The 288,358-nt window shown below is 45.2% G+C and overlaps 4 protein-coding genes across 10 annotated transcripts; 2 read left to right on the top strand and 2 right to left on the bottom strand.

The window, feature by feature from the left end:
* The first annotated feature begins 22,241 nt into the window (after positions 1-22,241).
* STAT4 (signal transducer and activator of transcription 4) lies at positions 22,242-75,176 on the top strand. The gene is made up of 24 exons (XM_054971141.1): positions 22,242-22,388; positions 26,811-26,939; positions 29,809-29,953; positions 35,731-35,829; positions 40,893-40,985; positions 42,989-43,067; positions 44,720-44,805; positions 45,580-45,731; positions 48,131-48,289; positions 48,716-48,808; positions 49,524-49,583; positions 52,488-52,505; positions 52,604-52,697; positions 54,302-54,346; positions 56,091-56,174; positions 58,837-58,935; positions 63,849-63,984; positions 64,918-64,970; positions 66,187-66,281; positions 67,517-67,653; positions 68,745-68,936; positions 70,636-70,702; positions 72,537-72,645; positions 74,006-75,176. Exons 2-24 carry the CDS (start codon positions 26,812-26,814, stop codon positions 74,030-74,032), a joined length of 2,250 nt encoding a protein of 749 aa, XP_054827116.1. The 5' UTR covers positions 22,242-22,388; position 26,811; the 3' UTR covers positions 74,033-75,176.
* A 10,992-nt stretch (positions 75,177-86,168) lies between these two features.
* On the top strand, positions 86,169-131,393 carry STAT1 (signal transducer and activator of transcription 1). 2 transcript variants are annotated; one of them, XM_054970522.1, is made up of 24 exons: positions 86,169-86,222; positions 88,418-88,546; positions 91,250-91,394; positions 92,986-93,084; positions 93,638-93,727; positions 94,853-94,931; positions 97,049-97,140; positions 97,353-97,504; positions 99,781-99,939; positions 109,024-109,116; positions 110,520-110,579; positions 111,718-111,747; positions 111,826-111,916; positions 113,930-113,968; positions 115,030-115,113; positions 116,577-116,675; positions 117,901-118,036; positions 121,630-121,679; positions 123,445-123,539; positions 126,270-126,409; positions 127,365-127,550; positions 128,433-128,505; positions 130,538-130,634; positions 131,149-131,393. In XM_054970522.1, the coding sequence occupies exons 2-24, from the start codon at positions 88,419-88,421 to the stop codon at positions 131,170-131,172; spliced, it is 2,241 nt and encodes a 746-aa protein (XP_054826497.1). In that variant the 5' UTR covers positions 86,169-86,222; position 88,418; the 3' UTR covers positions 131,173-131,393. The 2 variants fall into 2 exon arrangements, with proteins under 2 accessions (XP_054826497.1, XP_054826496.1); XM_054970521.1 differs by lacking the exon at positions 86,169-86,222 and adding an exon at positions 86,242-86,337.
* Positions 131,394-133,211: 1,818 nt separating this feature from the next.
* On the bottom strand, positions 133,212-221,912 carry GLS (glutaminase). Of its 6 annotated transcripts, XM_054970523.1 has the most exons (18): positions 221,565-221,912; positions 209,594-209,690; positions 208,821-208,942; positions 207,502-207,631; positions 206,314-206,393; positions 200,198-200,361; positions 193,978-194,036; positions 183,888-183,920; positions 183,542-183,600; positions 181,263-181,329; positions 180,069-180,119; positions 178,610-178,786; positions 177,648-177,779; positions 177,085-177,177; positions 139,990-140,051; positions 137,914-137,990; positions 137,760-137,823; positions 133,212-135,543 (listed from the first exon to the last, which is right to left on the bottom strand). In XM_054970523.1, the coding sequence occupies exons 1-18, from the start codon at positions 221,867-221,869 to the stop codon at positions 135,387-135,389; spliced, it is 1,929 nt and encodes a 642-aa protein (XP_054826498.1). In that variant the 5' UTR covers positions 221,870-221,912; the 3' UTR covers positions 133,212-135,386. The 6 variants fall into 6 exon arrangements, with proteins under 6 accessions (XP_054826498.1, XP_054826502.1, XP_054826501.1 ...); XM_054970527.1 differs by lacking the exons at positions 133,212-135,543; positions 137,760-137,823; positions 137,914-137,990; positions 139,990-140,051 and adding exons at positions 172,380-172,479; positions 175,312-175,401; XM_054970526.1 differs by lacking the exons at positions 133,212-135,543; positions 137,760-137,823; positions 137,914-137,990; positions 139,990-140,051 and adding exons at positions 172,380-174,302; positions 175,308-175,401.
* Positions 196,400-196,896, bottom strand: LOC129323804 (FAU ubiquitin-like and ribosomal protein S30). Its single transcript, XM_054970529.1, has one exon. It carries the CDS (start codon positions 196,848-196,850, stop codon positions 196,449-196,451), a length of 402 nt encoding a protein of 133 aa, XP_054826504.1. The 5' UTR covers positions 196,851-196,896; the 3' UTR covers positions 196,400-196,448.
* Positions 221,913-288,358: the final 66,446 nt, after the last annotated feature.

The following is a 288,358-nucleotide window of genomic DNA, read 5'->3' on the forward strand; positions in this document are numbered from 1 at the left end:
CCGCACCTTGCCATGCCGTGTGCTCAGGCACCAGCGGGACTCTCCAGCAAAAGTCCATAGGGAGCTGGGCAACGACGCTGCCTCAGGGTCTAGGATTGAGCTGCCCGTGTAGTACTTTACTACTTACGTACTTTACTACTTAAAGGATAAAAATAATGTTACATTGGTAGAAAATAAGAAATGGCTAGCTCGCTTGAAGAAGGTAAACTCAAGACTGATAGCTAACAGAACAAAGAGCAATAACACTTCAGTTCTTATCTTCACTTAATTGCTCCTCCAATAAACTGATTGCCCAACGGTGGATCCTCATTCTACTTCATTAAGGATAGTGACACCTCTTTCTGTTGCCGGAATCCTTACTCGAAGCCTAAGTGTTTAAATGCAAACAAGTTTTACGAACTAATTAATACAAACAGTTTAAACCTTTCATGACTAAAACGAAATCACTTGCCAAATCCCAACAGACATCAATACCCATTAAAAACCTAGCTTAGAACTGTCTTTACGGTCTTCTTCTGTTGCCACCTTAACATTAAACCAGTCTGAAGTTAGGCGCTTAACATTGTCACCTCACTTAGAAGCATCGACATTTTTCTTCAAAATGTTTCTTGTGAATATCAGATCTTGCCTTCTTTAGCTGGCCCTAAAAATGTATGGGTCCTAATCAGGGCTTTTTTTCAGCTGGAACGTGGTGGAACGGAGTTCCGGAACCTCTTGAAAATGGTCACATGGCCAGTGGCCCCGCTCCCTGATCTCCAGACAGAGGGGAGTTGAGATTGCCCTCCGTGCCAGTGGCACGGAGGGCAATCTCAACTCCCCTCTGTCTGGAGATCAGGGGGCGGGGCCACCAGCCATGTGACCATTTTCTCTGAGGGCAACCCACTGAGTTCCACCACCTCTTTTCCCAGAAAAATAGCCCTGGTCCTAATGAAGAATGGCTTTATTGACCCTGTAGATTTGGGCGTTACAAACATATGCAGGGGAGCAGAAGAGAAATGATGAGAATGAATTTTGCTAGATAAGGGATATTTGTACTAAGCATCTGTTCTACCCCTTTGGCAAGCACTGACCCTTGGCACGGCCAGAGGTAGGTATAGCTTTAGTAAGCGCCCTTGGTGTGCGGTATTGCCTGTACATCCAGGACTGGCGCCAGTTCCGGGTGTAGCGTATTTCTCTGTGTACTTTTTCTGTTTGTTTATTTAAACTTTTTAAAAAATATTTTGTAACCTGCTTTGGGTCCCCAGTAGGGAAGGCAGCATGGTATAGGCAGATCTCAGATCTCAAGGGCTAAACAGAACTGGTACTTGGGTAGGAGACCACCAAGGAAAACTCTGCAGAGGAAAGCAATGGCAAACAACCTCTGCTTCTCAATTGCCTTGAAAACCACTTGCTGGAGTCGCCGTATGCTAAGTTGCATGATCTCGATCGCAAAGGCATACATATGCAAAAGCAGGGCAAAATACTTTAATAAATAAGTAGAATGCAATTACCTGAGATTCAGAAAGAAAATCAGGGAAAGGAGTATAGCGATTGAAAGATTAAACTGTTTGGGAAGTGTTAACAATCTTTTTTGATGAATTAATAACTTAAAAGCAATGCCGTGCTTTGCTCCCACAGTCTCTAGCTCACGGCAGGGTGCTCTTTCTAACACTTTGGTGTGTTTGCCAACATAAGAGCTGTTGTTGTTGTGGGTTTTCCGGGCTGTATTGCTGTGGTCTTGGCATTGTAGTTCCTGACGTTTTCCTGTATTGCCAAGACCACGGCAATATACAGCCCAGAAAACCCACAACAACCATCGTTCTCCAGCCGTGAAAGCCTTCGACAATACATAAGAGCTGTTATTGTCTAAATGAAGGTTCCTTTCCAGAGGTTTCACTTTCAGGATGAAAAAGACTGGAACCTGGGGATTTAATTGACAGAAGACCAGAATTGTGTCCCAAAGAATTAAATAGGGGCAGACTAAATATACTGAAGATTGCACCAGCTGGAAATTAAGCGCGCACTCTTTGGCAGTGCAATCCTAAGAAGAGTTACTCCAGTCTAAGCCTATTGATTTCAATGGGCTTAGACTGGAGTAACTCATCTTAGGATTGCACTGCTAAACTGGTCTTCTCCTATTCAAGTCTATTCCATGGGGTTTACTCCCAGAAAAAATGCTCTCAGGATGGCACTGTAAATGATCCAAGCAGACAATGAGCTCTGCACATGGTTGCCAGTCTCCAGGTGAGGCCTAGAGCTCTCAGAACTGATCTCCAGATGACAAAAATGAGCTCTTTTGGAGAAAATGGCAGTTTTGGATGGTAGACTTCTTGGCATCACATCTCTACTAAATTTCCTTCCCTCTCCAGACCCCATCCTTCCCAGGCTCCACCCCCAAATCTCCAGGAGTTTCCCAAGCCAGAGTTGGCAACCCTAGCTCTGCAGCATTACAGTCTGAAGAAAGATCCAGAGGAGTTAGCCGTGTTAGTCTTCGGTTGCAAAATAGTAAAGAGTCCAGTAGCACCTTTAAGACTAACCAACTTTATTGTAGCATAAGCTTTCGAGAACCACAGCTCTGTTCATCAGATGCATGATGAAGAGAGCTGTGGTTCTTGAAAGCTTATGCTACAATAAAGTTAGTTAGTCTTAAAGGTGCTACTGGACACTTTACTAGTCTGGAAAAAAACCCAGCTTCTAATGCTCTTTACAGAGCGTAGCAGAGTGACTTCTGAAGGCACAAGGAGGGAACGCTGGCTCTTCACAGTGATGTCAGCATCCGTTTTTATTCTCATATTTTTACAGGATATCCCCGTTGAGCCAGAGCCCTTGTTTACAATGGGGTCTTGTCCAAGGACGGCTTAACACTCTTGTACGATGCACTCAGCAGTACAAAGCGTTTACAGTAAGGGCTACAAGCATGCCGTAAATCATGTCCAAGCATCATGTTACACCTGATTAAGTAGCTGGCCCTAACGTTCGAAAGCGACCCAAGAACGTTCTGCTTTGCTGTAGCAAAGGGTGACGGCAAGACGGATATTGTCTGGCTGTCCGTGGGATAAAAGAGAGAGGCTGTGTGCTTTCCTGAAGTCCCCTTGATATGAACTCCAAGGATATACACATCACACCCACCTTATCCTCCAGAAGGGTTTGCCCTCCCCTGAGATGGGTTGGATTCCACGCTGATGACTCACTCACTGGATCAGGTTCAAGACCTTTTCTGCCTCTTCTCAGTATCACTTAAGATTTTTAAACAATTAGGAACGGTTGCTGGCTGGTACTTCTACGTCCTGCCCACAGCAGCAATCACCCAAGCTTCACCAAAAACCATTTGTACTGCATATTCTGTGCTTCTGTTTCATACGGACCGGGCTGGCCGTTTCACTTACAGGGAGAATTCCAGGCGGGGCATTGCCCTGAAGGGCCACGGGCAGCCAGCTACAAGTTGAGACAAGCCCTGGCAACTCTCCCAGCACGGTCAGGGCCACTCAGCTCAGACCTGGCCAGGGGCACCAGCGGTGGGCGTCAGCTCACCTGGTGCTCCTTGGCAGAGGTGCAGGAGGAGGCCAGAGGGTTGTCTGATTCTCATAATTGGTGGCACTGGCCAGACCCAAGCCAAGAAGTCCTTGCGGCACTGGCTTGTTCCTGGGCCATTTTCATTTTGCAGTACATGCCTGTGGCTCAGTGACGGAGCCTCTGCTTGGCACGTAGAACGTCCCGGGTTCAATTCCCAGCATCACCAATTAAGGATCAAGTATTAGGTGATGTGGGAGACCTCTGCCTGGAGAGCAGCTGCCAGTCTGAGTAGACAATACTGACCTTGATGGATTGATGGAGAGATTCGGTATAATGCAACTTCATTTAGATTGTATTTTTTTTTATTTAAACAATAAACAGTAAGCATAAAAGACAAGAAAAAACACAACAATTAAAAAAAACATACTAACAATACATATAAACATGAAAAAGCACGGAGAACAAACAACTAATAATAATAAAAATAAAATACAACTTAGAAAGAAAGGAAAAAGAGGGAGGGGGAGTCCTAAACTATGAGTTCCGATTTTCTCCGTGCCAAATATATATCGTTTTCAAAGTCTCGCTTATTCTATGTTAAACCTAAGAGCCCTATTTTTTCTATTGTTCATGATTTATGGATTCTTAATTCATAAATTCAGATCTCATCAAATCATTATCTGTTTCATGTAAAAAAGTCTATAAAAGGTTTCCATTCAACCAAAAATGTAGATAAATGTCTTTTCTCTAATCAGTGAAGTAAGTTTTGCCATTAATGCAAACTCCAAAACTTTTATCCAACATTCTTCCACTGTAGGCAATAGTGGAGTTTTCCATTTTTGAGTGAAGGCAACTTCATTTAGGAAAGGGACTGTGGCTCTGGTATAGTATCTACTTGGCAAACAGAAGGTCCCAGGTTCGATTCCTGACATCACCAGCTAAAAGGATCGGGGAGCAGGGCCGTTTCCAGATGGCTTACCGGACCCCGGAACGTCGCGCCACGGTGTGAGGAAAACGCGAAATATCGCGTTTTCTCATGCGAGTTTTGCGCGATGTTGTGCGACGTCGCGCAAAACTCGCGCGAGAAAACGTGATATTCCGTGTTTTCCCCGCACCGTGGCGCAATGTTCTGGGGGCCAGTAAGCCATCTGGAAACGGCCCAGGTGATTTGAAAGATCTCAGCCTGAGACCCTGGAGAGCAGCCACCAGTCGGAGCAGACAATACTGACCTTGATGGACTAATTGTCTCATTCACTATAAGGCAGCTTCAGGAGTGTTCATATGTGTGTGCAGGGCTTTTTTTTCTGGGAAAAGAGGTGGTGGAACTCAGTGGGTTGCCCTTGGAGAAAATGGTCACATGGCTGGTGGCTCCGCCCTCTGATCTCCAGACAGAGGGGAGTTGAGATTGCCCTCCGTGCAATCTCAACTCCCCTCTGTCTGGAGATCAGGGGGCGGGGCCACCAGCCATGTGACCATTTTCAAGAGGTGCCGGAACTCCGTTCCACCGCGTTCCAGCTGAAAAAAAGCTCCGTGTGTGTACCTTAATTACTCATACTACTCATTCCAATTCACGTAAGTAATTCTCACTGTGTTCAGTGGGATTTATTTCTAACTAAGAGGGTGCATTGGATTCTAGTCACACAGCCTGATCATGGATAGGTTTCCTCTGAAATCTTACCCTGGTCCAATGTGACTTGCCATAAGTACATGGTGATAGGATCGCTGGCCGTGGATAGACAATATCTTTTCAGAATTGCAAAGCAGTCTTCTGGTCTCTTCCTTGTGCATTTGTTTGTGTCCTACCAAATAGGTTTTCGCAGCACCTGAAGCTATACCCTGGGATAAACTAATTGATTCTCTTAAGAATGACCAGCACAACAACAACAGGCGTATGATTATTTCAGCGTGATGGTCGTCAGCACCTATTGGATGATGAAGAAGTCACTTCCTTCAATGGAAGCTATTTTTGGAACTTAAAATATATTTTTTTAAAAATACATATAGTTATAATACTTATTTACATAAGAATTAATCCAGACCTATTTAGTCCAACATCCTGTTTCCAGTGGCCAGGGACCAGTTGCCTCTGGGGCTCTGATAGGCAGGATGTAATTATTTCCTGTGGCTTGACTCCAGCAACTGATCTTCAAAGGTATCCTGCCTCTGTACGTGGAGATTCCATTTACCTTGGGTATCACCTGTTGACAGGTTCATTAATTGACCTATTCTCTTTCTAAATCTGGTCTAAATGAATAGCGAACATCACATCTGACAGCAATGAATTTCATACGGAAGTGATGTTGCGTTATCAGGAGAAGCGCTTCCCTTTGGCAGCTTTAAATAGACTTCCAATCCCAGAGGGGGGAAATATCTCTCGACATGCTCTTTGCCATTCATTATTTTCTAAACCTGAGTTGTGTCCCTGGTTAGTTGCCTATTTTTTCCTGGACAAAACAAACCCTGATTGCTTTAGCTTTTCCTAGCGCTCCAACTTCTTGATAATTTCTATAGACCTTTTTGAGCTCTATTATACTCTTTTACACTTAATGGGGTGCATCCTCCCCCATCCTCCCGGTTCACTGATGATGTACTTCCTGTTGAAAACTGGAAGCGACAGGGTCTCAGCGGGGCCAAATTAGCCCTAAACGTAGCAGGGAAGAATGAGGGGGGGGCATATGCCTAGCAAGCCCCTCTGTCCCCCGCTTTCACTTAATTGATCCAGGGGCAGCCAGATTGCCCAAATAACCCAAACTTATTTGGTAGGACCCAAACAAGCCAGCAAACAGAGAAAATGTCCAAGATCCAACAGGCATGCTTTGAAACCATTGCAAAAGTACAAAAGACTGCTCACGCTCCATGACTGTGCTTTGGAAATCCCCACAACATCATGAGGGATCATGGACTGCTTCTCTTTGACTGCACAACATGGCAAAATGCCTTGGCCCAGCCCCTCCAGAACGTGGGAATACCAACAGAGGGTTTTTTCCCCCTCTAGACCTCATTAGGCCCTATTGCAGAGTCTAGGTAGAACAAGGTTTCTCTGGGATCACTCCTCTTTAACTTGTGTGAGTCAAAATTCAACGTGACTGGTATTAAGGGATTGCTGTTGGTTTGTCTTTTAACCAGGGTTTTTTTTCTGGGAAAAAAGGTGGTGGAACTTAGAGCAGAACCACAAGTGACAAAAGGCACAGATTGGACACTGGTCAGCTTCCCTCAGGTTTTGATGGGAAATGTAGGCGTCCCGGTCTTGCAGCTTGGCTCTCCGACTGCTGTCCAATGGACTTTTCAACTGTCACTTGTCCAACATTCCGTCAAGCTGCCAACATTTCCCATCAAAACTTGAGGGAAGCTGACAAGTGTCCAATTTGTGCCTTTTGTCACTTGTGGTTCTGCTCTCAGTGGGTTGCCCTCGGAGAAAATGGTCACATGGCTGGTGATCAGGGGGCGGGGCCACCAGCCATGTGACCATTTTCAAGAGGTTCCGGAACTCCGTCCCCCTGTGTTCCTGCTGAAAAAAAGCCCTGCTTTTAACTCATTTTCCAGGGCTAAAGGAGCCTCAGAGTCTCTCTACACAGGACATCTTACATGGGGACACTCATGTGTAGGGAAATGCAATGTTAGCCGGGAAGTGTAGTTTCAAAAGACAGAGCTGGCGGAGATCACTCCTCAGAGGGTTTGTTAACTTCATCTTTGCCTCCCTGAAGGCTCTGTCAATTTCACCTCCTCTTGGGGGGGGGTTGATGAAATTAACAAATCCTCTGAGGAGCTCTCTCCGCCAGCTCTGTCTTTTGAAACTATCCTCCTGTAGAAAGGTAAAATTAACAGCGCCTTCAGAGAGGCGAAGATGAAATTAGCAAACCCTCTGAAGAGTGATCTCCACCGGCTCTATCTTTTGAAACTACGCTTCCCAGCCAACATTGCATCTCGCTACACTTGAGCGTCCTCATGTAAGATGTCTTGTGTAGAGAGACTCTCAATTGCTCCATGGGTAGGATAAGGTGGGAAGAAATATATTAACCCTGTCAACCCTATTGATGTTAGCTCAGTTAAAAGAAGTTTTTGTAAGTCAAAAATAGAGGAAATTGTGAAGCGAATGTCTGAGGCTGGGGTAACATGTTGAGAGATTACTAATGCCATCTGCATTTTTCCTGTGTCTCACATGAATCACAACCAGGCGGTGGGGAGTTAACAGGCGGAGACATGTGGTTTTAAGTGCAATGCTATGAACTGTGGAGTCACTGAGGTGAAAATGTATCAGCATCACGTTTCGCAAGCGCTCCGTTCTGTGACTGAAACTATGCCTGCAATAATTTCAGGGTAATTCTTTTCAAAATCATGGAATCTAGCATAAATCATACTAACTTTGCTAAAACATAAAATCAGTAAGAACTCAAGGCATTACAACTAAAAGTGGATTCAGACATCTGTGAGCTGCCTCAAAGCTTGCTGTGTTGTGCATGTATGTACCAAGATCTTTCACCAATGTTAAGCCAAGCGGACTTTAGCAGAAGTCTGATAATTCTGGCCTAAACTTCAAGGGAAGGGGGATAGGATTTACCTCTGTACCATGAAAAGCTTGACCTGCCCATTTCCACACATTCAGCTTCTATTAAAGGGGCAGGATATATTTTTGCAGGCATGTTGGCAACCTTTTCTATAGGACCGTTTATCAAGACTCAAAGGGACTCACTCCATCATGGTAAAGGTGAGAGAACACATTGGTGGGAGAAGAAACAAAAGTTTTCTCTCTCTCATTTTTGGCACTTCTTATTTAAATTTTACAAGTTCAAAAGATTTTGCGTGCTTCGTGAGCAGATGACGAAATGTTATGGCATTCCATGGAAGGGAGGCGAGGAACTGCCTAAGGTAACAAGGTCAACATGCTACAGAATTAATTGGGAAGTCTCTCTTAGGAAAGTGAAGTAAATCAATGAAAGAGCTGAATCAGCGAACCACTGTGTGTCATTTCCCTTTGAACAAAGATAAAGGTAAGCCCTTACGCAACAGGAGACCCAAAAGAAAACCCTACTGTAAGTTCAAGTTCTTTTCATATGTTGTGAAATCCGTGCCATCCAAACCAGAGTTACTGCTTTACAGACCCATGGACTACAATGGACTGACAAGGATGTAACGCTGCTTAGTATGGCACGGGGAGTCTAGGACAGCCAGAACTTCTGAGAACTGCGTCCACATTATAGTGTTAAGATACAGCCCAGTAATGTCTTGTAACTGCTGTTGATGAAAGTTATTAGGAATGTGGGAGTATTTCCATTGAATGTGGTGATTTCTAGGGGCGTGCACCCGAAAAAGATGTGGGTTTCAAGCTTCCCACCCCGCTGCTCTTTTTAGCTGATGGGAGGGGGAGGAGGCAGCAGCATAGCGTGGGTTGCAAGCTGCTGGGGTAACTCCCAGCAGGAGATGGCCTGTGGTACCATGCTCATGCGCATGCTCCCATGTCTCCGCATTCCAGGAAGGGACGGCATTGCATAGGGCGCAGCCGCCCCCCACGAGCGCTCCCCTGATTCGGGGCCGCTCACCTCTCCACCCCTTACCCTCTGTCACAGCCATCCACGCTGCCACTACCTTGGTGTGCTCCTTGACCAGCAGCCATGGATGGCCAACTTGGCACCCAGCGAGCTGACTGCCCCATTGGCAGTCCCCTTCTGGTGCGTTGAATCTATGCATTAAAGAGTGGTTCTCCGTCGACAGTTGGGACTACACACCAGGGTCGTTTCCACACCATCCCTGAGGAAGCGGCCATCTTGAAACAAGCTGTTTAATCCGGACGCTTGTAGGGCGGTGCAGCCATCAACCCGGTGTGACTGGATTCCCCACAGGGTGCTTCACATCCGCAGTGCAACCCACCCCAACTCGGAGTTTTTCTTAGGGACCCTCAATGCTTTGCCATCTGTGGCTAGATGCTCCAGTGAACTAGGGGAATGCACCTGGAATGTACTGCATGAAAAATCATTTACAAGTGTTGTTCACTGGTGGAACTCATTGAGGGTTTATGGTCTATCGTGAAGCAATTAGTCACATTGTTAAGAATGTTTGATTATACTGTCATTTTTGTATGAACATACTTTATTATTGTACATAGTATACATGACTAAATTGTTTTGTATGTTGTTATATATTTCATTGTGGCTCCTTATTGTTGGGTTGTCGTTTATTGTGTCTAAGGAGCCGCCTCTGGTTCTGTTGTATTTGCCCCATCGGCATGGCAGGCAGCCAGGGCAGCGCAGGTGGCCTTCCGGCTCCTGTGGATGCGGTGCAGGCTCTCCTCAGCAGCCGACACCCTCTAATAATTTCGCGCCCAGGGCAGCCGCCCCTCTGCCCCCCCCATACTACACCACTGGGAGGAGGGGACCCCCCCCCGCTCCCATTGGCTGAAAAAAGCGACGCAGGGCATTTGAAAGAAGCAACACGAGGAGTCTTTCTTGTAAGGCTCCTGTGTGTTAAACCTCACAGGACAAGCGGACATTTAAGCTTGTCACAGAGGCCTTCTCCTACAACAATAACCCGTTGAGTCCATTCCATGAAGAGTGACTTAAACCAGTCCATGGCACAGCCCCGATGCCTGCTTCTGCCTCCAAACTTCTCAACAGGATGACAGGGTATTTTGCCCTCACAACAGCCCTGTGGGGTAGGCTAGGCTAGGAGGAGTTGACTGGACCAAACTCAAGCAATAAGCTTTATGGCCTGAGGTGGAAATTTGACCCTTGGTCTCTCTGGGGTCGTACTCAGACCTTCTTCCTCTGTTCCACGGCAGCTTCTGCAGCACTGAAATCACATGTGAACAGAAGGACTAGTCCGAAACTCTGCTCACATTTCCTCAGCTGCTGCATGTGGACTTCTGGTTCATTGCGGATCAGGCAAAATAAATTACTGTAGTTCGTATCTATGCATGGCACACCTCTGGTAATATTAATCCAGAGAAGGCTGATCGTATTTTGGAATAATGGTGTTAAGAGCCCTCTGCTGGCACTTTGTACTCATAGCGTGCTCAAGTGGAACTTTTAAAAAAGGAAACTCCTCTGTCGGTTTTGGGGTTGGGGATTTTTTAAATAACAACAACAACAACAACATTTGATTTATATACCGCCCTTCAGGACGACTTAATGCCCACTCAGAGTGGTTTACAAAGTATGTTACTATTATCCCCACAGCAAAACACCCTGTGAGGTGGGTGGGGCTGAGAGAGCTCTGAGAGAGCTGTGACTAGCCCAAGGTCACCCAGCTGGCTTCAAGTGGAGGAGAGGGGAATCAAACCTGGTTCTCCAGCTTAGAGTCCCGCGCTCTTAACCACTACACCAAACTGTCTTGCTTTCTTCCAGGCCTTTTTTTCTGGGAAAAGAGGTGGTAGAACTCAAGACCACACAATGATGTCACTTTGGGTCAGCTGGAACAAGGGGGGAGTTTTTTAAAGTTTAAATCACCCTCGGCGAAAATGGTCACATGGCCAGTGGTCCCGCCCCCGATCTCCAGACAGAGGGGAGTTCAGATTGCCCTCTGCGCCACTGGTGCGGAGGGCAATCTCAACTCCTCTCTGTCTAGAGATCAGCGGGCGGGACCACCGGCCATGTGACCATTTTTAAGAGGTGCCGGAACTCTGTTCCACCGCGTTCCAGCTGAAAAAAAGCCCCGCTTGCTTCATTTGTGATTCTTCTGCTCATTGACCATAAGGTATGCAGAGGCATGTAGCTGGTCTAATACAAAACACAACAGACTGTGATATTTATTGCTTTTTAATTCCTCATATCAATAATTCATAACATATGGTAGACTACAGTTTGGGAGACATTCAGGATTCATGGAGGGGGGGCAGCATACAGGATTTTAGGCCGCTACTTCTCCATACTTACAAAGGCTTCTGACATCCCGCAGGGGAGAATTTATATGGCTTACTCCGCCCTGAGGATAAAATTCCCAGATTCTAGATTTCTCTCCTGTCCCTTAAAAAGTGGCACCAGACCATATAGGAACCACGCCTAACATTAAAAAGTTGGGTGATGGCCAACCAGGATCTCAACTCCTGGTGGGGAAATTCTTTGAGATTTGGGGGTGGAGCCTGGAGAGGGCAGGGTTGAGGGAGGGAGGGGCCTCACCAGGATATAATGCCCTAGACTCCACCCTCCAAAGCAGCCATTTCCTCTAACTGATCCTTGTTATGTGGAGATCAGTTCTAATCCTGGGGAGGTGAAACTGACAGAGCCTTCCAGAGGCAAAGAGGAAATAAAGAAACCCTCTGAGCAGAGATCTCCCTGGCTCTGTAGAGAGGGGAAATTGACAAAGCCTTCCGATCTCTTTTAAAACTCAGCTTCCCGGCTAACACTGCGACTCCCTTCACGTGCATGTCCTCGTGCAATTTGTCTCTTGCAGCTTGGCTCTGAGTTACAACCGTTGGCCTGAGGCCTTTCTGTGCTTTCTAGAGTCCAGTGAAGTCAGCATGTGAGGATCTCAGCCAGGCCCAGACACTGGGTGAAAGAGAAAACTCACCTGGCTAGGTGACTCTCCGGTGCACAAAGGTCTTTTTTCATCTCCTAGCCCTGGTCCTTTTCCAGGCCGTCTGGACTTGTTGTGCAGACATCCCATATTTAATTGCTCTTGCTTGTTCTGGCGTGCCACCCTCTCCCCTAGTGACTAGTTTTATGTGTGTTATGTGTCGTCAAGTCGCTTCCAACTTATGCTGAACCTATGAATGAAAGACCTTTCATTTATTTATTTTATTTATTAATCAACTTCTATTCCACCCTCCCCGCCAGGCAAGCTCGGGGCCGATCACATCATTTAAAATCCAATAAAACATTATTTTAAACAATTATTTTAAACAATCTAAAACTAGATTTTCACAGTACTAGTACGATTTCCAGGTGGCAGCAGTTCCTGCTCAGCTATTTACTTGGCCTCACTTGGACCTCCAAAAGTTCCTATCATTAACATCCTTGATCAGATCTTGCAAACCAGTGGCTTTCTTTATTGAGTCAAGCCATCTCATTTGGGGTCTTCCTCTTTTCCTAGTGCCTTCAACTTTTCCAATCATTATTGTCTTTTCTAGAGAGTCTTGTGTTCTTATGATGTGACCAAAGTACGATCACCTCCGTTTAGTCATTTTCGCTTCTAAGTCTTGATTTGATCTAGAACCCACTTATTTGTCTTTTTTCGGCCATCCGTGATGTCTGCAAAACTCTCTTCCAGCACGTTTCAAATCGATCCAGTTTCTTCCTGTCAGCTTTCTTCAGTGTCCAACTCTCACATCCATACATAGTAGTGGGGAATACCATAGAGTGGATTTCTGATCCCGCTCCATCACTCTAGCCACTACACCACACTGTCTCTGCATGCATACCTTGCAAGCAACATTGCAGGATGTGACTGTTTCATGTACTGGCTAGTGAATGTACATAGAGACCAAGTAGGACATATGCATTTATTTATGTTGGGCTTTTTCACCATTTAGCTGACAAAGTGATTAACAGTGAATTAAAATAACATAAACACAAGCATGTCAGTACTTTAAAAATACCAGACAGCAATAATAAAGAGTCCAGTAGCACCTTTAAGACTAACCAACTTTACTGTTGCATAAGCTTTTGAGAACCACAGTTCTCTTCATCAGATGCATGGAGGGTATGAAGAAACTGGCCAGATATATATATAGGTGGTGAGGGGAGGGAGGAGTAGACACAATCAGTAGCTTCTGATGATGGGATCAGTTTGCTTCTGATAATGAGATAACCACCCAGAGTCTCTATTCAATCCAAGTCTGACTGAGTCAAATTTACATATGAATTCCAACTCAGCAGCTTCCCGTTGGATTTTGTTTTTGAAATGTTTCTGTTGATCTATGGTGACCTTTAAGTCCTTGATGGAATGTCCTGGTAGATTGAAGTGTTCTCCCACTGGTTTCTGGATGTTGCCATTTTTAATGTTACTGGACTCTTTACTATTTTGCTACTACAGACTAACACACAACTAACTCCTCTGGATCTGTATACAGCAATAAGACTCAACAGGTCCATACAGGGCCGGCGCGCCCATGGAGGCCAGGTAGGCGGTTGCCTCAGGGTGCGGGGCACTGGAGGGGGCGACAGAGGAGGCACTGGGGGCAGGAGCGCGCACCACGGAGCTGCAGCCTCCCAGCCCTCCCACCCTGCGCTGCCGCCGCCGCCAACACATGCCCCCGACTGGGTGCAGCAGCTGCAGGCAGGTGTCTGGGGCGGCGCAGGGCAACTGAGTGGGAGAGCTGGGAGGCCACCTGCACGCCGTCCCAGCCACCTGCCACCACAGCAATCGGGCCGGCTCACACGCACACCTGTGATGACGTCACACGCAGGCTGGGGTGTGTGTGCGAGCGCGTGTGCGCGCACGCGCCCGGCCCACTAGCTGGCTGCGGGCGCTGAAAACCCTGGTGCCGCCCAATCAATTAAATTACTGACAAGGTTGTACCTTACACCCCAAAAACTCCACTATGTAAACAAATCTAATCCCCCAAAGTGTTGGAAGCTATATGGGGAAACAGGGCCGATTCGAGACGGCCCTCCCCATCCTGAAACGTCACGCGTCATCGCGCGGAAAACGTGAAATATCGCGTTTTCTCTCACGAGTTTTGTGCGACGTCGCGCAAAACTTGAGCGAGAAAACGCACTATTTCGCGTTTTCCGTGCAACAACTGCAATGTTTCGGGATGGGGAGGGCCGTCTGGAATCGGCCCAGGTTCCATTTTTCACTGCTGGTAGACTTGTAAGGTTGTCAGGAACTTCTGGTTAACTGTACTTAAATGCATCAAACAAATCACAGGATGTGAAATTCCCCCCAAACCTGGACTCGTTCTGTTTAATCTTTGGTCAGATCAGGACCTCCCAGGAGGGCCGAGGGATTTAATAGCCTCACTATTCGCCGCAGGTAAGGCTACCCTAGCTACCCTGTGGAAAATCTCCAAGCCCCCTTCAATCACATTGTGGCTTAACAAAATCTGGGAACATTTTTTTATGGGAAAAAATAACTTACCAAATTAGACAAGCAGGCTCAAGAAATCTCCAATCAAACTTCTGAGAAGATTGGATACCAGTTCTGGACTCTCCGCTTAGCCAAGATATAAAACCACGCAAACTGTGTCCAGCCGACCCTTTCAGTTATCGAGTGACTGCCTCAAGATATGGACTGCCCTCCCAAACTTGGTCTGCGGACACTTCAGGAATGTATCGCCTATAGACACCCCTACCTGTGTATATACTTGACTGTTTGTTTCACTTCATTTATTTTTGCTTTTTTGTTATATTGTAAAGTTGAGTTTGAATTGTAGTGTTGAACTTTGTACAGAAACAAAAAAAATTCAAAAATAAAAAGTTTTTAAAGAAAGAATAAGACTCCACAGGAGACAATATAGAACTGGTGGGTAAAAGTTCAGAAGACCTGACTGTCATGTCTGACAGTGCCCATTCATTCCTGCCAATACTTTTGTTGTCAAGTCCATGTTTTATTCCATGCCAGAGTGATCCAGGCATGTGGTCCACTGCCATTCAGTCAGGCCAGAGTCAGGCTGATCCTGAGTCATCTCAGTCCTGAAACTGATCTCATGTTGTAACTGATAAGTTCATGCCTTAGCTTTCAATAACCACTTTCATTTCCTCCCATCTTCACAGACTAGCTGGCAGCGGGTACAGCTGCAAACATTCCTTTTCGTTGATATTGTTTAATCTGACCTTGAGTGTCTGAAATGTTGCATTGCTTAGTGTCTTGTCTGTCTAGTGTGTGAACTTTGGAAATGTTTCCCAGGCTGCTTCTGTGCTGTAGTTAGGGGGGAAGGAGGCTGGTTGAGTATATTGTCCTGTAACAGCCTGAAGCCTAATTCCTTTCAATGAGAAGTTACCAGGCTCACCTGCCTTTTACTTCATGTACTCCTATGGACCTGTGTATATGTACAAGATTGAATTCCTGAATAAATGTCATTTAGCCAAGGAGATGTGTCTTGCTGAAGTGATCCAGGGATCTATCTGCCATAACCTGTCCTCCATAGTCTGACATCTGACAAATCAAAAAGACTGGAACTGCCCTCATAAAAGATCATTGACACAGCTCTGTTGGGTTTTGCTGAGAACTGAATTGCACAAAGTGGATGCAACCACTGATAAGGCACTATTTCTGGTAAATAATAACCATTGTGGGGGGGGGGCTCTATCCCCCTCTCTTCAATACACTGAGATGTACAATGGTTGGAAGAAAGTAGAGATGCTATGTACAGAAATGGAAATCTGTATTCATTTAGAAACAGAAGCAGAAGAAGTGAAAAAAATGTATGATTAAATGGATGCAGAACTTTTGAGAGCAAATACCCATGCGCCAATGGAAACGATTATGGGAAAAAGAAATTAAGTTTACAGCCAGCCAGGCATTAAGAGAAAATTGTTGCAAAATGTTTTTCAGATGGTATATTACTCCAAATGATATTGAGAAAGTAGACAAAAATTATAAAGGAGAATGTTGGAAAATAGGGAACCGTTTACAATATGTGGTGGACTTGCAAAAAAGCAAAATATATTGGAAGGAAATACATGAGGAGATGCAGAATATATTAAAATGTAGATTCTCTACGGAAGCTAAGAATGTGCTATTAGGAATATTATTCAATAGTCTTGGAAGAGATATATGGTGACAGTGGCTAGAATTATCTACACAGCAAAATGGAAATCAGACATCTGTCCAAGCTCTGAAGAATGATAAAATAAACTTGCTGAATATGCAGTAAATGCAAAACTAACAACTTGTTTGAGAAACAGATCAATTTGAGGAGAGATGGAATGTGTATTATGCAAGCAGGAGGCAAACAGAATGAAAAACTGTTTTTAAAACGTTGTCTATAAAAGTATTGTAATGCAGAAGCAGAATGAGAATAAGATTTAAATGTTCCATCTTGAATACAAATATATAAAGAAGTATAGTTTTGCGTAGAAATATCCTTTATTTTCTTATCATGAGATATAAAATAGATTTTATTATTGTATTCCGTATATTATTTATTTGCTAAAAGTTATAGTGGATATGTAGAAGTGGCGAAAGTTATGTCATATTAAATATGTAGTAATGATGGAACAAATAATGTAGTTGTAAAACAGGTAAGTTATGAAATTTAATGGGACTGGTTACATGCACTGTTGTGCACTGTTTTATAACATTTTGGGTAGCCCAAGGAAAGGTACTGCCCTAACCTGGATGGCTCAGGTAGCCCAATCTCCTCCGATCTCAGAAGCTAAGCAGGGTCAGCCCTGGTTAGTATTTGGATGGGAGACCTCAGGAAGTCCAGGGTTGCTACACAGAAGCAGGCTATGGAAAACCACCTTTGAATGCCTGCTGCCCTGGAAACTCATGAGGGGTCGCCCCAAGTCGGCTACAACTTACTGGCACAAAAAGGGAGTTATTACATGGGTTTTTGGATCACATACTAAATAGCCTGCAGGGGGTAGTGCTCAAACACAAGACCGTCCAAGAGACTGAATGACAACCATCTCGGAGGAAGATTAGTTCACAATTATGATCTTGTTCTTCCATACGGTTCTTTATTAGTTTAGGAATGGGTTTGTCAAGATGGCTGATGCCACAGAACGGTTCCTGTGATCTCAAATCTGCATGTTCCAGAACCAGAAATTATGCACAACGCTTAAAGCACCTTCCATTCCAGAGGCTGTTTCATACTTACTCGCATCGGAAGTGCCACGTCTCAGCAAGACTGTTATTTCTTAAAATTGCCCTTTTTTTCCAGGGCTTCCCCCGCCCCCGTGGAATGCACTGGTATGCGGTACTGGCACCTCTTTCCGCAGCACTGGTGCCTTTTTCCGCCGGCAGCCTTGGGCCCCCAACATGGTGAATGTCATGCCTGTTGGTACCTCTTATTTTTAAGGTGGGAAAGCACTGCTAGCAACTGTTTAAAAACACTGCCAGGTTTTCTCCTGCTGGGGAGAAATAGCTAAATAAATATTGTTTTCCAAATAATTTAGCCAAACTCACAAACTTAATGAAGGAATGTATTGTCGAAGGCTTTCACGGCCGGAGAACAGTGTCACTGTGACACTGAGAGATCTCTGTCTTTTGGTGCTACACCTCTGAGGATGCCAGCCACAGCTGCTGGCGAAACGTCAGGAACTACAATGCCAAGACCACGGCAATACAGCCCGGAAAACCCACAACAACCATTAATGAAGGAATGTTTGATGAGAATTTGAAAGAGGAAATGTTGGGACAGAGAAAAACTAAGGGGAGCAGAAAGGTGTCTTGGGACAAAATAGGGACAAATTTAAGAATCAAGTGGAAATGGTAGCCTGCTTGGTGAAGGTGAAATTCTGTGTTTTTATGAAAAGTTAATGTCAGATTAAGAATAATGTAGGTATGTAGAGGCAGGCAAGATGGTAAACGTTTTTGTTGTCGTTTGAGAAGCTGGTATGACATTTACTGAATTGTGTGACTGTCCTCTTATTAGATAACATCACCATGTGGCATGCCAAATATCTCCACCCCGGGTCTTGTGTTATTGCCTTATTTTAATGCCCATTTTGCCCTGACCTGGACAGCCCAGGTGAGCCTGATCTCGTCAGATCTCAGAGGCTAAGCAGGGTCATCCTTGGTTAGTAATTGGATGGGAGACCTCCAAGGAAGACCGGGGCTGCAGAGGCAGGCAATGGGAAACCACTTCTGTTAGTCTCTTGCCATGAAAGCCCCACCAGGGGTTGTCGTAAGTCTGCTATGACTTGAGGGCACTTCCTACCACCAATCCCCATTTTAGTATTTTCTGCAATAGAGCCCAGAAACGTTGGCAGAAGAAGAAAGGGATCGACCCTTGTCGGGGACATTTCCTGGACTTCTGGTTGTGAATTATGTTGCTGAACACCAAGTGTGGGAAATTGCTGTCTAGGGGATCTCTTGCTTAACTGCTGAGTAATAAATAAGGCTAGAGACAGAGTTGTGGAATTACTAAAGTGTAAGACGGGTGGTATCTTGGAGATTTATTAGTGCTATTTTGGAACATATATATTTTTATGCAGTACTTACTGTTCCAGAGAAGTTCAGAGTGGGTGGAAGAAAGCAATTTCAAAAATGTGTATGGGCAGAAAGGGGGCACCCATGGACAGTGTAAGGAATGGCCCCAGGAAGGGAGAAGGAGGCTGTCATTAACAAAGGGCTGTTAACCTCAGGGCCGGATCTAGAGGGGGGGCAGGGGGGTAGTCTGCCCCCGGCGCCGCCAGGGAGGGGGCGCCGGAAGCAGCTCCCAGAGCGTGCAGGCGGCAGCATGGGCAGTACTTTTACTTGCCCTGCAGGAGAGGGGGCAGACCCCCTCACCTCTGCAGGAGTATACCGTATACCCTGCAGCTGTGGACAAGTTTATATCGGGACCACAAAGCGTAGCATCCAGACAAGAATAAAAGAACATGAAAGACACTGCAGACTTGGACAGCCTGAAAAATCAGCAGTGGCTGAACATAGCCTAACTCAAACAGGGCACAGTATCTTATTCCAGGACACCAAAATACTGGACAACACTTCCAACTACTTTGTCAGACTGCACAGGGAAGCCATTGAAATTCACAAGCATAAGCAAAACTTCAACAGGAAAGAAGAAACCTTAAGAATGAACAGAGCATGGGCTCCAGTTCTGAAAAACACCAGGCCAACAAAACACTCCACACCCGACAATAGCCCTGCAGAGAAGATTAGCACATCAAGCACCAATCCATATGCAAAAGAACCTCCTCAGGTTACAGTGAAGCCTCCCGCCATGAGCATTCCACACCCTGGGAAACTCTTACAGAATGACTCAGCTCAACCCCACCCCTCCTGAGTAGATACAAATGACCTACATCTTTTCCACACTGTGACACTGAGAGATCTCTGTCTTTTGGTGCTACACCTCTGAAGATGCCAGCCACAGCTGCTGGCGAAACGTCAGGAACTACAATGCCAAGACCACGGCAATACAGCCCGGAAAACCCCCAACAACCATCGTTCTCCGGCCGTGAAAGCCTTCGACAATACATTCCCCAGGCCCTCAGCCTTTCCTCGTAGGGCTCAGTCTCCAGGCCCTTGATCATCCTCATCGCTCTCCTCTGCACCCTCTTGATTTTGTCCACATCTTTTTTGAAGTGAGGCCTCCAGAACTGCACACAATACTCCAGGTGCGGCCTGACCAAGGCTAAAGAGGGACTATGACAATCTGCGATTTCGATGCAATGGCCCTTTTGATACAGCCCAAGACTGAGTTTGCCTTTTTTGCCACCACATCACACTGACTGTTCATATTTAGTTTACAGTCCTTTCTTACCCCAAGATAAATTTGCATACACTACTACCCAGAAGTGTATCCCCCATCCTGTATTTGTGCTTCAGGACAACCTAATGCCTGCTCAGAGCAGTTTACAAAGTGTGTTATTACTATCCTCACGACAATCATCCTGTGAGGTGGGTGGGGCGGAGAGAGCTCTAAGAGAGCTGCAACTGACCCAAGGCCACCCAGCTGGCTTCAAGCCGAGGAGTAGGGAATCAAACCTGGCTCTCCAGATTAGAGTCCTGCCGCTCTTAAGCACTACACCAAACAATAGGCGGCTTGGCTGAAAACTAGAATAAGCACAAGACAAATTGGAGAGTCAAAGGACTCAGGTAAATCCAAGGCCAAGAGAAATAAAAGCACAGACTAGCTAAACATGTTTCCAAATGTGGGGAGACAGGGCTTGCAAGCACTCATTTCTGCCCACAGGGGAATAAGAAAATTATTCAGCTGACTCAGATTGCCTGCGCAGTGAGGCATCTCTGTCTTCACTCCCTCTTTCCTTGGATACTGCTGCCTCCATCTAACCAATTATTACGGCAAATTCTACCTGAAGAATTAAGCTCAGGTGCTCTTTGCTGCTCAGCTATTAAAGTCTCTGCTCCATGTTTTGTTTCCTTCTGCCTTTGCACTCACTCTTTGTGCCCTTTAGGGGAGTAGGGTTAACCTCTTCGCTTTCTGTTTTCGGTATGCATGGACTGAACTGAGATTTTAATGTGGGTCACAGAGATCAGAGTAGCCTCATTGAAAAATGTCAAGAAGTTTATTAAGAAAATAAAAAGTGTGCACAAAGTATGCAAAACACTGAGCAAGGATAAAAAGAAACGTAAACAAATCCTCTATCCCTAGATGATTATTAGAGATAGCCAATATAATTCTTGAAGTTGCGAGCCATTGAAAATCATTGTGAGATCTACTTATTTTAATATGCATTTTACCTGTGTATGATTTTATTGTGACCCGCCCTAAGCCTGCTTGTGGGGAGGGTGGGATATTAATGGGATTAAATAAATAAATAAATCTATTACCTTGGTTTTAGTATCTAGAGTTCAATACAATGTGTTCATGGTAAATCTGTCAATATTCCACCACCATGTTGGTTACAAGGACGGTCCGACCACCGTGAATAACTGGGAATTTAAATTCCCAATAAATTCCCAATTACTCATATTGACAGATTTGGGATTTGTGAGTATACGGGTTTACTCAAGAGGTTCAGTGCATATGGTAAGGGGGTTATGAACAGAATAATGATTGTGTTTTGCTGTGAATTAGATATTGGAAAGAGAAGCCTATGAAGAAGCGACTTCATGAAACTGGATTGTATGAATTTATGCCGTCAAAGCCCGTAGGCATTTTCTGCAGCTTTGTTGGCAAGTCCGCAGCTCTACACTGGAGTCTTTCTACCCGTTAAGGCTTTGGCATTTTTTGCAGCTTTATATTGATTTATATTGAAGTATACTAGCCCACTGGGGCTTTTGGACCTTTTCCAAAGAAATTGAAAAGAGACTCAATATTCATGTGATCTTTACATCTTGTATGTTCCATCCAGAGTGATTATTTTCTCTCCCCCAGTTGGATTGTTCTGTGATAATTCTATGAATATTTATTGTGGTATTTATTGGAATATTTAATGATCTTTTTAATTTAATTTAATTTATTACATTTATATTCCGCCCTCCACGCTGTTATCCGCAGGGCGGATAACAAAAATATTTTTATAACAATAAATACATTTATTGATGTATTTATTGAATGTATTGTTAACCGATTGTCTTTTTCATTGCTGTACACTCGTTGCACTTTGTCACTTCAAAATACTCTGAAAGTCATTGTTTCGTGTTAACTTTACACTCCGGGAAGCGTAGTTGCAGTTGCGAGTCTCCTGTCCCCGGAGCAGCCCTTGTGGTTTTTCCACCTGGAGGTTGGCAACTCCAGTTGACCTCCAGACGACAAGACTAGTAGTCCGGGAGAAAAGGGGGGCTTTAGAGGGCGGGGGCCAGAGCAGCAGGGTTGCCCAAGTTGGGAAATTCTTGGAGATCTGGAGGGTGAAACCTGGAGGAAGTGGGGTTTGGGGAGGGAAAGGACCTTGGCATGGCATCATTCCATAGAGTCCACTCCTAAAAGTAGCCGTTTTCTCCAGGCGAACTGATCTGTGTGGCCTGGAGCCCAGTTGCAATTCCGGGAGATCTCCAGGCACTACCTGGAGGCTGGCAACGCGAAGCATAGCCGACGGAGGCCCCTCCCCTCCGCCCTCTTTGCGGCGGAGGCTCCAAGCGGCCGCTCGCTCAGCAGCGCCCGGCCAGCGCCTCCCCCGCGGGCGCAAACGCGGCTCCAGAACTGAAGGCGCCCGAGCGGCTCTTCTCGCCGGCGCCTCCAGAGGCCCCGCGGCAGCGTCAGAGGAAACCGCGAGCGGGGCGAGGCGAGGCGAGGCGAGGCGAGCGCAGCAGGAGCCCGGAACGCCCCTTCCCGGCCCCCTCGGGCCGCCCAGCCGCGCCGCTCCCCCGAGGCCGAGCCCCAGAGCGCGCGGCGGCGGAGGCGGCTCTGCAGGCGCCGCTTCGGAGCGCCTCGGGAGGCGCGCCAGGTGAGCCGGAGAGCGGGCGGCAGGCAGCGCGCCCCTGCCCGGCCCTGCCCGAGGCGCCTCCGCCTGGGCGCTGCTCGGGGCGCCCTTGGCACGCGGCGGGCGGGCTGGGCGCGCGCGCTTCTGGGGCCGGGGGGAGGGCGCTGGCTCGGGTGCCACCCTCCCGGCGGTGCCTGGAGAGCGCTCCGAGTTACAAATGCTGTCCGGGCAATATCGGCGGCTTGGAGGGGGGACTCGGTGGCATTGTAGTCTGCCAATGCCACCCTCTCCAGGCTCCATCCCCCTCATCACCAGGAATGGCCCCCCTCGGAGCTGGCAGCTCTACTTGACTGGCAGGAGGGCTGCTGCCTACTCCCCCCTTCCCCCTCCATCACCTCTCCGGGCTGCGGCCACCAGCGCCTCAGGGGGCTCCTTGTTCCCCGAGTTGCTCCTTTGGAAGGTGCATTTGCCAACCTTTTCAGCCAACCTTCTCAGCTGGAGATCACCTGGAGTTACAACTCATCTCCGGGCAATATAGAGCAGTTTTCCTGGAGAAAATGGCTGCCTTGGAGGGTGGGCTCTATGGCAGTATGCTCAGCTGAGGTACCTCCCCTCCCCAACCCTGTGCTCCCTAGGCCTGGCTCCCCAGATTTCCAGGAATCTCCCAACCTGAACGGTTGCCAGCTCCAGGTTGGGAAGTTCTGAAGCTGTGGAGGCAGTACCTGGGCAGGCATGTCCGTTTCTCTTAGACTCTATGGTGCACCATAGAGTCAGTCTTTAGTAGCTGCCATTTTCTCTTTGTAGTCGAGACCAGTTGTAATTTTGGGAGGATGCTGCCCCCCCCACCTGGAGGTTGGAACCCTAACAGTAACCTGTTGAGTCCCACTTTGCAAGAGTGGTCAGCCAGGCGGCTCACAGACGGCCACCCTCCTTGCTTGACTGCTTCCTCAGCATCTAGCAATTGAGTGACTTCTGTTTGGCAAGTGTGACTACTAGCCAGCCATAGACTAGAACCTGCTATACCAGAGTGTTTTCCTGGTGGTTGACAACTAGGGAATTAAGACTGAGTAAACCAGATTGTCCTACTGTAACTGTGTCCAACCCCTTTTCTAATCCATCACTGCCGGGATGGGGGCTGTCATATCTTGTGGCAAGGAGTTCCACAAGTTCACGACCTATTGTAGAAGTTATGCCCCTCCTTCTTGAATCTATTGCTAATAATTTGAATAGATTGAGTTTCTGGTATCCTGGGAGAGGGAGGGAAGTTTCCCTCTGCCTGCTTTCTCTACACTGTGCGTAATTTTGCAATTCTTTGGCATGTTACCCCTTGGTTGTGTTTTTTCTCAGTTAAAAGGCTCTGGTTCTGTGGCCTTGATTTAGGAAGGTAGGCACTCTGGTGGGGGCGGTCTTTCCTGTTGCCCCTTTCTGCACTGTTCCCATCTCTTTGGTATCCTTTTTGAGATGTGGTGACCAGAATTTACAGTACACAGTATTGGAAATGTGTCCACGCCAGGAACTTTTATCAGGGTGTTGTGATGTGGAAATTTTATTTGCAGCGCTTTCTGGATGATCCTTAGCATGAAATTTGCCCTTTTTAAAAACCGCTATCGCACACCAAGTTGACATTTTCACTGAACCTATCCTTCAACAACCCAAGAACTTGTCCTCGGTTTGTTATCACCAGCACAGACAAATAGCAGCTGTGGCATTTTTATCTATCTTGTATCTGCCAGCCACCTTTAAAAAAAATCTTCTTAATTTAACAACAAAAAGTCATCTCCAAATGAAGAGATGATTTGTCCTTCTGTGTGTGTGTGAGAGAGAGAGAGAGGGGGGAGAGAGAGAGAGAGAGAGAGAGAGAGAGAGAGAGAGAGAGAGAGAGAGAGAGAGAGAGAGAGAGAGATCAAACTCAATGGTTTCAACACATCAGACATCCGCAAGGTGGCTTGAAGTCACCCCCTGGTTTAGGAGACCACGTGGAGTTCTCTGTGAAGACACGGTGGCATTGCTTTGTCCAAAGGGTGAATCATGGCTTGATTGCACACTTCCGCCTAATTCAAATGTTCTTTTCTCCTGCTACAAACAAAGCACGTTACATCATTCTCCTTCTTGTCCATTTTACCTTCACAAAAACCCTGTGTGGTTGATTAGGCTGAAAGTGTGTGATGGGTCCATGATCGCTCAAAGAGCTTCCTCAGAAGAGTACACATTAGAACCTGGGTCTCCCAGATCTGAGTCTGACACTAACCACTATACAACACTGGCTTGAAATAATGTAGGTATGAATAAGAAGAATACAAATTATGATAAACAGGGCTTTTTTTCTGAGAAAAGAGGTGGTGGAACTCAGTGGGTTGCCAGCACAGGGGGCAACTCTTGGCGGGAGGTGGTGCCCCTGGTACCACATGCGCGCGCGCAAAGTGCGTGTACGCTCCCAGGACCAATGACATCACTGGGTCAGCTGGAACAAAGGGGAAGTTTTTAAAAGTTTAAATCGCCCTCGGTGAAAATGGTCACATGGCTGGTGGCCCAGCTCCCTGATCTCCAGACAGAGGGGAGTTTAGATTGCCCTCCGTGCCAGGGGGAAATCGGGAGGCAGGGCCACTAGTCATATGACCATTTTCAAGAGGATCCAGAACTCCATTCCACTGTGTTCCAGCTGAAAAAAAAGCCTTGATGGTAAATATATTGCTGGAACAATAGGTGTGTTTGAGGGGTAATTTGATATATTGAAAGATGCGCACATTTAAACCATGAGATAGGAGGCAACTTGGTATTCTGAGGAAGATACTGTTCTCGGTATATGTTTGTTGATTGCATACATGGTTTTATCTTTGGTTTTGTATTTTTTTAAACGAGAAATTATATGTCTTGTAAACAGCTTTGACCTAACTTGAAGGAAGTGAGATACAAATCTGTTATGTATAAAAGGTAAGTCGTATTCGCGACGACTCACTTTTTATCCTGGCGCAGGTACAGTCTGACCTTGAGGCCTCTGTAAGTGCCCGCTTGCCACCAGGAGGAGGTGCACTGAATCGACAGCCATAGCACTCCTCCCCGTGCCTCCCCTCAGTGCCTTCCCACTCTGGCCTGGAAGCCGCTGTGAAGGTCGTGCTTGCCGCCACAAGGCGGGTCAGCATATTGACGGCCTGAGCACTCCTCCTGACAGCAAGTGGGTGGTTCGCAGTGGCCTGGAGGCCAGAGTGGGAAAATGCTGAGGGGAGGCACTAAGGAGAGGCACAGGCGCACTGCTGGGAGGGGGCCTGCTGAATCAACGGCCTGAGCACTCCTCCCGTGCCTCCCCTCAGCACCCTCCCGCTCTGGCCTCTGGCCACTTGCTGCCAGGAGGGCGCCTGCTGAATCAATTTTTTAGAACCCATTTTATTTTTTCCCACAATGGACATTGTTGCTAGTAGTTAAATAAATAACTTAGAAGGAAAATGTGGCTGCTGCTGCAAACAGAAGCCCTGCGTTGAGTTCCCTGTCTGAAATGCCTCGTGCAAATGGAGGAGAGGAAAACAGCGCAAGCCGCTCTGTGTCCCCTTTGGGGAGGAAATAAATGAAGCAATTTGCCATGTATCCAAACATCAATGTGATGTGTGTTTCTCCACCCTCACGCACAGCAACCAGTGATATGGACAGGAAAAATTGTGCTACGGACTGTAGAGAAGCACAAACTCTGTCAAAGATAGGAAAAAGCAATACATACACTCAGAGCTGGTGGGCAAGTTTTTCTGTAGCCTTTCCTCAGTTTTTCCTCCTTCGAGGGGTAAAATTACTGCCTCTCCGTTTCTGAAATAGTTTCTGGAGGTAGCCCTGTTGGTCTACAGTAGAAGAGCAAGATTCAGATCCTGTAGCACCTCAGAGACCAACGAGATGTCCAGGGTAGGAGCTTTTAAGAGTCAACGAAAGGCGCTTCAACTCTCAAAAGCTCATACCCTGGAAACCAACCTACTGGATTCAAACCTTGCTTTTCTGAAACAGGTTCCCAGTTCCTCTCTGCAGGGGTACGGCTGCTTCGTCTGCGCAAGCTCAAAGAAAATCTTGGAATCTTCTTCCCTCCTCTCGAATTGCTTCATTTGGAAGCTGGGGGGCCGAAACGTAACCTTCCCATGGGGTGGATCCAGGTGGAGACCATAACGTTGTCTCCTCCTTCCTAAGCAGCTCTACCCCAAGATGATGTACAATCACAGCTACACACCAATCATTTTAATGACCTGCGCTCTTGGGGAAATGCATCACATTTTCCCAGCTTCAAAACGGTACATTTTGGGTTCTCAGTAAAGTTATAATGAAAGTGCAAGCTGCGAATTGCACATTTTGCCATTATTTTGCAAAAGGTTACTCACACTGAACCTGCAAGTGCTATCAAATGCAGAGAAGGAAAGTGTCATAAATTGTTTGCAACAACATTTGGTATCAAAACAAGCCTTTTTTAATTTAAAGGATGTCTCAGTGGAATCAAGTCCAGCAGTTGGAAACAAAATTTTTGGAGCAGATCGACCAGATTTATGATGACAAATTTCCCATGGAAGTCCGACATCTGTTAGCACAGTGGATTGAAAACCAGGACTGGTAAGATCAAATGTCCTTCTCAGGGCTTTTTTTTCTGGGAAAAGAGGTGGTGGAACTCAGTGGGTTGCCAGCACAGGGGACAACTCTTGGCGGGAGGTGGTCCCCCTGGTACCACATGTGCGCGCGCAAAGTGCACACATGCTCCCAGGGCCAATGACGTCACTTTGGGTCCACTGGAACGGGGGTGGGGGGGTTAAAAGTTTAAATCGCCCTCAGCAAAAATCGTCACAGGGCTGGTGGCCCCGCCCCCTGATCTCCAGACAGAGGGGACAGCCATGTGACCATTTTCAAGAGGTTCCGGAACTCTGTTCCACCACGTTCCAGCTGAAAAAAAGCCCTGGTCCTTCTTTTTCCCATAGGTAGAATGTTGGTGGGTTGAGGTTCAGATAGGTAGTAGATGCATTATGTTTACTTTGGTGTACTCCTATAATTTCTGACTAGAAGCACATCGTTATTATTGTGAATCTTTAAGTATCTAGAGAACTTACTATTCTTCATTAATTGGAGGACATACTGTCGTATTATTTGAAGGCATATTTGTGCAAGTTTTTCCTGTTTAATTTTATAGTAATACTTTTGAGAAATTATGATCCTAATAATAGTAGACATTAACTGGGATTTAATTCCCTTCATTTACACCTTGCCTTTCTCCCCATTGGGGGTACAAAGCAGTTTACATTGTTCTCCCTTTGATCCTCACAACAGCCCTGTGAGGTAGTTTTTGAGTGTGTGTGACTGGCCCAAGGTCACCCAGCAAGATTCCACGGCCAAGTTGGGATTTGAACCTGAGTTTCCCAAATCCTGCTCTGACGGCCGTGAGCTCAGCAGGTGGCCTTGAGTAAGACGCTCCTCTCAGCCCCAGCTCTCCAGCTCTATTGTAGGTATAACAATACTGACTGTTCACCACTCTGAGTGGGCACCAATCTATCCAGAAGAGTGGTATGCAAATGAACTGTTGTCGTTGTTGTTATTGCTCCACACTGGATGCATAACAAATGTGGAAATTTCCAAATATGAAATAAACAAAATTCCCTGGAACAGAATTTCAAAAATATATATGAGAGAAGGAACAAATTGTAGCAAATACTTGCTTCTTATAAGATGGTCCAGTTTTAAAATTTCATAGTGAGCGTTTGATTGTTCCACCCCATTAACATTTTTGTTTCTGGAAATAAATAAAATAAATATGATCACTTATCGAATATGACTTCTAATATTCCCATTAATATTATTTTTGAAATACATGTCCAATGATCTCCTTACGATACTATTTTAATTGCAATATAGTTTGTTTGCAAAATGCCATTATGCACTCACAGAGCAACTTTATACAACTGATTGAACATTTAATGTACCACAAAGGCACCAACAGCGCTATCCTAAGGTCTCCTCAGAATCCTATTGAACTCTGTTCAATGGGGCTTACTCCCAGGAAAGTTTCCTTAGGATTATACTACAAATGTTCATTAGTGCCCAAGTTTTGCCTAAACTGCTGATGCCCACGTCCAGACATTACGATTTGATTTAATTTAATTTAATTTATTGGATTTATACTCTGCCCTCCCCACATCAGCGGGCTCAGGGCGGATATGAGAAGTAGAGATTGGATAATGATAGGCACGAACACCGCTTGTTGCTTTGCTTGGTGGCTCCCATTGCATCCTCCCCACCTCCTGCCCTTTTGTGCAGAGGAAACAAACTTCAGTTGACCTCGCCACCTGGATTCAGACATAACAGCAAATTTAGTTGTTCAGGGTTTCAATCACATTTCACATGCCGAGAAAGTAAGAAGTGGGGAGCACATAATAATGGCACCAAGCTAGTTTGGACAAACTTTGGCTTGTTATGATGATGTCTAAATGTGGCCAATCTGTGGTCCGGTATGTTCTCTGAAAAAGTTTGACTTCGGTAAGTATCAGAGAGGGACTGTGGTTCAGTGGTAGAGCATCTCCTTGGCGTGCGGAAGGCCCCGGGTTCAATCCCCAGCGTCCCCAGCTAAAAGGATTAGTAGGTTATGCAAAAGAAAATACTGACCTTGACAGACCTACAGTCTGAAGCAACTTCATGTGTTCAGAAAAACCTCAAAGAATAGATTTCCTTGGATTGTAATTGTACCTCAAATACCTCATATAAAATATTCCAGTTTAATAATTCCAAAGATCTTCCACAAAGAAAGCAGATACTCCTACGTATGACCCCTTTCAACTCTTACAGGCAAATTTTTACTGCATATGGTTTTTCAGAAGTTGTACATCTTATTTTCTTTCCTTCTTTTTACTAAATTAAACGCGGCATCTTTCTTAGAAAAAGGCTTATTTTTAGAAGCCTGATAATACTTTCTTGTCTGGGCTTCCTCCCCCAGCTCAATTATATGCTGACTTCAAGGTCAGCCCCGTGGTGTTCAATGGGGCTTCTAAAACTGCTTAGGGTTTTAGTCATGCCCAGACTGGGATATGCACACATGTTTTTTAAATCACCTGTTGCTATTCTTGTATTTCTCTTTGAACAAACTATTTTCAAAATAATACTGGATCCTTGATTTATTCCCCCCCCCCCTCCTGTATATGTTTTTAGATCCAGAGGAGTTAGCCATGTTAGTCTGTAGTTGCAAAATAGTAGAGTCTAGTAGCACCTTTAAGAGTAACCAACTTATTTGTAACAAACTTTCGAGAACCACAGCTCTCTCTGGCAGATGTATCTGATGATGCATCTGACAAAGAGAGCTGTGGTTCTCGAAAGCTTATGCTGCTAATAAGTTGGTTAGTCTTAAAGGGGCTACTGGACTCTACTATTGTACATGTTTTGTTCACACAAAGATTCTTCCTTCATGCGCATGTGTTGTTCATGTCAAGAATCTTGTGTTGCATAGGGAGTCTGCGTACAACAACGAACCCATGGCGGCAATCCTGTTGCAGAACTTACTAATAAAGCTGGATGAACATTTCGACCGTGTTTCCCAAGAGAAGAATCTCCTCTTGATACACAACTTGAAGAGAATCAGGAAACTTCTACAGGTGAGATTCTTGCCTGCACTCTGCATCACAAAGAAGTACAAAGATGTGTGTTGCTTTAGCAGTGAATTCAGTTTTGTGACCTTTGGCTTTTCCCAGGGCCTGGGTCACTAGCATAAATTCAGAGCATTTACTGTGTGCTGATTTTGATTGTTGCAGTCCATACAAAACAAGGACTTCAGTCCATACACCTTCCATGTTCCTCCATGTGACCAGTTTGTGAGACCAGTGGTTCCTGTTGTTGTATCATCCTGGCCATTTTCACATTGCTTACCGGCCGTGGAACATCGCGCCAAGCTCCCGGAACGACAGCATCTTCCTGGTGCGATTTCGCAGTTCTTGAGTGAAATCACACCAGGAAGACGCTGTCCTTGCGGGAGCTTGGTGTGATGTTCCATGGCTGGTAAGCAGTGTGAAAACACCCCTAGTTGTGTCGATATAGGGATCTCTCTAATAAAAAGAAACTGCTTTAGAGGAGTGATCTCAGGAATAAAATAAAACTGGAAGCTGGGGTGATGCCTTTTGAATTCTCCAAGGGGACATCGTAGCTGTAAGGTCCAAGCCAGACAACATATGTGAAAGATGTATTGTGTTCCTAAGGGTTTGTGTAAAAGATTTATTGTCCCAGGGGAGGGCTTCAGATTTGATTGGAGCGGTGGTTCCAGGGGTCCTTTGTTACAGGTTATATCCTGACTCAGAATCACATTGTGGGGCTCTTCATCACTCGCGGCAGAAAAGCTACTGAATCCACATATTTTTTTCATTTGTAAAAGGAAAGAACAGCTTGGGAATCTGGAAAATGACATATAGTGAAAGGTTTAAGGAGTCTTTGGATAACTTGTAAAGGGGGAAGGTAGTTCTTTGCCGGTAGTTGAAATATTTAAGCAATAGATAATGATAGATAAGGGAGTTTTATTGTTAAATATAGTTTAATAGAAGAGATAGCAGATAGCCTGCAATTAAATAGGGGCGGTTGGGAAACTGTTGGAAGTCTACTATAAAAAGGGGGGGATGGGGGGGAACCGAAAGGGGATGGAGATGTTAATTGAATGTTATGAGTGATATATGTTAACCCATCCAATAAAAACTTTAAAAAAGAAAAGAAGAAAAAGGAAAAAAAAGGTTTATTATTATCCTTGCCTCTGCGCCACTCAAATTCAGATGAAGAATAAAAACAAAAAAAATGTTGGGAGGCATAATGAGATTAGACCAAAATTCCGTCCAGTCCAGCATTCTGTCTCCCATAACGGCCAAGCAGCTGCCTTCTGAAAAGCAAATAATGGAAGCTGAAGTCTCCCTCTGTTAAGAAACACAGAAATATTGAGCTGGAAGGCACCTAAAGGTTCATCTAGTCCAACCTCTTGCACAGTGCAGGAAATTCAGTTTGATTTAAAGATACACTGCCTCTGTACATGTGGTTTCCAAGTGCCCATCATGGCTAATAACCCTTGATAGGCAAATTCATGGAGGATACATTTTAATTTCCCTTTAAGCAAATCTAAACTCCATTTATCTCTAGCATCGTGTTGGGCTGGACCCTAAAGGGAAGTTAAAGCAAAGAATAGCCATAGAACTATATGCTGCTAATGCAATTGTGGGTGATTCAGTCAGACCTACAGATGTAGCAGTAGTAAAGTCCTCTTAGGACAGGGGCACCTCAGCTCGTAAACTTAAAATCCCTGTCGTTGGTAGCTGTCACCAAGGGAAACAAAATTTGTATTGGAGATCATTGTGCCAAAAAGCTCAGAGCTGAGAGGCCAGGTCAAATTCTTCTGCTCTGGTCCGGTCTTCCTACGGCGCAGTACTTCTTCGAGGGGCATAGGAAGGGGCTTGCTTGCTGGAAAGCACTATGAAGAAATCCCTGTTAGAAATTTTAATTCAGGCTTGGAATTCCAGTTGAGGTGGGTGGGAACATGGTTATCGTGGGCCCAAGCAACAGAGGGGGCAGCATTCAGGCCCCCTTTTCCCTGTGGTATAGCCCCTTTCCCCTCTAACTATACCCCTCCCCTTTGGCCCCTCCCCTTTCTTCTGTAACCACTCCCTTTTCCATTTTGGTTAGCTTACTCTGGTAAAGAGAAATAATACAAAATTTTGCTTTCTTGATTCTGTCACACTGCTTTCGAGACCTTTTCCTGTTGTGTCTGTGAGAAGCAGAAATTTTAAGAAATCCTCCTTGATGTCCACTGATTTGCCGTCAAAAAAAGAAAAGGGGGAGAGGATGTGATTAGAGGGGGGAAATGGCCCTTGGGCACCTTGGTGACAATTTAAGCAGATGCTTCATTTCCTCAAATCATTCATCGCCATAAAGTAATAGAGCAAGATTTGGGTCCAGTTAGCACCTTAAAGGCCAACTGGATGTCCTGGATAGGAGCTTTTGAGTCAAAGCTCCTTTCTTCAGATTCATATCCAGCCAGAAGGTGGGAAGGGTGTACAGTAAAATAAGAGGGTACAGTAAAATAATACTGTAATTCGCCTGGTAGAGTTGGGGTGTGAAATGCAGAAAATCAGCTTCTGTAGTGAGAAAAGAATCCAATGCCCCTTTGTGGGAGGCATTGTTCTGAATTTGCAAATAAATTCAGTTTCTGCAATCTCGCATTGTAATTTTTCTCTGAAGGTTTTGTGCTTTAGAAATGCGACTCTTGGATCAGCAATGGAATGTCCTGGCAGATTAAACGAGATGCTTGAGACTTCTTGCACTAAACGGGGTTGGCCAAGAAGACCCCCTCCAATTCTAGGACCCTCTGTGACTTTGAAACCAAAGAAGGGTTCTGTATCTAACATTAACCAGGCAGTGCTTTACATTGGCCCCACTGTGTAAAAATTTAAGCTGAGTCTGACACACAGGTCATGCTACCTTATCAAAGTGTGGAGGACAAGGTGTGAAATGGTGAATAAGTTTCTGGGAAAAGGCAGCTTTTGTCTGCCGTTCCTGTTTCACACAGAGGAAAGAGTTGGGCGTCAATCCTCTAGGAAGCAGTGTCCGTAGCCCGAGGCTGGGAAGAGAGCACCATAGATTGCATCCCAGGTTCTTATGCAACATGCAGCAACTCCATAGCAAGTGGATAATGTGGAATTTGTTCTCTGAGTGTGGGAAGTGTGAACTGCGCGCATGCACACATGCTCACCTTGCACCGATCAAAATAATTGTCCTGGTAAAATGCTACTTTTTAATGTTCTTATTCTTTGACAACGTATCTGTAGTAACACTCTTGAGGAAGTGGGTAAGGGAACGGCTGTCTTAAAGGCAGTACAAGACCTGCGCGTGAGGTTTTTACTCCACTTCCTCTTACTGACCTAGATAAAATAATTCTAAATATATATTAGTAAACAGAGAAAATCTCAGAGAGGAAAAAAATTATTTGAATTGCGGGCTGTTTTATTGCTTTGAAGCTATGGATTAAATATTGCACGTCTCTTCCATGTCCGTTTTTACACTGCAATTACATATGTATTAATGTAGCCAAACTGCGTAAACAGGCTAATGAATGATTATGATTGCTTAGTGGCAGGAAATGCACTGCCTCTGTTTTGTCCTTTACCTGGGGTCAGGCTTTGATCCAGCTAAATCCAGTCATTCTGAAATGAAATGAATCACAGATGAACTTAAATCCCATTCCCTTTTGAACAGAAATTAGTCATAACTAATGTTTTCTGCACCAGGGCAATTAGCACCTTCTCTAGGTGGGTAGTCTGTCGCTCCTGCTGTCTGCATGCTGTTCAAGGACCAGGTAATAAAAAGAATTCAAATAAGGTCAAGGGTCAGAATCCCAAGGTTGCATCCCAAAAACAAAGAGGTAAGGGTCAAGATTGGGCCAAAGGTCAAAAGTCTAAGCGAGCAATCCAGGGACCAAATGTAAGAAATGTACATGTAGGGAAGCAGGATGAAGTACTGGGGAGTTAGGTGGGTTTAGCAAGGTGAAGGCATGTCCTCAAGGGAATGGTGGGTGGGCCAGAATGTGTAATCATATAATCGAAGGGACCTCCAGGGTCATCTAGTCCAACCCCCTGAACAGTGCAGGAAATTCACAACTAACCCCTCCCCACCCCCAGTGACCCCTGCCCAGAAAAAGGCAAAACACTTGTCAGGATCCCTAGCCAAACTGGCTTGGAGAAAATTGCTTCCTGACCCCAAAGTGGCGATCGGCATTACCCCGGACTTGTAAGAAGGGGCCACGAGAACTCCGCGCTGATGTAACCCTTCCTGCCCTCTCTCTCATGATCACAGAATCAGCATTGCTGTCAGAGGGCCATCTAGCCTCTGTTTAAAAACCTCCAGAGAAGGAGAGCTCACCAGATTGCAAACTCTTTGGGTCTGAGGCTCTGGGATTGGCTTTTTGGGTCACCCGCTGGGGTCCGGACTGGAGATCACCAACTGGGAGAGAAACGGCAACTCAGGAGGCTGTTCTGTTGTTCTCTGCAGGCAGCGATAGATTGTAAAGTGCTAAGCCTTGACTAGAAAGTGTCTCTCCCAAAGGATCAGTACCTGATAGGGAAAGCCTTGATCCAGGGACACTCAGGCAGGAAAGGGGATAGAAGCAGGGCTTTTTTTCAGCTGGAATGCGGGGGAACGGAGTTCCGGCACCTCTTGAAAATGGTCACATGGCTGGTGGCCCCGCCTCCTGATCTCCAGACAAAGGGGAGTTTAGCGGCGCAGAGGGCAATCTAAACTCCCCTCTGTCTGGAGATCAGGGAGCGGGGCCACCAGCCATGTGACCATTTTCTCCGAGGGCAACCCACTGAGTTCCACCACGTCTTTTCCCCGAAAAAAGCCTTGGATAGAAGGCAGTGCTCATGGGCTGGGATGAAGTGAGGATGGAGGGAGTTGGATTTTTCTGTGGAGGAACCATAGCTCCATGGAAGAGCGTGGGCGTCTCATGGAAAACAGTCCACATTTTGGCAGCTGACCTGGAAAGAAACTCTTCGGTGCCCCTAGAGAGCCGCCGCCAGCTAGTCTCACAGACGATATTGGGCTAGCTATGGCCCTGGCCTGTCTCCCCATTGGGAAATTACCCTTTGAAGGAATACCTTTGCCTGTTCAGAGGATCTTGTCATTGACGATGCAGTCATGATGAGGCTTGAAAAAGCAGTGCGAAACGGGCTGTGGTAAGGCTGCCGCATCCATTGCCAACAGCCCGGGAGAGGGTTTTTGAACCTTCGCTCTCCTGGAGCGTTTCCTCCCGCCGGCACGTGCCAGCGGGAGTTTGCCTGCAGAGAAAAGGAAAAGAAAAAAACGGATCATCATATGGTTATGTTGAAGGAACTGTGAAACTCACCAGCGTTGTTTCTTCAGCTACAATTTATTGACAGTTATTGGGACATTGGCTGATTGTGAACACTGGTGTTAGGCATTGGTTAAATTTTTGTCAGAGAGCTTTGAAATATTAAGAGCTTTGATACTGATTGGGATTTTCTTGGACTTTGCACTTTCACTGATATATTAAATGTATACTTTATATACAGTGGTCTCTTAGGACTGTATCTTTGTGCGGGGTCCTCCGGGGAAATTTGCTGTGTTTGAGACTCCTTTCCCCTTGTTGTTTGCTGTCTCCCCATAAGGCAACTTGAAATGTTTGTGTTGACTTGAAATAATCAGCTCTACCTAGGGCCTGTAAGTTGACAGCAAGAGAAGGTTTCTAAAGAAGACGAGTAGTATCAAGTGAATTAGGGAATCTTTGAGCAGTTCTCCCCAGTGGGCGCAGAGGTAGAGGTCGACTGGTAGAGTGTTTCGGGATATACATGTCAGTTCAGTTTGCGCTATTTGTTAATATTCTTGTTTTCAGGGAAAGTATCAAAATAATCCTATGCATATAGCTGTGGTGGTTTCAAACAGCTTGAGAGAAGAAAGAAGAGTATTGGCTTCAGCCAATATGCCTTTACAGGTAACGCACTTTTTTAAAGGATAATATATTTTCCTTGCTGGTAGAGGCCATAATATGTCACAGACTTAGTTCCAGGTCCAGCTGTTGATTTAACGGTCTTAAGCTCACATCGCTCTGTGCTGGCCTGTGGCTGTAAGTACTGTGGTAACCTAACTAAATAATAAATGAAAAGAACATCGGTCAAAAAAGATATACACAATTTACAAATAAATACAAAGAGTTAAAGTGTTTGGAAAGTCGTGAGCAAGCATTCGGAAATACAGCACTTAATAACCAGAAAAGATTAGTTACCATTTTATAACAAGAGCGCTTGATGCAGAAGCATACACTAAAAGGAATGTCACCCCCAACAATGTGATTCATATCCAAAGAATATATATCCAAAGGGTTTTTTGTTGTTGTTGAGGTTAATCATGGGGACGAAAATGAAGTGCCGTCCACTCATTCAGACTTCCAGGCGGCTGCAGGTTCTCAGTCCACTCCGGGCAAAGTTGCTGGCTTCAGTCGGCTGCACTTACGGGAACTGGCTTGGAAACCCCATTTCCACAGAAATCTTTCTAAAAGTGTAGCCATTTGCATAGAATATCCTTATCAAAGTGTCTCCATTGCTAAATTAAACTTCAGGGCTTGCATATCTCTAAAACTCCCTCATCTCTAGAGCCTTTTACTGCAGTTCTGTGGCTGTAAGTGGCAGGTTTAGAAACCAAGATGGCTGCTTTAGTTCCAGTGAAACTTTGTGAGCAAATTTGTTTTCCTTGCATTAGGGAGGCAGGAGGGACTCTATGTATATATTGTAGTGTAGTGTAGTAGTTAGAGTGGATTAGGATATCAGAGACCCAGCTTTGAATCCTTACTCTGCTGTGGAAGCTCACTAGAAGGCTTTGAGTCAGAGCCAAGCTACAAGTGACGCCTGACACAGGTTGGACACTGGTCAGCTTCCCTCAAGTTTTGATGGGAAATGTAGGCGTCCTGGTCTTGCAGCTGTAATGGAGAGCCAAGCTGTAAAACCAGGACGCCTACATTTCCCATCAAAACTTGAGGGAAGCTGACAAGTGTCCAACCTGTGTCAGGCGTCACTTGTAGCTTGGCTCTCAGTCACTCTCCTTCAGTCTAACCTACTTGCAAGTCAGTGTAGGATCTGGGAGTGTGTGTGTGTTATGTGCCATCAAGTCATCTCTGACCTATGGTGACCCTATTAATGAAGGACCTCCAATCATTAACAGACTTGCTCAGATCCTGCAAACTGGAGGCCGTTGAGTCCAGCCATCTCATTTTAGGTCTTCCTCTTTTCCTACTGCCTTCCACTTTTCCTAGCATTATTGACTTTTCCAGAGAATCTTGTCTTTTCAGGATCTGGGGGAGACAGGTTCAAATCCCCAATCTGCTATGGAACCTCTCTCTCAGCACAACCTACCTCACAGGATTGTTGTGAGGATAAAATGAAGGAGAGGCGAGTGGTGTGAGCTGCTTTCAGTCCCCATTGGGGAGAAAGGTGGCATGTAATTGAAGTAAATAAATTGTGTGATTGGCAAACATATTTATTATTTATTTATTTTCTATGTTTATTCCACCCTCCCCACATTTCCAGCAGGCTCAGGGCTGATTACAGACACATAGAGGTTAAAATATATAAAAACAGTTATTATAAATTAACAATCCTAAAAGCATCCAAATGTACACAAATTAAAATACATATATAAACATCCATATAGCAGCACAAAATTCCCCTGACCAGATTTAAATCATCGTCAGAGAACCTTTGTGGTAAAAGATTTTTAAACGGGGGTATTGGTGGTGGGGAGGGCCCAATCCATCACTTACCAGCCAGGGGGGCTCTGCCTAGCACCGCCCATATGCCTGGCGGAACAGCTCCGTCTTGCAGGCCCGGCGAAAGATTAAAAAATCTTGCCGGTCCTTAGTCTCATTAGACAGAGCGTTCCACCAGGCTGGGGCCAGGACCGAGAAGGCCCTGGCTCTGGTCGATGCCAGGTGAGCCTCCCTGTAGTATATTTATAATGACTAAGAGCAGGGCTTTTTTTTCAGGGGGAACGCGGGGGAACGGAGTTCCGGAACCGCTTGAAAATGGTCACATGGCTGGTGGCCCCGCCCCCTGATCTCCAGACAGAGGGGAGTTGAGATTGCCCTCCACGCCGCTCAGAGGGCAATCTCAAGTCCCCTCTGTCTGGAGATCAGGGGGCGGGGCCACCAGCCATGTGACCATTTTCTCTGAGGGCAACCCACTGAGTTCCACCACTTCTTTTCCCAGTTAAAAAGCCCTGACTAAGAGCATTTTTAAAGGACAGTGTAGGATCCCCAGAATCAGAAATCTTAACATTGGTTTAAATTCTTCCTCATTCTTTCCTAGTAATTCTAGTGTGTGCAGTGAATGCGTCCTTCCTCAGAAACAATGGAGGGGATATTTTTAATGCATTTGACAGTTTAGCCTTCTTATTTAAAGAAAATGATGTGGCTTAAAAATTAGGTATATAAAATAACTAAAATTTAAATTATAGAAAACCAGGCGAAGCTGCATACAATGCAATCAGAAGAGCAATTTCCTGGGAGTAAGCGCCAGTGAATAAAATGGGACTTCCTTCTGAGTAGAGCTGCTTAGCATTGCTCGTACAGGACCAGAGCATTCGTAGATCAAACTTAGTAGCTCAGGAGTCCAGTAGCACCTATAAGACTAACAAAATTTGTGGTAGGCTATGAGCTTTGGCGAGTCACAGCTCACTTCTTCAGATACAGCTAGAATGTGAGTCCATCTGTCCATATATCTTGGAGAGTGGAGTGATTTCAGAATGGACTCACATTCTAGCTGTATCTGAAGAAGTGAGCTGTGACTCACAGAAGCTCGTACCCTACCACAGATAGGTGCTACCGGACTCTCTGCTCTTTTCTACTGCTCCAGACTGACTAACACGGCTACCCATCTTGATCTAGTAGCTGAGATTGTGCTGCAAGTGCATGCCTGTGTTTTTCACACTTATGTCAGAATTGTCAGTTTCTTAAATTAACCTTTAAAATAATTAGAAATTAATACTTCTGGGGAAATGTTAATCATACCTTGTGGTTTCTGTGTTGGGTTGGCTCCTTTTTGGCTGTTGTGGGTCTTGTTCCGTTAATAGCTGCCCGCTTGCGGAAATGAGGAAAGCTGTACCATTCTCTTTCTGCCCGCCAAGCATTTCCTAAAAGTAACCCTGCCTGTGGAACAGAAAAGAAGTGTTGGCTGTATTCCTGTTTGCCATAAATAGCTTGTTCTGTGTCTGTAACATCGGTCTGGATTCAACCAACAGCAGAGTTTAGTGTTATATGCAGGGCTTTTTTTCAGCGGGAACACGGTGGAACGGAGTTCCGGCACCTCTTGAAAATGGTCACATGGCCGGTGGCCCCGCCCCCTGATCTCCAGACAGAGGGGAGCTGAGATTGCCCTCCATGCCATGCAGCACGGAGGGCAATCTAAACTCCTCTCTGTCTGGAGATCAGGGGGCAGGGCCACCAGCCATGTGACCATTTTCGTTAAGGGCAATTTAAACTTTAACACCCCCCTTGTTCCAGCTGACCCAAAGTGATGTCATTGTGCGGTCCTGAGTTCCATCACTGAGTTCTACCACCTCTTTTCCCAGAAAAAAAGCCCTGGTTATATGCCTGTGAGAACTTCGATGAACTTTTGGTTCTTGAAGCTCACCTGCCCGTGCCACATGAAACACCTCTTTGAAAGTGAGAGGATTTTCAAAAGCAACATGGTTTGGGGTCATTTGGGACAGGTGGGAGGGAAGACTCAGAGCCAAGCTACAAGTGATGCCTGACACAGGTTGGACACTGGTCAGCTTCCCTCAAGTTTTGATGGGAAATGTAGGCATCCTGGTTTTACAGCTTGGCTCTCCATTACAGCTGCAAGACCAGGATGCCTACATTTCCCATCAAAACTTGAGGGAAGCTGACCAGTGTCCAACCTGTGTCAGGCGTCAAGTGTAGCTTGGCTCTCAGAAGTCCAGTTGGCATGCCCAAACCCTTGACAGTGGTTAGGATCCAGACTGCAGCCCGATTTTATGCAGCGTAGCTTCTTGTTTCTACGAAGTAAATACCCATTCTCAGTCTTTTTCTGAGAAAACTTTGCAGCAGTAGCCCTGGCCTTTCAGGCCTGTGGTTTTCAAAAACACAAGTATGTTACTTGAAAGATATTTCTTGGCTTCCTTTCAAAGTCACACTTTTTAACTATGCTAGCAGAAAGTGTAATATCAGGAAGACTGATACCTCTTCACACATCAAACATGAATATGTGAGAAACTGGGGAGCAGTTGATTGGTATATATCCATGAACAGATGCGGATAGCGATCTTTCCCCTATTATTTATGAAATTAATTTGTTTATGGCCCACTTTTCTTCCAAATGGGGACCCAAAGTGGTTGGCATCATTCTTTCCTCCTCTATTTTATCCTCACAACAATCCCATGAGGTAGGTTATGTTGAGAGAGAGGTACCATGGAAGATTGGGGATTTGAACCTGCGTCTCCCAGATCCTGAGAAGACAAGATTCTCTGGAAAAGTCAATAATGCTAGGAAAAGTGGAAGGCAGTAGGAAAAGAGGAAGACCTAAAATGAGATGGCTGGACTCGATAAAAGAAGCCACGTCCTCCAGTTTGCAGAATCTGAGCAAGTCTGTTAATGATAGGACATTTTGGAAGTCTTTCATTCATAGGGTCGCCATAGGTTGGAGGAGACTTAATGGCATACAATACACACACACACAGTTTGAACCTATGGCAGACACTGATCTTCCATGCTATATAATCTTAGGAAGAATGAGCTATCCTGTGATTCCAATGCAGGCCCATAGGTTGGAGGTGACCTGATGGCACATAACACACACACACTCCCAGATCCTAGTTTGGCACACAAACCGCTACACCACGCTGACTTGCATACAATATGATGCATGAGTTGGAAAGACCTGCCCCTCCAACGCCGCCACTGCCCACAAGAAAACTACATTGTTAGAAGATAATGTTTGTGCCAAGAGGGACAATACTGCAAAATGCAACTGTACAATTCTCTTTAGGGTCCGCTAGAAAAGTCCTTGCAGAACTCCTTGGTAACGGAAAGACAAAGAAACGCGGAGCACAAGGTGTCTGCCATTAAGAACAGCGCCCAGGCAAGTTATGAGGCAAGCTGCGATGTGTATCAGATGGTAGGAATGCTTCTACAGAATTGCTACACAACTCAAGACGGTTGTGAGGAGCTGGAGAAGGCGTCGCAAGAGTTGGGCTGTGGAACTTTGTTTCTCAAGGGGTGGAGCTTTGGTGGCATTAATCCTAAATGTGGCACTTACATATACAAGCGAGCAGGGCTTTTTTTCAGGGGGAACGCGGGGGAACGGAGTTCCGGAACCTCTTGAAAATGGTCACATGGCTGGTGGCCCCGCCCCCTGATCTCCAGACAGAGGGGAGTTGAGATTGCCCTCCGCGGCGCGGAGGGCAATCTCAACTCCCCTCTGTCTGGAGATCAGGGGGCGGGGCCACCAGCCATGTGACCATTTTCTCTGAGGGCAACCCACTGAGTTCCACCACCTCTTTTCCCAGGAAAAAAGCCCTGCAAGCGAGACTTGTGGAGGGGAGAGTCCGTCCTTTTTGTCGTCCCCCCCTTGCTGGGCTGCTCACTAGCCAACCTGCTCACCTGCAGAGCCACTTCCGGGCTCACACATTCTGTGTGTGTGTGTGTGGTCAACTACAGCTGGTCTGCAGAAAAATTACCCCCCCCCCCCATCCTCTGGGTCTGTTGATCTGCATGGGGCCACTTTCAACATTAGATGTAGGCTACAGTTTTATGCAACCCTACAAAAGGCTTACAGAGTTAATAGGTGGGAAGTTCAGAAGATGGGCTATGTTAAAGAAAGCATTCAGGTCGCTTTTGCATTAGGGACTGAACCTAAAGACAAGATGTTTTAAAGTCCAAAGTTGGATCATCTGCATATTATTTTACATACATTAATCCACAAAATCTGGTTTGGACTACCAGATTCCTTGTTCCTTGCTACACCCATTTTTTTTTTTGCCAAAAAAGTCATTTCCCCTTGATTTTAAACTCAAACCTCAATTTCATTTCAGTAAGACACAAAAATGAGAGTAATCACAAGTCTCTTGCTCAGTTCCCTTCCGCTTTTTCTTCAGAAGTTATAGCTTGAATACAGTAACAATTTGTTCATGCATTCAAACCTTTTGCCTGGGAAGTTCCAATGTTAAAACGATGTAAATGTTCACGCATCCCAACGAGAGAAGCAGCCTAGCCAGTGGAGGATCTAATTTTTTCCCTACCAAATTCATCAGCTTCACAGTCTTGAAAATGTGTGGGATGTGGTAGGGGTGTTAATTCATATTGCAGGTCCCTAAATGGCCTAAGACTTTTGGACCCTGTTTTAGACACCCCTGATATAGGCTAATGGGACATCCCTGCCATTTGGAGGCAGTGAGTTCCTAACCAGGAATACCTTTAAACTGTACTGCACAGGCCCAATTCTGTTCAAGACCACCACGGCGTGGTCAGAGAGGCTCCAGCCTCCCGCGCCGCCATTTCCCCAACCCAAAACGGTTCTGTGGAGCCCCCCACCAACCCAGAATTAAGCCAACATCGCACAGTTTAAAGGAGTTCTCAGCTGGGAACTCACCACTTCAAAATGGCCATAACATCTCGTTTAGGAATGATCCTGTTTTTACAGATTCTGAAGAAAGAATATCACAGTACCATCCTAAACAGAGTTGTGCCATTCAGTGGGAATAAAAGGATGTAATTCTGGTTAAGATTACGGTGTTAAACATTTACTGGGTATTGGGTTCCTTCTTCCTCTCTTTGGGGGCATTGTCCATAGCAATATAGTAGAGAGTCCAGTAGCCCCTTTAAGACTAACCAACTTATCTGACCAAGAGAGCTGTGGTTCTCGAAAGCTTATGCTACAAATAAGTTGGTTAGTCTTAAAGGGGCTGCTGGATTCTTTACTATTTTGTGACTACAGGCTAACACGGCTAACTCCTCTGGATCTATGTCCATAGCAATGACTCTGGGAGGGAGGGAAGAAGAGCTGCAGAGATTCCCGTCATGCCTCATTGCCAGGCTAAGAGCTGCAGTCAGTTTACAAAGAAATATTTTTTATCTGAAAAACAGATGACTGATCAAGATGTCAAATACTTAGAAGATTTGCAAGAGGAGTTTGACTTCCGGTATAAAACGATGCAGAGCGTAGGTAAGCTTTTCCATAAAATATTGTTGAGGAAGAATGTTGGCTGAGGAAAAGAGGTGGTGGAACTCAGTGGTGGAACTCAAGACCGCCCAATGACATCACTTTGGGTCAGCTGGAACAAGGGGGGAGTTTTTTAAAGTTTAAATTGCCCTCGACAAAAATAGTCTGAGTGGCGCGGGGGGCAATCTCAACTCCCCTCTGTCTGGGGATCAGGGGGCGGGGCCACCGGCCATGTGACCATTTTTAAGAGGTGCCGGAACTCCGTTCCACCGTGTCCCTGCTGAAAAAAAGCCCTGATAATATCTCATTGTGCTTGGCCCTTAGCCTTCTCATCTTCCATCTTTCTATACATTTTTATGCTACCCTGCTTCCAAAGGACCTTCAGGCAGACAAAATCGTTCTCCTCTCCATTTTATCCTCACAGCAACCCTGTGAGGTGGGTTGCGCTGAGAGAGTGTGACTGGCCCAAGGTCACCTGGCAAGCATCCATGGCAGAGCAGGGGTTTGAATCTGGGGCTCCCAGATTCTGGTCTGGTACTCTAACCTCTCTCTGGTCTTTTATTCATTACTGATGTCAGCAGGTTCATCCCAAACAAACCCCGGAGCAGTGGTTTGGTTATCTTGAGAGCTAGTAGCAATAAGTTGGAGAGTGAGAGCCACACTACAAGTGATGCCTGACACAGGTTGGACACTTGTCCGCTTCCCTCAAGGTTTGCTGGGAAATGTAGGCAGCTTGGCGGAATGTTGGACAAGTGACAGTTGAAAAGTCCATTGGACAGCAGTCAGAGAGCGAAGCTGCGAGACCAGGATGCCTGCATTTCCCATCAAAACTTGAGGAAAGCTGACAAGTGTCCAACCTGTGTCATTCATCACTTGTAGCTTGGCCCTGAGAGAGAGTGACTGACCCACACAAAGTTTCTGATGTCTCTAGGCAACTGCAGAACCACAAGTGACAAAAGGCACAGATTGGACACTTGTCAGCTTCCCTCAAGTTTTGATGGGGAATGTAGGCAGCTTGGCGGAATGTTGGACAAGTGACAGTTGAAAAGTCCATTGGACAGCAGTCGGAGAGCCAAGCTGCAAGACCGGGACGCCTACATTTCCCATCAAAACCTGAGGGAAGCTGACAAGTGTCGAACTAGTATCAGGCATCACTTGTAGCTTGGCTCTGAGATCCTCACGACACTGGCTGAGAGATCTCCAGTCTGCTAGGTAATCTTGAACCAAGCACTCTCCCAAGTAACCAACTTCATAGGGTAGTTGTGAGGATAAAATGTGGGGAAACCTTGCATGTTACCCTGGGGGATAAAAATATGATTAATGCCTGGGAACCTCTTGCCTGTACTCGTAGGCCTCCAGTCTACATTAGAGCTGTCAAAATTGTCTGCCAAAGAATTTTCTAAAACATTAATATTTTTATTGTTCACCACCTTGGGGACCCCAATTTAGGTGGAAAGGCAACCTAAAAATGTTTTAAATAGATAAAATAAATTTTTAAAAAAATGTTTGCTAAGGACTGTGCATTCATTACAGTAGCCACAAAATTATCCTGCAGAATTTCCCTTCCAGATGGGTAACTGCATAATGGTGCGCCTACGATCTGTTTGGGGTTTTTCCTGCTTTATTTACGCGGGTTGTTTTGCACCTTCTTCTAGAACAGAATGACAAAAACAATGTTGTTGTGAAGCAGGAGATGCTGATGTTGCAGGAAATGCTCAATACCATAGACTTCAGGAGAAAGGTTGGTTAAGATATTCGTCATTCGTCCCACTCCTACTTCCTGTGCTAAACTAAAGAGGCACCTTTCAGGTTTCTAGAGGTTTTGGTTAGCTGGAAGTTTCAAAGAGCCTGACAAAGTCTCCGAGCTGAGTGCGCAGTAGTAGCTGCACCACTGAAAATGCTAAGAACACCCCCCTCGCCCCAGACTCCGTTCCTTATGCTTATTTATTACTTTTGTGACTACCCTGCCTTTCTTCTGGAGAGCTCAGAGCAGCCGACACCTTCATCTCAACCTTGGGCTAAAAGACATTGGTTGGGCTGAGGGCACTCTCGGTTTTGTAGCTGAGGGCTGAAAGGCACAAGCTTTGGCCACGTCAAGATCTGTTGGTCAGACACCCATTCAAGTTCTGTGTAAAAACTCACAAGTGCGCAGTGGCCTGGTTTGGATCAGGACCGTGGTACTTGACAAGAGGGCCTTAAGCCTGCCCCAGTTTGCTATCCATAAGCAATTAAACATTGTGGTCGGCATGCAATCCTCAGTTCTACTGCTGATGAGAATGGTGTGTACAGAGAAGGGTGGGGTTTTTTTCTCCCTTAGATGAGCAATTCTGTTCTGCAGTCAGGGCCACAATGATGTTGGAAGGAAAGGGGGAGTCGGTACGGGAGCCTCTATCTCATAACAAATATTTTTGCTCCCACTAGTTTTGAATAACCCCAGAAGGAACAGAAATACAGGACAACCCATATCTTCCAAGTGTCTCATTTCTCCTATACCTCTCTCTTTCTCTTTTGCTAGGAAATTCTCAATAAAACGGCACAGGTCATAAAAGAAACTGAAGACTTGATGAATAACACGCTGATAGAAGAATTACTGGACTGGAAGAGGCGCCAACAGATTGCCTGCGTTGGCGGTCCCCTCCACAGCGGGCTCGATCAACTCCAAAACTGGTAAATGTTGATCTCCCCGGGTTTTGTGGCAAAAACAGGCAGCCCAAGAGCCTGCCTGGAGGGGTTCAGAGCTGGACTGCTGCTAATAAGTGTCTGAAATGACAACCGTAACCTGCTGTTAAATGGCATTTAAAAAACACTGCTATTGTGGCAGAAGGGACGAGGAGCTATTCAGACAGTGTTGCTTGAACAAGGAATAGCTGGTAGCCTGTTATGAAGCCCTAGCAGGCGGGGCTGCTGTGCTTCCTCCAGGAGATGGAGGCTGCATTGGTGTTTACTGCAACTCATGATATGTGTCAGCAATCCACCCCCTGAATAGAGACCCCTGAACAGAGAGCCAGTTTGGTGTAGTGGTTAAGAGCGGCAGGACTCTAATCTGGAGAGCCGGGTTTGGTTCCCCCCTCCTCCGCTTGAAGCCAGCTGGGTGACCTTGGATTAGTTCACAGCTCTTCAGAGCTGTCTCAGCCCCACCCACCTCACAGGGTGATTGTCGGGAGGATAATAACAACCAGGGCTCATTTCGAGGGGGAACGCGCAGGAACACGGTTCCGGCAGTTCCCCAAAGAGGTCACATGTCAGGTGGCCCTGCCCACCTGACTCTCGGCCATTTGGAGCCCATTTTGTCTTGGATTGGGGCTGAAACAGCCCGGATTGGGCCTCTGGCGGGTGGTGGATCACTCTCCTGTTCAACAGCAGCCTGGTCCTGACCATTTTGGGGCCCTTTTTGGCCACTTTCAGCCCCTTTTTGCCATTTTGAGCCCAATTTCGGGCATGAATGGCCAAGATTGGGTCCAAAGCAGCCAGGATAGGTGATGTCAGGATGTGGCATATGCAAATCAGTTATGCTAATGACATATTTCCAGTGATGTCAAGGGGTGTGGCATATGCTAATGAGTTATGCTAATGAGTTCCTCCAGCTCTTTTTCTACAAAATGACCCCTGATAACAACACACTAGTAAACCACTCTCAGAGGGCGTTAAGTTGTCCTGAAGGGAATAAATCAAATGTTATTATTCAATTTCCTGTTCATCAGTTTCCCCCTCTTCTGAAATTGTATGGTCAGCTGCCCCCTCACACCTGTGACAATACAACTTGCAAATCCCAGACTGGATTGCTAGCCCAGTTAGTTATCATGCTAGCTGCATGTAGTACAGCTTGGATGGAGAAGACTTCCTATCTGGAAGAGCCTAGAATAAGGCCTAAGTGTCTAAAAGGAGGAGTTTCCTCACATTACACAGGTACAAACCTGGCTACCCTCAAAAGGGAAACCAATATTATTACTATAGTAACATTCAGTTTATATACCGCCCTTCAGAACAACTTAATACCCACTCAAGAGTGGTTTACAAAGTATTATTATTATCCCCACAACAATTGCCCTGTGAGGTGGGTGGGGCTGAGAGCTCTGTGAATGACCCAAGGTCACCCAGCTGGCTTCAAGCGGAGGAATGGGGAATCAAACCTGGTTCTCCAGATTAGAGTCGCGCACTCTTAACCACTATACCAAACCAACCCAGTCTTGGCTTCCTATTGAGTTAATAAAATGTACGTGGTTATCCTGGCTTCTTGTTTATGTTTTACATTTTCACTGGCTCATTTGAAACATTTTGGTAGGGGGAAAAGTCACACATGAAGCGTCCTTCATAGTATCACCAGGTGTTTAAATATACCAGAGATATCATTAAAGGACTGCCTCCTCTCATGTTGTCCAGCCTACCAGTTAAGATCTGCCTCACGAGCCATGCTGTCTGTGCCCCCCGCCCTTCAGAGGTGAGACAGGTGGCAACCAGTGGCAGGGCTTTTTCAGTGCTGGCACCAGGTTTGTGGAATGCCCTTCCCTTGAGACTCACCTGGTGTCTACATTGCTTTATTTTAGGTGTCTGGCAAAAACATTTCTGTTCAACCAGGCTTTTAATTAAGAGAGTGATTTTTTTAAAGCACAGTTTTAGTCTGGAAATTGTTATTTTAAGCTGTCAGTGGTCTGTCTTCGTGGTCTTTCTTACGCTGGGCTGGTTTTTTCGTGTTGGATGTGGATTAATATCTTTTAATGTTTTGTTTTTGTTATTATTTTGTAAGCTGTATCAGCCAGACTCTTGGAGAGGTGGCATAAAAACATTAACAAGTGAAGGTAGTAGCAGTTCTGAGTCAGGTGTGGATGGCCACGATGGGGATGAAAGTTCAGCTTCTCGTCTGGCTGAATTGTCCGAAACCTAGGGCTGGGACAGATTTTTTGCACAATAAGGGTCCGAAACAAAACAATTGATTTTGCTATTTACTTTGCAGCACGTGTTCTTCTGTTTTTTTTAATTCAAATATGTGCATTTGTGAGAGTGTGTGAGAAAAAAACACAGACCTCTGTAACCTGATCTTTTTTCCTTTTCTTTTTGCATTTGTTCAGTTTTACACTGTTGGCAGAGAGTCTTTTCCAAATAAGACGGCAGCTGGAAAAGCTGGACGAGTTCTTCGTCAAACTCACTTATGAGGGGGACTCGATTCCCTTGCAAAGACCCCACTTACTAGAAAGAGTCAACTTTTTGCTTTACAGCCTTTTCCAAAGGTATGTGAGTTCTCATATGACAGACAATCTGACCAAAACATTTCTATCGTTCCATCCAAGGAACTGCTTAGCACATTTCTTTGTTATCTGAAAATGGTCTGTAGTGATTAAGAGCGGCAGGATTCTAATCTGGAGAGCCAGGTTTGATTCCCCACTCCTCCGCTTGAAGCCAGCTGGGTGACTTTGGCTCAGTCACAGCACTGAGTTCTCTCAGCCCCACCCACCTCACAGGGTGATTGTCGTGAGGATAATAACAGCACACTTTGTAAACCACTCTGAGTGGGCGTTAAGTTGTCCTGAAGAGCGGTATATAAATCGAACGTTATATAAATCGAATGACTTGGATGCCTCCTGCTTATCTTCCGGTTTTTCATTTAGCCGGCTTGTTCTTGGTTTTAATGATAGTGTCTTTTCCTTTCACATTAGTTCCCTTGTAGTGGAGAAACAGCCCTGTATGCCTACGCACCCACAGAGACCTTTGGTCCTGAAAACCTTGATACAGTTCACTGTTAAACTTAGGTGAGTAAAGGATCTCTTGCCATTCGTGTTACAAAATACAAATAGAACCCTAGAAAGCGCCTTCTAAGCCAGGAGTAGGCAACATCATCCTTAGAAGATGGTGCCATGCTGGCAAAGGAAAGGGGGAGAGAGGCAAGGCTTACATTTGGCCAGACGTGCCAGGAGCCAGCTGAGTCCCAACACCATCAGGATGTCAGCAGAGTCCCTTGAGCAGAGGATCAGGTCCGCAGGCCAAGCAAAATGGTCTCGTATGCTGCTGTTTGGCACACGGGCCTTCCATTTTAAAGATATGCTCTTGGTCGCAAATGAAAAGTGAGTTGAGTTGGTGGTGTTTCCCCCAATCATACTTGTGTTTAGCACACGGGTAAAGAGACCCTTATTCTGTACATCAAAACTTCTATAGTTTTTTGTTGTTGGAAAAGCAGTTTGTTGGCTGGAGCTATTAATCCGGGGGGAGGGGGCGGAGATATGGGAAAGCCCCTTCATGCTCATTTATGTTGATTCAGCTCTTTCTGGAGTAGTTACGCATTTGGATAGGATCGTACACTTAAGCTGCAAGATATGCTTAAGTGGTCCTTCCTTCTGCCTGAATTTCTTGCTTCTCTTGATTTTTGATAAAAACGGCTAGGCAGTGTTGCCTAGGCAATTACAATTTTTTTTCACTAATCAAATTGTTTTTTATCCTGAACCCGAACTTATACTCTTTATTTCCTAGGCTGCTTATTAAATTGCCAGAGCTGAACTATCAGATCAAAGTGAAAGCTGCTATTGACAAGTAGGTTCTTTAGCAAAAATGCTATCATTTGTTTGAACTGTTTTAACGGGGCCTTTTCTGCACGGGGGGATATACTGGCTTTTTTCACACTGCTTACTTGCTTCCGAAACATCGCGAGTTGTAGCGCAAAAACCGCGGAAGATAGCATCTTCTCGCGAGAGTTTTGCGCGATGTTGCGCGATGTCGCGCAAAACTCTCGCAAGAAGATGCTATCTTCCGCGGTTTTTGCGCTACATCTCGCGATGTTTCGGAAGCAAGTAAGTAGTGTGAAAAGGGCCACTCTCTTTTTGAGTGTTCACTCCTTAGGGATCAAATTCATTTCGGCCACCAACCTTTCCACACACCACCTTTAATCCTGGTGTGGACGCTGTCTTTGTTTGTCCACTCCGCCATGAAATAAGAGGGTTACGTGGTGAGATGTGAACATCATCATTGTTGGCGTTCACTGGTGCCGTCACATCACCAACACCCCCCTTTTTTAATTTTCGTGGATGCCCAGTTGCGTTACTACATTATAACAGAATGACATTACGACAACCAACGGCACCCAGCACTAAGCTGTTAGCATTAGGAAAAAAAGAACAAAAGAGAAATGAAAGCCAAAAACAACCCCAACAAGGTCCACAAGCACGGTTGGCACAAAGTCACCCTTAACACAGAATTTTTAAACCAAAAAGCACAGAAGCCTAAAAGAGATCCATGTCATCACAACACAAATTAACTGTCATTATATGGTGATGAAGTACTTCTTTTTTTTGTGAAGAAAACTTAATGACGTTACATCTTCATAACATCGTTATCTCATTGTGTTGGTTTGCCCCTTGGTGCCAGCTCTGCCTCCCAGCTCTGGGTCAGCCTGCATGGGGCTCTCCAGTTTGGACGGCAGCCGGGGAGCAGGGGTCATAAATCCTAAACAGAGATGTCTACTCGGAGCATGGCTGACCTGTATTGGGATTTTTTTTTTTAAACCAACATGACCTGGATAGTCAAGGCAAGCCTGATCTCGTCAGCTCTCAGAAGCTAAGCAGGGTCAGCCTTGGTCAGTAATTGGATGGGAGACCTCCAAGGAAGACCAGGGTTGCAGAGGCAAGCAATGGCAAAACCACCTCTGAATGTCTCCTGCCACGAAAGCCCCACCAGGAGTTGCTGTAAGTCAGCTATGACTTGCTGGCACTCTCTACCACCATAATGACATTATAATGTGAGGTTAATGTTACGATATTATAACGTCATAAAGTTTTCTTCACACACAAAAAAGAAGCATCTTTGGAAAGAAGGGGGATGAGGGGAAGGACGAGGGGGACAGGGGTGAACAGGGGCTCTCTACGATGAAACTAATGAGCCCTGAACCGTTTTCATGCATTAAGAATGTGTGATACCATAGTTGTGTCCGCTTTTCACATGTACAAAACAGGAAGAGGTGATTTTTCAAGTAATCAGAGTATTACATGTACTTACTGTCATTACGTTTGCAAATTGTTTAATGCCAGTTCTGATAGTTTTTTTTGGAATTCCTTGACCTCCTCTGTTCTAACTTTTACAGCCTTTCTATCATAGCTCTGAGTTAATTTTCAATGGGTCGTGTCCAAGTAATTCTATGTGGGGTTGTAAGCTTAACCTCTGTGGGATGGGATGACATATTATATTATTAAAATCTTACAATATGTTTTATGTAGTGGAAAAGTGGAAAAGACTGAAGTAAAAGCCTAGATGTAATTCCAGTGGCTTTTTTGCAGTTTTTCTAACGCCTCATTTCCATTTTCCATTATATTAACATCATGAAGGCTCTATAAATTTGAGATACCATAAATGTTAAAACAATTTCTCAACATTTTCAAATTTAAAAAATCCTACGACACATCAAATATTTGGTGCTGAATTTGGAAACACGAACAATTAGAAGTCTGGTTTAAAGGGCATTCAGGGGTACAGAACAGGAAAGAAATTGAATTTTTTAAAAAGAACATTTTAAAAAAATAAACAGAATTTTCAATATGGATATTTTCCTTTTTAAAAAAACATCAGGTTTTGGCTGTTATTTTCCTCTTTTTGTTTTCAGACACGCAACCAAATTTTTCACTCAGTGTGGGGGACAGTCCAATGGAAGTAGTCAGAACCGGGGAAAAGAAAGTAGAAATTAAAAGTTGACTCATAAAGTAACGTCAGCTTAGCCTTCACGAGGGATTGTGTATATGTAGGCGGCATTCGCTGCAAAGCAGTGTCAACGGACTCACGAAAATCTTTCCACATCTCAGAATTGACTGAGTTTCTCCAAACAAAACCAAGCGGTTTAGGTTGCGTTTCTCCATGATGACTTGGTTAGCATGAAATGAAAAGTCTGGGAAGCTGATTCTGTCAGAACTGAAAATGAAAAAAGTGTCCTTGAAAGCTGAAAGTCAGCATCACCAGTCCAAGATTTTGCTCAGCTTCTTGACTGAAATTTTACCACTCCAGAGTTAAAAATGCTTCTAGAGTTCCTTTTGTAAAAATATTCTGTCAGTTATGGGGAGAAAAACTCCTTTACTGGTTGAACACTGAGCCAGGATTTGAGTAAACTCATAGCCAAACCCGTCATTTCAGTAAATGTGTTGTTGAGGTGACAGAGAGTGTGCTGTATCAGGACTCATTATTTAAAAATTACCACTCTTTCTTTTTTCACTTCCTTTGGGTGTGGTTGGCTCCGCCTCTTGCAGCAGCCGTTTTGTGGTGGGTTCCACGTCCGGCAGCTGCCATTTTGTGGTTGTGATCACCATCCTGTGTAAGAATTCTAAAGGTGCCTACAGGGTCAAAAATGTTGGGGACCCCTACAGTAGTAAACTTATTCCTCTGTTAGAATTTTGTTAGGCATTCTATATTACAAAGACTTACACAGTGTATTTCTTGTGGTTTTTTTTTTCAATCCAGGAATGCTTCTCCTATAAGGTAAGAAAATTTAAATGGTGCCACGTCTTCTTTAATGAGCTGCATTGTCCCACATTATAGCAGTCCTGCAACCTGCCATGTTGTGACCTGTCTTCTAGCAGTCGCAGATTTGTTCTTTGTGGCACTCATGTCAAAGCTATGACCATGGATGAATCTGCAAATGGGAGTCTTTCTGTGGAATTTCGACATTTGGTAAGGCAATAATTTTATTAATTATGATGATGCAGAAATTACAAAAATAGATGCATTCTTGATACTTGCTGTCAATTACATACTGGTAGATCCCTTTGAATTTGTCGGGATTCATACAAGTGGTGCTTATCTACCACTGCCATTGACCTGACGGAAAACTCCCCAAGTGCATAAATGGTTACAAGCTGATAAGCAGAAATCTCATTTTCCTGGCCCCTCTAATACAAGACCTTAGTTTCTTACTAGAGATGGGCACAAACCGAAATACGAACCAAAATTCATGACGAACCAGGCCGGTTCGTGGTTCACGAACCAGCGGTTCATCAGATCCCATTTCTAATGAACCGCCACAAACTTTAGGCTGGTTTGTTTGGTTCGTTTTTTGGTTTGTCATTGTAGACAGCCTGGTGCCGATCAATCAGTCTCCTAGGCAACAGGGGATGGACTTCCTGCAGACCTTCTGCTGGTCCAGAAGTGGCCTTCTGCTGACCCGGAAGTGACAATTTTCTGACCTGGATATGACGTTTTCACGAACCAAACGAACTGGTTCACAAACTGGGGGCAGGTTTGTGAAAGTTCGCAGTTCATGGTTCGTGAAATTTGACGAACCACATGGTTCATTTTTTTACTGGTTTATGCCCGTCTCTGTTTCTAACACTGCAACACACACACGTCATGACATTCTATGCTTCGTCAGGTCATCTTCACACGTCCTAATTACACATGTAAAAAAGCAGAGTGTGAATGTTACAAGCCCACATTTCCTTTGCCACTCGCTAGGGTTTACTGCCAGAAAATATGTGAAATGGTAGAAAGGAAGAGAAATCCAAGATGTTAGAGGCGGGGGGGATCTTTTCCTGATCCCAGAAAAATCTCTCTGTAGACCAAACTAGACATTCTGCTAGGAGTTCCACAGATGGAGCTGTCAGTAGGTTTCCTCTCCTCTTTAGATAGCAGGTATGAAGAGGGGAAGGAGGACACTGATTCAGGTCAGGACGGCAGCTTAAAGGAAGGATAGATGTAAGCCTTTCCCCCGCACCATTTCCCCAGCCTGCAATAGAGTTGCGATTTTCTGCATTAAGCAAATGTTGTGTAGTGTACACATTGTGGTGTTTTCATTATTAAACATAAAATAGCGTCATGAGGCTACATGTACACACTACCAAGTTCCCATGTTTGTTGAGAAAAACACTTTGTATCACATGTGCAATTGAAGTTTTTGTCTCCCAGGTACACATTAGTTCTTTTCTGTTTGCGGCCACAGTATGCAGGAGAAAGGCTGTAGCACCACCACCCCTTATTTTTTCCATTGACCTGTGGCTCATATTACTGATATGGCTGTAGTGAGTTTCACAGCAGAACCAATAGTAGCCCCAGGGGGTGGTTAGAGGATGTGGAAGCGGTTACTTCTTGTGCGCAATGGTCACAAACAGAAAAGAGCCAGTGTGCATCTAGGAGGCACAAAGCTTCCATCGCACATGTGAAGGAAAGTTCTTGAGGTGTTCCCCAGCAAACATGAGGACTTCATCTTGTGTAGATGGCACCTCATTTAATCAATGAACCCTTTCCAACCTGTTAATCTTGGTCTTAATTTTTAATATTAGCAACCAAAAGAGATGAAGTCCTCTGCTGGAAACAAGGGATATGAGGTAGGAAGAAAGATTTCTTTGGATTGCTTTTTTTGGTACGCTGCACCCAAATTCTGTTGCGTCATGTAAAGTTTCATCGTTTGAAATGCTTTTCCTTTAAGGATGAACTCCTACATTCAGTTGTTAATTATAGAGGGAAAAATAGGGAGCTGAAGCACAATTACTAAGGTCTTCTGTTGTTTTTTAAAAAAATGGAAAATAGCACAAGGTCTTAATAAGGCCTAATTTGTTCCTTCCTTCCCTCTGATGTTTAAGTAGAAATTAGCTTTGGAGCTCCCCCTTCTGGATAAATTATTTTACATCACTTGAGACCTACAAACAAAAATACCCGGCAAGATCTGCAAAAAAGTAAATCCGTATTTGAAATGAATTAACAATATGCCATGGCCAGTAGATTGCTTTATGAGATGGCCCCAGGGCTTTTTTTCTAGGGAAAGAGGTGGTGGAACTCAGTGGGTTGCCCTCGGAGAAAATGGTCACATGGCTGGTGGCCCCGCCCCCTGATCTCCAGACAGAGGGGAGTTGAGATTGCCCTCCGTGCTGCACGGCGCGGAGGGCAATCTCAACTCCCCTCTGTCTGGAGATCAGGGGGCGGGGCCACCAGCCATGTGACCATTTTCAAGAGGTTCCGGAACTCCGTTCCCCCACGTTCCCCCTGAAAAAAAGCCCTGGATGGCCCCTTTGAGAAACCGCTGAGGAATCCTTTGGTCAAGATTTCTATCCACCCCCAAGTGGCCCACTGGGCAACCTTTCTACCAACCATAGTTGGTTCTAGGACTGAATTTCAATGGACTTCTTTCCCTTGAAAGACATGCTGAATGCTCTCTTCTCTTAGATGTCTTCGTACCTGCCTCCAGGTAGCTCCCTGTGGTAATCTATACCTGTCAGCGTAGGCCCTGGAGAAGTCAAACCAGGTTGCTTCCTTGTAACTGGGCATCTAGCAGTCATACGACGGTCTCACCTTTCCTTCACCACACACTCTTCACTTCTTGTGGTGTACTCATACATTGGAAGGAATTGAGCGGGTGGTATAGCTCCTTCCCCTCAGAGCACACAGTTTGGAGCTGCATTTCTAAGGAGAGAGGCATTTCCTGCCTGAGGTCTAGCTCTAGACGTTTCTGAAGAGACACTGTTAGCAAGCGCAAAGTCCATCAGTGTGGTGCACTATGAAGAAGTATTTTTAAAATAATCGGAGAGAGTTTTTTGTTTTACCTAGTCTGTTCCTGAATCTCTAGCTTTTGAGCTGCAGGTTGCCTGTGTGGGAACAGAAGACTCTAAGCCCTCTATAAATGGAGGCAATCTAAAGGGTTTCTCTCAATTGTCTATTTCCCGGGATAGGCAAAGCGTTTCAAGAAAGGGAAGAGAATTGGAATTTATGTTTTCTACTAGAATTCACGACCAGAAAGGAAGGTTTTGGTCACTATCAGTAAGCTTTGGGAATGTAAGAGGCACAGCGAAGAACAAATAAAACCCTGCATGGCTTTTAAAATCCTGTGGTTTTTAATATAAATTAAATGTTGAAAGGTTTTTTTAAAAAAAACCTCTCAATTACAGTGCCATTGAAGGGAAAGTTACACACTTTTCCTGTTGAGGGCTTGCCAAGGGCATAGTTTTGCTTAAGATGACATTGTTAGAAGTCTCAATTATTTTTCTACATTCTGTTTTGACAGAAGTGTTAACATTCAGCATTCAAGAATTTTTGAGTCAGTGCACAACTTCTGAATTTTCTTTTTTTTCCCTTCAGGGTCCTCAAATGGTAACTGAAGAGTTGCACTCTATCAGCTTTGAAACACAGGTCTGCTTATACGGGTTAACCATAGACTTGGAAGTAAGTGCCTTCAGAATTTTGGGGGTGAGGGGTGGGGAGAAGCGGACCATGTGAAAGGAACACTTTACATAGGAAATGTGTACATGAGCACGTTCCAAATGGCCACAGAGCAGCTTTGTCATTCTCATGTTCTTAAAATGCACTGCTATTCACTTTTGCTGAATGCAGAACATTTGTGTTGTGGTTTTTTTGAGGAAGAAGTTTTCAGCTCTCCCAGTTAAATTCTCCTTATTAAGGATGACCCAAGCGAAAAATTACTTTTTTTTTTGTCTGTTAGATAAGGCAAGCTCATAGAGGATCAGTCTGTGAACAGCCATGGCATTTATGTGAAATCTCACTGTTCAGAAGTTGTATATGAGATGCAGCATGCGTGCGTGTGAAAAGCTGAAAACCAAAAAAAATGAAGCATGCAGCACAGAATGCTCCTCACAAAATAAGACCAGTTGCATACATAACTAGGATAATTCATTTTAGACATAGAGGTGTTTTCCATGCAAGGACAAGCTTGTGTGGTTTCCCCACTGCTTCTATGCTTGCTGATACAGCTCAGCGGCAATGGGGCTTCCACACAGCAGATTTCCCCATAATTTCCCTGCCCCAGTCCCCCAGAAGTAGCTACCCCCCCACCACATTCCCCCAAGGCTTTTGCAGTTGTTTTTAAAATCAGCAATTGAATATCTCCTTATAACAATATAATCAGGTTTCTCTGGATTCTCAGCTTTCATTTTTTTTAAAAGTAAGTCTGTAGCCCTTTTTGTTGTGGAGCTATATCTTTCCTCTTATATATGTGCAATGAAAAGGCCTAGAAACTTCCTTTTTAAAAAAAATGAAAGCTGGGAATTCAGAGAACCTGACAGAGAGACTGTTATATCTTTATAACAATATCCGTTGTCTGGTGGGAGGGAAAAGAAAAGACCATTGTGGAAAAGGGAAGGAAAATGGCTGCTGTGTAGGCAGTACTAGGAAAGGCCAAACTTCCTGCTCCCATGGCAGCCATCCAGACTTTGCTGTGATCTTTTCCAAAATTTCACAGCAGCAAAGCAGGTCTGGGAAAGATGAGAGAAAAGCCAGGGAAGCCCTGGAATGTGCACAGAAGCATAGTTGTACTGCTCCCAGAATAATAGTCATGCTGTAGGGTAGCAGGAAAAAGAATACCCATTTCCCAACATCATCAAGCTGTGTGGAAATGGCCCTAATTTGCCTGAGAGGAGAGTTAGCATAGCGCAAGAGCCCCAAGCTTGGTGCCTGTGGGTGCCAAGGTGCCCGCCAGCACTTTTCCTGGCACCTGCCACATATTTTTAGAAAGCGGCAGGACCGGGTGGGGCTCGTGCCCAGCAGAGCTTTTGATTGGCTGTGCAGATTTTTTAAAAATTGTTTCAGCAGCCGCTGCCTCAACAACACAAGGATATTCACTGCATGACTGAAGGTAAGCTGTGTGTATGCAAGAAAATATTTTTAAGCCGTGTGTTAATTTAAAATGCATCCTGTTAAGCAGAGCTTCTGCCTGAGTTATTGAAGAGTTACTTATTAAAGTTACACTTGACTTCTCTCTCTGATATTTTGTGGCTGGCTATGCCTTTTGTGGCAGCCATTTTGTGGTTGCACCCAGGGCTTTTTTTCTGGGAAAAGAGGTGGTGGAACTCAGTGGGTTGCCCTCGGAGAAAATGGTCACATGGCTGGTGGCCCCGCCCCCTGATCTCCAGACAGAGGGGAGTTAAGATTGCCCTCTGCACCGCTCAGCGGTGCGGAGGGCAATCTCAACTCCCCTCTGTCTGGAGATCAGGGGGTGGGGCCACAATCCATGTGACCATTTTCAAGAGGTTCCGGAACTCCGTTCCACCGCATTCCAGCTGGAAAAAAACCCTGGTTGCGCCCACCACCCCGCATCAGAATTCCAAAGGTACCCTCAGGCCCAGAAAGATGGGGGACCCCGGCATAGAACATAGCCCTGCACGTGGAATCCAACTGAGTTCCAAAAATGCTGGTTAACTACAGAAATTCTTTTCTTGCATGTGTGTCTGCTGCATGGCATGTTCTTGTTCCTGACATTACTATTTTTTTAATTTTTAGAAAAGCATTTGAAAGAAAAAATACAAATAACAATAGAAAGTGCATAGAACCTTATACAAAATACAGAATACTAAATTTAACCTACAACAGAAAAGAACATTTAGAATATGTGGTAACTTATGGAATGTCTCTCCTCTCCCTCTCCTTAATTACTTACACCTAAAATTTCATATCAATAATATTTAATCAGTCATCTATTTTATATTTTATACTCACCGTTTTTAAGGTCTCTCTTTTGTAATTAATCTATTTCCATATTAACTGTTCTTAATGTTTCTTAACTCCGAGCTATGTAATCAAAGAAATCTTTCCATTTTTTCTGGAATTCCAATATTGGTCTGTTAGGCGCTTAAGAAGTTAATTTAGCCATCGATGCATCGTACGTTTTATCCATCCACTTAGATCTATCTGGGCAAGATTTTGTCTTCCATTTTGCTACATGTAGAACTCTAGCAGCTGTCACTATATACTTCAAAAGTTTGCCATGTTCTTTTGTGATATTGCTCAGTAGAATATTTAATAGCATATTTTTGGAATATAACTCAAACCATTCTTGACATTACTCGTGCAATCTCTCTCTTCATTCCACCAGGCAAGTTCTTTACCTGTAGTGATGATATCCAATGTCAGCCAGTTACCTAATGCTTGGGCTTCCATTATTTGGTACAACTTGTCAACAAATGAACCCCAGGTAGGTTTTGTGTATCATTTTTTTCCCCTTCCTTTCTCAAAGATCAAGTAAGAAGCTTTTTGTGATCTGAAAAGACAAGTTGGGTCCAATGGAGCCCAACCATAAGGATACGATTCTTTCCCACCTTCACCCCGTGACACCCTCCTTCCCACCCTGTGGCCTTGTGAATCCTGATACTAGAGATGTTGGGACTTGCATGAATGAAAAACCACACCATCGTGGTGTGTGGGTGTATGAATATGAGGAAGCAGAACCAGACAAAATCATCTTCCTCTTCAGTAGTGCTTTAACTGTAACAAGAAATTCCATTGGTTCAGGAATAGTGCCTCTCCCTGGGGTATGGTACCCCCTCTGTCACATGGCTCTCCCCCCCCCCATGAATCCCTCAGCTTCTACCCAGGGAGTGACTGGGAGGTCTTGGAGGCTGTTGAGTGAAGGGAGGGCAGGAAACAACCACATCAGTACATGCCCCAGATGATCCAAGCCATACATACCATGCTTTTTAAAAAAAATTTATTGGTGAGTACATAAAGTATTATTCAATACACAAATTCCCCATCTTATCTAAATTATATCCACCCCCACCCTTTCCCCCCCTCCTTATTGACTTCCAACAGCTTTCCACCCCCTAACCCATCTTATTATTTAAATTACTCTTAACTATAATTTTTCTAAATCTTATATATATTATATCACTTATTCTAAGCATATTCAAATTCTTCTATATCTCCAATTTTCTAATATATCAATCTACATTTCACTCTTTAAACTATCTACTTTTAATACAATTTTTTATTACTAATATTAGCTTAGATTAATTAATAACTAAATTTCCCCATTAATGGTAAAGTTACTTCTCTCTCCCCTTTATAAAGTCACATATTAATAATTCTCAAACTGCCACAGTTCTCCTTTCACATCCCATTTTTTTTCTAGATATTGTTTCAATTTCTCCCAGTCTGCAATATATTCTCCTGGATCAAGATCTTTCAGTTTTCTTGTCATTTTGTCCATTTCTGCCATGTACAACAGTTTGTAAATCCAATCTTCTATAGTTGGTATTTCTTGCACTTTCCATTTCTGCGCGTACAAAAGTCTTGCTGCTGTAATCATGTAAAATAACAATGTTCTATGCTGCTTTGGAACATCTTCCATTCCCAAGTTCAGTAGCAGCAATTCTGGGTTCTTACTTATCTGGGTTTGCAACACCTCATTAATTATTTTAATTATATCTCCCCAGTATTGCTTCGCTACCTCACAAGTCCACCACATGTGATACAATGATCCTTCGTGTTTTTTACATTTCCAGCATTTATCTGACATATTTACATTTCCAAGCGCAATCTTCTTAGGCATTAAATACCACCTATACATCATTTTATGAACATTCTCTTTAATATTGGTACAAGTTGAAGTCTTCAAAGTATTTTTCCACAAATATTCCCATGATTCCATTGTTATTTCTTTATGAAAATTTATTGCCCATTTCACCATCTGGACTTTGACTGTCTCATCTTCCGTATGCCATTTTAGAAGTATTTTATATATTTTTGAAATGTCTTTTTTACCTTCTTTTAAAATCACTTCTTCTAGCTCCAAATTTTTCAGTCTTATTCCTCCTCTTGAACAGTCCAAGTTATAAAGATCCCTGATTTGTCTATATTGAAACCATCCATATTGAGGAGATAACTCTTCTTGTGTCTTTATTTTTAATATTCTATTTTCCATCAACGTTATCTCTTTATAAGTTAAACTATGAGCAGAACCACAAGTGACAAAAGGCACAGATTGGACACTTGTCAGCTTCCCTCAAGTTTTGATGGGAAATGTAGGCATCCTGGTCTCGCAGCTTCGCTCTCCGACTGCTGTCCAATGGACTTTTCAACTGTCACTTGTCCAACATTCCGCCAAGCTGCCTACATTCCCCATCAAAACTTGAGGGAAGCAGACAAGTGTCCAATCTGTGCCTTTTGTCACTTGTGGTTCTGCTCATTGTTGTTCATTATAAACAGCTCTCGGGTCTATTACTTCATATGGTACCACCCACGACGGGATACCACTTTCCATGTAATTCTTACATTTGTTCCAGATTGTGAAAAGGCTTCTTCTAATATAGTGATGCAAAAACATAGAGTCCGCTTTAACTTTATCGTACCACAAGTAGGCATGCCATCCAAACAATTTTTTGTGCCCCTCCAAGGCCAGCAATTTATGGTCTTTTAACGTTATCCAATCTTTTAACCAGGCCAGACAAATTGCTTCGTAATATAATCTTAGTTTGGCAGTTGCAGTCCCCCCCTTTCTTTCGAATCTTGTAATACTTTCATTTTCACGCGGGGTTTCCTGCCTGCCCACACAAAGTCTGAGATTTTTCTTTGCCATTTGTCAAATTGTTTGAAGTCTCGGATAATTGGAATTGTTTGCAGCAAAAACATCACTCGCGGTAACACATTCATCTTCTGTCACATGGCTCTCCCCGCCATGAATCCCTCAGCTTCTACCCAGGAGTGATTGGGAGGTCTTGGAGGCTGTTGAGTGAAGGGATGGCAGGAAACAACCACATCAGTTACATGCCCCAGATGATCCAAGCCGTACATACCATGCTTGATTGAAGATTCTTGTGGGCTCTGGGCACGGCATGTCTGCGAACTCCCCAGTATAGCTCCCTTCCTTTTCTCCTGTTCCATTTTGCAGTTCCTTTCTTCCTCTTCCCTGTTGATTTATGGGGCTCTCTTCTCCTGGTGGAGAATGCCCTCAAGTCATAGCTGACTTATGGCAACCCCTGATGGGGTTTTCATGGCAAGAGACAGAGGGCCAAGCTACAAGTGATGAATGACACAGGTTGGAGACTTGTCGGCGTCCCTCAAGTTTTGATGGGAAATGTAGGCATGCTGGTCTCGCAACTTGGCTCTCCGACTGCTGTCCAATGGACTTTTCAACTGTCACTTGTCCAACATTCTGCCAAGCTGCCTACATTCCCCATCAAAACTTGAGGAGAGTTGACAGGTGTCGGACCTGTGTCATTCGTCACTTGTAGCTTGGCCCTAAGTTTTCGTGGTGGTTTGCCATTGCCTGTCTCTGTGGCCCTGGTCTTCTCTGGAGGTCTCCCATCCAATTACTAACCAAGGCCGACCTTTTTTAGCTTCTGAGTTCTGAGGAGATCAGGCTCACCTGGGCTCATTAATCGACTTCCTTTTGCATGTTGCAGTTCCCTTCCTCTCCTGCAGAGGCAGCAAAGCACAACTTGTTTTTTTTTTTTTAATCTTTGTGTCACTGGGGCTAAAAGAGTTGGGGAAGGTGGCTTTGCGTACTGCCTTCAGAATCTCACCTACCAAGAAACAGGAGGCGTTACAAGTCCCTCTGGGGCAGCCTCCCATTTCTTGACACAAATGGCAACAAAGCATGGGTTTTCCTGTGTTCCTTTTAGCCTTGCTGGAACCACTGGACTTAACTGGAGAAGGCCGTGAGGTGTGGCTTTGTTTCTCCCACCACTGCAGTCTTGAAGTGGAGTGAGTGTCCACTCTGGGCCTGACCTTGGCCCTTCACAACACCTGTCATGATTTATTTATTTAGAAAAAAAAATCTTACGCCACCTCTCCAGGAACCTGCCCAAGGTGGCCTACAAAGGAAACATTTTTTTAAATTAAAAGATAATAATTAAAACCCAGCATTAAAAAACCCAGCTCAGCTTAAAAACAATGGCCATACAAACAGATCACTGAACATTTAAAATAAATTTCCAGATTAAAACAGTATTAAAAGATCAACCCCATAATTTAAAAGCCTGGGTGAACAGAAATGTTTTGACTTGCCTCCCGAAAGAGAGGAACGCAGGTGCCAGGCGACCCTCAAGGGGAAGAGCGTTCCAGAAGTGAGGTGCCATTATTGAAAAAGCCCTTTCTCTGGTTGCCACCAGGGCACAGAGAACTGGGCTTGTGAGGCAGATTTTAACTGGTGGGATAGACAATATGAGACGAGTAAGTACACTGACCCCAAGCCGTTTAGGATTGTGAAGGTAAGAACCAGGACTTTGAATTGTGCCTGGAAAGAAACGGCAGCCAGGGCAAATCTCCTGGCACTGGGGTGAAACGATCATTGTATCCTTCCCCAGCCATAGTCTGGCTGCTCGTGAGATGGCCGTTGATGGTGGAAAGTGCCCTCAAGTCACAAGCGACTTACGGCGACCCCGTAGGGTTATCAAGGCAAGAGATGCGCAGAAGTGGCTTGCCATTGCCTGCCTCTGCGTAGCTCTCCTAGTCCTTCGTGGTGTTCCATCCAAGTACAAAGCAAGTCTGACCCTGTTTAGCTTCCAGAAAGTGGCACAGTCAGAGCCAAACTACAAGTGACGTCTTACACAGGTTGGACACTTGTCAGCTTCCCTCAAGTTTTGATGGGAAATGTAGGCATCCTGGTCTTGCAGCTGTAATGGAGAGCCAAGCTATAAAACCAGGACTCCTACATTTCCCATCAAAACGTGAGGGAAGCTGACAAGTGTCCAACCTGTGTAAGACGTCACTTGTAGTTTGGCTCTCGGGCTTGCTTGGGCTATCCAGGACAAGGCAGGATAGATATTACATAATGCTAATTATCGTTGCCTTTTGGACTAACTGAATCCAGCAGTGTTTTTCATCAAGTATAAGAGATCGGAATTGCACCCAAAGTTCAATCCCATTTAAAATACTCCTGATGTATTCTCCTCCTCCTCCTCCTCATTATTGTTGTTGTTGTTATTACTATTATTATTAGTCCACCTTTCTCACTGAAATCCAAGGCAGATCACACAGTGTGAGTGAAAATACAATAAACAGCTAGGACATTCACTGAAAAAAGTACAATAATGTAGCTAATAACGTTTTGGATTTTCCCAGATGAGTAGCTAATAAAATACTGTGTTAACCCTTCCTTGGCTGCAGAACTTGGCTTTCTTTAATAATCCACCATCCATCACTTTGAGCCAGCTCCTGGAAGTGCTGAGCTGGCAGTTTTCATCCTACGTTGGCCGCGGCCTCAATGCTGATCAGCTCAGCATGCTGGCGGAAAAACTTACAGGTAGGAACTTCAGAAATACCTTTGACCCTTGGAAGCCGAACGGTGTCCAGTTTCCAGGCAGAAGCAATTTGCTTAAAATTATTTCTGCCAGATTATTACTAAATCATATGAGTCATTTTAGTTTTCCTTTTGCTGTTCGGCAGGAATGTCCCCGATGGATTCTAGCTCTGGAGTGTTTATAGTTTAGCTCCAGTTGAGATTTTTTGCTTGGTTTTTAAAATACGGTAAATATACTGTGTCAGCTGCATTGGTTGCCAGTGGAGTACCAGATCAGATTCAAGGTTTTGGTACTAACCTACAAAGCCCTAAGTGGACTGGACTAGCATATCTGCCTTTCCCTGTATATGCCCCGGAGGACACATTGATCAGCAGAAAAACAACTATTGGTGGTCCCTGGCTCCAGAGAGGCCCGCCTGGCCTCAACCAGAGCCGGGGCCTTTTTGGTCCTGGCCCCAACCTGGTGGAACTCTCTGTCCAGAGCCCGGCAGGAATTGTTGTCCTTTCGCTGGGCCAGTAAGACAGAGATGTTCCACCAGGCATATGGCTGAGTCTGGGCTAAGCCTTCGCCGGCCATGTGGGTGAAGGGTGTGAATAAATGTTTTAACCCTCCCCATCAGATGTTCCACCACCACCGTGCTTTTTAACAGCTTAATAGCATCTGAAAATTATAGCAATGGTTGCTGCTGTGATATTTATTTATTACTATTGTTATAACTGCTTAAGATCTTACAATGTTTTTATATTGTTTTTATGGCTAATTTGAATATTTATTGCTGTATTGTGTTTTAAACTATGTAGTCTGCCCTGAGCCCACTTGTGAGGAGGGCAGAATAGAAATCCAGTGAAACAAACAAACAGTTTTGGCTTTGCAGTATTAAAAACAGATTTGTTCGGAATGACTTTTACCTCACGTTTCTTCTTCTTGAATTTTAGGACAGCAAGTTATTTACAGCAGTTACCAACTTTACTGGTCAAAATTCTGCAAGGTGTATCTTTGTTAACAGAATTAAGAGTACTCGTGTTCTTCTTGTCGGTATCGTTACACCAAAGGTCCTTTGTACGCGGCTAGTTTAATGCCCCAAGCACAGTTTAATTTCTTGTGATGTTCCCGCGAGTCCCCTTTCAAGGGTAAAGGTGCATGTCTCCAGATGTGATTGGCAGCACTCCTCCTATTTCCAAAAGCTTTCTAGTTGCACGACAGGATTGAAAACCTCCTATCACAAAATGTCAGGACTTCTGCAATGAGCAAGTCTTGCGTCTCAGCTTTGTGGTTGAAAAGGGTCGTTTCCACACAGGGACAGGCTTGTGTGGTTTCCCCTTTGCGGGTATGGCTGCTGCTGATAGAGCACTACAGCAGTGGCGCTTTCACAGCAGATTTGCTTGCAGTCGTCCAGCAGTGGCCATTCCCTTTTCCCGGGGCCACTGGGTCTTTTTCAATTTTTTTAAAATGGAAACTGAACATCGTTATACTGATGTAACATTATAACAATATGTGTAACTGGTTCTCTGAATGCCCAGCTTTTGTTAAAAACAAGAAGTAATTTTTAGCCCTGTCTGCAATGGAGGGGCTATTTAATAGCACATGAATGAATGGCTAACAAGCTAAGAGTAACCTTATATGTTAATTTAAAGTTCCCTAACAACAACAACAACACTCAATTTATATACCACCCTTCAGGACTACTTAACATCCACTCAGCGGTTTACAAAGTATGTTATTATTATCCCCACAACAATCACCCTGTGAGGTGGGTGGGGCTGAGAGAGCTCTGAGAGAGCTGTGACTGTCCCAAGGTCACCCAGCTGGCTTTAAGCGGAGGAGCGGGGAATCAAACCCGGTTCTCCAGATTAGACTCCTGCTGCTCTTAACCACTACACCAAACTGGCTAAAATACATGGTTAATTTTTTTTAAGTGTGTTAAATCCAAGAAAGACAAACACACTGAGAATAGCACACTAAGATCTCAAATGACATCATTTTAAATTGTAAAAAATAACGTGTTCAAAGTTAGAAGAAGATCAATGGGAGGAAGGACAAAAATTCCAACTTTTTAATTTGTGCTCTGGGAAAAAATGGGGGGGGGGGAGGAAAAACCAAATATTCTGGAATATATATATATATTTGGCTCTGGTTATGTTTAAAAAAAGGTATTTGCACAAAATTGAAGACTTAAAGGAACTTTGTTTTTCTTTTATAAACAGGAACACTTGCCAGGGAAATCATTTACATTTTGGGTATGGCTTGAAGCAATCTTGGAATTAATTAAAAAACATATTCTTCCCCTTTGGATTGATGGGTGAGTCGCTGTACATAAATCAGCTATGGACACGGCTTTTTTTCAGGGAAAAGAGGTGGTGGGACTCAGTGGGTTGCCCTTGGCGAAAATGATCACATGGCCGGTGGCCCCGCCCCCTGATCTCCAGACAGAGGGGAGTTTAGATTGCCCGGAGGGCAATCTGAACTCCCCTCTGTCTGGAGATCAGGGGGCAGGGCCACCAGCCATGTGACCATTTTCAAGAGGTTCTGGAACTCCGTTCTACCCTGTTCCCGCTGAATAAAAGCCCTGGCTATGGATAATATTGATTGTTCTTTCTGTTTTATCAAGTCAGTAATACAGACACTACCATGACCTGGATAGTCTAAGCAAGCCCAATCTCATCAGATCTTGGAAGCTAAGCAGGGTTGGTCTTGGTTAGTAATTGGATGGGAGACCTCCAACAAAGACCAGGGTTGCAGAGGCAGGCAATGGCAAACCACCTCTGTTCGTCTCTTGCCATGAAAACCCCAGCAGGGGTCGCCATAAGTCAGCTACGATTTGTCGGCAATTTCCACCACCACCAATACGGACACTAGACAGCCCAGACAGCATAAAGAGCGTTGAATTTGCTTGAGTGAGTGGGTTCTCCCCACATAGTTTGGATTGGAGTGAGTTTTTAGCTTTCCCTTGCTTTGCATTATCAGCTGCAGATCTACCACTTGTTAAACGGAGAAGGTCTTTGGCTCACTGGAGGAGCCTCTGCTTTGCATGCAGAAGTTCCAGGTTCGATCCCAAGCATCTTCAGTTTTTTTAAAAAAGGACCAGGCAGTAGTGAAAGACCACCAGCTGAGGCCCCAGAGAGCTCCCGCCGGTCTGAGTAGGATTGTAGCCCATGCAATCCCAGAGTTACACCTTCAAAGTTTGTTTTAGGATTGCATTGCTAATATCCCAACCCTAAGCATTTTGTTTATTTGAGGATTTAGAAATTAGAGTCAAGCTACAAGTGATGCCTTACATAGGTTGGACACTGGTCAGCTTCCCTCAAGTTTTGATGGGAAATGTAGGCGTCCTGGTTTTACAGCTTGGCTGTCCATTACAGCTGCAAGACCAGGACGCCTACATTTCCCATCAAAACTCGAGGGAAGTCGACAAGTGTCCAACCTGTGTCAGGCGTCACTTGTAGCTTGGCTCACCAGTGCCTATCTGTGATATCTCCATTATATCTTGCCATGCATGTACATAAATACACCATTTCTTTTCCTGTGTATTTGCAGATGCATCATGGGGTTTGTGAGCAAAGAGAAGGAGCGCGTTCTGCTGAAGGACAAGATGCCTGGGACGTTCCTGTTGAGGTTCAGTGAAAGCAACTTAGGAGGGATTACTTTTACCTGGGTCTACAAGTCGGAAAGTGGTAAGCGCTAAATCGTAAGGTGCCGGAACTGTTATGCTTGGATTCAGCTTTGCTCTCCCCTTCCCCAAGTTCAACCTGTTTAGAAATATTCCTGTGTAACGTATCGGGTTGGCCCTTGTGCAAGGTAGAAGGCAAGGATCTCGTTTGCTTCCGTTTGAAGTTATGTCTCCAGTAACTTTTATTAATTGAAGCAAATAGTGATTCCTCTAAACAGATAGTAGTAAATTATCTGTATCATCAACTGTGATGCCACAGTTCAAAAGTCACATTCTCGCAATGCAGATTTGCCCTGCTCGTTATATTTACATTTATTGCAAGTTGATTCTCCGCTGCCTTCAAATTATTGTTCTGTACGCAATTAAAGCTGAGATATATCCTGATTTTTGCACCCGAGCAGTCTGCATTCATTGCGGTAGGTGACAGAGGGCTGGTAGCCACTATTAGCAGGTACTCAGAAATCTGTTCTTTTAAACTTGTACCTGGTCTGGATGAAAATGTCCTCAGGGCTGAATATAACTAGGAATGCCATCAGAACAGCTATCACTTTTCTTCCTTCTTCCACAAGCAGACCCCTGTTGGTAGGTTTGGAGCACAGTGAAAGATATTGCATGAATACACCCAGGGCTTTTTTTCTGGGAAAAGAGGTGGTGGAACTCAGTGGGTTACCCTCGGAGGAAATGGTCACATGGCTGGTGGCCCCGCCCTCTGATCTCCAGACAGAGGGGAGTTGAGATTGAGTTGAATCTCAACTCCCCTCTGTCTGGAGATCAGGGGGCGGGGCCACCAGCCATGTGACCATTTTCAAGAGGTTCCGGAACTCCGTTCCCCCACATTCCCCCTGAAAAAAAGCCCTGAATACACCACACAATACAGAGGGGGAAGGGGTGTTTTTCAGTTGCTTAGACTATGCAGTGCTTTCTGTCATGCCCAAGCCCAGTTCCCAAGAGGCAGTACAAGAACTCACAAGTGGACAAAATGCACAAGGCATCCCTGTAGAGTGTTCATAGATACTGCTCACTACTGGTGGTCCACACACAATTTGAGCCACGGGGTGTCAGCCATTGCTGTAAGCAACTTTGTTGTCTCTACAGGAGAAGAGATCTTCCATTCTGTTGAACCGTACAACAAGGGTCGTTTAACTGCGTTGCCGTTTGCTGACATTTTACGAGATTACAAAGTTATTGTGGCGGATAATGTCCCTGAAAACCCCCTGAAATACCTTTATCCAGATATCCCTAAAGACAAAGCCTTTGGAAAACACTACAGCTCCCAGCCGAATGAAGGTGGGATATTGTTTCATTTGTTACCTCTTTTAAATATTTTTTCCCCTTGTTCTACGTAAAATCAGGAGAGGTGAAAACCGCACACAGGTTATTTCCATGCGTGGTGTAATTGTACCAAAGTTATATTATATTTGGAAGAAGAAATAGAAACAAAGATGCAGAATGTAACATTTATGGTACAATTAACTGAAGTCAACGGGTTTAGAAGGGTGTAACTCTTGAGTCTGTCTACATGAGACGCCTTGGTACATGTTCGTCAAGAATAGAGAGATGCAATGTTAGCCAGGAAGCATAGTTGAAAAAGACAGAGCTGGTGGAGATTGCACCTCACAGGTTTGTTAATTTCATCTTTGCTTCCCCAAAAGTTCTGTCAATTTCACCTCACCAGTCTAAACTTGTGTGGGATCTCAACCAGAGGGCAGCAAGGAATGGAAATGGGTTGGAGCTGCCTTCCGGAGCTGGGCTTGGACCTGGAGAGGTTATAATGGGCTGAAGTTTCCCTTCTGGCATTTCACAGCCCCTTCACACAGCTCCAGTGTATAGCAAAGCCTTTGCCCTGCCGCCGGCTCTTGTCTTTTTAAACTACCCTTCCCGGCTAACATTGCATCTCCCGACACATGTTCTTCACATGTCAGATGTCTCATGCAGAGAGACTTTCTGTTTATGACTATAATGTATTATTTTCTGTAAAAAACATTAAGAAAAGACCGAACTTAAGGGGCAAATTGAACACTAGTGTATGTAATCAGCCCCTGACTTTAATATTTTTAAACCAAAAAAGTCCTGGGAGGCGAAGTTTTTGAGCAGAATCCCAGCTAAGAAAAATGTCTGTCAGCATCTTTCCGTGCCCTCCTGTTCCTCTGCAAAATGGCTTGTGGCTTGTTGAGGATTAGAATGTTAAATATAGTCAAGACTAGTCACGTAGCTACGTTTTATAATGGTTAACTTGTTTTTCTAAATCTGGTACTTATTGCCTTAATGCATTTGGTTCTTGGTAGGTCCGTAGAATAGATGGACTAAGGGCCAAACGACAAGTGACAGCAGCCAGGGGTCCATCCCATGGCCAGCAACCCGTTTTAGAAGCGTTTCTAGTTCTTTTAAAAGTGCCATGAGGCAGCAGTGGGGTGGGGGGAGGTCTCTTTTTGGAAAAGACGTGGAGAGGAGAGCTCTTGGGACTGCTGTGCATGTGCTGTGGATCAGGGCCTTGTAGCAATTTGAAAAGAACGACAAATCCTTCTAAAACGGTGTCGGCAGCTACAGGATGGACTCGTGGCTGCTGTCACTTGTCGTTTGGCCCTGAGATATAGTGCCATATGCAGGAACAAATTGGGAGGCCAGAAGAGCCCTGGAAAGGGCCCCGCTGCTGTCCCCCAACTTCACCTCACCCAGCCCGGCCCCATCTCAGCAATCGAGGTGGGGAAGGAGGATGTGTGGCTGTGGCTTGGCTTGCATCTTCCTCTTACAATACCGCACCCACTGGCTCACAGAGACCGAAGGCGGCTGCTTCTCCTGTTTGCTCGTTCATAGCGACGGCTGCTTCCTCTCACCTCACTCCCAGCGACCCCCGCCCCCAGGACTTTTCCCAGAGGCATCCTCGTCTGTCTGTATATCCCAGAGCGCAAGCAGAAAACCAGAACATGTGTTGAGCTAGAAGCAGAGATGCATTCCCTGAGGGGTTTTCTTTTTGCGTGTATTTTAGTGTTAAGACCGACAGAAGGAGGAGTCAAAGGTTACGTACCCTCTGTATTTATCCCGATCTCCAAAATGTAAGTCATTTCACTAATGGTTTTAGTGAATCGTTTTCCCAGACCTCTCTGCTTTATAGAAATCTTGCAGACCAGACCAGTCAGAGCATTGCCCTTATCTGAGAAGTTGAATTCAGTGACCTGCTTTTTGTCAACATCATTGCTACTGCTGGGGGGGGGTGTGTCAATGACGGAGCACATACTGAGCCCAAACTCTGCATCTGGTTCCTGTGCTGTGTGGAGGTCAGGCTCGGCTCCCTAGAATTTTATCTGCCTCTGGAACCTGGGGGGAGTCTTTTGTCCCTGGATCCAAATGCCCTTGTCTTGTGCTCTGTCGACTTTCCCTAGACTCCAATCACAATTACATCAATATCCAACAATAAGCAAGAAATACCTCTACAGTGTGATGGTTTCTGCCTTCTCGATACAGATTTGGGCTAGTTCCTTCCAATTGGGACTTGGTCTTTTCAGTACCAGCTTTACAATTCCAGGCATGGTATTTATATATTTACAGGATTTATATCCCACCTGATCAGGTGAACCTGATCTCATCAGATCTCGGAAGTTAAGCAGGGTCGGCCTTGGTTAGTAATTGGATGGGAGACCTCCAAGGAAGACCAGGGTTGCAGAGGCAGGCAATGGCAAACCACCTCTGTTAGTCTCTTGCCTGAAAACTCCACCAGGGGTCGCCAAAAGTCAGCTATGACTTGAGAGCACTCTCCACCCCCACGGCGGCTAGGAACCAAAAACAAAGCTGTATAAAAACACATCATAAAACAAGTTAAAATTAAAAACTACAATAAAGCTACAAACACAGAAGCAGCAACTGAAATGTAGGGCAGGGGGGGAAGGGATCATTGAGGGAACACCAAGCGAAACAGAAAAGTCATCACCCACTGGCAGAAGACGGTGATAGCGGGGCAAACAAATATCTCTGAGTGGGGAGTTCATAATCTTGGCACTGCGACTAAGAAGACCCCTTTCAGGTACCCACCTGACGTCAAGGGCACCTGAAGAAGGGCCTCAAATGATAACTGTAGTGGTTGGGTAGCTTTGTACGGGAGTAGGTGGCCCAGTATCTCCAAGAGTGGTTTTGTTCTATAAAATCCTAACCTGTTCAAATTTCTTGGTTGAATTGGCAGAGTCGGTCTCACTGTCGCTCTACAGTCCTCCTACGCCGAGGACTAGGCTGACTTCTCTTCAGCTCCATCCATAATTGGGGGAGGCTGTAGAAATTCCTGTGCAGGTAGCATTTGTTATCCTTAGGTGGATGTGGGCATTATCCCGTTTGGATTTAGGATAATACTGTTCTTCCGGATTGGAAATGGGTGCCCACGTTAACGAGAAACGCTTCTGGTGAACGTCACCGCCCTCCTCTTGGTCCATAGGAAGGTTCTGTCATTGATTTCAGAGCAAGAGGGTGTTATTAGTACGAACAAACTACTCAGCTGCAATCTTAGGTAAACTTAGTAGGAAGTAAGTACCATGATATCAGTGGTGGCGATGTGTGGGAATGGCATGGCAAAGCCATTATAGCCATTTGCAATACGCTGAATGTGGTGGCAGTGGAGAGTGCCGTCAAGTTCTAGCTGACTTATGACTACCCCTGCTGGGGTGTTCAAGGCAAGAGACTAACAAAGGTGGTTTGCCATTGCCTGCCTTGGCAACCCTCGTCTTCCATAGAGGTCTCCCATCCAATTACTAACCAAGGCCAACCCTGCTTAGCTTGCGAGATCTGACGAGATCAGGCTCACTCAGGCTATCCAGGGCAGGGCAATATGCCTGAATAGCAGATTATTTTCTTGCATGTGCTGCTTGCGAAAAAGGTTTTTAAAGATCTTTCCATTCCTTAAAGCCTAAGAGATTCTACAGATCCGCCGTCTCCATCTGACCTTCTCCCCATGTCTCCAAGTGTCTATGCTGTCTTGAAAGAACACCTAAGCCCCACAATCATGGAAACTGCTGTAAGTGGATAGGTTTTTTCACAGCGCACGTGAATGCCGATTTTGCGGGATTTTTGTGACCATTTTCAAGAAGTGCCGGAACTCCGTTCCACCATGTTCCAGCTGAAAAAAAGCCCTGCTTTACTTGGCTCCCATTTTTTCCCCTTTACTCTGGAGAAAATATAAACCTCATTTCCTGTAAAGGAAAGGAGAAACTGGGGGGCAGTTGCCGTGGGAATCCTCATGGACATTCTTCTGGTACCCAACACATGGAGGGAGATGGAGGGTAAGCCCAAACGGCAGAGCGAACCTCCATACACCCCCTCAGCCCTTTACAGGGTTTCCCCTTTTCTTTGGGAAAGGTCTTGCTATGGCTCAGCGGTAGAGCATCTGCTTTGCATGCAGAAAGTCCCAAATTTAATCCCCAGTATCTCCAGTTTAAAAGGATCAGGTAGGAAGTGATGCGAAAGGCCCTCCCCTTGAGGCCCTGGAGAGCTGCCGCCAGTTTGGGCAGACAATACTGACTGTGATGGACCTATGACATGATTCCATACGGCAGCTTCATGTGCATTTCCTTGCCGAAGGTTGCCGTGGTGTTATAGCGTGGCTCAGTACGGAAAACGTGGGAGATGCCAGCAAAATGGCCACTGTGTCTGCACTTTTGTCCAGGTGCAGTAGGAAAAGGGGGTTGGTGTCGAGGGGGACAGTGTGCATCAGTGGGCGGATTGGAAACAAACATGCCGATACGGCTTTTCCCACCGATTCCTGTGCTGCTGCTGCAGCAGGGGCACGTTTTCACGACCTCAAGGGTACAATCCTAGGTGCATTCTCACACAATAAAGTGATACAGACTTCTGGAAAGAGACATGCAAGATGCTTTGCCTTCAGGCAAGTACCAGTTTGAGATGGTCACAAGAGTTCTGCATAATGTCTAAGCACAGAGAAGTGAACGTGGATCCCCGAAAAAGTATCCAATTGACAATTTAGTGCTACTTCTGTTGCAGGACACATTCTTCAAACAGAGAGAGAGATTGCAGGGAGGAGGGAAGGCAGGTCTTAAGACAGATGTCTTGACCAAGAACTGGGCATCTGTTCTCTGGAGCTCTCCTTTTTCAACAATCCAGTGGCTAGCATCCTCATCTGCCTACTTCGTATCTAATTCTTGGGAGTTCAACGCCATAGTAACATTCTGTAATAAATTAGATCAGCCCTTGACTAGGCTAGGGAGGGGGAAAGATCAATTTTGGCTTTTGCTTTCAGTTTGCCCAGCATTTTGTGTATTTGACACTTTCATTATTTTCAGCAACCTTTCTTGCATTTAGGAGGGGGAAACCCACAATGGATTTCTGTGAATTGATGTGTTCTCATTTTTTTCTTCTAGCTGAGTTCTCCATGTTCAACTGACTGAAGTTTGGATTTTGAAGATTCTAAAAGTATGAGTGTGTATATAAATATATAGAGATCTATATTTTAAAGAGCATTCTTAAGAAAATCTTGTTTTCCTTGTAAATTCATATTCCCTGGAGACAAACACATAACTTTCTTCTTGGTTCCTTCCTAAAAAGTTCAAATCAGTATTTATAAACTAAGGAGATAACAAGAAATGTTAGGTCTTTGTAAATATAAGTAACAAGCAATAAAGGTGATGAACAATGCAATCCTAAACAGAGTTACTCTAGTCTAAGCCCACTAATTTCAATGGGCTTAGACTGGAGTAACTCTTCTTAGGATTGCGCTGGAAATGCATGCACTAGAGACAAATTAGTTGCAGCGGAACAGATAACCTTAAACCTTCACTCTCAGTAGCTTGATAATTTAATGGAGAATGTGAAGAATGATGATAGTAAAGTATTTCTTCTGAAGTCCACCAAGCTTTCAATGAGCCTAACAATACATCAACGAACATGTTGAACTTTTGCCATGTCTTTATTCTTTTGATATTTTAATACTTTTGCACCAGATCATCTAGTCCATTATGCAACTGCATTATGCATTCTGACTATAAACAAAACATGCATACATGATAATAAAACCATACGCTTTATATTTAAGAAAATAATTGGATCATCTAGAATGAACGGCTAAAGCAAGCTGAAATACAGAATGGCAGCTGCATTTTCTAGTTCCCCGGAACTTCACTGCTTAGAATTGGGGAACACTCCAGGAAAACGAGGGCAGTTTTGTAGCACTTTAAAAGCTGTTGTGTGGAATGTTTATTTTTGAAATAAAAGAAGTTTCAACCAATGGGTATGTTTTCATAGCCATAATTTTAGGCAATAATGAAATGTGTATTGTGTGTGTGTGTGTAGTAATCTTAAAATGCCAGAGTCTGGAGTACACAGCTGGCCTCTATGGAAAAATGACAGCAAAGAATTTGGGTGGAGGATTGGGGCCTCGGGATGTGGGATGTCCAGAGGAGCCTTCAGGCTCTCCATCTGTCTGCTATTCATTCTGCCTTCCCTCCAGGAGCTCTCAATTACGCTCTTCCATTTTGTTCCAGTGAAGCAGGTTAACCTGAAAACCAGAGATTGTCCCAAGATCACCAAGTGAGCATCCTGTCTGAGTAGTGGTTAGAGCCCAGGCTTCCAGGGTCTAAACTCATCATTACCCTCCCCCGCCCCCACATACCCTGGGCTTTCTAGATCAGGGGTCCCCAACATTGTGGCCATGGGCACCATGGTGCCCACCGACGCCTTCCTTGGCACCTGCCAAGTGTTTTCAGAAAGTGGGTAAGCCAGCTGGGGCTCTTGCCCAGCACAGCTTCTGAATGACCATTGGAGGTCTGATCGCGTGTGCAGATGAAAATAATGTTTTGGTAGCAATTGCCACCCCGTGTTGGTTTTAGTCTCTCTCACTCCTTCTTTCATAGAATGTTTCTAAATTACTCCTCTTTTCCCCTGTACTGGTGCTTCCCCTGTGTGTGTGTGTGTTGGCTCCACCTCCTGTGGGATCCTTCTTGTACTTGCGCCCACCAGCCTGTGTCAGAATTCCAAAGATGCCTGCAGGTTGAGGACCCTCAGTCTAGATGCTTGCAGCACAGTTGCAATTTGTCCCGAAAATGCAAAGTGCTTTGTGACATCTTCCTTTCCTTTCTGTTCTTTTCCTTTCATCTGATTAAAGCTTCTTGACTCAAAGTCTTGAGCAGTCAAAACTCACCTCCTAAAAAGCATCTTCTAGACACAGTATTAAACCAATGGAAAAATCTCGCAACAGCAAGGGTAAAATTTGGAGCTCTGTCAGATAAAAGGAGTAAAACTAAGTTATGAAAAGACAAAGATGAAAAATGATCTAGAGACTGGGTTAAGAATCTATTCCTAAAGCTAAGATAGAGAGGTAAGGTAAAGGTCCCTGTGCAAGCACCGAGTCATTACTGACCCATGGGGGGACATCGCATCACGATGTTTTCTTGCCAGACTTTTTACAGGGTGGTTTGCCATTGCCTCCCCCAGCACTTTACTCCCCCTGGTCCTTTTAACTGGAGATACCAGGGATTGAACTCAGGACCTTCTGTGTACAAAGCAGATGCTCTGCCACTGAGCCAAAGCCCCGTTTAACATCTGGCATGACCAAAGAATGACAAAAGTTCAGTCATCTTGCACAGTTTTGCTCCGATAGGATGTGGAATGAGAACAATACCACTCTCCTGAATTTGTCAAACATGCCACGTTTCTGCATTCTTCAGTTCCACGTAAGTAAGTAAAGTTCCTAAAACTATTCTAGCCCGTTGAATGCTTGCACACTTTGGGAATGGAGGTATTACTTAACATAATGTTTATCTGGCCGTTATGCACAGAGAGGCCCTGCCAAAATGACTCAGCGTTGTGTAACAAAAGAGCAGGAATTTGAATTTTCCACATCCAAACACATCTTGCTGTAACTGCGTCCTCTGTACATAAGCGTCCTCAAGTCGCAAGGGGCTTTGAGAGCAAGTCAGGAGGGGAGGTGGCTTGCCATTGCCTTTCTCTGTAGGCTCTTCCTCCGGGGTCCCCCAACCCCATCCAAGTACTGACCCTGCTTCCAAGATCTGAAGAGATCAATCTATACCCTGCTGCCTTCCCTCCCGTAGCAGCACGGTAGCTACAGCTAAATGTTATCTGCACGTATACATACATATGTATGTATACATACATACATACATACACACACACACACACAAACCAATAGCTACTGGAATCCATAATTGTTCATTTTCTTTAATTCTTTCTCTTTTTCTTTCTAAGGTCTAACACTTTTTAAAAAACAAAACAGTACCTTTGGTTGCATGAAATTACAACACAAAATATTTCCAAACATGCAAGAAAAAAGTTTTAAATGTAAGGGAAAAAAAATCTCTGCAACCTGGTTTGCGACAGAGCAGGAATTCAAACCCGGCTGTCCCAGAACCTCGTCTGACACCCTACTGATTTACCAGCTTGGTATAGCAGTCAGACTAGGATGTGGAAGACGCAGGTTTGAATTCTAACTCTGCCATGGAAGCATGCTGGGCGACCCTTTGGCCATCACTCACTCTTTCATCCTAGCCTACCTCCAAGGGTTGTTGTGAAGGTAGAACGGAGGGGTGGAGAGTAGACTGCTGTATGGTGCCTTGAGCTCACTGGAGGAACAGCAGGAACAAAGAAGTAGTTAGTAAACAAATTAGCGATGCTTCACGGATCTCAAGATTCTGGCCTGCTGAAACTGGTTTGACACACACACACACCCCTCACGCCCATCCAGAAGATGGAGAACAGGCCTGGCATTTGTCATGCCAGTATGAACAAACTGCAGCTCCTCTCTCGACTTTCTCTGGTTTTATGGCCAGATTCAGCAGCTGGCTTGGGAACAGGGTTGTCAAATCTATGGCTGAGCAAGATTCGAGTCCAGCAGCACATTAAGAGGCCAACTATGAACTTCCGAGAATCAAAGCCCCCTCCTGAAATCTCTCATCCTGGAAATCTGCAAGAGTCCAGCAGCACCTGCTTTCGTGAGCCACAGCTCACTTCTTCCGCTACAGCTAGAATCGGAGTCCATCTGTCCTTCTGTCTTGAAGAGGGGAGTGATTTCAGATGCTGAATGACAAAAGCCAGTGAATAACAACAACATTCAACAGCATGACAAAAGCCGGCGTCATTCACCAGTTTTTGTCATTCAGCCTCTGAAATAATTCCCCTCTCCAAGATATAAGGGCAGATGGACTCACACTCTAGTGGCATCCGAAGAAGTGAGCTGCGGCTCACGAAAGCTCACACCCTGCCACAGATTTTGTTAGTCTTACTGGTACAACGGGATTTGCGCTCTTTTTCTACTGCTACAGACCGACTAACACGGCTACCCATCTTGATCCTGGAAATCTAATTGGTCCCTCAGGTGCTGCTGGGCCCGAGTCTTTAGTCCCTCCTAAGAACGGCACCTCTGTCGTCTAGGGATCCGTTGCAATTCCGGGCGATCTCCCAGCCCCACCGGGAGGCTCGGAACCGTCCTTGGGGAAGAGCACAGCTGCGCTTTGCAGAGAGAGGCCGACATGAAGCGGGCTCTGTGCACCAAGCGGCACAATTAGGGGGGGGGAGGTGGGGGGGGGTGCCATGCAGGCCAGCTGAGCCCTCCCGCCCGCAGCCTCCCCTCCCTCCCGCCTGCCCCGGGCTAACTTTCGCTTTCGCCGCTCCAGCTGCTTTCCCGGAGCCCGGGCCGCTTCTCGGAAAGCACGTGGCCCCGCTGTTCCCGGCACCGGCCTCCCCTCCCTCCCTCGCTTGACGCGTTTCTTCCCCCGGGGTCAAAGCGGGGCAAGCGGCCAGATGTTCCCTTCCTCTGCCTGTCTGTTGTGCGGAGTGGATGCCCAGCGCCTTGGCCGGAGCGTCTAGTTTGCAATTCCGGCGGGCAGTTGGCAAAGATCCGGGCTGCCAGCCCCAGTTCTGCCCATGCTGGCAACTTGCCGAGTCCAGGCTGAGAAATTCTTGGAGCCTGGAAAGATTGGGGTTGGTCTAGAGGACGAACCTCAGCGCAATATAATGCCCAAGAATCCACCCTCCAACGCTGCTGCTTTCTCCAGGGGATCTGATCTCTGTTGTCTGGAGATCAGTTTTCATTCCGGGAGATCTCCAGCCCCCCCTGGAGACTGGCAACTTTACAAAGTAGCCCACCCCAGGAAACCACTTTCTGTAAAGTTTTTGGAGGGGGAATATACTTAATACTGGCAATTGCAGCTTTAGGGCAAGATTCGAGACCAGTTGCTCTAGAGAAACCAACTGGATTTCTAGATTTTCAAGGGTCAGAGTTCATACACTGGAAATCTAATGGATCTCTCAGGTGCAACTGGACTCAAATCTTGTTCTACTGCAGATCAATCACCGCCCAGAGCCCCTGGGGATGGGTGGTATATAAATTGAATAAATAAATAAAATAAATAAACAAAAAATCAATTGCAAGTTCAGAACAATGGACTCTTGAGGATTGAATCAGGACATACAATTTTTCTGGCACTACAGATGCTGACTTTCTGCAGTTCTCACCCCTGCTCTGTCAAGCTAATTACAACATGTATTACAGCTAGAAAATCTATTATAGTTGGAAATCTAATTGGTCTTTAAGGTGCTACTGGACCCAAATCTTGCTCAAATAGCTTCTTGACATTCTAATATGCAATACCCCTCCCACCCTCTGCCACCCCTCCCACCTACCTCTCCTACCTACCATTTCCCATTTTGTGTATCTCACAAAAAAGCTTTGACTCTCAAAAGCTCATACCCTGGAAATCTAGCTGGTCTTTAAAGTGCTACTGGATCCAAGTCTTGCTCTTCTACTGCAGCCTAACACTGCTATACACCTGAAACTATTTGCTTTATTGTATTGTTTAATGACCGTCCCAGCTGTATTGACTTCCTCTGTGTAATCCACCTTGTGTCTCAATGAGGAAGATGGACTATAAATAATGTAAATAAATAAGATAACTGTAATGCATGCGACAGGAGGGAAGACAGCATGGTATAGCCCGATCTCATCAGATCTCAGAAGCTAAGCAGGGTCAGTACTTGGATGGGAGACCACCAAGGAAGACAGGGAAAGGCACTGGCAAACCACTTCTGCTTCTTACTCGCCTTGGAAGTCCCTCGCTGGGGTTGCCATAAATCAGTTGTGACTTGATAGCACTTTACACACACAATGCACTCTACATGGGGCTACGTCTCAATACCGTGGGAACTTCAGCTGGTTCAACATGCAGTAGAGAGGCTTAGAGTTGCAAAATCTGGGTTGGGAAATTCCTATTTTTTAAATATATATATATTTATAAACTAGAAGAATCTGAAAAACCATGAAATACACACAGGAAACAAATCATAAAATTAATCCATAAAAAGGAGTAATCATAACAACACTTAGCAAATTGTTGAAGACCCCAAGAATCACAATAAACAAGCATCTAAAATTCATTGCATTGAGGGGATTACATCTTTAGCATTTAAAAAATCCAGACCTGGTTTCCATGTTTTATCATCCGCAAATAAAGGAACTACCATACCTAAGTCCCCAAAAATGGATTATGCATAATCCTACCCATCAGCTATTGCTCCCAGATCTTCTGATACCATTTTTTTTAAAGCAATGGTCCTGTGGGTTGGGAAATTCCTAGAGATTAGCCCCAGTGCAATCCTAAAAGGAGTTACTCCAGTCTAAGCCCATTGAAATCAACAGGTTTAGCTGGAGTAACTCTTTTTAGGATTGGAGGTGCAGCGGGTGGGGTCCTCAGTGGGGTATATTAGTAGTGGTTCCTCAGTATTTAAAACTTGATTTAGGGGTTCTTCCATGGAGAAAAGATTGGGAAATACTCCCCTATTGTATTGCTTGCTGAATGACCCAGCCATTGATCGTATTGACTTCTACCGTGTAATCAAGCTGGTGTCTCAAGGAGAAAGGCTGACTGTAAAAAATGTACTAAATAAATAGAAGATGGTGCCACTATCGGGTTGGTAATGGGATGACCCAGGAAACAAACTGGGGTGAGGGGCTCGCTATCTTGCTGCCTTTTCTGCTTTGCAGTGTTGTGTTGATAAAATGGAGGGGTCAGCCCTGCCGGTTACCCTAAACCCCTTGCATCGAGACGCGACAGAACAAAAGAACCTTTTCTCGAACCCCCTTTCCAAAAATGTTTGGGGAATTTCTTTTGGGCCCTGAGCATCCCACCCGAAGCAGAGTTTTAGGGCACTCATTCTTTCCAGTTTATTTTATAGAATTCAAAAGTTTGATCATGTTTCTGTGATGTTAGTGGGTCCTGCTTTTGGTTGCCAATCTCCAGGTGCAGCCTGGCAATCTCCAGGAACTACAACTGATGATCTCCAGACAACAGAGAGTAGTTCCCATGGATAAAATGGCTACTTTGGGTGTGGGGGGGGGGTTGACTTTATGATATTATACCTTACTGTAGTTTCTCCACTCCCCAAACTATGCCCTTCCCAGGCTCCAGCCCCAAATCTGCAGGAATTTCCCAGCTCAGAGTTGGCAACCCGAGAACTGAAGGTATTATTGCAACTGTTGTGCAGAGTATGTATTTTTCTAACAGCAGCAATGTTTGTATGCAATGTACTTGGTGCTTCTATATTGCAAATATACAGGGCTCATTTCGAGGGGGAACGCACAGGAACGCAGTTCTGGCAGTTCCCCAAAGAGGTCACATGTCAGGTGGCCCCGCCCACCTGACTCTCGGCCATTTTGGGCCCATTTCAGCCTGGATTGGGGCCAAAACGGCCCGGATCGGGCCTCTGACGGGTGGTGGATCACTCTCCCACTCAGCAGCGGCCCAATCCTGACCATTTTGGGCCCCTTTTCAGCCATTTTCAGCCCCCTTTTGCCATTTTGGGCCCAATTTCGGCCCTGAATGGCCAGGATTGGGTCCAAAGTGTAAATTAGCGTTGATTGGAACTGGAAAGTTTCTATCTGGAGAGTGTGACTAGGACTATTATGTGCATAGAGGAGGCCAGGATGAAGGGAAACCGAAACGAGCAACTCTAAGCTGGCGGGCTCGTTGCCACCTACCTGGAGATCCAGAGGGATCCTATCAGGCTCTTCTGACATTGCTGTGTTTGAACACTTACCTTATACTGACCATCCTGTTGGCATCACCACACATTTGGAGTGTGAGGACACGAGGAAGAATCATTCCAAGAACTGTCATTACTCCAGCAAATTTGTATAGGAAGTTATAGAATTATCATTGTCTCTTTGCAGCTATTATGGGACATATGTGTGTATTTATGTAATTGTATATGTACACATTGTAAATATTTGACTGATTGTATATCTTTTATTCACTTGGTGAGCAAGACACGAATAATAAGATTTTGAGTAAATAATTTATTGATTTATTGGGTTCCTAGGGCATCTTGCCCTTGGTGGTAATTGGATGTCAGGGGTGTGGCATATGCAAATAAATTATGCTAATGACACACTTCTGGTGATGTCAAGGGGTGTGGCATATGCTAATGAGTTATGCTAATGAGTTTCTCCGGCTCTTTTTCTACGAAATGACCCCTGCAAATATATTATTTTAACATGCTATATTAAGTCAGCATGTTGTAGTGGTTATAGCGTCTGACTAAGATTTGGGAAACTAAGGTTCAAATCCCTGCTCTGCTATAGAAGTTCAATGGGTGACCTTGGGCCAGCCACACACAGTCTTGTTTTGAGGATAGCATGGAGGAGGGAAAAGAGATATAGACTGCATATCCTCACACTTCTCTCTTCTTCCCACTTACCCACTTCAGCTATCTTTATTTACTTCATTTATAGCCCACCTTCTCCCCAATGGGGATCCAAAGCAGCTTACATCATTCTCCACTCGTCCATTTTATCCTCACAGCCACCCTGCGAGGTAAGTTAGGCTGAGAGTGTGTGGCTGGCTCAAGGTCACCCATGGCAGAGTGGGGATTCCAACCTGGGCCTCCCACATCCTTGTCTGGCACTCTAACCATTATATCACACTGCCTTTCAAAGTGTGGCTGCTGTTGAACAGCAGCAAGCAGTTGGGCCTGAGTGAGTCACGCAAGTTTACAGAAACCAAGGCTGCAAGATGGGCAATTCTGTTGCGGTTGCCTAGCAACAGCTACTGAAGGCATCTGTTTCTTAAACCTACAAGCATTCCTTTTTATCATTTTCGGGTTAATTTATAACTTTTTTTGGTTTAGATTTCACATTTTTTCTGCAAACCTAGAGTGGTTTTCAGGTTTGTAGAAAGATTTGTCTTGCATGTTGTATATTGCCCCATCTCCTGACTTAAGTATCCTCAGAGTTGGCAGAGTTGAGAATCTTTCTATATAAAAGGCAAGCCGTATTGGTGATGATGCACTTTTTATCACGGTGTGCCTGCACAGGAGCACCAGGGTAAAACCTGAGTCATCGCGAATACTGCCTTCAGAGGGCACCACCATGGTGGGAAGGCCTGGCGAGGCGGTCCATCCCTTTAGAGGGCACCACCGCTGTGGCAAGCCCAACATTCCTGTGCTCCATTTTCTAGGGCCCGTTTTTTAAAAAAACAGGCTCTGTTGCTAGTTAGATATATTTCTATGACAATGGTTTATCACAGTATTGTTTAATTTAGTACATTTTTCTCCTGCCTTTCCCTCAAGGAGCTCAGAGGACAGTATGTGATCCCCGCTCCTCCATTTTATCCTCACAACAACCTTGCGAGATAGGTTAAAGGGTGTGGGACTGGCCCAAAGTCACCCAACAAGCTTCCATGACAAAGTGAGAATTCAAACCTGGGCCCTCAAAGCCTCGTCCATTATCCACCTACCATGCTACACTGGTGTCATGAAAAATGATGTGACTGAAGAATGGTCTACAGGAATATCACAGAAAAGCAAAAAATGCACTCAGGGCCAGTTTTATCCAACTGACAGGTAATGTTGTATATTTTGTCAATTCTTCTGATCCCAGAAGGCTCCAAGGAAGGGTACAGCCCTAAAAAATATACAACCAAAAACCCGGCTGCAGAAGGACAAGGAAACTGCTGACCCAGCAGGTGAGGGTGGGGGGAAATCCTTCAAAACTTGCCAAAAGCTTGGAAAAATGAATTTTTTTTTCACCTGGCATCTAAAAAGCCACAGTGTAGGGGCCATGTTGAAAGATATGGGGATTTCCTCCCCCCCCCCACAAATGAGGCACCACAGTAGAGAAGTGGGTCACTTAAAACAGAATCTCTGCTTATAATTTTATATAACAACAACATTTGATTTATACACCGCCCTTCAGGACAACTTAATGCCCACTCAGAGCGGTTTACAAAGTATGTTATTATTATCCCCACAACAAACACCCTCTGAGGTGGGTGGGGCTGAGAGAGCTCCCAGAAGCTGTGAGTGAGCCAAGGTCACCCAGTTGGCTTCAAATGGAGGAGTGGAGAATCAAACCTGGCTCTCCAGATTAGAGTCCTGCTCTCTTAATCACTACACCAAACTGTTGGGGCAGGTTCATGTGGGACAATCTTAAAAATACTCTAGCGCCAGGTCATTTTCAGCCCAAGAGCTAATACTTTTACATTGAAATCCTAAGCAGAGTTACTCCAGTCTGAGCCCATTTAAATCTATGGGTTTAGACTGTTTAGGATTTCACTGTTAAGTGTGTCTGGAAACTAAATGGAAGCCAGAGACCTCCTTTGAGTGATGCTCCTGGTGGCTTCCAGGTCTCATCATAACTGCTTTATGGACTGACTTCAATTCTGAACAGTCTTCAAGGGCTGTCACCCATAATGCCCTTTGCAGTAATCTAACCAGCATGTTATGGGGGTAAACATAACCCACTCATTTCGATGGAATTTCAAATAGGGATCCATCAGGTTGCAACTCTGATTGGAAATAGGTGTTCTTTAAATCAATGGCATAGGCAATATTTATAATTCAGCCATGGGTATGTTTAGGTGGATGGCCTACAGCGTATGTATAGCTGTACAACAGGTCAGAATCCCATTCGCATTAGCATTTCAGCAACAGTCTAAAAGCGCTTTCCTAAGCAGAGATTCTCTCTTCTAAGCCCAGTGACTTCAATGGGTTTAGAAGGGTGTAGCTCTTTTCAGGATTGTACTGTCAGATGGACTTACTTAGAAAAGTTTTCCAGAAGGAGTAGTTACTATGATGGTTAAGAATGGTGCATTGCTTGATTTCTCAAAAAGAGTCCAGTAGCACCTTTAAGACTACTGGACTCTTTTTGATTTTGCTACTACAGACTAACAAGGCTAACTCCTCTGGATGCTTGATTTCTGGTGCTCTATATTCATTCATTTATATATTTTGTGTTCTTTATTTATTTTGATCTGGGCAATCCAGGTTGGATACCTCACTCTGCCTTGGAGGTATGCGCCAGTCGCATGTTCTCAGTCTAACCTACCTCACAGGGCTGTTGTGAGGATAAATTGGAGGGAACAACAATGTCTGGCGCACCCCCTAGAGAGAGTAGGGTTGCTAACTTCCAGGTGGGAACTGGAGATTTCCCAGAATTACAGTTGGTCTCCAGACAACAAAGATCAGTTCTCCTGGAGAAAATGGCTGCTTTAGAGGGTAGACTCTGTGGCATTACAACTCTTTTGAGGTCCCTCCCCCCTCAAACCCCCTCCTCCCCACGCTCCACCCCCAAATCTCCAGGAATTTCCCAACCGGGAGCAGGCAACCGTTGGAACAGCTGGGATTAAAATGTCTTAAATAAATAACCCTAACCAGTCCTTTAGGGAGAAAAGCAAATTCAAAGGGCCTTGAAGAAATAAAATGGAATTATAGCCTCAGGGTGGAAATGCAATTACATTTGGGATTAGATTACATTTTGGGAGTAGGATGAGACAAGAAAACTACCATGCATACCCTATACATTTTAAACATATAATGTCACAAATCCATGAAGATAGATCAAGATTGGCAGCCACGTTAGTCTGTCTGTAGCAGTAGAAAAGAGCAAGAGACCAGTAGCACCTATAAGGCCGACAAAATTTGTGGTAGGGCGTGAGCTTTCGTGAGTCACAGCTCACTTCTTCATATACCGATAGATCAAGACGGGTAGCCTTGTTAGTCTGTCTGCTGCAATAGGAAAGAACAAGAGTCCAGTAGCACATGCAAGACTAACAAAATTTGTGATAGCTGAAAAAGTGAGATATCTGAAGTGAGCTGTGACTCTCAAAAGCTCACACCCTACCATTAATTTTGTTAGTCTTATCGGTGCTTACTGGACTCTTGCTTTTTTCTAATGTCCCACTTGGTTTTTTTTAATTTCTCAGAGTGCCCCTGAACTCTCTCCCCTTTCAGTCAAACTTTATTTTTTTACTCCGGAGGTTGGAAAAAAAGACTTTCCACTGGAAATGTTAAACAACAAAGCATTTTTTAAATAAAAAAACCACAAAGTAAACCGCAAGGAGACGGCTTTAGCGGGGGGAGTGGAGACGACTGAAAGGAACAGCCGCAGAGCGCCGAGGCCTCGCGGCCTGATTGGCTGCTCGCGGCAGGGTGGGGAGGGGTTCCTCGCCGTCGCTCCGCTGATTGGCTGCCTCGGTCGGGGCTGCGTGTTATTTTCGAATCCGCGTCACTTTCGTTTTCAGAGAAGCGGCGGACCGGCGAGAGAACTTGCCCGGGGTGGTTTGCAGGCGCCGGCAGGTAAAGGCAGACGCCCGCGTCGCCGGGTATTTGACAGCAGTCGAAAGCGGCGAGAGTGGGGATCGGGGCTGCGTAGAAGGGCGGCCATGGGCACGGTCGGCGCGTTTACTCACGAGTAAGCCCTTGCAATGTTCGCCTTGCCGCCCAGGAAAGATGGCGAGCTCAGTTTTGTGTTCTGTTTAAATGCGGAGGCGATGGAGGAGAAGGTGCAATAAAATAAAATAATAGGAAGAGCAGATCGGTGAGGAAAAGAAAGGTCGTGGGTGGTTCGCACGAGGGCCAGGGGACCTGGCGAAACCCCTTCTTCCCTGCCCTCCTGTGTACCGACGCCTGCAGACCCGGGTGTGCGAAACTCATAATAATAGCATACTTTGTAAACCGCTCTGAGTGGGCATTAAGTTGTCCTGAAAGGCGGTATATAAATCGAATGTTGTTATGCTGGCGTCCTGCAGTGCGCGCTTATTTAGGGAGTTTTACTCTAGACTGCACGCTGTCATCGGGTTGCCCGCGGCTTTGTCTGTTTAAGTTAAGGTTCGCAAAAGGTGCTCAGAGCGTTCTCTGATGCATGTGGATCTAGGATTTGCTTGGGAATTTCCTCTTGGGCCGGATCGGGTATCGTGTCATGATTTTTCACTTCCTGGATTTTCTTGGACAACAGGGTAGGTGAGTGACTAGGATGATGTGATAGTCAACAAGTCTTGGATGCAGCTCCGGTCAGTTTGCTTTGGACCAGATGACTGAGCCTAGTAGAAGTTAAACCCTGTGAGCCCCTTTTTGAGTTCAGTGTGGCTCCCTTGACCGTGCGTTTTAACTTTGGTGTGGAGTTCGTGGATCATAACAATGGACTAGAAGAGAAGGCGTGGTTGTGGACTCCGGTTAGATACATGGAAATGGTTGTACATTTGGGGATTAACCCCACTAAAGGCAGATCTGTTTTGCAAATAACTGTCCTAAAACGTCACCTGTCTGGTCACTCATTTAAGTCCACCCTCCCGCCCGGTAGTGGTTAACGACTTCTTGCAAACGTGTCCTTTGAATGAATTGCAAAATCTTTTTTTTCCTGGCACAGAGCTTGGGCTTGTTTCGTTTTCCTTTCAAGGGCAGAGCAATCCAATTCTGTTTACAGAGTGTAGGTATGAGATAGGAGTAGTTAAAACTCCAGTAATTCTGTGTGTGTGTAAAAACCATGTAATTTCAAGAGGACACATTTAGAGTCTGAATTTTCCTTTCTCACATGCTCCAAGAGGAAGTGTGGCCTTTTTGGTTAGCTAGTTGACTTGAGTCTTTTATTTGGTGCTTGACTGCAGAAGTTCTTTTTATTGGATATCGTGCCCAACTAATTCTTCCTCTTTCCCTAGTTAGTGATGACTCTGATTTACTGACCAAAACTGTGGTTAGCTCTCTCTAAAAAGCTGACTGTGCTGTGGAGTAACCATAACACCTACTGAAACTAACTTGATAGTAACTTGGGTTTCGTAAAGCCAGCCTGCACAGAGACTGTGAGCAGAGTGGAGGCATGGGGGTGTTCCATACACTGCTTCTATTCCTGCCCCTCCATTGTTTCAGTACGAAGCGACAACTTGGAGATATTTTCCTGCCCCCTTTTTCTGCTAGCTGTTAACTTTAAGAAGCCTGTAAAGTGCGGCCCCTCCATTCAGATCAATTGTAGGTGGAACTTCTACACAGCAGCTCTGTCTGGAGTCACCCCTCCATTTTCCCTTTATAAGGATTTTTTTTTCTGCTCCCGTCTTACAGGAGAAAGTCCAGGGAGCCCTATGAGTTGTATTCCAGAGCACAATGTCAAGTGAAGGCCCCTCACCAAAGGGAGGCATGTTGTCCCCAGGCAATTCCCTGGGGGAGACGGCCCTATTATCGCTGATCTAGAAAGAGGGGGGGTTATTTATTTATTTGATTTATTCACAGCCTTTGTACTCCGCCTTTCTACTCTTATCTGGGCTGTCACGGCATGTAACAAATTAACATAAAAAGCATAAAAACCAACATAAAAACCACATCATTAAAACGGCTGAAACCAAAGCTAAAATATATATACAAAAACATTAAAACAACAATAAAAACATTAGACAGGAAGGAGTTGGTTGGTGATAAAGCCTGCCGGTTTTCTGTCTATCCTCCTTTTCCTGAAGTGTGGCAATGAGCGTGAGGTGCTCATCTAATGCATTTTGATTCCACAGGATGAGTCAGTGGTACAAACTGCAGCAACTGGATTCCAAATTCCTGGAACAGGTGCATCAGCTCTACGATGACAGCTTTCCCATGGAAATCCGGCAGTATCTGGCATCGTGGCTGGAAAGCCAAGACTGGTGAGAGGCTAACTTGGATCCTGTATCTGTTAAAGACGTTGTTCAGGAAAGGAGCAATCACAGTCCAGAGGCCCTCCCTTCCAGCCCACCTCTTGCTCCAGTGCCCGCCCTCCTGTCGCTCCATAGGCAGAACCCGTTCAGAAGGGCATTTGTACCCACCGGATAAGGTTATTGTTAAAGTCTGAATGTAGTTTTCATGGTGTACATGCACATGAGCACTCCTGAAACTGCCTTATACTGAATCAGACCATGTTGGTCCATAAAAGTCAGTATTGTCTACTCAGACTGGCTGTGGCACTCCAGGGTCTCAGGTTGAGGTCTTTCGCATCCCCTGCTGGCTGATCCTTTTTTAAACTAGAGATGCTTTGGAACATTCTGCATGCCAAACGGATGTTCTACCCCTAAGCCATGGCTGTTTGTTGTGTGTGACGTATCACTGCATTCTTCTCCAATCTTGCAATTCTGCTTCATTGCACTTAATGCTATAATCCGCTTTGTGTCTTGGGAAGAAAGATGAGTTATAAAGATAGTAAATAAATTCCTTCCTTCCCCACCCCACATGCTTCTGACACTGTGTTCTGCTCCTGCGACCACATCAAGTTCAGCTGCTGCTGCAACCACTCACAATGGTGCGGTCCAGGTCTGGAAATGTGAAAATGCAGAAAGGGAACTGAAAAGTATACAATATTTACTTTGCTAGCAAGCTTTATTTACTTAAGCACATAAAGGCTTCATTCATAACTTTGCTGGCATATATTCTTATAGTAGTTGGCATATTTTAAAAAAAAACCTTTCGTTTTGTTCCAACAGAACTGCAGATATTTTCAGTACTCAAGTGAGCTACAAGTGCTGGCTCTTTTACTGCTTAAATACATACATTTTAATTGTTGTCATATGAGAAATAGGAAGGGAATAAAAGTGAAACTTTAAAAAAAAATCAAAAAGAGTCCAGTAGCACCTTTAAGACTAACCAATTTTATCGTAGCATAAGCTTTCGAGAATCACAGTTCTCTTCGTCAGATGCATCTTTTTGATGCTTCTTTTTGATTTTGCTACTACAGTCTAACATGGCTAACATGGATTTTAAAAAAAATTGTCCTTAGAAACGGACTGCATGCAATTACAGTATTAAGGACTCTGTGCAGATTCAGATATTGAGTTAATGTTGAAATATTACCAACACGCAACCCATTCTATCAATTGCCCATAAATTAGTCGCATTTAAACAATAAGCATATCCTTGGAGATATGTTGTATGCATCTGCAGGGCATGTTAGAATTATCATGGTATACTGTAACAGCACAGTAATCTCTAGAGAGTTGCCTGCCAGTGGTTTCATGGGATCCATTTGATCATAGGAATACGCTTGGCTTGCAACCTCCTGATATTTTGTGATTGACCCCTGTATCCCACGGTAGCCCTTTTGCAGTGGTGCCCATTCCCCAGTCTCAAAATTCCAAAATTGCCTACCAGCTCAGCAAGATTAGGAACTCCTGCAATACAGTTTCTTATCCTTATACTGCACAATTTGTGGGAAGTATTTTGAGTGAGCAAAACCTTGTTTTCCAAAGGAATTCACACATTGCAGAAGAGGAAATATTTCATAGGGTTTTTTTTTCTCCTAGTGTTCCCCAAATTCCTTTGGAAGTATTTATTTAAAGTACCTTCTAGACCAACTATAAAAAATGCTCAAGGTGGTATATTTTTTTAAATCAAATTCTTTATTGCTATTCGGCCGAAGCCATAAGCCATACAAACACCAACAAAATATAAACTGTACACTTGAACATACCCAGTTCACAAGACACAACTCAACATTATCACTTTAACTATCTAATGAAAATCTTGTTTCTTTATTCAAGGTGGTATATAATAACATCAGTAAACAATTTAATAACACCGTTTAGAAGGGAACATGGTTAATGAAAATTGAAACTGAAAAATAATCCTTGGGGAGAAAACGCCTCTCTTGCCAATTTCCTCCCCTATAATTTCACATTTCACGGCCTTCTGCCAGCTGTTGTGCCACATAAACAGGGCGCTGATGGGTTCAGTGGGATGAAGAAGTTATCTGTTGTAGACCAGAAGGCACTGGCGTTTTGGCATGGGTACTCCCTGAAACGAAAACACGATAGGCATAGTACCATATGGTTTTCTATGTTTACTCTCAAACTGCAAAAGCTTGGCATTGCAGTGGACTCCCTACTCCTATGTGATGAATTACATATCTTAAGAACAATTAAACTAAGACTTATGGAACATGAACTCCCAAGAGATGTCCCCCCTACATCCCCCTGTCTGTTCTGCAGCCAACTTAGGCATATACCAAAGGCAAGGAATGATGCCGCATTATTTCTCAGCTCTGGACATCCCATCTCAGCGCCAAATATTTACTTTGGCAAGTTTAAACGCCTTTCCATCAACAGTGCTCTCTGGCAGGTTTAGGCAAGTACCCCTTCAAAACAGGATATGTCCTTGCGAATTAGGAGTCCTCGACTCATTGTCCCACGTTATTCTAGAATGCCTTCTTTTTGGACTGTTACGCAAACAATTTTTAACAGAACACCTTCAGTATAATAATGTTATTAAAGGAGGAATTTTAGTTTACCTTTTAGAAGATCGTAACCCTTGTGAAAACCGGCTTAGACAGCCGAAACATAAAAGCAAAGAGAAACGTGCCTTCCGACGCTCTTGTTTCCTAGGGAACATGCTGCCAGTGACATTTCGCTAGCCACCTTGCTTTTCCAGAACCTTCTGTCGCAACTTGATGATCAGTACAGCCGCTTCACTCAAGAGAACAACTTCCTCCTGCAGCACAACATAAGGAAGAGCAAGCGCAACTTGCAGGTGCGTCCGTGTTTCACAGCTCTTCTCACAGCTGTCTGGAAGTCCCCTTTGCTCACTCCGTGGCACCAGAGAGATGCAGCCCAGGAAGAGTGGCCTGCGTGCTGGAGATTTAAAGGGCCGGTCTGTGCTGTGAGGCCCAAGGGTGTAAGGGAAGCCTTGGGATTCATCTTCGTTAAAAGCTTACCTGGGTCAATACGTATACAGGGGAATCTAAGGGCCAAGCTACAAGTGATGAATGACACTTGAATGGCAAGTGTATTCCTCCCTGTTCGCTTGCCCTCTACTTGCTCTCCACTCAATCCACTTGCCGTTCAAGTGTCATTCGTCACTCGCAGCTTGGCCCTGAGTTTTTTTCAGTAGCGGGCCACATGATCAGAAATCCATGTGTGTGCTCTGCCACATGCATTTTTTTATTAGTAATGGTGAAGCATAGCCTTTTAGCTAGTAAAATACACATTTTGGAGTAATACAAAAAGTAGTGCAAGAAACTGTTTAATCTACTTGATTTGTATAAAACGGTACAGTTACAGGCCTGGCGCTAGTCGCTGATCAGTTTTGCTCAATTCAGCGGCAGTACTGGTATTTAATAGACCAAACGCGAGAACTGGGGAATACTCAGTCACTGTGCATCTCAGTTCTGACAGCACGTTTGCATCGCTGATGTCAGTTACACAGTGGTAGCTGCAGGCCTGTAGTTAGGCCTTAATGGCCCACGAGTTCATTTGTGCTAGCTAATTGGTGGCGGGGAGTGCCCTCAAGTCATAGCTGACTTACGGCAACCCCTGTTTTCATGGCAAGGGGCTCACCGAGGTGGTTTGCCATTGCCTGCCTCTGCACCCCTCTTCTTCACTGGAGGCCTCCCATCCTGTTACTAACCAAGGTCGACCCTACTTAGCTTCTGAGATCTGACGAGGTCACCTGGGCTATCCAGGTCAGGGTGCCAGGTAATTAAGTAAACTTTTTTTTTTTTGCTAAACATTTGGGGTGGACTGCATTTTACCCATGGGCTGCGTGTTGGATGCCCATGATACAAATGAATGTTTACGAGTACTGCCTGGTAGATGCCGGTACGTATGACTCCTGTGTAAAATCAGATCATCAACTACTGCCAGCAGATCTTCCCATTCATAATAATTGATGGGGCCATTACCCAGGATTTCCTGATGCAGATGTAACACTCGGGATCTCCGTCCCACGGCAGCTGCAGAAATGCTTGCTGGCACAGCTTGTGTGTTGGTTCCCAGCCAGCAGCAAGCTGGTTCTGCGTGAGATCTATGATCTGGCTTATCGCTTGCTAGTTCCGTGATCAGGCGTCCCGTGCTAGAGCACGGGAAGCAAACGAAACACGAGGTGCCCAAATCCACAGTGACGTGGTGGGGGTAGGTTCGAAGACAGGCAGGCTTTTCTCACCTTTGCTGCGTTCCCAGGTGAACGTGTGAATAGGCCGGGCCTTTTAGAGGAGGGCGATGGAGCAGCATGCCTGCCTTGCAGATGCAGAGGTCGGGCGGTGCAGCACTGCTGGTGGTTTCCCTGTTGATAGAACTTTGGCACTGGAGATCGACTCTTGCAACGTTCTGTTCCTTTGCTGCAGAATATCTTTGAGGAAGATCCCATGTACATGGCGATGATGATCTCCAGGTGCCTGTGTGAAGAGAGGAAAATCCTCTCTGCTGCCGAGCAGGTAGATAAGGTAAGGTTCTTCCCGGATCTGGAGAGGGCCGCAGCTTCACAGGGGAAGGCACATCGTGAAGTTCTACAGGTTCAGCCATACAGGCCAAACCTGACTGATTCATGCAGTGGTTCAGGTATACTTTTCCAGATAAGAGCAGCAGCGAGAGCAGAAAGGCTAAAAATGAAACCTGCAAAGTTTTATTCAGCAGGTTTGGCTTTAGGGAGCGCATGGGGAGGGGGAGGCTTTTCAGACGGGCCTGGGCCCTGGCTAAATGTGTGTTGGCTTAAGATCAACACTGCTTTGTCATGGAAACCCGCAAGCAGAGTGACCTCGGGCCAGTGGCACGCTCTCGGCCTGCTCTAAGAACAAAAGAAGAGCCCTGCTGGATGAGACCCATGGTCCATCCTGTCTCACACAGTGGCCAAACAGTTGCCCAGCAGGGCATTGAGGCCTTCCCAGATGTTGCCTCCTGGCACGGTGATGCAGATGTTGACTCTTCGGTGCGGCTGTACAGGATGCAGCAGGCAGCGTGCATTATTTTAGAGGGCTGATGTTCTCTTTCAAATTCCAGATGCAAGTGGGGAATGTGCAGAATGCCGAAATGCTGGTTAGGCAGAAAGAGCTGGACGTAAAAGTCAAAAGCGTGAAGGACAGCGTCATTGTAAGTAAAAATCCAGTCTCTTAATTGTCACTTTTTGCCTTCCTGTTGTCTTGGGGAAGTGTCTTAGTGTGTATGTTATTATAGTATGCCGGAGAAGAATATGTGTGGGGTTTTTTTGGCTGTCTTTGGCCAAGGATCAGCTACCCACAAGGAGTGCACACATCATTGGGCTGCTCAAGCCATTATTGAAATGTTATTTTTTTTTAATGAATACTTTTTATTTTATTGATAAGTTTAAAATCCCAATAAAAAGGAAAGAAAAAAGAGAAAAAGAAAAGAACAAAAATTAAAGAAAAAGATACATATTTCCATTCCATTTTTCTTTACGACGCCTGTCATATCTTTACAAACATTATACTTGTAGTTCTGTTACTTCCAAAATTTACTTTTTCAATATTGCCCCCCTTCTGTTTAGTTTCCTCAAATTTATCTTCTTAGAAATCAAATCCACAAATCATCAGTTCGTTTTTTTTCATCTCACGCAGAAAGTCAATAAGGGGTTTCTCCATCGTTGAAATGATCCGAGGAGCACAGCGTGTGGCCTGCGCATGGCCGGGGTTATGATCTTGCTCGTGGGGCACCTGAAAAGTAGCTGTTGGTCGGGGAAAACCTGGCATGCTATACAGGCACTGATTTATTTTAAAAAACGTGCTTTAAGCATCACAGCTGTACCAGACAAAGGTGTTCCCGGCTTGTGTGGGGATTGGCTGATACCTCCCCGTACCTGCTTTCCCGAATCTGAACTTCGCTCAGTGAGCAAAGTCATGGTTTTATTGTAAATTTGTGATGGTAGCCAGGACGAAATGATGCTTAACGCTATCCATAATTAACATCTGCATTGAGCCGCTAAATAACATCACAGAGGTGGACTTTCCCACTCCCTGCTAGTGTAGCCTGAAATTTTGTTCCTGGAGTCAGTGGACCCTCCGCAACAGCATAGGGGGCAAAGTGGGAGGAGGGAAATGGTTGGCAATCACGGCCCCCTCTTCCACGAATGGAAATGCCATTCGTTTGGTGGAACTGCGGTGCTGGATATAGGCCAGCAGGGACAGCAGGGTTATCTCCGCAAATTCGTCCGTCTGCCCTGCCAGCTTGGGATGTTCAACGTGGCCATTGCTTTTCCAGGAAATAGAGCAGTTCATCAAGAACTTGGAGGATGTTCAAGACGAATATGACTTCAAATTCAAAACCTTGCAAGTTAGAGGTGAGTTCAGCCTTGGCAGTTCCGGCCAAATTACTCCTGCAGGGACATGAGATCAATTCCAGAATGCAACGTTTGGGGCATTCCAGAGCTCACTCCTGCCCTTGCGAAGGGACTTTCCATCTCTCTGGTCCTTGGTCAAATTTCCTTCCGATTATTAAAAATTTGTGAGCACTTCTTCTTTCCGCTGAGCAGAAATTATATCCTCTGGGAAAGCAGAACTGCTGAAGGCCGGTACGATTTTGCTGGTTATTTCTACTTTTTTTTAGGAAATAATAGTCATAACGATATAATACCCTTCTATACAGATTAATGCCCACTCAGAGCAGTGAACAAAGTCAGCGTTGTTATCAGTGCAGCTGGGGCTAAGAGGAGTGCCTTGTCCAAGGCCACCTGCAAAGCTCATGACTGTAGTGGGAGTCGAACCGGCAGAGTGCTGATTCGCAACCCAACCACTTAACCACTGTGCTACAGCACGGCGGGATATAATTCTCCATTCTGTTTTTATTCTCCCCTCCTTTTCCCTTTCAGGCCTTACTGCCCTTCCATACATCTGAATTAACATTTCTAGGCCCTCGGGGCTTTTCATGTTTCCTTCTCATCGTCTGCCCTTGCCTCAGAATCAGAGCTAATGGCAGAGGTGCTTTTGACTGGCAGGCAGATGAATCAAGCTCTGCCAAGTCATCGCAGATCCCCTTAAAGCATTCCAGAAATGATTATTTTGAGTTATTCAGGAAGGATGATTTTGAACTAGAAATCTCGAGGCAGTCTCAACATTATAACATATGTCATCTACAATTATCCAAGGCCTTAAGATGATATGTTGGTAGATAATAAATGCATAAAATACTAGATCCAGTCCACTCCAAAGAAAGCTGTGGGTCTAAGGTATCCATATTTATATTTTTATCCCACCCTCTTGCAACAAGTTCAAAACAGCCTGCATCCTTATAACAGTCCTGGGAGGTAGGGCTGTGGGTTAAGGATGCCACCCGATAGGTTTCCTAGCAGAGGGAGTGTTTGAACCAAAGTCCCTGCAATTTTAAGTACAACCCGACCTTTTACCAGTGATTGGGGGAGGGGGTTAAAAAACGGGAGGGGGCAGTACTCATATTTTTATTAAAAATATTTTTTTAATTTATTAGTACAAAACAATCAATGCTGGCAACAAAAATACTATTGGCAAATCTCTAGGTAGGCTCTACGTAAAAGGTCTCCAAGCACCTCTGCTCCATCAGTAATGGCAGTAAACCTGGTGGAAGCGCAGCGGGGTGGGATTTGCTTCTCCCATCCACGTCCCTTTTAGCAAGTTCCCTTTTCTCTCCACTTCTGCATATTATCTCTTTCAAGAAGGGTTTGAGGAACATACCAAACAGCGGCACCCAGATCGTTTATTCTCTTGGAGGATATGTCTAGGCAGGGCTCATTTCGAGGGGGAACGCGCAGGAACACAGTTCCGGCAGTTCTCCAAAGGGGTCACATGTCAAGTGGCCCCGCCTACCTGACTTTCAGCCATTTTGGGCTTGTTTCAGCCTGGATTGGATGGGTGCCGGGTGGGGGAACACTCCCCTGCCCAGCACTGACCCGATCTGGGCCATTTTTGCCCCAAAAGGGCCCAAAATGGCCACTTTCGGTAATTAAGGGCCCCTTTTTGCCATTTTGAGCCCATTTTCGGCTTTGAATGGCCAGAATTGGGTCCAAAACAGCCAGGATAGGTGAGGTCAGGGGTGTGGCATATACAAATCAGCTATGCTAATGACATTTCTAGTGATGTCAAGGGGCGTGGCATATGCTAATCAGTTATGCTAATGAGTTGCTCTAGCTCTTTTTGTACGAAATGACCGCTGTGTCTAGGTATGCAGTTATGTTAAGAACGCCATTACCCAGGAAGTTGGGCTTGAAACCTTCCTCTAGCACCCACTTCTGCCTTTTTGAAGTGCTGTTGGGTGTCAATGCAGCTTCCTCCCCCCCCCCCGACCTTTCCAGCTGCTGAGGGGTGTGGATTTTTTCTCTCTCTTGGTCTTTGAAGCTCTGCAAATTTCTTCTCCAGTCCCTGTCTTGAAATCCAGGTCTGCTTGGGATGGAGTGGGACACGGTATTTTCTGCTCTGTCTCTTCCAGAACACGAGGCTAACAACATGACTCAGGATGAGAGCATCAAGGAGAAAATGCAGCTCCATACGATGTATTTGCAACTTGACGTCATGAGACAGGTGATGCTTTGATGTGATTGTGGATTGTGGCTGCACATCGGCGGGTGCTTTCTTTGGTTTGAATTGGCAGCTTAGCATGTTGCTTTCCCTGACTCTGTCGCTTCCTGTGCTGACGGGTTCTTCCTTTTTAATAAAAAGGCCTCATGTTGCAAGATTTGTAATTTCAAGTGTCTCCAAGGGCAAACAGAGTTTTGGACTCTTGTTCTTTTTAGGATGTGGTACGCAAGATCACGTCCTTGTTGAACGTCACAGAACATACGCAGAACGCTTTGATTATGGAGGACCTGGTTGAGTGGAAGCGTCGGCAACAGATTGCTTGCATTGGAGGGCCACCCAACGCGTGCCTGGACCAGCTGCAGAGTTGGTAGGTCTCTAAACTCTGAGATTTGAGAGAGTCCTGGGAAAAGCATCAGTTGAAAAATGTGTTTGAGAATTTTTTTTCAAACTGTGGTTGTTATTTTTTCCTAGCAGGTTATTTGTATCAGTCATTCGGGAGGTGTATATCCTCATGGCAAGCTGTCTTTAAAAATGTTTTCTATTTTATTTTCAAAACAACAACAAAAATTGGCGATGGAGCATACAATCAGTGTAAATTTAACAACTTAATATACCATATACTCCCCTATCTCTAAAGGAGGGGTCCTCAGCCTTTTTGAGTCGGCTGACAACTTTGGAATTCTGACTCGAGTGTGGTGGTTGCAGCCACAAAATGGCTGCCACAGAAGGCAGAGCCATCCACAAAATGGCCACCTCAGTTTACCTCCAATCACATAGGGAAGGTCATGCTGTGGTGGCAGCTACTGCCAAAGCAAATTTTAAAAATTCACTCAGCTGATCAGAAGCCTTGCTGGTCAAAAGTCCCACTTGGCCCTGCCCACTTTCTGAAAAACTCTTGGTGGATACCAGGAAAGGTGTTGGCAGCTGCCATGACGCCCATGGGCTCCATTTTGAAGACCTCTGATACAGAGAGTTTTCCAGTGCCTTCAAGAAAACAAACGGCTTAATACCAGTTTGTTTTTTCAATGTAAATGACTGAATCGTGTTAGAAAATGTCAGTGGAGCCATTTTGCTTTGGCTTGTGTATTTTGAGGCACACTGGGAGAGAGGGATCCAGTCTGTAGGAAGGAAAAGGGGGTGCCTTTTTCTGCCTGAGTGTTTCCACAGCTTTAAGTTTTTGTACAAAAACTGAAAACATGCCCTTAATACCAAAGGGTCACCAGGTGTCTCTCACATTCCCTCAAAGAGGTAAAGACTCATCTGTGGTTCTCTGAAGTTACTGTACTCAAGGTGTGTGAGTCTGTTGGCTCCTTCTCTGTCACATGGAATATTCACTGATCTTTTGGACAGCTGGAGCCCCCATTCCCTTCGTTGGGTAAAAGTCATGTGCCTGGTACACTCATTGCATGGTGACAGCTGCTTTCCTTGGCTAGTGGAGAACAGGGCTGTGCGCTTCGGTATTCGCTTCAGGTAAAGATACCCGAAGCGGAGCTGATCCGGAAAGATTCTGGATATCCGAAGCTGGCCCGATTCGGAAATTCCGAATCAAAGCTTTCTGAAGCTTTTGGAAAGCTTCAGGGCTGAGTTTAAAGGGCATCATCCCACCCCCACCTATCTTGTTGGTGGCAGCCGCCTGAGCCTGCAGGGCGTTGGGGAACGCCAGAGCTGCCTCCTCCGGCCCTTCCTACGCCCCCTCCTGCACACCCCTAGTGGAGAACAGTAGATCCCTTGGCCGAAGCCACTGATGGGGCATTTGTCTCTCTCCTTAAAGCATCTTTGCTTCATAGACAAGAAGGATGGCTGTTCTTGTGCAAATAAACAGCATTTTGTCCTTCCAGTTTTGTCAGGGTGTCTGTCAGTACTCAAATGAAGTGCACTTGGTGGGCGTAGTTGGCATTTGAGAACACAAAGCCCTGCAGGAGGTGCTAATAGTGAATCCTGTTTCTGCCCTTTGTAGTTCAGGCATCTCGCTGTATCCTTCACTTTATTATTTGGGAGGGGGGGCAGTTTTCTAATCAGAATTAAGAAATGCCCTGATGTTCGTAGAGAAAAATTGAAAATGTGAGAAACTAGTATGATAATTGAGAAGGTTTGACTGTCCTGTTCTCCCCAAAACATAATCTTCTGTTTTTCTGCCAATTGTACACAGAAAATCTGGCATGTGTGGGGAGGGGCGGGGACAGCTTGTAACAAAACCGAAGTGACTATATTTTGTTTGTTGCCGTATTACTCTTTAAAGATGAAAAGAAAGCACCTCTGAAGACTCAACTTTTTTGTACAGAGCATGTATGCAACTGCGTTTTCTTAATGCCAGGTTAATAAGATCCTGCCATCCCAAGCTATCCCGATCCCAGAAGCTAAACGTGGTCAGCCCTGGTTAGTACTTGAATGGGAGACCACCAAGGAAGTCCAGAGTAACTGGGCAGAGGCGAGCAATATTAAATCGCCTCCAAACATCTCTTGCCTTGAAAACCCAGCAGGGGTTGCCATAAGTGAGCTACGACTTGACAGCACTTACACACGTGTGCGGACCCAGGAGGGTGTGGCCATGCTTGGTATGACACTCGTAGTCTGCTAGTGTCCGTGCTTGCCCCCTCAGTCAGGAGCATAACCATGTTAAGAGCCACACCTTTGCAATGGCAGGTTTACCACCATAGCCGAGAGCCTTCAGCAGGTTCGCCAGCAGCTAAAAAAACTAGATGAGCTGGAGCAGAAGTTCACCTACGAGGCCGACCCCCTCACGCAGCACAAAAAGACCCTTCACGATCGGACCCTGGGCCTCTTCAAACAAATCATCCAGTGGTAAGTAATGTGTATCTTGCTCGCGCCTACTGACTGGCAGGTCTTCAGCTTGTAGTGGTCGGTTTCAGGAAGGGACAGCCCAACACAGGATCATAAGGAGTGACTGGTTCTGCTGGCAAATGCACTAGAATCATGCCCAGCTAGAAGGATCCGAAAAGTTGGACTGATAGTGGGTTGGGCCAACAGGATGCATGCACATTTAAACCCCCTAGGTGCTGCTGGGCCAACAGGATGCATGCACACTTAAACTCCCTAGGTGCTGCTGGGTCAACAGGATGCATGCACATTTAAACTCCCTGGGTGCTGCTGGGCCAACAGGATGTATGCACATTTAAACTCCCTGGGTGTTGCTGGGCCAACAGGATGCATGCACATTTAAACTCCCTGGGTGTTGCTGGGCCAGCAGGATGCATGCACATTAAAACTCCCTGGGTGCTGCTGGGCCAACAGGATGTATGCACATTTAAACTCCCTGGGTGCTGCTGGGCCAACAGGATGCATGCACATTTAAACTCCCTGGGTGCTGCTGGGCCAACAGGATGCATGCACATTTAAACTCCCTGGGTGCTGCTGGGCCAACAGGATGCATGCACATTAAAACTCCCTGGGTGCTGCTGGGCCAACAGGATGCATGCACATTAAAACTCCCTGGGTGTTGCTGGGCCAGCAGGATGCATGCACATTAAAACTCCCTGGGTGCTGCTGGGCCAACAGGATGCATGCACATTTAAACTCCCTGGGTGCTGCTGGGCCAACAGGATGCATGCACATTTAAACTCCCTGGGTGTTGCTGGGCCAGCAGGATGCATGCACATTAAAACTCCCTGGGTGCTGCTGGGCCAACAGGATGCATGCACATTTAAACTCCCTGGGTGCTGCTGGGCCAACAGGATGCATGCACACTTAAACTCCCTAGGTGCTGCTGGGTCAACAGGATGCATGCACATTTAAACTCCCTGGGTGCTGCTGGGCCAACAGGATGTATGCACATTTAAACTCCCTGGGTGTTGCTGGGCCAACAGGATGCATGCACATTTAAACTCCCTGGGTGTTGCTGGGCCAGCAGGATGCATGCACATTAAAACTCCCTGGGTGCTGCTGGGCCAACAGGATGCATGCACATTTAAACTCCCTGGGTGCTGCTGGGCCAACAGGATGCATGCACATTTAAACTCCCTGGGTGTTGCTGGGCCAGCAGGATGCATGCACATTAAAACTCCCTGGGTGCTGCTGGGCCAACAGGATGCATGCACATTTAAACTCCCTGGGTGTTGCTGGGCCAACAGGATGCATGCACATTTAAACTCCCTGGGTGCTGCTGGGCCAACAGGATGCATGCACATTTAAACTCCCTGGGTGTTGCTGGGCCAGCAGGATGCATGCACATTAAAACTCCCTGGGTGCTGCTGGGCCAACAGGATGCATGCACATTTAAACTCCCTGGGTGCTGCTGGGCCAACAGGATGTATGCACATTTAAACTCCCTGGGTGTTGCTGGGCCAGCAGGATGCATGCACATTAAAACTCCCTAGGTGCTGCTGGGTCAACAGGATGCATGCACATTTAAACTCCCTGGGTGCTGCTGGGCCAACAGGATGTATGCACATTTAAACTCCCTGGGTGTTGCTGGGCCAACAGGATGCATGCACATTTAAACTCCCTGGGTGTTGCTGGGCCAGCAGGATGCATGCACATTAAAACTCCCTGGGTGCTGCTGGGCCAACAGGATGCATGCACATTTAAACTCCCTGGGTGCTGCTGGGCCAACAGGATGCATGCACATTAAAACTCCCTGGGTGTTGCTGGGCCAGCAGGATGCATGCACATTAAAACTCCCTGGGTGCTGCTGGGCCAACAGGATGCATGCACATTTAAACTCCCTGGGTGCTGCTGGGCCAACAGGATGCATGCACATTTAAACTCCCTGGGTGTTGCTGGGCCAGCAGGATGCATGCACATTAAAACTCCCTAGGTGCTGCTGGGTCAACAGGATGCATGCACATTTAAACTCCCTGGGTGCTGCTGGGCCAACAGGATGTATGCACATTTAAACTCCCTGGGTGTTGCTGGGCCAACAGGATGCATGCACATTTAAACTCCCTGGGTGTTGCTGGGCCAGCAGGATGCATGCACATTAAAACTCCCTGGGTGCTGCTGGGCCAACAGGATGCATGCACATTTAAACTCCCTGGGTGCTGCTGGGCCAACAGGATGCATGCACATTAAAACTCCCTGGGTGTTGCTGGGCCAGCAGGATGCATGCACATTAAAACTCCCTGGGTGCTGCTGGGCCAACAGGATGCATGCACATTTAAACTCCCTGGGTGTTGCTGGGCCAACAGGATGCATGCACATTTAAACTCCCTGGGTGCTGCTGGGCCAACAGGATGCATGCACATTTAAACTCCCTGGGTGTTGCTGGGCCAGCAGGATGCATGCACATTAAAACTCCCTGGGTGCTGCTGGGCCAACAGGATGCATGCACATTTAAACTCCCTGGGTGCTGCTGGGCCAACAGGATGCATGCACACTTAAACTCCCTAGGTGCTGCTGGGTCAACAGGATGCATGCACATTTAAACTCCCTGGGTGCTGCTGGGCCAACAGGATGTATGCACATTTAAACTCCCTGGGTGTTGCTGGGCCAACAGGATGCATGCACATTTAAACTCCCTGGGTGTTGCTGGGCCAGCAGGATGCATGCACATTAAAACTCCCTGGGTGCTGCTGGGCCAACAGGATGTATGCACATTTAAACTCCCTGGGTGCTGCTGGGCCAACAGGATGCATGCACATTTAAACTCCCTGGGTGCTGCTGGGCCAACAGGATGCATGCACATTAAAACTCCCTGGGTGCTGCTGGGCCAACAGGATGCATGCACATTTAAACTCCCTGGGTGTTGCTGGGCCAGCAGGATGCATGCACATTAAAACTCCCTGGGTGCTGCTGGGCCAACAGGATGCATGCACATTTAAACTCCCTGGGTGTTGCTGGGCCAGCAGGATGCATGCACATTTAAACTCCCTGGGTGCTGCTGGGCCAACAGGATGCATGCACATTTAAACTCCCTGGGTGTTGCTGGGCCAGCAGGATGCATGCACATTAAAACTCCCTGGGTGCTGCTGGGCCAACAGGATGCATGCACATTTAAACTCCCTGGGTGTTGCTGGGCCAGCAGGATGCATGCACATTAAAACTCCCTGGGTGCTGCTGGGCCAACAGGATGTATGCACATTTAAACTCCCTGGGTGCTGCTGGGACAACAGGATGCATGCACATTTAAACTCCCTGGGTGTTGCTGGGCCAACAGGATGCATGCACATTTAAACTCCCTGGGTGTTGCTGGGCCAGCAGGATGCATGCACATTAAAACTCCCTGGGTGCTGCTGGGCCAACAGGATGTATGCACATTTAAACTCCCTAGGTGCTGCTGGGTCAACAGGATGTATGCACATTTAAACTCCCTGGGTGCTGCTGGGCCAACAGGATGCATGCACATTTAAACTCCCTGGGTGTTGCTGGGCCAGCAGGATGTATGCACATTTAAACTCCCTAGGTGCTGCTGGGTCAACAGGATGTATGCACATTTAAACTCCCTGGGTGTTGCTGGGCCAGCAGGATGCATGCACATTAAAACTCCCTGGGTGCTGCTGGGCCAACAGGATGTATGCACATTTAAACTCCCTAGGTGCTGCTGGGCCAACAGGATGCCTGCACATTTAAACTCCCTGGGTGCTGCTGGGCCAACAGGATGCATGCACATTTAAACTCCCTGGGTGTTGCTGGGCCAGCAGGATGCATGCACATTAAAACTCCCTGGGTGCTGCTGGGCCAACAGGATGCATGCACATTTAAACTCCCTAGGTGCTGCTGGGCCAACAGGATGCATGCACATTTAAACTCCCTGGGTGTTGCTGGGCCAACAGGATGCATGCACATTTAAACTCCCTGGGTGTTGCTGGGCCAGCAGGATGCATGCACATTAAAACTCCCTGGGTGCTGCTGGGCCAACAGGATGCATGCACATTTAAACTCCCTGGGTGTTGCTGGGCCAGCAGGATGCATGCACATTTAAACTCCCTGGGTGCTGCTGGGCCAACAGGATGCATGCACATTTAAACTCCCTGGGTGTTGCTGGGCCAGCAGGATGCATGCACATTAAAACTCCCTGGGTGCTGCTGGGCCAACAGGATGCATGCACATTTAAACTCCCTGGGTGTTGCTGGGCCAGCAGGATGCATGCACATTAAAACTCCCTGGGTGCTGCTGGGCCAACAGGATGTATGCACATTTAAACTCCCTGGGTGCTGCTGGGACAACAGGATGCATGCACATTTAAACTCCCTGGGTGTTGCTGGGCCAACAGGATGCATGCACATTTAAACTCCCTGGGTGTTGCTGGGCCAGCAGGATGCATGCACATTAAAACTCCCTGGGTGCTGCTGGGCCAACAGGATGTATGCACATTTAAACTCCCTAGGTGCTGCTGGGTCAACAGGATGTATGCACATTTAAACTCCCTGGGTGTTGCTGGGCCAGCAGGATGCATGCACATTAAAACTCCCTGGGTGCTGCTGGGCCAACAGGATGTATGCACATTTAAACTCCCTAGGTGCTGCTGGGCCAACAGGATGCATGCACATTTAAACTCCCTGGGTGTTGCTGGGCCAGCAGGATGCATGCACATTTAAACTCCCTGGGTGTTGCTGGGCCAACAGGATGTATGCACATTTAAACTCCCTGGGTGTTGCTGGGCCAGCAGGATGCATGCACATTAAAACTCCCTGGGTGCTGCTGGGCCAACAGGATGTATGCACATTTAAACTCCCTAGGTGCTGCTGGGCCAACAGGATGCATGCACATTTAAACTCCCTGGGTGTTGCTGGGCCAACAGGATGCATGCACATTTAAACTCCCTGGGTGTTGCTGGGCCAACAGGATGCATGCACATTTAAACTCCCTGGGTGTTGCTGGGCCAGCAGGATGCATGCACATTAAAACTCCCTGGGTGCTGCTGGGCCAACAGGATGCATGCACATTTAAACTCCCTGGGTGTTGCTGGGCCAGCAGGATGCATGCACATTTAAACTCCCTGGGTGCTGCTGGGCCAACAGGATGCATGCACATTTAAACTCCCTGGGTGTTGCTGGGCCAGCAGGATGCATGCACATTAAAACTCCCTGGGTGCTGCTGGGCCAACAGGATGCATGCACATTTAAACTCCCTGGGTGTTGCTGGGCCAGCAGGATGCATGCACATTAAAACTCCCTGGGTGCTGCTGGGCCAACAGGATGTATGCACATTTAAACTCCCTGGGTGCTGCTGGGACAACAGGATGCATGCACATTTAAACTCCCTGGGTGTTGCTGGGCCAACAGGATGCATGCACATTTAAACTCCCTGGGTGTTGCTGGGCCAGCAGGATGCATGCACATTAAAACTCCCTGGGTGCTGCTGGGCCAACAGGATGTATGCACATTTAAACTCCCTAGGTGCTGCTGGGTCAACAGGATGTATGCACATTTAAACTCCCTGGGTGTTGCTGGGCCAGCAGGATGCATGCACATTAAAACTCCCTGGGTGCTGCTGGGCCAACAGGATGTATGCACATTTAAACTCCCTGGGTGCTGCTGGGCCAACAGGATGCATGCACATTTAAACTCCCTGGGTGTTGCTGGGCCAGCAGGATGCATGCACATTAAAACTCCCTGGGTGCTGCTGGGCCAACAGGATGTATGCACATTTAAACTCCCTAGGTGCTGCTGGGTCAACAGGATGTATGCACATTTAAACTCCCTGGGTGTTGCTGGGCCAGCAGGATGCATGCACATTAAAACTCCCTGGGTGCTGCTGGGCCAACAGGATGTATGCACATTTAAACTCCCTAGGTGCTGCTGGGCCAACAGGATGCCTGCACATTTAAACTCCCTGGGTGCTGCTGGGCCAACAGGATGCATGCACATTTAAACTCCCTGGGTGTTGCTGGGCCAGCAGGATGGATGCACATTAAAACTCCCTGGGTGCTGCTGGGCCAACAGGATGCATGCACATTTAAACTCCCTAGGTGCTGCTGGGCCAACAGGATGCATGCACATTTAAACTCCCTGGGTGTTGCTGGGCCAACAGGATGCATGCACATTTAAACTCCCTGGGTGTTGCTGGGCCAGCAGGATGCATGCACATTAAAACTCCCTGGGTGCTGCTGGGCCAACAGGATGCATGCACATTTAAACTCCCTGGGTGCTGCTGGGCCAACAGGATGCATGCACATTTAAACTCCCTGGGTGCTGCTGGGCCAACAGGATGCATGCACATTAAAACTCCCTGGGTGCTGCTGGGCCAACAGGATGCATGCACATTTAAACTCCCTGGGTGTTGCTGGGCCAGCAGGATGCATGCACATTAAAACTCCCTGGGTGCTGCTGGGCCAACAGGATGTATGCACATTTAAACTCCCTAGGTGCTGCTGGGTCAACAGGATGCATGCACATTTAAACTCCCTGGGTGCTGCTGGGCCAACAGGATGCATGCACATTTAAACTCCCTGGGTGTTGCTGGGCCAGCAGGATGCATGCACATTAAAACTCCCTGGGTGTTGCTGGGCCAGCAGGATGCATGCACATTAAAACTCCCTGGGTGCTGCTGGGCCAACAGGATGCATGCACATTTAAACTCCCTGGGTGTTGCTGGGCCAGCAGGATGCATGCACATTAAAACTCCCTGGGTGTTGCTGGGACAACAGGATGCATGCACATTAAAACTCCCTGGGTGCTGCTGGGCCAACAGGATGCATGCACATTTAAACTCCCTGGGTGCTGCTGGGCCAACAGGATGCATGCACATTTAAACTCCCTGGGTGCTGCTGGGCCAACAGGATGCATGCACATTTAAACTCCCTGGGTGCTGCTGGGCCAACAGGATGCATGCACATTTAAACTCCCTGGGTGTTGCTGGGCCAGCAGGATGCATGCACATTAAAACTCCCTGGGTGCTGCTGGGCCAGCAGGATGCATGCACATTTAAACTCCCTGGGTGCTGCTGGGACAACAGGATGCATGCACATTTAAACTCCCTGTGTGCTGCTGGGCCAACAGGATGCATGCACATTTAAACTCCCTGGGTGCTGCTGGGCCAGCAGGATGCATGCATATTTAAACCCCTTGGGTGCTGCTAAGCCAACAGGATGCATGCACATTTAAACTCCCTGGGTGTTGCTGGGCCAGCAGGATGCATGCACATTTAAACCCCTTGGGTGCTGCTAAGCCAACAGGATGCATGCACATTTAAACTCCCTGGGTGCTGCTGGGCCAGCAGGATGCATGCACATTTAAACCCCTTGGGTGCTGCTAAGCCAACAGGATGTATGCACATTTAAACTCCCTAGGTGCTGCACCTGTGGTATCCACAGGAGCACTGTGGCATTCTGAGTTCTTTCCTCCCTCAATTCCCTTTCTCCTATTCCACTCTACCTACCTTAGCTGCCTTGTTGAGGGCTTGGCAACATGAGGCAGCTGAAAGGAAAAAAAATACTTGCCGGGCTGATGAGGTGGTTCTTTCCCAGACTCCAGTGAATTCTGAAAACTGTATTGCCCAGAAAGACTTGATAGTTAACAGCCTTCTGGATACTGTGAGGAGCAACAAAAGAGAAAGTTGGAGATGGAGAGACAGTGTGGTGTAAGTGACTAGGATCTGGGAGACGGAGGTTTGAGTCCCCCCTCTGCCATGGAAGCTGGCTAGGCGACCTGGGTCCTGACACACACTTTTAGGCCAACTTACTTCACACGGAAGTCATTGTAAGGTTAAAATGGAGAAAAGAGAATGATGTTGTAAGCTGCGTTGAGTCCTTATTGGGGAGAAAAGTGGGGTATAAATACTTAAGTATTTTAACATCTTCTTAGCTGAAGCACTTCACTATCTCATTATTCCACATCAATAAAGCAAGGGAAGGGAAGGAAGAATTTGAGCCAGAGTAGAATTTGGAAGCTTTGAGGCTCGCCTCACTTTGGAAGTAAGAGTTCTGAGTAGAGATCTAAAATTTCTGGAGATTTTGAAGCTGTGGGGAAAAAAATAAGAAAAAAAACACATTTGGGGGGCAATGAAATGTTTGCAATACTTCCCCGTCAAGCCTGAATCTGTTTGGTGGCTTCAGCAATGTGAAATGCATTTATAACTGAGCTGGCATATAAAATGATATGAATTGGCATATTTATGGGATTTAAAAGCATAAACGCCTTGGTTTTCTGCAAACAAAACTGCAAATACATTAGATAGTGAGATGAGAGAATGAGCTGTCAGTTTATAATCTGCTATCTTGGCACATTTTACTCATTCCAAAAATTTCAACACATTTTGGGTGCGTATAATGTAGTCTTTAAAAGCATCTCTCATTCCAAAGGGGAAAAAAATTACCCCCAAAATTTGGACCAAACATATAAAAAGAAATACTTAAAATCCACATTTAGATGTAATAATAATATAATAACCTAAATACCATAAAATTTCCTTAGCCTGAGTACTGCCATACAGAGGCTGGCTACCTGGTAAGTAATCTTGGCATCTCTTTTGGAAAGAAGAAACTCAAGTCTAGTTTTTTCCGAGAGGCCCGTTTGGTTTTTCCCCCCGAACAATGGGGTAATAATCTCACTGTTTCATAGGAATTTTTTTAGCGCTTCTGAAAATGTCCTGAAAAAAAAGGTCTTTAAAATATCTATGCTGTACCTTTTGAGAGAGTTAAACCATGTCAAAAAAATCATTTTATGAATTTCAAAAAAAGTCATAGAAGGTTCTCCCCCCCCCCTCCAGTGCTTTATCAGAAAAAAAGTTCTTAGAAATAATCTCTGTTTTCTTCCCAAAATTTCCCTTTTTTCCTCCTAGGCCTTCAGAACTCTAGTTTTGAGCTGCCCCAAAGGAATATGAACTTTGTTAGTCTCTCAGCTTGAACAACTCTGGCCTCTGTTGCTGTTGTCTTTTTTGACCGATTTGTTAATGGGATTCAAGAGAAATCAAAACCTTTGTGCGAGTTTCCGCCATAAATTTTACATGGTCATGTTAAAGCAAATTCACATATTCTTTCTTTATGTCCAGTTCCTTTGTGGTTGAAAGACAACCTTGCATGCCCACACATCCTCAGAGACCGTTGGTTTTGAAGACGGGAGTGCAATTTACCGTAAAGCTGAGGTAATTTTTTAAAAATCTTGGCCCACATAAATACTGAAATTGCTTGATTATTCCCTGCCTCCTTTTGTGTAACACCACACTGCTGCCTCCCAGTATGAATCCCTCCTTTCTGTAAACACTCCTTCTTTAAAGAAACAATTTTAATACAAATATGATGCTGTAATTCAGAATTAGAGAGAAAATTGTACTTTCACAAACCGCTAAAGAGTTTTCGTGTGAAAAGACGGTGTATTTTTTTCCATTTTTTTCCAGCTTAGGGTAATATTTATGAACCTCCTCTAAACTTGCATCACGTGTCATACATATTTATTTATTTACTTGGCTGTGTTTTCTTAGTGTTACTGCTAGTGGCTTCTAACTAATAAAGAACATACTGTTGGGGCCACTTTTCATTTTATGGGTGGTGTGGATTCATAAGAAGGTTGGATCGCAGCAATAGTTTCCACAACACCTGGTGAAACAAAATTTCCCGGCTGTTCTGGCCTCAGGCTGCTGGGTCAGCAGATCTCCTCGTAAGCCAGGACTCACCCTGCAGATGTTCACTGAGCAGGGTACAGAGTGCAGGAATAAACAGGGTCTGGAGTTGGATCTAGCACTCTGGGTATGGGTTTTGGCCTTGCAACATGGTTGATCTAGCAAAGGCCTTGGCAACATGGTTGATCTACCTGAGCCTTGGCTTAGGTAGACTGGGAAGGAATTGGCCCCACCTGTCCTGGTGGCAAGTGCTGGAGTTCCTGAGGCCTTAATCCTGCAAGGAACCACGCGCAGCGCACTGCCCTTGCCCTACCCTGGGATTGCATGCAGCCAGTCTGGCGCTTTGCTTCCTCTGTGTCACTTTGGCATGGGCCTTCCTGCATCCTGGGTCCTTGAGGAACCACAGCCTTGGGTTTGAGTCCTGCTTGGCAGAGATCCGACGATTATCTCAAGGTCTGATGAGGGCTGTGACAGGGTGGCCTGTGGCACTGATGAGATGTCCAGAGGTGTCCCTGCAGAGCTTGTCCCTCTGATCCACCACAGTCATTCCTCAGGCTCCCCCTCCCTGAGGGTTCTGAGAATGTTCCAGAATGGATCAGAGGGGGTCATGACACCTGCGTCCGACTGAGGGAGGGGCAAGAATGAGGTTTGTAAACAGAATCCACTAGATCGAACCCTGTTGCAGTTGTGAATACTCATGACAATGCCATGTGTTTACTGTGTGTTCACGGGCTGAAACTAACGCATGGAGCCACTTCAAATGTTACGAAGCAAACTATACACATTCTACACCTGATGCAGGTCTCTAGGCAAGAGAGGTTTGGAAGGAAACTTCATGCCCAACATTGAGAAAGTTAAGGAACTGCAGAGCTGCTGTTTAAGCTTGGGGAAATTGCCTGAAGTAATATCTGTATTCTTTGCCTTTTCAGATTGCTGGTGAAACTGCAAGAGCTGAATTATAAATTAAAAGTGCAGGTTGTATTTGATAAGTAAGTGACATCTAGTACGCTTGGACATCCTACTATAAAGATTATCATCTCTCACCCCAAAGCAGCCAGCGTTCTTTTTCATTTCACTGATATGTTGTCCTATTGCTACCTCTTTCTGTAGCCACTTTGATTTCTGTTCTGCTCTGGCTCTTGGAGGAGAATAAAAGATAGAGGTCGTATGCTTTTCCTTGCCTGGCAAATTTTGTATAGGCTTTCCCCCCTCATGTCAATATTGCCATTTTTCTCTTATTGCTCCCCAGTAGGACATTTTAAGCCTAAAAGTTTTTCAATTTTTTACAATCCACAAATGGTGAATGATATAGAACTTGTCTTCAGTTCCACAATCACTGCTGGTTGCATTTTCCTCCAAGGATTTCAGAGCAGTGTACGTGGTTCTGCCTTCATTTCGTTGTCACAACAACGCTGGGAGGTAGTTTAGGCTGGGATAATACAACTGGCCAAATCGGGCCCCTGAAACATTTGGGAAATTAATTCTCAGCTGAGAGTTGTACTGAGGAGAATGATAGTCAGGTTGGGGAAGCCCAGTTCCAACTTGGAAAAAATTGGCCCTTTTCACACTGCTTACCTGCTCCCGGAACGTCGCAAAATAGTGCACAAAAAACGCAGAAGATAGTGTCTTCTTGCGATGTCGTGCAAAACTCTCGCGAGAAGATGCTATCTTCCGCATTTTTTGCGCAATATTTCGCGACGTTCCAGGAGCAGGTAAGCAGTGTGAAAAGGGCCAATCTTTGAATTTAGTTTGTCCCTCAGATTCCATAGATGCCAGACTTCCCATATATTTTAATGAAAAGAGTCTTCTCAGTTTTATAGGTTTCATAGTAAGGAGCATTTAGTAGGGACTACAAGATTGGGGGCATTTCCACACACATTGAATAATGCACTTTCAATGCACTTTTGCAATCCTTTTGAAGTGGATTTTTTGTTCCACACATGGAAAATCAGTTTCAAATGTTCACTAAAGAGTATTGAAAGTGGATTATCCAACGTGTGTGGAAGCAGCCTGAATGTACTGTTCTTTCTCTGGTGTGGTTTTTGCCATTTTTACTTTAATAAAATGAGAAATTCCTGCTCATCGTTCACACTCCCAAGTCTGATCTTGTTTTTTCTTCCTTTGCAGAGATGTGAACGAGAAGAACACAGTAAAAGGGTATGTTGACTCCCTGTTTGTGCATGAAGTTGACATTTGTTCAAAGCATTTGTCTCAGACTTTTATCTCTCTGTATAGATTTAGAAAATTTAACATCTTGGGGACAAATACTAAAGTGATGAACATGGAGGAGTCGAATGGAAGCCTGTCAGCAGAATTCAGACATCTGGTGAGGGCACTTCTTTAAAGAAACTATTTTCAGTTTTTTTCATAACATTCTTCAGTACAGGACAACTGAAAGTAATTACATCCCTCAGTTGCAGTATGGGATGTTGTGATACAGCACAAGGCGACAACCTTTTTTTTTCTCTTCAACCTTTTGGGATTTTCAGAGGGGGTAGTGACTGTCGCCCAAAAATGATCGCCACAGGAGGTGCAGCCAAACCTAAAATGGATGCCTGAGGAGGCAGACCCAAACGGAATATCTCCCTCCTTAAAACTCTTGGGAAGAAAGAAATCCTGAGGGGAGAATGAAACCACACAATGGCTCAGTTGCTTACCAGTCCACCTCAGTGAAAAATCCTTACTTTTGAATGAAGTCAGACATTAACAAAACCTGCCCCCCCACCCCTTTTCTGAAAAGCTTGGTGAGCGCCAAGGAAAGTTCTGGCAGGCACCATGGCCCCCAGGGGGCACCATAGTGGTAAACGCTTTAATACCATAAGATAGTATTTTAGGGCACGTGGGACACAGAAGAAAAACACGATTATCAATGTAATGCATAGTCTTTAAAGGTAAAGGTCATCCCCTGTGCAAGCACCGAGTCATTACTGACCCATGGGGGGACGTCGCACCATGACGTTTTCTTGGTAGACTTTTTTACGGGGTGGTTTGCCATTGCCTTCCCCAGTCATCTACACTTGACCCCCAGGAAAGTGGGTACTCATTTTACCGACCTCAGAAGGATGGAAGGCTGCGTCAACCTTGAGCCAGCTACCTGAACCCGGCTTCCGCTGGGATCGAACTCAGGTTGTGAGCAGAGCTTGGGCTGCAGTACTGCCGCTTACCACTCTGCGCCATGGGGCATAGTCTCTAAACTAGAACTATTTCTGACTGAATTTGAGACATATATGCAAAGTTGTGAGCTCTGCCACTGATTGAATCCACGGTACAGTCCACGCAGGTGAACGTTGGTTATAATACTGAAGCACTCTATACACAGAGTTTCTGCTATCATGATAGTAGAAGTGCCCCCTGCCTTTAGCAATAAGAAGGGAAGGGACGTTGCTCGGTAGACCAATGTCTGCTTGGTTATGCAGAAAGTCCCAGGTCAATCCCTGGATAGTTAAAAGGATCATGTAGTAGGTAGTGTGAAAGACCTCCGCCTGAGATGCTGGAGAGATGCTATTGGTCTGCCTGGACAATACTGACTTGGAATGATTCAGCATAAGGAAGTTCATGGGCTCATGCGCGTAAACGGAACGTGGCAGCAACTCGTTCAGTGCTGAGTCATTCCTGCTGTGTTTCATTTTTTATCCGGCTAGTTTCCTGTTGCTTGACGGATTTTTCTTCAGCTGGCTCCTTCCTCTTCAGCGTGGCTTTAACTGAAAAGGGATCTTCCCCTCCCACCAGCCGAGACTTAAGTCTTGCCTCTGGGAGATTTCTCCCCAGTCTCCTATCTCCAGGTTTTCCTTCATACCTTTGAAACGAAGGTACGCTCGCAATAAATCCAGAGCTCTTGTTTGTTTCTGAAATGGTGGCCTGGAGCTCTTGACTGGTGAAGGAGAAACTGGACAGGGCGCAGATAAAAACACTCTCAAGTTCATACGTTCATTACCCGTCCTTAGTCATGACATTTTACAGCTAAAAAGCAATATTAGACCCTCATCTCAAACTTTTCATTTCTTTATAAAATGATGGCTTTTGTGATATTGGAATATGCCTTGAGACTTTCCCACCCCCATCTAGACAAAAGGACAAGGAATGTGCTGGTATGAAATGTACTTTTATTTCTGTCGTTACGTTTATTTTTAGTCCACCTTTCTCACTGAGGTTCAAAGCAGATCACGCAGTGTAGGTCAGTATGGTCGGTGGCTGGAACGTTCAATAAACAATATGATAGGATAAGGATTTCCTAAAAAACAAGCAGAAATCTTACATGATGCTGAAACAAATCCAAAGCAAAATGACATGACATCAAGATGAAAACTTGCATTGAAGAATTTTGTTTGTGTGTTTGCAGCAATTAAAGGAGCAGAAAAATGTCTCCAGAACTAATGAGGTAAGAGGAACCCGCGCTAGCTTTATTTTAATTAAGCGCTGTGTTAAGCAATGCACTGTATTAATTACTAATGCAGGAGCCCACAGATCGCTATCCATGGGGATATGCATGCTTTTTACAATAGAAAATAATGGCTTCTAAGCCAATGAAGTGTGCGTGGAATGCTGATTTTTCCACTCTGTGCCTGTAACCCCATCTTAGACTGATCGTTCCTGGGGGTTGTAGGACCTGCATGGAGGAATAGCTGTGATCTTTATGGAGGTCAGTAGGGGGATGTAGGAAAACTTTGTGTGTGCCTTGTTGGTTGTAAGCCGTTAAAACTGATATTGCTTGGATTGAGAGTAGAATTGCATAGTTAAATACATGTTTAGGAAGATGTAAAGGCTCTCTTCGTGCAGACCCTGGGCGATCTAAAGTAGTTTAGAAGCATTAACTTCTAAGAGTGTCAGTTTAGAGGCATTCAGTTTCGTAGAATGACTAGAGAAACGGTAATCATTGACTATATATGTCTTTACGTAGATTATTTGCATGCATGCAAAAATTTCCAGAGCCTTGTTTCCAGCAACAAATAAATGGAGCAAATAGAAACAGCAAGAATGCTGTTGTTCATCTAAAACTAGGACAGCAGTATTAGAAACAGCAGCACGATTAAACCAGCAGTGTAAAATTGTTTTAAATATTTCTCACTCAAATGCTAATTACAAAAACAAATCAATTAAATTTTCAATAACAGTTAACTTTTTTAAAAAAAAGAATGGTTGATTTTATGCGTTTGGAGATGCTTTGGTTATAGTGGGAGAAGCTTTGCTGTGCTATACCCAATTGCTGTGGGGCTGGGACAGGGTGTGTGTGTGTGAGGGAACAGAAGCAGTCTGGCTCTTGCCCTGGTTAGCAGATGGCACCTAATGAAATTTTAGAAGGAAAGCTGCCCTCTGTGCAGTAACTCCTGGTGGTAAGGAATACTTGATGGTATCTGACCCCAGTGAAATACTAGGGAAGTACTTTGTGCTGTATGAAGTTAAAATTAAAGACTTGTTACTTTTTCCTTCCCCGTCTCCCAGGGGCCTCTAATAGTAACAGAAGAACTCCACTCTCTGTGTTTTGAGACTACGTTGGAACAGGGTGGGCTTACAATTGACCTAGAGGTAAGACATGGAATCAAATGTCTTTTAAGTAGGGTTGTGAGTGGGCACTAGGGTCGGGGGGGAGGGCGATGTAGCAGTATCAACATCACTTAAGGGAAAACATGGAACTGGCATAGGGTAGTTCTAGGAATCAACAAAAAGTCTCTGGTTTTACCATAGAGCTACGCTATGATAGCTAGAGCCATCCTATGTCACTTCCAGGTCCCTCCTCCCCAGAACTGTGGAGCAGCACTGCTGATACTGACTTTATTTCCTCTTGTCACTGCTTGGCGCAGTGGCAGGCACCTAGAGTTTTCAGCATAATTTTTTCCACCACTTTATAAATACAAGAATAGATACAGCCTAGGAAAAATGTCTTAGCAGTAAAATGCCAACCTGTTCCTTAAATGCCAACCTGTTTCGTGGTAACCCAACATTCCTTTTGCTACAGGAATGGTGCAATCCGGGGAATGCTTTCCTGGGAGTAGGCCCCACTAAGTAGGATACTGAACAGATTTGCTCTCAAACATCTGCTTTGGGAAGGGGCAGATGGGAAATACATGGGAAGGGGAACCTTCTTGCAGAGGGCGGAACTCGGAATGGAGAAACCGTTTCTCAACACTCGGTTTACCCCTCTTTTCTGGGGTAATGTTGAATTTAGCCCTAAATCCGTGCAACCTCTACACATTTCTTCCCTGTCACTTTTTTTTTTTTTGGTCCTGCTTTTCCTACAAGGATCTCAGGGTGGGCTGTATGACCTTTTCCTCCTCCTCCTTTTTAAGCTCCCTGCAAAGTAGATTAAAGTGAGAGAGTAATTGGCCCAGCACCACACAAGGAGCTTTATGGCCAAGAACAAAAAGAGTCCAGTAGCACCTTTAAGACTAACCAACTTTATTGTAGCATAAGCTTCCGAGAATCACAGTTCTCTTCGTCAGATGCATGCATCTGACGAAGAGAACTGTGATTCTCAGAAGCTTATGCTACAATAAAGTTGGTTAGTCTTAAAGGTGCTACTGGACTCTTTTTGATTTTGCTACTACAGACGGACACAGCTAACTCCTCTGCAGCTATGGCCAAGAACGTGTGTCCAAAAAAAATAGTGGGCCTGGGAGGAGGGGGGGAGGATATTATTGGTTCAGGAACCAAATTAGCCATACAGCCCTGTGTCAAAGCAATTAGTAGGAAGCTAGAATAGGGTTTTTCGTGCTTCCCAGATGGTTCCTCCGTGCTAAAACACAAATTGCTTTAATTGACTAAGTAGAAACTGTCGCTTAGGTTCCTGAAAGGTTTTAAAAATAAAAACAGGCTGTTTGGCAATGAAAATGAGTCTAGTTGGTTTGTATCCCACAGTCTTTAGTATCCTTGAAGGGTGAATATCTGACTGCTGCTGGCTTTCAGTTTACTCTTCTTTCTATTGGATGATTTTTTAAAAAATTACAATAACCATTTTTTCTCAGTTGCCTCCTTCTGTCTTGTCTTCCTAGACCGCTTCCCTTCCGATTGTTGTGATTTCCAATGTCAGCCAGCTGCCGAGTGGGTGGGCTTCCATTTTGTGGTACAACATGTTAACTAACGAACCCAAGGTAATGAATGAATTGAAGCCGGGGGGAAGGTTAACTCGCGTTTCGTCATAGGTCTTCTGTGCAGGCACACGTGCTATCTGAGAAGTGATTTAAAAAAAAAAAAAGCTTGTTACCAAAGTTAGTATTCCGATTCCATTAGACGAAAAAGGAGAAAAACGAAGCTGTAAGTCAGCTGTACAAAATTAAAAATGAGGAAAATGTGAAAATATTCCAGTGAGACATCAGTGTTTAAAGTAAGCTCAAGTGCCACCGATAAAGAAACAGAGAATTATGGGATAGGAAACACAAGATATAATTTCTGAGCCTGAAAAAAAAAATACTGTGAGAAGTCATACTCAACCCAGAGACCCATAGTTGAGAGGAAATGAATACTAAATTTCCCTTCCTGTTAAAAGAATATTACAAGAAGTTCAATAATAACATAATAATATTTGATTTCTGTACTGCCCTTCAGAACAACTTAACACACACTCAGAGTGGTTTAGAAAGTGTGTTGTTAATCCTCACAACAATCACCCTATAAGGTGGGTGGACTGAGAGAGCTGTGACTGACTCAAGGTCACCCAGCTGGCTTCAAGCAGAGGAGTGGGGAATCAGACCCGGCTCTCCAGATTAGAGTCCCGCCGCTCTTAACCGCGACACCAAACCGGCTCTCAAAAACATTTTGATTTTTAAAAACAGCTAAAATAATCAGGATACAGTACACAGTCTTTCTTAATTGTTAAGCTGGTGGCCTATAAAGTACTTGGCTGGTAGGGAAGGAGCTGTGGCTCAGTGGAAGAACCTCTGCTCTGCATACAGAAGGTCTCAGGTTCAATCCCAGCATCTCTAGTTAAAAGGATCAGGTGATGTGAAATACCTCAACCTGAGACCTTGGAGAGCTGCTGCCAACCTGAGCAGACAATACCGGCCTTGTAGGGTTGATGGCCTGACTCCATATAAGAGAGCATCATATGTTCATAGATACGTTGTTCCCAAGGATTCCCTTAAAGGTTTCTGTACCCACGTTGGAATGGTTGGGTGCTTTCCCCAAATAAATGTTTTGTCTACTTCAGGGGCCACTGCCTTGGACTCTCCCGATTCAAGAATAGCTGGTTCGGTGGGCCTGGGAAGCTCCTTTGAAAAGACGGGTCAAAAGAAATGTCGTGTGGGTAGAGGGTTCCTTCTCTGGAGCCTGCCCATTCCACTGACCAACTCTCAGTTCTGTTTTTTCTTTCCCCTTTAGAATTTGTCCTTCTTTCTGAACCCCCCATGTGCGAGGTGGCCTCAGCTTTCCGACGTGCTGAGCTGGCAGTTTTCGTCCATGACCAAAAGGGGGTTGAATACAGATCAACTGAACATGCTGGGGGAGAAACTGCTTGGTAAGTGGCAGCCCACATGTGGCACACTCACAATCCTTGGGCTGCCCGTGCCCTTTTTAAAAAAGTGTCGCTGTCCCAATGGTGGGGGAACATTTTAACCTTCCAGGACATTTAGTTGCTGACCTAAAAATAGCAGTTGTCCTGCAGAGGAATTTTAAAGGAAGATTAGAAAGAGAGACTGCTGAATTGCAACTGATAACAAAGATCAGGACAATGCATCCACCTGGACTGAATCAAGACCTAGGCTTCCTGTCTCATTACCAATGCTGATTCCTCCATACCCACTACCCTTCAGCATACCCCACCCTATCCGATCACACCTGCTGTTGTCATTCACCAGCTGTTGTCATTTGGCTTCTGTAATCACTCCACTCTCCAAGGTATAAGGACAGACGGACTCATATTCTAGCTGCATCTGAAGAAGTGAGCTATGGCTCATGAAAGCTCAGACCCTCCCACAAATTGTGTTAGTCTTATAGGTGCTACTGGACTTTTGCTCTTTTCTTAACAGTGATTAATTAGAGGCATCTTTTTTCCTCTCACCAAAGGCTGATGTCACATTTAATCATAGCAAATTGTGTTCATTAGACACTGGCAGTCCATTCTCTCTTGGAAGATGTCCTGACAGTCATGATTAGCTCCACTGGTACTTGTCTACTCCTTGCTTGGGCTTTTCCCACCCTCACTTGTTCCCCGCATCTATTATCATAGTTTTTAAAAAATTGTGTCTTGTGTGTGTAAGCTGCTTTAAAGAGAGACAACAGTAAAACCACAATTTTAGTTAGCAGAAGTAAAGCCATTTCCTGAAAGCTGGTTATAGAAATGCCAAGTCCCCATCCTCCTCCAGTGGGAGACTGGGGACCAGCGAAGTAGGGTGCTATCATATGGATCTCGAATTCAGAGGAACTCTATGGTGAAATCATAGAGTTCCCATTGAATCCTAGAGTGGCATGACATCAGTTCCAGATTTGCCCTGAAATTATATCACACTGTTGATACTATAGTGATTTTTTTTGGCCTCATTTTTTCCCCTTGCCAGTCTACTGAATGGTGGTAGGTGTTGGGAATTGCTGGTAAGAGGTCTCTAGCCAAATAAATACTGCTCAGCACATCAGGATTTCCCCCACCTCCCATTGATTGTCTTCCTGTGAGTCAGGCGCTTTGGCTTATGGCATCCTGTAAGGGACTGGCCCTCAATTATACAGTTGCAAAGATACACTCCCATTGAGCTGAAAATTGGGTCGTCTCTGCAGGCATGCTTCCCTGGAGAAAGATCTAGGTAGAAATATGGCAATTAAAAAGAAAAGATGTGGGTCGTGGCTGGGGGATTATGGTAACACAAAAATCTATGGAGATTGCAGTCCACATTAGAGCTGCAGTATTTGTCTCAATTGGGTAGCCCATTTCCATTGGCCCGAGAAACTGGACTGTAAACGCACAGCCGTGTTGGCCCATGGCTATGATTAGAAAACTCTTGGGGAATGATGTGGCTCTTGGCGGGCCTTGAACTATGCGTAGTTGAGCTTTTAAATACGCCACCATGGCAAGATAGGGTTGGGTGTTAGTGAATTGCAAAAAGCCAATGCATGCCGTTGAGAAAGCTGCGACCAGATCTCCTGAAACTGATTCTAACATTTTGAAAAGTAGCTGCTCTGCCAACCAGCTGCGCACTGCTTCTTGGGTAGAAATGTCTTGCTTCCATCTCTACCTTCTCCCCAAATTGCTGTTGAGAGGCAATGTGGCAGCCTTAAACCTTGCCACAGCCACGATCTCAATCTAGAGGTGAAGGCTGATTTTAACTCAGAAATAGGGAGATCCACATAACCTGAATTTTTTTTTTTAAACAATTTTTATTGGATGGGTTGACATACAATTTGCTCATATCTTAAAAATACATTCCCCCATATATTCATAGATGCAGCCCACCCCCTCCCCCTCCCCCGTTTTCTATGTAGGCTCCCGACAGCACTGTGACCCCATAATTTCTTATCATTAGTTCTGTATTGCTTTCATTTGTCCCTGTAGCTAGAGGTAAAATCTTAACTTATCATTTCTTAATACAATTCTATAATTATTAATAAACTATCAAAAAACCATCAATTATCCATAAAATATCCATATTCTATTAAATCCCCTCTATTTCAATATAAACTGGTTTTTCTTTATCACTCATTTCCTTTCCCCCTTATACTATTATTTAAAACCTATCTTCCCCCCATTACTATTGTTTCTTACATCAGTTACCTGTATTTAATTAAACTCACTTTCTTAACATTTTAACTTGAAACTAACAATTTGTTTCTTCAAAACATTCCATTTGTAGTTCCCATTTCTTTTACACATAAATTTGCCTTAACATTTTCCCAGTCCCAATCCTTTAATTTAATTTAGTCTCTAATATAACACTTTAATTTAAAATTAACAACTTGAACTTTCACTTGATTCCTTCTATAATTTTGTGTATAAATTTACTTTATGTCAATTCACATAATTAGCTATACATTTGCATTTCCCAATTTTTCCATTTGTCTTAATTTGCTAATTCCTTCATTTAACTTTTAACATTGCAATTAAGTCATACATCCCAATTCTAAAAAAAAGAAAAACTCTTCTAGCTTTGAGCTGTAGCCTTAGTCTTTTAAGTAACTCCCACTTGTAACTTGATTTTTGTATTTATATTGCTTTGCCAGGCTTTCTTCTTCACTTGAATTATTTTGTCGCTTGGTAGCTTCTTCTGCTTGAAATAACTGGAGATGGTTCTGTCTTTCATGCTTGTTGCTAATTCTTGCACTTGATTCTTTAAGGATCCTAGTAAATCTTCAATCATTTCTTCTTGCACATTCTGCACTACTTCTCCTTGCATAACCTGAAATTTAATCTTGTCTGGTCATTGTGCTTTTTCTTCTTTCTCACTTTCCTTTTTTATTTGTTCAGATTGTTCCCTTGTTGTTTATGCAGTGCATTCGGCTTTGGCAGTTTCTATTTTATTTATTTATGTCATTTATAGTCCGCCTTTCTCACTGAGCCTCAAGGCAGATTACACAGTATGAGATTAGAACAATCTGTATCAAGTACATTTCCGTACAGAATCGAGGACATTACCATAAACAATGCCATAGGGTAAATAGATACAAGTTTAAAAAGACATAGCGTTAGCAAGAATCCAATACAGAGTAGAAGAAAATACTGAAACAGAACATAATCACTTCTATGATTGACATTAGACAACTTAAAGCACAGGTAGTACATAGGAGTACATATTTAAAGCAACAGATAATATGTAAGACAACATAGTGGTGAAGTCTGTGGTCCCTAACTCATTAGCGAAGCACCTGAGACCCCATCCCCACAATACAGCCCTCCTGTTTGACTAAAAAGCCTTTTTGAATAATTCAGTTTTGCATCTTTTGCAGGAAGCCTGGAGCGTGGGGGCTCTCCTGACCTCAGGCAGGCCATTCCACAGGGGATTTTTTTCCCTGTCATTGCACAGTAGTAAAAGTTAAATCTCTAGTTTTTGTGCTTGGGACTCCAAGGCTTATTGTTGGCATTGTGTAGATTGGCAAACAGTATTTGAAAATTTGTTTTCCTTTTAGGCACTAACGGAAGCGTCGATGATGGCATCAGTTGGGTCAGATTCTGTAAGGTACGAGCTCCAGATCTTCAGCAAATTATATGGAGCTTAATCCAGCCACTGTGAGGCTCTGTTTGGACCCATTGATTTAAATGGGGAAATGCACTTGGTGTAACTTTCAACTGTTGTTAAATTGGTGGGCTTGACTAGAGAAATTCAAAACAGAAGTTCATTTGAGCAGAGACACCAGTCACACTAGTTGTCAACATTGTAGAAGGTACAAGAAAATGGGTATGGAACTCATGGACACATGAAACTGGGTTGGATCCAGACTAGGTTTTCCACGAATGCAAGACCCTTCTGTCAGTGGAACAGAACTTCCCTGCCTTCCTCGCTCCGCTGCAGCAGCCCGTTGATCTCCCCGAAATGGTGCTCCTGGGGCACAGGGGACCCTCAGGAATGGCCTCATGAGGGGCAAATGGGGGGCAGTCTGCAGTAGGAAGACAGAATTGGTAGAAATTACACCTGTTAGCACATAATTTACTCTGGATCCAGTCTAATGTCTTTTAGTAAGACAGACCAAGGTCAAAATAATAAGAGTCCAGTAGCACCTTTGAGACTAACTTTTCTGTAGCATAAGCTTTTGAGAACCACGACTCTCTTCGTCAGATGCTTCTGATAATGAGATCAGTTACTTCTCATAATGAGAGAACCATTCATAGTCTCTATTCAATCCAAGTCTGACTGAGTCAAATTTACATATGAACTCCAATTCAGCAGTTTCCCTTTGGATTGTGTTTGTTTCTAGCAGGAAGCTCCTGAATTGGAAGTAACTGATCTCATCATCAGAAGCAGCTGATTTGCATCTACTCCCCCCTCCCCTCACCACCTCAGGGCTGGATCTAGGGTTGCCGGCGCCCAGGGCAACCCTAGTCCGACCGTTTGCGCGTGCTCCCAGCGCTGTGTGATGACGTCATTTCAGTGACATCACACAGGGCGGAGTAGTGGAGACAGCGTGCGGCGAATGGCGCGAGTGGCCTCGCAGCCCCCTGCACTGCCTTTCACCTGCCCTGCAGGACGGGGCAGACGAATGGTGTGGGCGGCTGCGCTGCCTTTTGCCTGCCCTGCAGGACAGGGCGCATGGCAAGCTGGCCGCCCCCTGTTCTGCGGAGCAGGCGAAAGGCAGCGCGGAGGGCTGCGAGGCTGCCCGCGTGCTCCCAGCAGCTGGCAGCTGCTTCTGGCACCCCCTCCCTGGTGGCGCCAGGGGCAGACTACCTCCCCTGCCCACCCCTCGATCTGGCCCTCGTGTGTGTGTGTGTGGGTGGGTGGGTGGGCAGGGGAGGTGGGCAGGGGAGGGGAGTGGGCAGGGGAGGTAGTTAGATTGGCTCATGGTTCCATAGCAAAGTGTCAGGTCGTAGTCTGACACTCTGAGCCCTACACCACACTGGAGCCCCCCCCCCCCCCAGTCCAGAATCTTAAATTCCTAAGAACTTCACTGGTTCTGTTTGAAAGGCATGGAGGGATCCAAATCCCCATGGTGTGCGCATGGAGATGACTCTTGGCCAATGTTCTCCATGCCAGAGTTATTGCATACTGATGCCAGCCCTTTACTCCTTTTGCTGTTGTCTGGGCACATTTTCTGGGGAGTAGCACAGGGGCTTCTGTAGGACTGAAATACCCAGAGCAACGGATGCAAGAGATCCTGAAAACCAAAAATGGGCGGGGTGGTGGTGGTGGAATCCATGACATCATCGCTGAGCCAGTATGTGATTTCTGCCATAAGCCAGATAACGTTGTATTTTTTGAACTGGCCCTTTTGTGTCTTGTCCGATTTCAGGAAAATATCAACGACAAAAGCTTTCCCTTCTGGCTGTGGATTGAAGGAATTCTGGAACTCATTAAGAAGTACCTTTTGTGCCTCTGGAATGATGGGTAAGGATTTCAGAAACTTTTGACGGCAGTGGGTTTGTCGGAACTCCTAAATCAGCCAAGACTTTTAAAAGGGACTGAGGTGTCCGTGGTCTTGGGAGACCTCCCCCGGTCTGTGTTTCAGTCTGATGTCTTGTGCTCTGTTCATCGTATTAGTACTCAAAAGCCGGCCAAGCAAAGCTAGCTTGGAAGGCAAAGCAGTTCATTTTTTGTGAAGCGTAGATGACATTAGAGAGGTTAGCCTCTCACTAAGTTGGTGTCTTAATTTATTATTAACTTGTTGGGATCTCCGGTCAGTCTATGCTGCCTGCTTGAGTGTCCTGCTTTCATTTAAATCACTAGGACAAACTCTTGACAGAGACAGTTGGGGATTCACTAAAGAATCATAGAATCATAGAGCTGGAAGGGGCCATAGAGACCATCTAGTCCAACCCCCTGCCCAGTGCAGGATCAGCCTAAAGCATCTCTGACCTGGATAGACCAGGTGAGACTGATCTCGTCAGATAGAATCATAGAATCAAAGATTCCCAGATAATCTCTCCTGTTCTCTTCCTCACTGATTGTCAGGCTGTGGGTGACAGGATATGGCAGACAGATCCCTGTACCATCGCAACAAGAAGTCCAAGCTCTTGGTTAAATGGTTTTATTCAGAAATCAAATAATTTCCGTATACGTGTCCATAGCAAGAAAGCATCTAAGCAGTACACGTTCCTTGACAGGAATAGAAACTTGAAGAAAGTACATCTCTAAATACCCAATCATCTCCCCCCCCCCCCCTCAACCTAAACCACAGGTTTGCGCAGGAAATGTTGTGGGAATTTCTTCCAGGGTTACACATCAGCCTAGAGAGGACAAAAGGCATAAGATTAAACTGTAACATTTCAGACAGTGCAAGGTCGCTTCTGGGAGCTTCAGAGGAAGGAGATAAGCCAGCTGTGTTCTCAGGATGCTGGAGAAACAAAAGTGATGGTTAAGACATTTGCAAAATGACATTAAGGTTCAGCATTAAACATTGGTTCAGTGTTAGCATTGGCATGGATGGGGCTCAGACATGACGGTAACTGTGTTTTACGCATGTCCGTTTGCCCAGAACAAAGATGGTTTCACTTCTATTTTCAGTCTCCAGTTAAACTTGCCATTTGCTTTCCGTCTTTCACTTTAGCTTTTGAAGGTTTTTTTTTGTGTCTTCTTGTATCTTCTAAAATCACTAAAAAGAAAAACATTTCCCCCCTCTCCAATCCCCCCCCCAATCTCTTATGAACTTAAATATTCTAAACATTGTCAGATGTTTCTGATTTTGAAGTCTCTCTCTTTCCTGCTGTCCTCCACTTTTGTTTCTCAAAAGACAACATTCTCGCAACAGGTGGAAAGGTACTTTTCGGTGAGAATGCCCTTAACCAAGCAGTTGCATTGCTCTTGTTTAAATGCATGTAGCACTCTTGAAAACCTGCTAATTAAACTCTGTGTATGAACGTTTTATTTAGATACTTTTACCAAACTGGGAATCCTGATCTGGATAGCCCAGGCAAGCCTGATCTCCCCAAATCTCAGAAGCTAAGCAGGGTCGGCCTTGGTTAGTAATTGGATGGGAGACCTCCAAGGAAGTCCAGGGCTGCAGAGGCAGGCAATAGCAAACCACCTCTGTTAGTCTCTTGCCTTGAAAATCCCAGCAGGGGTCGCCATAAGTCAGCTATGACCTGAGGGTACTCTCCACCACCACAACAATCTGGGAAACATCTTGCAAGATAAGTGTCACCAGGCAAAATTCAGTTGAATTGAAGTACATATGCTTAACTTTTTGAGATCGATGGGACTTCTGTTTGCTTTACCTTTGCTAGAAGTGAACATTATGCATGGTCTTAGAAATGAGAAGAACAATTGAAAGGAATGTTTGCTTAATTGAGGACAGTGATCTTAAAAGGAATCTATGTGGCCCTTGACCGTCAGCACAGTTTTGAAAAAGCTTATTAGCAGCCTGCGAGTAGATGACAAATTGCAGTTGTTTGTTTAATTGGGTAAGACTGGTCTAACGCGGAGCCTGTGAAATGGCAGATAGTGCCTTCTAGAATAATTGTTCGAAACAGAGCTTTAATTGGTCTGGAATTGGTTTTTTTTTAAAATAGAGTGCTATAAAGACTATCTGGGATATTATAAACCTCTGGAGAGTTCTGGTAGGTTGTGAGCCACAGTGCCTCAAATGTGTTTTATTGAGAACATGAATTTTTAAATTCGCCTGGGATTGTCTTTGTTGCAAAAGGCAAATCACGCACGGTGCAACGAATGCTGTGCTTTCTAAGATTCCTACAGAGCAAACCAGCTGGATTCATGGTGGTGGGTGTATGGGAAATAGCCAAAAAGCTATTCCTAGGCCAGAGGGTGGAGTTGACATTTTTAATACATGAGCACCAAAATAACCAACTTCAGTAAAGATGAGGGTCAAAAGATGGTTTGCACAAGCTGATCAGGTGCGTCGTCGGTTTGGGGCCAGCTTTGTTGGAAATGGCAACTGTGGTTTGGGCTTGGAAACTAGGTCGGCAAGCCACAAACCAGGGAGATTCATGGAGGGGGAGGTCTATCAGCGGCTACTAGCCGTGGCGACTGAAGGGAACCGCCACGTTCGGCTCCTTCAGCCTAAGGAGGGTCACGTTGGGCAGGCCTGGGAAGGGTTCATCGGACTTGTGCATGTTTCCTTGGCAGGTGATCATGAGCTTGTCTTTCTTTCTGACTTTGCAGAAGCATCATGGGCTTTATCAGCAAGGAGCAAGAAAAGGCCCTCCTGAACAGCAAAGAAAGTGGGACGTTTCTTCTGCGCTTCAGCGAAAGTAGCAGGGAAGGAGCGATCACTTTTACCTGGGTAGAGAAGCTGCTGGACAGTAAGAAAAACCGCCACCTCTTTTTTTTTTTTGTATCAAAAGTGGGTCTTTTTTTAAAGAAAGAAAGACAGGAGGGGAGCCTGCCAAATGGTTGCCCTTCATATCTGGTGACAGGTCTCAAACTTGCCGCCTGATCCCATGGGAGTTTCCCTGGGAAAGGTGGTAGAAGAGAGGGTAGGGGGAAGGTTGGTGGAAGGTGATGCCCAGGGCTTTTTTTCTGGGAAAAGAGGTGGTGGAACTCAGTGGGTTGCCCTCAGAGAAAATGGTCACGTGGCTGGTGGCCCCGCCCCCTGATCTCCAGACAGAGGGGAGTTGAGATTCCCCTCCGCGCCACCAAGCGGCGTGGAGGGCAATCTCAACTCCCCTCTGTTTGGAGATCAGGGGGCGGGGCCACCAGCCACGTGACCATTTTCAAGAGGTTCCGGAACTCTGTACCCCCGTGTTCCCCCTGAAAAAAAGCCCTGGTGATGCCTTTGTCAGTGGCCCAGTTTTGAAACGGGTTCTGGGATTTCCAAACAGGGCAATTTTGGACCCCTAATTTTGATTTAGCCCTCTAGCGTTATTCAGAGACCACCTCTCATATCCCCTACTTTACCCAGGTTTTTTTCATGGCCTTTCCGTGTCGCCCCACATTGGGTAAGCAAGCTTTAAGAGGAAAATGCAGACTAAACCTTTGTACTGTTGAGGGTAACCAACTTTAAAAAATTTTTTCCTACTCCTTTGATACATAGAAGTCTGGGTTATGTAAAGCTCATGTAGGCTGTATTTTGGGGAAAGTATCACATTCTAAAACTCTGTATCTTGCAAAACGGTGGAAAAAGTTGGCGGCCCTGACAGAAGGTGGGAAAGGGTTAGTACTTGGGAATCGCCTTGGGATCCCTGCCAGGTTGTGGACAAGGAAGTCTAGCTTTGCATCACACCTTAAGAGCCAATCCTGTTCTCTCTTTTGGACCAGTACCGGATTTCCATTCGGTGGAACCCTATACAAGGAAGGAGCTCAGCGCTGTATCCCTCCCAGATATAATCCGCACTTACAAGGTGATGGCGGCTGAAAATATTCCAGAAAACCCGCTGAAATTCCTTTATCCGGATATTCCCAAAGACCATGCCTTTGGAAAATACTACTCCAGACCCCAAGAGTGTAAGTGGTCACCTGAGCATTTCCGTACGGTAGAAAGTTAGAATTTTAACACTGCAAGTGGGTGTGTGTGTTGACTTACTTTCTACAGCGACAAACTAAATCAAAAGTGGATATTCTCTGTCCTCTGACCCAAAACGTAGGGGTGGGCTGGGGTGAGGGAGAAGCCGGAAAGGAGTCAGTCTCCTCTCCCCTGCTTTTGTGCTAAAATTCCCTCTCACTCCAATCCCGCTTTGCAGAGCAGAAGCAACCTCAGGATTTTAAAGGGACATGTTGGCCCCAAAATGTGCAGTTCTGGCCTGGTGACAAGGTTTGGTGATACCTGGCCCACATATTATGCCCCTTTGAAATGCATTCCGATCTGAGACAGATGGTTTTCGTTTTTCCAAGTGTTAAGAGTCCAACTTTTTGTTGCTGATTTAAGTAGTTGGGCTCCCGACCAGGATAACTAGACGAGTCTCGTCAGATCTTGGAAGCTAAGCAGGATCCGCCCTGGTTCATACTTGGGAGACCACCAAGGAAATGGGGGTTATTACACAGAGGCAGGCAATGGTAAACCACCTCTGTTTGTCTCTTGCTTTGGGGTCGCTATAAGTCAGCTGCGACTTGACAGCACTTCACACAGACGCAGGGTGGTTGGCCTTAATATGGGATGGAGTCTGAAGGGAGAGCCAGTGTGGCATGCAGATTGAGAACTGGGTTCAAATCCCGACCTCTCCACGGAACTGACTTGGTGACCCTGGCCTCTGAGCCTGAACTGCAGGCCAGATAAAGCGGAAGAAGGGAACACTCTCTACACCAGCCCCAAAGGCCTGAAGTAAGGGCAGGATGAAAGTAAAATGGCTTCTGCCGTAGTTCTGAAAAGATGTTCTTGTTCTCTTTCAGCTTCTGAACCGATGGACGTGGACGGTGGCGGGAAGGGATACATCAAAACTGAATTAATCTCTGTGTCTCAAGTGTGAGTTTGCTGAGAAGATGCCTGAATGCACTTTCAAAACACTTGTATGCTGTGAGAATGGCCACGTGGTTATGAATGAGGGGTTGGGGCAGGAGGGTTCCCCCCTTTTCCTTCCTGCTCCCACAGCGCAGTCACGTGCCTGCCGTGGGACTTCCAGTGCGCAGCCCAGCGGTTTCACTGGGTTCGTATCTGCACCGATTCTGGAAGTTACGGTGTGCGCCAGCCTTACCCCGTCACAACTTCTGCCACTCAGGGACAGCTGCATACCACCGAACTTCACTCCCATTCACCCTCCGTCCTCCACACTTGTGCTTGAAAACATGCATAGCTATCAAAAATAAAATGTTAATGTTTTCTATCGGTATAATGTGCGTCTTTAATTTAATGTCGTGTTTACTGTAAAGGCTCAGAGTTGGGGAGGGGAAGCAGTATTTGGCTGCGGAGGATTTGTGGGGTGGGAAGGGGGACCGAAATGGCGAAGGAAAGAGCTTGCTTAGGTGAGGCTGGAACAGCTCAGTAGAGTGGAGGCCCCTTGGAGAACAGGCAGAAAGGGAAGGGACGGCTGAGCAGAGAAAGATTGCATGGTTGCACCAATGGTCTGTTAGTTTCGTATCCATTTCCATTGCAATGTACATAAGCTGCATACGGCCCACCCTTCTGCTTTCCCGATCACAGGGGAGGGAGTGCGTTCTGTGCCGGGTGGGGATCCTTTGCTCCCTGGTAAATGCAGCCACTTGTCTAATTCGTTCGGCTCATCATTTCGCTCGTGTTTCTTGTTTCTGTTGTTGACGTTTGCTTCCTCGTTCTTGTGTACAAATGTCTTCACGTGTCAAAGGTCTTCATATATGTTTCCTTCCACATCCCTTCTCATTGCTCCGCTGGTCTCCTTGTCCTTCATTTCCCCATATCTCTGTTGTTCCCAGTCCACTGGATTTGTTCATCTTCCTGGCATCCCTTTGGTCTTCTCATTATTCTTTTGTGTGTTTTGTCTCTTAGATCGTGAGCCCAAAGGCCGAGCCTCTCTCTTTTGTTTTTGGGGGGGAGTCAGCTCTCACTTTTTGTTGTTGTTTACATTTACAGGTCACTGAAAGATCCTCAGAATGGTATACAATAGTAATCAGGCTGTGGTTCGAGAGATTCCCAGTAGAGACATAGCTCTACCCCTAGCATGACATGCAGGCCATACATGAGTAGGGAAACGAATGAGTCCTTCCCCCTGTGCAGTCACGTCGTAGTGTTATGCATGAAATGCATCGATAGTTAGAAAGTAGTGCATTCTTTAGCATACTTTCTGGTTCTTTTGTGTCATACCAACATGCAGCAATACCACATTATAGGGGCAATAGCATGAAGCCGCAGGCATCCTCAGATAGCAGTTCAGATAGATTCTTCGGATAACTAACTTAGGAGGATACCATCTGTTTTCCCAGGCGTGCTCCCTTTTCTGTGTTCAGAGACTGACACCCCCAACCCACCCCCCTGGCTTCAATATGAAGCAATACTAGCTCCAAGCTGAGATTCTCCCAGGTGTAGACTTTCAAGGCTCCTTATACTTCAGAGTGATCGCCCAAGGACAAAATTTGAGTGGCTCGCAAAGATGGATTATTGTATGGTGTGTGTGTGCTGCTCTTTATACCTGCATGGCAACGGCGGACCCTGCCTGAGCCTGTGTGAAGGAGGGATGGGTATCCCACAGGACCTGATCTCTTTTGAGAGGTAGCTCTCTGTTGTTCACCACTGAATACAGAGAGTTGGGAACTGGGCTTCATTCATTCGTTCATTCATTGATGAAGACGGCACTTGAGGGTTTTTTGTGCCATGCTGAAAGGTGGCTGCTGCCTTGAGGCAAGCGAGTTCTGTCCCTCCCTCTCTGGGTTTGCTAACAAGCTTAAATTGCTTCTGCCTTTAGAGATCTAAGAATATCAGGGGGTGGGGAGGTTAAGAGGATTGTTACAGCCCAGGAACGCTGTTTGCTGCTATGGACTCATTAGAACTGTCCTGTCCTTCTCGCCTCTCCCTTCTTGTCTTCCAGCCATCCATCCAAACTGCAGACCCCAGACCATCTTCTGCCCATGTCGCCAGAGGAGTTCGATATGTTCTCCAAGGTGGTGAGTCCTGCTGAAATCATGGTGAGTAAATAACGTGCGTGTGAGTGTGCACGCCCTGCCCCCCAATCTAGTTCTCAAAAGTCTCGCAATGTGTTTGTTGCTTCTGTAATCCAGACTTCCTCCAACGGACTGAAGGTCATGTATCTTGGGATGTCAGCCCATTTTGTTCTTGCAGTCGCCATGCAGGGGAGGCTCAAATTAAAGCCGGTGATTTGCGGAAGACCGAGCTACTGCGCTTGGTTGCGGAGTGCAGGTGTGGGTCCCAGGTCTCCCCTTGTCCAGGTCTGGGACCCAGTCCATGGCCACTTACAGCTGACAACAGAGGATCCGGCACAGTTCGGGTGCCTCGTTGGATGGATTTTGCCCCATATATGAGTACCCGAGTGATCCATGGTTTAAACTTGAATATCAGGATCCACAATACGTTAAGGCAGGGGCATATGCATCTTTTTGTTTTGCTAACCAGAGTTTTGTGCAATAGAAGGTAGGTTCTTCCTTTGTGATTGAAGTAAACTCTGGTTTTTTTCCTTTCCAGATGTGTTCAACCTGTGGTCCTTAAGTGCTTCTTCGGGAGCTTGCGTAGAGGGACGAGACCGCTTATCTGCTAGTTTGTAGGTAGCTGCAATCTTGGCAAGGCTCGAAAATGTGTGGCTTTTTCTGCTCAGCATGTGGGTCACACTGTTACATTTTCTGCTGCTGCCCCTCGCCCCTTCTGTGTCTTTCCAGGCTCATTCATTGGTCAGGTGATGCACTCCAAAAAATAAAGGGGGCTTTCCTCGGCCACTGAGTGTTCACTTTTATAAAGTTGAATGCTTTGAAACGTTCATGCTGCTTTCTTTGGAAAGACCGAACTAAAATATAAAATAACCAGGAAAGGTTACACGGCTGCTTTAGAAATCATGCAGGTGTTTTCTGTGAGTGGTGTGGCCATTAAGAGCTCTGCATGGTAATGGAGCAATTTTATTGTTTTAAAATTTATACATAACCCCACTTCCCCCCCCAAAGTGGGGACTTGTGGCTTTCATCATCATCAATAATAATAATAATAAATTTATATATCGTCCTTCAGGACAACTGAACACCTACTCAGCAGTTTACAAAGTGTGTTGTTATCCTCAGGACAATTCACCCTGTGAGGTGGGAGGGGCTGAGAGAGCTCTGAGAGAGCTGTGAGTAGCCCAAGGTCACCCAGCTGGCTTCAAGCGGAGGAGTGGGGAATCAGACCCAGCTCTCCAGATTAGAGTCCTGCTGCTCTTAACCACTACACCAAGCTGGCTCCCCCCTCCCCTCCTACCTGTGAGGTCGGTTAATTAGAGAGTGAGTTGCTCAGCGAGCTTCCACAGCAAAGCGAGGGGTCCATATCTGGGTCTCCCAGATCCAACCCAGATATCAGCATGGCTCTTGTCTCCAAGCGTTGGGCAGTGATACTCTTTCTGCGAGGGGCATTGAGGTCAGAGCTACAGTAGAAGGTCATGAGTGACAACATCCAAATCAAAAAGTGGGGGGAGAATATGAAACTGTTTTGGTACTACACAGAGAACGCTGACACATCTTCTCCAAACTAGTTTACTCTTGATGGTTTTCACTCGCTTCCCCAACTTTTTCCTCCATCAGTTTCTAAAGGTTATTTCCAATGGGACACTCTCCTCCCTCCCTCCTTGGCTGCTGTCTCAGATTGGTCCTGCTTGCTGCCAGTGCACTTGTATGCCGGGGGTTTCCCACAGGGAGCTCATGAGCTAGCGGGAACTTGACAGCTATTGTAGAGTGTTTTGTGCATCCTACAGAAGACCCAGGAAAAGATTGTGGAAAGGTTTTGTAGGATAGGATTTTCCCTCCATCCTGCTTAGCTGATCATTTCAGGAGCCCTTCCTCCCCCTTGTGTTTCTAGCAGAGAACAAACTTGAGAAATTGTTATTTTTCATTATTCAGATGTACCTCTCGTAAAAGATCCCTGCCATGCAACTGATCCAGCTGGCGGGGGTTTAAATGCCCCCTTTCACTTCAGTATGCTTCGAATCTTTATGGAGCACACTGAAGCAATTTAAATACCCGAAGCGCTTTCGGGTTACCACAGATCATTTTCCTGCTTCGGATAAACCCGAAGCAGGAAAACCGAATTTTTTCCAGGTGCACATCCCTATTGGTGGCTGCTGCTTTAGTGTGATATAAATTAACTTGATATACAGAAGAATTTTTATTGTAGGATCAAGGACCATGGCCGTTCTGTGACAAAAGTCAGCACTGCACCTTATCCCTTTGCACCAATTGTAATATAGCCCGCACAATATTAGAGATAGACATCAGCGAGTGAGGAGATGCAGCATGGAGTTAACAGGAAGACTGGCTGGCCTTGTGGCGCCTGTCAATACACGCTGGCAGGATTCTCTAAGACAGACAATAAAATGTGTAGCATTAGGCTTTCATTTAGAAGATGGGAGAAAGCCTTCCAGTGAACATACATTCGGTTTCACAGCAGCAAAGATGAGCACCAGTTAACCAAGTCTACAACTTTTGCTTTTTTTGGTATTTCTGTTTATTACGTTGTAAAAAGCAACAGCATTTCATTTGTGATCCTGAAAATAACCTTTATTTTCAGAACAGATACAGCTCAAGTATTGTTAAGTCCAGTCAATCATGGGGCAACTGTCAAAAGCAAATACATTCATCACTGTTTATTCTCTACAATAAAAGAATCTGGTCAAATATCAAGCCAAATCGGTCACAATTAGGGTCACTAAAAATAGTCATCGACAGTCCGGCTCTGAAGTTAAAAAGGACATCTGCCTGATAAAACACATTTACCTGCAAAAAAATATGGGACAGATGATTCTAACTCCATTGCAGTATTTATGTATGAAGTTGGCTTAATCACTTCTAGGTGCCGTGATAAATGCAGATAACTTTAAATAGAAGGGGGAGGTCTCTCTCTTTGGAGCAAAACAATGTCAGCTTTTGGTAACCAAAAACAAAAAAGGCTAAACGAACAACTGTGAATGGCAGAACTGAGATACAAGGGCATAAATAAATGTACTTTTAAAATAACCCAACTAAGGGATATGGAATCTAACAAAACATACATTTTACAGTGAGGAAAAACTCAAACTAGCTTTGACTATAGATTGATGTTAAAGGTAGCTCCAGTAGGGGTGGAGGGTGGACTAGACATATCTGGATAAAATGGCTTTATTTGCATAATCATCTATGGTGAAGGAGAAAAAGTAACAACTGGTAAAAACATTGAAATGTTAGCAGACAAACTGCAGGATAAAGTTCTAACCCCTGCTGGCTCCGCCCCTCTTTGTGCCTGGGCTGGTGAGCTTTACCAGCCTAAGAAGTATTGCAAAGGGCTCATGTCATGACCTGCTTATGTTACATGCCCAGTTTGGTTAAAGGGGAAGAGGTGGCAGAAAATAGGATGGGGGGGGGGTTCTTTGGGAAGCCAGGGAGTGACAGTCAGCCAAAAATAAACCTAGGCCTGAAGTTTCACCGATGAGGATAGGTAAGTCTGGCTTCAACCATACTAATTCAACAAGCTGCTTCAGTCTGGGGCCCATTCAAAGGGTGTGTGTGTGTGGGGGGGGGTGCTTAAGCACATGCTTAAAGCTGGTCTCATTCTTGTAATTCAGCAGCAGCACTTGGGTGATGCAGAAGGGCAGCTTGCTCTAGCCCACTTTCTACAGCAAGGGTTAGAGCAGCAGCATTTTCAACTTTAACTCATAAACACCAACAGTGACCTCCTAACAGGCAATCGCCACCACAGCCAGATTGATCTTGCAGGACTTGGGCCCACTGCATAAGCTGTGTGGATACAGTGTTTGACCAGAAGAACATAATTTGCCTGGATCTTCCACTGTTTACTCCAGAGTACCGCTTGGCTGATTTCACGACAACACACTTGATCTCTCTCTGCTGCCAAGCCACCCTACAGTCTTTATTCACACACTAGCCGATTCAAATCACTTAACAGTATCAGGCTTTTCATATCGTGTATATACTTGGCAAAAAAAAAACCCCAAGTGTGTGAAGTTGAAAGAAAAGATACTAGCAACTGAGGAAAAAGTATGTAAATAGTGAAACACAACTAGAGAAACAAAGGGGACCTGAACAAAAATCTGTCTAATATGAGATGTTCAAATAATATTCCTCTACATTTTTTTTTTTTGGTCAAGCAAATCTTTGAAACACATTCCCTGATGCGATGCTTTTCAAATAAAAGTTGAACCACTGAACTGCTAGTCAATAGTTTTTCAGAATTACATGATGTAAACAGGTATGGAGGGATTGGGGGGGGGAGAACCATTAAGTGCGCCACAGACAGACAAAACTCGCGTCAGCATCAACTCTTGAAATCTAGCAAGACCACACGGACACTTCCACGCTGTTCCACACAGGCATGTTTTCCAGGCAGTGCTTCATTTTTTTTTAAAAGCAAGCCACACGGGAATTCTTGACCACGGAGTAAAGCTTCACTCAACAACAAAAAAATAAATTTAGTGCACAGAGCAAGCGACAGTTAGTACTTCTCTATCGGTTATATGCAGCACGTGTTAATATTGCTCACATTATGGAGGGAGGGTCCTTCAAGGGTTTTTTTGTTTTTCTGTGAGGGAACAAGATAAGCTCCCGTGTGCGTAACAAAGAAAACTCCGGTAACACTGAAACAAAGATACTTCTGTAAAATATACATCACTACCCAACAGAAACACGCGCGCTCTCCATAATTCTCCACAATTCGATAGATGACTTGATTCTTGGATCAGGTGGAAGAGGGTATTATAGTAAACCATCTAGGTTTTTCTGCACAGTTTGATTTTCCTTGCCGCTGCTGGAGTCTTCTGGAGGGGTGTACTGGACCTGATACTCTTGAAGAATTTTAAACACATCGTGGTGTCCAAAGTGTAAAGCTTCATCCATTGGAGTGTTGTTCCATCTACAACGAGATGCATTTTCAAGTCAAACAAGGGTTAGGGGCACCTAAATATTTACACACAAAGTATGGAAAAATGCAACCAAGCTGGGAATTTGTATTACCCGTGTATCCAATCTCTTATCTAGGGAGAACAAAACCAGCATTTTCAGTGTCGTGAAACCCAGAGAAGGGATGCCGTGTTCCACCCTCCCAAAAGAGCCAGGAGGCTTTGCATCTTGGCTCTCTCCTCCCCAAAAGCATTTTTTAAAAAAATAGCGTTCTGTAGGGGCCTGCAGTCCAACTAACTCCCAAACTACAACTGCCACATCTAGTCCCCCCCCCTGCCCAGCAGTGACTCCGAATGCAGTGTGCTCAAAATAAGCTGTCAGAATACATGTAGTACCGTGCATTTTTTTAAATGAGCAAGCACACCGGCCGCTACGTGTGTGGGGTTTTTCCTCTGAGATGGAGGAAGCAGTGTGGAACATTTCCGCCAACAGATGGATTCCCGTAAAAAAGTGCAGCTTCCATTCCTCCCCCATTGTCGAAAACGCTGCATCGGGGGGATGGAGGATCCAGAAATAACGTGGGGGGTAAACAGGGCAGCAGAGAGAGAGAAAATTCTGTGAAAAGCCCCACAACGTGTGTGATCAGAAACTCTGGGATCGTCTGCTTGAAGCTTTCCAGCAGGAATTCTTTTAACATGCAAGAACCTCAAAATTACTAGAGAGGAGAAGCGCGTTAAAGATTTCATCCAGCAACTCACTACACCGTATGCGGCCAGCTCAGGATTTGGGAGCGAGCCCTGAAATAGGGGTGGGGGGAACAGCTGGCGAGGGGCAGAGATTGCACAAACCAAGAAAATAGTCCACCGTCAGCTGGTTTGTGCAAATCTTGCAAGATCCAAAACTACTCTGTTCTTGCCAGAGTGTGTGTAGTGCTGGGTTAAAGTCTTTATTTTTCTCAAGAATGTAGATAGATCTGTATCCTACCTACAACGGCAAAGTAACACACGCCAGGTTTCTGATCCCGCCCAGCCCCAGGAACACTAACGATTATATTACCCTTTTGGAACAGCCAAGTCTGAAGCTAATTGTTGTAAGATGGTCTTTTCGATTGTTTTTAATAAGCCCACTTGTGGACACGTTTTAAAATGTAAGCAGCTACTTAATAGTGTATTGTCGAAGGCTTAATCGTGAACAGACAAATTCATAGTATGTGATTATCAGCAGAAGGAATTATCAGGTTCAGGAAAATTATGGGGAATATTCCTGCATACTGCCCATATTGAGCAGCTGTCACATTTGACAGCGCCCTTTCTTGGCACGGTCAAGAGGCTTGACCTGCTCTACACAAGACCCGTTTCACAAACTCGATGCATTCTAGTAGGGCATTGTGTGTGCAGCTGAAAGCAGTAAGAAGTGTGGGAGAAATTCAAAGGAAGGTTAATGATTATGGAACCATGAAGGGCACGGCTGGATGCAGTTCGCTGAAGTCTCAAGAGCGGGACGTTACGCCTGCCAGGTTCAAAGGGTCCCACTAGCCGCCTGATCCTAAGCAGAGTTAAGTGCAACACAAGCTGACTGTAACCAGTGAGCTTGCCCAGGCCAAAGGCATTAAAGAATCTGGCTGCGTTTGTTACCGTTGTACAGGGACACAGGCAGACAGGATCTTAATGCCCCCGAAAATGTAATTTACCCAGAGCCTGCTATGAACATCATCTTGCCTTTGGTTTTTTCTAGAAAGAACATATAGACATTCTGTTCTCCAAATACTAGGAACAAGCTCGGAATTTCTGGAGGGTTTTTTTTTTGTTCTTGACAGAAAAATTAACAGATGGCTAGCTTAAAAAAGGGCAGCGCTTTGTGCCAAACCTCAGACAGACAAAATTCTCATTGGGTTCCCTCCTAACCAGGGCTTTTTTGCTGGGAAAAGAGGTGGTGGAACTCAGTGGGTTGCCCTGAGTTGCCCTCAGTGGGTTGCCCGCAGCGGCGTGGAGGGCCATCTCAACTCCCCTCTGTCTGGAGATCAGGGGGTGGGGCCACCAGCCATGTGACCGTTTTCAAGAGGTTCCGGAACTCCGTTCCACTGCGTTCCCCCTGAAAAAAAGCCCTGCTCCTAACATTCCAGCTTTTCAGCACAAGAATTCCTTGGAGGCCACAGCTTCTGAAGCTGAGACAGCCACAATGTAATTGACGGTTCTTCCTTCCTGGTGCCTTTTAAGTACAGCTGCTCACCTGTCTTTGGGGAAAGGATTCACTTTGCAGGCTTCCAGCAGAAATTTAACTACCTCTACGTGACCTACAATACAAAAAGGAAAGTTTCATATCCTTCCTGTTATTAAGTATGCTAAATGCAATCACAACTTCGATCGTTATTCACGGCCACAACCTTCTGCAGCCGCTACGTGCAACGCCGTCCGGGAGTCATAATCCCTCTGCTCCATATCCATGCCTGATAGTGCAAATCTGTATGAGAAAGATGGGGGGGGGGAGAAGAGATCAATCTGGTCATAAATAAATCATGTCTAATTTAATGTGCCAAAGAAATTACAAAAAGCTGCACAAAAAGAGTAACATATCATTGGAGCAACAGACCAAACAGGCAATATGCCTTGTATATTAAAAAAAAAAAACCCCAAAGGTCTTTAAGTATTGAATGCATCTCAAGCAGTGCTTCCTGTTTTCCACTGTTCCAAAGCAGTGTGGGGTTCAGCTTGGAAGATCTGCCGTGAGAAGGAGAAATCAGCAGATATACCCTTCCCCTAGACCAGGGTCGTTTCCACACGGCTTACCTGAAGCCGGGCCATGCCGCAATGTTGTGGATCGTGCCGGGGAAAACACGAAATATTGCGTTTTCCCCAGCACGATCCGCAACGTTGCAGCATGGCCTGGCTTCAGGTAAGCCGTGTGGAAACGGCCCAGAGGTTCTCAACGTGGCACCCACGGGCACCATGGTGCCTGCTGACATCTTTTCTGACACCTGCCGTGTTTTTAGAAAGTGGGCAAGGCCAGGTGGGGCTTTTGCCCAGCAGGGCATCGATTGGCCACTGGAGATCTGATTGGTAGTGCAAATTTTTAAAAACATTGCTTTGGTAGCAGCTGCCACCACCACAACACAAAGATCTTAAATAAACATGTTCATTCAAAAAGATACCCTGCTAAAAAGACATCCTGCCTTTAAACCGACCTTTTAAATTCACAAGTGTAATATTGTGTGTTGCCAATAATGAGTGTTCTGGACACCATTCCAATGAAAACTTGGTTCTTCAGAGGCAGTCTCCTCTCAGGATTCACAGGAAAGCGCCTTGGAAGTATTGTGCTGATAAACATATACTCGTAAACATTACAAGGACATGTGATTGCAGTAGGGCTGCGCTGTAAGGAAATGGTTCAGACAGATGATCTGGTAAAGGGACAGGGACTGTCGACTATACTACTGGGTCCTGTCTGTGGATGTAGATATGGTCTTACTGGATAGTTTCAGCACTGTTTAATAGGTCACATCAAATTCCTTATGTTTTGTTTCATCTCTTATATTTGGATTTGTATGATTCTTTTCAAATTTCTGTCATTTATACCCCACCCTTCTCGATGGGGACTCAAAGTGGCTTGCACCCTTCGTGTCTCCTTTTTATTCTCACAACAATCCTATGAGATTGCTTAGGCTGAGTGTGTGCGACTGGCACATGGTCAGCTAGCAAGCTTCCATAACAGAGCAGGGATTCGAACTGGGGTCTCCCCAATCCTCCTCTGACACTAACCTACACTACACTAGCTTTCACAGAGATGGCAATGCTCTTTTCGGACAGCAAGAGGGACAAAGAAGTGATTTGTCACCCTTCCCTGTCCTCAACACAGCCCACCAACCCACACGGCTATTACTCAATGAGGATCCTGCAACCCGAGGAATCGGCGTTTCCGGTTGCTGGCCAGGGGGTGGGGTCAGGTGGACGAACAGCAAAGATTCTCAACCACTTGCGTGAAAATCCAAGATTCTTGTTGAGCAGGTTGCTGGATCCAGTCCAATGATGGTGGCTACAAGGCTTTCGGCACAGGAGTAACACAGTTTTAGGTGGGGAGCACAGTTTTAAAAGACAGAGCCAGCGGAGTTTGCTCCGGAGGGGCCTCTGGCATGCTGGACTGTCTCCCCTGCTGCCCTAGCTGCTTAAAACTTTGAATTAACTAAGCCTCGGCAGGGCAAAGGCTCCGGAAGGGGCGACGCCAGAGGCGAAGGAGGGCTATGAGAGAATTCACTCCCTCCAGAGAGATCTCTGCTGGTTTTGTCTTTCAAAACTACGTTTCCCGGCTACAATGGCATCTCCCAGTACATGAAGAACACGTGTCAGATGTCTTGTGTAGAGAGACTCTCCCTCTAGTCAACTGTTTTCAGATATTTTCACCCGCATACTTCACAGGTCGTTCGCCATGGCACAAAACAAATGCCTCGAGATCATGTTGGTTTTACCTCCTCAGAGCTGATACGTCACCCGTGTAGGCAGCAAACAAGAGGTTTATGACAGATTTCACCTGCAAATAGAAAAAAAGAAAAAATAATGAAAAGGGTCTTTTCTCTCCTTCTTTCCTTTTTTGAAAAGCTTGAAAGGCAGCACAAAGATGGTAACGTGCTTGAAACTCTCGTGGCAGCCTTATCGACCTTGCAGCTACGGAACTCTTCGAGCAGGACCACTTCCAGGCCACTATCTCACATCCACTCTCCTGTGGCTTTGCCTACCCTTCTCTCCGCATTCTCCTATCCTGCTCTGCTTTTGCCCCCACCCCACTCTACCATGCTCAATAGCTCCAGGCCTCCCCACTACCTCCTATCTGGAATAGCCCTTCAGAACACCCACACAGTGCCACCTCAACTGACTGGGCATATGCCCCCTTCCCTGTCCAAACATGGCCACAGGAAGGGAGAGTAGGTACAGTCACTCCTGCAGACAACCAGCCAATGGCGCGGAAGTGGGGCTACACCCTCTCTCATCTGTACAGATCTTCTCTTGCTTCAAAACCCTTGCTCAAAACCCATGTCTGCTATGAAGCCTCTGACACAACTCTCCTGAAACGAAGCTTGAGCACTTCCAAATGAGTCCATGCCTATTACTCTTACCCTCTGTGCCATTTGTTGCCCCCCCCATGCTAGATTTTAGACCAGGGGTCCCCAAAGCAGAGTTGCTATCAGCAAGGAGTTGCTATTACTCTTCCTCCTACAGCAGCCATTTTGTGATTGGCTCTGCCTCTTACGGCAGCCATTTTGTGCTGCGCCCACCACGAGTCAGGATTCTAAAGGTGCCCAGAGGCTCAAAAAGGGGCCACTGTTTTAGACTGTAAGTTCTTCAAGGCAGGAAATCAGTTTCCTTATGCTCTATAAAATGCCACGAGTATGAATAGTACTATATAATTTAATAACAACAGTTAATTAACTGAAATTACTGCCACACATAAGTTTTTCTCCACCAGGGATTCTAAACGGGAGCACTTTTTCTTTTTTGTAGATTCCATGTGATACTCTGCTGTAATTTTCTTCTTTTCCCTTATAAACTCTGCCCACGTAATGGGGAGCTGTGGCTACTCCCAGCGCATCTGTCCCGTGTATATTACATTTTAGGGCTTAACGTGTTTTAAGTACCCATTTAATATATGCTATAAAAGGTTTGGGGGCAGTCCTAGGCAGTCGAACATATTTAGGCTCAATTTTATTTATTTATTTATGTCATTTATAGTCTGCTTTTCTCACTGAGACTCAAGGCAGATTACACAGTATGAGGTTAATACAATCAGTATCAAGTAAATACATTTCAATACAATACCATAAGGGAAACCTATACAAGTTTAAAGACATAGCATTAGCAAGGACCCAAGACGTAGTAGAGATACTGAAGCAAAACATAATCAATTCTAGGACTAACATTAGACAGCAAGGAGTGATGGTTGTACATAGAAATAAATATTTAAAGCAGCAGATAATATATGAGGCAAAAATGGTGATGAAGTCTATGATCCCCAACTCGTTAGTGAAGCATCTGAGACCCCATCCCTACAATGCAGCTCCCCCCATTTGAGTAAAAAGCCTTTTTGAATAGTTCGGTTTTGCATTGTTTATGGAAAGCCAGGAGAGCGGGGACTCTTCTGACTTCCTCAGGCAGCTCGTTCCACAGGATAGGGGCCACCACAGACAAAGCCCTTGTACAGGCTGCTGCTGACTTCACCCGTGTGCAGCCTGGCACCTGCAGGAGACCCTGTTCAGATGAGCGAAGCTGCCGTGGAGGAACATAGTGATGGGCTACCCATCATTTACCGTGCTCAGTTCAAGGTATTAGTTATTACATACAAAGCTCTTCATGGCTTTGGTCCGGCATACATATGGGACCACCTCCCTCCCTCCCATCCTTGCTCTCTCAATCGCTTTGCCCAGAAAGGGCAGGTTACAGACTGGGCGATAATTGGCCACATCATTTTTGACTAGGGATGTTTTTATAAAGTAGCGGACAGATAACCGCCTGTTTGAGCTGTTGTGGAAAGCTGCCCTGAGTTAGTGATCGATTTACAATAGACCTCAGTGGCTCACTTATGTGGTCCTTACTTGAGCCAGGATGGGCAAGGATCGAGCGCACAAGTTGTGGTTTTCATAAACATCAAGATCTTGTTAAGATCTGTGTCAGGGTTCGAGGCGCCCCCTGTGGGCGGCAGCGGGTCCAACTCCAGAAGGAGGGCGGTAAGCAGGTCCAGCCTGTGCCCTGATGGTGGCCGCCTGGTCGGCTGTCCCCAGCGGGGCACCCCGCTCCCCTGGAGGACTCCCCCTTAAGGCCTCAGAAAGGCGCACGCTTTGCTCCCTTGGCGTTGCTCTACCTGGTGGGCTACCCCTTGAGCATCAGGGATAGTCCTCACCTCTCCTCCCCAGCCCTGGTCTGGAGCCCTCTTTATATACCCTCCCCCTTCTAGTTATTCCTACCCCACTCCCCAAGATCCCGCCCCCAGAGCCAATCCTACCACCCAAGCGACCTATGGCCACACCTGTGTTCCCCTCCCTGCCTCCCGCGTTTGGCTGCCTCTCTATTCTCCTTCCTCCTTCGGCCCCCTGGAGCTCTCTCCTTGCTTGAGGGACACGAGGGCCAGCCTATCCTTGCCCCAGTGGGGCGGGGGCCTCCCTCGCTCTCCCAAGGACCAGCTCCTCCTGCCTTCATCAGGCTGGCCGGCTGGCCGGTGGCCAGGGTGGGGCGGGCCTCTCTGCGTTGGCACCAGCGTTCAGTCCCAGCTTGGTGCACCACGCTGGTTGTTGCTGCAGCTCCCCCAGCCTTCCCCCTTTTGCTGGCGGTTCCGCGGCTGGCGGGGCCATTCTTCTGCACAGGGCTGTCCCCACCGCCCTTGCCGCACTGTCCCAGTAGACACTCTGGCCTCCGAGGCTTGGACAGTAGTCATGGCTATGGTGGCGGCTTCTGCAGGCCCCTCAGTGTTTTGGTGCGCTCCCGGGCCTCCCCAACAGTGGAGGCTTGTTGCGACTTGTTCCCCAGTGCCGGGGCGTCTACCAGGGGGGTGTTGCGCCACCGTCCCTCACAGCGGGTATTTGGGGGCCGGGCAAGTCTGAGGGTCGCCAAGAGGCTTCCCTTGGACACCCCCCCCCTCGGGTGAACGTCGGAGCTGGGGTCATCCTCGAACATCCTTGACATGAAGTCAGCGTTCATGTGCTGTCACCCCAGTCGGTGACATATCAAGAAGCTGAAAGGTAAGAGGGACAGGTACCATCTTAGTACACGGGCATTATGATTTTTTAGCCTGGACATCCACAACAGGGGGACGTGGTCTGTCACTAGCATGAAGGGGTTGTTTGTAAGGTAATATTGGAGGGCCCCGACGGCCCACTTCACTGCCAGGGCCTCCTTCTCTATGATGGCATATTTTTGCTCGGCGGGATGCAGCTTCTGGCTGATGAAGAGGATGGGATGCTCTTGGCCCTCGAAGTCTTGGGAAAGGACGGCCCCGATGCCAGTAGCAGATGCGTCCATTTGGAGAGTAAAGGGTTTGTGGAGGACTGGGGCGTCTGATAGGGCTGCCTTAGATCCAAGAAGGCTTGCTGCCGTTGGGGTGTCCGCTGTATGCAGTTAGGTTGGTCCTTCCTTAGGCAGTCTGTAAGGGGCCCGGTTAGCATAGTGGGCGATAAACTTGGCTGGAGTACTTATTGGAGGTGCTGGAGGTGGGACTGCCAGTTGAGGCTATAGATGATAATGTATATTGTCTATATAGGCGGTAGTGAAGGAGCCCCGTGGCACAGAGTGGTAAGCTGCAGTACTGCAATCCAAGCTCTGCTCACGACCTGAGTTCAATCCTGGCGGAAGCTGGGTTCAGATAGCTGGCTCAAGGCTGACTCAGCCTTCCATCCTTCCGAGGTCGGTAAAATGAGTACCCAGTTTCCTGAGGGTAAAGTGTAGATGACTGGGGAAGGCAATGGCAAACCACCCTGTAAAAGTCTGCCAAGAAAACGTCGTGATGTGACATCCCCCCATGGGTCAGTAATGACTCGGTGCATGCACAGGGGACTACCTTTACCTTTACGTACCTAGGCGGTAGTGAAACCCTGGCAGTGCACGAGGGCCCGGTCAACTAGCCATTGGAAGGCTGCTGCCACACCATGAAGCTCGAAGGGCATGACCCTGAACTCAAACAACCCTTGGGGCGTGGTGAAGGCAGTCTTTTCCTGGTCTTCTGGAGCCATGGGGACTTGCCAATACCCCTTCATCAGGTCAAGCAGAGAGAGGTAACGGGCAGAGCCCAGCTGGTCAATGAGGACATCTGCTCGGGGCATGAGGTAGGCATCGAACTTCACTATTTTATTCACCTCCTGGTAATCAACACAAAAGCGAATGGGTCCATCTGGTTTTGGGACCAACCCTATGGGGCTGCGCCATTCACTCTGGGACGGCTGGATAACTTCAAGGCGCAGCATGTCATCCACTTCCTTAGCCACTGCCTCCCATTGCTTCTGTGGCAGCAGCCTCCACGCCGTCCGTGCTACCTGTCTGGGGGCCGTGGGGATGCATGCTTCATCAGGGTGGTACGCCCTGGGCGAGTGGAGAAGCAGCCTGGTAGGTTGCTAGGAGACAACAGAGTTGCTCCCGCTCGGCCGGGTTTAAGGCCCCATCGATCCACTGGGTGCACTCTTCCGGGGGGTTGACCAGGGGAGGTCTCCGTCAGGCAGTTCGAGGGGGGTCGTCAGCCAGCTGGCAGTTGGTAGCAACGTGCTCCTGCCACTCCTTGAGATCATTCACATGGAGGTGTTTGATTTGGCAGGGCGAGGTCCCACGTTGTATCTCATACGAGTGCGATCCCAGTACTCTCACAACTTCAAATGGCCCTTGCCAGGGTTCCCCCTGTCTCCCTGGCCCGAAAACCCATCGGTTAATCAGGACTCAGTCTCCCACCTGGAAGGAACATAACTGCGTTCCCTGGTCATACTGGGCCTTCTGCGCTTCTTGTGCGGAGGCTAGGTTCTTCCTGGCCAGGGCCCGCATTGTCTCTAGTTGCTCCTGGAGGTCCTGGACATAGCCGGGGGCCGGATGGCCGGGGTCCTCCTGGGGGGGGGGGCCGGTGGCCCTCCACCACTTCTAGTATCCCCCATGGGTGATGGCTGTATATGAATTCAAAGGGCGTGAACCCTGTCAAGGCTTGTGGTATCTCGCAAAAGGCGAAGAGCAGTGGGTCAACAAACAAATCCAATTGAGCTGGGCGGTCACGTGCTAATTTCTGCAACATCAGCTTCAGGGTCTGGTTAAAGCATTCCACCAGCCTGTCTGTCTGAGGGTGGTGGATCGAGGGGAATATCTGCCAAACCCCTTGGCAGTGAAAGGAGTTCCGCAGTCTGTGATCATCTCCCGAGGAAGGCCCACCTGGGTGAAGAACTTAATGAGTGCCTGTGTAACCCCCGGGGCCTACATGGTCTGCAGGGGTAAGGCCTCAGGGTACTGCAAAGCATAGTCCATCAAGACTACCAAGTACTGGCAGCCCTGGGCTGTCTGGGGTAGGGGCCCCACGAAGTCCATGGACACCCTCTCGAAGGGCGTGCGGATTATGGGTAGGGGGGCCAGTGGGGCCTGCGGGGGCAGCTGCCTTGAGATCCGTTGGCAAGTTGCACACGTCCGACAATGGGTCTTCAGATCTTGGGCGACGGTGGACCAGAAGAATCGTGCCAACACGCGGGCCAGCACGTTACTTGGTCCCTGGTGGCCAGCCCAACTGTGGTCATGGGTGTAATCGAGAAAGACGCCTCAGTACTCCCTGGGCACCAGGAGTTGCCAAGTCTCCTTTTCCCTTGCCTTCGTAAGGCGGTATCACGCGCCTCCCTCTTGCACCACCCAGGGGAACTGGCCAGCGTGCCTCTCATCCTATGCAACGCCCTCACTCACTGCTACTATGTCCCGCAGCTTTTCCAACGTTGGATCGTTGGCTTGGCGGGCTCGGAAGGTTGGGTCAGTCGGACAACTGGGGATGTTTGCCTCAGTTGATGCATCGGTCGGGGCCTCCAGGTTCAGCTCTTCCACAGGTAGGGCCTCACTTGGGGCTCCAGCAGCCAGTAGATATTGGCTGAAGCAGGGGGCATCACACCCCCAGAAGGATGGGATAGGGCAAGGCGGTGACTCGGGCCAGCTCCACCTCCCAGGTCTGCCCCTGATACCTCATGGGGACTTTGACCACTGGGTAGGTTTCCGAGTGCCCATGGAAGCAAGTCACGGTGGTGGTGCAGGTTGATGGGTAGCAGCCTGGTACGAATCATTGACACCGAGCTACCGCTGTCCAGAAGAGCCGACAATCTGCATCCCGCCACTTCCACTACTACCAGCAATGGTGGTGGTCGGGTCAGCCAGGCCGTCACTGGCAGGGCTTCTTCCCATCTGGCGTCACACTCCATGAGGGGGCAATCCCGTATGAAATGCCCCCGTTGGCTGCACTTGAAGCACGGGCCGCTGTCTTGCCCTGGGGGTTGATTTGCATCTGGTTCCGGCTGGTCCACGTGTCCAGGTCCCCTCTTGGGCTGTCCCTGGGGCCCTACCCCGGGGCAGATCAGTGTGCGACCCGGTCGGGTCCTTAGGCCTAGCACGGCCCGGTTTTGGCGGCTCGACCAGCCGGCTGGCACTCCACCCGGCATGGCTGCCCTGCCCCATCTCCAAGCTGGGGTCCCTTGGATCAGCAGCTGCGGTGAAGTTCTGTAGGAGGGCCGTTGCTTCCTTAAGGTTCGAAGGGTGGCTGCAGGCTACCCATTGTCGGGCCTTAGGGGGTAGAATGTTGAGGAGTTGCTCAAGGATCACTTGGTCTACAATTTTCTTCTCCCCCTTGGTGATGGGTGTAAGCCAGCGGTAGGAGGCGTCTCAAAGGGCATTGACTAGTGTCTGGGGCCGGTCCACCTTCCGAGAGGTGATGGTCCAGAACTTCTGCCAGTACGTGTCCGGTGTCACCTCGTAGCAGTCAAGGATGGCCACCTTCAGCTGTTGATAGTCGGCGCTCTCTTCCTTGGGTAGGGCGCATAGGGCCGCCTCGGCTTCCCCCGTCAAGTACAGTCCCAGTATGAATGCCCACTGGTCCTGCGGCCAGCAGGCGGCCTCGGCAGTCCTCTCGAAAGCCTCTAAGTAAGTGTCGATCTCGTCCCCCTCTCCCAACATTAGCTGGAATGGGGCTCCCCTGGCATTGGCTCTGCTTGGGGTGCCTCCCAGGGCCTGGAACAGTCCCCTGATCAACGATGCCTGGGACTCCTGCTGCTGCACAGTGACATCCCGCAGGAGACATACTTGCTGCTCAGCTATCCACTGGCTCAGTTGCGCTAGGTCCACGGTGGGAGTGGCCGCGGGCTCTGAACTGGCAGCCCTCATCGGCTGGGGAGTGGCAGGGTCCATCTTGCGGCTGGGTTGGACCGGTTGGGCTTGCCCTGTGGCACAGACCTGCAGGGTCGCCAGGCGCAGGATGGGTCGGGTCCAGGACCCCCGGGCGGTGTGGGTAGGTGGGGTAGAAGGTGTTTCACAGGGGTCTCATTGACCGCATTCTCCACCACGTTGTCAGGGTTTGAGGCACCCGCTGTGGGCGGCAGCGGATCCAACTCCAGAAGGGGGGTGGTGAGCGGATCTGGCCTGTGCCCTGATGGTGGCCGCCTGATCGGCTGTCCCCAGCGGGGCGTCCCACTCCCCTGGAGGGCTCCCCCTTAAGGCCTTAGAAAGGGTGGGTGCACTGCCGAACAGGTTTTGCTCCCTTGGCATTGGTCCACCTGGTGGGCTACCCATAGTCCTCACATCTCCTCCCCAGCCTGGGTCTGGAACCCTCTTTATATACCTTCCCCCTTCTAGTTATTCCCACCCAGCTCCCCAGGATCCTGCCCCCAGAGCCAATCCTACCACCCGAGCTACCTGTGGCCACACCTGTGTTCCCCTCCCTGCCTCCCGCATTTGGCTGCTAACAGGTTTTTTAGCTGGTTTTGAAAAGCTAAGAGATGGGAGAGAATGGGGTAGAGTTGTATGTGATCATACTGAGACGTTTCTTATAGAATATGGCATAAATTTTCCTATGCACGACTGCACAAGAGATTCTGCTCAAAGGAAATCCAAAACCCATGATCAAGCTGTGGGTTTTTTCTGAAATTTTCCAGAGGACTAACTCAGCACTCTACAAGAACTGCCGCAAAGTATTCTGTCACCTCAGGAAGCGCATGCAGAGCTGCCACAGGTTCTTGGCCTTCCTTCAAAGTTGATGTGTAAGAACTTCAGAGCCATGAAGTATGTCTAGGTTGGATTAATGGTCTTCATTCACACAGGGTTCAAGAAATGTCAATTTTGGGATGTAAAATTCTACTACTCATTCATTTTCAGAGTGTCTAGAGATAGTGTTGTGTAGTTAGAGTGTCAGATTAGGATCTGGGAGACCCAGGTTCAAATCCTCATTCTGCCACAGAAACTGGCTGGGTGACTTTAAGCAAGCCACTCCACCTTACGGGGTTGTTGTGAGGAAAAAATGGAAGATAGAAGAATGATGCAAGCTGCTTTGTATCATCATTGGGGAGAAACATGGAGCATAGAAGAAGCTGAATAAATAAATAAATAAACAAACAAACAGGCAGGCAGAGCCATTTGTCCCCTACATCAAAAAAAGCCCCAAACAGTGTGGCATACGCAAGAACACCTTCCAGAATGATACTGCCTACTTACACATTTCCCTCACACATGTGCACACACAATATACAAAGAAAAAGAATAAAGACTGTGCCTCTTCTAGCAGATGTGAAGGCATTGCTACCACATCTGGAACGGTCCACAAGGAAGAAGACACCTTTCTCTCAAGCTACTGCTATTGCTAGCTCACCTTCCTATCTCAACAAGCAGACAATCTCAAACTTCTGGTAGTCAAAGCTGAGACAAAAATATCAGAGACATGAACCAGATAACATATTTTGCAAGACTGACCCAAAGTATGGCTTATTTACTCACACGTAGACAAAAGATAATTTTGGGAAATCCCCAAGCAGTCCTTGACCATTTCACTTAGATACATAAGTTATGACAAACTGACAGCTAAATGTGGGAAACTAAGATAACTGCATTCACAAAGGTTAAATATTTCCAGTTATCCTGTTTGTTTGTTTGTTTTAAGTTTGGCCAAAGAATACAACCTATTCTGAGCTTCAGTGAAGGCAAAGAAGTAGCTCTTTCTCCTATGCGGATCCGAAAGAATTGCTGAAATGTTTTGGCTCAGAAGGAAAAGATAGGTCTCTGTGGTGTGGTTTCTTGAAACTATCCTTTTACTTTAAGAGAAATTAACCAAGAATTTTGGTCTCTTCAAGGGACTGAATAAACCCACAAAGAGGAAATGGAAATCAATTACACAAAGGATTGCTCTAATTGTGAACATAACAAATTTTAAAATTATATTTAATAAATGTTTTCACTTATACTGAAAAAATTGTTAATATTATACTGTTGTATAATGCTTGTTTTCAAATTTCTGCAATCCATACCCTATTGTATTTGTTCTTTGAATGTCCTGCCTGTTGATCATACTGATTTGCACTGCATAATCCACCATGGGTTGAAGTGAGAAAACTGATCTATAAATAAATCAATAACAACTATTTGTAGATAAATGACCATCATTCACTTTGTTCGCCGTTTACATGGAGCACCCAGCAATTACAACAGATGGTCGGAGAGGCGTTCGCATATCTTGTTAAAAACCAAAATGCCTACCTTCTCCGAGAAGGCAGCAGGGTGGTCTTCAGAAGGAGAAAAGACCTGAGTAAATTGTTTGGAAGAAAGCCTCCAAATGCATTTGTTAAAGAGAAAAAGAGGAAAGTGTATTGAGTTGTGACTTCTCCGCAAAGCCAGTTTCATTATTTGATATTCAGTTACCATCTGTTTATTTTCTCTCTTCCAAACTGTATCACCACATCTCACCTGAGTCTCAGTGAGAAAGACACGCTACAAATGAAGTAAAAATGAATAAATAGGATTGCATAATGCTATGTTTTCGTGGAGGTAGATGTGACCAGCACAGCTACTACCCTCCCTCAGGAGCAGACGATGCTCTGAGCTTGTGGGAGGTAACTTTTTCCAGTAGATAATAATTGGTTTCAAATTATATGTGGAATGCCAACATTTCCCAGTGGCAGGTTCCAGCAACAAGTTTCAAGTAGATCAATCTGTCAATGTCAAATAGACATGTTGTCCAATTCCATACAATAGTCTTGTTCAGCGTGTACATTGCTGGGACAACTTCAGAATTCTATCGATGCTCTTTCACATCCCCAGTGGACAAAAACTGGAGTCCGGCTACCGCTTCCAGGTGGCTTGCTTTAAACCCGGTTCCGGCCTTACAGAAGTTTGCTCCAAAATCTATGAATTTATACTTGTTCCAAAAGAGGCTTCTCCATTAACGTGTTTTGAGCTCCATTCAAACGAGTCCTTGATGAGTTGACGATGAAAGACGATTTGCTCCTTCAATCATGTGAGGCTTTGGATGGCTGCCACTGAAATGCTTCCCTTGAAGTTTATGGTCATTTCCCAACATTTCTGAAACGTGAGCCATTTCCTCAGAGGAAACCAAGAAGGTCAAAAAGTCAAAGAGAAGGCAAGGAAGGGAGGTCAACTCTTTCACACATCAAGCTTTGCAACCAAGAATGTTTTCTTGGCTTAAAAGTTGAGGGGAGCTTTTTATACTAGTTTAATCCTCATATCCCTTTTCATTTATTTTACTTGCCCATAAATTCTTATTGCTCACTCTTTGATAGGTGAGTATTATTTGCACATGGAACTGAAACCAAAAGATCATGACTTGGAGCAAGGCCACTCAATAAGCCTAAATTAGAAGCGAGATTCATGCTTAGATCAGAGAATCCCAACCAGCAGATAGCCACAGTAAAGGAGTGCATGAGAGACGAGCTTTTGTGCCTTACAATGTATTTCAGAGACACAAAGTATATCCTGTAACTGTTTATCTTCATCCAGAAAGCGGAGGTGGATGGAGAGAAGAATTCATAGGTACCAACATTTTGGAAATGGGTCAATGCAATCAAAAAAACCTTCTGATCAGAACTCAAAAAGCACACTCAGAAGAATGGAAGGCATGATGGGGGGATTTCTTCCTGCCCAGAGCAGACAAGCAACTTGCGATAAAGTTGTAATACTGATACAGAAGTAACGGGGAAGGCTAAATAGGGAAAAGGAGGAAAAGGAAAGGGGTGATGAGTAGTAACAAAGGTGTTCCTTTTTTAAAGACACTTTTGGGACAGGGGGAAGTTGCAGTGTGAAGTTCTGCTCTGCCTCTCCCTATAAAATACCGGAGGGGGCTTTCCAGAATTCATTTAAAAAGCATAAGCCCGCTGACAATTAAGCAACTACTAAAAAAGAACTATGAAAGTGAAGCGAAAAGCTACAACAGTCAACAATAACTATAAAAGCTGCAGAGATTTTAAAAAGGCAAAGAGCAACTCAGCTTCACAATGAGGTTCGGGCTTAAGCTTGAACCGGGGTTCCTTGATCCTTCACATGGAAGAAGATGAACAGAATCCAACCGGAGAATTGGAGAATGAAGTCAACATCTTAATAGCTGCGGAATCAAGAAAGACTATGATGCCAGGAGACAAATGGGGCTTCAAAAAAATACAGAACCAGAGTTGGAAGAGTCTTTCAAGTAGAGAATCAAGTAGGCTGTTTCCAAGCTCGATTGCGAAAAAGAGACTGGGAGGGAGGGGAGAGAACCGGGAACATCAACAGTAGCTAAATAATACCTGGGCTGCCTACAAGAAAACGGTGAATTCTCAATTGGCAACAATTTTTGAATTGAGTGTTTCTGTATTTCGGTGAGAGAACAAAGAATCTAAGAGTCTCTCTACACGAGACACCTGACACGTGAAGAATATGTGTTAGGAGACGCAATGTTTGCAAGGAAGGGTAGTTTTAAAAGGCTTAGCAAGCGACAAGGCAAAGGCTTTATATATAATAATATTTGATTGATATACCACCCTTCAGGACAACTTAATGCCCACTCAGAGATGTTTACAAAGTATATCATTATTATCCCCACAGACATCCTGGGAGGTGGGTGGGGCTGAGAGAGCTCCAGAGAACTGTGGCTGACCCAAGGCTACTCAGCTGGCTTCAAGTGGAGGAGTGGGGAATCAAAGCTGGCTCTCCAGATTAGAGTCCCACCGCTCTTAACCACTACACCAAACTGGCTCTTTGCTTTACACTGGAGCTGTGTGAAAGGGCTGTGGAATACCAGAAGGGAAAGTTCACCCATTATAATCCCTTCACGTCCAAGCCTGGCTCTGGAAGGCAGCTCCAGCCCATTTCCATTCCTCGCTGCTCTCTGGTTGCAATCCCAGACAGTTTTAGACTGGAGAGGAGCCTTCAGGGAGGCAAAGATAAAATTAACAAACCCTTGGACAGCAATCTCTGCCAGCTCTGTCTTTTTAAACTATGCTTCCCAGCTAACATTGTGTCTCCCTACACTTGACAAACATGTGCAGTGGCATGTCATGTAGAGAGTCTCAGATGTTAATGGAATGCAGCCTCCTGGTGACCAGGCTGTAATCCTACAGCTCAGCAACGAAATGAAGAAGCTAATTGCCTAGCGGCATCTCACAAAGGATGCCTGTAAGAGCAGACTTTAAGATCACTCAACAAACTACCGAGATTTCCAACATGAATGCGCGCGCGCATGCCCTCCTGATAACTACCATTCCCATTTCAGTTCCACCACATCTGGAAAGCAATCCAGAATTTGGAATGGCATGAAGAATTTATGATCTTGTTTCGATTCTTCCAACAAGCTCTTTAAATGAAGTGTTCCTAATTTCAAAGCAGGAGTTTATTTTCGCTTTGAATGTATATCCTTCCAAGTTCAAAAGAGGAGGCCAACTCCCTATACTACCAGCAACAACAAAAATCCCTTGAATAAATTAATTTTGCCTTGAAACGGATTAATCCCTTGAGAATTCCATGCCTGAGGTCAGTGCAGTTAGATCTTAGGTTACTAACATGCCCTTGTTTCCTGAAATTCCTCTCAAGTCCTTTAGATTTCTGATGAAATATAGATATTAGCAGCTTTTAATCTTTTCACATAATCTCTCTGGATTAGGAAAAGGGAAATGGAACAATCCCTTCATGTAATGGTTTGAGTTGCTGAAAAATGCTTACTTATTATATCATGATAGAAGAAAAAAAAACAGTAGTCACCAAAGATTCGTGCTGACCATTTCTCTAACACTGACTTTGTCCCCGCTCTCCGTTGGGCACTAATCTGTCTAGAAGAGCCATATACAAGCACAGTTATTATTAAACAGAGGATTTCCAAACTGCAAACTGTGCCACTCATTTTGAATAGTGTAGGCGTCATGCATTCTATCCACTAAGCTTTAGAGCTTGGTTAATTCAATTTGACTGGCTTTCAGATCTGACCTGTGCTATACTCTGCCTCCTTATAACCTGCCCTTACTGGCCCTACTGAAGCAATCAAAATTTACTGGAGTGGCACAGAGACAAAAATGCGTCTTTAACTATGTGAATTTACAGAGCCCAACAGATTTCATTGGAACGTAAGAACTCTGGCAGATCAGATCAGACCACTGGCCCACCCAGTTCTACATCCTTTTATACCAAGTAGCCAAGAAGATGCCCTAGAAGGCCAACAAACAAGGCACCGAGGACAAGAGCTGCACAAAGATGTCCTAAAAGAGATTCACAATTTTCAGAACACGGTCCAAGTGTTTCATACAGTTCTGGATGACTCTGGTCAGGCCTGATTTAGAGACAGGTGTGCAGTTAGGAAGCCCTGAGAGTCTAGTTAGCGTTCCTGTATGAAATCAATTAACTCCTGGCAAGAGGTACGCCACAGATAATTCTTAGGTTCGTTACTGGGTATTGTACACAAATAATGCTATTATGGAGTCTCTGCTTCCATTTTAACCCTTTACCATTACAAAATAATTATTCAGTAGTCTTGATATCAACTCAATCAACAGAAAACCATACTGTCCATTAAAACCAGAGAGATCATACGAGGATAGCAATTACATGAATCCAAAAAGGTATCATACCCAAAGATATGAAGGTCACAGGCGAGGAGCCCCTCCAAAAAGGAAGCTTGCAATGAGCTTAGCTTGTCCTATTTATAGGGTTTCAGAACCTTTTCCTAACTACAGCTACTTCAGAGACTCAAATTCTTGGCTAACTATTATCTTATAACTTCCTACACCAAACAAGGTTATCCATACTTGAAACGTATTTTTAAAACATGTAAAAATAGCTAGTTCATTCCTTTGTATTACTTTTTGTATTAACGAAGTCTATATAGAATTAGCTATTACAAGTTTCTCATACATCTGAATATCTTTTGGCTCTCCACCAATGTAACTATCCTCGGATAATGTTGCCAGCCTCTTAGTGCAATCCTATGGAGAGCTACTCCAGTCTAAGCCCACTGAAGTCAATGGGCTTAGGCTGGAGTAACTCTCCAGCCTGGAGTAACTCTACATGTCTGTACTGTCTATGAAGTTAATAATTCCTGCCATTCTCAGACACTCCCTGCACCTGGGTCTATTGTATGCATTAGTGTGAGTTAGATGGCTCTTCTAATCTACACATGGCAATACAACCGGGTACAGTTTTATGCCCTTCTCCAAGGTTGTTTTATTCTAGGCCTCTAGATGCCCTTAGAGGCCTAGCTAGTTATGGGGCCAGGCTAGACCACTTTCTGCGTGCACAATTGTCTTGAATAGCTTTCTTGGTCATATCCAGAAATCGTTCCACTACAGTTCTAGCTATATCCATGACAATACTAAGAGCGGAACCACAAGTGACGCCTGACACAGGTTGGACGCTTCTCAGCTTCCCTCAAGTTTTGATGGGAAATGTAGGCAGCTTGGCGGAATGTTGGACAAGTGACAGTTGAAAAGTCCACTGGACAGCAGTCGGAGAGCCAAGCTGCAAGACCGGGATGCCTACATTTCCCATCAAAACCTGAGGGAAGCTGACAAGTGTCCAACCTGCGCAAGGCGTCACTTGTAGTTCCGCTCTAAGAGGTTGTTGGCTGAGCCTCCCGAGTCTCTTGGCCCCTCTCTTTGGTCCCTGGAAAGTCACTGTAGATTTCAGCTGTGTTGTAATGACACTTCTACACAAAGAATACAAGCCAGTCCCCAGGCTGCCGTATGATCCGGCATGTGCCTCTGTGAGCTGCATCAAGGGCAAGCATCCAAAAGCAGGACGCAGCAGCAGCTGTTGTCCTCGGAGAGCCTTTGCACCCATTGTTAACAGGATGTGCCCTCGCTAATCCGGCTCAACCTGGGATTAACTCAAACATTCAAAAAATAGTTTCTGAACTGTGTGAGGTGAGCGAGCTTGTAAGGAAGCTGGATCGTTGTTGTTCCAGTGGGGCGGGATGTCTTTAGGACAGGGCTGTCAGATATGAAGACTGAGTCACCACTAAAATTACGTATGTATGTGCCATGAAGCCACAACTGATTTGCGGCAACCCCAGCAGGGGGTTTTCAAGGCAAGTGAGGAGCAGAGGCGGTTGGCCATCGCCTCCCTCTACAGAGCAACCCGTCCGCCTTGGTGGTCCCTCATCCAAGTACTGACCCTGCTTAAGCTTCAGAGATCTGACGAGATCGGGCTACACCATGATGCCTTCCCACGTCATTAAAATTGCTACAACATAAAAATTTCACTATTATTTCATCACCAGTCCCGTTATTGTGTGCAACTCAGGTCTTTTCTGTACGGGGCCTTTTCATCAGTTCTGGCCCCCGACTGCATCGATTTCTCTCCACACTTCTACACGCACGGTCAAAATACCTGATTCAATCTCCAAACGGCTTCCCAGACTATTTTGCATTCCACACGGATAAAGGCGGCAACTGCTGCAGAGATGTCCCTCGCTTTTCTCCCTGTACATATTCCCTGATTTTTTCCCCCCAGCAAAGTCAAACCAGAGCTTTTTTGAAGTGCAGAATGCTTTCTTTGGTGTGAGGACTGGCCCTGGCCCTGCCTTTCGCCCTCCCCTTTACTCCCTTGCATCCTGACTGGTTGAATAGCAACCAATCAAATTGTTTTCCTTGTTTTTTAAAAATTAAATTGCAATGTTGGTGCCACTAAAAAAGACCAAAAAAGCCTTATCTTCACCAATCAACTGATGAAACTGACTAAGGCTGAATCCACACACCCGCAGAGCGTCCCGGTGTTGCGCTAAATGTTCGCTGAACACCCGGAAGTGTAGCGTCTTTCTAGCATGATTCGCTCCGCGGGTGTGTGGATTCAGCCTAAGCCTCAGTGGATCTACTGAGGAAATGGAGGCGCCCTCCCTCCTGGACTGGGGAAACACAAACGAGTTCTCGAAGCCTGCTGCAGAATCGGGGCATTTTCCTAGTGCAGAATTAGAAAAACAGACAACACTTCAGTTCAACTCCCTCCAAGTGCAGAATTAAAGAATCGAAGCAGCATGGAGGCCAGAACCAATGAATAAAGCGGACCGAATCCTCATGAATTCTCAGAAAGCCCTATATAAAGTTGACCATGCGGAAGAGGCCCCAGTCATGTTACAGACTGAGGTGGAACGAAACTCGACGAAAGCCGTACCACGCAGGATCTTGATTCGCATCCAAAAGACACGACATCCACCGTGTAGCGAGGGCCACGTCCTATAACCCAGGCTCCTGTGGCAAGGAAAAACCAATGTGATGCTGCTTCCAGTCTTCAACAAGGCTGCAAAAGGGCCAAAGTTTTCATGCAATATTAAGCGTGAAAGCCTTTTAAAATCACAAAACACTAAGCTGGCCCCTCCACCATTGACAGAGGGACCTGAAGCGGGAGTGTGTTTGTGAAACCACGTCCAGTTTAGAGCATCACGATTTAAGATAACTTTGAGAAAGGATTGCACAGGAGGGTTGTAATATAGAGCTGCAAAGGCGCATGGATATTGATATGCACGGATGAAGAAAACAAGGTATAAAAAAAAGGGGAACATACTGTCAAATGCTTATAAAAACGTCACCAGAAAGCAGCAGAGTTGTTGTTCTTGGACAAGGAGGACTAAGCCTACGTGATAAGGTGTGTGTGTGTCATGTGCTGTTCAAATCACCGGTGACCTATGGCGATCCTATGAATGAGAGACCTCCAAAACGTCCTGTCATTAACAGGCTTGCTCAGATCCTGCAAACTGGAGGACGTGGCTTCTTTGATTGAGTCCAGCCATCTCATTATGGGTCTTCCTCTTTTCCTACTGCCTTCCACTTTTCCTGGCATTATTGACTTTTCCAGATAAGAAGGTACATTGGATTTAAACCAAGCATTCAGGCAGCCATCAACGAATGTTATGTTGATTTTTCAGGTATGGCTGAACAGGTATCTACCTACACACGTGAAGCTGCCTTGTAACTGAGTGAGTCCACTGATCCATTAAGGTCGCTACTGTCTACTCTGAACTGGCAGCAGCTCTCCATTGGGACAGGTAGAGGTCTTCCACACCACCACAGGTAGAGGTCTTCCACACCACCACAGGTAGAGGTCTTCCACACCACCACAGGTAGAGGTCTTCCACACCACCTCCTTCCCGATCCTTTTAATGGGAGCTGCCATGGATTGAAGCGGGACCTTCTATATACCAAGCACCAGCGAGCCACGGCCCCTCCCCAGGCACTTTAGCCATATGGTATCCTTGAGTGAACTATAAGCTTTACAAACGGACGTAATTTGATTTGTTTTATTTTAAAGTTTATATTATATAACCCCATCACAGCAGTTTATATTCCTATAAAAAGTCAACCACCATTTTGATTTTTATTCCTTAACATAAGATAACCTTGAACTGAAGCACTGATCAGGCCACACGTTCCACAAGATCATAGAACTAATCCCGGTAAAGAAGAAATTTTACCACCAGGAACAGTATAAATGTAGGGTAAAGGGGAAGGCTTATACTACATTGGAATTGGATGGTCTGGTTGTTTTGCTGCTACAAACCAACACAGCAAACTCCTTTGAAGCCTCACACAAGCCAATTATCCAGAGGAGTTAGCCGTGTTAGTCTGTAGTAGCAAAATCAAAAAGAGTCCAGTAGCACCTTTAAGACTAACCAATTTTATTATAGCATAAGCTTTCGAGAATCAAGTTCTCTTCGTCAGATGCAGGCATCTGACGAAGAGAACTTGATTCTCGAAAGCTTATGCTATAATAAAATTGGTTAGTCTTAAAGGTGCTACTGGACTCTTTTTGACAAGCCAATTAATTTCCATACCAAGAGGAGATGTTTACAATTACTAGCAAAGGAATGTTTGGGTTCCATCCCTCTCTCTCCCCCCCTAACTGCATCTTCTCTCTCCTCCCCTTCTCCCCCCTCCTCTTCTATATTTGACCATAGATCCAGAGGAGTTAGCCGTGTTAGTCTGTAGTAGCAAAATCAAAAAGATTCCAGTAGCACCTTTAAGACTAACCAATTTTATTGTAGCATAAGCTTTCGAGAATCTCTTTGTCAGATGCAGCTGGCAGGGAGAGCTGTGGTCATCGAAGGCTTATACTACATAGAAATTGGATACTTTCACTGCTACAAACTAATACGGCAAACTGACTGCACACCAAAAGGAGATGTTTACATTTCCAAGCAAAGGAATGTTTTGACTGCCTCCACGCTAATTGCATTCTGTCTCCTTGTGATATATGTCCCCTTCTTTCTCCCCTCTCCCCTCCTCTTCTGTATTTGACCAGTTCAGATCATGCATCTGACGAAGAGAACTTGATTCTCGAAAGCTTATGCTACAATAAAATTGGTTAGTCTTAAAGGTGCTACTGGAATCTTTTTGGTAAAGGGGAAATTGTCCAATCTATGTTGAAATTGAAGGCTACATCTCATTCTAGGCTCAGCAAATAATAACACCGATTTCGGTACAGTATGTGTACAGTATTATGGACCTCGTTTCTTTGTAACCCACTCAGCTATGGAGATACAGCCTCCATCAAATGATTTATGATCCAAGACTAAACACATCTCACCATGTTTGTCATATTAAAGCTGTACACTATCAACAGGTTTATAGTTTCGTCAACACTTCAGGAACTGTCCAGATCAGTTGGATTTTCAAGATTCCCCCAAGTGTACGGTGCCTCTAAGCAAACCTCTCAATAGAGCATGTTGTCAAAGAGAGGCCCCCCCCCCATGGCTCTCCTTCCCTTCAAATGCTCAGGCATTAACCTTACAATGCCATTAGCACGGCTTTTATTTTTGGTGGCTGGCTGCAGTATTAACGTGTAAAGCTGCTTCCGCAGTTTACTTTGAAAGCACCGTTGCAGAAATAACTTGCAATGATGCTCGGGTAGCATTTGTGTGTGTGTCCAGGGCAAAAGTTAAGCCAAACTGGTGTGGGAGGTGGGGGGAGGCAGTTGTTGTTTGCTCTCAATTGGTTTGAAATGTATTTAGGAGTCCAGGAGCACCTAGAAGACCAACCACATTGTCCTGGGTATCAACTTACATGAACCAACGCTCACTTTGTCAGATACAAATACGAATGAAGATCCAGATGCCCTTGTATCTAGGTGAGAAGCGGGATGTTGCCAAGAAGAGCAGGTTGGAGTCAGGACGCAGAGCAGCAACACAAAACATCATCAACTCGATTAAAGCTAGGAGATAGGCATCCTGGATGAAATGGACTTTGACTCAGAAAAACTGGTATCATGGAAAATTTTGTTAGGTGCTATTGGGCTCTAATTTTGTTCCAGAATTTAAACGATTGTGAAACCAAGATCTGGCTTGGAGACCAAGTAACCATCTATCAAATAAGCCATGTCGTCACATTAAGTCTGAACCGTGCCTAAGAAACAAACACAGCAGACTGAGTGGGAAATTCTTTCTGGCCTTGCCCCCAATCACTTCATGTAAACTGAAGATCAGAATTTCTAGCAGTCTGAATTTTTTGAAATTCGAAAATAGTTGAGGGCTGTTTGAGGCCACGACAGTGTCAAGTTTTAGAAAGCTCTTATTGCTATATTAGTGTAGCAGGTGCTGCCCAATAACCAAAGAAGACAATTGTCTTTGCTCATCTAAAATTGTTGTTGTTGACACGAGAAATTGTAGGCCAGGGTAGGTCTTAAATGGTGATGTGGGGCAGAAAAATTTCCAGAACTTTTTCCAATGCTGTATTTCAGTTTCTATTTTTGTGGAAAGGCATGGAGGGCCGATATCTCAAATTATCCAAGAGATAAGAGTTCATTGCTATTCAAAAACAGTAAGTTATTTGCAGTAGTGGTAGCCCAGAGTTTTCACCCTCAAAACTTCACTTCAGTGAGACTAAGTAAGTAAGCAAAGAGTGGAGTCACTCAGCACTTTCCTTAGACAGTCCAGCAATGTGCAGCATTCGAAACCGACCACTTCCTTCCCTGATTTGAAAATAGGGAGCGGCTAAATGCAGCCACTGTGGCTTCTCTGCCCTTGCAAACACACACTCTCCAGATGCGTTCATGAAGGCTAATCCAATCCTTTTACACGCAAACAATGAAATCATGCAAAAATGTGAGCAGGAACCAGGCTGGCAAAGAGAGAGGGGCTTCCATTGTCACAGCAAAGTGATAGCTGCAGCCAGGGCTTTTTTTCAGGGGGAACGCGGGGGAACGGAGTTCCGGAACCTCTCTTGAACATGGTCACATGGCCGGTGGCCCCGCCCCCTGATCTCCAGACAGAGGGGAGTTTAGATTGCCCTCCGCGCCGCTGAGCGGCGCAGAGGGCAATCTCAACTCCCCTCTGTCTGGAGATCAGGGGGCGGGGCCACCGGCCATGTGACCATTTTCGCCGAGGGCAATTTAAAAACTCCCCCCTTGTTCCAGCTGACCCAAAGTGACGTCATTGTGAGGTCCTGAGTTCCACCACCTCTTTTCCCAGAAAAAAGGCTCAGCTACAGCAATAACAAAAAGGGCAACCTATACAAGATGGCTCATTTCCCTTGCCCAGAAAAGGGGCTCCCATTACTGCAATGCTTTGGGAACAAATTACATGAACCAACCTCAAGGGTGGCCAAAGGAAACGAGTAGATTAAATCCACTCCTGTCTCTCGACTTCTCAGATGAGCCGGGCTTGCCCTTTTTCTAGCAAAACCATGCTGGATCTAACAGCGACGCCACATCAGAAACATGGCATAACCTTCTCCTTGACTGGATTCTAAAATTCTTAATAGGGAAAGAAGGCATTGAAGGCACAAGGGTGGGGAACCCTCTGGAAAGCCCTTGACAGTTTGCTCATACCATGAATGAAAGTTAGGGCTAGTCTATAGCAGAACTCCTCAACCTTGTTGAGTCTGTGTGCGATTCTGAAATTTTGAGACTAAGTAGTGGCTGCCACCACAAAATGGCTGCCATGAATGGGTGAGGGATGGAACCAGTCACCAAATGCTGGGAGGATGTGCCATCAAGTTACAACCAACTTATGGCAACCCCATCATGGGGTCTACAAGACAGTAGAGGAACAGGGGTGGGTTGCGCCATTGCCTTCCTCCACATAGCGACCCTCATCTTCCCTGGTGGTCTCCAATCCAAAAACTAACTAACCCTGCTTAGCTTTCAAGCTTTGATGCAAATAGTCCCCACAGATACCACCAATTTTTAGAGATGGAAGGATTTTTAAAAAGTGCTATTTCAGTCGGGAAAACTGTTATGGAAACATAGCAGCTGTCTTTAACTGGAGTTCTTTGCATTCTTCCTGAAACTGTATTTCACGGAACTGCTATACATATGTGTGTACCATCAAGTCACAACTGATTTATGGCTACCTCAACAAGGGTTTTTCAAGGCAGAGGTGGTTTGTCAGTGCTCTGCTCTGCAGAGTCTTCCTTGGTGGCCTCCCAGCCAAGTACTAACCCTTCTTAGCTTCCATATTGGGCTATACCATGCTGCCTTTCCATCCAAGGAATATACTAAATATTAAACGTTCAGGAAAATCATCACATGTAATTTGAAGCTATGCACATCTATTCTGGTGAAGGCTGACTGGGAGGATCTCAGCCAGTTTTAGACTGGAAGAGTTATAGGTTAAGGATCAACTTAAGCCCAAACTTCCTCTTTTTAACAGAAGTTTTGGACTGTGTGGTAGTAGTGGAACCTCAGGTTTTCCTGGAAGGTATGTTCTTTGTATTGTCGAAGACTTTCACGGCCAGAGAACGATGGTTGTTGTGGGTTTTCCGGGCTGTATTGCCATGGTCTTGGCATTGTAGTATGTTCTTCTTTGAGCCACAGTAACCTAGCTTACCATAGCATTGTTCAAGATACACCTGGAGGATGATGGGAGAAATCTCTCACCTCTGCTACTGTGGATCACCTGGACCAGCAAGTAAGTGTTGTACTTGAACAGTTTCTCGCACTTCTTTCAGAAGATGGCAGCATTAGGTGACTCCTATTTGGGGCCTGTAGCTAGCCTGGTGGGTTTTATAGCCATTAGAATTGCCATCAATTTTGTTTACTGTCAAGAAGCTATTAAAAGAAAGTATACATAGGTTTGGATTGCTGCAACAGAAATGGGGGATATCCAAGTCATTAACTAAGCTGGTAAAGATTGATCATTTCTGTCCTAACTACTGGCTATGTGGTGAAGCAGATGAAGACCAACCAATGAAAGTTGAATCCCAAGACAAAAAAAATTCTGCCAAGGAAATCATGCTGCTCTAGAAGGAAGTCTGACAACAACTGGGTTAGTAGTTAACCTGCTAGATCAAGCAGATAGCTCAGGAGTGTTCCTGAACCTGGTATCTGAAGAAGGGAGCTGTTTCTTGAAAGCTTCTACCCTGAGAAATTTGTTGGGCTCCAAGATGCCACTGGACTCAAATCCTGCGGAACCTGGCTTTGTTTATTTGAGAAGAAGATGGCTACTGTTGCACAAAGCACCGGGGTCCCTTGGATGAGTCTCTCATTGCTAAATTTCCAGAGTTACCTACCAACTTTAACTTACCGGGGTGTTTCGAAAGAACTAGAGACCAAAAGACCAACCAAACAGGGATTCTGTTATTCAAGCTGATTATTGTTTGGTCTAGTGATGTTAAATGGAAGGTTGAGTCTTGATACCCTTGGAGAGTTTACGTTTATTTCTGTAAGAGGCTGTGGTATAGTAATTATTGTTTAGTCAATTTTGCTGCTCTTCCTTTAATCATTGACTTTAGTATTGGTGAATTTTTGGGAGGTGACCACTTGCCCCTAATGGTTAATCTCTAACAATCTAATCCTCTTTATCAAGTAAAAGGTCCAATTGACCATTTGGAATCGCAAGGGAAGGGTTTGAGACTAGTCACTATTTGGTCCTCAACCCTAGGCTGCCTTTTGAAAGCAGTCTTTGACTTAAAAGAATGTCAAACTTTTGATAAATTGATAACGAGTATCACTGACCATAGGAAAGGGATTGGTCTCTTTTCTAGATTGATGGAAATCATCTATCCAGTTTTGCTTAAGCCAAATGTTTGTAAAGCAGTTCCAAGAAATACCTGATTTGATGGGAGTTTGTAGGGCTGCTAAACATCAGCCATAAACTGCGACTTATAAGATAGCTTTGGACTGATAGTTTGGTGAAAGTTCTCCAGGCTGCTAAAGGTGCCTATAAGCAAATTGTGAAGGAGAAGAAAGCTGCTGACCGAATGAGATCCTGGCAGAAACTAATCAAAGCTGTCCAGCATAATGAGTCCTCTAGATTCTGGTAAATTGTCTCCTCTTCTTTAAAAAACAGAGGAAGTTTTTCTCATGTTATTACTGGGGTATCACATTTTTCATCATTGTATTCTAAGCTGAAAAACGATGTCTCAGCATCTCTTGATCTCCCAGAATGGCAACCAGTCCTATGTTCAAAGACAGCAAATCTTATTCAAGGACTTCATGTTCGAAAGGCCACAGGCCCTGACGGCATTCCAGCAGAATTTATTATTAATAAAATGGTTTGGTGGGTGCTGCTTTTGGCTCATCTTTTTACTAGAGTTAATTCTTCAGATGTGATTACCCCTGAATGGTGTTCTAGTATAATTGTCCCACTCCATAAAGCTGGAGACAAAGACAATCCTAAGAACTATCGATCTATTAGTTTATTGTCAATCATAGTCAAGATATACGCAGCATCTCTGTTGAGCAGACTTCAGTCTTGGAAAGCTGATTCTAAAATCATTGGCTCAGAACAGGTGGGATTTCATAAGGAATATAGTACGAGTGGTCATTGTCATGTGCTATCCCACCTGACTAGTAAGTATGCCATTTCAAGGAAGGGCTTTTTATACGCAGCTTTCATATGCTTTTGACTACATATCTCGTAGCTGTCTTTGGGCTAAACTGAAGACAAGAGGCTGCTGTGGTTAATTAAAAATCTCTATACTGATTATATTACTCAAGTGCAGTGTAATAGTGAAAGTCACTTAACTTCCCGTCATCCGGGGGGGTTTGCCAGGGGTGCCTTCTAGCACCATCTTTATTTAGCTAGTATTTGTCTGATTTGCCAGGCTTTGTTTTATTGATCCTTCTCTGCGCTCGCCCAAATTACTGGACATTTCAGTATCTCTCTTAACTCAATCTTACTTTCTCCAACTAGGTTCGGCCTTCTTCGGGCCTTGAAAAGCTTCCATACTTACTATGTGCATGAAGAACTATCTATAAATTTTACTAAAACTAAAATTATTGTTTGTCTCGCTCCTTGACTAAAAAAGAGACATGGATAGTTAACGGGCAGAAGATCTCACAGGTTTCCTCTTTTAGGTATCTGGTTGTTTTATTTCAGTTACCTTATCCTGGAGATATCATAAATAACTGGTCACTCAGAAATTTTGGGTTACTAGGAAGGCAATTTTGCATTTCCCCCCCCTAATGGGGCACAGTACATCCCATATTCTCCTGCAATGCCCTTATGTGCTCAAGTTTAGTCTAAAACGGATTATGCCTTATTTTGATAAATGGAGTATGTTCCCTTTAGCGACATCAGAACAAAAGGTTCGATTCCCTTTAGAGGATTCTGACTTCAAACACACTTATTTTGTTGCTCAATTTCTAGAGGCCACAGAGATTGTCGAAGGGAGGTGTTTCTAGATGTGGGTTCTATGTGGGTTTTCTTTATCCTTATTGTTCAAGACTTATGTTATCAGTTAAATACACTGAACCACCAAAGGCTAGGTTCATCTTTTCCAAGACAAGAATCTAGCTATTGTTAGCCATTCTTCTGTAGCTTCTAGATCAACCATTTTAATGTAATGTAAATGGGGCTGCCCTTCAAGAGCATCCAGAAGCTTTGGCTGTGGCACAACATCACAACCAATCTCTTTAGAAGTGTGGGAAGGTAGAAAAACGTATCAAATTGGGGCAGCTGGATTAACTTCTGGTGAACTTCAGAGTGAACTGAAGCAAATGTTAATCAGGATGATCGTGTACCCCCCCATGCCCAAGTTTGCCACTTTCATGTTGCAAATCGGAAAAAAAAGATTGAGAATCGTACTTTTCACAGAATGCGAGCAACAGATTTGCAAAGATAGTTCTGCGTAGTGCTTAAGTAGAACTCATCTGGCAGTTCTAGCTGCAAAAAGTCAAAAACGTTAAGGGAAATTCTAATCTGATTTGTTGTTCTAACCTTAACAGCCATTGCATTTACATAACTTACAAAACTGGGACCACACCATAAAGTGAGACAAGCTTAGAGGTGAATAAGGGGGGGGAAATATGCCACGAACATGTTTCCTGCCAAACTTTCTGAGAAGCAGACATAATATGGGAAATGTCACATTGATAATATATAACAGGAGAGGAAGTCTAAGGGCATTGCTCTATTATACAGACAGGAAACAAAGAGTCCACGTCTTGTTGTTCCATTTATTTCCAGATAAGAAGGAACGTTTCTAGATATTGGAGGGCCAAAGAATAATGTAGCCAAGTAATTTCCAAGGCAAGATCTGCCACTGCTGATAAGGAACTGTTTCTCTTTGACAAGACTCATTCTGTACTCCCATCTCTTTGTAAAGCACCTGAGGTGATCTTGTTGATTATTTCATCATTTGCCCTCTCAACGTAAGCTTTCCTTCTCATGTTTACAGACCGGTGTCATCACTGCCCCTTGTTCCTCAGCCTCATTGTGCCAAGGTTTGCTAACAGTGAAATCCTAAGAAGAGTTACTCAAGTCTAAACCCAATGGGCTTAGAGTTGAATAACTCTTCTTAGGATTTCACTGTCTTATTCTTTAAAAAAACAACCACCCTTTCCTCTTCTTATAACCTGCCCTGCAAGGCTGGTCTTTTGGCATGTAAGCTGCTCACATCAAGGAAATTTATCTCCCGTACCTTTATGCTTTCCCTTGCTCTCTTGAACACAAGGTTGGAAGGTGGTGTATGTGCGCTCGTACGGAGTTTCTTTTGGGGGGGGGGTTCTGTCCCCCCCATTCAGAGCTCAGTCAGCATAAACAGAGCAGCCTAGCTAAAATGTGGGTGATCTTCTATGCAGTCAGCTCACAAAGATTGGGAATAAAGATCAATCTTTAATAACAACTCCATAAATCCTAGACAGCAGAGATAATTGGGAACCCTCAGTTGACAGAGCGTTAAAGGCAGAAACCTACCAAAAAATCAAAGGGCACACTGCTAGCTAATCTCACATTTACACAAGATCCTCAACATTCTTGTCCAAGGAATAGGTCCAAGATTTAGCATCTTTGGGTCTGTCTGTGATCAGTCTCAACATAGACCTCCAACCCAAGCTAATAGTTATATTCTCCTGCATCGTGGCATGCACACTTGTAGGGAGTGTTCCTTTCCATCACAATCAGAATTCAGGGGTGTAGCCTTAAAGTTGTCCTTCAAAGCTTCCTTTTATCCAATCACTTCAAACATTTGGATAGGGAGGTTAAGGCACCAAGCAAGAAAATTAAAAAGGATCCATCCTGGCTCCTCTGAGAGCCATTTAGCAGGATGAACTCAGGACTCAAGTTTCCTTTGGTTTGCTCGCAGATCACCTTATGTTCTGGGAAGAAACATTAGGATTTACTGCCCCCTGCACAGGGGGTGGTGTGTGTTATTCTAAGCATATTCTTTTTATCTTCTCACAACCAGCACTAAACATTTTGAACCGGGAAACAAAACAGCATGGTCATCTTCTGCACAAAGATCCTTACTATGTCTGAGGTGAACGAAATTGTCTGGGTGGCAAGTTCAGGCTTGTATTTCCCACTGGAACCCCTCCCCATGCTGTAATTGGCATGCGTTGGTTTTCTTGTTTTCCAAAATTCTTAGCGCGTCTGCTGACAATATTGATAGCAGTCTTGGTACATCTTGCCCAGAAACAAAGGGTACGGTCGATGTCAACTAAATAACTGGCACGCCAGCTAATGCAAAATTCGAATGGGCTCCATCAATTATAATGATGTTTAACTGTTGGTGAGCAGAAAAAATATGCTAGTGTCCCTAAAATGTAAATTAATAAAGCTTAATATTCCATATATTCAAAACCTATTCTTAGTCAAGCTTTCACAGGCTACAATGCTCAGGATAACCGTCCGATGGTTTTTCTACTTTTGGCTTCATTGGCCACCCGATGCCACTTCCCCATCATCAAATACAGTGACTGTATCGGAATTCTAGGTAGCATCTGAGATGACTAAAAGGCAGACCAAAATGAGTACGGAAAGGCAGCAACATAGCGGGCCTTGAAAAGCGGAGGAACTGAAGAAACAAAAGAAAATGAAGTGTCACATCACCCCTTAGCAGAAGCGAACGCAAGTGGGAAACCATAAGACAAGAGAAACCAACCATTATGGAATAATTGTGGAACTCGGGTCTAGATGAATTTGTCCCTCTCTCAGCTGGTAAAGCCGTATGATGGTTAGCAGTCACGGAGCAACCTACAGGCTCCCTTCGCTACCCTCTGACTGCATATACAATTTCAAATCAGCACCTTAAAGCAAAGCACTGGGCCTCAAACAGAAATGGGGATGTTCTCTCACAGAGATTGATTAAAAGTTCTGTTAATTGAGACAGAGAAGACCCACATAGGAAATGCAGAGAAACCAAGCGAAGCCCAGAAAAATTCCATTCAACATGTAAGCAGATGACAGAGCAAGGATCAAAGGAGGAGTCTCACGAGGAAGCATAAGAGGTTTTTCTAGAAGAGAGAAGTAAGTTAACAGAATATTTGGGAAACAGATCTGAGGCCTTCTGGAATACATAAGATGAAATTTCTCTAACGATAACAATCTTATTATTAGTAAAATATGGCAAGCACACATCCGAGGTAGAACCCTTGAGCTTTCAGAAGTGCTCAAGAAGAACACTTTTAATGGTGTGTTTGAGGCAAACTGGGACTGAAAGGTGCTCACTGTACAGATGACGGCCCCTTCCCTTGTCAGCCCTCTGAAAAGCTTCTCCAGAAGAGCAGGAAACCCCTAGGAAGAGAGTGGGAAGAAGTACAGGGAAGCAGCAGCTCTGCAAGGAATAATGTACTTCTCTTGTGCGAGCAGACATTTTTTCGTTTACAGAACGAGAATCAGAACGGCCACTGGCCATTACAAGTTTGCAAAACTGGAAGACACAATAGCTAATAAAAACTTTAAAATCTAGTGGTAAATTTAGTCTAAAACAGTTAAAAATAAAATGAGACTATTCTGACCAAAAAGATCATGAAACTGCCCCGGTCAGTGCCGCCCTAGATCTAATCTTGGCTTTGAGAGCAAACTGAGAGACTCTATAGGATATGTAAGTATCATTACCTGATAACAGAAACACGATCTTCTCAGATTCAGGATATGCATTCACGGCAAATAGAATACCAGCCAAAAATTTATCTCTCAGCACCCTATATAGCGGACAAATAACGGGGCAGATCCTCACCTGCAAGCGACCCACAGATGCAAACACAGTTTTTCACTGGGGTGTGAGAGTGGCGGCCAGCCAAAAGGGCCGTTTCCACGGTTTGAAATTGCAAGGCAGTAAGAGAGACTCTGAGACTGTAAGTGGAAATGTTAACTAAATAAGCAGATCTAAAATCGTCCAATTTAATTAATTTGTACCAGGGTGCAGCCTTAGATTTTAGTATTAAGGATCCATCAATCAGTATGTTAATGAAGATGGCGTCCTGAGCAGACACACCAGCATGTTGCTCTGGCTCTCATGTAGGTTTTAAGATAAATCATTTATTCTGAGCTCAGAACTCTGATAAGCCACAGCTAGTTTGCATTTACACTAAGTGAAATATTACTGAAGACATGAGAATTAAGCATCGTGGCAACTCAAATCACCTGAATGATCTCTTTGAAATTAAGATACTGAGAGAGAACTTGACGAGTGGGACTGTCCATATATCATAGTTTGTGATGTTAGTTTCAATCAAAGTCAATAATCATAAGTACTCTGTGTGTGTGTGTGTGTGTGTGTGTGTGTGTGTTGTTTTTATAGGTTTTCAATTTATTGAACAAACAAGTCACAGTCAAGCCAAGTCAATAAACTTACCTGGGAAAATAAAAATGCAGAGATTGTGTAAAGATTGGAGTATCAAACAGAGAAAAGGTTTTGGCTATCCTACTTTAGTGGTGTATTATGACACAACTAGTCACCAAGACACTTTATTGACCCTAAAATCCCGAATTTAGAACAGGCTGGTATAGATGTGTCATTAGAAGTGAGTTGTGGCTAGTTTTATTAAAGTAGGCAAATCAATCAAACGCACACTTAATTTTCCAAATCGCAAGAGCCAATGGTCATGACAGGCATGCTTAATTTGTACGAAGATGGGTCTTTCTTGTTCATTCAATGTTCAAATAAGTTAAATGACTTTGGTTACATGAACCCAACCAGACATGGAACCCTCTTCGATTTAGATAACCACATATACAAACTTCATTTGAGAATTTTATTCTGGTATGAAGGACATACTAACAAGTCTTCTATTCATTTGAACTTCAGGGACGCAATCCTGCAGAGATCTACACATCAGTTCATAGAAGAGTACTGTTGACAAAAGAGATCACACACTGACCTCTTTTGTTAATGGTCAAAGTAAGTGGATTAAAGAAAGCTTGAAAGAGTATATTCAAGATGTACTGGAGAATAAATCTGGTGAAAAGATGAAGCAGTAAGATACATATTTCTTTAAAAAAAAAAAAACATTTGTCTCTGAGAACTGGGTGGGATAAAATTGGCTTCAGAGCTAGCAGCTGTATGAAGCTCAGAAAAATCAAGACTGTACCTTAAAACAGAGTGATTCCGCACACGTCGGATAATGCACTTCCAATCCTCTTTATAGATCATTTGGAACAGATTTTTTCGTGTGCGGAACAAAAAACCCACCTCAAATGATTGATAAAATGCATTGGAAGTGCGTTATCCAATGTGTGTGGAATCAGCTATAGACAGGCAATTTTTTAAAAAAGGACAATGGGGATCGAGTCTGAGTTCCACAAACCTTTTCTCAAGACATGGGTGTTGACTAAAACAAAAAGATATCTCATGGCTAAGCTAAGGATTGCCTTGAGCGTGCAATGGCCCACTCTGAGCAAAGTTAGGGGCCTTGATTTGAGCTGACTGAAGCATGCATTTGACTTCAGCTTTGACTGCTTGTATCTTAAAAGGAACCTTGACTGTAGAGTACAAGAATTTGGGTAAGACCACTGCTGCTTGGAGCAATCAGCAAACAAAGGGGGACAGAACATCTTCAGAATGTGAAAAAACAGATGTTGCAAACCAGACTCGGAAAATCTTTTTCTGTTTGCTGGAGCACACAACATACATGAACTCGAAAGCCACACCTTCAAGTTACACTTCACATGTTCCTTTCCTTATACTGGTTTATACAGATCTACTAGACCATACTGGGTGACAGGCCAATGGGGTTTTTTTTGTTTTTTTTTTAAAGAACACAAGGGAACCCATACCGGGATGGACCAAAGCATCCTATTACACCATGACTATTAGCAAAATGCCTCAAAAACACTCTGAATCAGTAAGTAGTCATCTTTGGTTGACCCCAGCAACAGGTGCTGAGAGATATACCACATCCAAACACAGATGCCATTAGGTAAGTCTGTTTGTGGACTATCTTCCACTAACAGACTTACCTAACATGAATTTGACTACTACATTTTAAGAAAAGTCGTCTTTGTTAGCAGCCACGGCTACATTACATGATGGTGAATCCTATAAGGCATTTCAATTTCACAAACAAGTTTTCATTTCACTTTTGGTTATTATCTATGAATACTTTAAACAACTATAAATTCCCCAGTTCAAATAAATCATTGAAAGTCACATCCAGAAAACTATGGAAAATGAAACTATATTTTCTTTCTATATACACAGGCTTAATTCGCACATGATGCGAATTTTTATTGGGAAAAGACAACTTTATATTGTGAAATGTTTTGAAACACATCGGATCATTTTTAAAGCATGTAAACATGAAATTCCCTAAAGTCTTATTCAAGAGACTCTTACAACAGATGCAATGACTAAGCACACACTGCCTCACAATACTCAATGACATGTATGTATCAAGACCCCAAAAAGGTAAGAAAAATACACAAGGAACATGTGTGCCTTGCCTTCCCTGTATCTCCCCTCCACATCTTATTCCCTAAAGCTGTTTCCACATTTCTGATAAATCTTTTCTGCGACAGTTTTCATTTACTTCTAATCTGTTAAAATGCAGCAAGGAGCATGAAGACGAAAGGTCCTACTCCAAGGTATGCCCATGGACGAGAAACAGGGGAAGAACAGGGGAGAGGGTTTGCATCACAGTTCCCAACGTCAAAGACAAACTCTTGTTCATCTTCACGAGCCTTGGGTCTTTAGAAAACGCTTTGATGAAGAACAAAGAGGAAAGAAAACCTTCAGCTGTGTGCTCACTTCTTCCCTGCACGTGAATGATTGGTTCTTTGGAGGATGCTCGTTAAGGCTCAGAATGCTACAAACCAAGTAAGGCCTAGAACTTGGGCAGCTCCCAAAAGTCCAGCAAACAAGCAAACGGCATTTCTGCTCAGGCACAGAAGATTTCTAATTTGTCCCCCCCCCCACCACCATTATGTACCATTCCAGAGGTGTGCCCCAGGGTTAGCTCAGGGAGGGGGGTGTGGTGAAAACAGGGCGGGAAAGCCCTAATGGGTGTATGGAAAACTGCACGTGGTTCTTCCGCTACACATGAAAATTGAAACACTTGGAAAAAGTAACAAGTTGAAGCAATATCAAAATTACAGTTACAAACCACGACATTCTTACTCAAGCATAACTGACAATTAAATGTTAAGATTATGATGATCACATTCACGCAGGATACAGACTCTTTTTTTTTAAAAAAATGTAAAATCTGGCAGGGGTGATATTCCTAGCTGCAAGGTATGCTAACAATGCATTTAAAAAAGAAAAATACAAAATGATCGGCTTAAAATATATTTATTATAATACAAAAGTGTATGTGCTGAAGATACATAAACATACAATGCAAATGAAATATGAACACAAAATAGGTGACTGAAACTGAGGCCAAAAACAAACACAAGCCAAAACAAAGTTTACATTTCAGGGAAACATTAATGAAGCCAGCAAGGGGAAGAAGAGGGGCGGGGAAACGATAAATATAATACTTAAATATCAAGAACTGGAGTTGCTGTTAACACAGACGTATACTAAAGTTTTATTAAGATATTGCAACAAAAACATTTAATATTCTATCAACTTTTTAACAACATAATTTTTACTGAAATACAGCCAATGTTCTCTATTAGCTGACTAATCTCATAACCTGCTCTTTCAGGCTGTTGTACAGGTCAGTGTACAGCGATTCTCAGCTAGTTTTTTGTCACCAAACTCTATTCTTTATGAAGGACGCTCACCCTATGAGGAAGGCTCAAAGACCACTTTCAGCCTCCTGAATGAAACCTGTGTCTTGCATGCCGGTGTAGGAGTAGGCATTATGGCTTGAATCCTAAGCCGCGTGAGTGTGGTTTCACTACAGTAAGGCAACTTCTCCGTCTCCCCCTCCAGCGAAGCCTCCTGTGCTCCCCCATGCTAAAATTGTATTTCTCTGGCTCAGTGCACCCAAAGGAAGTGTGAGAGGAACCAGCAAAAATCTCCAGGTGGAAAAGCCATTCAACCAGAGGGGCTGCTACTGGGCTGACAAACAAGCAACTTGGGATCCAAGCCTATGTTAATAAAGGAAAATAATTTGCTCCGTCAGCAAACGCATGGATGTAAAATATGGGAGGTCAATTTTCTGCTGCCAAATGCTTTGAGATGCAACCCCCTCTCCCCCCCTGGCTGCCAGACAACTGACACAAGTTAGAGGAGCCCATCCACTCCGGTCCAACCTTCATTTTGATGTGGTCGGAACCATTTTCTTTCTTAGGCATGAGCAAAGCTCCCTCTCGAAAGCTCCTACCCTGGAAATCTAGTTGGTCTCTAAGGTGCTGCTTAACCCAAATCCCAAATCTTACTCTTCTACTTTAGACCCACCTGAAACTTTCAATGCCAGAGTAAGGACGTCCTAGACTTCTGGGGGTCACTATCAAGCAGGCATATCCTATTCAAAGAGTGGGGCAGGTATCTGTAGGGCAGTACATTTCAAACATCTTGAAGTGTAAACCCCTTCTAAATGTACTTTGCCAGTGGGTGCCAAAAAACCCAGCAGGAATTCCACACGGTTTTCTCCCTCCCTGACATACAACACAGGAATCTCGCATCAAATAATGGTGAACAGGTTTATAGTTTATTTTTCATGCCTTCTGCTATATTTCTTGTACATTCTGCAGAGGCGAACCCAGATTGACCACTGAGCCTCCTACTCGCCTCTGGGACCCACTTGTGAGAGCCACAACACACTTCCGGGTCTCAAGCTACAGTAAGAGAATCTCTGCCTTAAGGAGAGGTGTAGGGAAAAACGCCGGGGGAGAATCCACCTCCACTAAAGCAAGGGGAGGGGAGAAAATGACTTCTGAACAGTGCACTTAGACTGCAGTTCCTCTGCACAGGACTGCAATGTAGCAACTTAAATCCTCTCTCTCTCACTGCCTCATGACAATGTGAGAGTGTGAGTGACCCCAATCTAGGCTTGCATCAATTCTGCATGATCAACTTAACCCTCACAATTTCTGAGCGTGCTTTAAAATTAAAACAAGGCAAATTTGCATAGTTGGGATCTCCCAACGCACCAGACTCCAACTAGCAAACTGGATCCCAGAGCTAATTTGTTTTAAGTGATCCCGAGTTTCCTTCTTGCTTAAGAACGTAAGAAGTGCCTTTGCAGATAGCGTTAGTCTACTTCTTCATCAGAATCCCAGAATGACCCAAAAGGGCCAAGGGGTCTACCTGAAATTGGACAGTGGTGTGCATTAGTGATCAGCTGTTTCTCTGCTCACCCTGATCTCAGACAATCATGGGTGAAGTTACACCTTTACCGCTCCTGAAATTTTATGCAACCCAAATACTCTCTTAACACACATGATATAAGTTTCTGGCATAACACATGACACAAGTTTCTGACATAATTCTCAGGTAACTTGAGCTTTTCTGCCTAAGCTACAGTCAACTTCATAGGCTTCATGAGTAAATGACTCAATATAAAAGACACTAGAGGTGGGCACAAACCGAAATATGAACCAAAATTCATCAGAACCAGGCTGGTTCGTGGTTTGCGAGCAGGCGGTTTGTCAGAGCCCATTTCTGACAAACCACCACAAACTTTAGGCCGGGTCATTTGGTTCGTTTTTTGGTTCATCACTACAGACAGCCTGGTGCCAAGCGATCAGTTCCCTGGGCAACGGAGGGGATGGGCTTTCTGCAGCCCCAGAAGTGACGTTTTCACGAACCAAATGAACCGGTTTGCGAACTGGGCAAGTTCGTGAAAGTTCGTGGTTCGTGAAACATGGCGAACCACAAACCACACGGTTCAGGTTTTTCCCGGATCGTGCCCACCTCTAAAAGACACTGTTCCAATATGCTACTATTAATTTGGGAATGCTATTTTTTATATTGTGGTACATTTTAATATTCATATGTCATATATTTAAGTAGCTTTTTTACATACTGCTATATAACGTTTGGAAAAAGAAAACCTTGCTATCTTGACCTGTTTTCAGCCTCGCCCACATTGCACAAGTTAAATAATGGGCTTTACTGAAATTGAGTAGCAGAGGGCAACAACTTGCTTTTGAGTAAATGGGGCAGATGCAAAAGATGCCATTCCATGCATGGAAGTCTTTTGTAAGAAAGACTTTCAAACCTTGCAATGGAGTGCAGTGCAAGAAACATACTGTCTCTCAGGCACAAGACCTCATAAAAGCAAGAGGAATGGAGAACAACTACACAACCTACCTATTGTCTGCACCCTTGTGCAAGCATCTGAAGAAGAGCACTAGCAGCCGGCTCCCTCCTACTCATGGTAGTAGGAATCCATCCCAAGGCCTTTAGGAGAAAGATATTAAGATTGGTTTTTTCCCATTAACAGTTTAACAAGAGGACTACTGTCTGCTAAAGAATGCAGAAGAACCTGACAACTTTGAAATTTGGCCTCTGTTTAAACTGTCTGGGAATTAATGTTTCTACATCAACTTCTGCCATTTATTATGCCTTTTCATCTGCTGCACTGCAAGTTTTTGTATACTATTTACAGAATTTCCCTTTTGAGTTCATTCCTTATGAACACAATACAATGGAAATTTTTTAGACAGAACTGGATATATTTTCACTTTGCTTCCCCCCACCCTAGTGCTTTCTAAAAAAAAAAAAAAAAAGCAACTAGAGAAATTTGTAATTAATCAGATACTAATTTTTGGTATCTCAAACATTATTTACAAATCAAGGAAAACAAAAAAACCCACAAGATTGAAATATTTGGAACTCCGCAATCTAGTGGAACTGGAGCATGTTTAAAGAGTAAACACAGACTCTCTGAAACTAGAACCCGCTCCTTTAGTTCTGCTCTCCCCGACCTTCCATTCTATACACTACAGTAGTGGAGATGTCCTCATTTGACTCAGGTGACACTTTTTTCCACACAGTCTCTTTTAATGCAAGTTCGAGCTGAAGGCTTTCACAGTCCAACGGTCCAAAGGAATGCTAGTTGTTCAAGCAACATACATGATTTATTAGTTTACCAGTGAAAAGAAACATTCTAGTATTACTGATATTTAGCGATCAGCACTAGCTGGCTGCTAACCCTCCGCCACCTCTTACGTCTGAAACGTATATGTAATGCTTTCAGATGCAGTTATGGAACTTCTGCAAAGCAATACTTTTCCTCCCTAAGTCAACCAGTCTTTGTTCTGAAAGCCATGGACTCAGAGGCTTCGCAGGAGCAACCAACCAAAACTTTGGGTTCAAAGGCCCTTTCATACTTGACTGCAGGCTCCTTATTAAAAAACATTATTCCTCAAAGTGGCCTCAGAAGAGCATTACTCAGACCAGAGGCTCTTAGGTGTGTACTCAATACACTTTCGAGTCCCAGCAAAGACATTAAGAAGAAAAATTAACTGGGAGACATACATTTCCTTCACGTTTCGTATTTCCTACTGCAGGCAGAAACCTCAGAGGTTGGAGAAGACTGTTCGCCGCTGCCAAACTGCGTACTGAGAAAAGCGCCAATGCTCTTTTCTCGTCCATCTCCGGGCCTCTATTGTTACTGAAAATTTACCTTTATTATATTTAGGGACATTGTATTGTTTCAAGCTCTCAATAAAAACTCAGTGAAGAGCCTTTCCACTTCACACCTACAAATCAACACCATATTCGCTGAAGAGCCCAGAACACACTTGTATAGTCTTGGCTGATTTTCCTACGCAGTCACTGACACAGAAGGATGTTAGGCCTACCGCTAAGCGGCAAGTGAACTCCTATCACAGATTTCCTTGAAGTTAACCCAAGGATACAACAAGAAGCGTTACCACACACCAGGTGACTATTATAGAAGGCAAAGCATTAAAAGCCAGTGGCCAGCACTGCACATGTGGTACCTGATGTAAGCTGAATTTGTACACTTGGAATGTAAGTATTGATGCAATACATGTCATTGAGCAATCTTATACGGAGAACAGGAAGCAACTAGCATGCACAGTAAACACGAGGCATCGCTAAATACCTGGGACTTACCCGTTGATCGCCACCTTCTCTACGAGGATCAAGCTTCTTTGCAAAATGCCGCAAGTTGTCATAATTATGGAAATTGCACAGAGAAACGAGTTCCTGCAATGACCAGAACACCACATTATTTGGCACAGCAAAATGGTGTATAAATTATGTTTTAATCACCTAAAGACCAGAATTATCCACTGTCCAAGTATAAACTATAAAAGCTAGTCTTGGCATGATAGTAACAATGCTCGAACAGCAAACAGTGTTAAATTTGCGGGCCACTGGAGTAGCCGTCTGCAAGAAACGGGCACAAAAGGTTTCCTTCGTGTCGAAAATACCTGCCCTTGACTCCAACTGTCCAAGGACAGCGTGAAAATTTGGCAAAGGTCTGGATTCACTGTTCCTACACAAACTTAAGAGAAATTGTGACAAATTCCCCTTTTTCAATAATTTGCCTTTCAAGTACAGAACCTCACTTCTGATCTTTAGATTCAACAAGGAGGAAGCCTAAGGCAGGTGTACAAGCAGAAAGACTAATGAAGGGGGGAGGGGAGGGCGTGGTTCAAGGAAGTCCTGCTTACATGACAGAAATGTATCCCTTTAACACTGTTGCCCATCTTGTCCAGAGGAGGTGACCAGCACATCATCCCCATCACGTTCGGAACCACCAAGATAATGCCACCGGCAACCCCTGATTTTGCAGGAAGACCAACCTATGCGAAACAAACAAACCAACGAGTACATTATGCAGCATCAATCGGGGCTTTAGTGGTGTTCAGCAGGCCGCTACAGATGCAGCAAGTTTACTATTGAGACAGCAGTGCTGCTGTTGCTATGCCAATGATGAGACTTCAAGGCATTCAGATGGTTTATGGATTTCAAAGAAATGAGCTACAAGCTAAGGTGAAGAACGAGGGCATGACCACATGGACAGGATACAGAATAAACCTTTGTATCATATTTCTCTTGGGCCCCTACGTACAAAATTAAGACGGAAAAGTTGAGAGTAATGCAATGCAAGATTTTGATGGAAGCAGAGCAAGTACACCTTCTGGAAAGAAAAAAAGGACAGGCCAAGAGAAACCTCTGCTCATCTGTGAATGGTGCACATGTCAATAATAAGTGAGAAGAAAGCAAAGAGAATGAGAAGCAGGACAAAGCAAAAAGGAAATTTAAGTTCCTCTGCTCTCCCAACACATCTCTTACAATCTTTCCTGCCAATATGAGGCTACTGGACTTTGCCACGTGAAACCAGCAGCTCTGCGGTTTGAATGCCACGTAGCCGCTGTCTGACTCAACAGCTGCTCCAGTATTTAAGGAACGCTGGAACGGACACTGCAAACACAATTGCACACACTCAGTCTTATTCCTGGACCAACCAATTAGCACCTAGGACACAACACCATTCAGCAGATCTCCCCACGCATATGTAGTCAAAGCCTAGAGTCCCTTCCTTTACGGAATAAAAGCGAGCCGTCCACTTTCAGAGAATCTTAGTACAGCCCTCTTACGAAACGCCGGTTTGAAAATGCAATGTACTTACGTGGAAGGCGAATTGTCCAGAGAAATCATACATGCCACAGGAATGCATTAAACTGAGAGTGTTTCGAACGGCTTCAGGACTCAGGACCCTCTCGCCGGTGATTGGGCAAAACCCTCCGTTCGCCAGTGTCGCCGCCATCACGCTAGCCGACTCACAGGTCACTTCAATGGAGCACAGCTTGGGAGAAAGAAAGCTAGCCGTTAAGGATTCGCCTTCAGTCTCCTAATTACGAAGAAAATTATCATGCAAGTGAATGGGTGAAAATTTACTGTGGGTTACAGGCTATTGTAATAGCTTCTGAACGACGATGTTATAATAAAGAATTGGATTAGGAAGGAAAACTGTACTCGGGTGTTCTCAGTCAATGAGGAGAACATATTTCAGTGAAAAGGAAAACTGTTGACTTAAATTGTTCAATATAAGCAATTATTTGCTAGCCAGCAGGAAAAATCCCGTATCAACCATTTATTCTGCTATTAGCCCAACGCTGAACACGGTTCTAACTTCGAGATGGATCCCACATTACTTTCCTTTCTATCCAAAATATAACACCCATTAGAGAATCAGCTGACAAATTCATATTAACAAAAGAACCGAGGGCCTGTCAGGCATCCAGGGCGAGGAGCAATGAGAAAACCCTGCCCCCCCCTCCACCCGTGCAATGAGCAACGCTGCTGGCTTAGGGTCCCAGGGTAAGCTTTCGGCTTACTTGACCCCTGAACCTCAGTAGCCCAGTGGTGTAATGCTGAGGTTCGGGGAGATGCGAGTCAGAAGATACGTATCAAGCGCAGACTTCAAGTTGTGCAGTGCAAGACGGGAGTACGCTGACCCCTTCCTGGCAGTGGTGTGGTATATAAACTCCATCCTAATGTTGGAAATTCAGCAAACTGAAGAAAAAGCTCGCCTCACTGTGTATGTTTAGTTGTGCTTCAAAACTGTGCTACAAAATTGTGCTTGGTGAAAGCGACATTTCCCAGGACGTGGCTGGAACAGCAGCCGAAGTGGGGAATTCAGCTACTCACCACTAGCCTTTGGAAAGCATCCAGGTAAGCGGGAGAACTCTTGGGTCATAATGGTCTCCTTGGATTGGGGCTGACAAAGTTATCGAAGAGAACTCAGGAACTATGAATTTCACCAGCAGTGTAACAAAATTGGTATCGTTTTAGGGTTTACCGTTGACCATAATTTTAAGTCAACAGTTAGTCAACCTTACACTTGCCCAGGTGGGTTAGCTGTGTTAATCAGTAGTGGCAGAACTAAATCTGAGTCCAGAGGCACCTTAGAGAGCAACAAAATGTTCCAGGATAGTAAGAGATTGTGAGTCAAAGTTCACTTCATCATGAAGTAAGCTTTGATGCATGAAAGCTTATAGCCTGGAAAATTTTGGTCTCTAAAGTGCCTTTGGATTTTCTTCGAAAACTATAGAAAGGTATAGAAGTGCTAAAGGCTAAGCTGTTACCTGGAAGTAGAAGTCCAGGATGCCAACCATATCTGTACCTTCTGGGAAACACTGGAAAACAATATAGCAAGTTTAACACACTGTGACACACTACGGAATTTAACACACAAATCTGAGCTGAATATTACAAGATACTGCAGAAGGCAAATAAACTGAACACTTGCCAGTACTCAAGTTACCAGGACTCAAGTTGTTGTCACCATTATTTAGAAGTAACCTCACAGCCTTGGATATATCACATATTTAATTTCATCCCTTAAAATGAACACTTGTAGTAAAGCTTCTTCAGGGATCTTTATACAAAACTATGAAAATCAAAGTACATTTCCCAGCAATTACTTCTTTGGGAAAAAGAAACATATCAGTTGAACTTCACAGAGTAAAAGTTTGGGGAGGATGCATGAGACCCATTTCAGCTTGCGTTGGGCCTTTCCTTCCACCACCCAAACCAATCTGGGGGGGGGGGTCTGTCTCCTTCATACCCCCTTCCTAGTTGCTTCCCTAAGTGTCATACCACAACGGACGCTCCAGACCATGCCAGTAATTATTTCCAAGTAGCCCACCAACTTAATTTCAACAGAAATCTATCAACAATCAGTCCCACTGAAGTTAATTAGAATAACTGATTTTGAGAGCACACAAATTAATATCAAGCTGGTTATTTCTGGGGGAGATGAGTCTTAACTTCCTTTCTCCTCAATATCTAAAAAGTCCCCAAAACAGATTCAATTGCTAGTTTTGCCCTTTCAACACGCTTCAGGCAAGGCATCTAATTTTGTATTTTAAAACACTTTCAACAAGCACTTTTTGAAAAGTTGGAGACTGCTTTGAGAATGTGGAGAGGACAGGGTCAAAATGTCACACGTAACAGCCAGTCAGTGCTATGCAGAAATGCCTTCTGCTGGTGTGAAACCAAGTTAGTTTTTCCTGAGTTCAGCCCTGGGAAAAGAAAAGGTATACTTTGACCAGACTGTATTGAGTACACTTTCAAAGCAGTTACTACAGCTCTATGGTATGTTTGTATTCCTCTCATTAGAGATTGGCTTTGCATCCCTTTTATAGTGAGTATGCAGGGCAAAAGGAACTTGCTCTGTGTGGGTTTTTTTTGCTAGCTAACATTAATTTTTGTACTCATGGGGAAGCACAGATACAGTATCATCTTGTAATACACCACTACATTCATCCAAAACTTACCTTTTTCTCTTTTAGATAATAGCCTATAGCAAAATTTCGATCTCCACTCTCCCTTTCAGACTGGAACCTAATAAAAAAAGTAAGCACTTTAAGAAGTGGACAAAATATTGAATGCTTCTGATATGGGTGATGTCCTTCTGGGTGGACTATTTGTAATTTTCAAAAGCAAGACTGTATGAGTAGCTACTAATCTGGAAAACACAATTTCTTGCAGTTTTCACGCATCTCCATCATTATCCCCGAATTCCCACATTTTTATTAAGCCACTGCAAGCAAGATCACAAAACAGCCTGACAAGAGAAATAAAAGAGGGAGATGTCATTCTCCTATATTCTATTCAGTGACAAGCTTAAATAAATAATTAAAATATTGTTAGCAAGATTTAAGTTATATTAGCAAAAGGTGGCAAATATACCATGTACCAGCACTGGGTTTTGTCTATACTTCATGGTCAATATGTAACTAGGGGTGTGCAGCCCGAAAATATTCGGGTAAACCTGAAGCGGGGAAAAATTTCGGAATTATGCTATTTTACTCACTTTGGTATGCTCCATAAATATTCGGAGCATACAGAAGTGAGGGGGGCAACTCCCTCACCCCCACATCCCACCCACACTGGGGAACCCCTCCACCCCCCCTGGGCAACCCCTCCTCCCCCCACTCACTTACCTAGTTGGAGGGAGAGGGGGAGGGACATCAGTTGGGCGGCGGGGTTGCCCTTGCTGTGGTGGCAGTGGCGGGAGCCTGGAGCCCTCTGCCGCCGCACTGCCTCCTGAGGTGCAGACTGAAGCCTGCGATCCCCGTCGCCTACGTTCGCCTGCAGGTGTCAAGGACATCCCTGACACCTGCGGGTGAACGGAGGCGGTGGGGAGAGTGCCCGGAGAGGGGAGGCGGTTGCAGGCTGAAGCCTCCAAGCCCCCTTCCCCTCCTCCAGCCGGTTAGGATGGGGGAGGGGGAGAACTTGGAGGCCAAGTGCATTCCCGGCGTGGCTTTGAAGCCGCGCTGGGAACGGGCTTTGCCTCCGAGCCCCCTTCCCCTCCTCCAGCCAGTTAGGAGGGGAGGGGGGAGACTTGGAGATAAAGTGCATTCCCGGCGTGGCTTTGAAGCCACGCTGGGAACGGGCTTCACCTCCGAGCCCCCTTCCCCTCCTCCAGCCGGTTAGTGTCAGCCAACTTGGAGGCAAAGTGTCAGCCGCTGCAAAGTGTCACACAATAAAAATTAAAAAACTCCAAAAGATAAATTAATGAGCACTCAAAGAGAATTCCTCTTTTGAAAGTGGAAAAGAGAATAAGAGGAATCAATTACTATACATAAAAAGGAAAATTTTGGAAAAAGAAATCCCGCCCCCCCAAAATTTCCTTTTTTTCTGGAAAAAAACCCCAGGGGTAAAATGTTCTTTCCTGTGCTCCAAAATTTCTAGAAATTGTACACCTCTAGCCATGGCTCAGCTAAACTAGCCACAGTTCAGTAACCTGGTGACTGCCTGCTGTGCCAAGAGCAGCCACAGAGGCCCAGGGCAGCTACCCCCCCCCCCCGCATCCCAACCAGCCAACAGCAGGTGCAGCTGCCGAGCGCTGCTAAGCAGGCTGCGATACCATCTAGGTCACTGGCATTATCGGCGGCAGGGGGTGAGGGGTGATGATACTGAAGACAGGGACTGGGGAAAGAAGTACTGTTAAAATAAGTGATGGGTTTGCATTATATATGAACTGACTCTTAAAAAAATTACAATCCCTCAACAAGAGACAGCATTCCCCAGGTCATAACAACTACACGATAATGACAATAACAACAACATTTGATTTAATTACTGCCCTCAGTACAACTTAATGCCACACTCAGAACGGTTTACAAAGCGTGTTATTATTATCCTCACAACAATCACCCTGAGGTGGGTGGGGCTGAGACAGCGGCGACTGACCCAAGGTCACCCAGCTGGCTTCAAGCGGAGGAGTGGGGAATTGAACCCAGTTCTCCAGATAAGAGTTCTGCCTCTCTTAATCACTACACCAAACTGGCTTTGAGTGAAGTTCTGAGTCCATAAATTACAGAGAGGAATTTTCAGCGGCTGCCGCACAGCGATACAACCTCTTTCGCTCCAGCACCAAAATGTCTTTCAAATCTTTTCCCCTATTTAGCTTGTGTAACTCATTGAAATGAGAGTTTCGGCAGACCCTTTTAAAAAGGCCCTTTGCACACGTTTTAATCCATCACTACCTAGGCTTGCGGTGTCTGATAGGGAAAAAAAACCTCCCCCCCCCCCAAAAGCCCATACTTACGTGGCATTACTGAACCCAACATATTCATTTCCAGCCATCTTATTCATGAACTGCATCACCTGTTGAAGAAGCATCACAACAGCTTTTTCAAAGGTACACTAAGAGCTTATTATAAACTAGCAACAAGAAGCATTCACTGGTGTTAAGCAACAAGTAGCATATAAGTGCATACTCAGTACTACGTAAGCGTATACTCATTATGTTCATTTGACACATTCTGATTAACAGCCAGTGTACCCACAAATCAGAAAACAAGGGAAAATGCAGAACACACCAATAAAACATTACCTGCCACTTACAAACTTATATACAGAAATAAGTTTTAAAATGTGTAAGACTCACTTACATAGTCAAATTTCTCTGCATTATTTGCTCCTTGCTGAAAGGAAAGAAAACATATTTACAAAGTTTGTTAATACAAAGAAAGCATTTGATCTAATTTTAATTAGTTTAAAAAACAAATTTATGTAATTATCTACTACTACTACTACTTTAATATTATTAAACATTAAATTAACTTTTACTTATTAATCTAATTACCTAAAGTTAGGAGGCTAAACTGTTTACACAGACCTCAAAGAATACTAGAGAGTTTTAATAAAAAGTTACTAATGCAAAAGGAATAGGGCAGACCATTGAATAAGGCTAGCTTTATTTTACATGCTCTTATTTTAACAGTTATAAATAAGTGCCAGTTATAAATAAGTTGGGGACAAGTCCCAGGAGGCTTCTCCAACACAGCTTAACAAACAGCGGTTGGGGAAACTAATCCAGGAAGCCCTGCTGCACGCACAGAAAATCTCACTCCTGCCCACAAGCATCTTTGTATCCCAACCATGATGACTGAAACTTAATGGAGTAACAGAAACTGGATTAGCAGAAATATTCTTCATAGTTATGCAGACATTTAAAAATATATAGGATTTTAACAACTGGAAAATATTAAGTGGTGTCCAGTAGGGAACGAATGAAATGTAAAGGACTGGACCCAATCTTTATGCCCTCTGGTGTCTGCTGTGGGGGTTAAACACCCCCCCCCTTAACTCTAGTTCTGCACAACAATATGCTCTGGAGATTCAGGGGCAACTGTACCCATTAATGCTGTTGACAGAAACACTAGCATTGCGCTATTGCTTCTTGCAACAAACAAAGCCTGGGCATCGTAGCCTGGGAATTCAGGCTCTGTCATTAAGTATATGCGAGAGGGAGGGGTCATCATCTAAAATTTTAAAAATGATCTACTGTCAGCTGTGCAGAATTCTTTTCATAATGGGAGCTGCAGCAACAGAATCACCACCTTGTTACAGATATTTTATAGAAACCCAAATATTTTAGAGACTGAAACATTTAAAGAGTATTTCCTTTGGATCTGGCCTTTGGCTAACGTGTTTTTCCATAGGTAGTGTCTATTTTTGGCAGGAATATCTAGAGTCCTGGAATCAAATTTTTAATAAGTAAATGATAATGTGGGAACACAGCCACGAAGAGCTACGGAGATAAGCCACTCTGGCCTAAAGGCAGCATTTAACAGGGCTACAGATGCAGAGCTGGGGACAAGAACGAGACAGCTCCATCTTGCCAGACACTTTGAAAGAAGTACACGTTGCAATTTTATTTTTATTTTTTTTAAAAGAGTGCCTCAATTTAACGGGCCTTGGTTAATGCCACAGAAGCCTCTGCTTAAAACTTTAGTTAGATCCGTAATCTAAAAGAGATTGCCTCAAAACAATCTAAGAGACATTATTTGTACTATATTTGTACTATATTAAGTATAAGGGAAGAAAAGAAAACCCTGGAGTTTATATGTACCAGCATCGTTACTCAATGAAATGCATAAAGCCAGCCTCATTTCCCATGCTACAAGTGGATGAGGGTGTTGCAGATAACCTGTGAAGCCACACGCACCAGTTCATCTAGTGATGTGCAGGCACACACGCATGATCACCAGCTGAAAGAATACACCACACTGTTGTGTCAAAGTTAGGCACCAATAAATTCAAACTGCTGCTACCCACAGAGTCAATGATTATATAAAAGTATGCCAAAAGCATTAAGCATTGTGTTGAAAGACATGAGAAAAAACAAGCTTTTTAAAAAAAATGTAACTCCAAATCTGTTCAATGAAAAATAATTAAAAGAAGAAATTACCAACTTCATTGAACTGTTGCAGTTGTCAAAATATTCCAAAGATCCTAATGCTGTAAAATATGTAACAACATTTAAACCACAAAAAAAGCCTTTTAAATGCACAGTGAATGTCTCTCTGGGAAAGTGGGTGGGAATTAGTTATGGGAGGCTGTACTGATTATGGTTGTATGGTTAAGACAGTTAACTGAAACAAGTTTTGCTTTTCTCCCCTATGTTTAAGGGAGAAGACAGGTGCTTAATGGAAGAATACAGAATAGTTTGGTTGTCGTTTCCCCCTTAACTGCAAAAAAGAACCTTTAGTAATTTGTTACGCTTAACAAAAGACACATAGCAAACATACGTGTCTGACCATATAGCAAAGCAAACTTATTTCAGCTTTTATTAAATGCAGAGATTTGTTTTTAAATTGCAGCAAGATTTGACACACAAAGGTCACAGCATCTTTTTCATAGCATCTCCTATATACCAACTCAAATGTTGCTGAGCCTAAGGCGAGGCCCAAAATCTTAGAGAGTCATAAATGTCTTAAGAACAGGCCTTAAAACTGCCGCTTCACAAGACAGCGAACCCGGCTTGCAAGTTTTGGGTGCTTTAAAAAAAAAAACAGATCTAACTTGTAGGTAGAGTCACTGTAACAAACAGAAATAAGACACGGGCCCTTGTTTTTCCCTTTGGCAATACTGACAACGTTTTCCCTGGCAATCTGATGGTGGAACACAGAGCAGTTCTTGTTCTCTTCAGAGTTTTATTTTGGCCTGGGTCTAATTTTCCAGTTTCTGAAGAAGTCTCCCTTCCCAGGTTTTCCTGTCGAAATTTTACAAGCAATTCTATGAACGTACCATGCAATATGTAACTTCACACAACATAAGATATACATTTATACACTCACTGTATGCATGCTGGCATGTATATTTATGTGTATATACACACACCCTGAGTATATACAAATGCACACTGAGGAACACAGACTAATTTTAAGACTGAGAAGATCCAATGGAATATGCCGTCAGTCATGCACAATTGTAAAGTACAAACAGGGTATAGATCACCATTCAAATGGGGTCCCATTTTCTTTATACTAAACCTTTTCCAGCATGCAAAAAGATCTCAGCAACTCCTCAAAGCCCCTCATCCTGGTTTCATCTATCAACATACTTCTTAACAGCCATTTCTTCTTCATTTTAGAAGTCAGTGATATTACAGTCTTATAAAATTACAATCTTATAAAATACAACACTAATTATCAAATGAGTCTTTGGATGAGCTAGTCTTTTAAACTCATATCCTGATATGAACCGTAACCCTGTGTATGTACAGCAAGAGCTCCGAAAGCAGCGACTGCCCCAACACGTCAACGGCAAAAAAAAGTTCTGGCCCCCAAATCAGTCCTGTGAGCTTTCTCAACGTAAGAACAGCCCGGCTGGATCAGACCAGCAGTCCATCTAGTCCAGCATCCTGTGGCCAACCAGTTACTCTAGTGCAGGGATCCCCAACCTTTTGGCACATGGGGGCCGCATTAGAGTGCCCAGTGCCTAAAGAGGGCCACAGCTTAACTCAAAATGCAACAAAATTGCAGGGTGATAGCAGCAAATAAGCAGGTTGGAGGGCCGCACAGAAAGAGCTTGGGGGCCGCATGTGGCCCGCGGGCCGCAGGTTGGGGACCCCTGCTCTAGTGGGCCAACAACAGTGCACGAAGTGCCCAGATGCTGCCTTCTTCTGGCACTGCAACTCAAGGTTTTCACTGCCTCGGAACGTGGAGGTTGTCTGTAGCCGGCCACTGGCAGGCCTCTCCTACAAGCCATCAGTCTAATCCCCCTTGTAAGAATACTCCAGACGAGTATACTCCAGACGAGACTGCACCACAGATCTATGCAGAGACGTTATAATGCACTGCAGAAGAGAAATCTCCATGTGTACACTGGGGCCTACGTATCAGGGCTCACTTCTTTTAACATCTAGGTGTGAACCAACCTCAAGCAATTCAAAGCAGTTCCGTAACTGCTGACTAGCTGAAATGTCACTGTTAAAGAGTTGTAAGAAAGAAGTTACATTAAAATGTTCCAAAGCATATGGACTGCATTACACAGCAACAGTTCTTATGGCACGAGGACACTTTACATTTAAAAAATATGTTTAATGGCGCCTTTCCTTTCAGTATTCATACTTTGAAATATCGGAATCTTGGTTCCAATCCCAGCAATGGGCTACTTACTCGTGAGTAAATCTGAACAGATCAGTATGAGAAAAGTGCTGTTAACACAGAAGGCACAATCCTTCTGACATTCAAGTGTTGCGTAAATGAATAATGGAGATTTTAAGAAACTGAAGATTGTGCTTTAGATGGCAGATTACGTTGGTATTTGCTTAAAAGAAAATTCAAGCAGTTCGAAGACACAGTAATTTGAAGAACTGAGAAAAGATAACCAGCAGCTCCAAATCAACAGGAGTAGAAAAATGTTACTGGTGTTTAAAGCTGGTTGAGTACATTTCTAGCCTTTGGAAGACCTCTTAAGATTTGCCTGGTGCCTACTTTACCTACTCTTAGGCACTATGCTAAAACACAGATCTTTTTAACCCACACTTTTAATTAAAAGTTTATCTTATCAGTCTGCTCTGTTTGATGGATAGTTTGTACGCTGCTTACGTCTAATGGTTTGTGTTTTATACTGTAGTTTTTAATTGTAAGCTGCCTTGAGCTGGACTCTAAAGAGGCAGTACAGAAATATTCTAAAGAAATAAATGAATAAATATCCATGAATCTGCAAAATTAACATACTGAATAGACAGCCAAAACATACCATATATGTCATTCCGAAACGAGCACTTGTGCAAACTGAAAAACCCAGAGAATTTGGCCAAGTTCAGCGAGGGGGTGTTCTGCTATAGACCTGGCAGGTTTGCAGGAAAAGGGGAAACCCCTCCAAAAAATGAAGGGGGGGGGGGTTTAGCTCCCTCTTAAGATAGGAATATTGTCGGCACTTGTGCAGACAATGTAAAGGAGCATCCATCCCCTTGGGGGTGGATGTGGCAAGGATAGAGGGGCAGGTTCTGCTGCCAAAACTGAGGGAAAGGCAGACTACGCTGAGTTAAGAGAAGCCTGTGGGGGGGGGGGGCGAAGACGGGAGATCGCAGCATAAAGAGAGCTGCACTGTATAAGAAGTAATCTCCTGCCTCCTGCTTCCTCCTTGTCTTCCATATCCCCCCCCCCCCGCCCGGGTTGTGCCCCGTTGGATCAGTGGACTCCCAGGTACACTATAGGGGTTGTGGGGTGCTGCTGTTGTGACAGTGGGAATGGGCAAAAAATGGTGTGAGCAAAGTAACTAAAATAGGCAAAATGAAGGTTAGGATCCAAGCCAAAATCTGTAAATTCGGGATCTAAGTAAGCCAGTACTATAAATGTTATTAGGCAATTAGTAATGAAGAAAAATGTTACCCTTTGCCAGTCTTGGAGGCCTGCAGATATAATTAATGCCGATTTGTATTACACTCAACTTTTAATATTGACTTTTAATGAACTGTGATGTTTTTTCATCACTTTAAATGGAAAAACCAGTAAGAAGAGTCCTACAGCCTACCTTAGGATATACTCAACACCAGTCTAGTCTGATTTTGATTCTCAGTTTGGACTACATACTTCACAAAGCAGCAAACATCTGAACAGATGAGCAGCTCAAGCAATGCCTCTCCTTGGGAATGGGGACACCCAAGGAGTAGCTGAAGGAGGAAATCTGAAGTCTCCTGCGGGGAGGAGGGTGGTGGTAAAAAATGCCCATCCCCTCATGAGCCCACGTAATTCTAAGAGGGATCCAAGCCACTGGCCATTGACTACCACAAAAAGGACCATTAAAGCAGATACAAAATGCAAGTCTATATTCTATTTCAAGATTCCGACATTTAAGTCCCAATCAGAAACTGCAAGATGGTTGTTGTGGATTTTCCGGGCTGTATAGCCGTGGTCTTGGCATTGTAGATCCTGACGTTTCGCCAGCAGCTGTGGCTGGCATCTTCAGAGGTGTAGCACCAAAAGACAGAGATCTCTCAGTGTCACAGTGTCTTTTGGTGCTCCACCTCTGAAGATGCCATCCACAGCTGCTGGCGAAACATCAGGAACTACAATGCCAAGACCACGGCGATACAGCCCAGAAAATCCACAACAACCATCGTTCTCCGGCCATGAAAGCCTTCGACAATATATAGAAACTGCAAGGTTTATTCAAGAAAAGAATGCATTCCGTTTAACGCCGAGGCGCATGCTCCAGAATGGATGAAAGTGAAAATTTCACCCTCTCGTTGCATTCTCCTTTCACCAGAACCCATCATGATGATCACAGATCAAAATAATCGCATACAAAAGCTGAGGCACTCTTCTGTGTTCCCCCTTAGAAACAATTCTGGAGGTGTGTTATACTGAACTCTTTGGTTCTGGGGATCACGGCATTTTCTCATGAACTGTTGTTCTCACGTAGGAAGCCGGTTGTGAATTAACTCAACTTCCTGTTTGTCAGTAAAACTATACTGAGCATGTTTACAGAGAGCAGAAAAATCCACATGGCGAGTAGCTATAGTAATAAAAATAACATTTGATTTATATACCACCCTTTAGGGGGGCTTAACACTCACTCAGAGCAGTTTACAAGGTATGTTATTATTATCCCCACAACAAACACCCTGTGAGGTGGGTGGGGCTGAGAGAGTTCTGAAAGAGCTGTGACTGACCCAAGGTCACCCAACTGGCTTCCAGGAGCTCTCATGCATGAAGGTTGCTGTGGAAAGCAGCTGCCAATGGGAGCCTTTCCAGCAACTCGCCCTGTGGCTGCCATAAAGTCAGATCAATCTTAATTATGTCAATGGCATGTCACAGCACGCCTGAACCCAAAAATTCCTTGCCACTAGGGAAACAAACCTGCCTCCATAAGTTAGATTAAAGACTGTTCTAGGCCGACATCCTATCTTCAGTAGGCAGTCAACTGCCTGGCAATGCCTCCTCCTTTTAGTTTCAGCTCATGGACTTACATGTGCAGCAGAATGAGGAAACAGCTGTGCCACTTCAGACTGTAGGACGGGAGAGTTACATTTTAATACTCTCCCTGCAAATAAAAAAATTAGCAAATGGAGAAGATAAGCTCTAGCCTAGCTCTCCAGATGCTGCGCTAGTTTCTCACTTGCTGGAAATGCTTAATCAACACATATGTGATGCGCGCTGTCGAGCTGCTTCAAACTTATGGCGACCCTATGAATTAACAATCTCCAAAAGGTAAGCCTTGTGCTACCTCGCTGCACTGCATGTGAACAACTTAGATGAAGTTGTATGAGTGTACAGCAAAGTTTCAGACAGCCATCCATTTACTCTTGAAGGTATCTTTGCCCTCTTACTTTCAGCACTGCTTCAATGTCCACTAAAACTGCATCACCAGAAACCTCAATTTAAAGAATCCTCGTCTTTCATCAGGAACCCAAAGAACTTCGAATGAGTCTTTTATGTAACTCCGTATTCTTTCAATTGACTTCACGTACTGTGTCGTGTTACTGCTTTTAAGCTCGCTAAGCCAAGTAACATCGTGTAACCAGCAGCAGATTCAGAACTCTTAGTCAGACTACATCTGACATAGCCGACATGTAATAAAGTACACATTTAAATTACCCAGATGCTCAGTTCTCAGGATTACACCCACTTCCAATAAATCCAATTACAGCTGCAGTGAAGACACGGAAAGAGTCTATCACCTGGTCAACTCCTAAGAGTCTCTTGCTAGTCAGACAAAGAAGCTTTACCAGAGTTGTTTCTTTTAGATTTCAGACAAAAATGCTCAGTACAGGGGATTAAGATGACCCAGTGGACTTTGCAAGGATGTTGGCAATCCTACATACACTTATTGGGGAGTAAGTCCCACTGAACACAATGAGGTCAACTTCCAATGAAATAAAGGAACAAGGCACTCTTACAGATGCCAGAAAAAGTGAGCTTTAATTCAGGGGCTGAATTGATGGCTTTAATTTTTAAGGCATTCGTCAAAGAACAAGCAAACCAAAGATCCTTCAAACATTCTGCTTCTCAAAGCAATTTTCAGAATTCTCCTTGTAACTCTCCTTGTAACTTTCCTAGTCAATGAAGCACATGAAATGGTCACTCTAAACAAATGATGCAATACAGTGATTTATGCCTGCTGGACATGCAGATACTACATGCAAAGTTTCAGTGCAATCCAGTACTGGCTGGAGAAGAAATTAATAATGCTCTTTGTAATACTGTCAACAACTGCATGCAGTAAACTTAAGCTGCAGTACATGGCAATAGTGTGAAACTTCTACTGAGAACTGTTCTATAATGCTTATGTTTTCACCTCAAACAAAACACACCGGGTCAGAGCCAACCTTTCTGCAAACAGAAGGAGTGTGCAGTAAGAAGGAGGAATCAACAGAAGTATTTTTACTCTTGTCAAACAGAGATGCTTGTATGGGGTGGGGAGTTCTAATTTTCCCATCGTCCTTTCCCAATACTCTGTGCCATACTTGAGGGGGTCCTCTAACCCTCTAGGGATGGAGAATGCACTGGAAAGGGAAAGGCAATAAATCCCTTCCACAAACACCATTTGCAGAAGAACTGGATCTGAGCCACTGAGTTGTAAGTAAAATCCCACTAATTTCAATGGAATTTATTTCGAGCTAAGTGACTGCTTATGATCACATTTTAGATTGCCTACACTATGGCAAGGATGGCACTCAAATCCTCCATTATTTGTCTGCTGTTTATTTAAAACTCATTGTCAAAGTGAATTTCAAAGTTCATTAAACCTACAGAAAGAAATTAAACATGAATAAATTTACCTGTCATACTTAAGGCCATTTTCCTTCTCCTACAGCTATTAAAGATAAATGTTTTAAGCAGGATGTTCTTATACTTTCTTCAATATAAAGAAAAGCAGAAAATCATGAGCCAAGACTAAGAAACAGCCTTTCATAACTAAAAGTTCTGCAACAAATGCATGGATGTTACGATGCAAACATCATTTTTAAAGCTGCCCCTTTTAAAAAACCTACTTCAAAACTAGACAAGGAGATGTTCATAAGAAGTCATTTCTTTCTGGAGATCCACAGGTGCAAAATTAGATTAATTCTCACACTAAAGATGGCATTTATAGTAATTAAGGCATATTTGATATGCAGAAATTCAAATTAATTACAATATATTAAGTACAATCATGTTATGTATTTTAAAAATCTAGTGGTCCTACATTTGTTAAATTACTAAGCTAACTGTTTTCCAAATATATTTAACTAAGACAGAAATTCTGCAAATAAGATCACAATAAAATGTGAGAATATCTAATATTTAAAGAATTGCCAGGGGATTTGGCAATGCACCTCATAAAACTGTAAACCACACTATCAATGCTGTGGACAATTAAGCATTTTTACTGTAAATCCTTACAGGTATCCAACTGCCACAAGAACTTTGAATACGATTTTGCAAACACTTTAAAATGCACATTAAAGCTGATTCACAGGATTCTATGTCAAATTTTCATCAAAATGCTTTTAAAATTAGTTGCATGCTCCACTAAATGCTAAGCAGATGGAATTAGATTTTCAAGTATTTGGGGGCACATCCAGAAGGGCCTGTATACATTCACCACTTTTAACATAACCTTTTTCCAGAAGGTGCCCAACAGAACAGAACTTCTCCCCGGCACCCACACGCTCTTTAATTTAAAAGGCAATGCAATTTGGCACAAGTGCTTTAGGAAGAGAAAACTGGGAGATGGGGGAAAATAGAGGAAAGAAAGCAGAAGCAGTACACATTGGGAATAGATCGAGATGGGTAGCCAGTGTTAGTCTGTCTGCAGCAGTGGAAAAGACCAAGAGCCCAGTAGCACCTATAAGACTCACAAAATTAGTGGTAGGGTATGAGCTTTCGTGAGCCACAGCTCTGTATCTGAAGAAGTGAGCTGTGGCTCACAAAAGCTCATACCCTGCCACTAATTTTGAGAGTCTTATAGGTGCTACCGGACTTCTGCTCTTTTCCACATTGGTAATATTTTCGCTTTGAATTTTGGGGAAGAGAACCACCTTTAGAAAAGCTCTGGAAAAAAGCTTCAGATGCAAACACGCCCCTCTGGATTTAAACTGTTCTGCAGGCCCAACAGTTTGTCCGCACGTCTCTAGATTAGTGAGCCATTCAGGTTATCAAGTTTTCATGTTTACGGAAGCTAAAACTACACAACTTATAGCTTTCCACAAAAAAATGCTCTCTATGCAACTCTCAGTAAAACTAAGTACAGACATTTTACCTTGATCAAGGACGTAATCACAATCGCTCCAGCGTTCACCATAGGATTGTGGGGTTTGTCTGCAAAACAGAAACTTATTCAATCAACGATCTTACCAAGTGACCAGTTCCACAGCCAGGAGGGGCCTCCTCCTATATTTTATGAGGCATCCTATGCCTCCGCCTGCCTTCAAGAATCAGCGGATGACTGTGACAGGCCACTCTTTTGACAGCTGCTGGATCCTAAAAGATCCACCTTTTGCATTTCCAGTTAAGAGGGTTTTTTTGTTCTTTTCAGTCTGTCTTTTGGGGGGGGAGGGGAGCAAGCAGAGAACCCTCATTCATTCATTCATTCATTCATTCAGACAGACCAAGACAGAGAGAGCGCGCATGCGCATTCTCCGATGCAAGAATGGACAATACTTGCATGTGCAGAGCTGGGTGCAGGCACCAAAGATATAGTTGCTCATATGTTTCGATTTGGTACCACTGCACCAAGTAGCATTACAAATCTAATTTTACATTTAAATTTACATTTTAAAAGTTTTTTTTTATTTTTTTAAATTTTTATTATTAAAATTATTTTAAATAATAATTAGATAGATAATAAAACGATTATCTATTACATAAATTACTAATGTACGACTTTTCTTCCCTATACATTGCAGCTAATGCATATTTTGCCCCATATTTACTCATTACTTTTATTCCGCAGACATACAGGCTAAAAACTCCAAATACAGAAACAAGTTGCATCAAATACAAGATCCATCATTCTCAACGCTGCCTAATACAAAACGCTACCAAAACTGTGTACCGACACAGGAGGAAACGGAGAGATTCGAGGCCTCTGACTAAGAGTTTGTAATTCAAAACCATTTTAAGTATTCAAGCACTGGCCGGCTGGTCATCCAAAGTATTGCAATGTCACTGGCCGACTATATTTAGGACAGTCAATGAAAGTACAAGCACGATGTACTAATGAGACATTGAGCTGGGTGTAGTGGCCATTTTTAGACACAACAGTTGATGCTTTTTGCCTCTGGCACAGATTACAGACACCTGGAATTGTACCAAGAACTCTACAGTAGATCAGCTCCTTTTGTATTAAGGAATTAACTTCTTGATGGAGATTACCAATAGTCTAAATTCAAGGCTAAATACATCTGCATTCACACAAAGTTACACAGATACAAAGTCCAATTATGCCATACAGGATTCTAAAACCAAACCAAAGCAATGAGGTTTAGACAAATCAGTTTTAATTTATGTGTTTTACGGTGTTACTCCAGTCTAAGCTCATTGACTTCAGGGGGCTTAGACTGGAGTAACTCGAGTTTAGGACTGCACTGTTAGTTGCCTTTGAGTCTCACCCTATTCAGACATTCTGTTTTCAGAAACAAATGTAATCGGAATCAGGAAACTTGAATACCACAGTTTAAGACTACGGAAGTAATAATAGTTAACATTTGATCACAGAGTAATTCATATGCTTCATATATATTATGAAAATTAAGATAACTGTTTGTACAGTATCTGAGGAATTAGCCTTTTAAATTGGGGTTATAAAGCTAAACATAAATGGAAGTAGCATTATATTTCAAATACACAAACGTAGGAAAAGAATTCCTCAGCGAATGGATCACATGGTCTACAAATGCCACATCTTAACTCTCATTCTATTAAAAATTAATTCCGTATCGTAGCAACGGAGTGCTTGTCTTGTCTCACCAAGTAACAGCCCTGGGCATTTTTCACTAATAAAACCCAGTGCTTCACTTCAACGCTCACATGCATCATCGGGGCGCTATTCAATTCTCTTTTAAGCACAATACTATGAAGGAATTCTTACCTTCCTCCCCACCTCGCCAAACTATACAAGTTGTGATGTAGGGAAGGGTAATCTTATTTTGAAACAAGAGCTAAAACTCGGTAGGAGTTGTATGATGTGTGCCAATGCACAAAAGAGATCCCAACTTTGTTGAATAACCTGAAATAGATTTGAGAGCAACTAGGAGGACACTGGCAGCACATCAGGTCTTCTGAGACCCGTTAAGAGCGCACCTCAAGTACCACAAGCATTACTGGCAGCGACTAGAGCCTGCAATGCACAAAGATTAGCACCAGCACTGTTGGCCGCAGGTATTATTACCCTATACTTATTTGCTGAGTTGTATATTTGGTTTGAATCTGCATCGTTCATGCTGATTTAATTTTTTAAGCTATTCTGAGTCCCCAGCATGGGAGAACAGGAGGAAATGACGAAGGAATAATTTTCACTGATGTTATACTACCAGTATCAATGGAGCAGGACCCGTGACCAGTACCTTGTGTCATCTTACCCCCATATCAAGGGAAGAAAGTTTTATTTTACAAAATGAGCAGGCGTGACAAGTACCCTGGTATCTTAGCCAAATACAGGCTGTAACCACGCTACAGGCATCTTTTTTTTCCCCAAGCAAGTATCAGATTTATTAGGTAACTGGGTGCTCTTTAGGAGTTAGCATTGGGGCCCTTCTTCTTGCCAAAGCCTGGCACAACGTTGACAAAGCGGCGGTTGTATTGCATGCGTCTCTTAGCACGGCCAGTCTTCTTTTTCTTCTTCTCTTGCTTAGCAACTTTGGGGGTCTGGCCTCTCACTTTGCCAGCACGAGCCAGGGAGCCGTGGACTTTTCCACCCAGCATGCGTGCAGCGATCTCCACAGTTGTGAAGTCACTGATACCGCACTGCCCAATGATGGCATCATCTTCCAATGGAGTCCCACCCAAGAGAACCACCTGATCCTCAGGTGCGATGCCCTCCAAGGGCTCAATGTGAGCCTTCAGGTGAGCTACTGTTTCTTCTCCAGACACCTCAAGGGTGTGCAGATTCTGAGCACGAATGAAGAGTTGCATGGTTCCAGCTCCACGGCGCGTCGTTCCAAGATGGAGGCCAGAGAGAAAAGGCGCTACAGGCATCTTTATGGCGTATCTGCAACCCCTCGTTTTCCCTCCGTATTCCGCTATATCTCCTTGGAACCACAAAAGGCAACAGAGGAATTATTGATGGTTGTTGGGGGTTTTCCGGGCTGTATTGCCGTGGTCTTGGCATTGTAGTTCCTGACGTTTCGCCAGCAGCTGTGGCTGGCATCTTCAGAGGTGTAGCACCAAAAGACAGAGATCTCTCAGTGTCACAGTGTGGAAAAGATGTAGGTCATTTGTATCTACTCAGGAGGGGTGGGGTTGAGCTGAGTCATTCTGTAAGAGTTTCCCAGGGTGTGGAATGCTAATGGCGGGAGGCTTCACTGTATCCTGAGGAGGTTCTTTTGCATATGGATTGGTGCTTGATGTGCTAATCTTCTCTGCAGGGCTATTGTCGGGTGTGGAGTGTTTTGTTGGCCTGGTGTTTTTCAGAATTGGAGCCCATGCTCTGTTCATTCTTAAGGTTTCTTCTTTCCTGTTGAAGTTTTGCTTATGCTTGTGAATTTCAATGGCTTCCCTGTGCAGTCTGACAAAGTAGTTGGAAGTGTTGTCCAGTATTTTGGTGTCCTGGAATAAGATACTGTGCCCTGTTTGAGTTAGGCTATGTTCAGCCACAGCTGATTTTTCAGGCTGTCCAAGTCTGCAGTGTCTTTCATGTTCTTTTATTCTTGTCTGGATGCTACGCTTTGTGGTCCCGATGTAAACTTGTCCACAGCTGCAGGGTATACGGTATACTCCTGCAGAGGTGAGGGGGTCTCTGCTGTCTTTTGCTGATCGTAGCATCTGTTGTATTTTTCGGGTGGGTCTGAATACTGCTTGAAGGTTATGCTTTTCCATAAGCTTTCCCATCTGATCAGTAATTCCTTTGATATATGGCAAAAACACTTTTCCTGTAGGTGACTGTTTTTCCTTGGTTGTTTGATTCATCCTGGGTTTGATTGCTCTTCGGATTTCATTTCTGGAGTAGCCATTTGCCTGAAGTGCGTGGTTTAGATGATTAATTTCCTCATTGAGAAAGCGCGGCTCACATATCCGTCTTGCACGATCCACTAATGTTTTCATTATGCCTCTTTTCTGTCGGGGGTGGTGATTGGAGTTTTTGTGTAAGTACCGATCAGTGTGAGTTGGTTTCCTGTAGACCTTGTGACCTAACTGAAAGTTTGCTTTGCGGATGACCAAGGTATCCAGGAATGAGAGTTTTCCCTCACTTTCTTTCTCCATTGTGAATTGTATGTTCAGGTGGATGTTGTTGAGATGATTCAAAAACTCCCTCAATTCTTCCTCCCCATGGCTCCAAATGATGAATGTATCATCCACAAACCGGAAAAAAACAGCTCTAGAATCAGCACCCCACAAACCCAGTGTATGGTTCCGGTTTGTGGATGATACATTCATCATTTGGAGCCATGGGGAGGAAGAATTGAGGGAGTTTTTGAATCATCTCAACAACATCCACCTGAACATACAATTCACAATGGAGAAAGAAAGTGAGGGAAAACTCTCATTCCTGGATACCTTGGTCATCCGCAAAGCAAACTTTCAGTTAGGTCACAAGGTCTACAGGAAACCAACTCACACTGATCGGTACTTACACAAAAACTCCAATCACCACCCCCGACAGAAAAGAGGCATAATGAAAACATTAGTGGATCGTGCAAGACGGATATGTGAGCCGCGCTTTCTCAATGAGGAAATTAATCATCTAAACCACGCACTTCAGGCAAATGGCTACTCCAGAAATGAAATCCGAAGAGCAATCAAACCCAGGATGAATCAAACAACCAAGGAAAAACAGTCACCTACAGGAAAAGTGTTTTTGCCATATATCAAAGGAATTACTGATCAGATGGGAAAGCTTATGGAAAAGCATAACCTTCAAGCAGTATTCAGACCCACCCGAAAAATACAACAGATGCTACGATCAGCAAAAGACAGCAGAGACCCCCTCACCTCTGCAGGAGTATACCGTATACCCTGCAGCTGTGGACAAGTTTACATCGGGACCACAAAGCGTAGCATCCAGACAAGAATAAAAGAACATGAAAGACACTGCAGACTTGGACAGCCTGAAAAATCAGCTGTGGCTGAACATAGCCTAACTCAAACAGGGCACAGTATCTTATTCCAGGACACCAAAATACTGGACAACACTTCCAACTACTTTGTCAGACTGCACAGGGAAGCCATTGAAATTCACAAGCATAAGCAAAACTTCAACAGGAAAGAAGAAACCTTAAGAATGAACAGAGCATGGGCTCCAGTTCTGAAAAACACCAGGCCAACAAAACACTCCACACCCGACAATAGCCCTGCAGAGAAGATTAGCACATCAAGCACCAATCCATATGCAAAAGAACCTCCTCAGGATACAGTGAAGCCTCCCGCCATTAGCATTCCACACCCTGGGAAACTCTTACAGAATGACTCAGCTCAACCCCACCCCTCCTGAGTAGATACAAATGACCTACATCTTTTCCACACTGTGACACTGAGAGATCTCTGTCTTTTGGTGCTACACCTCTGAAGATGCCAGCCACAGCTGCTGGCGAAACGTCAGGAACTACAATGCCAAGACCACGGCAATACAGCCCGGAAAACCCCCAACAACCATCGTTCTCCGGCCGTGAAAGCCTTCGACAATACAGAGGAATTATTCCTGAGTGAACACCCCAGGCTAGGGTGCATGACGGTGAGGAAGTCTGCTTCGGCAGGCTGGGGCTCTGTTTCAAGTTCTCCCAATGAGCAGACATGCTTGTTCATCAGTATCCATTCTAACTGGAGGCCTCCTCTCCCACCACTTCTTCTGAGGCAGCCAAGGGCAGCTGTTTTCCTTCCCAGAGGCATCTGCTTCACCACAACCAACCCCAGGCTTAAGAGAACTAGTGAGTGGCTCTGCCCAGGAGTGGCAGAAACGACACTCGCTTAAACCGACACCTAAGGGCCCAGGAAAATAGCTAGGGAGAACGCGGCCTGAGAATTGTTGGTACCGTCAATGTGCCACTCAAAGTTTCCGACCATCACAAACGGAAGTACTTAAACCTTCTCTGCCGTTTTGCTCAACACAAAGGCCATTAGTTTAATCCTATCTAGAACACAAGCAACAAATGTTAACATCACATCCTGAGCGAAGATCCATGAGAGAGTTCATTGGACAGGTGGGCAGAGGGACTGGAATGCCAGCCCATTCTTCCCTCCTTCCTCCATCATAAACCCCATTCCCTAGGAACTGGGTCAACAGACTGAATGTTGTGTAACAGATAACGCATACAGAGGTGACATACCGTCTTCATTGAGGAACAGTTTGTTGAATCTCAGACCACTCGGTTCTTTACCGACGTATCTGTGTACATATTCCGTGCCAAGGTCATTAACAGCAACAGCATACTTCAGAGGCTTTACACAGGACTGAAGACAAAATGGGACTTTGGTATCTCCAATGGAATGTCTGAGAGAAACAAACACAATATTAGACTTCTAACGCCCCTAACAGATTTGTCTGGAGACGGATACAGTCATGTCCTCCAGAGGGAACTAGGGAAAGGGATTCTTTCATATTATTCTTTGCTTCTACAACTCATCAGAGAACAGAACTGCCTTTTCACTTTATCCCACTACTAACCAAAGAACAGCTGGATGTGCTGTTATTATTTGAGGGGGAACTGCCGAGTGCAGCGTGAACAACGAGCACCTGGAACCTCTGAAAGCAGTACGAACTGGGTGCAGATCAGTTACTTTTAACAGACACAAAAAAAAGTTCAACGCCAAAACTGATCGCATCATTCCCAACTTGCAGGTGTGAAGCAATACATTCTCTCCAAGTACTGTACGCTAGGAACAGCTGATAAAGAGTTTTGAGCACGTTCATTAATACAAGTATTTTGTTTCAAGTTAGAAATCGTAGCAGGTATTTCATTGGACGAGATGATAAATGTGAAGGAAATACCTGAATCGAACCAAGCAAAAATAAGGGAGGGTCCCTCAAAATATTAATTTAATTTCTTTTTTAAAAGAGCAACAGAAAGAAATTGAAAAATCCATTTGTATTTTATCAGTTATTAGAAGCAACAGCTTGATAGTTTCCAACAGTATTGTATCACTTCCCCATATACACAATGGTACAGCACACAATCATGAGAGAGTTCATTGGATGGGTGGGCATTATTTTGATTTTATGTCCATTTTTATCCCAGTTGGCAGGAAAAAAACCCTGAGGTGCTGAATAGAGTGTGTGTCATGGTATTGTGTTGGAAGAATCCACTTTTTGCACCAAACTTTGTTGGTTTGTTGGTTTAAACTTCCTTAAACTTGCATGCTTTTGTTCAGTTAAGTCCAAAACTATCTAAACATTAGGCTTAAAATCAAAGAAGAAATATATCTAAGCCTTACTCAGGGCCAGATCCAGCACTGCTGGTGCCTGAGGCAGCTTAAGGCTGCCACTGTGCGCGCACGCGCCAGACTGCGTGATGATGTCACTGCATGTGACATCATCACGCAGGGCTGGCGCATGCGTGGGGGGCCTTCCAGCCCTCCTGTTCAGTTGCTCTGCGGGCCAGGCGCAGCCGGCCGCCCTGGCCGCTGGCTGTGCCTGGCACGCAGAGCAACTGAACAGGAGGCTGCTTGCTCGGCTGCCCCACGCTGCCGCCGCCAGCACGCACTCCTGGCCGGGCGCAGCAGCTGTGGGCCAGGCACGGCAGGTGGTGCGCGGCGGCGTGCATTCTCCCAGCCCTCCGGCTCAGATGCTCCGCACGCCGCCCCAGCCATGCCTGGCCCGCAGCTGTGTGCCGGCGGTGATGGTGGCGGCAGCACAGAGTAACTGGGTGGGAGGGCTGGGAGGCTGCCCGCTCAGTGGCGTGCACCCCCACCCCCGGGCCGGTGCCCCCTCCGGCGCCTTAGCACCCAAGGGGGCTGCCGGCCTGGCCTCAGTGGGCGGGCTGGCCCTGGCCTTACTACATATTTTAGAGCTAACCATCCAGGCCTGTGAAACTGGCAATCCCCCAAACTGATCTCCACCCACCAGCTATGCAAAGCTGTCCACCAAGGTCTTGATAAACCACTTGCTGTTGCGGCTCACTTGGAACGGCAAAAGGTTCATAGAAAAACCTAGCCGGCATGCAGGCACATGTATGTATTGGTTCAGCTTGGCAGCCTGCATGCAGGAAGAACACTCGTACATAAAGGTATGGACAAAGTCAAGTCAAAAGTATTATCAGAGTAAGTTTGCAAACTGATTCATTCAACTCTTTATCACAAATACACCTAATGCAAGTTAAGCACGAGCAAATGTTTACAAGAACTAAGTTATCTAATGATAGTTTCAAATACGATTCAAGAATAAGATAGCCTGCCTGCTAAAGTTGGCCTGGCCTTGTACTATTTACTTCTAGACACGTAATAGTCAGAGGATCTCTGACTGAAACATGGGGAAATGTTACTGTTAAATTTTCCTGACCTTTTTAATGTCATCAGTGTAATCTGATGATTTACATAAACTATTTTATATTATGCATTTCTGGAGCAGCCAGGAAAAAAAGCTGGAACGTTCTAAAGCAGTCTGGGTCAAGTCCTGCCAACGGCGAGAGCACATCACGAACTCTCTTCACCTTGCAAGTGGCGGCAGGGACACTGCCTTCATCAGGATCTGTTTGGTGCCGATGTGTCGCTTAACCATCCCCCAGGCAAATCATAGTTTGTAAGCTGTTGGGCATTATACCAGGTGATGTGGACAGGACATGACATGAACTATTTCGATATTTGCTGACAGTGGCAAGAGTGGTAATGGCAAGCAAATGGAAAGGAGAATGCCCAACCAGGGAAATTTGGAAGGACAAAGTGTTAGAATATACGGTGATGGCAGGAGAACGGGGCTGCCCGTTTCAGACTCTGTGCTGCGTTCAGCCGACGGGCTAAAGCTGGTGCGGGGTGAGTGAAGCTGACAGCCCCGCTCTCCTGCTGCCTGAGCAGTTTCACAGACCCTGCGCTGGGTTCAGCTGATGGACTGAAGCCGGTGCAGTGTGAGTGAAGCTGACAGCCCCCTTCTCCTGCCGCTTGGGCTTGCAAGCGGTGTGGGGAACCTTCCTCCCTTCCAACTCTCCCTTTCCAGCTGCTCTGGGTGGCAGGAGAACAGGGGCTGTCAGTTTGACAGACCCCATGCTGGCTTCAGCCCATGGGCTGAACCCGGCGCGGGACGAGTGAAGCGGTCAGCCCCCTTCTCCTGCCTCCCAGGCAGCAGGAAAATAGGGCTGTCTGTTTTATAGACCCCTTGCCGTGTTCAGCCCATGGGCTGAAGCCAGCTTGGGGTGAGTGAAGCTGACAGCCCCGTTCTCCTGCCGACAGGGTTGTCAGTTTCACACACACTGCACTGGCTTCACCTGATGGGCTGAAGCCAGCTTTGTGTGTGTGATAGTGACAGCCCCATTCTCCTGCCGCCATGATCAACAGAAGGCGGCTGTCTGTTTCAAACGCCCGGCGCCGGCTTCAGCAGCCACCATCGGGCGTTTGAAATTCCATTAACCCCAAACCAATTCGTGACCTGGGAAAAGGTCGTGAGTTTGTGGTTTCTGGTTCACGGAATGCGATGAACCACGAATAATGTGGTTCGGGGTTTTTTCAGTTCGTGCCCATGTCTAGTTAGAACTCTTAATAGTACTTTATCTTAAGGCTCTCAAAGGTTGTGATAATCAATTATATTAAATGATAAGCAGTGCAAGTGATAATTGTTTTTTCTCTCTCTTTATTACTAGAATAACAAGTAGAAATAGGTTTGAACTTTGCATGTGTTGCTTAATCTGGAAAAATATTCAGTAGCTATTTTAATATCCATAAAGGTATTTTGTATTTTAATAATCCTTGTAGCACACAGTTTCACATCTGTTTCTCCCCTTCTTCTCTGTACCCCCTTTTTTTGCTTTAATAAAAAAAAATAAAAAAATAGTTTGTAAGCTCTCTTCAAACACGCTTTTACCCTCGGATTCACAGCCAATCCTGAACCTTTTTTTAAACACATTCAGATGTAATACTTGAACACATCTAATAACAACAAGCTAGAGTTATGTTCACATGTCTGTTAATGACAGGATGTTTTGGAGGTCTTTCATTTACAGGATCATCATACGTCGGGAAGTGACTTGGCAGCATATAATGCACACATGTTCACATGTGTCATGGCTTAAGAAAGATGTCGACAGCACCGTCACTCAATTAGGTTAGTGCTACTCAAACCTGGTCCCTGCACACTGACATAGAAGACAACGCTTCCTCCTTACGAAGGCTGAAGAATGTCCCTGAACTTGACCCTGTGTCCTAGTTCCAAAACTGGAACTCCTTGAAGGAAAAAACAGCCTTTGGGTGTTTCTGGCACTATCCCCTTTGAACAGTAAAATACTAAGATGGAGGGGGGGGGAGAATGAGGCAGCTGGAATACTGAACATGAAACCAGCAGTAAGTGTGCAGTTTCAGCTTTTATCATCAATATTTATACATTTGACAATCAGTCACCACATCCACAAAGGAAGACCAATACACTCAAAACGCATCAAGAAACTTGGGGTTTTGGATAAGCAAGTATTTTCACTGTGGGTTTCCAAACACAGAGTCTTGCCAAAAATTCTATTAGGAACACAAACATTAGCACTATAAAGCATGTCCTTAGACAGGGAGAAAATACTTCAGCAGCTTTGAGACTTGCCTTTGAAAGTCAAGGATAATACACCTGCTATCTAGTAATCGTAAACTATTGCATTATGTTTTATATCCAGATTGCATAGATTGATCCCAGTTTTTAACCTGCTTTTTAATCTTAAGTTTTCTGCAGAGGCAGCATATAAATCTTATAAATAAATGAAAATGTGGAGGGGGACTTTTAGGGAGTCCCTTCTCCCTACCTGCAGTGGCTTCTGGCAGCCAACAGAAGGAGAGCTGTTTTGTATCGCTCAGCCCGTGGAGAGGATAAGATCATAAATTTCTCCCTGGGGCCCTTAAAAAAGTAGCGCACAGCAAACAGGAATCAAGTTTAAACATTAACGAGTTAGCTGGTGGCCCTGGGGTACGAGAGGTCTCACTGAATGTAACCCTAACATCTATTAATGTACGCACATAATATCAGTAAAAATAGCACTCCAGGCAAGGCAACTATACATCCGGATTTTTTAACATCTGTGACTGGGACCTGTGTATATGACAATGTTACATACTTAGTGGGCAGTGGTGAATGTGTAAGCTGTTACTGAAATTTTAAACAGAAAAAGAATCGGTGACAGATGGGATGGGAAAATGGGCTACAAATTTTGGGTATAATATAATGATGGATCAGTGGGAAAATATGTTGATAAAGGGGCTTAAATTCACTTTGAGTGTTAAAGAAAATTTTTATAAAATGATGTATAGGTGGTGTATGTCTCCTGATAAATGAGCTAAAATGAGTAAAGGTATATCAAACAAATATTGGAAATGTGAGAAACAAGAAGGAACATTTTATCATCTTTGATGGACTTGCCGTAAAGCTAAAAAATGTTGGACTCAAATTCATATGATAATACAAAAAACACTGAAGACTACTAAACAGTTTAAACCAGAAACCTTTTTGTTAGGACTAATGGACAAACAGAAAATCAGCACAGTGTTTTATTTTAGTATTTGATTACAGCAGCTAGGCTTTTGTATACGCAAAAATGGAAAAGAACAGAATTGCCTTCAATCGAGGACTGGATTAGCGGAGACGGCTAAACTTACAGCTTTGGTCAGAGATAAATCATTGTCTACTTTTTTGGCTAAATGGAATCCCCTTATTGACTTTCTGCGTGAAATGAGAATGATTTGATGATTTGTGGTTTTGATTTTTAAAAAGATAAATCTGGGAAAAAAATAAATAGAAGGGAGGTAGTAGTGGAAAAGGAAATGTTGGAGAGATTAAAATTTAAAGTATGGTGTTTGTTAAAATAAGTGTTGTAGAGAAAAAATTAAAATGAAATATGTATTATTGTTTTATTTTATTTCTAATTTCCGTCTTTTTTCCCCTTTTCTGTATGCTTCTTTCACAATTTCTTTCTCTTATTTCTTTGCCCTTTCTATTGCGCTTTTAATTCTATTAATAAAATAAAAAATTATGGAAAAAAGAATTAACTTCGCATATTAAATATAAATTCTGCAACTTACAAAACTGAAGATTTTCAACAAAAATTTATCAAAGGAAAGACCATTCCAAATCTCTATGATGCGGGACTGTCCTGAACAGCACTTTTTTTTAAAAAAAAAAAAGCTTTCCAACTAGCACCGTTAAGGAACAACATGGGCTTTATAGAACTGCTGAAGCTATCTCAGTTCCTCACAGATAAGGTTCTGCCTCTATCGCTACAGCTGCAATTCTCTGGAGAGCTCAGATATTTAAAATGTTTTAACATACCTTTGTCCATCCACTGTGCAAACAGACACTCCCCACAAATCGGGACTGAACTTAGCCAGTTGGGGAATATAGTCAGCAACCTATTTAGAAGAGGAACAATACTGTCAGTTTAAGATTTGTAGCCTTGTAGTATAATAATTACTAGCAGGAAAAAGTTCAGCTTAAAGTATCTGTTGAAGGAAGTTCAAATCCAACCCCCCTCCAACACCATGTAATGCAGACTCTCTCCATCTTGACTATAAGGGCCCTTCAATTCTACTTATTTCAGTCTGGGCCACATAAGCCGGGGCGTGAGGGATACTAGTTGTATAAAAAGGTGCACAGTGAGCTACTAAGAGCGTGTTCATCAACTACTGCATCCCAAACAAAAAAAGTCAGCTCAGATACACCAGTTGACCAAGACCACTGGCCAACACATTCATCGCATTAAACCAGTAGCAGTGAACATTTTTGTAGTAAAGGAACAGTGGAAGTTTAATAGCTCCGATATCACACTTGGGAGTTGAGCCTCAGAGCCCAAGCTGCCATGAACCTCTGAAACATTACCCATGACGGTCCTTTTGGGATACAGTGAAGCCCGGCTTCTTCAACTGAGCTCAGTCATTATGCTTACTGGGTGGCCTTGAGCTGGTTAAGCTCTCTCAGCCTCTTCCTCTCACAGGGCTGTCATGAAGATGAAACAGGAGGAGGGGAGAACCAGGTACGCCCTCCCATGCTGCTTGGGGAAAGGGTAGGGGGAAATGTATAGGCGACATTTGTTTTGAGAGAACAAAAGAGACTGCTGAAGTGTATACCACCTCACTGCACCCTATGAACTATCCCATGCAGCCTTAAGCAAAAACACTAGAGGAAGCGGAGGAAATGAGAGACAGATCTCAAGAGACTGGATAACAGTACGAATTTCTACCAACTTCTTGCTGTGCACAGACAAGAAGAAAGAGGAAATCTGCCACATGTCCTTGCCCATTATGAACAGGTGGCATGGAAACGCAAAGGAGCCAGTGTTTCAGTGTAAGCAGCCTCAAGCAGGCCTCTGAAGAGGCAGCACTGGAACATCCTAAATAAAGAAATAAACTTCCCCAGCCTTAGGAATATTTCTTGAAGCAAATAAAACTCGTGCGTCCCTCGAAGCGTGGCTTTTACATGACGCAACTATACTGAACACAGCAGCATTGAGGCTGTTGTTACCTTTCCTCCAGACTGCTTTTTAGCACTTTCATACAGCTCATCAATGTGAGAGGTAAAGGACATGAAATCTGGAATCACAAACTTTCGCCGGAAAGCCTGAGTAAGCAAGACAATATTGCTTTGAACGCACCTGTGAAATATGAAAAATTGTTACATTACTGATAACTGCCAAGTATGAAAATTACTTAATATTAGCTCCCCATATGTAGAAATATAAAACGGGTTTTTTGAGCATTACAGACAACAAATAATTTAAACTTTAGCATGTAAAACTTTACTTTTAAACACTTGCGCACAAGCTGTACTTAACTTTGCCCTCTTCTCAGCTGAAATGCCAGGATTATACTATACTTTCAGATGAACAAACCAGAAACGCACCCATGAGATAATTCATTAGCACGTACCATTCCACAACACTACTCAGCAAACATGGCAAACAAGTTAATGGACTTCTGTCAACAACTGAGAAGCTACCGTTTTATGAACAGGCAATTCTGTCTTTTTAATTTCTTATAAACAATAACATTAAAGATAAACAACAATAACATTAAAGATGACAATAAAATCAGCTGTTGCAACGTACAATATTGACATTCCTATGTTATATGTCTGTTGAGTCAGTAACTCAGGTTATCTGCATGGATTCTTTCGATGTTACACGAGATTGAAAGCTTTATTTTGTTGTCAATTATTCAGCAGGATAAGATGAATTGTGATGAACCAAACAACAGAATAAGTTGTTTGCATGGATCATTTTTTGTTCTGCAAAGCCCGACTAAGGATGTATAGTTATGAGTGTTCATAGATTTGAAATTTTCATAACATCATGGTTTGGTACACTGGATTTTTTGGTTGTATGTCATTCTTGGCTATATGGTCAATGAAGGGGAGCTATTTTTCTGTAAAATCCGTTGTTCTGGAGTATATGTAACCCTGTCTTATACTGAGTCAGACCACTGATCTATTAAAGTTAGTACTGTCTACTCCAACAGGCAAAGATTCTCCAGTTTTGTCAAAGGCTTTCATGGCTGAAGAACGTTAGTTGTTGTAGATTTTCCGGGCTGTATGGCTGTGGTCTTGGCATTGTAGTACCTGACGTTTCGCCAGCAGCTGTGACTGGCATCTTCAGAGGTGTAGCACCGAAAGACAGAGAGCTCTCAGTGAGATCAACTAATGCTCTCCAGTTTGTCAGGCAGAGGTCTTCCACATCACATGAGAAAGCCTCTAACTTGCTTTTGGGAGAGCTTGCTTTTTGTCTCCCTGCCTGATTGGAATATGGCAAGTTTCAGGCCATAGTTGCAAATCAATAAGTTACTTACTTTTTGAAGAGATCTTTATCTAGCATGACACCATCGGAGGTTGTCTGTAGAGTCAATCTTAGCATATCCATACATTCTTTCAGCCTTGGATCAGATGTACGTAAACCCGTAGATTTGAGAGCCTGCAAAATTATTGTTTTTAAGAAAGCATCATGAATGTTTCTTATTTTGTCCTGATAACACTCAAGTCGAGCTTGAACACTATGAGCTCATTTTCCCACACAATGCAGTAGCCAGCTAACAGGCACTTCCACAGGGTGCCTCCGTTCTGTTACACCTTGGCATAGCCAAGTTTAGAAGATATGCACTAGCATGCTCTCAGTTTCACATTATTAACAGCAAATGGATCCTATGAAGCCACCAATGTCAGATTTCCAGATGCTGCATAGCAGGAATGCCTGACTGCCACTGCCCCCTGCCCCCCTCCATCAGCTGGTCATTAGCAGGGCTTTTTTTCAGCAGGAACGCGGGGGAACGGAGTTCCGGAACCTCTTGAAAATGGTCACATGACTGGTGGCCCCGCCCCCTGATCTCCGGACAGAGGGGAGTTTGATTGCCCTCAATCTAAACTCCCCTCTGTCTGGAGATCAGGGGGCGGGGCCACCGGCCATGTGACCATTTTCAAGAGGTGCCAGAACTCCGTTCCACTGTGTTCCAGCTGAAAAAAAGCCCTGGTCATTAGAAAGCTTGCAATGTGCACCGCTGCTCAAAAGCGACAAATATTCAGCTATACCATTTAGTGGTTAACATGTTTTTTTTTAAAAGAAACTCACCGTAATGAACTTGTGCACTGGTATTTTCTCTTGCCCTTCTGCAATGGTATAGAACAGCAAGTCCTCCAAGCTGGGGAGAAGGCCTTGCTTTATCTTACTGAAAAGAAACAAGAGAAAAGCCTGGTGAGAACACAATAAGCACCTTCAAGGCCCCCTTCAGGCTCTTATCCATGCACCACTGAATTGCTTGAATATATCCGACCTCCGACTGAGCTCCTCCTAAGTTCTCTTCTAACCACAATAATTAAATTAACGGGTTTTTATTAACTTAACAGCTAAATACTTGGATCCATGTGCTATAAGGCACTGCAAAAATAAAGCCCGTTGTATTATTCCTTTCCAACTGACAGCAGCAGAAAAGTCAAAGCCAAGAGCAGCCAGTGCCTTCAGAAGAAACACCTGGCAATTCACTAAAAAATAAAGCTGTATTTAAAGAGACATGCTGAGCCGAATCCTGCAACTCTTTTCTGTTACGTTTTCCTCCAGCAGAGATAGACTTCTCTTCGCCCAAGAAAGCCTTTCTCCGTTAGAGGAAGAAGCTGTGCACTGCAGTAAGCCTCTCTCTGTTGGTGGGGAACTTAGTGGAAGAGAATCAGAGGACCCAGCTCAGCAAAAGGGAGTGACAGGACCTAAAGCAGTGGGTGGCATTAACTCTGGTAGCAAAAGACTTTAATTGATATTTCTTAATTTAAAACTATGGAAAATAGATATTAAGGACTTGGGTATAAACTGATTCCCTGCACTAAAGATGCTTTCTAGTTAAAGAAAAGTAAAGCCTCAAGCCTGTTCCTGAAAAATTACTTTTCAAAAAACTCTTTGGAATGTCAGTTCCCGCTATTTCAGAACTAGTTTGATGTGAAGCTGATAACAAAGAAGCACAGGTCCAAAGACCCTCATATGTGCAGAAGAAGCTGCGTGGCTCATTTGATCCCTTGTGTGCTTTGCAAGAATGCTGTTAAAATACTTAAATGACTGAAATGCATCTTCTCCCCTTGTCAAAAAAACCCTAAATAGATGTGTCACTAGACATTTATGGGCTAACTGCTGCCACCGCAGCTACCAAAACATACATGTAGCTCAAAAGAAGTGTTCCCATATAGAAGACGTAACGGAACAGTAAATGCCAAGTGCAACCAACTGATAGTAATTTTGGCTTACCAAGGTACGGTGTGTTTTAAGATTCTAGTGCCAAGCATTCAAAGTTCTAAATATTCAGTGTAGTGAAAGGAATATAACCTATACAAAATTTTCCAAGGTATCTTTCACATCTGCTGCTGTTAAATCAAGCAGACTAGCTCAATATTTAGCGATGACATTGAACCAGCTGACAAAGCAAACATGGCCAACATTCACTTTACACACAGAAAATACCTCAAATTGACTCCTCCTGGATAAAGCTTATCAGTTTAAACTGCAGTATAAGCTTTTTCTCCCCCTATTTCTCAGGTCAATAATGTTATGTAATGTTTGTTCAGATTAAGAGCAGTGTTTTAGTACCATTAAATACTTAGCAAAACACATATTCAGCATATGCCAAAAAGAACAAAGATACCATGCCCGCTTTGTATTGTCATAGTGGACATAATAGTTATGCGGAAATAAGCATTCGTTCTCTGCAAAATGTAGATTTTACTGTATCAAGTTAATCTGAAGACAAGACACACATGGCAGTCAACAAAAGAAGTGCTGGAATACCTAGTATAAGGTTACCCAGTGAATTCAGAAAATTTCCTCTTTCTGCAATCCATTTTCTCCATTTGCAAAATGGGACTAGCCATTCAGATAAGGGCTATAGATTTCTTTTTTAAAATCAAGCTCATGCTGTACAAGGGTAGCCCCACTTTGAACAACTCCTGTGAGTTATCACTCTCAGGTCTCAGGCAGGTCCTTCCATCCATTCATACTACAAAATATACTATCAGTTTCACTTCCTTTTTGTAGCATAGTTTTCTAGGCACGAGACGGAGATCGCTGTTGCGTAATGCCCACTAGCCATGGGGAAAGAGGCATTCTAGAGAAGAAAAAAGATCCATGTAAAAACCAAAGCCTTGTTTTTCAGGAGAACTTAAATCTGGTGTTAAAAAGTAAACCAGGTGAATGGCGTGCATAAACAAATGAGGACTGTGCCAACACAAACAAAGTACGGTCTACAGAATATAATCTAGCCTAATCCACATGGAGAGTTATACGCATGCGGATTTGTGTATCCACAAATAGGTACTGGACCTTCCGTAAATTCAAATGATCCCTAGTAAAAACTTCTCCATACCCGACATAGCATCTTGTTATTAACTGCGATGCTTCTATTACTACAGAACGTCAAAGTATTTCACATGAACTCCAGAACAGTGGGATGGATTTAATGAATCATGAATGCAACAAATTCATGGAATGGTATCTTCCTGTAGCCTTCTGCATCCCTGGGAAGCCATGCAAAACCAGAAACAGGGACCCTGCAGATCAACCCCCCTCCCTCCAAATGTGACCCCCTAGCCTTTCAGGGCCCCAGGAGGAAGAGGAGACAGCTGCTCTGTGAATTCGCTGGGCTCATAGTTCCTTAATCAGACCCTGCAGGAGCATTTTGTTTGTCTGCAAACTGAGCAATGTGTAAACTTCACACACAGGGGAGATACCTGCCACGTCTAAAAACTTTAGCTGATAGGGCTGGGGGGGGGGGGCGGGGGACAAGAGCACAAACTCCTAAGAACAAAGCTGAAAATAAAAACGTCTTGCTTGTCTTCCTATTCTTGTCAAGCTATCCTGCAGAGACATTAATATTATCGATGCACTATTTCTGAGCTCAATCACAACAGCGCAGACGAATGAGGACTGAAGAACGCAGGTCTTCTAGGGCAGGACTGGAGCTCTACAACCAGCAGATCCACCTCTACCTTTCCCCCCAAATACCTGGGGGACAGACACCTACCCACAAAAAAAACACCAGTGGATCAAGGGAAGCGCTTACAATTCTGCTCCAGCGGCAAGTGAGAAGAAGGCTGCACGACGGAAACTAATTCTACATCCCTGGCTCCCCACCCTCACTTACACAAAGTCTTACGTGGGAAGTTGATGGCAGTGGGAGAGAAAGAGAAGACAGTGAGAGAATTCCTGTCCTTAAATATTTACAGGATCTCATTAATGCTGTTATTTTTCTACCTTTAAGCACTCTGATAAAGCTACTCGTTTCATTTAGTTCGTTTACGAGCCCACCTTTGTTACTGAGACTCAAGGAAAACTACAAAATACAGAAAACAAGTCTGTCAGCATTAAGACAGCCACTGGACAATGCAGAAGTACTAGGATTACAGAATTAGAAAACAAGGTAAACAAAAAACTGTCTAGAAGTTCGCGGACTTAAATAATTCAATCATTACAGGTCTGAATTACAGTCATTAGCTCCATTTCAATGCTCGAGAGTAACGTTTAAAGCCACTAAACTTAAATATCCAGAAGAAAAATGGGAGTCATAGCAACCAGAACAGCAAGAAGCCAAGCTGGTCCCATCTAGTAGCCTTCTTAGATGAAGCAACAAGTTTAAAATTCAAAGGAAAAGCAGTGGCTACATTTACTGAGATTTCAGGAAGTCTTCCAACCTCAGTCCTCATAACATTTCAAAGGAAGGTTGAAAAGAAATGTGATGGGATGAGAAAAATCTGTGAGCACCTTCTGCTTGTGTTGTGTCAGATTCCTTTGTCAGTTACAGCCAAGCTACAAGTGACGCCTGACACAGGTTGGACACTGGTCAGCTTCCCTCAAGTTTTGATGGGAAATGTAGGCGTCCTGGTCTTGCAGCTTGGCTCTCCGTTACAGCTGCAAGACCAGGATGCCTACATTTCCCATCAAAACTTGAGGGAAGCTGACACGTGTCCAACCTGTGTCAGACGTCACTTGTAGCTTGGCTCTGACTTTCTCATCTCCCTCTAGTTGACTCCCAAGGCCTTTGAAAAGCTTCACAACAGCCTGCCATATTTTGTTCATAAGGTCTCCATAATCCTAAACATCAGCTTTTTGGAAGTCTCAGGAAGCTGCTGGGAGGGAAGGACAGGAAGACATGGACATGCCCTGTGGGATCCAATACAAAGCACAGCACACAGGTCTACCAACTGCATAAGGGAAGCAACAAGTACATCAATGTCAGACTAATACAAATTTAGTAGCATAACCTCCAGAACTAGTTCTTGGTTTAATGCTGTTTAGTAACGAATGAAACATATTAAATAACCAATTAACCAGATTAAATAACCAAACATATTAAATAACCAGGTAACACAAAATTGGGAGGTTTTTCAATAGACTAAACATTATAATCTTCATGCCCTAAATTTTAACTGTGTTTATGTTTATTGCATGTGTATTTTAGCTTGGTTTTAATTGTTGCAATGATTTGTTTTTGTTTGGCTTTAATGGTGTAAAACATGTTTTTATACGTTTTTGATCTATTACCTGCCTTGGTGGCTGTGATGTGGGCAGAAAGGTGGCATATATAAAGAAATGGAATGAATCTTGGGGCATAGTACAGTGAAGTTCAATAAGGATAAATGTAAACTGCTACATACAGGAAATAAACACACATCAAGATAGGAAAACAATTCCCACAAGAGATTTACAGAACTACAACAGGATCTCAGATACGTCAAGAGAAATCTGATTAAGTAAGGTGCAGTGGTGTTATACTTGCTTCTCTGCAGTTTAAGTTATATATGAGAAAATTCTAGATAACAAAAGATGCCACTGGTTTCTTTATAAAAGCAGGCAGCATAGCTGGCACCACACAACCAGGGCTAAGCCGCCCTTGATGCCCTTCCGATTATGAATCCAGGTGCTGATCAAAAGAAATCTCAATACATATAGTCTGAGGGATAAACTACACGAGACGCCCAACACGTGTCGGGTTCCCACAAGTTTATCTGGGAAGTGTAGTCAGGCCAGCAGCAGCAGCAGCAAGGCCAGAAGGACGGTGTCAGTCCTAGGGTGGTAGTCCCTGGCAGTGAGATCCCCAAGCCCCTCGCAGCAAGCACTCAGGTGCATTGGTTGAAGAAACTTTATTCAGAGATCTATTCAGTTCAGGTGTACACTCGTAGGGAGAAGTTGGTAGAAGTCAGGGGTGGGCAATTGTTTTGGCCAGGGGGCCACTTTGTGGGAGCGGAGGTTAGCAGAGGGCCGCACCTTTTAAAATGATTGCATTCATTAGTTAACTTTGCATTTCAGAAAAGGTATAAATTGTATCATAAAAAATCAATAAATATAAAATAAAACAGTGGTAGTTTTATTCAATTTATTTATTGTTTTACTGTTGCAAAGACAAAATTGAAATTAACCAGATCAACTGGAAAAGCGCATATCTACACTGCGCATGCGTATTGACGTAGCCGTCCTAGTGGAAAACATGAGACGAATCTTCGGTCGCGCACGGGAAGGAAATCTCGGTTCAAGGCAGATTTTTCTGACTGTCTTGGTGGGCCACAAAAAACTCTGTAGCGGGCCGCATGTGGCCCGCGGGCCGCAATTTGCCCACCCCTGGTATAAGTAATTATTCAAACAGTAGGACTACTGATTATAGGGAACATTCTCCCGCCCTTTGCATTCAGGCACGACAAACCCAAAAAGTTACATGGGAACCAATTTGTTTAGTCTAGACAAAGCACAAAGTGGAATCATTCCCTTCTGTGGAAAAGATACATTTCAGTACACAGCTGCAGCTCCGTCCTAAGGACACGCAGAAGTGAAAGCGCCTATTTCTTAGAGATAACAAAGGGGCCACTGGCTCCTCTGGAAATTAGTATTAGCAGTTTAGACACCCTCAGGTGACTTATGTAAAATGCATAAAACACAGTATTTAACCTTGGCATTATATCAGTATAAGATGTAGTGCAAGATGCAGAACACAACAATGGCATGGATGCTTGCATACAACACAACAATGACAATGGATGCTTATAACACTTTCAATGTAAGATGCAGAACACAACAATGACATGGATGCTTGCGTACATGACATAGGGGAGGGAAAGAATCAGCGAGGGGAGCCCGAAGCTGACAGGCAGCTAGCAGCAGCAGCAAGAGCTGCTGAGGCTGCTACCGCCGCCGCCGCCGCCAGACTCAACCATCCCTTCTCACTTTTCCCTCTCTGTGAGAAGGGATGGTTGAGTCAAGCAGCTGCTAGCAGCCGATCGGCTTAGGAACTTGCAGGAACCTGACACGTGTCGGGCATCTTGTGTTGTTTAGCTCTGAGAGAATACAGTCCATATTACCTTGGCTGAGTGAGTTAGCATCAAGCAGGACTAAACTGACCTCTCTCATCATCCAGGGATGTAAAAACCAAGTTAAAACTTATGACCCTAAAAATCACGATTTCAGAAATCGACACCGGTCTGTTTCAGCCCCACCCATAGCAGTCCCCTCAGCATCGATGTATCACTGCTGGGAAATGTTCCAGCAACAGAAACGGCTGTGAAGACGGTTACAATGTCTCAGCTTCAACTAGAAAACACACTGTTAAAAAAAATTAAATTTTCCTACCAGAAAATCCAAAAACTTGTGCAAGCAGATCACGAAAGCAACTTGCTTTCAGGGTTCTGGCTTTAAACTGAATACCCTGGGACATTCACAGAATATTTGTTCTCTTTAGCAACGAGCAGGATGGCATTTGTAAGGGGCACCAAATCTATGATGGCAAGAAATAAGAGTCAGCCAGCTGAACGGGGCTCAAGTTTTTATCCCTTGAACTTCCAAGCAGTCGTCTCCCGATTTCAGAGTCGACAGCAGACAGAGAGGCTCATGATTCTGCTCAAGAGAACTAAGACATGTTCTTGCTCGCCAGATCAGACACAGCCAGCTGTTCTCCACATAGGGCAAAATTCAGTATGACCCGGGCACATCCATCTTTCTCCTCTTCTTCCTCAGATATTTTTAAAAAAAACTGCACTGAAAGGCTATAATCTTTGAATGGGGGAACAGGAGGGAACGTAACCTCCCCTCTTGACATTCTCTCACTCAAAACCGCACTAATCCTGCCTTTTCACTAGCAAGGTGACGATAACAGATATTCTCCCCACAGTCCAGGAAAAGAAAGGAACAGGGCCTGTGTGCCATTTTGAGAAGCAAAACAGCTGGAGATGAAAAGGCTGAGCAGCCCCGTGCTCTCCGGATCACCAGTTCTTCAGCTCGAATTTGAAGCCTCCTCCTAAGGCTATGTTTAATTTTTTTTTTTTAAGTTGGGGGCGGTTGAATGCGATTGTCACATGCAGCTCGCAACTGCCTCAAGTTTTGACTTAGTTTTCATTATGACTCCAATGGGCAAACTTTAGAACTGTGCAGTGTGATAATGCAACTCTACACCTCCTCCAACCATGGCAAAACTAAGTAAGTGTCACCTGAAACCAAGGAGCTCTACAGACACATTCATGAGAAACGCTTCCTTCCAGAGAACAGCAAAATTAAACCATTTTAGATCTTCAAACAGAGCGCTGCGTAGCCTTGAGATAAGTGGCTATATAAACAAGTAATCTACTAAACCAAGTGTCGCTAACTTAGATATGACATTTTTCTACCTTTGCAGGAACGCGGGGAGGGGCCACAGGCAAGCATCAGAACTGATGTGGAAAGAAGCCAGTAATCTCTAAATGTATTTCTGCATGCAGCAATATATTCCTACTAAACAACAGTGATTTAGCACTGTGACTTTTTAAAAAGCGCAACAATGACAAAACTTTTGTACCACCTCGGAGACCAACAAAACAGTTAATTACCAGCCTCACAGACTGTCTTTTGTGTCACTACAGACTAATTGCTACAGAATGGCTAATTCAGCTGGAAAATTCTTCACCTGTTCCATGTAATGTTCAGCTATAACGGCAAGGATCTCTCCTTAGGCTAGGAGTTCCTCTCGGCCGAAGGAGCCTTCCTCCAATATAAGGAAGTAGCTCTTCCTTCAACAGGAGACCCTTAGGCCAGAGGAAGGCACCTCGGACAACAGAAGGACTTCAAACTTTGCTCATGGGAAGAGCAGGGTACACATACCAGGATTCTGTTATTAAAGACAGAACTGGAAATGTTATCTTGTGCTATAATAAAGCTCAATTCTTGCTGCGGGGAATTGGCATGGGACAGGAGTCACTCAAGGAGCACGAAGTATGATACAGCAGCCAGTGTGGCACTTCTGGGACCATTTCTCGAATCCCTTCCCTCCAACACTCAGTGTCATTAATAGAAGAGAAGACTAGAAAACGAGTGAGTGGCAGCTGATGGTCACTCATCAAATGAGAAGAGCCCACTGCAACTTATAGAAATATCCAAAGCACGCATTAATCAGTATTTCCCTCATACATGAGATGAAGAGGGAGAATCAACCTTCAACGCTTCCTTTAATCATCTTATTATAGTTACAATCCTACTATATAAAAGGCTAAGCGTATTCAAGACAACTCACTTCCTACCCTGGTGTGCCACCAGAGGGTGCTGCTGTGGAAAGAAGCCCAGAGGAGGCAGCCAGACCTCCAGAGAGCGCGCCACGGCAGGAAGCCCAGGCAGGCGTGGAGCGTGGAGCAGGCGGCAATGACTGCCCCCCCCACACACACTTTCAACCAGCTGGGATCAGGAGGAGAGCAGGTGGCAATGCCCATCCCATGCCTTCACCCAGCTGGGATCAGAAGCAGAGTAGGTGACAATGCCTGCTCTCCGTCTTCACTCAGCTGGGATCAGGAGCAGAGAGGGGGCAATGCCCGCCTATCGCCTTCACCCAGCTGGGATCACGAGTGAAGCTGGTGGCAATGCCCACCCGCCATCTTCACCCAGCTGGGATGAACAGCAAAGCAGGTGGCAATGCCCATCACCCACCTTCTCCCAGCTGGGATCAGGAGCAGAGCAGGTGGCAATGCCCGCCTGCCCTTCACCCAGCTGGAATCAGGAGCGGAGCAGGCAGCAATGTCCGCTCGCCACCCTCACCCAGCTGAGATCAGGTACAGAGAAGGTGGCAATGCCCGCCCACCCTTTACCCAGCTGGGATCAGGCACGAAGCAGAGCGCAATACCCACCCTCCCTGTTCATCCTGCCGAGATCAGGAATGGAGCAGGTGGCAATGCCCTCCCCCGCCTTCACCCAGTTGGTATCAGGAGCAGAGCAGGCAGCAATGCCCGCCCCCTCTTCATCTAGCTGGGATCGGGCAAGAAGCAGGTGACAATGCCCACTCCCTTCACCCGGCCAGGATCAGGAGCGGAGCATAAGGCAATGCCCATCCTCCTTTACCCAGCCTGGATCAGGCGCAGAGCAGGAGGCAATGCCCGCCCCCCCCAGTTCAACCTGCCGGAATCAAGCGCGGAGCAGATGGCAATCCCCCCCCCACACACACACATTTCACCCAGCCAGAATCAGGTGCAAAACAGGAGGTAATACCCATCCCTTCTTCACCCAGCCGGGATCAGGAGTGCAGCAGGTGGCAATGCCACCCCTGCTTCACATGGCTGGAATCCGGCGCAGAGCAGGCAGCAAGGCCCGCCCTTCACCCAGCCATGATCAGGTGTGGAGCAGGAGGCAATGTCCGCCCTCCAGTCACCCAGCCAAGATTAGGCGCAGAGCAGGAGGCAACGACCTGCCCCTCTTCATCCGGCTGGGATCAGGCGCAGAGGAGGTGGCCATGCCCACCCCCCTGACTTCATCTAGCCAAGATCAGTGACAGAGGAAGGGGGAATGTCCGCCTGCCCGCCCTCCTCTTTCTAGAGCCCATTGTATTTTTCCCCACAACGGGCTTTGTTGCGAGTAGATACAATAAGTGTCATTAAAACAAGTACCCAGCAACACACCACGTTTAATATGAATAGCAGCAGAGCTTAAAATTCAAAGCAAAAGGAAGCCCTGGAATCTAACATGAAACCATGACCTAGATGCCCGGCTGCTGGAAAAGCCAAGAAGCGCAAAAGCTACTTGCTATTAATTCCAGAGGAGGAGCTGTTTTAGAAATCTTAAAGACTAACAACATTTATTCCAGCTTGAGCTTTCGTGAGTCAGAGTTCAATTCTTTAGAACCTATGAAGGCAAGTTCGTATTCCACATCTTTTAGGGGAAAATTACAAAAGGAGAGAGGGAAAAAGAGGAGTTGTAGGTAAAGAGGGATGTGGTACAAAGCCTGTCTTTCAAGGACTGGCATAGATTTGACTGTGATACATGCGGGATTATAAACCAGATCAGAGATTCCAGTCTCTCTAACCTCACTGTAATTTCTAACAACTCAACAGAACCCATTTCTTACACATTTTAATTGGCTCTCCTTAATATGTTGTAACGTTTTATAACCCTTGACTGATGCCAGTTAATTTTCTTACTCTTCAGACTTCTTCCTCAATTTATTGTTGTTTACCCTACGTAATTATGCTTTTGTTTACCGTACTCCCGGCCAAGGGAGAGAAGCTAGAACGTCTGACCTCCCATCATACTTTAACGTGTAACACTTAATCTGCTCCTGTCCTTTACACAGGGAATCTCGCTTGAAACATTTAGGAGGATTCTGTTCTGGGGATAAAATAGGAGAAGGAACCATGGGCCTTCCTGGCTGACCTTGGGCCAGTCATTCTCCCTCTCTTTCAACCTAATCCACCTTGCAGGGCTGTTGTGGGGCTAAAACATGAGAACGCATGGACCTTTCTGGCCGACCATAGGCCACTCACCCTCCCCTCTCTTTCAAGCTTAGCCCACCTTGCAGGGCTGTTGTGGGGATTTTTATTTATTTATTTAGATTTCTATTCCACCCTCCCCACAAAGGGCTCAGGGCGGATAACTGTCGTTGTCTAATGTCAGTCTCAGAATTGCTTATGTTCTGTTTCAGCATTTCTTCAACTCTATATTGGATTCTTGCGAATGCTATGTGTTTGTAAGCTTGTGTTTATTTACCCTATGGCATTGTTTATGAAAATGTCCTTGACACTGTATGGAAATGTCCTTGATACTGACTGTACTAATCTCACACTATGTAATCCTTCTTCAGACTTAGTGAGAAAGGTGGACTATAAATGACATAAATAATAAATAAAACAGAAAGATAATGTCTTCTTCCCTCTCTTTTGTCCCCACAACAGCCCTGTGAGGTGGGCCAACCATTCCCTCACTCTTTCAGCCTAACCCACCTCAAAGAGCTACTGTATGGATAAAACAGGAGAAGGCAGAACTTTTCTGGCTGACCATGTGCCAATCATGCTCTCTCTCTCTCCCCACCTAGCCAACTTCACAGGGCTGTTGTTGAAAGAATCAATACTTCAGAAAGACAAGCCCCTCTCCCTACGGTTGTGTTAAAAAATTCCTGGATATCTGGAAGACCACCTCAGCAGGGTGTGATGCCAAAGAGTCCACCTTTCAAAGCAGCCACTTCCTCCAAGGTCACAGATCCACAGGAGTTAGCCCTGTTAGTCTACAGTTGCAAAATACTAAAGAGCCCAGTAGCACCTTTAAGACTAACCAACTTTATGGTAGCGTAAGCTTTCGAGAACCACAACTCTCTTTGTCAAATACATCTCACGATGCATCTGACAAAGAGATCTGTGGTTCTCGAAGGCTTAACTCTCAAAGGCTGCCAACCTCCAGGTGGTGGCTGGAGGTCTCCCGGAATGACGACTGCTCTCCAGGCCACAGAGATCAGTTCCCCTGGAGGAAGTCCAGTAGCGCCTTTAAGACTAATCAATTTTATGGTAGCGTAAGCTTCAGAGAACCACAGAAATCAGTTTCCCTGGAAGAAGTAAACCAGGTTCTCTGAAGCTTAAGCTACCATAAAGTTGGTTCGTCTTAAAGGCGCTACTAGACTTCCTCCAGGGGAACTGATCTCTGTGGCCTGGAGAGCAGTCGTCATTCCGGGAGACCTCCAGCCACCACCTGGAGGTTGGCAGCCCCGACCGTGGAGGAAGAGCGGGGGGCCCCTCCCTGCCAAGAGCGGCCGCGTCCGTCCCGTGGCCGGCGGCCCAGCGCATCCCGCCCGCCCGCCCGCACTCACTTCTCGGCCCCCGCGGCGGCGTCCTTGCCGGGCTCGGCGCCGTGGCTGTTGTGGGCGGCGGCCGGGGCGGGCGGCTGGGCGGCGGCCGGGGGTCCCTTGCCGGGCTCCTCCAGAATGCCCTCGGAGCGGGTGCAGAAGGCGCGGGCGCCGGGCCGGGCGGCGTGGAGGCGCCTCAGGGCCAGGCGGCGGCAGCAGCCCAGCCCGCCGCCCACCGTCAGCGCCGCCGCCGCCGCCGCCGCCGCCGCGCCGCTCCGGCTGAAGCGCAGCAGGTCCCGCAGCAGCGCCGCGCCCCGCAGCCGCATCATCCTCGGCCGCGTCCTCGTCGCCTCTGAGGGGAAGGCTCCGCGCGGCCGGCGGCCCCCTCCCGGCCCCGCCCCGGCGCCCACCCCATTGGGCGGCCGCCGCCTCCGTCGGCAGACGCTCTCGGAGCCCATTGGCCGGCGCGGCCGCCCGTCGGGTCTCCGCGCCCCGCGCCCGCCCCCTCCGGGCGTGTGGTAGATGTGGCGCACTTGCCGCCCGGCCCGCAGAGCCTGAGGGAAGCGAGGAGGGGGCAGGCCGCCCTTTCCCGCCCTCGGCGCTGACACGCCTCAGGGCGGCGGCTGGGCTGGGCTGGGCGCTTCCCCTCTCGTCACGCTGAAGAGAATCGCCACCGTAATGAGATCGAGATGGGTGGTCGTATTCTCCCGTCTGCAGCAAGAGTCCAGTATCACCCTAGAAGACTGACAACATTAGTGGTAGGGTGTGTGAGCTTCCGTGAGTCACCGCTCACCTCTTCAGCCACAGCTAGAATGGGCGTCCTTTCGGGAATCTCTCCACTCTGCAAGATCCAAGGACAGATGGACTCCCATTCTAGCTGTGGCTGAAGAAGTGAGCGGTGACTCACGAAAGCTCACACACCCTACCACTATCGTCGTTAGTCTTACAGCAGCTACTGGACTCTTGCTGTTACAGTAATTAGAATGATGGTAATGATGATAACAATATTTTAAAAACTGAATGCACAATACGTATTCATAATAATAACATAAAATAAAAACTTGAATTTATAATAAATATATTACTAATAATAAATATTAATGAGAACATGAAATAAAAACCTTGCCGGTACAGTAAATAATGATGATAACGCAAAATTAGGAAACTTGAATGTACCATAAACAATAAAAATAAAGGTTATTAATAATGATAAGTTAACAAAATTAAAACCTTGAATGTACAATAAAATATAACGAGTGATAACATGAAATAAAAACCTTGCATATGTATTAAATAATAGTAATGATAACACAAAATAAGAAACTTGAATGTACCATAAACAATCATAATAAAGGTTAATGATAATGATAACAACACAAAATGAAAACCTTGAATGTACAGTATTAATAATAATAATAATAATAATGATAACATGATATAAGAAATTTGAATGTACAATAAACGATAATGTAAATCATTGATGATAATAACATGAAATAAAAAAACTTGAATGTACAATCAATATTAATAATAAGTAATTCATAACATGAAATTAAAAAACTTGAATGTGCCAGTACTCTATGCTGATTGCCTCAGCCCAGTTGTAAGGCGAAGGGAATTTTATTAGGCAAGGATATTACTGCCAACCTCCAGGTGCGGCCTGGAGATCTCCTAGTATTACAACTGGCCTCCATACCACAGAGATCTGTTCCCTTGGAGAAAATGGTTGCTTTGGAGAGTGAACTCTATAGCATCATACTCAGCGATGACTTTCCCAAATCCTACTTTCCCTAAGCTCCACCCCCAAATCTCCAGGAATATCCTGACCAAGAGTTGGCAACCCTGTGAGACAGGACAGCAGCACTGCAATGCATTGATTTAGTACATTTTCATCCTACCCTTCTGTCAAGGGGCTTCAAAGTGTTCTCCCCTCTTCCTCTTCATGTTATATATTTACTTGTTTTATACTTATACCCTACTTTTCTCCCCAACGGGGACCCAAAACAGCTTACTTCGTTCTCTCCTCTCCACTGTTTTATCTTCACAAGAACCCTGTGAGGTAGGGTAGTAGGTGTGTGCAAGTGGCCAAAGATAGGTTTGCCAACTGGGAAATTCCTGGAATTGGGAGAATGGAGCCTGGGACAGCAGCTCAACAGCCATTTTCTCCAGGGGAACGGATCCCCGTAGTCTAGAGACCAGTTATTCCTGGAGATCTCCAGACCCCACATGGCGGCTAGCAACCCTATCACCCTCACGACAGCCTTGTGAGGTAAATTATGTAGAGAGTGCTTGGCCCAAGGTCATGCAGTACGATTCATGATTTTCTCCTTCTTCGTATTATTTTTACAACATATCTTTGCAACTAATCTATGGGCTGAGAGAGCGTGACTGGCCCAAAGTGACCTAGCCAGCATGGTAGGGCCCCACAAGTAGCATGGTATAATGGTTACAGTATCAGACTAGGCTCTGGGAGACCCAGGTTCGAATTCCCATTCTGCCATGGAAGCTTGCCAGGTTACCTCTTCCCAACACACACGTTCAGCCTAACATACCTCACAAGGTTGTTACAAGGATAAAATGGAGGAGAGGAGAATAAAGTAAGCCACTTTGAGTCACTCACCACTGGGGACAAAGGCAGGGTAGAAGTGAAGCAAAATGGAATAAACGTCACAGAAGAGTTAGGATTTGGTCTCAAGTCTCCCAGATAGCAACCTGACATTCTCTTCGATCTATTTTTAATCCCACCTTCCACCATGGAATTTAGGAAGGCATACATAGTTCTCTCTTTCTCCGTTTTATCCACACAACAGTCCTGTGAGGTAGATTAGGCCGAGAGGATGATTGGGCCCCCTTCAGGGCAGTGAGAATTTGAACCCAGCCCTTAGTCCCAAACCTCGTTACATCACAAGGCTCTTCAAGACAAACTGCTCAAAAGACTACATACCATATGATTAAAGAATTTAGAACTACACAGTTGGACAAGACTGCAAGTTGCATGCGCCTCTGCAACACAACTGTGCGTTTTCCAGGTACATGCAGACATGGCATCGCTGCTTAAAGGCACATCCCATGAAATATGCAGGACAATCTGAAGCATATTTACACACAAAGTCCAATTTTGCTCAATGGGGCTCACTCCCTAGTAAGTGTGCTTAGGGTTGCAGGCATACTTGCCTACACAGAGTGGGGGAAAGTCCTCTGGAGCGGCCATTTCCTCCAGGGGAACTGGTCTGGGTAGCCTGGAGATCACCTATAAATCTAGGAGAATTCCAGAAGATTAGTAATCCTCTTCTTCCCCACACAGGCCATTTCCACACTACTTACCTTCATCTGGAATGCCGCAGAACGTCGTGAAAAAAACGTGGAAGACAGTGTCTTCTCGTGCGCGTTTTGTGCAACGTCGCACAAAACGCGTGCGAGAAAACGCTATCTTCTGTGTTTTTTTCGCGACCTTCCGTGGCGTTCCGGATGAAGGTAAGTAGTGTGGAAACGAACCCAGTCTAGGCAGCCTTTCCCCTTTGTGTCTTCCATAGCCTTTCTCCGGCCTCCCTCTTCTGTCCACAACTCCTGCTTCTTCTCCCTCTCACTTTCAAAGGGGATTTTTAAAAAATACCAACTACTTTAAAGGGCACATATTTCATGAGCCTGCCTCAGGAAATCTGCGCTGCTATTTTGAGCTGCCTGGCTGATGTTATCTGGGGCTGCCCATGCAACCCAAAATGATGCCCAAGATCTTACAAGATAGGGTCATGATGAGCTAGGGTTGCCAAGGCCCCTTACTCTCCTGGCAGGAGGGGGAGGGACCCAGCGAAAGCACGCATGCAGCCCTGTAACAGTGCAATGACATCACTTCCTGGAAGTGACATCATCACGCAAGGCTGGGGAGCATGTATACGCTTCGCTGTGGGCCAATCTGGGCCCCAAACGGGCCCAATTTAGCCCATTTGCTGCAAAGAAGTGTTCTCGGGGAAGTGAGATGACATCAGCGACGTCCCTGGCGAGGGATGTCCTCCACAAGGGATCCCCATCCCACCGGGGGAATGGGATCCTTATCATGAGCTCTTCACATTTTTCTTATATTTAATCCCCGTCCCCTTTTTAAAAAATTGTAGATGTTTCCGCAAGCCAGGGCGGGGGCTTCATTGGGTTTGCAGAAACATCTGCTATTGTCTGGGGTGGCCACATTATGCAGATTAAATATATGATCGAGGGACACTGCCTTAACCTAAAGGTCCTATTGGCAGAGATGTCAAACTTAGCACAGTAGTATCTTTTACTCCCCCCGCCCCCCCGCCCCCCCTCCCACAGGCTCTTCACATTTTTTACATTCTCATTTCTACTCGTCAGAGTTCCTCATTTATAGACTCTGCCTCTCCCCTTCTGCAAGTTTCAGCAAAACCACCAAACCTGAGAAATGAGAGCAAGAAGGGAGTAGCAACAGACATCTGAACAAGATTTTCTCTTATCAATATTTTCTTTGGAAATGGAAAAGAGACGGCATGGTTCAGCATTCGGTTACCTTGCTAGAAAGGTAGCAGAAGTGGAAAGGCAGGTGAAAAATATTCCCAAAACATTTATACCACGCTTTTAGAATTGTTACCACTTTTCTACGGGTTCCTCTGTGAAAAGTATCCTAGGTAAAGTGAATCTTATATTTTCTACCAGGAAAACAGAGAGAGAGAGATTTCTTTTCCCACTGTAGAAAGGTCAAAATGGAAATATAATGGCCACTAGCCATCTAGAGAACAGGTGTGTAAAACAGTTAACGTGTTGCTGCAGACATTAATTTGAGCGCATATTACATATGCAGCACTTTCTATTCCTGCGATGTTGCATTTAAAAATGTGTTAGAATTAGAAGGAACAGCTGCAGTGTCACACTGAGGTAACCATGGATACAAGTGACTTTCGTGGCACGTCTTCCACGTGCTGCCACCTTCTGGGAAAAGGAGGAAATTAAATGGAGATACAAATACTTGTACATACTAGCTCTAATATATGACACAGTAGTTAAGCAATAAACCATTCATACAATTTGTTTGGACCCTCTTGAATATTTACTTGAGTGAAAATATATCTAGGATTAAGAAAACTAAAAAAACCTACGGTAGCAGTCACTAATCCAATAATTTACAGGTACCGACCTTGCATTTTTTTAAATGGATAGACAAAAATCGGAATCCAGACGGACTACAGGGCAAACAGGGAGCGCATCTTTCACTTTCATCCCATGGAGACCAGCTTCATTCCACCTGTTAAAGTGCCTATAATTGTCTATAGATTTATATTTCTGTTTCAAAGAGTTACAATAGGCAGGATCCCCAAGGCTACAGGATCACCAGCCCCTTAGTAACTATTTGTTATTTTTAAAGGTTCTCAATGTGAGGGATATATATATAAATATCCCAGTCAATCCTCATTATGGGGAAATAGCCACTCACTCACCAGGTGCAGGATATTCTACCTTCTTCATATATTTATATATACGTATATATAGCAGAGTCAATAGTTGAATCCAGTGAGAATATCATTCTGCAGATGTATTTGTTCAGATAATATTGAACTTCATTTAATAACTATATACAGTGAAGCAAACAGCAAACTACGAGAGAAAACTTGTTCATGACTTGTACATAAGATAGACCGTTACAGTAACAGACATTTTTTAACTAACACGAAAGGAATGTTCATTCACAGCAGGGAAGGGCCAGTTCAATAGCAACAGATAAACAAACTGACACTATACAAAGTATCAAGCCCCCTTTCCATCTAACTGCAAGTACTCCTCACTCTTTCTATTCAAATTAGGCTACAGTGATGATTTATTCCAACACTCATCACTGAATGCTGTACAGTAACTGAGCTTTTTAAAAAATCTAGTAAGAGGCTTTAAAAAAACGCCATGCCAGATATTAGTACCTGCTCAGATAGAATTGATACACACACATACACCCCAGAATATTTGTATCCTTTTTGGCAACTCCTTTCTGGATATGCTCTTTTTCGAGATTCTTTTTGCTCCATTTATTAGTCTAGTGTTGGTACTGGGTTTATTTTCTGGCTGAGCTCCTATCAGGAGCAGCACAACGGGAAGTAACCAGTGTACAAAAGTATTGCACCTCTGGGCCAGATAAATTGCTAGCTTTGATGAATTGCTTGCCAACTGCCAGGGCTTTTTTTTCTAGGAAAAGAGGTGGTGGAACTCAGTGGTGGAACTCAGGACCGCACAATGACGTCACTTTGGGTCAGCTGGAACAAGGGGGGAGTTTTTAAAAGTTTAAATCACCCTCAGCGAAAATGGACCCCATGGACTAAATGATTCCCTGAGGGCTTTATGTTTCTTTCTGGAGTTCTTCTGGCGGGTTCCAAACTCAACCCTGATGCCATGTTTGACAAGCAAATCATATCCAGCTCCAAATTCTCCCAGTGGCTTGGCCTGATTAAAAGCAACCACAACAGGGCTTCTTCCTTCTGCAACATCACAATTCCATAAACTTAGGATCGCCTTCACAGCTATCTGCTTTCAGCCTATGCCAACGGTCATGTTAATAAGCGGTTGCTTCTGAAAATCTGTTGCCCAGAGCCTGCATCCCTGCGGAGCTTTGAAACTGGAGGACGTCCCCCATTCTCTTCTGTTCTGTCCCCTGTACTTGGAGCCTGCATCTAAGTTCCTCAGAGTAATTGTAGACAACTACGGCAAAGTGGTGTCCAGTGGCAAAGAAAATTATTTTTATCCTGGGTGATGTAGACCCCAGCTGATGTTTATTACTGGGTATCACTGTACGCCTGGCTGCCATGAAAATATGAACTGCAGCGGAGCCAAACTATCCGTTGTAGTATGTCATATGAACCAGCGTGGTGTAGTGGTTAGAGGGTTAGACAAGGATCTGCAATATTGAGGTTTGAATCCTGGCTCTGCCATGGAAGCTGACTAGGTGACCTTGGGCCAGACACACTCTGTCAGCCCAACCAACCCCGCAGGGTTGTCATGAAGACAGAATGGAGGAGAGAATTTTCTCCAATGAGGAGAAAATGCCCGGTATAAATTAAATAAATAAACTGTGTGTTTGTGTCTTCTGGCTAGGGTTTTCCGTTGTACAGAATCATAGAGTTGGAAGGGGGCATACAGACCCTCTAGTCCAATCCCCTGCCCAGTGCAGGATCAGCCTAAAGCATCTCTGATCCTAAGTATCTTAATCTCCGTTTGTTTTCATGGCCATCTCCGTTTACTCTTGTATTTTGTGTTCCTCTGATGCTTCCCCACCCCCCACTTTTGATTGCAACGTCCTTAGGCCATAGGCAATAAACTTCTCTATTGTGTAAAGGATAAGTGTCTAATCTGTTTCATCAGCTTTCCTGGAGACTGAAGGAATTTCTCTATCTGCCAGCAAATCATTGAATCCAGCTCACATCCTAGCATGGCCATCCCTGGACATGCTGATCAGAAGTTATGTTTTTTCCTGAAAACTGTCTCCCAGGTCCAAATTCTATTCTAAAGAAAACTGTTGATTGATCTGCAGGGTTGGGACAGTATAATATCTTAGCTCCAAGCTGCCCTGCGAAGAACTCTTCTGGCTAGCAGATTTGGCCTAGAAGTTATTTTCCCAGGGCTGGAAGTTAAAAAGTCCTCATTGGGCATGTCGGTTTGGGGGGCACTGGTTCAGCATAGAATCATATGGTTGAAAGGGATCTCTAGGGTCATCTAGTCCAACCCCCTGCACAATGCAGGAAATTCGCAAATACCCCCCCCCGACTGCCCCAGTGACCCCTGATCCATGCCCAGAAGATGGCGAAACGTCTCCAGGATCCCTAGCCAAACCAGCCTGTGGAAAACCGCCACCCGACCCCAAGGTGGCAATCAGCACCACCTGGGCATGTAAGCAGGGCCACGAAAACCAAGCACTGATGCAACCCCTTCTGCCCTCCCCCCTCATGATCTGCCCAGGCTCACAGAATCAGCATTGCTGTCATATGGCTTTATCAAAGAGTTTCTGGTGATTCCTGGAGTGGTCCTTCCATTTTTCCCTGGAAGTGATGTCACATCATCGTGTCATGTCCCTGCCCTCTGCCTCCTGCTGGGTTCCAGCCATCAGCTTGCAATCCTAGACGCTGTTGTAGTGGTTAAAATGTCAGCCTCGGATATGGGAGACCCAGGTTCAAATCCCATTCTGCCACGGAAACTTATACACTTTCAGCCCAACCTACCTCACAGGGTTGTTGTGAGGATAAAATAGTGGAGGGGAGAATGTTGTCATCCACTCTGGTCCCTACTCTGGAGAAAAGTGGGATATAAATGAAGTAAATAAATAAAATTAGAGAAAGGGCACTTCGCAAAAAACTCTGCACAGTGGAGGGAGAGAAAAACTTTGGCACAGCAAACATCTAATGCTTCTCTGCTCAGGATAGAACATAAATCCAATGGCCGCTTAAAGGCTAATAATATTTAATCCAGCGTGAGTCACAGTTTTGTGAGTCACACAGCTCACTTCATCAGATGCAGAGGAGATCATGAGATACATCTCTGACTCATAGAAGCTGACGCTGGAATAAATTGTGTTCATCTTGAAGGTGCCACGGGACTCCTGTTCTATTCTTCTGCCACAGACTACCACAATGATGCCTCTGGAATTAAGTTCTTTGCCCAGAACCTTTCCAGGTACTCCGCCTCAGGACACAAACACTAAAGGGAGCCACCACTCCTCCAGTTGGGGAGGCAAGGGCAGCGCGCCCCACCGAGGTCAGCATGCAGTGGAAAGGGCCGAGATTTCATATGAGTGAAAATTTCAGTGTTAGGCCAGGTTCCAACACAGCATAGTGATATTTGGCAGGGCTTGCTGCAGCCACCACTGGGCGGGGCGCCGGCATGCCTGGCCCTGACATCAAGGGGGTGTCAGGGATACTGCAGGACCCTGCTCTGTGGAAGGAGGGACGGTATACCTCACCCAGGCTCCCTCTCAGTCCACTCGCTGGCCTGCTCAACCTGACCCAGTCCTCCCCCTTGATCTCCTCCTTCATCCACTTTCCTCCTCGCCTCCCCCTCACTCTCTTGCTCCATTCCAACTCCACTCCACCACTCCTACTCAACCCACCCCGCCCTGTGGGTGGGCTTCCCTTTTATCCCTTCAGCCTTGCCATGCTCCACCTGCCAACCACGCCCTCCTGCTGCCTTCCACTCATGGCCCTAGCTGGCCTAGGCAGCTGCACCTGTGCTTGTTTGGCTGGAAGCTCTGGGGCGGTCCACCTCCGCCTCGTTGGCTGGCTGTCCAGCCTCCCTGGCTGAGCTGACGGCTGAAGGCGGGCACAGCTGAGCCTCCTTGGCTGGCTGCCCCTCTCCTCCCACAGAATGCCTCAGGCAGCTCCACCTGGAGCTGCTTAGCCCCTAGCATCCCCTGGGCTAGGTTATTGCTTTCCAGCTGGGCTGCAGGCTGGGGCGTGGCTCTGAGCTGCTGAGGCTGCTTCTCCTCCCTGGCTGGTAAAGCTTCAGTTTGGCCAGCTGCTGGCTGCCTGTCCCCACTGTCTTGGCCCTCTCCGTCTGCTCTAGCCCCCTCTGGGTTGCCCCCACTCTCCCTACCTGTCCCCCTGGACTCCCACTGGAGGGTGGGGTTAGCTGGCCTCCGCTTGCCCCTTCTAACCCTCTGAGGCTTGGGTGTCTCTTCCTTTCCTTCTGTGGCCGGCTGGTGCTGGGTCTGGCTGTCGGCTGGGAATGCTGGGCCACTGTCTCCTGGGGGTCTCCCGTTCTCTTCCCCAGGTAAGTCCAGGGGCTGGGCTGCAGACCCCGGACAATATTTATGAGACAAAAGTGAAATGTGTATAATTCCATTTAGGAATTTAATCTAGGCAGGAAGATTTCCAGTGGTCCCATTCCTCCAAAACCTGTAGACCCCCTGTTTCTCCCTCGGTGCTACTCTGGGAGGCTCCCTGAACACCAGGGACAGCATTTCAGGGTACTGGGGAAGAAGGAAAATTATGTTCTACAACTGGAGGCCAGTTTTTAGAATTTTGGATCCTACATCCTATCTTTTAAAGATATCCATAGAACTGGTGAAGGAAGTACAGGATACAAGCTTCTAATGCAGTTTTCAGGACAGGCAGTTTGAAAGTCTTGGATAGGCTCAGTTTTGGGCCCCACAATGCTGTCATATGACAGGGGGGAGGAGGGACCTGCCCAGGCCAATAGGAGCTTTCTTCCAATCCCCAGGATTTCTAGGTCACACGGGTGCATCTAGTAGGGCATGGTATCCCACTGTAGTGTTGCCTGGGAATTAGGAATTTCAGGGGAGGGGATGCGGGGAACATGTGGGAAAACCTGGAGGTTATATCAAGTAGCTCTAGAAATGGTTGTTGTGGGTTTTCCGGGCTGTATTGCTGTGGTCTTGGCATTGTAGTTCCTGACGTTTTGCCAGCAGCTGTGGCTGGCATCTTCAGAGGTGTAGCACCAAAAGACAGAAATCTCTCAGTGTCACAGTGTGGAAAAGATGTTGGCAGGTCATTTATATCTACTCAGGAGGGGTGGGGTTGAGCTGAGTCATCCTGTAAGAGTTTCCCAGGGTGTGGAATGCTAATGGCGGGAGGCTTCACTGTATCCTGAGGAGGTTCTTTTGCATATGGATTGGTGCTTGATGTGCTAATCTTCTCTGCAGGGCTATTGTCGGGTGTAGAGTGTTTTGTTAGCCTGGTGTTTTTCAGAACTGGCAACCATGATCTGTTCATTCTTAAGGTTTCTTCTTTCCTGTTGAAGTTTTGCTTATGCTTGTGAATTTCAATGGCTTCCCTGTGCAGTCTGACAAAGTAGTTGGAAGTGTTGTATTGTCGAAGGCTTTCACGGCCGGAGAACGATGGTTGTTGTGGGTTTTCCGGGCTGTATTGCCATGGTCTTGGCATTGTAGTTCCTGACGTTTCGCCAGCAGCTGTGGCTGGCATCTTCAGAGGTGTAGCACCAAAAGACTTTTGGTGCTACACCTTTTGGTGCTACACCTCTGAAGATGCCAGCCACAGCTGCTGGCGAAGATGCCAGCCACAGCTGCTGGCGAAACGTCAGGAACTACAATGCCAAGACCACGGCAATACAGCCCGGAAAACCCACAACAACCATAGTTGGAAGTGTTGTCCAGTATTTTGGTGTCCTGGAATAAGATACTGTGCCCTGTTTGAGTTAGGTTGTGTTCATCCACTGCTGATTTTTCAGGTTGTCCAAGTCTGCAGTGTCTTTCATGTTCTTTTATTCTTGTCTGGATGCTACGCTTTGTGGTCCCGATGTACACTTGTCCACAGCTGCAGGGTATACGGTATACTCCTGCAGAGGTGAGGGGGTCTCTACTGTCTTTTGCTGATCGTAGCATCTGTTGTATTTTTCGGGTGGGTCTGAATACTGCTTGAAGGTTATGCTTTTTCATAAGCTTTCCCATCTGATCAGTAATTCCTTTGATATATGGCAAAACCACTTTTCCTGTAGCTCTAGAAATCTCCATAGAGTTTCCAGTGATTCCTAGAGCCAGGTAAAAGCCAGGTCTCCATAGAGTTTCCAGCGATTCCTAGAGCTACCTAATGTCACTTCCGGGTTTTCCCCAGAAGTGACATTGTAGGATCGCATGATACCAACCTTAAAAAAGTTATCCTGCTGCTGCTCCAAGTGATGGTGGGTAACAAGGGCTGCCAGTGGGAAGCCTCCTGCCATAGTGGGAGGCCTGGCAGCCCTAACCCACCAGTTATTTAAAGAGGGCCCAGAATAGGGATCCCATTCTCCCGGTGGGGGTAGGGGATCCCCCGTTTTCACCCTCCACTCCCTGCCTCCACTTACCTGCCCGGCTGAGGAGGAAGGCACAGGAATGGACCTCCTGGGATGACATCATCACGCCACCCTGATAGCACCCCTGCATTTCTCCGCGGGCTGATTTAAGGCTCAAATTGGCCTACTGAGAAGCACAGGACTGCTGCTGCGTCTGCCCAATGATGTCACCAGAACCGGAAATGACATCATCGTGCAGCTGCGGGACCACGCACACTGCACGCACTCAAATACATCATTCCAAGGGGAAGAAGGAGGCAAGAGCCAGGTCTACCCCCTTCCTGCCAGGAGGGGAAGGGGACCTGGCAACCCTAGCCCAGAAGTAAGCCAGGCATACTGTGGCTGATCCTGCTGAGAGTGCTGGAGAGTGGAGGTCCGTGGACAGTAGGAGGAAGAACTTCATGTTGTAACTCCCTCCCTTCTCCTCATCAGGGGCGGTGCCAGCGTTTTTGGCGCTTGTGGCCAGCCAGCTAGGCACCCCCATGCGCGCACCCGCGTGTGCGATGATGTCATCATGGGAGCGCGCGCACCGCCACCAGCCCAATCGCTGTGGCAGGTGGCTGTGACAGTGCATGGGTGGCCTCTGAGCTCTCTCGCTCGGTTGCCTGCACTGCCACAGACGCCTGCCCGCAGCTGCTGCGCCCGGCCGGGGGAGTGTGCTGGCGGCGGCGGCAGCATGGGGTGGGAGGGATAGGAGGCTGCGGCTCTGTGGTGCACGCTCCCACCACCCGCGCCTCCTCCAGTGCCTCCTCCAGCACCCCGCGCCTGAGGCCACCGCCTACCTGGCCTCAATAGGCGCGCCGGCCCTGCTCCTCATTGAGGCCTAGCAATGGGAGCAATCACGATAGAAGGCATGCGGAGAGCCAGGGGAAGGAGAAGCCCCACAAAAACATTACACAGTTTCCATTTCTACACTGGCCCCAGTGTAATTTGCCAATGTGTTGTGATCAGGGCTTTTTTCCTGGGAAAAGAAGTGGTGGAACTCAGTGGTGGGACTCAGGACCACACAATGGCGTCACTTCGGGTCAGGTGGAACAAGGGAGGAGTTTTTTTAAGTTTAAATTGCCCTAGGCGAAAATGGTCACATGGCTGGTGGCCCCCCCCCCCCGATCTCCAGACAGAGGGGAGTTTAGATTGCCCTCCACGCCATGCAGTGAGGAAGGCAATCTAAACTCCCCTCTCTCTGGAGATCAGGGGGCGGGGCAACCAGCCATGTGACCATTTTCAAGAGGTGCCAGAACTCTGTTCCACCACGTTCCTGCTGAAAAAAAGTCCTGGTTGTGATAATAAGCTGCCTAGAGTCAGTGTTTAGGATAGTGTTGCAAGTGAACTAGTGGCCTTGATGAGATTCGCACTAGCAGCTTCCCAGATCAAACTTTATTCTCCTAGCTGTCCTGCCTCTCCATTCCTTCATCAGATCTGCCAGGCAGAATCGAGACTAGTAGCAATTAAGGTTTGCCTTGAAAATGACACAGGTTTAAAGGGCTTTCATGGAATGTGTCACAACTGAAACAGAAAAAGTGCCTTTCCCAACAGAAAAAAAGTGATTCATATTCTCCTCAGCAGACTGAACCTAGCTTCTACTCTCAATGCACACAGTTTATCAATGTGAACATAGATGGCACACCCAAGGGGACACATCTGCCACACAGGAGGATATTTATTGGCACTGCACACTTAAAATAATATGTATTTTATCCTGGCACCAATTACAATTAATTGTCAGAGCCATTCCTCATCTTATGGGAATAGCTCCTGTTCAACAGATTCCTCCAAGGAGAAAAGAACAAACGTATAAACAGTAACTATGGTGATTTTAAGAGAGAAAAACTGTGAAAGCAAACATTTCTGGCACAGTAATCTGATATCCAGATTGAAATATAATACATGAAGGAAGGCAGGAAGAAACAGAGGGTGATAGAAGCAAATCCGTTATTGTATAATGTCCTTCAGTGAAGAAAACCTGTATTTTTATGCTTCCCACGCAAAGTGTTTTTCTTAACACTAAGCAGATTACAGCAACTCTCTCCACAGAGCGTTAGCAAAATCACAAGGTGATTGCAGAGGTCCCGGCTCAGCAGCTGGCGTTCCAACCCTCTGAAAAAGGCAAGTTATTCAGTTAGGTACCAGTTCGCATATGCACGGTCATCACTGGATGACTGCAGCAACATGTGATCAAAGTTTCTGATGTCCCCTCCTTTTCAACATTCACACAGTCTGCACCAATTCATTTTGTGCAGCTTCACAGAGAGGGAAACCACCGAAGCCACAAATGCATGTGTGAATCAGACTTCAGTGCACCAGTGAGATCTTTTCCTTTCCACCTTGGAGAATTGCCAGATACTTTTATCGGCAGCTGCCTTGCGCTGAGTCAGACCGGAAGTCTGTCGAGCCAAAAATTGCCTAGTGTGGCTGGCAACGTCTCTTCTCCCAGACCAGCTATCTGAGATCCTTTGCAGGTGCTGAACATTACGGGTTGTATCCAACCAGCTTTTCCACTGGTGAAAAAAGGAGGGGAGAGTCTCCTTATACCGCCCCCCCCCCCCAATGTTATGCTGGGGATTATGAGACATTGAGAAGGGAGGCTGTAATAAGAAGGGGAACTGGGCAAAATTGAGATGGCTGGATCCAACCCTATATGTGAAGCTGTACAGATGAAAACGGCATGCTCCATAACTGAGTTGTGGCCTCCCTCAGGGTTCAGGTCTCCCGGTATATTGGCTCTTGCTTCTAGTGACTTTTTGTCCGCAAAAAGAAGACGATGTTGCCGGATCAGATTTCAGATTCAACGTGGCTGGTCCGCGGACATCTGAACTTAAGAGACTCTCTTTTGTTTCCTTTTCTTTCAGATCTTATTGATTCTGTGTGTGTGACTGAGAAGGGCAAGCTGGTTTAATGCCATACAGGCTTCGCTCTTCATATAGGCCGAAAGCATCGAGCTATAAGAAAACATGCTAAATGTAGCGGTATCAAATGAGATAATCATCATAGTCTATGAAACGTGAAAGTGAAAAATGAAATGTGAAATGAAAACTGATGCTGAATTATCTGATTAGTGGAAGGAAGCTGAGCTGAGCCTCTGTTTCTTGAAATGTCAGAAGCCTCTTTCATGACCTCTTAAGATACTTGGTGGTGGAAAGTGCTGCCAAGTTGCAACCGACTTATGGTAACCCCATAGGGTTTTCAAGGCAAGAGATGTTCAGAGGTGGTTTGCTTTTGCCTGCCTCTACTAGCAACCCTCGACTTCCTTGGTACTAATCTGGATTGCCCCTGCTTAGCTTTTGAGATCTGATGAAATCAGGCTTCCCTGGACTATCCAGGTCAGGACTTGAAGATATTTACGACATTTAAAATTTAGTAATATGCTTGGATCCTGTGGCCATAGGGTTGTCAGCTCCAAGTTTGGAAATTCCTGGAGATCTGGGGGGTGAAACCTGGAGAAAGTGGGGTTTGGGGAGGGAAAGGACCTTGGCATGGCATAATTCCATAGAGTTCACCCCCCAAAGTAGCCATTTTCTCCAGGTGAACTGATCTCTGTGGCCTGGAGACCAGTTGTAATTCCAGGAGATCTCCAGCCACTACCTGGAGGCTGGTAACCCTATGTGGCCACAATGTTTACCATTCAGGCCCAAGAGAAGACTAACAGTCCCATGGCCTCTCTCAGCTATGATGTGTCCAGACTTGGGAAATGTTGTTAATCTAGGAACTTCACATCAGCCAGAGGCATCAGGTTGACTTGCTAGTATGACTTAACTTCTTCGGCCAGGAAGGCTATGGTTAGACCCAGGGAGGCCATTTGCCTGCTATAAGCAGGCAAGTCCTTGCCAGAGCTCTTTGGCCTCTGCTGGCACTCAGTGGAGCCTCAGGGGGGAAATGGGATGGACAACATCACTGCGTTGGACAACTCTCCAGGAATCTTCCCAGTCTCTATGATATTTACCATAGACATTGGGAAAATTCGTAGAGTATTGCTTTAGGGTGGCCAGGGCACAGCCAGCAACCCCCAGGAGAAATTGGGGAGGCAAGGCCTGGAGCACTGGAATCACACCAGCATGCTGATGTCACTTCCAGTAAAGACCAGAAGTGACATCTTTAGATACTCTAGCATTTACAGAAACTCTGTGGTTTACCATAGAGTTTTTCTAAAATGCTAAAGTGTCTACTATGTCACTTCCAATTTTGTACCAGAAGTAACATCAGCATGCCGATGCAACTCTGATGTGTGCTCCCCTCCCCCCATTTATTCCTGCCAGTGTCTGAGGCATTAGCTAGCAAAGAGCTAGGATGCCAGAAGGCCTCCCTTTATAGCAAGAGGTCTGGCATCCCTATGCTTGACACGATGATGTCACTTCTGGGTTTTCACCTGGAAGTAATGTCGCCATTATTAGAAACATATTTTGCTTGGTAGCAGAGTGGTAGCAGAGTTGCTTAGAAGTATTTTCCTCAATTATTGTTGTTGTTGTTGAGGATGATTATGTCATTTATAGTCCGCCTTTCTCACTGGGACTCAAGGCGGATTACACAGTGTGAGATCAGTACCATCAGTAGTAAGGACAAGGGCAGGCGTTTCCACGTAGTGTCAAGGACATTTCCATAAACAATGTCATAGGGTAGATGAATACAAGTTTACAGAGACATAGCATTAGCAAGGATCCAATAGAGGGTTGAGGGATTGCTGAAACAGAACATAATCCATTCTGGGATTGGCATTAGATAACATGAAGTACAAGCAGTATATATGAGTACATATTCAAAGCAACAGATAATATGTAAAGCAACATAATAGTGGAGCCCATGGTTCCCAACTCATTGGCAAAACATCCGATACCCCCTCCCTGTAATACCACCCTCCTATGTGGGTAAAAAGCCTTTCTGAATAATTCAGTTTTGCATTGTTTGTGGAAAGCCAAGAGCGTGGGAGCTCTCCTGACGTCCTCAGGCAGGCTGAGGAGGGGCCAGCACAGAGAAGGCCCGTGTATGGGCTGCAGTTGATTTTGCCCATGTGCAGGCTGGCACCTGCAAGAGACCCTGTTTGAATGAGCCATTCATGGCGATATCGTGGAGGAGAAAAAAAGAATCCTAAAGAGTTACTTCTCTATATCAACGGCCAGCTAATCTGACATCGAGCCTGCATGCAGGTATGTGGATGAGGCCTTCATGGCAGAAATTCTGAGAAATACATCTTTACCCTTGGAAGGCCACGAGGCAAGAAAAAAGAATTTCCTAAGAGGCACCAGAGACAGGAGGAGGTGTCAGATGGCATTTCCACCTGAGACAAAGAGAAGCAGCTTACTCAAGACAGCTGCACGTACACACAGAGAGACATGCTGCACCCTCCAATGTCCGAGGCCTGTTGAGTAGCCTGTTCCATCAGCCATGATGCTTCCCCCTTTCCGTGCCCTGGTCCAACAAGCTCCCGCTGGGGCCAGGCGCAGCCCTGTCAAACCGGATGTGAACGTCTGAGCTGGAACTGCCTCTTCTTCTCAGCACCCTTGATGGTGCAGAGAGCAAATTCCCAGACTCTGATCTGAACTCTGTAGTGTCCGATACTGAAATCAACTTGCCTATGTTACACAGAAAGAAGCCATCCGTTCTCAGAAGTACACTGAAGGCTGTTGTTATCAGCATTGCAGAATATCAAAACATTAAACTTTGAACAACAGATATATGGGAAATACAGAACCCAACCACATCCTATTTAGCAAGCATTCCTTGAGGAAATAGAATGGTGATGATGCGGCTGCCCTCGTATCAACAGATCTATGCATGTGGCAGTCACATTCTCCATTCCTCTGGAAAGTTCTTGTTGAACATTAATATGTTTCCCATATCAACTTGACCTACATTGATATGCAGTACACCTAAGCTGGTTTAAATGTGTGTATACACAAAGCGATTGCATCTCATTGACCAGCTCTGGCTTAGAAGCAACTAAACTGCACCATGTCAGATCTGTGGCTAAATAATAGTTGTATCCAGACTACCTTCTGCAATCAGACAAGAGTCCGTTGTTTTCAAAAGATTTACTGAAAAATGCAGCCATTATAGTCCACGGGCCCAGATGCAATATCTGGGTTGGGACACGTGTATTGTTACGAATGAAAGGCAAAGAATACAGTACAAAGTATCAAAACTCAGTAGGCCCAGCCTCCCCCCACCGTTCTCAAAACAATCCCTTTGAAGCTGAGACAGAGAAAGTTTCCCAGTACTGGAAAAGCTGTAGCCAAAACATTCCTCTTCTTAGAGATAGCTGCTAGGGAACATCTTGGCACCTGTGAAGAAAGCACTTGGAACACTAACAGAATTAAAATGGAGTCTCTTTGGTTACAATATATAGAGAAGCATTCTGAACCTGACACACCAAAGCTTTACAAATAAAGTTTCACCCCCCCACACACACTTCAAAGCTCTCCCCTAGCTTTAATTTTGCAGTTGCTACCGTTATGTTAGAATTATTCACCATCCAGGTTTGAACCCACGCTCTCCCATGGAAGCTTACTGGGTGACCAGTCACAGATTCTCTCTGCATGATACACCTCAGCGCGTGTTCATCAAGTGCAGGGAGACTCAATCTTAGCCGGGAAGCATAGTTTAAAAAGACAGAGCCACAGAGAGTTCCTCAGAGAGTTTGTTAATTTCCTCTTCACCTCACCAAAGGCTGTGTCAATTTCACCTCTTTGTCTCTGTCTTTTTAAACTACCCTTCCCAGCTAACATTGCATCTCCCAACACATGTTCTTCAGGTGTCAGATGTATTGTGTAGAGAGACTCACAAATTATCAGCCTAAACCACCTCCTAGGGTTGCCCTGAGGAAAAAATGGAGGAGCAGGATAAAAATGCAGTGAATAACAAGAGAACCAGTGTAATGTACTGGTTAAAGTGTCAAACTTGGAGACCGTGGTATGTATTCCTACTTTGCCATGGAAGCAAGTTGAGTGACCTTGGGCAAGTTGGGTGACACACTCTTAGCCTAATCTACCTGATACGGCTGTTGCAAGGACAGAGTGGAGAAGATGACAACAATGTAAGCTGCTTTGGGTCCCCTTGGGAAGAAGGATGGGTACAACAAAGTAAATAAATATTTCATAATTAAAAAGAACTTAGAAGACCTAATCACTCCCAGAGACTATGGTATAATTAGCCCTGTATCATATATTAAGTGGAACATGATCAAACATTCATATTCTGTTGGAATATATACAGTACAGCGTAACCTGTACATGACATCAATTGGCATGCAACACTAAGAACCGTCACTACCAGGGCTTTTTTTCAGCTGGAACGTGGTGGAACGGAGTTCCGGCACCTCTTGAAAATGGTCACATGGCCAGTGGCCCCGCCCCCTGGTCTCCAGACAGAGGGGAGTTTAGATTGCCCTCCGCGCCATGCGGCGTGGAGGGCAATCTAAACTCCCCTCTGTCTGGAGATCAGGGGGTGGGGCCACCAGCCATGTGACCATTTTCGCCAAGGGCAATCTAAACTATAAAAAACTCCCCCCTTGTTCCAGCTGACCCAAAGTAACGTCATTGTGTGGTCCTGAGTTCCACCACCTCTTTTCCCAGAAAAAAAGCCCTGGTCACTACAATTAATCCATAGCATAGGAACAATACTTTGGAAGGATCCGAAGCACTTTGCATATATCCTATGCCATTTTCTTGACTTGAAATAGCTCAAGGGTGTTCTTGGGGGGAACCACATAGGCTGTATGTAATGTTTTGCCCATGGGGAAAATATCACCACCACCACCACCCTGAGCCATTTCAGGTTGGGAATATAGTGGGGAGAGGCCAAGATCCCAGTCCAAAGCAGTCCCTGTATGTGCAGGAATTGAGTTCCAAGTACAGAACTCACAACAACACGTCTGATCAGCAGGACCCAGGGAGGATGCCAGGAAAAATTAATGTGTTGTTAGTCCTTGAGGAGGTGAGATTTGAACTCAGATCTTCCCTTCTCTCACTCAGCCTCTTATCAACCAAATCAAAGTTTTCTATAAACAGAGAACATATGATCAGGCCCTCACTGTTATGGGCACAATTCAGAGAAAGATAGCTTTAAGTCCCTGTAAAATCCACATGGTTGTGGCGTGGTTCCTGATATTATCTCTAGCTTAACTTGTTGAGTGACAGGAGTAATATCTCTGATTGTGTGCTTTTCAAATGAGCAAAAAGCCATCCCCCTCTACTCAAGTCGGGGCAGACTGCCCCAGTGTTGCTCCTGTAATGAAAGAGGAGACATCAGTGGCTGGACCTCCCCTCCTCTGCCTACGACTGCAAAACCTTGCCGGCTGCTGCTGATCTAGGGAGCGGATTTTGTGGAGCACGGAGAGACAGTCTCAAGGACGGCGTCTGCTGCTCAAGCGAAACCACCCAGGTTTTCTTTCAGCAAAGAGGATCCAACAGCTCGGTTGACATTCACGACCGAGAAGCCTGCTTTCTAGTCACAGGTTTTCTCTTCTTTGAAATGGACTCCCTTGACCTTTCTAATGACCCTTGATTTTTAAGAGCACTTGGGTCAGCCTAGTTTCAGTTTGATTGGCAAGTATATTGACTGTCCCTTTCCAGGCCCCCCTGAATACGTGGCTCTCACACACCTGGGACAGCAGGGGAAAGTTTAAATGGCCCTGGATATCAAGGTCACATTATGAGATATGTCACTTTTGACCCAGCTATTTATGGCGGCTTTCAGAAGGAGATGGTAGATCCTTGTGGCTGCGCATACAGCGACACACATTCAGTTGCAGAAAAGGCAGAGGGGAAACGCTTGTCCCCTTCTTTCCCGTGTGTTCTGGCTTCAGTGTGCCCGTTGTCCTGCTTCTTAGAGCCAAAAAATAAGTGTGGAGTTCCCGTCATAGAACTTCATCGTCATACACAGTTTCAGGGCTTTTTTTCAGCGGGAACGAGGTGGAACGGAGTTCCAGCACCTCTTAAAAATGGTCACATGGCCGGTGGCCCCGCCCCCTGATCTCCAGACAGAGGGGAGTTGAGATTGCCCTCCGTGCCGCTCGGCGGCACGGAGGGCAATCTAAACTCCCCTCTGTCTGGAGATCAGGGGGCAGGGCCACCGGCCATGTGACCATTTTCACCGAGGGCAATTTAAACTTTTAAAAACTCCCCCCTTGTTCCAACTGACCCAAGGTGACGTCATTGTGCAGTCCTGAGTTGCACCACCTCTTTTCCCAGAAAAAAAGCCCTGCATAGTTTCATCTTAATTATCTTAAAATCGCCCAGCATTGGCTCTGATGGTGTGCTGGTCTGGTTTAGAAGGAGGCGGTTCCCTTGATCGAGGGCAGCTTCCACACGGTGATTTTATGCCACATGGAAAGCAGGCAGCCCCGGAATGTACTCGGTGCTTCCGCACATGATTCGAGGGGCCCTCTGGGGCTTTCTCCTTAAGCCAGAGCAAAAGAGGAGGTATGGGCGGAAGCGTTACCCAGGGCCAATATGGAGCTAAACTCTGCCTTCAGAATGGAGGTAAGTGAGTGGCATGAGGTCAGGGTATGTGGGGGCTGTTCTTGTCCATTCACAGAGTGTTTGCTGCACTCGGGGGGGGGGTATGGGGGCCATGGGTGGGGGGGGGGGTCTTTTGTGCACATTCACACATTGCAGAAGCAGCCCTACCTGCAAGAAGCTCACGATAAGGTTGTCTGAAAAGACAGTGAGTAATTTTTCAGTCGCTTTATTGTGATGCTGACTCTATTCCTGAATTACTTTTTATACATGTATTGAGCTTCAATTTTTTGCCTTCCATATCAATACTCCTCAAAGGTGCTACTCTGCACATTGGCGAAATCAACTGCAGCCCATACACGGGCCTTCTCTGTGGTGGCCCCTACCCTGTGGAATGGCCTGCCTGTGTCAGACTGTGGCTTATTAAAAGTTGCAATCCAGACTATCTCTTGCAATTAGACATGAGTCCATTGGTTCCAAAAGATTTTACTGAATATAAACAACCATTATAGTCCACTGGCCAAGATTCAATATCCTGGCTGGTACACGAGTATTGTTACGAATGACAGGCAAAGGTTAAGATACAGAATAGCATAGCCCAGCAAGTCCCATCCTCCCCCCACAGTTCTCAAAACACGCGGCTTGAAGCTGAGAGAACGAAACTTTCCCAAGGCTGGAAGGGCTGTAGTCAAAACATTCCTCTTCTTTGAGATGAGTGTTGCTGGACTGCTTGGCACCTGCAAAAGAAGAGCTTGAAACACTGACAGGATTAAAATGGAGTCTCTCTGGTTAGAACATACAAGGAACATATCCCAGACCTGACAGCCTGAGCGGGTCAGGAGAGCCCCCCCTCTCCTGACTTCCCACAAACAATGCAAAACTGAATTATTCAACAAGGCTTTTGTATTGTAGGGAGGGGGTCTCTTCACTAATGAGCTAGTGGGGGACCACAGACTTCAGTATGTTGCCTTATGTTGCTTTAAATATGTGCCTCTACAAGCTACTTGTGCTTCATGTTGTCAAGGTCAGTCCTAGAATTGCTTATGCTCTGTTCCGGCATTTCTTCAACTCTGTGCTGGATTCTTGCTAATGCTATGTCTTTGTAACCTTGTATTTATTTACTCTATGGCATTGTTTATGGAAATGAGAGAGCCAGTTTGGTGTAGTGGTTAAGAGCAGCAGGACTCTAATCTGGAGAACTGGGTTTGATTCCCCACTCCTCCACTTAAAGACAGCTGGGTGACCTTGGATCAGTCACAGCTTCTAGCAGCTCTCTCAGCCCACCCACCTCACAGGGTGATTGTTGTTGTGGGGATAATAATAACATACTTTGTAAACCGCTCTGAGTGGGCGTTAAGTTGTCCTGAAGGGCGGTATATAAATCGAGTGGTGTTGTTGATATTGACTGTACTGATCTCACACTATGTAATCTCCCTTGAGTCTCAGTAAGAAAGGCATGACATTAATAACATTAATAACAATAACGACAACAATAACAACAACAACAACAATAATGAGAAGAAGAAATGTTGTTAGAATGCTGATGCCAATACAGGAGAAATTCCTTTACATCTCTCTGAAAAAATCCTTTCAACAATTCTTGAACTAGTAACTTGGTTTTGCTTTGTGTATCTATATTGTTTAGAGAGGAGTAAATTAAAAATGCTATGGCTAATAAATGCACAGAAATGCATATATGTTCTGCATAAGGGTAGTTAAATCTCATGCTATCAGCAGAATCTCAAAATGTTTCATTATACTCTAAGGTCATTCTGTGTTTGAACAAGATGATAATCTTCCATAGCATTCTTAAGCTTCATAATTTTTGTTGATGACTGAGTGTTTATGACATTGGCAAAGTTATAGGAAGGAGAAATTATCTGGCCTGTCCTGATTAATAATTAACAACGCCATATAAATTATTTCATTACAAAGCGTTCCGCGTGGTTTAGGCAGCCACCGAGTACATGCTATAAATATGAGTAAACATACCTTAGCCAGACGCAGAGAGATGTGATGAACTTCCAAAGATGCAACTTGTCAAACATGCAATGTGGAATATACAAAAAACGTTTGCAGGTTGAATCTGTGTGTTTTTGTTAGCAGGGCTTTTTTCCAGCAGGAACGCGGTGGAACGGAGTTCCGGCACCTCTTGGAAATGGTCACATGGCTGGTGGCCCCGCCCCCTGATCTCCAGACAGAGGGGAGCTGAGATTGCCCTCCGCGCCATGCAATCGAAACTCCCCTCTGTCTGGAGATCAGGGGGCGGGGCCACCAGCCATGTGACCATTTTCTCCGAGGGTAATTTAAACTTTTAAAAACTCCCCCCCCCGCTGTTCCAGCTGACCCAAAGTGACATAATTGGTCCTGGGAGCGTGAGTGCACTTTGCGCATGCGCATGTGGTACCAGGGGCACCACCTCCCGCCAAGAGTTGCCCCTGGTGCTGGCAACCCACTGAGTTCCACCACCTCTTTTCCTAGAAAAAAAGCCCTGTTTGTGAGTATCTGTATGCACTCTGAGTAATACCCTTACCTTCAGAATACGGATTAATTATTTTGAAAACTTCATTTATACCCCACTTACATCATTCTCCTCTCTTCCATTTTATCCTCACAACAACCCTGAGAAGTAGACTAGGCTGAGAGTGTAGGGCCAGCCCATGATCACCCAGTGAGCCTCCACGGCAGAGCAGGGAATCAGTCCTTAGTCACACAGATCCTGGACCACCACTCTAGCCACTAACCAAGCAGTTTTAAAATTTAGAGTTTTAATGCCAGATTTTCCCTTACGTGGACAGCCCAGGTTAGCCTGATCTCGTTCGATCTCAGAAGCTAAGCAGGGTCAGCCTTGGTTAGTAATTGGTTGGGAGACCTCCAATGAAGACCAAGGTTGCAGAGGCAGGTAATGGCACACCACCTCTGATATTTTTTGCCATGAAAACCCCGCCAGGGGTCGCCATGAGTCAACTCTGACTTGAGGGCACCACACGCACAATATCGGATTCAGCGGTTCAAACCTAAATAGAGTTACACCTTTCTCACTCTATTGAGTCACAACAAATAAAAAAGTTTCACATTATACATAAATCAGCAGAAATGCAAAACAAATTCATGCTACTGGCAAGCTGTCTGCAGGAAAAATAACGATCACTGTAATCAACAGCGTGACATTCCTGCCTCCACCCTAGGGTTGCCAGCTCTTTGTTGGGAAATTCCAGAAGATTTAGGTGGTTTATGGTTGCCAACCTCCAAATGGAGTTCTCCAGGAATTACAACTGGGCTGTTTTCACATGTCTTACCAGCTGCAGAAAATCGCGCAAAACTCCCGGAATGATGGGAGTCTTCCTGGCGCGATCTCCCGTCATGACTCCGGTTCATAGCGCAATGACGTCAGAAATGATGGGAAATCGGACTTGAACTTCCTGTTTGGGATCCATGGAGGTCTAACGCAGCTCCACTTGCGGAGCTGACCGGACTGCCGTTTTAACCGGCCGGCGGGGTGAAAATAGCCCGCGGCCGACTGCTCTCAGGCGGGGAGCAGGCAAAGAACGCTCAAGACCCTAGGGTGAGCTAGATCTCGGACGAGGGGGGGCTCTACACAACGAGTCTCCCCCCGATCCTTGAGGTCCCACCTTGCGACGGGTCGGCTATAATCTCTGCGGCAGTTTTGGGGCCAATTCGGCTGGCATAAGACCTACATACCCAAGCATCGATTGGGGGAAGAAGCTGAGAGGAGAACTTAAAATCGAAACAGCGATTACAACCCGAGAAAAGGGAAGAGAAGGTAAAGATCATTATCTTCTGAGACGGGACAGATTGATAAAAACAGAGAGGAAAAAAAGTAGATTTTTAAACTGCAACAGACTAGTGAAAAGGAGGGGAAGACTCGGCAGGAATTGAATTTAAAAAGAGACTAAGTTTAAAGAAGTTATTAAAGAAATGGGACTATTGTTTTGAATACCTGTGGCTTTGGAGCTGTGAGAAAAAGACACCATCGCGAGATCTGCTGTGGGAAGACGGGAGACAGGAAGTGCGTAATAACAATAGAGTGGCTGGAGAGAAGCGGCCCTTGCTGGAGGGCAGGAAGTAGGGAATCGCCATTTTTGAAAGGGGAAGGGTCGCGGCTTCAGCGGAAGAGGAAGTAGGCCATCTTGGATTACAAAATCATAGAGAAACCATAGAGAAAAGACGCCCGACATTTTGGACTCTTTAAAATTTAATTTCTATAAGAAGACCGGGACATTTAAAATAGAAAAACGTTAAATTTTACGCCACGGAGTTAAGGAAGAGAGCGGATTCGTGGGAGCGAGCTAAAGCAAGCCCCACGATGTCAAAAAAAGAGTGGCAATCGGCAATAGAAAACCTGGATAAAAACCTGGACAAAAAACTTTTAGATATGATTAAAGAACTTAAGGACACGAAATTGGAGCTGATAAAAGAGGTGAAAGAGGTTACACAGACAGTAAAATCGGAGCTGTCAGAAGTGAAAAAAGGTATGGAAACAATACAAAGTGAATTACAAGGAACGCAGCAGAGAGTTAAAACAGTAGAAGACGCGATGGAGAATTTAGCAGACACGCAACAAACAGAGATGAGATTGGTGAAGGGGAGAATGTCAGTTGCAGAAACTAAACATATGGAGAAGCAGCTACGTTTTCGTGGCTTGCCAGAAGTGGAAGGAAAGTCAGCGCAAGAACAGATGACTGAGGTGTTGGCTGAGTACCTGGGGAAGGAGGAGGAGGAAGTTGTGGCTATCCTAGATGTGGCATACCGTGTGAATTCGAGAATAGCAACCCAGAGGAAACTACCAAGAGATGTGATTGTGCAGTTTACAACACGAAATATGAAAGAGAGGATTGTGACAAAACAGTTTCAAGATCCATTGGAGATTGATGGCAAGACGATTATTATAATGAAGGAACTGCCCAGATCAGTGTTACTGGACCGGAAAAAATATAAAGTGCTAATTCAGATTTTGAAGGACATGAAAATCAGGTACAGATGGGAGTTACCGGAAGGAGTGTCCTTTGAGTTTGGAGGGGCCAAAAAACGCATCAGATCTGAGCGAGAGATGGAGCGATTTATTAAGGACAATGAAAAAGACTTACCAACAAGATCATGAGTATGGAGTGTAAAGTATTATCTTGGAATGTAAATGGACTAAACTCACCGAATAAGAGGAAAAATACTTTTCACTGGCTACTAAAACAAAAATGTGACATTGTTTGTTTGCAAGAGACCCATATCAGAAAGCAGGATGTAAAATATTTAAAATCTGGAAAACTGGGCAAAGAATATGTAGCGGCCTCCAACAAGAAAAAAAGAGGAGTGGTGTTGTACATAAAAGAGGAGCTACAGCCAAAATTTGTTATGAGAGATGTGGAAGCTAGATTTGTAGCAGTGGAATGTATTTGGAATTTAAAGAGAGTGTTGGTAGTCGGACTTTATGCACCTAACGGTGCAAAAGAAAGCTTCTTTGAGGATTTAAGGAAGCATTTAGACGATCTTGCATATGACCAGATAATTCTTGCTGGAGACTTCAATGGAGTGACAGACTTGGAACTAGACAAAAAGACTACAACGGCACAAAAGAAAAGAGGACTATTACCAAAGCTTTTTTTTGAGTTGATTCAACAAGAGACTCTTGAAGATGTATGGAGGAGAGAATATCCTAAAAGCAGACAGTTTACTTTTTATTCTGCAAGGCATTCTACATTATCAAGAATTGATATGATCTGGGCCTCAAAAGACTTAGCATTATGGACTAAGGAGGTAGAAATAATGCCTATGGTAGGCTCAGATCACAACCCAATTATGTGGAAATTTGGAAAAAAGAGAAAAAGGAAAGCATGGAGAATAAATGAGGACTTGTTACAGGAAAGAGAGAATATGGAAATACTGAGAAGAGAGACAAAGTTTTTTATACAATACAACGTGAATAAAGAAGTACCAACCAATAAAGTTTGGGATGCTTACAAGGCGGTTGTAAGGGGCATACTAATGGACTTAAATGGTAGAGCAAGAAAGAAGAAAGAGGAGAAAAGACAAGAGATTGAGGAGAAAATAAAAGCCAAAGAAATACAGCTAAAAAAGAGACCAGGGAAAAAGAAGGTATACCAGGAAATTAAAATACTTCAAGAACAGCTAACAGCAATGAGCAATAAAGAATTGGAGTGGAATCTCAAAAGACTGAATCAAAAAGCGTTTGAGGGTGCTAATAAACCTGGGAAGTACCTGGCATGGCAATTGAAGAAGAAAAGGGAAAAGAAGATAATAAATAAAATTTGCGAAGATAACAAAACGTATTTGGAGCAGGCTACCATTAGTAGAGCCTTTTATAAATTTTACGCTAAGCTGTATAATAAAAAAGAAGTAAACAAAGAATCAATAGCGTCATATTTGGAGAAAACCAAACTTCCAGAAATCTCGGAAGCTTGGAGAAATAAGTTGAATAGTGAAGTAACTGACGAGGAAATAAGTAAGGCAATACAATCTGCAAATCTAGGAAAGGCGCCAGGGCCAGATGGACTTACGGCTAAATTCTATAAGACAATGGCTAATGAACTGGCACCATTCCTAAAAGAGGTGATGAATGGGGTTTTAAGGGATCAAAGGATTCCAGAAACTTGGAGTGAAGCGAATATATCATTGATCCCAAAAGAGGGCCAAGACCTGACTAATGTGAAAAATTATAGACCTATATCGCTACTCAACAATGACTATAAAATTTTTGCGAAGATATTGGCGGAGAGATTGAAGGGGTGGCTCTCGGAAGTCATAGAGGAGGAACAAGCAGGCTTTTTGCCAGACAGACAAATAAGAGACAACTTAAGGACAGTGATCAATGCTATTGAATATTATGACAAGCGTTGTGACAAAGAGGTTGGTTTCTTCTTTGTAGACGCTGAAAAAGCGTTTGACAATTTAAACTGGGACTTTATATTTGCCACTATGGAAAAGCTACAATTGGGAGAAAGATTCATCAGAGCAATTAAGGAAATTTATAGAGACCAGACTGCAGCAATCGTGGTGAATGATGAATTGACCAAGAAATTGACGATAAGTAAAGGAACAAGACAAGGTTGCCCGTTATCTCCATTGTTGTTCATTTTAGTATTGGAGATTCTGATGATACAAATACGTCAAGATGATGAAATTCGTGGAATAAAAATAAAGGGCTATTCATACAAGGTCAGAGCATTTGCGGATGACATAATGTTAATTGTAGAGGACCCATTGGAGAACATGCCAAGAGCGATAGATAAGATCAAGGAGTTTGGAGACTTGGCAGGTTTCTTCATTAACAAAAAGAAGTCAAAGATATTATGCAAAAATATGACTAAGCAGAAACAACAATTGTTAATGGAAACAACGGATTGTGAAGTAACAAGTAAAGTGAAATATTTGGGAGTCGAATTAACTGCAAAGAACATAGATCTATTCAAAAATAATTATGAAAAACTATGGACTCAGATAGAGAGAGACTTGATTAAATGGAATAGATTGAATTTGTCATGGTTGGGCAGGATTGCAGCAGTTAAGATGAATGTGTTACCAAGAGTAATGTTTTTGCTACAGACAATACCAATCATCAGAGACTCCAAACAATTTGAAAAATGGCAGAGGAAAATATCAGATTTTGTTTGGGCAGGCAAGAAGCCTCGAGTGAAAGTGAAAGTTTTACAAGATGCAAAGGAAAGAGGCGGAATGCAACTGCCCAATCTGAGACTTTATCATGATGCAATCTGCCTAGTTTGGTTGAAAGAATGGATGACATTAAAGAACAAGAAACTATTAGCCCTAGAGGGATATAAAAAAATATTTGGATGGCACGCATATTTATGGCATGACAAAGTAAAGGTCAACTCGATGTTCCTGCATCACTTTGTTCGGAGAAGTCTATACATAATCTGGAAGAAGTACAGAATTTATCTACAAGAAGGAACCCCTTTGTGGGTGGTTCCATATGAGGTGATAGACCCGAGAGCTGTTGATAATGAACAACAATGTTTAACGTATAAAGAAATAACTAAAACTGAAGCATCCAAACTTAGAATAAAGACACAAGAGGAACTATCACCTAACTACGATTGGTTCCAGTATAGACAGATCAGAGACTTATATAATTCGGACTCTGTAAAGGGAGGTATACGAATAGAGAATTCGGAACTAGAGCAGACCCTTCTTAAAGAAGATAAGAAAAGAATATCCAAGGTATATCAAGTACTGTTGAAGTGGTATACCGAGGATGAGACAGTTAAAACACAAATGGTGAAATGGGCTATAAACTTTAATAAAGAAATAACAATGGAGGCATGGGAATACTTGTGGAAAACTACAATGAAGACAACGACATGTATTAATATCAAAGAGAACATTTACAAAATGATCTATCGTTGGTACATGGCACCAAAGAAGATTGCGCTAGGGAATTTGAATACTTCTAATAAATGCTGGAAATGTAAGAAGCATGAGGGCTCCCTCTATCATATGTGGTGGTCGTGTGAGGTAGCCAGGCAGTACTGGGGGGAAATAATAAGAGAAATGAGTGAAATTTTACAATTTCAAATTAATAAGAACCCAGAACTCCTGCTACTGAACTTGGGAATGGAGGGAATTCCAGCCCAACACAGGACGTTGATATTTTATATGACAGCAGCAGCTAGACTTTTGTATGCGCAAAAATGGAAAGTACAAGAAGTGCCAACTATTGAAGATTGGACTTACAAATTGCTGTATATGGCTGAAATGGACAAGATGACAAGAAAACTGAGAGATCTGGACTCAGGGCAGTTCAACACAGACTGGGAGAAGCTGAAACAATACCTGGAGAAGAAATGGGAGGTGGGAGGAAAACTGTGGCAGTTTGAGAACTACTGAAGTATTGAAGTAGAGGGGGGAGACTTTACCGGGGGGAGAAGAGATAAATGTGAATTAATAAGCAGTCAGATTAATAGATTGACATATATATAGATATATGTAGGTTAACAAACAGAACATAGAGAAAATAATTAATTATAAGGACTAAATATAAGGAGCGATTAACTAACAATATTTTCTTTTTTTTCTGACAAGTTTTGTACCAAACTGAATGTCTGAAGATATAGATGGGTCAAATTGATTGATTACGTGAGGAGAGATATATAGAACTATTATAAAAAGATAGAATGAGTAATATATATAGAGAATAAGTCAAATTGTTTGATATAAACGAATGTATGATCTATATGGTTTATGATATATAGAAATACCTGAAATTGAAAAATTGGGATAAATTGTTTATCTAAGATGGAAACAAAGGCTTACAGTTTGGGCATATAATGTTAAAAATAGTTAAGGATGTACTGCTTAGAATAATGGAGAATATATATTTGTTTTAGATAGAGGAAGCTAATAAAAGTAAGGGAAAGGGGACAAAGGGTTGGAAAGCTGTTGGAAGTCAACAAAAAGGGGGGGGGAAAGGGAGGGGGTTAGAGATGAAAAAATTGGGGAAAATTGAATGTAAATGTGGAAATAATGGATTCTAACCCAATAAAAATTTTTTCAAAAAAAAAAAATGAAATGATGGGAAATCGCGCCAGGAAGACACTGTCGTGCCAGGAGTTTTGCGTGATTGTCAGCAGCTGTTAAGACATGTGAAAACGGCCCTGATCTCCAACCTGCAAGGATCAGTTCCCCTGAAGAAAATGGTTGCTTTGGAAGGTGGACTGTACGACACTGTTCTCTACTGAGGGCCACCCTCCAACGCTTCAATTTCCTCCAGGGGAACTGATCTTGATTGGCTGGTGATCAGTTGTAATTCTAGGAGAACTTCAAGACCTATCTGGAGGACAGCAACTCTATGCCACCCTAATAGAGTTTTTCCCCCTACAAGTGTGAATGAAAAGCCAGCCTCTGCTCTAGTATCTTTATCTGGATTTTCCAGTAAATAGTCAATTGTTTTAAAATTTGGCCAATGAACTGGACCCTCCGAAAACAGGTGGAAAAATGGCAAACTCCCCAGAAATCAGATATTTCCATAAATAGTGGGTTATACCTTCCATGGCACCCTCAGCTTGTAAGCAGAATCCAGAAGCAAAAAGAATATTTCTGCATCCATATCCGATGCTAGCAGATGGTGTGAGCAATCTGAAGGCCTTCCTAACAGAGAAATTTAACAAAACAGAACAAAATCACATCCTTGTACAATTTCATTCTCAAATTCCATTGCTTTCATTGCAACACAAAACAGAGGCCGTTTCCAGACGGCTTACCTGCCTCCGGAACGTCGCGCGATGTTGCGGGGAAAACGCGAAATATTGCGTTTTCTCGCGCGAGTTTTGTGCGAGAAAACACGATATTTCGCATTTTCCCCGCAACATCGCGTGATGTTCCGGAGGCAGGTAAGCCGTCTGGAAACGGCCAGTGTTACACCATCCCCTGAAATCGATGTCGTGTTAGTCTAATAAAGTTGGCTTTTCCTGGGTTACTAAATTGGGTGCTTCACTTTCTGCATCCAGGAAGACAAGTAAAAAGGACTTTATTTCAGAGGATGGAGAATAAAGCATTCTGGTGGATTTGACTGTGTGGTTTTCGTCTTGCATGTAGGTTTTTATCTTGTGTGTTATCATCACCTGGTTGATGAGTTATATTTTTAATGTGTTGTTGTTGTTGCTGTCTTAGTCACTTTGATTCTAAGCAGGGATAGAAATATTTTAAATAAACCAATAACCCCAAGAGGTAGGTCACTCTATCCAGCACACCACACTGGCTCTCATTAAATACTTTTATGAATCAAGGGAGCATAATGGTATGAATTATATCCTTGAATCCTTTAGTTGACAAGATGTACCTGCATAACTCAGTGTTCTACAGACTCATTTACTTTTTAAGGGCCTTCGAGGGTATGAATACAACCAACGGTTCCACTTGAGCACTTAAGTGTTTTAAGCTCGGCCTACACACTCCATTTAGGAAATCGCTCTGCTAACTGCTTATTGCAGTACAGTCTATGGAACCTTCAATCTCAGCTCCAATTTAAGAGGAATGGATCATAAAATTGTGGGATAAACAATGGTAAATCAGTCTGCCGGTACGGCTTATTTGGGTGGGGGAACAGGTAAGAAAAAAGGTACCAAATTAAATAGAGTCTGGGGCACCTTGAAAACTAACGAGATTCCTTCCTTAAATATAGGCCTGCTGGGGGCTGAAATTGGCCCTGCACGAAGAGTGAAAGCACTCTGGCAGCTCGCACAATAATGGCGCTTCTGGAAGTTGTCGTGCCACCTGGGAGTATGCACACTGCCTGTTTGCCCGGATTGTGCAAAGGATAGACTACTGTGAATACTAACTAAATCAACAATCTAATCAACAATATAAGAAACAATTTATGTAACAGGGTTGGATACAATTTATATAAACAGCGTGTTATAAAAAAATCTCACAATGTATAATAACAAAAGATATAATATTAACACTTGTAAATACAATCTTTACAAAGTATACTCAATAGTTTTATACTGTAGGGAATTATATCACAACTCAATCCTCATAAATATTGGAGTGATGCCAAGATTGTCTTTAAATATAGTTCCTAGTAGGGCTTTTTTTCTGGGAAAAGAGGTGGTGGAACTCAGTGGTGGAACTCAGGACCGCACAATGATGTCACTTTGGGTCAGCTGGAACAAGGGGGTAGTTTTTAAAAGTTTAAATCGCCCTAGGTGAAAATGGTCACATGGCCAGTGGCCCCGCCCCCTGATCTCCAGAGAGAGAGGAGTTTAGATTGCCCTCTGCTCTAAACTCCCCTCTTTCTGGAGATCAGGGGGCGGAGCCACCAGCCATGTGACCATTTTCAAGAGGTGCCAGAACTCTGTTCCACCGTGTTCCCGCTGAAAAAAAGCCCTGGTTCCTAGTCCATAGAAGAATCGCTATCATGTACAAACATCACAATTGCCTAAGGTTGTGCTGTACACATTAGGCAAACTGCAGACGGTTGAGTTGGACTCTCAAAGGCTGCTCCACGGCTGCACCACAATGGAGAACCGGCTGGAACACCCACTTTTCGCCAAAAGCTTTTTCAAGTGTTGTAGCCAATATTTTTGGCTACAATAAGGCAATATTTTTAACCAAAGCACCTCTTTTCATATTTAAAAATCCAAATAGCATGATGTCTTCTTACCAGTGTTTCAGAGGACTCCAAACCAGGCCACCCGGCAAGACGGTGCCCAACACCATCGTACAAGAACAGCATCTGTGGGGTCAGGATCTGTTTCCTATATTCCTTAACCCCCCACGACTATGTAGTTTCTACAAGATCTTGTCAGCATTTGGAATTTCTGTACAAATGGGGATCTGGAGGACGTTCCTCTTCTGTAAGAAAAAGCTTCTAGTTTGAGCAACAGGGAAACAGAGAACCAGGCTTCATACACAGCAAAATCCTCAAATCTGTATCGGGACATGGTAGGCCTCCGTTCAGGGGCTCAGACTTGGTCCATTGAATTCTTGGCCTAATGGTTCATCCGTCCCTTGAGAACCCATTGAAAAGTTAAGCGAAACAAATACGATAACCGGCCGCTAGGATTTTCCCACACAGGGCAGCTGCTTAGTTTTCGAAGGGGGTATCTCAACTTCCTCCTGAAACCATTATAAAATTTACTTGCTCAAGTAAAGTAAAGTACTTGCTCAAGTAAAGTAAAGTAAAGTAAATATAAAAATAGCTACTCTATAATCATATGCTGCCAATGACACTTTGTGATATCAAGGTCATGTCAGGTGTCACCCATAAAAGGAATGTTGTTCTAGTAATAGAAAGGACGTTGGTCCCCTTGCACAAGCAAAGCCGTGCCTCAGGGTGCTTTCAAACTGGTTCTAACTCCGTAGGTCAAACAGCTCACGTATCGCAAGAGTTCATTGCCACTCGGGCCAGCGGGCTCAGTCACAGACCACAGAGGCTGTCGGGTGCCCTTCTACAACCAAGTTCATACTTCGGAGCAATCAATAAAGTCACATGGCAAAACAGATTGCTCACAATAACAACCTGATCGCTTTATGAGTGTGATGTGGGCCAAAATCCAAAGTAGGTATGCTTTGCTGAGATACAGTCGCTGAGAGAGGAAGTCATGTCAGAGCACAGCCAGGGGCTGTTTACGGGGAAAGGTCACTGGAGGTGAACCAAACTGATACTCTGATCTGTCATGAGCTAACTGACCCTGTGCGTCTGAGAAAGAAAAATATTCTCTCACACACACTTTCTCTCTCTCTCTTTCTTTCTCTCTCTCTCACACACACACAAGCTAATTTCAAGCTTAACATGTTTTATTTTAAACTATGACTTTTTCATTAAACTTGTTTGGCTCAGCAAATGCTGGTTTTGTTGATCCAGTCAACTTCTGGATTTCCCCCCAACCCTCTTTGCAGCTTCCCAAATGTGCTTCTGTATGACCTTTTGTTAAAAATTATACTCAAAACTACAGTTGCCAACCTCCAGTTGGCAGCTGGAGATCTCCCAGAATTACATCAGATCTCTAGGCCATAAAGATGAGTTACCCAGGAAAAAATGGCTGCTTTGGAAGGTGGAGTCTATGGTATTAACGGCCTGCCAGAGGAGGTCAGGAGAGCCCCTAATCTCCTGGCTTTCCACAAAGGATGTGAAACCAAATTATTCAAAAAGGCTTTTTTACTCAGATAGGAGGGCTGTATTGTACGGAAGCGGTATCAGATGCTTCACTAATGAGTTAGGGACCACAGACTTCACCACTATGTTGCCTTACATACTATCTGTTTTTTTAAATATGTGCTCCTATGAGCTACCTGTGCTTCAGGTTGTCGCATATCAGTCCTAGAATTGCTGATGTTCTGTTTCAGCATTTCTTCAACTTTGTATCGGATTCCTGCCTTTGTAAACATGTATCTAGTTACCTTATGGCATTGTACATGGAAATGTTCCTGATATTGACTGTACTAATCTCACACTGTGTAATCCGCCTCGAGTCTCAGTGAGAAAGGCGGACTATACATGACATCAAATAAATAAATAAATAATTCGGCCCACGCAGCCAGCAGTGTAGCTGCTTAAGGCTGGGGGGCTGCCTTTTGCCTCCCCGCAAGAAGAAGAGCTGACAGACAACTTCTCAGCCAATCGGGGATTAAGGAGGGGGCTAGGGTTGCCAGCTCCAAGTTGGGAAATTCCTGGAGATCTTGGGGGAGAAACCTGGAGAAAGTGGAGTTTGGGGAGGGAAAGGACCTTGGCATGGCATAATTCCATAGATTCCACCCCCAAAAGTAGCCATTTTCTCCAGGTGAACTGATCTCTGTGGCCTGGAGACCAGTTATAATTCCAGGAGATCTCCAGCCACTACCTGGAGGCTGGCAACCCTAGAGGGGGCAGAGCCAAGAGCCTTATAAGGTGGCTGCTCCCCTGCAGTTGCCTTGAGCTCGACCTGAGCAGAGCGCGCTGCAAGCCCAGCTCCTCTGAGGCTGGTTTTACTGAAGGCCCTCAGGGCTAGGCAGCAGGAGCTGCCTTGGGGAAGCTGTGCTATCCCCCTGCTTGCTCCCTTCAGACTCCAGGATTGGAGCCAGGGGCCAGCGCCAGGCTCACGGGTTTGGCAGGGATTTTTTTTTCTTGCTTGCATTTGGGGCCTGTTGTCTATCAGTCAGGAGGGCTGAAGCAGGGTGAGACCCAGCAGGGGCTTTGCTATAGGCAGCAGGGGTGAATTGCTTCATACATTATTGTTACTGGCCTACCAGGGGGGATGCTGGTAGGCTTCCCCTTCCCTGTTCAGACTTTTCCCTCCCCCTCCTCCATTTACACTTACTTGGGAGGAAGTATTTACAGCAGCAATAGCTCAGCCTAAGACCTTGAGGCAGCAGGGGCCATTTTGTGGGAGGGCTGGGCAGCTTATTCAGTTGAGTGTGTGGCCATTTTGAGAGTGGCACCCGGTGGTCTGCTTAGCTTCCTGGCAATGGTGGCCATGTTGTGAAGGCATCTACAATATGCACAGCAAATGGGTGGCCATTTTGAGTGTGGCATTTATGTGGCCTTATTTGCCTCTTGCTTACTGGCAGTAGCAGCCATTTTGGTGGGGCTTTTGCAGCTTATCCTGTGCTGGTGGTGGCCATTTTGAGAGTGGCACCCGGTGGCCTGCTTGGCTTCCTGGTAATGGCAGCCATGTTGTGAAAGCATCTACAATAGGCACAGCTCCAGGGCGGGCATTTTGAGTGTGGGCTTTGTGTGGCCTGATTTGCCTCCTGCTTACTGGTACTAGTGGCCATTTTGGTAGGGCTTTGCAGCGTATCCTGTGCTGGGGGTGGCCATTTTGAGTGCGTCACACGGTGGCCTGCTTAGCCTCCTGGCACTGGCGGCCATTTTATAGAGGCCTCTGCAGCCTACACAGTATTTGGGCTGCCATTTTGGGGGTGCTGTGTTTCTATTGGGCTTTGAAGCTCAAAAAGCAGTCATTTTACAGTATATTTCATTACATTACGTTACTGTACATTTCCATCATGCCACCCCAAAAGGATAGCAGCTCTGCTAAGGGCAAGCAGCTGGCTAATAAACCTCCTGCAAAGCGGCCCTGCAGACTCTTCCTTTGAGGATGATGACGTGGCCAAGGGGAGGAGGGAAATGCTGGGCTATCCGTGTCCACCACTCAGGAGGGCTGAAGCAAGGTTAGGCCCAGCCCCTGCAGGCCTCCTGCCTATCTAGGCCTCCCTCATTGTTTCACTTTATTTGGAGAGTGTACTTGCAGCAGCAGTGAAGGCCTGGCTGGGGGGGGGCGGGGGGCTTGCAGTCATCTGAAGGGCGGTTTGCTGCACACATTGTTTCTACTGGCTTAGCAAGGATCTACAGTCCCAGGGTGGTGGCTGGTTAAACCCCTCCACCTTTTCCCTGCCCAATTTGCAGCCTTTGTGGGCCTAAAGAGTTGTTTTTGTCCCTCAGGCCACCTAATGGCATGCTGTGTTATTGCATCTGCTGAACTCTGCAAAGCTGTCACTCAGGGCACAGAAGTCTAGGATGTGATCTGATCTTTCTACCAGATTAGCACAATTGATGGCCGGTAGCGGATCTGGCCTAGGCTGCAGTGATCCGGTCATGTTGAGGTGACAGTGGCACCCAATTGACCAGATAGGTAAGTCCACTGGCCCCTCGTGCCTGGCTGTGGGGGCTCCACGGGTCACATGACTGTTTCTGGGCTCCCATGATTCCACTCCTGGGTTATCTCATCTTGGGTCTTGCCTTTGGGTTTGCAGTTTGGCCCCTGGGCTATTACTTAACTCAGTCCCCCAGGGACAGAGTCATAAAGGGAGCAGCATGTCGTGGGTTAACCCTCTTCTTCAGGAAGGGAAGGATGAGGCAGACCTGAGGAGAGAGACAAGTAAATGAGACTTAAGAAGGTTCACCTCACGTGGGCCAGGCAGCTGCCATCTGGCCTCCTTTATGGGAGCTACAGCCGCTGGTGGGGCACCGAGCCTTGTTGGCACCTAGAAGTGGAGTTTCCTTGGCGTTTCCACTACCTTGGGGCCCAGTGGCTTCTGGGTTTAGTTCAGGGGCACTGGTGGGCTGAGCAGTGGCCCATTGACCAGTCAGAATGTGGGTCTTACTATAGACTGTAATATATTTGGAATTTTCCAATCCTCGTGGCAGTTGGATTGTGAAGGAGGGAACTAGATAACCCCTCAGCCCTCTTCCCGTGGACAAATAGGCAGTGGTGCCCATACCTAACCCTCTTTCATCCACGTGGAATAGGATGTTGAGACAGGCCCTAGAGACTGGCCCTGATGTTTATGTTTCAAGGCAAGGCCTGGCCTTGCCAGCAGATGGAACGGGGCAGCTTGTCCCTTGGATTTCCTCTGAGCTATGCTTGCGGGGAGGGCTGTGGTTGCTTGGCAACCGGGCACCATTGCCCCCAGCATGTAGGAAACCGATGACCAACTGGCCAGCAGTTTCTGGCTGGGGTGCAAGTTGGGCTGTAGGAATTATGGCCGAGCTGGTGCCTCTTTCCCTCAGTGATGGTGAGGGGAATGTTAAGGGGCTGGCCTCATCTCCAGTGGCAGCCATCAGGTGGCTTTGGCACCTTTAGGTTTGCCAGTAAACCTCTCAGTTTGATGTAAGCCCAGGTGATTTCTGGGGTCGCACAATGTTAATGGTCGGCATGGGAGTTAGTTCCTGAGGGTTAGCGCAGTGAGGGCCCAAGCCCTTAAGGTAGGGTCTGACAACTCTGCACTTAGCCTCTGGGCTGGTGATGGACAGGCTGCTGCTACTACTGTTTGGTGGGAGGTGGGGACCTTTGTCTCACTCCTGGTAATTCACCTGGGGGCAATGGGCTGGGCTTCTCCAGGGCACGGCCCTTCCATTACAGGACCCAGTGACATGCAAGGCAAGGTGGCTCAGTGCGCTTGAGGGGAGGAGCGGTCCGCCGCCTCACATCCTGGTCATTTACTTGTGCTGTAATGACCTTGGATCCAGCGCATGGCCCTTCTGATACAGGCTCATGCAGACTTGCACACATAGGCAAGGTGGCCTTGTGAGCTGGAGGTGAGGAGCGGCCTCCGCCTCATGTTCTGGTCATTCACCGCATGGTAATGACCTTGTCTCCCAGGGCTTGGCCCTTTCCTTACAGGCTCTCACAGGCTTGCGCTGCCCAGTGGCCTGCTGGTTCGAGGGGAGGTGCAGTCTTCTTCCTCATGTTGGTTATTCACCGCATGGTAATGACTGTGGCTCACAGGGCTCGGCCCTTTCCTTACAGGCTCACACAGGCTTGCAGCGCCCAGGCAAGTGGTGGCCTGATGGTTTGAGGGGAGGTGCGGACCTAAGCAGAGGCTTGGCCCTAGCGGTGGCAGGATTAGGAGGGGGAGAAATGAGCAGGCCTGTGAGCACCCTTGGCACATCCCCATTTGGGGGGCAATTGGGGTCTGTCAGGATCACTGGTACTGCTTGACGGCTGCCAGCTGAGAGGGCAGACTGCCGTGTGGATCCCCTAGACAAGTACGGCCCTCCTGCTATGCGGCGAGGTGCTATAGGCTTGGAGTGGGGAACCATTTGCCTGGCCAGCTGGGTCTCAGCCATGCATGTGGATGGCTCGCGCCCGGGGCAGCAGGGCTCGCCCAGACAGGTCAGGGCGGAGGTCCAGGGTGACCCCAGGGCTTGACCTGTACCGCTAGTTAGGCCCTTGCCATGTATATATGTTCAATGATATGTTGTTGCCAAATAAATATGGCCCATTAGTTCCCAACACTTGTGTCTGTCTCTTCTTTCCATCTGAGGTGGCAAATAAATGTTATACCCTGCTGAAGTCTCTCCGCTCCCCGCACCCCACCCTCCCTAGGTTCCACCTCCAAAATCTCCAGGAATTTCCAGTCCAGAGGTGGCAACCCTACGAGTCAAAACTGATTTGAGGAGAGTATGGATAGAAAAGTGCAGGATACCTCCCCTCACCATCCACTGTTCCCCCCACCTCCATCACAAGCCAACTTTTTGCCAGGTTTCTTTTTTAAATAGGTGGTGGAGATAGTGGTATAGCGTCCTAATACTATGGAAACATACCTACTACTGATTAAAAACACAACAGCAAAAGTCCTACCAGAGGCAAGGGAGGTGGACTACCAGGAGCGCCAGAGAGAAATCCCCAGGCGGACGGTCTGTCGCTGTGGCGAACGCCTTTGGATTTGCAGTGGCGCTGAGAACAAAAGCGGGAATCGCCCCTCTCTGGAAAGAGCCAAACAGGTGAAAGGTCATGAACTGTGATGGAAAAGGCCTGCCGTAGCGCAGACGAAGCTTGGCTGGATGGCTGCTAGAATCTGGTGTTTTTCCATCCAACAAAGCAGCTAAATCTCTTACTTTAACTGAGTTTTTAAATGAACACTGAGGACGAAAATTAATAGTCTAACCAATGGTGAGCTAACTAGCTATGGATGGATGTAGCTATGGGGGGGGGGTGGAGATTTAGTCTATCAAAATGCCTGCAGAATCGGCCTCCACGTCTGAAGCTAAATATGACTGTGATTAGGGTTGCCAGCTCCAAGTTGGGACATTCCTGGAGATCTGGGGGAGGGGGTGAAACCTGGAGGAAGTGGGGTTTGGGGAGGGAAAGGACCTTGGCATGGCATAATTCCATAGAGTCCACCCCGCAAAGTAGCCATCTTCTCCAGGTGAACTGATCTCTGTGGCCTGGAGACCAGGTGTAATTCCGGGAGATCTCCAGCCACTGCCTGGAGGCTGGCAACCCTAGACTGTGATGCCAGGCCTCGTATCTTGCCCAGCTTCCAGGAAGTGATATCATCATGCAGGTGCAGGGGTGTGCACATGCTTTGCAGCAGGCTGATTTGGGCCCGTATGGAGCAGGTTTTCAGAGGTTGACTGCCTCTGTATTTGGAGGCTCCATTCAATCCCTGTGGCTGGTAGCCATCAACGGACCTCTCCTCCATGAATCGGTCGAATCCCTTTTTAATGCCATCTAAGCTCATGGCCACCACTATCTCCACGGGCACCACAGTCCATAATTTAATTACTTGTTGAATAAAGAAGTACATTTCCTTTTGTCCTTCCTGTATCTATTGACCATCAACTTTATCAGGAGCCCCCACGTTCTAGCATTACGGAAGAAGAAAAGAAGAAAGTGAGGGCTCCCTGGCAGCCCTCACTTTCTAACCCCCTCCCCCCAAAGACTCCAGGGCAACTCCTGGAGGCAGGCAAAGCTCTTTAAGAGACTATTGGCCCATTTCCTTGAGGGGGAGTCTGGCCCACAGGGAGAGCATGAGTGAAGTTTAGGGTTGCCACCTTGGGATTGGGAAATTCCAGCGATTGGTGGGGGGAGCCTGGGGAAGGAGGGGTTTGGAAAGGGGAGGGGCCTCAGCAGAGTATAATGCCATAGAGTCCTCCTTCCAAGGCAGCCATTTTCTCCAGGGGAAGTGGGGAACTGATCTCTGTAGTTTGGAGATAATTTGTTATTCTGAGATATCTCCAGGCCCCACCTGGAGGTTGGCAACCCTAGAAAAGCTAGAAGGGGTAGACGCAGAGATGGGAAGAAGCAGCAGTTTGGCCCAGAGGAGAACTTTTGCTGGAGTCACTGACCCCTGCTAGGGCAAATCCCCAAAGAAGTCCACCACTGCAGTTAACCAACAATTGAGCCTGTTCTTGTTTGGGCTGGAACTCTGCATAAAGAGGACATTTTGCTTGAACCAGCATTTTCAGCGGTCTGCGTGTCTGTCTGATGGAGAATCAGCTTTATGATGCATCCCTGCGGCCAGGGGGCATCACAGCATCCCACAACATCCCACTAGCCCATGGTGGCCCGTGGTGGCCCTCCACCTGGTTTTACTGCGGGCTGCAAAAACAAGAGAGTTGCCAAGCACTTGTGCGGGCAGGGGCACACAATACTTGACCAATGGTCCACACGTTGTGCTGGCTTGGCACTACAGACTCTGACTAAAAGGCGACATGGATTTGATGTTTTCTGCATGGAGACAGTGACAGCTGAATGAGCAAAAAACAAAGGCTGCATGAACGAATAATAAAGACATAGAAAGATGACTTGGAATAAGAAATGCTTCCTTAATGCAGCAGCTGCTGCTGTTGTTGTTATGTGGCTTATTTATTTTATTAGTTTGCATTTCTGTCTTGCCTTTCTTCTCTCCTCCTGGAACTCTTATAGTCCCATTTCTGGCTTATACCATGCAGAGGCAACTGTGCCTGATTCCGCACACGTTGGATAATGCACTTTCAATGGACATTATCAATCGTTTAAGGTGGATTTTTTGTTCCGCACACAAAAAAATCCGTTTCAAATGATCTATAAAGAGGATTGGAAGTGCATTATCCAACGTGTGCGGAATCACTCGAAGTCTGAATGCTCAGCCCTCGTTTTCCATTGCAGTCGTGGCTCCTTTCCACCTGGAATGAAGAATGCCGTCAGAAATACAGGAAGAGGGGGGGGGGAATGGTCTGTTTTTTCACGGCAAGGGCTTTGGAGCTGATACTATTGTGTCCAATGTTGTCAGTATTTTGCAAAATTATGTTCCCAAACCTGACCTTGTGCTTTCCATGTAGAACATTTGTTCATTGAGGTTAGAGAAAGATAAATTTCCTCGCCTCCTACATAAGCGGCTCTAGAAAGACATTTATCATGGTTAAAAGGCCCTAGGCTTCTCATCAATCTACATAATCCACGAAGGGTCAGATAGCAGGACTCCAAATATTTTTTTTCTCCCTATCTCCCACCTAGGGCTGCCAAGCCTGCTCCCCCAGGAGTGGGCAATCGCCCCTGAGCTCCTGTTGTCCACTGCTGCACCACGCGGTGTGTATGTGTGTGTGTGGGGACAATGGCTTTGCAGGTGTGACAACGTCACTTCTAGGGAAAACTGTGAAGTGACGGCAGGTAGTTCTTAGGAATCACCAGAAACTCTATGGTTTTACAGCTATGGGTAAAGCAGCTATAGAGTTTCTGGTGATTTCTAGAGCTACCTGCCATCACTTACCAGTTTTCCCCAGAACTAACATCAGCATGCTCAAGATGACACCCCCCACCATATCCACACCCCCAACCTCCTGTCCAGTTGCTAGCAACCTCACCTGCAGCCAATAAATGCTTTCTCTTGTTCATGCTACTTAGGGTGGTCACCTCTTGGTTGGGAAATTCCTGGAGATGTGGGTGGTAGAGCTTAGGGAGGATGGGGTTTGGGGAGGGGGGTTCCTCAGCGGTGTATAATACCATAGAGGCCACCCTTCCAAAGCAGCACTTTTCTCCAGGGAATTGATCTCTGTAGTCTGGAGATCAGTTGTAAATCGGGGACATCTCCAGGTCCCACCTGAAGTTGGCGCTCCATTTGATATCATTTGCCCCACTGCCTGTGTTCATTGAGAAATATAATACTGCATGTGAGTCAGCTGCAAATGCTGACTCCTCCTGCAAAATCTCCTTTGGAGAGCTAAAGATTTGTTTGAGAACGGTAACTCCTCAAAGACCAACGGCGGCTGCGGGGGGTGGACGGGAGGGAAGGGGTGAAGAAGTCAATGCAAAATTAAGAAGGCTGATTTGTAAGTCCTTTGAGATAAATTTTAAATTGCTGTTGGGATCTTGATTGCAAAATAAAAGAAACCCCCACAACACGTTCCTCAAGTAAACAGCTGACTAACAGAGATGGCCAAATTTTCTGAATATGTTCAGCTGAGAAAGAAAAGGAAATAGACCGCAGTCTTTTTAGAGAAATGGCTGCCATCAAGTGTCTCCAAGAATGCACCATCTGTACATCATGTTCCAAGGCAGACAGGAATGCTATGTTAGCCAGAAAGCGTAGTTTAAAAAGACAGAGTTGGCAGAGATCACTCCTCAGAGGGTTTGTTAATTTCCTCTTTGCCTCCCCCAAGACTGTCAAGTTCACCTCTCCAGGCTAAAACTGTGGGATTGCAACCAGAGGGCAGCAAGGAATGGAAATGGGCTGGAGCTGCCTTCCAGAGCCAGGCTTGGACCTGGAGAGGTTGTAATGGGCTGACGTTTCACTTCTGGCATTTCACAGCCCCTTCACACAGCTCCAGTGTATAGCGAAGCCTTTGCCCCGCCGCTGGCTCTGTCTTTTTAAACTACCCTTCCCAACTAACATTGCACCTCCTGACACATGTTCTTCTCGTGTCAGATGTCTTGTGTAGAATGATGCAATCTGCCTAGTTTGGTTGAAAGAATGGATGACATTAAAGAACAAGAAACTATTAGCCCTAGAGGGATATAAAAAAATATTTGGATGGCACGCATATTTATGGCATGACAAAGTAAAGGTCAACTCGATGTTCCTGCATCACTTTGTTCGGAGAAGTCTATACATAATCTGGAAGAAGTACAGAATTTATCTACAAGAAGGAACCCCTTTGTGGGTGGTTCCATATGAGGTGATAGACCCGAGAGCTGTTGATAATGAACAACAATGTTTAACGTATAAAGAAATAACTAAAACTGAAGCATCCAAACTTAGAATAAAGACACAAGAGGAACTATCACCTAACTACGATTGGTTCCAGTATAGACAGATCAGAGACTTATATAATTCGGACTCTGTAAAGGGAGGTATACGAATAGAGAATTCGGAACTAGAGCAGACCCTTCTTAAAGAAGATAAGAAAAGAATATCCAAGGTATACCAAGTACTGTTGAAGTGGTATACCGAGGATGAGATAGTTAAAACACAAATGGTGAAATGGGCTATAAACTTTAATAAAGAAATAACAATGGAGGCATGGGAATACTTGTGGAAAACTACAATGAAGACAACGACATGTATTAATATCAAAGAGAACATTCATAAAATGATCTATCGTTGGTACATGACACCAAAGAAGATTGCGCTAGGGAATTTGAATACTTCTAATAAATGCTGGAAATGTAAGAAGCATGAGGGCTCCCTCTATCATATGTGGTGGTCGTGTGAGGTAGCCAGGCAGTACTGGGGGGAAATAATAAGAGAAATGAGTGAAATTTTACAATTTCAAATTAATAAGAACCCAGAACTCCTGCTACTGAACTTGGGAATGGAGGGAATTCCAGCCCAACACAGGACGTTGATATTTTATATGACAGCAGCAGCTAGACTTTTGTATGCGCAAAAATGGAAAGTACAAGAAGTGCCAACTATGGAAGATTGGACTTACAAATTGCTGTATATGGCTGAAATGGACAAGATGACAAGAAAATTGAGAGATCTGGACTCAGGGCAGTTCAACACAGACTGGGAGAAGCTGAAACAATACCTGGAGAAGAAATGGGAGGTGGGAGGAAAACTGTGGCAGTTTGAGAACTACTGAAGTATTGAAGTAGAGGGGGGAGACTTTACCGGGGGGAGAAGAGATAAATGTGAATTAATAAGCAGTCAGATTAATAGATTGACATATATATAGATATATGTAGGTTAACAAACAGAACATAGAGAAAATAATTAATTATAAGGACTAAATATAAGGAGCGATTAACTAACAATATTTTCTTTTTTTTTCTGACAAGTTTTGTACCAAACTGAATGTCTGAAGATATAGATGGGTCAAATTGATTGACTACGTGAGGAGAGATATATAGAACTATTATAAAAAGACAGAATGAGTAATATATATAGAGAATAAGTCAAATTGTTTGATATAAACGAATGTATGATCTATATGGTTTATGATATATAGAAATACCTGAAATTGAAAAATTGGGATAAATTGTTTATCTAAGATAGAAACAAAGGCTTACAGTCTGGGCATATGTTAAAAATAGTTAAGGATGTACTGCTTAGAATAATGGAGAATATATATTTGTTTTAGATAGAGGAAGCTAATAAAAGTAAGGGAAAGGGGACAAAGGGTTGGAAAGCTGTTGGAAGTCAACAAAAAGGGGGGGGGAAAGGGAGGGGGTTAGAGATGAAAAAATTGGGGAAAACTGAATGTAAATGTGGAAATAATGGATTCTAACCCAATAAAAATTTTTCAAAAAAAAAAAAAAAAGATGTCTTGTGTAGAAAGACTCTTATACAGGGATGCTCAAGTGACATACTTTCTGTGTGGTCTTCAGTTCAAGTGTATTCTGTCTCCTTAGCAGTGCAGGTGTATCCGCAATGGGAGAACAAGTGTAAGATCTTTCACTTGGGCCTACTCGTGTAAGACATCTTGCGTAGGAAGACTCTAATTCACCTGATTCTCTAATCCATTCAGGCTCTCTAATTCATCTCTAACCAGGCCAGTCACTTCAAAGCCGGTTCAACCCAGTTTCAGGCATTTTCACACTCAACACAAAAAGTGCTTCCAGATAAGTACTTTTAGACATCTTCTGAGTCAAAAAATAAAATGAATAGAGTGATTTGTGGCTTGAACTCAAGCAGGAGTCCCCAACGCAGTGCTTGTGGACTGGCACCAAGGCTCCAGCGGACCTCTTTCCTGGTGCTCACCAGGGCCGATTCCGCACGGCTTACCTGAAGCCGGAACGTTGCGGGATGTTGTGGAATATGCTGGCAAAACCGCGAAAGATCGCGTTTTCTTGCGTGAGTTTTGCGCTATGTTGCGCAAAACTCGCGCGAGAAAACGCGATATTTCGTGGTTTTGCCGGCATGTTCCGCAACATCCTGGCTTCAGGTAAGCCGTGTGGAATCATCCCAGGTCTTTTAGGGAAGTAGATGGGGCTAGATGGGGCTTTCGCCCTGTAAGGCTTCTGATTGGCAGTGCCTATTTTTGAAAAGTTGCTTTGGCAGCAGCTGCCACCACAACCCAAAGATCTTCACTGAGTTACTGAAGGTGAGCTGTGTGTACGCGTGCAAATATTTTAAAACAATGGTCGTTTCCACACAGCCCATCGTTCCCGCCCTTTTCTCACTTTAGATGTGTGTTTTGCTGAGTCGCTCCGACAAATCATCCTCCACACACACACACTCCCCACAAGTGCTTACCTTGCTCTGTGAGGTCACAGGACCGCCTCCAAACAGTCCCTAACAAAAACGATTTTGGAGGGGAGGTCGGGCACTTTCGTCATCGGAGCCTGAAACCGCCTGCCTCCCCTTCAACTGTTTTTTTACTTGGCACCTGTACAATTTCATTCATCTCATTTTGTAAGGAGGGTTCCATGGCTGAACTGAAAGGGAAAGCGCTTCGGGCAAGGAACTGGACGGAGATGGGCGGATTCTTCAGAGCGCTTTAAGCGTTCGTGTGCCAAAGAATTGGGAGGAAGCCGCTCTGTCAACCAGTAGCAGAAGAAAATACTAGAGAAACCACGTTCCCAGTAAACACATGGAAAAGGCAGTAACAAAACCATATGCATGTTTAGCAAATGTAGTTGTGAGGAAAAGGCACCAGAGTTCCATGGGTGGACCACTGTTAAAAGGACATGTGGAAACGGCCAATGTGTTCATTTAAAACAGAGCTTCTGCCTGAAATGTTACTATTAAACTTATGGATGGCTTCACTCTGGGATTTTTGGTCGGCTTCACCTCCTGTGCCAGCCATTTTGTGGTTGTCCCACGACCTTGTTTCAGAATTCCAAACATGCCCACAGGCTCAAAAAGCTTCGGGGCCCCAGATCTAGAGTACAATGTACAGACTCTGTCATAAATTCACCACAACTGCAAATATTAACGTTTTAAAAACATAATCCCTGTTTAGACAATAAATACTGCGACTCTGTCATGCGCCTTAACTCTGAATTCAGTTAAAAGTGTGTGACTCAGTACTATGCTAATATGCCTCTGCAACTCATGATTCTTAAAAATAAAATGCTGGAAGCACAACAACTAAAACAATTAACCCCTAACATAAATGCCCTGCCCGTGCATATTGAAATAAAACAGAAGTCCGGTGGCATGATAAAGATGCACAGCATTTATTTCAACATTGATTCAGATGTAGGAAGAGGAAATCAATCTGAGAATTCTTACGGGGGAAATTACAGAAGGGAGAAAGGAAAAAACTGAGACAGAGAAACTTTTTTTTATTTGTCTTTTTGGGGAGTGACCATTCACTTGAATTGTTCAACACATCACAGGTGACATGTAGGACCAGCCCAAGGATTTTGGGCACCCCCCCCCCGGTCAGAGAGCCAGCCCTAGTCACGGGGGTCGAGGCTGGCTCAGTGTGGTGTAACAGGGTAAGATGGGGAGGCAAAAATGACCCCGGCCTGCCCACAGCCGATGATGAGGGAAGAAAGGAGGAAGAGGGCCCATCTCCACTCGGGCTTGCTAGTTTCCTGCTGAGGGTAGGGGATTCCCTGTTCCCAGCTCCTGTTTCCCATCACACTCCTACAGCCAGCAGGAGAAAAATAATTTGAAAGAACACTGTTAGGGGACAGCATGACATCACTTCCAGGGAAAACCTGGAAGTGACATCAATAGGAATAACTGAAAATTCTATTCTTTACAATAGAATTTCCAGTGATCCCTTGAGAGACATGATGTCACTTCCAGGTTTCCCCCCAGAATTGACATCATGCTGTAGCCTGATGCCCCCCCTCCTTTCTTGACTCCTACAAGCTGCCAGCCACTGGCTGGCTACCCTATCTATGCCCCTATGGTGGAGGGAGAAAACGAGCAGATAAGCATGGCAAAACCAGATACTATGGGGGTGTGGGCAGGGGTGTGACAACTCTAAAGTTAGTACCCCTCCACCTCTGGCATCCTTGGAAATTGCCTAGGTGTGCCTAAGAGATAAGCTAAGAGATAAACACATTACAACATTTTATATACTTAGGATAGCCCGCACGAGCCTGATCTCATCAGATCGAAGAAGCTAAGCAGGGTTGGTCTTGGTTAGTAATTGGATGGGAGACCTCCAAAGAAGACCAGGGTTACAGAGGCAGGTAATGGCAAACCTCCTCTGTCAGTCTTTTGCCATGAAAACCCCACCAGGGGTCACCATGAGTCAGCTCTGACTTGAGGGCACTCTCCACCACCACACGGCAGCAGTAACTGGCATTTGGCAGGTGGAGGGAGATGAGGAGAAGAAATATATAATGGCCGCCTTGGGGCATTTGCACTGTCAGAGCAGGTGTGAAAATTCTAGCTGGAGTTCCTGATGAAGGAAGAAGCAGGCAGGAGGAAGAGAAAGTAGTTCCCCACTATGTTGACAATGTGGGCAAATTGAAGAATGTGCACTAGACACAAATTGTGTAGTTCCGGGTGCAGGGGGAGGGAACTCGCCATTCCTAAAGAATGTTTGTGCCGTTCAAAACTTTGCAAGCCTTCTGCACGGCTGTGAACGTCCCCCTTCTGAAGATTTTTCTCCTACTCTTCGTAGGCTTCTGAATATCATGGAGCGTGATTATAAGCAGCAAAGCAATGTACAAAGTAATGCACAAAAAACACAAGTAGATTTTAGCAGCACACACAAATGACAATCTCATCTCACTGAGCAGTTCTAAAACTTCTTTCCCCAAAGCTCTGGTTTGGACTAAAAATATCCTGGCTTTGGAAAACTACTGAAGTAGAGCATTCAAATAAATATCCTAAACCTTTCATACAATGTGCTCTTCCTATCTTTGAGGGTGGCTGCTTCCACCTGACCCATTTAAAGAGTTGCTTGTTCTCTTTTGCCTGGGATTCAAAATGTTATTACTAAAGGATTACCTTTTTAGCGTGCATGTCTCTCTCACTTTGCAGCACGGAGTTTTTCACCGTTTTGCTTCTTTGCTCTTTGCAACGTAACATTTCAGAGATAGGCACGTTCAGAGAAATTATAAAACCGAAAGCTCTGCAGAAAGACTGGCAAGAGTATGTGGGCTGTCAAAGACTTATATATACTGATATGTTTACCTCGGAAAAAGAATCTCTTTGGAGAATTGCATATTGCAACCGTTTCCTTATATAGCAACATTCTGTGCGAGTTATTGGCTTACTTTCCCATCGAATTCAAAGTGATAGTCAAAAAGCAGAGAGGAAACGAGAAAATAAGATCACTTCAAGGGTGATACAGGTCCATATCTCTCAACCAGGGCTTTTTTTTCTGGGGAAAAGAGGTGGTGGATGTCAGGGCTTGCCGCAGCTGCCGCTGGGCGTTGCACTGAGCAGTCTGCTCCTGACATCACAGGGGGGCCAGGGATGCTGCAGGACCCTGCTCTGTGGAAGGAGGGGCAGTATACATCACCCAGACTCCCTCTCAGTCCACTCGCTGGCCTGCTCAACCTGGCCTGCTTACCCCCTGCCTCTTCCACCATCTCTTCCTCCCAAGACTCTCCTTCAAACCTCCACTCTCCTTCTTGCCCTTTCCTTGGCTTCTCTCCACTCTCACTCTGCTCCATCACTCCTACTCAAACCCACCACCCCAGAGCTCTTCCCAGCCACCCTTTATAGGGTTTCCTTTCCCCGCCCCGCCCTCCTTCCAGGCTTGTTCCCTCTCCTGACTGGGCCCAGCTGTGCATTCCTCCAGGTGTTTCCCTCCAACCACTAATCCCTCCTGGGCTCTTTTGCCTTGCTGGCAGGGTGGGGTTGAGTGCGAGCCATCCCCAGCTGAGGGCTCCTTGGCCTTGCTCATGAGGAGCTGCCCCAGCCAGCCTCTGTGCTATTGAGCTTGCCTGGCCTTGCTCACGAGGAGCTGCCCCAGCCAGCCTCTGAGCTACTGAGCTTGCCTAGCCCTGCTCACGAGGAGCTGCCTTAGCCAGTTCCTGCGCTGCCTGCTCAGCAATGCTGGGCGGGGTTACCCATCTCTTCCTCCAGAATACCTGTGGCAGCCCCCCCTGGAGAGGCTTGGCTTCTAGCAACTCCTGAGCCAGGCTGCTGTCTTCTAGCCATGGTGTGGCTCTGGGCTGCAGCAGCGGCGTCCTCTCCCTGCCAGGTAAGGGCTCTGCTTGGGCTGCTGCTGCTGCTGGACCCACCTTCCCCCTGCTGTGGCCCTTTCCCTCCAGCCTGCTTAGCCCCCTCTCTTCCCCCTGGAAGGTGGGGCTGGCTGGTCTCTCCTTGCCCCCTCCACCCCTCTGAGGTCCTGGCCTTTTGCCCCTTCCCCATGGAGTAGGTAGGTTCTGGCCCTGGTTGCCGGCTTGGGGGGTGGAGTTGCTGCCATCCTTTTGTCCCCTGCTGTTCCCTCTTGTCAAGTCTGGGGGCTGGGGCTCAGACCCCGGACAGTGGAACTCAGTGGTTTGCCCTCAGAGAAAATGGTCACATGGCTGGTGGCTCCGCCCCCTGATCTCCAGACAGAGGGGAGTTTAGATTGCCCTCCACGCCGCTGAGCAGTGCAGAGGTCAATCTCAACTCCCCTCTGTCTGGAGATCAAGGGGCAGGGCCACCAGCCATGTGACCATTTTCAAGAGGTGCCGGAACTCCATTCCCCGGCGTTCCCCCTGAAAAAAGCCCTGCTTTCAACACATTTTTGCACGTTTGCCTTCTAAAATGCAGTGGTATTTGACTCTGTTATTGTAATGATAATAATACCAATGCCAAGAGTTTCTTAATTACAGAACAGAAGGAGGCAAAAGGTGCTGTATTAACACATTAGGCTATGGCTGAGGAATCTGGGAGATCCAGTGTAGCAGTTAGAGTGGTGGGCTAGGATGTGGGAGACGCATGTTGGAGTTCCCACTCTGCCATGAAAGCTTCCTGGGTGACCTTGGGTGCCAGTTGTCCAATCTCAGCCTAACCTACCTCATAGGGTTGTTGTGAGGATAAAATGGAGGAGCATAGATACAAGCCACTTTGGGTCACCTCCGGAGAGAAAGGCAGGGTGTAACTGAAGTAAATAAATAAATAAACCCCTGCTCTACTCATGAAATTCACTGGGTGACCTTGGACCAGATAGCCTCTCTCAGGCCATTTCTACCCAGCCAGTTGTTCCTGCCCTTTGCCCGTTTTTTGAGTTTGTCTGAAAACTCAGAGCCAAGCTGCATGATCAAGTGGAGTGCAAGTGAACAGGGAGGAATACACGTGAGTCTGTTCACTTGCCCTTCAAGTGTCATTCGTCATTTGCAGCTTGGCCCTCAGCCTCCACAAACACTCCCCAAAAGCTCTGGCCTTGTGGTTTAGGAAGGGAGATTGGGCATCATCGTCTGCCTCCTTTTTTAAATGTTTTTTTTTTGTTCTGTACATGCGCGAGTGCTGAGCCATTATTGGACAATTCCTCAGAGCGCTTTAACCATTCACGTGCCCAAGAATGCAGAAGAAGCGCTCCCTCAGCCCACGGCAAAAGAAAAGACCAGCGGAAATGTGGTTCCAGAAAAGGCGCTGAAAAAACAGAAACCAAGCAGCCTGCAAGCGTTTTGCAAATGGTGACATCTGGAATCATGGGGGAAAGCTGCCGGCATTCCGTGAGTGGGCCGTCCCTATAAGGACGCGTAGAAACGGCCTCAGTCTAGCCTACCTCACAGGGTTGTTATAAGGAGAAAATAAGGGAGAGGGAAACGGTGTATGCCAGTGGTTGGGACCTTTAGGTGGGTCACGAAATCCAACCTGCTCGGTTATGAGGCTCTGTAGAACCATTGGGGATACGGGGGGGTGACTTGCTGTTAAGGCTCATGTGTAGAGAGCTCACGTGTTGCCCTTCCTGTCTCTAGCAAGGCACGGCTGCTCAGTGGCAGAACGGACCCCTCCATGACTCGGACCCTTGGCTTTTCCCTCCCGTTTCTCAGACTATACAGATATAATAGAGGTTTATGAAGTTATGAAAGGCACAGAGAAAGTGGATAGAGAAAAGCTTTTCTTTCCTTCCGCCCCGATATGCCATCATTTCTCACTCTGCTCGAGGTCAGTGAAGACTCTGGTCTCCCATGCTGTGAATCTGCTCCAGTAGGACCTGCCGTCCCATCCCGCGGGAGAAAGAGAGAGGGCCAAAGCAGGGCCAGACGCGATGTCATAAAGGAGGGCACATGGCACCATCTACTAACAAAGGTTTCAAAATATTAGAAGCAGCCTTGGAGGGCTACAAACTCCGTTCCGGTTGCTGCATTTCCCCTCTCTCCATTTTCCTCACAAAATGACGTTTCCCTCAACAGATTTCTTTTCCAGCTTTGGGCTGGGGGAGGGGGGTTATGCAGCCATTCATCTGACCAAATCCACAGCACCATGCCCCTGCATTCACAACCTTCAGAAGCCACCATGTATTATTGCTATTGCTATTGCTATTGCTATTGCTATTGCTATTGTATTCAGCCCTCCCTGCAAGCAGGCTCAGGGTGGGTTACAATTTACAACAGGGCAGGTAACATCTGATTTAGTCCAGAGAGAGAGAGAGAGAGAGAGAGAGAGAGAGAGAGAGATTTTCTAATCATGTCCTACTTTGACTTTCTGTTAATCCTCCCACAGCTCTCTCATGGTATGTTTTCATATCCTACAGCAGTAAACAGATAATCTGGGATTAGAATTCACTTTTTGACAAAAAGAGGGTGTGTGTGAAGATTTCTTTTTCTCCCTTTCCCCATATCTGGGGGAGGGGGGGCACCAAGGCACCCAAAACAGAGAAGCTCTTGTCTGCTCATGCACAAGCCACTGCTCTGCTGCTTTTCAAATTTGACTGAGGCAGCAGGGATGAGAATTCTTTTCCAAATAAATGATAGTCCTTAGCAGGGCTTTTTTTCTGGGAAAAGAGGTGGTGGAACTCAGTGGTAGAACTCAGGACTGCACAATGATGTCACTTTGGATCAGCTGGAACAAGGGGGGAGTTTTTTAAAGCTTAAATCGCCCTCTGCGAAAATGATCACATGGCTGGTGGCCATGTGAGAGGGGAGTTTAGATTGCCCTCTGCGACGCTTGGTGCAGAGGGCAAGCTAAACTCCCCTCTACCTGGAGATCAGGGGGCGGGGCCACCGGCCATGTGACCATTTTCAAAAGGTGCCGGAACTCCGCTCCACCGCGTTCCAGCTGAAAAAAAGCCCTGGTCCTTAGGAACAGGCCCATTTGTCCTGTTAATTTGGACAACAAAACTGAATGGAGCAAGCATCAGCTGAATGAATGACATTTATTCCATTTGTTGGGAAAAGGTTAAAAAATAGCTTAAAATCAGAGGTGCAATGGATCTTGAATCAATAGAGAGTCAGCACACAAGTTTAGCTTTTAAAATCATTTACTTCTAAAGGGAAAAAGGTTCACAGGATTGCTACAAAACAACAAACGCCTAGAGCTACATTCTTACTACTTGTTACAAACAAAGAGCTGGGATAACTTAATGGAGAATCTTCTTCCTCCTCCATCTTCTTGACCCTAGAAAGAAAGTCACCTGACCTGTTGACCAATAACAGTTTACAAAACACACTTCAGTTTCCCGGGCTTGGAGATTATTGGCTCTGTGCCAGGTTCCCTTTCCAGGTCAATCTAAACAATAGCCTGGTAGGTAAACACATTAACTCCATAATGGCTGGATGTCAGACCTTGCAACACACATATATTCCAACACCATTGACCCAGAGTCTTCCTCCTCCTCACCTTTTCTCAGCATCTGCTTCCACTTTGAGCTCTGCCTCCCTGTAAGGTTCCCAACCTTCAGGTGGGCCAGGTGATCTCCTGGAATTACAACCAACCTCCAGGCAACACAGATCCGTTCCTCTGGAGGAAAATGGCTGTTTCAGGGCACCTTCTATGGCATTATAACCTGTTGGGCTCCAGCCCCTCCCCTGCCATCTCCAGGCTCCACCTCCAAAATCTCCAGGTATTTTCTAACCATACCAAGTTGTTACTACTTCTTATGGGGCTGTGGCCAAGCGGCTGCCTAAACAGACAGCAAAGAAGAACATGGGAGAACATCGCTCCGCTCTATCTCTCTGCCCCGCCCCGGCATCTCAGATGTTCTTTCTGCCCCATCCAATGCATTGCGGTGCTCCCTCGGGAATGTATTCCTCTGGCTGGCAAGCAGCAATCCCAGCCCCACAGCATATCAAAGGGGAGAACAAGGTGGAAGGAGAATGGAGACGGCAGAAGTGGGGGACAAAGTAGTAGTGGAAGAAGGATCTTTGCCAGTGGGAATTAATGAACATCATAAACAGAAATGAACGGATACAACAGGGAATGAAAGGAAAACAGGTGGAATTGAAGCTCCGGTTTCTGAATCAGAGCCAAGCTACAAGTGACGCCTTACACAGGTTGGACACTTGTCAGATTCCCTCAAGTTTTGATGGGAAATGTAGGTGTCCTGGTTTTACAGCTTGGCTCTCCATTACAGCTGCAAGACCAGGATGCCTACATTTCCCATCAAAACTTGAGGGAAGCTGACCAGTGTTCAACCTGTGTCAGGCATCACTTGTAGCTTGGCTCTCAGTCGCCAAAGGCTCCTGGGAGGCGAATCATTCTTGGCCTCATGCGGCAGCCCCCTCTGGCTAGTATTCTTGGAGTCCCGGAGCTTGCAGTGTCAAACGGGAGATTAAATGCAACACCTCCGATAATATATTCCCCATCATTTATATAAAATGTGTGCTTGTATATATTTGTCTGCTTATTGTATCGATTTTTTAAATTCTGCCCTGCCTTCTAGGAGTTCAAGAGGGCTGCATTCTTCTGTTCTCCTATCTATGTGCTTGTTTGTCCTTGTGAAATAGGCAGGGCTCAAAGACACCTCCCCTGCACACCTCCCCGCACACCTCCACAAAACTCTAATCAGGTAGAAGCCAGCCTACACCGACTGTATTACTGGAACAGAAGACCCTGCCCTTTCTCCTGTCCTGTACCCAACACAAAGCACAGTCTTTGTACTGGGCAATAAGTACATTCTGGTCTTTTGGAGCCAAAAACAAAATTGCTCATCCATAACGGCATGGGTTGACTTGGGTTCTGTACAGCCATCACATTTGCAATAACTTCTGAGGGTCATATGCCAGAGAAATCCTTTCTGCACAGACAGTGGCTGCTTCCACACACGTTGGATAATCCACTTTCAATACTCTTTAGTGAACATTTGAAACTGCTTTTCCATGTGTGGAACAAAAAATCCACTTCCAAAGGATTGCTAAAGTGCATTGAAAGTGCATCATTCAACGTGTGTGGAAATGGCCCGTATGTCTGTCCCACTGTGTGTGCTCTTCAAAAACACCTCGGAGAAACAATGGCAACATCCCCCAGTTTGGTAAAATTTAGGACACAGCGTATCAACCCAGGGCAATCAGAGGAAATATCTACATAGCATATACAGTGACTGATCTACCGAGTTCCTAGGAGAGACAACATGGTATAGTGGCTACAGTGACGGACTAGGATTTGGTGACCCAGGTTTGATTTTCTGCTCTGCCATGGAAGCTTGCTGCATCACCTTGGGTCCGTCACACTCTCTCAGTGGAGATAAAATGGAGGCGAATGATGTAAGCCGCTTTGGGTTCCCACTGGGCAGAAAAGCAGCTATGAAAGAAAGAAAGAAAGAAAGAAAGAAAGAAAGAAAGAAAGAAAGAAAGAAAGAAAGAAAGAAAGAAAGAAAGAAAGAAAGAAAGAAAGAAAGAAAGAAAGAAAGAAAGAAAGAAAGGTTGATAAAGGGATGGGAGCTCTGCTTGGTAATGTAGCCTTGCCAACAGGGTGGCCTTTCCCCCAAAAATCTGAAGTGTGCAAGTTTAGATGGAATCCATCTTGAAGATAGATATTAGACAATGGAAAAACGTAGGTTTGTGAAAGTTCTTCTGAGAGGCAAGGAGGATGTATTGCATTGGGAAACCAATCCTACCTATCTGACGAGCTTTGACTCTTGAGACCGCATACCCTGAAAATTTCGTTGGTCTTTAAGGTGCTACTGGACCCAAATCTTGCTGTCCTACTGCAGACCAGCGTGGCTACCCACCTGAAACAATCCTATCTACCATTTTCTGTAAATAAGAATATTATTTTGCTTTCCAGAAGATGAGATAATGCCGTTAATGTAAATATCATCCCCAACTGGAATATCCATATAAGCATATTGGTCAGGGCCTTGTAAATGGATCTCCTTGGATGCTATTTATTTATTGTAGCCCACCATTCTTGCTGACTCTCAAAGTGTACTACAAAACGCTGGCAATAATGTAATAAAAGAGAAGGGAACTAAACAGCGACTGGATTACAAACATTTGAAAACAGTGCAGCGCAAACAAGAAGATACTGGATTGGATTCAACCAGCTGGGCCGGTGATGAGGTGGCAGGGAGTCCCTTTGACCACCATAATGGCTGCATTTGATTGTTATGCTTCTTTTCAAATTTCTGCTATGCATACCGATTGTATTATTAATTGAATTTCCCAGTTGTTGATCACATTGACTTATGTAATTCATCTCTGGGTCTCAGTAAGAAAGGCGGGCTAAAGAGAAAGTCTATAAGTGAATGAATGAATGAATGAATGAATGAAATCCCTTAATTCATTTCAGTTAGACTTTAAGGGTCTGTGTCTTCCTTACAAGTCCAGTGTTGGCCTACTGAGACGATAGAACAAACTCCTTCTCCTGGCTGAGAACAGAGGGTGATGAGCTGTGCTTCCCTCCCTCCGCCAGCTGTTAACCCTACTTGTATATTATTTATCCGCTATACAACACGTGGATGAAAAAGAATGGAAGCAGAAGCAGAGGAGAATTTTATTTTCCGCCACTGTGTGGCAGCAGAGTACCACCAAAAATGAACGATCAGCAACACAGATTTGCTCCTCTAGGGCTGGAGTAGTCTCAAAATGTGCAATATTCCAGTTAATTCTCCATGCTGATGTTCAATGCACCCCAAAGGTTTTTCATATCTGTTTTGGAGCCATTCCAAAAACATACGCTGCACTCTTTCCTTTGTCCGTCAGATTTCATGGAGAATTAAAATATATTGTGTTTTTATTTACTTAAGAAAACTGTACCCCATCAGGTATTCAAGGTCACCTACATTCATAATGGAAAAATGCTTTTGTTGAGACCCGGCATGGTATGGTGTGCAGAACGACAGTTTAGGATCTAGGAGACAGGTTCAAATCCCCCTTCTGCCACAGCTGGGTGGCTTTGGGTCGGTCTTGCATTCTGAGCCGAACCTACCCCATAGGGCTGTTGTGAGGATCGCATGGAGGAGAGAAGAGTGCCGTAATCCCCTTTGGGTCCCCACTGCAGAGAAAAGCAGAGTATGAGTCACGTAAATCAATAAATATTTATTTCTATTATTATAGGTTTCAAAACAGAAATCTCAATATAAAATAAAAATGAAAACAGAAGGAAACACCAGCAATCACCTGGTTAGGAGCGACAGGACTCTAATCTGAAGAATCGGGTTTGACTTCCCCAGTCCTTTGCTTGAAGCCAGCTGGGTGACCTTGGGCCAGTCACAGCTCTCTCAGAGCTCTCTCAGCCCCACCCACCTCACAGGGTGATTGTGGTTGTGGGGATAATAATAGCATACTTTGTAAACCGCTCTGAGTGGGCATTAAGTTGTCCTGAAGGGCAGTATATAAATCAAATGTTGTTGTTGTTGTTGTTGAATTAGTACCAAATGGCTGTTTGGCTTCAGGCTTCTAGGCTCATCAGCAAGAAGTGTCTTCCACCAGGACATTTCATCACTGCAGAGAAAATATGTCCTTTTCTGGGGAGGAAGCATGAAGCTTAAGGTAACTACAGTTATCCATGCTTTACAGGCCTAAAAAAACTAGGCAACACAGTATAAAAGTAGAACGGGCAGGACAGTGTTTATGGAGGCAGCACCCAGACTTCAGATCCAATTCAACCTCATTTCCGTGTCACCGTTTACACTTATTCCTTTGCCAGCAGATAAACGTTTGCTTTTCTCTTGCTATTTTTTTGCTCCAATATATGCAGTTCCTCTCTCCACCACTAGATGTACCTCTAAGGCTTCCTTGTAGTCTTTTATGCTTTCTTTTAATAAATCTGCAGGGCCTCCTGCACGTACCATCCCGCAAAAGGGCAAAACCAACAGCTGCCTGTACACAAGCGTTCCCAGCAGTGGCCCCGGCTCGCCATTTGCACAGTGCTTTTGAAACATGTAACCCAGGTGTTTATTTATTTATTTGATTTTTATACTGCTTCTTCCTTGAACTGTGCCCGAAGTGGTTTTCAACAATTAAAAACAGTTAAACAATTAAAAACAATTAAAACAACAACAAATATTATATGTTAAAACTAAAAACATAACACTGCTGTTAAGTGGTCCCAGCAGGGCTGCTGGCAGTGTGTGAAAGCAACCTTTATTACCCCTGCCAGCCAAGTGAGAGGTATTGGGGGGGGGGTGAAGGCTGTGGGCGGGGGATTCCTCTCCCCCACTGGGGGACTGACAAGCCTATAGTTTGGGGTTTTAAAGACCTATGTCTAGTATTCATGCAGCCACACAGCCCCTGCAGGGAGTGGCTTCTAAAAGACAAAGGAAAAGCCAAACGGGCTCGGACCACAGCTAGGGAGGAAAGAAAAATTCCTACCTCCCCACAAGCCGCTTTCCTGCATGGATAGTGCTGGCTGGGAGTTATTTCCCTGTTTTTGCTTCCTCACATGCACAGAATATTCCATGAGGAGCAGAAAAAGTGAGGAACACCTCTCCCCCCCCCCACACACACACACCAGTGCTGTTTCTTCTCGTGGAAAAGACCTGAAGGGAAGGCCTCAGGACTTTGTCCCCTGGCAGTGATATTGGGATCTCCTTTTTCAGTTCTTTTTAAAGAACCATTCCCTGCACCTCTGGTGTGACTGTGGGGAAGCTTGGACCCAACTCTTAAAAACTAGAACAAAGTGGGGGGGGGGGGGAATGAAAATGCCTGAGGAAAAGACAGATGTACCTTCAGAGTGGGTACTCTGAAATGCAAGAGACATTTAAGATACAGCTTAAGTTACTCTGGAGTGCTTTCTTTGTATGTAGCAGGCTGCATGGAAAACTATGAACCAATACAGCAGCTCGTTCACATCACAAATGTCTGCTCCTCCAAACCTGAAAATATGGTTTGGAAAAGTCAAGCACAGTCCATTCCAGCGTTACCAGCACCAATATGCCTTCATCTGAACATGCAAATGATGCGTTGAAACTGAGAGCCAGTTTGGTGTAGTGGTTAAGAGCGCGGGACTCTCATCTGGAGAACCAGGTTTGATTCCCCACTCCTCCGCTTGAAGCCAGCTGGGTGACCTTGGGCTACTCATGGCTCTCTGGAGCGCTCTCAGCCCCACTCACAGGGTGTTTTGTTGTGGGGATAATAGTGACCTACTTTGTAAACTGCTCTGAGTGGGCATTAAGTTGTCCTGAAGGGCAGTATATAAATCGAATGTTATTATTATATTATTATTATGAATACATGGGAGTCTGGCCAGCAGGTGTGATTGTAACACCCTCTACAGATTCAGCTGTACTTGCTTGAGAATTGGCATATGGCTTGATTTTCTGAATGGTGGTTGACCGAAAACATACTTGTCATGTTTTTCATGTTGTCCTTGACGGAACAGGCGACTCAGCATGCCTTGGCCATTGTGGGGAGCTGCGTGTCTCTCTGTGTGTATGCATAACACTCTTGATGGTAGGGTGCTTCTCTTTGTCTAAGGCGGGAACGCCTCCTAACTCCTCCTCTATGTGTTTCTGGGGAGATTTCTTGCTTCATGGCCTTCCAAGTGGAAGGATGTATTCCTCAGCGCTCCTACCATGGAGGCCTTATCCACATACCTGCATGCAAGCATGACGCTGGATTCGCTGGCTGTGCCCAATAAGGAAAGTTCACTTTTAGATTAGGACTTTTTCTTTCTACTCCAAGATATTGCCACAAATGGAATCTATCTCAATAACTTGTAATTTCTATCTTTCTACAATTTGATTGCTTGAGGATTAATTACTGCACACTGGGGAAAATGCTTCTGAATAAGTAAGTCAGCTACCAAACGAAATAGAACTATTTCCAATAGTCCTGTGGGAAAGAGATGTCTTACTTCAGCTAGAGAAAGGGATGTGGGCATGGAGGTCTACCAGACAGAAGCAGCCTTCCTTTTTCTGAACGATTATTCCTTTAAATAGAACATACAGGCATTGCTCCACCCCCAAAGAAAAAAAACTGCATTTCTGTACAGACATGCAAAGCCTTTAAATGGGCTGTGAGGGCACAGCCATACCCAACATTTCTCCTCAATCTTGCCTCTCTGGGTGATTCTCCTGAGTGAATACCAGACAAATCTGCCTTAAACTGAGTGAATCTAGACTGGGGCGCGGCAACCTTTTTGAGTTTGGGACCCCTTTGGAAGTCTGACTCAGGGTGGTGAGTACAACCACAAAATGGCTATTGCTGGAGGAAGAGCCACACAGAGAGAGAGAGGAAGTTCAAGTGCAGAAGGCAAGAGGAGTATTTTTTTTTAAATACACTGGAAAAGAGGAGTGGAAAAATAAAACTAACATAAAAGAGGCAGCTGCCTCCACAGCAATGTTATTTTAATCTGCATAGCCAATCATATCATCAATGGCCAGTCAGAAGTCCTATCTGGCTGAACCCACTTTCTCCATGCCAGGAAAGGTGTCAGTGGGTGCCATGGTGCCCAGGGGCACTATGTTGGGGACCCCCAATCTAAACCATCATTCTCTATTCTGGCTTGCGGTAGGCTTCCAAGTTTTTAGACACAAATCTGACCTGGATAGTCCAGGTGAACCTGATCTTGTCAAATCTCAGACGCTAAGCAGTGTCGGCCTTGCTTAGTAATTGGATGAGAGACCTCCAACGAAGACCAGGGTTGCAGAGGCAGGCAACCTCTTGTAGTCTCTTGCCCTGAAAACCCTGCCAGGGGTTGCTGTAAATCAGCTATGACTTGAGGGCACTCTCCACCACCAGTTTTTCAGTGCAGTTTGTGAGATCTTTTAATTGGAGATGCTAGGGAATGAATCTAGAACCATCTACGGGCCACGTTCTCTGGCCTCACTCCATAAATGGCTTTGGATGACCTCAGACAGGTCTTTTTTGCTGTATCAACTCCAGGCACTGTGACCTTATCCTGGCTGCACGGGTTTCACAAGAGGTTCGGACCAAGCTGTTAATTTTAATATAACAAAGTAGTCGTTTGATCTAAAGTTCTGCAAGCCACAGATGTTTTCATTGTATTAGTGACTATCAGTTTGATGTGAAACCCACTTTAATGAATACCTGACAAGGAAATCAGTCAAAAGGAATTATTTGACTCGACACAAGTGAATTTCATATACTGTTTATGAGGTAAAAATCTTCAACAATTAGTGAAAGAACTCAGCAGTATCACTGTGAAACAGTCATTCAAAATCCTGTACATTTTCCAAAATGTCGCTGGTTGGAAAGCCAAGCTCTAAGCGTTTGGGTATTTTCGCACTGTGTGAAACCCCCCCACCCCACCCCCACACTTCATAGAGCAGCTGAAATGCAAACAGGGTGGCTATTTTAATTTTTCAGCAACATGCTTTTGGTATACTATGCCTTTGAAAATCAGCTCAAGCCTCCCCAGAAATTGTTACAATTTTAACTAGACTGATGCTGGTATGAGACCAACACTTTTCTGATAAGGAGCACAGAAGCAGATTTACAATTTTACAAGGCTCCCTGTGTTAACCTGTATTTCCTAGTGGCCCAATTACGAGATGTAGTAAGGTGCTTTTGTGTGGATATTCAACAACTCTGCTGGCATATAAGGCAGGAGGGGGGAAGCGAGAAAGTTATGCCCTACAGGCAGAAATCCATGCGCCCAAGAAAACATTCCATAGCATCCGAGTCATTATGTGTTGTGTTTAGGTTAGAGCAAACTTTTTCGGATGAATAACTTGAACAACTCTGCTTTACACTTTGTAGAACAACAAGAGCATGAGAGCCTTCTAGATCAACTCAGGCAGGGCATTACACAAGGTGGAGACTTAGGGCCAAGCTACACATGACGAATGACACTTGAACGGCAAGTGTATTTCTCCCTGTTCACTTGCCCTCCACTCAATCCACTTGCCGTTCAAGTGTCATTCGTCATGTGTAGCTTGGCCCTAAGACAGAGAAAGCATGTGTGTGGGCAGTTGTTTAGTGTGGTGGTTACTGGAGAGCCAGTTTGATATACTGGTTAAGAGTGACAGGAGTCTCATCTGGAGAACTGGGTTTGATTCCCCGCTCCTCCGCTTGAAGCCAGCTGGGTGACCTTGGGTCAGTCACAGCTTCTCGGAGTTCTCTCAGCCTCACTCACAAGGTGATTGTTGTGGGGATAATAATAACATACTTTGTAAATCGCTCTGAGTGGGTGTTAAGTTGTCCTGAAGGATGGTATATAAATCGAATGTTGTTGTTGTTATTGATCTTGCCCAATTGTAGGATGGTGCCCACAGAAGGGCTCGATCAGATGAGCAATGCTGTCATGGTGGAACACAGGCACCAGGCGTCATTTTTTGGGGCCCCATACAAACTTGTAAAATGGGCCCCCTAAGGTTGCCAACCTCAGGACGGGGCCCGGAAATTTCCTGGAATTATCTGCTCTCCAGATGACAGACATCAGTTCCCCTGAGGAAAATGGTGGCTTCAGATGGTGACTCTACGGCATTATACCCCGCTGTGGCTCTTCCCCTTTTAAAACACCATCTTCCCCAGGCTCCGCCCCAGGCTGATTTTAAGCAAAAATACCCCGGTGAGGGGGCCTTCTCTTCCTTGTTATGCCGGGAATGACGTCATTCCCAGCACAACAAGGAAGGCCCCGGAGCACACAGGCGCAAGCTCCAGAGCTCCCGTTCCCATTTCCCATACCTTCCCCCCCCCCCCCCGCCGGCCAAAAGGCAGTGGAGGGCAGGGACTCGGAGCAGGGGATCTCCCACCCCAACCGGGGGACTTGGAAACCAGATTCTCACATGAGGGAACCCAGTTGGAACATAAGAGAATGGGTGGATGTCTATTTATATTGATTGTTTTGACTGACACAGTGTAATCCACTTCACAAACAAACAAGCATTTTCCAGTAATCTCATGAGTTGTGGGTTGCTGTGCACATTGTCAAGTGTGTCTCTTGAAGATGTCCAAAGCTACCGTGATTCCAGTTCATCTGAAATCTGTGAATAATTGGATCATAGCTGCAAGGCTAACTATAGCTAGCCTTGGAAATCCAAACGGAAAGGTGGTACATTAAGAAAAAATATGAAGCTGAAGCTGAATAAGATGGGAAATAAACAAAATCACAACTCAATTTGTAAACTGCCGGATGGCATGAAGTGTACCCTTGCCAAGCGATGTAACTTGATCCCTTGTATTTTCCATTTCAAAATCTGATTGGACATTTCCTTTAGCGGATATGCTAATAATTTTATAAGCATACTTTCCCCAGGTAGACACATCCTTTCAAAGCAGACTTTGCCAAACCAGATGCGTATTCAAAACAACCCTCACCTGCAGACGAGTGGTTTTGTTTTGTTTTTTTAAAAACTCAACTCATTTGTAAAAAACTTAATTTTTTAAAAATTCAACCCGTGTATTGATATATAGATCATAAATAACCAAAATGTTTTTTAAAGCAATTTAACAAAGCGTGATGGGGCAGGGGAATAAAGTGTGTGGTCCCTGTTGCAGTTCCACAGTCTTTGTGTGTGTGTGTGCGCATGCGCACATGTGTGTGTGTGAGACAGAAACACTGCAATTTAAAAATCATTGGGGGAGAATAGACAAAAGGTAACAGCCCTAAGCTAGGTATTTCTTCCATTTAGCCAGTAACAGTCACAGAGAAGGTATGTAAAATAGTAAAGAGTCCAGTAGCACCTTTAAGACTAACCATTTTTATTATAGCATAAGCTTTCGAGAACCACAGCTCTCTTTGTCAGATGCAACTTTATTGTAGCATCTGACGAAGAGAGCTGTGGTCCTCAAAAGCTTATGCTACAATAAAGTTGGGTTAGTCTTAAAAGTGCTACTGGACTCTTTACTATTTTGCAGCCACAGACTAACATGGCTAACTCCTCTGGATCTAGAGAAGGTATGGTGTGGGATGCATGGAGGAGCTGCTCCCTTTTTAGGTTTCCTTGTAGGCAGGCAGAGTGGGGGCTTTCCTTGATCCTCCCCAATAGCCAGCTGCAGTCCCTCCACTTGGGAATGATATTCACACAGACACACCCTGGGCAACCTTCCAATTACTCACCAAGGCCGACCCTGCTTAGCTACTGACAAGATCAGGCTCCCCTGGGCTATCCAAGTCAGGGCATATTAAGATATGCATGCACAAAAAATAAAAAAGGGTAGGATGCTGTGACACCACTGCTGACTCCACCAATGATGACAGCACCCTCCCTTGAAAATCCTGATTATTTAAGGCACATGAAGAAGAAAATAATCTGACTCCGCAAATGTAAAAATTCAAAGGGCAGATGCGTGGAAGAACTCATCCCCAACTGATTCCAATGCTTGTGGATAGGCTGCAAAGAAAATGAGAAGTTGAGCATGAAGAAAAGCCTTTGGAGTTCCGAATGGCAGCAGGAAACGAGGCAGTACCATGTTATCGCCAGCAGGGGTCACGCAGGATTAACCACATAAGGAATCTTCACAGACATTTGGCCTCTCCTTGCAAAGCACAACTACAGTCGCCTTTCCTCTTCTGCGTGTTTTTGAAAAACACAACTGAAAGATGTCAATCATGTCTGCCTGGCAACCCCCTAAAGAGGGCTGCTATCTAATTATCATTTCAAAATAAACCGTTTTCTTTCAAAGCATTCTCTGATTGCAGGAATCTACTCAGCTGGGAGAATAAAGAAATGAAGGCACAGACCAAGCAAGAAGAGAGGCAAAGAAGTGGCCGTGTTAATCTATTGTAGCAAAATAAAACAAAAGTCCAGTGGCAAAGCCCAACAGCATTTATTTCTATATGAGCCTTTGCCAGTCACCACTTCTTCAGATGTGCGGAGATCAAACTGGGAATCTTATTTAATGGGAGAGAGAGGCAGGCAGGCAGAACCCTCTCGAACCATAAGGAGGAGATTTGAAGCAGGAAAGGACTTCTGAGCTAAAGGCAGCATTCCCTTTCCCACAAGATCCGACCTGAGCCTGCAGGCTGTGGGAAGGGCGGAATACAAATTGAATTAAATAAATAAATAAGATGTGCAGCAAATCACATGGAATCACGGACCTAAATCTCTGGCCTTGCCCCCAGCTCTAGTCACCGGAGAACTGTTTCCTCAACTGTTGTCATTTATCCATGGCATACAACGAGGACCATCCTTAGGGAAAGTAAAAGGGGCCCATCCGATGTTTCGGACCTCATGGGATTATTTCTCAGGAGCATCTACAGCTAATTCAAACGTAGATCCCGATTTCACCAATGAATCTCCTCATGAATGACGAGAACAAGCCTGAAAGTGAAACTCTACTTCTCCCTCACCCCCCATTGCCACCTTATGCACAGCACAGAGATTGTTTCCCTCAAACTGGCTTTGGTTGCGACGTTGGTCAGAATGACAAACTATGATTTGATCTCTTGTCTATCAACCGAGATTCTAAACCAGGTGGTTTAGAATCTCGTTTTTGCATCTGAGCATTATATACAGAGTCAGTAGAAAAGGAGAGCATGAACACTACGATTTCAACTTATTCTTGTCATGAAAATACTGAAGTTTTCTTGGTGATGGGTCCAGATGTATTAAACCTAAAGACCAAAGTGACAAATCCGTTTGCTCCTTAACCTACTGAAAACATTAGCGTAAAAGCAGGCCATTTTCACACTACTTACTTGCTTCCAGAACATGGCAAAACGTAGCGCAAAACCCGCGGAAGATAGCGTCTTCTCGTGAGAGTTTTGCGTGACATCACTATCTTCCGCTATCTTCCACGGGTTTTGCGCGACATTTCGCCATGTTCCGGAAGCAAGTAAGTAGTGTGAAAACGGCCAATGAACTTTCCAAAAATATACTTTTTTCACAATATAATCTTGAATATAGAGTTGGCCTTGAAAACTTACCATAATCTACCCCCCTCCTTACTGAAATCTGAAATGTCACATGGATCCTTTCTAGTTTATTGTCCCCCCATGTTTTTTCCCCCTAGAGATGCCATGAACTTCATGGTGAACATTTCTGACAGGTGAGCATTCAGTTTTCAATTACTTGGATCTCCTCAGCTAACTATCATCTGACTCAAGCAACTGTAAAATATCTTTGTGGCCGCACTGTAGCTGTGGCGGCAGAGGTTCATTTCTTTCTCCCTTTGGGACTCATTTGCATCTGTGGAGTTGGTGAAATCAACACTTCCTGTTGGTTGGGTGAGGTAATTAAATGACACAGAGGGGGAACTATGACTCCCAGCAGACTGTGTGAAAACATGAATTCATGAACTAAACTGTGAATTCATGAATTCA

This window comes from Eublepharis macularius, chromosome 2 (assembly GCF_028583425.1).
Source record: "Eublepharis macularius isolate TG4126 chromosome 2, MPM_Emac_v1.0, whole genome shotgun sequence".
In the NCBI taxonomy this organism is placed as follows: domain Eukaryota; kingdom Metazoa; phylum Chordata; class Lepidosauria; order Squamata; family Eublepharidae; genus Eublepharis; species Eublepharis macularius.

Coding starts and splice junctions, on each gene's coding strand:
- STAT4 (XM_054971141.1), top strand. CDS start 26,812: ATGTCTCAGTGGAATCAAGTCCAGCAGTTGGAAACAAAATTTTTGGAG. Junction 48,290..48,715: donor CTTTACAGCCTTTTCCAAAG/GTATGTGAGTTC, acceptor CTTTCACATTAG/TTCCCTTGTAGTGGAGAAAC. Junction 54,347..56,090: donor CTGGAAACAAGGGATATGAG/GTAGGAAGAAAG, acceptor TTTTCCCTTCAG/GGTCCTCAAATGGTAACTGA.
- STAT1 (XM_054970521.1), top strand. CDS start 86,309: ATGGGCACGGTCGGCGCGTTTACTCACGA. Junction 93,728..94,852: donor GCGTGAAGGACAGCGTCATT/GTAAGTAAAAAT, acceptor TTGCTTTTCCAG/GAAATAGAGCAGTTCATCAA. Junction 121,680..123,444: donor GTTGGGTCAGATTCTGTAAG/GTACGAGCTCCA, acceptor GTCCGATTTCAG/GAAAATATCAACGACAAAAG.
- LOC129323804 (XM_054970529.1), bottom strand. CDS start 196,850: ATGCAACTCTTCATTCGTGCTCAGAATCTGCACACCCTTGAGGTGTCT.
- GLS (XM_054970523.1), bottom strand. CDS start 221,869: ATGATGCGGCTGCGGGGCGCGGCGCTGCTGCGGGACCTGCTGCGCTTC. Junction 194,037..200,197: donor ACTGTTCCTCAATGAAGACG/GTATGTCACCTC, acceptor TCTGTTTTGCAG/ACAAACCCCACAATCCTATG. Junction 183,601..183,887: donor ATGCAGAGAAATTTGACTAT/GTAAGTGAGTCT, acceptor CTTCTTCAACAG/GTGATGCAGTTCATGAATAA.